General features: G+C 29.3%; 9 protein-coding genes and 1 long non-coding RNA gene across 21 annotated transcripts in view; 5 read left to right on the top strand and 5 right to left on the bottom strand.

Annotated features, from left to right (window-relative positions):
* Window positions 1–16,444: 16,444 nt before the first annotated feature.
* Window positions 16,445–25,355, top strand: LOC132920883 (hydroxymethylglutaryl-CoA lyase, mitochondrial). The gene is made up of 6 exons (XM_060983607.1): window positions 16,445–16,949; window positions 22,284–22,450; window positions 22,657–22,780; window positions 22,857–23,069; window positions 23,492–23,680; window positions 24,532–25,355. Exons 1-6 carry the CDS (start codon window positions 16,881–16,883, stop codon window positions 24,811–24,813), a joined length of 1,044 nt encoding a protein of 347 aa, XP_060839590.1. The 5' UTR covers window positions 16,445–16,880; the 3' UTR covers window positions 24,814–25,355.
* A 20,984-nt stretch (window positions 25,356–46,339) lies between these two features.
* Window positions 46,340–53,099, top strand: LOC132919814 (alpha-protein kinase 1-like). Its single transcript, XM_060981687.1, has 3 exons — window positions 46,340–46,636; window positions 48,068–51,228; window positions 52,198–53,099. The coding sequence occupies exons 1-3, from the start codon at window positions 46,610–46,612 to the stop codon at window positions 52,457–52,459; spliced, it is 3,450 nt and encodes a 1,149-aa protein (XP_060837670.1). The 5' UTR covers window positions 46,340–46,609; the 3' UTR covers window positions 52,460–53,099.
* Window positions 53,100–58,480: 5,381 nt separating this feature from the next.
* Window positions 58,481–66,898, top strand: LOC132923031 (myb-like protein I). The gene is made up of 10 exons (XM_060986825.1): window positions 58,481–58,902; window positions 60,431–61,655; window positions 61,717–61,851; window positions 61,916–62,116; window positions 62,182–62,302; window positions 63,458–63,679; window positions 63,761–63,914; window positions 64,047–64,162; window positions 65,507–65,875; window positions 65,955–66,898. Exons 2-10 carry the CDS (start codon window positions 60,434–60,436, stop codon window positions 66,088–66,090), a joined length of 2,676 nt encoding a protein of 891 aa, XP_060842808.1. The 5' UTR covers window positions 58,481–58,902; window positions 60,431–60,433; the 3' UTR covers window positions 66,091–66,898.
* A 935-nt stretch (window positions 66,899–67,833) lies between these two features.
* On the bottom strand, window positions 67,834–75,044 carry LOC132923033 (coronin-2B-like). 2 transcript variants are annotated; one of them, XM_060986827.1, is made up of 14 exons: window positions 74,789–74,928; window positions 73,871–73,968; window positions 73,580–73,777; window positions 73,392–73,508; window positions 73,173–73,322; window positions 72,691–72,855; window positions 72,387–72,608; window positions 72,201–72,287; window positions 71,992–72,114; window positions 71,490–71,607; window positions 71,288–71,415; window positions 71,107–71,217; window positions 70,866–70,940; window positions 67,834–70,403 (listed from the first exon to the last, which is right to left on the bottom strand). In XM_060986827.1, the coding sequence occupies exons 2-14, from the start codon at window positions 73,883–73,885 to the stop codon at window positions 70,263–70,265; spliced, it is 1,650 nt and encodes a 549-aa protein (XP_060842810.1). In that variant the 5' UTR covers window positions 73,886–73,968; window positions 74,789–74,928; the 3' UTR covers window positions 67,834–70,262. The 2 variants fall into 2 exon arrangements, with proteins under 2 accessions (XP_060842810.1, XP_060842809.1); XM_060986826.1 differs by lacking the exon at window positions 73,871–73,968 and having other exon boundaries at window positions 74,789–75,044.
* Window positions 75,045–87,215: 12,171 nt separating this feature from the next.
* Window positions 87,216–100,854, top strand: LOC132922633 (uncharacterized). Its single transcript, XM_060986250.1, has 4 exons — window positions 87,216–87,595; window positions 89,364–89,779; window positions 96,282–96,451; window positions 100,461–100,854. The coding sequence occupies exons 1-4, from the start codon at window positions 87,364–87,366 to the stop codon at window positions 100,606–100,608; spliced, it is 966 nt and encodes a 321-aa protein (XP_060842233.1). The 5' UTR covers window positions 87,216–87,363; the 3' UTR covers window positions 100,609–100,854.
* Window positions 100,855–101,156: 302 nt separating this feature from the next.
* LOC132918972 (zinc finger protein 358-like) lies at window positions 101,157–105,981 on the bottom strand. The gene is made up of 2 exons (XM_060980327.1): window positions 105,966–105,981; window positions 101,157–105,400 (listed from the first exon to the last, which is right to left on the bottom strand). Exons 1-2 carry the CDS (start codon window positions 105,979–105,981, stop codon window positions 104,922–104,924), a joined length of 495 nt encoding a protein of 164 aa, XP_060836310.1. The 3' UTR covers window positions 101,157–104,921.
* On the bottom strand, window positions 105,262–183,003 carry LOC132922631 (broad-complex core protein isoforms 1/2/3/4/5-like). 7 transcript variants are annotated; one of them, XM_060986248.1, is made up of 8 exons: window positions 144,168–144,780; window positions 129,237–129,454; window positions 128,703–128,894; window positions 128,107–128,265; window positions 122,359–122,986; window positions 120,095–120,154; window positions 108,588–108,863; window positions 105,262–105,400 (listed from the first exon to the last, which is right to left on the bottom strand). In XM_060986248.1, exons 1-7 carry the CDS (start codon window positions 144,211–144,213, stop codon window positions 108,604–108,606), a joined length of 1,563 nt encoding a protein of 520 aa, XP_060842231.1. In that variant the 5' UTR covers window positions 144,214–144,780; the 3' UTR covers window positions 105,262–105,400; window positions 108,588–108,603. The 7 variants fall into 7 exon arrangements, with proteins under 7 accessions (XP_060842231.1, XP_060842227.1, XP_060842226.1 ...); XM_060986244.1 differs by lacking the exons at window positions 105,262–105,400; window positions 108,588–108,863; window positions 144,168–144,780 and adding exons at window positions 114,687–116,053; window positions 140,165–140,289; window positions 182,828–183,003; XM_060986243.1 differs by lacking the exons at window positions 105,262–105,400; window positions 108,588–108,863 and adding exons at window positions 114,687–116,053; window positions 140,165–140,289 and having other exon boundaries at window positions 144,168–144,784.
* A 66,283-nt stretch (window positions 183,004–249,286) lies between these two features.
* Window positions 249,287–276,398, bottom strand: LOC132920364 (uncharacterized). Of its 2 annotated transcripts, XM_060982697.1 has the most exons (7): window positions 275,224–276,398; window positions 274,823–274,964; window positions 272,338–272,425; window positions 272,110–272,230; window positions 262,889–263,122; window positions 254,934–255,598; window positions 249,287–254,782 (listed from the first exon to the last, which is right to left on the bottom strand). In XM_060982697.1, exons 2-7 carry the CDS (start codon window positions 274,947–274,949, stop codon window positions 254,683–254,685), a joined length of 1,335 nt encoding a protein of 444 aa, XP_060838680.1. In that variant the 5' UTR covers window positions 274,950–274,964; window positions 275,224–276,398; the 3' UTR covers window positions 249,287–254,682. The 2 variants fall into 2 exon arrangements, with proteins under 2 accessions (XP_060838680.1, XP_060838682.1); XM_060982699.1 differs by having other exon boundaries at window positions 249,287–255,598; window positions 275,224–276,389.
* A 9,821-nt stretch (window positions 276,399–286,219) lies between these two features.
* LOC132920361 (uncharacterized) overlaps window positions 286,220–288,358 on the top strand; it is a 33,085-nt gene continuing 30,946 nt past the window's right edge. For all 4 annotated transcript variants that reach the window (XM_060982694.1, XM_060982693.1, XM_060982692.1 and 1 more), the window contains exon 1: window positions 286,220–286,367. In XM_060982694.1, coding sequence (XP_060838677.1) covers window positions 286,220–286,367 — 148 coding nt within the window. The remainder of the gene's footprint in view (window positions 286,368–288,358) is intronic.
* LOC132920366 (uncharacterized) overlaps window positions 286,361–288,358 on the bottom strand; it is a 12,573-nt gene continuing 10,575 nt past the window's right edge. Inside the window, exon 3 of the long non-coding RNA XR_009660723.1 lies at window positions 286,361–288,358. This exon is cut by the window's right edge and continues 298 nt beyond it. This is a non-coding gene — a long non-coding RNA (uncharacterized LOC132920366).

Here is a 288,358-nt window from a genome sequence, read left to right as displayed (position 1 = left end):
GTTTCTCAATTTCTCGTGTATGACCCAATAAGGTTTATATAGTCAGAGGGTCTATACAGATATGAGCATTTTAAATTAATATTTATAACCTGTAGTTCCTGAAATTGTACATATTAAAATATATTTTATTTGAAATTTACCTGTTCCATAGGTATTTTTTGTTAGTGTTTCATTTATAATAATTTAGTTATATAATTGTTAGTTCAATGACTTGACCTTGAACATATTATAGTGAATTTTTTAATCAAATTATCTTCACTGAATTATAGCTAAATACAAACAGGAATCTGATGTATAAAGATTTGATCAGTTTAGCTCCGATTGTTACAAGTCTGTGTTGTACCATATAATCTGAGGTTGTCCTATTAGTACAATAATACAGAGAATACATAACTTCACTCAAAAATCGATTCTGCAGAGTAGAGCTCTGTTCACATTTTAATAATTACTTATGTGGTTATTTTTTTTTTTTTTATTTTATTAATAAACGGGTAAGAACCCTTTAAAACATTTTGATAATAGTACAGCGTAAAAATAAATTACAATGTAAAACTTACAGTAGATAATAGAAGTAAACTTAATAAGCTATGTAACATTTTATAAAAAAATATAAACATGGAAAAAAAATCAGAAATATATAATACAGATATAATTAGATAATACAGCGAATACACTATATATTATATATATTATATATAGTACCGAAGTATCTACGTATGCATATGTGAAATAATGAATAAATATTTTCAAAAATAAGTTAATTGTTAATAAGTAATAATCTTTTAAATAATGGTTTATTGTTTACCATTTTTTTTTTAAATATCTGCAATTTTAGTTAATTGTAGCCATTGTTAATTGTTACTATCGTTTTGTATATAGTATATATTATTGTAATTTGTATTGAATAACTCTTTTAAGTATTTTATACTTATAGTTTATACATATTATAGGTGTGAAATTTTCAACGCGTCTTAATATATTTAACTTCCATCAAAGAGTACTAAAAAAGTAAAAATCAATCTATTCTAAGTTTTGTTTTTCGAATGTGATAATAATATTTATCAATGTTTTTCAATGGACACCTGTATCATATTCAAGCAGTCAAGCTCGTGATTTCCAAACCTCTCAGTCACATCCTTTTTATACATTTTTGCCAGCACATAATTAATTTAACACTCAAGTAAAATTTGCATTTTGCCGTATTAAACAAATGTAAGTTATGTAATCTCGATTAAAATAGATTTTTATAAGACATACCTAACAGGTTCTTCTTTTACATTAACTCAACTCTAATCTGCTGCAATTATATTAATATTGTATATTTGATAAACGATAAATTAAACACTTGTGTCAAATGTTTGTATAAGCTATTTATACATATTTACATAATAACTTATGCCTGTACATACCTGCTGCGGTAAACTTGTAAAAGCAGATATTTAGTCAGCGTTATAAATGTATAAACATGTATTAAGAGTAAATTCACGAATATCGATGCTTTAATGTATTTGTTAAAGATGTATGGTGAACATTTATTTGTACCCAATGAAACAAAATTGTAATCTCGTTGTACCTACTGTTTATATTGATTTATTAACTATATCATCATACCTTATATTATAGGTGATTCGATTCACTAGCTATATCCAGCATTGACTATACTTATTTATGTATATATAATAATTTATAGACATCAAACAAACTTGAACTATATTTTTTTTTTATATAGTCGTATCAGCTACTTCCTAGGATTCTTAATACGTCGTATTAGTATATCTGAGAATTTTAATTGCAGGATGAAAGCCTTGCCCACGTAATACTTATACAAATATTACTAGTGTAATTTTTGTAATAGGTATATCGCTGAATAATATTTTTTTTTTGTAAAATATGCTTTAACCAATTAACTGTTATCAACATCACATGACACATCACATGATTTAATATTGTTTATCAATTATCTATCTATATACAAATATATAAATTAAGTAATGTTTCTTTCTTTATGCTCTATAATAGTCTATAAACTCAACGACTTGACTATTTTCATTATTTTGTAGCTTATTTTTTCAGCCTATATAGATCGTTATGGGATGGTTCACACATACATTTTATTTCGGCTAATGAAAATCGAATAATTTTTTTATTTATACATAGTGTTGTTGTTATATTTTGTAATTTAGGCTAATAAAGTTATTATTCTATATAAATGTAAAATTGAGTAACATAAATATGACTTGTATTTTTGTTTAATATATTTAAAAAAAATATCGTAAAATCAAATACTTACAAACACCTAGAATAAATTACATAATTAATTGTATGATTTAAAATCACAATTTTTATTTATATTTTGCATATAAATTGTAAATACATAAAGACGAATATCAATCTTAGCGATATTAGATTTACGTCGGATTTTATCGAAGCATTCGTTTAATCTATGTCTCCAGTTTTTGTGATTACCTACATTAAAAATATGTTAAAAATTGAGGCGTAGAAAATCAAAAAAATGTATTATTTTAATGTTTTGTATGATTTATTTCAACTGAAGTAAAACAAGAAACAATAGAAAAATAGATTTGTTTTAGGCTGGGCAAAGTCAGTAGTTATTGTATTTATACATAGATAAATCGAAAATCTTAAATTTTGTGCATTATACGTGAAGCTTTCCGTCGTATTTGATATATTTTTTAAATTATTAAATGATATAATAATACAGTTAAATACATTATTTAAAACAGTGTCGTAATTAAGATTCTTAAGGCCTCGGACACAACAAATTTATGGGACCCTGGGTAGAAAGACCTAAAGATTATGTCCGTAACAATATTTTTTCATAGGTTCATAACTCACAAGTTTACAAAGATAATAATGGTGAAAATCTTAAGAAATTCTTACCTGCGTGAAGAAGGTGTAGTGACCATCTAGTAAGGTTATTAAAATATATAACTTTATTATTTTATTTTTTTATTACAGATAATAATTAAAGACTCGGTATACCTGTAAACAGTATGTTAAAATATGATTATAAATAAAATATTGCAAAATATATAATTATAAAAACATTATTTAAAATCATGAAAAAGTTATAAAAATAAAATTAAGATGTTGATAATATTATTAATAAAATATCTATTTATCAAATCTACTTTAATATCGACAATCAAAATAAAATGTAATATGTACTATATGCATATAATATAATATATAGTACACAAACACACACACACACACACATACGCACACGCACAAACATATATATATTATACATATATTTATGAATTTGTGTATAATATAATAATAATAGTTTCCTCCAAATCATTATTTAAGAATGGAAACACGTTTGTCTTGCTTTTAAATTAGCAAAGTCATTTATCGCCTTGTTCAAATTTATGTTTCAGATGTACGGCGTTTACGATTTTTTTTAAACTTTTGTAGTATATAAATTATGATTATAAAACTAAAATGAACTTACCTTTTTACGTAAAAAAGAAAATGTTTTCACCTGATGCTAAAGCTATTAGTCTGCACAATAAACACAAAAAATGTATAAATATTACATTATTTACCTAAAGTATTATGATAAAAATGAATTATGTTTGTCATATCCACTATCCAGTGTTCATTAGGAAGATGTATGCAATTTAAATTTGGGTAGGTAGATTGGTAGTTAAAGAGTAAAATTAAACTATTATTTTCGTATTATATTATTTATAATAATATACTGTTACATTAGTTACAATCTGCTAAAATAGAAGTACCTACACTTTTACTTTTTTTTTACGATTTAACCGAATAAAGTTTTAATCGCAATTTACTTAACTACCTATTAATGCGTTGTACTAAAACGCCATTTTTAGGCAATGCAGGTGGAATGAAAATAATATTTTCTTTTATGACGAAACAATGCGTAGGTAAGTATATTATACATTACATGATCTGTGATCAAATAATCTGGTTGACCCCAATACAAACGTACCTATTGGATTTCTTAGTTTCTTCATCCTTTTGGATTTGCCAACTTTAACTAACTTTGCCAGACCATATTAGGTGTACCTATAACTAGTGCTAGTCAATCGATAAATATAATCATCAAATTAACTTATGATAAACCTGAAAAAAACGACACAATAATGGTACGAGTATCTCTGAAGTAGGTTTAAAGTGATATTTTTATTTATAGTAAAAACTACCTATACAATAAGTATAATAATAATAACGAGATACCTATCTAAAGTAGTTTTCTATAATGGAGTTTCATCGGCCGTCTAAAATTTAAGCCTCTCCATATATATTTACATATTTCAATGCGTTAATTGCAATGGAATTATGAAACTTATCGCGATGAGTATTATGGAGTATCCATTTGCACGGTTTTTAATCTTCAGTTATTGTCCGCAAATTGTTATTTATCTGCCCGTCTGGTGTGTTAATAATTCTAAAAATATATCAAAGTCAACTAGTTTTGATTACAGTTTTTAGATTAAAGAATAGAGCTTGGCTGTCAACTGCAAAGTGCTTAGAATCAAATAGTAGAAAAAATCACCTATATAGGTATAGGTACTCCATGTAGAGGTTAAAAAACAAAACAATTGTACATGATTTGATAATTATTGGAAGTATAAACTGCAATACACCTCTTACATAGGTATAGGTACTATACTATTGTATATAACGCAATAAATTACTGTAAACATTTTCGTTTACTTTTACTTTTACATTTTGTAAATTACTATTTATAAATTTGCAATCAAAATAAATTATACATAGCTTTATAGTAGATATAGCAGGTAGCAGGTTAATATAGAATAGGTTAGTGCATAAGTGGTTACTATTAAACAGGGCCGTATTTAAGGGGTGGTTCGGAGGGGAAATAGCCCTCCCTGGAATATGTCAAGAGGCGCCAAAATTTTTACGGAGACTATAAAAAAGTAGTAATATCGTCAAAATTGTACTGTGTTGTGTTCTGTCTTCTGTAGTGCTGTTTTGTGAAGTCAACTGTAAAACTGATTTACTATGTTAAAATTTCATTTATAAGATTCATATTAAAATATATTATACCTACTTATATAGTTATACTTAATATATTTATAATTTATATATAATGAATCAAAAATAAAAACTTAGCGGAGTTGCAAACAAAAAAAGAAAATTGCAAATTGAAAATAATATTTCAAAACTACCAAAAATATTTGATTTTTTTTCAAAAAATGAAATATGAAAATGATTTGAAAAGTATTTTATGTTTATTTTATATTTTATTAGTGTAGTACCTATATTCTGTTATTTTTTACCTTTTTTTAATATATTAATAATATTTACCAGGCCACTGCATTTGCTTGTTTTTTTTTTTTAATTTTTTTTAATTTTATTTATCTAAATACTAAATCCAGATACCACAAATCCCTATAATTAGTATTAGTAGTATTAGTCACCAACTAGTTTTAAATTTAATTATAAGCAAAGTGGGGGGGACGCTAAAATTTTGTTGCCCACGGGCGCCAAAATCTTAAGTACGGCCCTGCTATTAAAGTAATTATTTTTCATTTGATAGAAGAAATGTATCAGACCTTATATTACAACCAGTCAGAAAAAAAAAAACAAATACCAAGCAAGATATTATTTTTAACCCGAATAAGAAAAAGGTACCTAGAAATTTACATATTTTTTTTTTCATTACTTAAATATTGTTTATTCGTGTCTGAAAAAAAGTAAATACATTAAATAATGATTTTAATCTTTATGTTTTTAATTTCTACATACCTAATTATATATTATGTATCAAATAAAATATAAATATACGACACGATTAGGACACGTGTGGAAATTAATATAATTTTCAAAACCACTGATGTTCTCGTATAGGAAAATATTAATATCTTACTCACTCTCAGCAAACATTTTTAAAATAAAATGCACCTACATGCACCAAAGTTATTAGTTTGTAATTTATTCATGAATTTTAGTTATTTATAGTAAAAGCTTTTTTAATACCATGTTATGTTTTTGATAATACCTTTTGCGTAATGCGTTGCAAGTAGGTGCGAAAAAGTTGATAATGCTGTCATCATACGAAAAAACACGATGTTTTATTCTCGGTCAAAAAAGTAAATACAATAAGTTCAACAGTGTGTAGTGTAAAATAAAATCGTTTTTTCAAAAATGTCGTTTTAAAACAGCAAAGTCATCTATTGCGCCAAAAGATATGTGTATAAAAACGTTATATGTTCTGCTTAATCATGCTTTACGGTATGCCAACGTTATATTGAAGACCGTATGGGATCGTGTAGGTATATAAAAATTAAATTCGCGAAATCGTGTATGTATAATACGTTACGAGCAGTGGAAGTTGGGTATTGTGCACAGTACCCGATTCTCGAGGGCAAAGTTGGAATAAGTTTACATTTTCCGGGCATTGTATACAGTTCCCAATTAGATTTAATAAACATAAAAAATACTCGAAATAGACGCCTCAAATATTAATTACCCATTAATAATTTTTAAATCTATTATCTATTGAATTATTTTTATATACCTATTACATATGAAGAATTATTCAGATCATTATCGAATGTTGGCTTGATATAAATAATGAAGTGAATATTAATATTTTAATTAATTATTAATAAAATGTAATGGAATAGGTATTATATTATAGTATTATATTTTTTTCATTTTATTTTTCATAAACATCACTATTATGGCATTTTGAGTTACAAAGTCGACTAGATTTTTTGCATTTATACCGGTTGGTCTTACATAATGTATTGCAAGTACAACTATCGTACATTTGGCCACCCAAATTAGAACATTTTTTTTGCCGTTTCTCTCAATGAAATTTGTTCTGATGGTACCTCATTAACCTAGATAAACATCTCTGCACATCGTGGATTGGTTTCCACTGTTCCATTGCACGTATGTATTCGTTCCAAAATTAGATAGGTATCTCGAAAGTTGTAGTGTCAAAAGAATGAAGTATGTAGGTATAGTATTAATTGTTACGTATGCATTCCATTCGATATAAATGTGCGCAGTTCGCCGTATTTAATTCATATGAACCATTTGAATTTGCAGGGCTGTGCATATTTTTCCCGGCCAATATAGCAAAAATTGGAATATTAAAAAAAATTATTCTTGCATTGGCCAAAATGTTTGAACATTGTGTACAGTGCCCTGGGGAATGCCCCACTCGTCAATTTCTGGTTGCGTCACTTATTGTCTTAATGGCGAAATAAATCATAAATACAATATTGCGCGCCCATATTATGAGTAAATACGTAGGTAATTGTAGAAAAATAAAAAATTATCTATGAAAAAAACATGGGATTTATATAAACAAATTAAAATTAGTAATTTTATTTTATACACTAATAACGTATAAGTATAATAATTATAGATATAAAAATGAATTTTTTTCTTTTATCCGTCACTCTTTTGGTCCTGTTTAAGACGATTAAGCAAGCTATGTAAATGGTTGTTAAAATCTGTAATTCTAAATAATCTTAACGTCAATTTCGGATATCCCGTAATGATGCTATTTAGGTAATGACTTGATAAAGTCAGTAATGCAGTGGTTACCAGAGATTAAGGGTAATCGATGCATACTTCCGAAATTAACTGCAGATAAGTTTAGTTAATGTCATTTATCGATATTTTCAAAGTGGTTCATGAAATATCTAATATTTTGGTTACCTATATTACAACTTTAGTAACTTTTGTATCTATTTGGTAGGGGAGCTAAAGACATCTGCGAATTAAAATTTGTTTTTGTGGATGGTATAATAAAACGCAAATTTCGGGAATATAATGTAAAATATTGCAAACGTGCAAAGTATTTATTATTTTCAAAAAAATATTTAAAAATGTGTTTATAAGGAGTCATGGACATGAACATGTATATATTCAAAGTGTCTTGCGGTTTACCTTGTAAAAATTAATATATTATTAAACTACCAATTATCTATAATAGTACTCAAGAAGTATAATACTCGTAGCTTTACGGTTTTGTCGACGTAAATAATAAACTAATAAATTATTAATTAATTAATATTGCCAACTTTGACTATCAATTTTAGACATGTTATGTATAGATAATATATAGGCAATTTCAAAATTAAATATTGTAAATGATGAGTTGCTCGATAGTGACGTACTGACGTGTTTAAGTTTACTAAAGCTTGTGATTTGTATAGGAATACAGAATACTATAGGTACTCGTAATATTTTAAGACTATTTGCGTGTTATGTTGTTTTGTAACTTTTATTAAAACATAATAAATATAATTTTAATTTTCAAACTTCAGTTATACAGTGTGACGTCAATAAGTTATAGACTTCATCATAAAACTATGGTATATCAGGGTTTTTAAACATAGTTTTATTTTAAATTTAAAAAAAAACCCGTTTTGAACACATCAGCCCTGACATATGTAGTTATAGAACGCTTTCCTGTTTACCATACACTGAAACACGGTGTAGTATTTATCATTGGCATTCTATAAATTCTCATACAAATATAGATTCGAGGATATCATTATTTATTAACGAATAGTTAAGTTCATAGTATTAACATTTATCGTAATCATTATACACAAACCTGACAAATTCTATTTAACATCCAATAAACAATTTATTTTATGTACTTACACGTAGTATAATAATGGACGATGTCCTAATAATCTTATAATAATATGATAAATAATTACTTGTATTTCATTTTACGTATTCTGTTATATCATTATATTCATCCGATATTAAATGCCCGTGAACTGATGCAGGCACTATAGTCTATAAGAGAGCTAATTATTATTCATAACGGCTATAATTGTGTATACTGTATAGTAATTTTGTATATTATAATCTCACGTCAATGTATATTTTGATTAGGTACATTAAATCGTCAATAAATATTGATGTTAATAAAATGTTTTTTTTTTTTTTTTTTTTAATATAAATATTTTTTAATTTTACTAATAAAAACAGTATAATAACATATTTTTGTAATACGAAAGCATTCGGAATGCGTATCTATACGGATCATCTATGAATTATTATGTTGTTGATTTGTACATACAATAATAATTATACTGTCAACAGAACGTTTTACTTAATAATTTTCATCGGTTCATTCTTAACAGCAGACGATCTTGTTGTTGACTTTTACGAAAATTCTGATCAACAATAACATATTGATTTTATGGTTTTAAAACTCGGTAAATACATATTTTAAAATAATGACGTACTTCTTAGGTGCCTATTATACATGTTTGGTAAGCATATTAAAATACTTGAGTTCGTATGTAGGTTACGCGCTAAATTTGTTGTCACAATTTATACGTACGTATAAGTGGGCAGTTAATAATATTATTTATGTAGAGATATCGCGTTAAAAACACAACGGACACATTTTGGAGTTATGGACTACGGTTCACTTAACTAAGTAGATATAATTTAAGTGCCATTAGATGAAAAATGAAAATCGCTAAATAAAAGTTATAAATGTATAATAATAATATATAAGCTATAGTGTCCACAAACCGTCAACATTGAATATTGTATAGGCGTACTATAATACAAGTGACCTTCGTGTTTATTCTTATTATCGTGTCACCGTTTGTAGGTGAAACTTAAGAATTATATTTATATAGTTAACATTTCAGCATAAATGCTAAATATGGTTCGATCGGAATTATACACTTTCCTTCAACAATTAAAACGTGCCGTACTATACTGTGTAGTTCGAAGTATGAATTATGTATCCCACATGACATAATAGTATAAAATCTGCATAGTGTATAATATGTATCAGTGAAATCATTCAATGAGCTATGAATTTTACTTAATTCTACGCATGCTTAATAAGTTTTTGAAAAAAAACCCATTAAGACATGGCATTATAATTTATTATAATAGTATAATCGTTATTCAGATATTAATTCGGTTATTTGAACAATATGTAATGCCAGTAATACATGCACATGTCATATAATTAGGCACCTATACGTAATCATTCTATATTTTAGTATGAATATTATTAACCTAATATTTACCTATTTAAATTAAGAGTTGAGTAATAGCTTTGGTTTCTATTTATAGGCACAACAAAAATTAATTTGATTTGTGTCCTACATATGTCATTTAGGTCATAACCATAAGTGAGCCGTACTATATTAATATTTAAATGTATTATGTATACATTTATATTTTGAGCGAAAATTCAGTATTATTGGTTTTTACAATAATTTGTTGGTAATTTTTTTTATTATTTTTTTTTGCAACATTTTGGATTAGAAAGTTTGATTAAATCTTTAATTTTGAATGTTTAGATGTTTTTTTTATAGTTTAGGAAAACTGACAAAAACGGGAATGTTTCGTATTTCATTGTAAAATTGTAATTTTGAAAGGAATAATAGAACAAATTTGAAAATTTCATAAAAATATTATAATAGAATTTTATAATTTATTAAGTTTTTTTTTTATGACTTTTCTATTCTTTTTTTAAGGTTAAAATATAATATACAATGTTTCTCATAAGAAGTATTGTTACATAAATTAAATTAAAATTATTTTATTAAATAAATATAGGTATTAGCATAGATTTTTTTAAAATTAAAAATTCATAAAATATTAATTGTTGATACTACGATACCTTTGGAAATGTGTATTACAAAATGTTTTACTGGTTAATATTACGCCACTTAAAATAACGATTTCAGACAGTCGTCTGTATTAACAGACAGTCTGACCGTTAAAATGTTTAAGATAATCTCATATTATTTATACATTATAAATAAGTATACTATATCATCATTTAAGTTTACTGTATATTTGTATACATTACTGCGAATGATCACAGTTGGTGAATGCAGAAAAGTGGCAGCCGCCGGTGAATGTTTACATACTTCAAAATTATTAACAAATGTTATCATATTATTTCAAATATTGCGCTGTAACTGTTTTATATCGTACTAATTGATAATTTTGACGAAATGCAGGTAAGAGTGGTAACTCTTAATTACGTATCTATGTTAACACCCAAAATTCGTTTTTAATGTGCAAAGAAAATGTATCGATAAGTTTTAGTCAACCAAAAAATGTCAATGCAATGACCTCGCATTTCTAATTAAAAGTATCTAAGGGATATACGCGTTGCAATTGAAAAACGAAGTGCACAGAAAAAAAAGCATATTATATAGATAGTAAAAATATTTACATTATTGCAATTAAATATTCATATAATAATCAAATATTGTTTTTTTGCAATAAATTAAATTACTATAACTAAAACTAACTTATAATATCAATTTCACTTTTTTTAAATAATAATTTGTACACAAATATATAATAGTAAATTTACTTATTAATAAAAGTTAAATGATTCAATAAAATTGAACATAATATTGTATTTTATGTAGTATTAACATTAACATATTTATACTTGATATATTGTTAAAAGTGTATGTATCTATGTCAACATTAACACAACCTGTATTCAGTAAGATATTTATAAACAAAAATAATCGTGTAAATGTTGACATAGTTATTATCCATGTTTTTCAATTCTGGTTGTGTTTTTTGACATTCACCGGTGACTGTCAGCATTTACCATATGTACATATAGGTACTGTGATACTACTTAAAATTAAACGAAAAATGAATTTCAGGAGGGAAGAGGGTTCATTTTTTTAAAAATTTAGTTACATAATGAAAACATTAAAAATATTAGCTAAAAGTTACTACTACTAAAAATTCTGAACCCCCCTCCTCAGTTAGGCCTTAATTATTATATATTTTAGATAACAGGTTAATGTAACACTTATAATCACATAACATTAACTATTCTTCGAAATTTATGCAGATCCTCCGTTCGTCTACTTTGGTCAGAATTATTTTTCGTAAAAAATGATTTACCATATTGAGTATTTGAATTCAAATTTAATATATCCATTATAGTGACACATTATTGATTTATTGTTAAATTTAATATTTTTTATGTATACCTATACTCTTACTTTTATATTATATTATAAAATAATAATATGTGCGATGTGTACTTGATATTACATAATAATATAATATATAGGTAACGGCTATACATAATATTAGGTGTTAATAAAATAATAACCAAAACATTCTATTCTAATGTTGGCAGTTTTAATAGTACTACGAAACAAGGTTATTGGTAAATATATAGGTACTGTATATTGTATATGGTGCTTTTTGCTAACGTGAAGGAAAAAATAATTGAAATGATTAAAAACATATAGAAATCGTGCTTACACGAAGAATTTCAATAACGCATATTATCTATACGTAGATATACGAATGAATTCCATCAATGGTTGAAATATTTGGAATTATGGGAACTATTCATTTTTGAAGCCGAGTTTAATATGTACAGTACGTACCTACTACCTATTTTATATATTTATATATACAATATACAAAGAGATATGGACTTGGCGGTTGGTTTTAAAAATATGTAGCCTATATATAGAAAAAAAAAACAATTTACTGACGAAACTCAATAGCGTGCTGTATGCTCACGATTAAAACGGCGTACCTATGTTCGAACGTTTTAAAAAGACACAATGCCGCGTAAATTTAGTTTCGGTCGACCGCCACTGTCGCAATGCCGGGAAACTGCGATATTTGGTCGACACGAACATTGCAGCCGTAGTCTGGACCGCGAAATATTATAATATAATGCACGTGCAGCCACAGAACCGAGACACGTCGATCGATCGTAGGGCCGTGTGGACTGTAATACAATTTTACATAGCTGCCGTCTTGTCACGTTTGTCCCCGTCGGACACTATATACACGGCGGCTCGTTATTCACAATTTTCTAACACAAATACACAATATTTTTTAAACACGGTTTTTGGAAAATTTTAACTTGCACAATTATTATTGTATATAGAGCTATAGATCTTTAGTTATAAAGTAGAGCTAGATATACAAGCCTGCTAATCTAAGGATGATTTTTTGTTAATACCGCCTTTGTAAAAACTATTCAAAAGAGAACTCTCAATTATTAAGAATCCTGATAATGTATCTAATTATTGTGAAGTATTACAATTTAGATATGAGATAGACTTGATAATATTAATATTATGTGCAGAGCACAAGTCGCTAGCGGTCGAATAAAAAGCATCAGACACACAGTTTTTTTTTTTTTTTTTGTAGAAATTGAGCAATAATATAATATAACATTGTATTATGTATAGATTATCGGTTACCGATTACTGTGATAACCTTACACTGATCGAATAAAATATAATGTAATGTACTAATAAGACAACAACTATGGTTGTCGTATAATGTATATAGGGTACTTACGATAAAAATTAATCTTATGATTTTCTTCTCTCTGATATATTATTATACCATCATATTATAATTATTATATACCTGATATTCTGATGGATTTTATAATAAGTTTTGCTAATTTACACTGTTATTGATCAAAAACAGAGTCTTAATATTTCATGAAATTGAACTTTTTGAACTATTTATGTAAAAATTAATAATAAACCTTAAATTAAAAAAAAAATCTTTAATGTCGAATTATAAATTATTAGAATTAGGTAAATAATATATAAAATATATTTATTGTATAAAACAAAAACTTAATTAAAATTAAAATTTACAAGTTAACATGCAACGAAGAAGTTCCTATTATACCTATCTGTTTAAAGATACTCCATAGATACTTGACATTTTTGCTAAATGTTTACACAATCATTTTCAATACATCATACAATTCTCAAAATATTTCGACTGATAGATATTTTGAGAATTGTATGATGTATTGAAAATTATTGTGTAAACATTTAGCAAAAATGTCAAGTATCTATGGAGTATCTTTAAACAGATAGGTATAATAGGAACTTCTTCGTTGCATGTTAACTTGTAAGTTTTAATTTTAATTAAGTTTTTGTTTTATACAATAAATATATTTTATTTTATTTTAAATATTTAAATTTTCAAGTTTAATTTCTATAAATATCGATAAAAATTTTTTTGTTCGTTCAAATTTTCAATTTAATACAAGATCCCACATAAGTAGTTCTTAAAGATATCTAAAAATATTTAAAACGCAAAGGTACAATTTAATTTTATTAATATTTTAAGTTGTTAAAAATTCGTCAATTGTTTGCAGTTGAAAATGTATAGAACATGCAATTTTTAAATCTTACGTTTGAAAAATTGATATAAAATTCTTTATAAATTGTATACACTGAAATCAAAAAATCAAAAAAAAAAATAATAATAATAAAGTATAATTTTGTTTATAGACATTTTAAGTTCAGATTTTGACGATTTAACATATTTAAACAATGAATAAACATATTTATTATTTAGTTATATAGTTAAAAATCATTATTTATAGGGACATAAAACTTTTACGTATATTGTTATATTCTATACACACACAATGTTTTCGGAAAAAATTAATTCAATTTGTATTATTAATGGTAAAATTAATTATACTTTGTTTATAATAGCAATATCAAAAAACATTATGTGAAAAAGTTAGGTTAAAAGGTTTCTGCTCAGAATCAATTTTCGAGTATAAACGTACAATGATATTTCATTGAATTCAAACATATCCATAACAGTCAACTGTTGACACCTACCATACAGCTGAGCGGTACTCACTATTCATTTGCTGACTTTTTTTAATTGCATAATATTTTTGACACATAAATATACATTCTGACCAAATAAAGTAACCTACAAATTAATTTTCCTGGTACAAAATAAATATTGTTTCAACTAAAATGACTGACGTAACCCTCATAAACAAAAATATCAAATTAACGTAAACCATAACATAATGCATCTGAATTGGAACAATTTATATTTTATTGCAGTAAAGTAATGTAAGTCTCAATTAATATATATTGAATATTATTTAGTATAATATAATAGGTATTTAAACCGAATACAAACATTTTACCTAACAAAGTAGTGTATCCCTCAGTCCATAGATATACTTAAATTCCATACGATTTAAATAATAATGTCTTTCGTGATAACCGGTCACTTATCGTAACCAACTAATACTTATTTTTGAAGTAATTAAATTATGAATAACATATAAACATTCTTTTAATTTAATTTATAGTATAACAAATTATAAAACAAAGAGTTTTTAATAAGTAAAAATAACATAAAAAGATTAATTTAGAAGAGAAGTATAACTATTTTAGTGTTCTACGTAAAATTTGGTTTTTGAGGGTTACACCAGTTGGGATTTCCACCAACGCTATATATTTAAATTTTACGATGAACTGTAATTTTCTGGCAGACCTAATAAAATAAAATTATAATAACTACTTATGAGGAACATATATTAAGTTTTCAAACATTTCATCCCTGCAGTAAAAAAATATTTTTATCGACATTTTAAAGAAAAAACAAAAATAAATTGACCATGTTCTAATGTCTATAAATATAGTCAAATAGTCAAATTGTATAAAGTGATATAGGTACTATGTTTAGGAAAATATAATATAAACATTTTATAAATTATTCGTTTTTAATTACATCAAAATAAAATAATTGGTTTTGTTTTAAAACTGGTTTTGAATAAAAAAAATTCTTTTTTCTTTAGCTACTTAGTTTTTACAGTTGTTTAAAAAAATATTAGGAATATTTTCTTTTAAACATTCAACTAGATCTAATTTTTTACGAGAAATACCTTCAAAGTTGAAATTCAAAGCATTTTTATGGGCCCGAAAGACGATAGCGCATAAAAATTAAAAATACACTATCATTGTAAAATCAATACGTTTATATCGCTTCGCACAGAATCTAAAACATAAAATATATCTTATTATGCGTAGACACGTAGACTGATTTCGTCTGGAAAGCATTTTTTTGTTTTGCTTCAGACGGCAATATAATATAATATTATGTCTTTGTACTTTATTATTATTATTGTTGTTGTTATTGTTTATAATATACATATTACGTTATCGATTTATCACTCTTGTCCGTTCATCGAGATCGGTCGACCTTGGACGGTGTCTGCAGCGATCTCTAACAGAATTGGCGTGTATGGTACAACACATCAAACGACATACACTAGTCAGATCGTAGCTAAAACACGAAATACGGATATACATTATACATAATATAATAATAAATCAAAATATTAAAAAAATATACATTATAATGTACCTGACGACTCTGCAGGTGAAAATGTGGAATACCTCAGCTGCGATACGTCCTATACTCGTCCCATATATTATTATTATTATTATTATTGTATACGTATTGTTGTTTACGTTTTTGCGGAACCTGATCGTCGTCGTCGGCGGCGGCGCCGAGATCCCCTTCTCCGCGATGACGTCGAATCCCCCTACCCGCCGCGCGCACCACCGACGCACCGGCGCTCGGCGTTATAGACCTAACGGCCGGTCGACCGGCTGTCAGTAACAGTATTCGCTTAGTTGTGGTTCGTAGGGCGCTGCTCGTGCATGGCCCCAATCCCGACTCGCCTATAGCTGTTATATTTTTTTATATTTTGCAACAGTTTATTATTGTTTTATTCCACCGGTGTGTGTGTGTGTTTATTAGTGTGTTAAAACGTGCGCGCGCGCGACAGTGTTATAAGTATTATATCATAAGACAGTATATCATATACATAATATTAGTATAAATAGTAAAGTATCGTATAATAAGACATTATTTTCGGTGTATAAGGTACACGCGTTTTATATCGTATAATAACAATAGCAACATAATAATATAATATACCTGCGTTTTAAGCGTATAACATATTATATTATTACCAAGTCCGTCGTCGAATCCGGCGCTCGATTTTTGCCCACCCGGTGCGAGAAAACGAACGGCGCTTCACCGCAATGCATTTCGTCAACGACGTGTCCAAGTTCATTTACAGCAGTCTCAGGAACGAATCGAGCAGGCTCAGGGTACGTATCTCGTCCCTTCCCGTCACCCCGTCCTACGCATTCCTACGGCGCGAGAGCAATATATTCGCATAGGATTTGATTTTTAGCGACGAACACTCTCGGGATTTATGAACTTTTGAATTGACCGATATCCTAAAAAAAATACACGAATACTTTATATTCGAAAGCCCGTCGGCGGGGTTAATGGCTGGTAGGTACGTAGAATGTAGAAAGGTAAAAGTGCGCGGGGTCATTGCAATACATATACGTATACGATGTTACTGTATACGCCACTTGTCTCCGCCGACGGCTGTGTCGCGGTTTGTTTACTGTTTTTCCGCGCTCCGCATTTCACCGCTCGTGAGCCAGCCACAAACCGTAGTTGAGACGATACAAATATCATCGTTATAGTTCATTATTCATTCCGTCCGTTTACGAACCGCCCACGCCATACACTGCGCGAAACGCGCGTTCGATACGAATTGTTTACGGCGTACCTACCGGCCGGTAAAATTTAACGATTATGTTATTATTATTGTTATTACCTGTCCATTTAGACATCATTACTCTTATTAGATAGTAGTCGTGTGTCACACGATATCGAACGAGGCGTATTCCATTAAATGGCCGTCAAGTCGTAACCGGCAGCCGGCAGGTTACAATATTATGTACGTCGCACTTCCATAATCCTTGGATTTGACCGACGCAGGTCGCCGTATTGTCCTCATCTTTAATGTCTCCTTCGCGTGAGTGCGTCTCATTGCCTCGAGATCACCGGACTCGTATAGTCGTATGCATTTGTTGTATTAATTACGGATTCGCCGTGTGTATTATGTGTGTGTGTTTTTAAATCCTTGGACAGAGTATAAGGCAATAATAAAGGAATAGTAGTTAGTTATTATCTATACAGGTGTCGTGGCCACCGGTGAATACGATTATTCAGAATTTATACGGACCTTGACTGATCGATATAAAATAGCATATTGTATTTGTGTGTGTGTGTGTCTGTGCAGTTACAGATGATCAGATAATTAAAAAAATAATAGCTCGTATTCATATTATATTGTTCTTTTTAAATTTATAGCCGCACAAAAGCATTATTATAGCTGATATAATCACGTAAATTTCAATTATACTATGTACACAATATTCGTCCTTCTTTACATATTTAGACAGTAGTTATGTTCACAAGTTTATGAACTACGACCTATTCACATCGATCTATCTATGTACCTATATTATATATACAAGTATAATAAATAATAATCATTTGTCGTTTTATACAATTTACCTATTGTTATGGGAATTGCCAATAAGATAACATGGTAACACCAGGTACTCTGTATATAAGACTATATTGACTGTTGACGTATCAAATAGCTTTAATCTTCATAGTTTATATCTAATTATTGCTTATTAAGTTATGTTTTGCGCTATTCACTAAGGTATACTTAAGTCGTTTGTACTTCCTGTCTAAAAGGAAATATATTGTGTTCATAAATTTGGAAATGTTTCAATTAGTTTGGCTCTCGTCAAGGTTAATCCATTAAGCAATCTTAACTGATGTAAAATAGTCATTAGGCAATTACTATTAACCGTATACGCCGTTTTCGTTTCTTCGTTTGATCTAACATTTCCTCTTCGATAATATTTATTATATTTTACTGAAATTAATTATTCTTATATGGTTTCGCCATTTATTAAATATTTGCAATAAGCTTAATAATATAATATATATTTTTATGACAATCAATATTTCAAGTAATTTGTGTTTGATACTAAAAAAATGGGGTTGACTGACGATGATCCAGACACCTGCCGTTTACCTGTACGGATAACATACACATGATTTTATTCTCTTGGTATTAGATATTATCTGAGCGTGGTAATAGAATGAAGTACCCGCTTGGTATTTACAATTTTTTGTCAAAAAAGTAGAAAGGTCAAGTTAAGTTTCAGAAACCATAAATATGTACAAATGCACTATGTATTCCAGTGTTTCCCAACCTTTTTTTCTTATGAAAACCCACGAATTTACCTTTTCGGGGTAGGCGACCCCCTGACAAAAATATATATAAATATTATCAAAATATTATAAATTATAATAATACAGTAATATTAATAATTATTTTTACTGTAAAAAATGTTATGATTTAATTTTAATAATATTTATAATAATTATAATAATATTATAGTATTATACTGAATAATGAATACTTCTGTTAAATATGAAGACTATTTTTAAATTTAAATTCATTTTTATTTTTCTTATTGTTATTAGTTGTTTAACCAACTAAAAAAAATTTGCGTTTCAATTTTGAGTCAAGACTCAAAGGTTGGGAAACATTTATGTAGTCTATAGACTATAGTAATAATAGTAGGGACTACTATAAGGACTATAAATTAAAATATAATATGAAAACATAAAATAATTGTATGAATATCAATACAATAATCGTCAACACGCAAATATTCAACAGTTGAACAGTGTGCATTAAGTTGATTAAGTCAATCCTTAAGCATCGAATATTTTTTTTGGTTCATAAGTTTTTTTTATTCAATCTGTTACAAAAAGAACAATAAGAACAATCGATGGTAAATAAGCTAAAATAAATAAAAATAAAAAGGCAGATTAGACAGACTGTAAAAGCCTCCCAGTGGAGGTACTACGAAAGCATGGAATATGATCGTATGTGATCCTTTTCGTTTTATACTTTCTTGATACAATGATTTACACATTTATAAAACATATTTTATCTAATATCGAATGTCAGTAGACAGTATCAATCCGGCTATTGTGCTAGCTGCTTTAGCTTACGAATTCGGAATTTGTAATTACTACGAATATTATGCATATCAATTTTACATAATATAACATAGAGACATAGTATAGCACTTGGTACTTAATAGTTACAGCTAGTAATAACTTACCTACTAAGAATAATAGTGACTGCAATAATTATTAACAACTCTATCAAGCGACTACTTCAGTATTAAAATTATCTCATTGTCATGTTCGTTGAATAGTTATAAACTCATAAATCCGATTTAGAATAAAACGTCATACGTTTTTCATATACAATTAATACTTACTAATATGCTTATAACGAGAACTCTTATGATCATAAAATATTCGACGCAATCATCATGTCATCGTGTGTCGATTGACACGTACCAATTTACCTTTGAGGATATAAGCAATAAAATTCTCATTAGTATTCTCGAAAACTATTTGTATTGCACCAAGGGTTTTTAATCTTTAATGCTATTAAAATAGTAGTTATTTTAGTTTTTGAAGTATCATCTTTGCACATGAGTAATACTAATAAGTTAAGTGGAAGTTTTTGCATCTAAACTGTTATAATATGCTTTTCAAGATAACCTTTTCACCTTTTTAACAACACTAAAAACAAAACGTTTATTACGAATTAAAATTCTTTGAACTTTGATATGATAAAAGTTTTAACCGTTAATCCTTTCGCTATCATTTTTTCAGAAGTTCTGCCTGATTGTGAACGGTTAAATAAACGTTTTTAAGAATGTATAAGTTTCGTGTAAATGAATGTTGAAAAAATCGAATCATCGTATATATACATAAAATATATGTATATTATTTTCGTATTTCTATTTTATACAAAGGATAAAATGACAATTACATTCTATAGTAAACGCATTATGATTTCAATCCGTACTAATAAAATGTTTTCAAAATAGGGTGTCGCTAATTTTTATAATTTTATATAGTCATGTATCAATCGAAAAATAGAATATTAGTTACGGCATTGTGCGTAAAACGTAATCATAATATTATATTCATACAGGCATACTGCCTATTAAATAGTGTATACAAAATCGATTTTCAGACACGCACGCACGTTTTTACTCAACTTCTTTCATCTAGTAATACTGACTTAAAAAAAAAAACATGTCCTATTGCGTCTAGTCGATTTGTGTCTTTTGATGTGTCTGATGATTACATTTGAAGTCTTAAAATCCGATTGTTACTAGGTACAACTATTTGCAGATGTCATTATGTAACCTAAACCTTGATATTATCTTCAAACGATTGGACTTAAATATACCACACAATGACGTTATACTCATATTATTAAATATCTTCCACGTGTAAGAGATTGAGTAGTGTTAGTGAGTACCTATAGGGTTATAAACTGATTTTTTACCTAAAATACCAAATATTTGTATAACTTTTATAGTGAATTATACAAGAAAATATGTATAATACATATATATTATATAATATCTCTATACCTATATTTTTTCATTAACAAACCTCGAAAGACTGTATCTCGTTTACCCTGAATAATACTATAGCTAGCTATGGGTATGCACATTATTTACCTCGTACCTTGAAGTTATAAAAAAAATAAAAATCAGAAAATCAGACTTTCTATCTTTTAATGCACGAAATTACAATAATTATAATAATTATTTTTTCTAATAAATATAATATACATTTTTTTAACGATCGACTTACTATAATCGTCTCGAACCAGTAAATCAAATTCGTTAGATTTTGTGTAAATCTACCAAAAAGTAATCAATCGAGTACCTCTATATTAAAATAAAAATAATAATGAATATTTGTATAGGCTGATATTACCTTACGGATATATTTTTATTTATATGCGACCATGGAAGCGACTGTACCTAGATATATAGCATAGTATATAGCTATATTTTTATTTCACTCAGAACTGCCAATGCCATTGTGCAACGTTCGTTGAACGGATACAAGCAGACGAGATATACATATAATACAGTAAACATATTATATAGGTATATTTAAATTCTTGCATTTAAAATAAATATTTTATACTGTTAATGTTATTACGCAGTATGGTTATAACAACAAACAAAACCAACACTTGACCTCTAAAAAATAACTTGGTGTGTTTTCAAGAAGTTCTGTTGACCCTGATCGGGTCCATGACTTTTTCATTTTAACAACACATACCTAACCGATCTGTACCTATACACTTAATACAATTTATGGAAATCGTCTGTTCCTCGTGTTTGGCAATTGTATAGGAATGCATAAGAACTGTTACTTTATTTGCGCGTCTTGTAATAAATTGTAAGTAATATCTTACTACAATTGATTTATATGTCAATGACTCTTAAATTATTCATTTTAATAATATGTTAACCAGCCGTTTATGTAGAAATAGTATTTAATATCAATTACGTGAAATTTATAGGTTTTATGAGATATTAAATTGACCTATGCGTCGCATAATAAAATTAAACGTTTATTGATGAAATTCCTTTTTTCTTTGCGCGCTACATACTAATATGCCTTAATTCAAAAAATATAATACGTTTTTCGTTTTATAGAGCTATGCGGTTAATTGCGCTAACAAGTATCCAACGAAAGTTCGAGTCGTCGAAGTAGGGCCGAGAGACGGTTTACAGAACGAATCTAAAAACATACCAACGGACGTTAAAGTAGAATTCATCAACAGACTGTCTGCGACGGGACTTCAAAACGTTGAAGCTACTAGGTGAGTAACGAGTGTTGAATAAAATATTATGGTCATGGTCATCGTGTAGACCACAACGTGAATTTTACGTGTAACCTGTGGTAACTACTAACGGCAATAACCATATTATTATAACCTATATACTATTTATAGGCAATTGCATTCTTTTTTTTATTATAAATATATTATAATACATACAATTTATCTGAGGTTCGTTTTGATTTTAGTTTCGTTTCCCCCAAATGGGTGCCACAAATGGCTGACCACTCGGACGTGTACAGCAAGATCGACAAAGTGGAGGGTGTGTCGTATCCGGTTTTGGTGCCGAATATGCGAGGTCTACTCACAGCCGTACGTATACTTACGAACTTATACGACGCGTGCATTTCGTATGTCATATGGTTTAGTGTTTCGATATCGTTTTCAGATGCAACATGACGTCAAAGAAATCGCCGTCTTCGGGTCCGCTTCTGAAGGGTTTAGTCGAAAGAACATTGGCTGTGGCATTGCCGAGAGCCTGGAAAGGTTCGAAGATGTAGTGTCCACTGCTCTGGATCACGGTATCAAAGTCCGCGGATATATTTCCTGCGTGTGCGGTTGTCCGTACGACGGCGCTGTATCGCCCCAGGACGTCGCTAAGGTAGTTGACATATATAATACATATTACACACGTGTATGAATTATTTTTTGGATAGAAAAACATTTTAACGAAATTGTTCTTTTTAATTGAACAGTTTATTAATTAAACTATATAACAAAAAAAGTTTTGCTTACAAGCGAATACTTTATTTTGTGTATAAAAGTATCGCTGATCATTGTTTAAACAATATTTTGTCGGTTTTCTAAGAATTTTCATACATTATCAAAATTTTGAAATTTATCTTGAATTATAATATAATAATATCTATTTGGTATTCAAACATGTAATAATGGATTGATAATTTTGAACGACAAATCTTATTCAATTTGTATTGTTATTATTTAATTGGATAATATGTGTAATTGTTATATTTATAAACTCGAGTATCTGACTAATAAAATTGTGTTTATGTAAATATTTAGATATCCGACGCGTTGTACAAAATGGGCTGTTATGAGATTTCTCTTGGAGATACGATTGGTATCGGCACACCGGGCACGATAAGGGCAATGTTACAAGAAGTAATGGAAATTGTGCCAGTCGAAAATTTGGCTCTCCATTGTCACGACACTTATGGACAGGCGTTGTCTAACATACTTACTGCCCTCGAGGTACGCACAATAAACGCTGTTATCTTGAGTCTGTGAATATAACCAAAATCTTGACTCCAATAGTCCAATGCCTTGATTAGACCTATTCTAATATTTTTAGTTTTTGGATACACTCTTGGACAGGAAAACTATATTTTTTATTGGCTTATTTCAAATCTTATATTCACCATACATCATAGTACTTTTTGAAGATAGTATAATGTGTTCAATAATTTAAATGATATTGAAATAACATGGTCAACGAATGAAGACATATTAAAATATTATCATATTAATTTTCATTAGGGCTATTAGTCTATGAATTTACATATCATTGAATGTAATTCTGAATTAAAAATAAATCATATACATATTTTAATTAATAACTACCATTCTAATAGAAGCAACTTTTATTTTGTACGATTTCGCAAATTTTGGATTTTTAGTACAAATATTAATGTTCCTTCTTACTTTCAATTCACAACCTTCGTTATTATATAAATACATTATTATATTACACCATTATATTCGTCTAGTGGTACAGAAGATCCCTGAGACATTAAGGCAATGAGTAGATAGACAAATCGGAAATACAGGTATAGACTAAAAACGAATAGCTGCAACACGAAAAGCATTTTCAAACATTTAAAGTTTCACACATAAGCCTCGGTGGATGTTATCTAAGACCTATGTAGGTGACCATATTGGTTGGATAGTTTAACAAAAAAAAAATTGATTAAATATTTAGCCACATTAATTAATAAATGAATGTAGTTAGCCACGTCACTAAATTTGAGTCAACGGCAATAGCGATATACTATATTTTTCATCGTATGATAATGATAAATACAACGTTATTTTTCTTGTTCTAGATGGGAATTTCAGTTTTCGACTCGTCGGTTGCCGGTCTTGGCGGCTGTCCTTACGCCAGAGGTGCTTCTGGTAACGTTGCCACCGAAGATCTGATTTACATGTTGGATGGAATGGGCATCGAAACTGGTGTGGACATGGACCTGTTATTGAGCGCTGGCAGATATATTTGCGAGGAACTGGGAAAAAGTACGGAATCTAAAGTGGCCAGAGCGCTGTCCGGAAAAGAAAAACCCATGAAATTCTTGCAATCCTACAAAACTCAAACATCGCTCAAGAACTAACAGTCTCCTCGACGCCGATAAATTATTCCATTTCACTCATTAGCACTCGAAATATCTCTATCGTTTTGATTAATTTAGTGATTATTTAATTATTTATATAAGACTGAATCTATTATGTTTGTTGTGAATGTGACTTTAACGTATTTTTTTTATATTTAACTATCGTATATTATGGAAAATTTATATAATATTTTATTTTATTACTATATTATTGTTTTCATTATCATACGCATTACACGTGGACAAGTACTCGATCATCTGACATAGGCGCAATTCATGAAAAAAAGATTGGTTTGTGGGTGGCTCAGCTCCTAAATACACTCCTCTACATTATTTCATTGAATTACGCCTGTTTGTATTCCCTAAGCTATAAGGTTTATAAGTATAAACTTATCTGTTAAAAGCGAATTGTGTTTTCCTTCCGTAAATGTATTTTTTTAGAATGATATTATTAAGTAGTACCTAATATTATATGATATATTTTTATAAACGATTATTTATAATATATTAAAAATTAAAGTCAATAAGTTTTACATATTTAATGGTTGTATTGTAATTGCTATGCACGATGAAATTATGTATTTTTATGTAAAAATATGTAAAAATAATCAATTTCAAATTCAAGCCAAAAAATTTAAGAATAAGACCAACTGACCAAGTGATAGCTTTGGATAATATAATATGATGTAGGAGGTCATAAAATATTTATTTAACTAAAAAAAAAGAAAAAGAAATCGTGTGTGTAAGTGTATTAATGATTTTCAAGTTTTGGAAACAAGCGTGATAATACACATTATAGATAGCTTTTTATCATCCAATTAACGGAGTCGTCAATTATTATGATATAGAAAAATAAAAACATAAACAAATATGTCCGAATAATCTATTCACATTTATTTTTGTTCTATTATTTTAATAGAGCTATTTATTTATATTTTGGTTATAGACATTTAATTAATAATGCTTTTAAATAAACAAAAAATGTTCAGTGGTAAAAAGATACGGAGAAAAGATTTTAAAAAGTGATAGAAACAAATAAACTTAAATAAATAAATTACATATTATGTATTATGTATATTGTATATATACGAATATTTTTTTCAGTCTTTCAATATAGCGTCTGAAAATATGGAAATCACAATTTTTTTTAAAATAATAAAATATTTCATGTATCTAATAATAGTAATGATAATCAACACATATTTTACACGTCTAATCTAAGAAATTTAAAAAGAAATATTTATTATGTTAATTTAATGCTGTGAAAGCGTTATTATTATTTATTTTAATAAACAACTTGGCCTCGACATAAACAAAAATAATGTTAATTCTAATAATAACTTGAAACCTTTAAAAGTGTTTACTACGCTAATTATACTTTTTAGCATTATATATTTATGTAACAAATTTGTTTCTTTGAGATTGGTTATAAACGTTATGAACTGAATGAATTAAAAAACTGTTAAATATACATGCAGTTTATTATACAGTAAAAATAAACAAAAAAGTCGATGAAAAAAATGAATTTTATTTAAAGAGTTACAGTACGAAAATATGAATAAATAATAATTTTAAGCAAATATTTTGTCAGAATAAAGTTTTTATAATTCATATTTTTTAGCATCATCGTTTAACCTTTAAGTAATATATATTATTATCTCATACTATTTTCTTTATCGATTTTTATATTCATTAATAATACTACAAAAACCAAAAACTTAACGGCACAGAAAACAAGTCAAATTTATGAGTATTAACTTTTACTTAAAAATAAAACTTTAATTTTAGTTATCAGACTGCCCATAATATTATAAATAATAATCATGCGTGTACCTAATGACCTAAAAACTTGTAAAACCAAAAGTATGTTAAATACATTTTTGTACACAGTATACACATTAAATACACAATACAATGCATTATGTAGTAACCACTAACTAGTAATGTAAAACATAATTTGTCCTAACTTAATTATTCTTTCTATCAAAGTAGGTAACAAAAAACCACGTGAATGCATTATAAATTCACAGCATTTGCTAAGAATATTATTGCCCAATACCTCAACGATATGAATTAAATTGTTACCTAAATCCAAGAGAAACTACTAATAATATTAAATTAAAATTTACAATTAATTTAACATCATATTATTATTTATTGGAAGTATTGTTGAAGTATAAATATATAATATACTACAAAAACATTATGTCATATAATATAATTATTATTCCTAATTAGTGGTGGGTAATTATACAAAAGTTCATGACATTAGCCACCGCCATCTGTTTCCGTTCCATCCCAAGGTAAATTTATAATGCTTGTTAGTGCTGAATTAAAAAATAATTATTCCTACTTCGTAACAACACATTTCATATATTTCTCGCAGAATCCATCTGTTATACCGTGAGGTAAGTCTACATGGAAAAAAGCATTGTCGAAAATATCATAATATTTGCCACCACCATTCGAGCAAAGTATATCATATACTATCTATTTAGTGAATAATATATAGCATTTAAAATTGCTGTTGGCCAATTGGTGAGCATAATATACCTAGTTTGCATTTCTTTGGAAATCATTTAATTATTTTTACTTCTTATCAGGCCAACATATTTTACTCAGGTACGACGAACTTATATTATGCGGAATGATTATAATTGTGTTCGTTTATCTCTAATTATTCTTAACGAATTTTAAATTACAACTATCAGTTAAACATACGCGATCAGAATATGCGCACAAGGTGAGATTAATAAACTCTCGAGTAAACTAATCTTTTGTTGGTTTTAATTATAATTATTATTAAATAATATGCAGTTTATCGCAAGGTCGAGTGTATAAATAAAACATTCCGGATTCACATTTAAAATTGTATTCTAGATTTTTGTAGTATACATACTTGTACAAATCCTAATCCATATCAAACTCATTGTGCATAAATTAATTAGTTTGAGACTTATTTGGGTGAATGCGGTCCAAATTTGGATGAAGCAATCCAAAGTTTGTATTACCTATACATGCTTTCCAATCGATCTCTATATACACGTGATGACTAATATTCACCTTGATTTGTCGGTATTCAAATCCACGCTGACTTTGAAATTGACTCGGTTTACCAATTAACCAATAATCAACAAACACTTTAAAACGATAAACTCATACGAACAATACAATCATTATACATAATAACCTATATACATCCTGCCTATAGACTAAAAATAAAAAAGGTACTGTAGAATTTCTACAGTGGAATGTAGAAACCTACTGAAATAAAACAATATAATATGTATAATATTATAATCAATAAACAAAAAACCTCGTTGGGTTTTATCGCTGTATGGTCTCCTCCTTTATAGTATGTTGTCGCTTATTTTTACTGTAAATGTAGGTATTACAAAACTCAAATATATATGTTAAACAATGATCTTATTTTCTTGTTGTGCTAAAACTTAGATAATAAAGATTATTTTATTAATTTATAAGAACAAAAATAAATTGGTTTGTTATGTAAAGTCAAACGACAATCGATTTCGTATGAAATAAACAATTTGAACATTTAATAAAAAATCGTAATTGAAAGGATGGCGGTACTATCAAGTATTACAGAACCACAGAGGTCTACACGGGTCAAAAAAAATGGATCCGGTCCGATCAGTCTTACCCGCCTACTCAAATATAAAAATTCGAAAACTAACTTGGCCCGCCTCGAAAAAATATTCAAGTTGTCTGAACCAATCCAATTCGATACGAAAATTATAAACGGTATATTAAATCAAACGTTTTGTGACGAACTGACAACGCAATTTCTGTTTTTCCGCTTAGTGTACTGGTGGTCGTAGTATAAATTATAAATTATATTTATTATTTGGGTTATCAACTTATCACTGTTGTAACTCATAAATGCTGCGATGGACTATGATGACTATATTATATACGTCATTATAATAGTTTCACGTATACATAACACAAGTACGTCGTCAGTGGCGGACTGGGACTTGGGAGGTTTACGAGTTCACAAATCACTCACTTAGTATTCAATATTATCCATTGATTTTTCTTACTTTTCTTGGTTTTTTATTAGTATATACAAAATATTATAATTCCTTTGTCATAAAGTCATACGTGATACGTCTTGTAGGTCCTTTGAAAATATACAAGTAGCTTATTATTGTGATTATAACTGTGACTAAATCGCAATATTTTATCTAAATTTTAGTTAAAATCGGTCAAAAATAAATTAATTGGTACTGATCTTATGAAAAAAAAAAAAAATTATAAAATTGTTTATACATATACTATAGTATATAATGTATTTAATATACAAATTGTAAAGTGGCTTCATAATAAGCATATTTTTATTAAATCTAAAGTCCGCACTAATTCATATTTTTATCACATTACTTTTATCATTCATCGTGGATTAATTAAAACATATGGTCATATGGATTATGGATGATCCTTGATTAATTTTACGTACCTATATCTACTGTAAATATTATCAATCGTTTGGTCCAATCATAAACTTATATCATATTAATATATTATTATACTTATTCATAATGGCTTAATATACGTGGTTTCAAACTGTTTGCTATTTAAAATTAATACATTAGTAATATCGTCAAATGTTCAGTTGTTCAGGGGCTTCATCTCACCTCTCACGTATGCTACATCTGCACACAAGCTCACATGGCCAGTAAACCGATCCTGTATGTCGTACATTTTAACTGCAAGGTTTTTTTTAACTTGTGTATGTGTTGCAGTTTAAAAGCAAAAGGGTTAATTTATCAGTAGCATTTGTTTTTTATAAACATTTTTTAGCCCAACAAAGACTAGAGTTATTTTACGAGTGGCCCGATTTTGATCCGACCCAATTACCAACATTCAAATAAACCCAACAACCCGAACAGTGGTTGGAATATCCGGTCCGAATCAACACAATCCAACTTTGAATCGGACATGTGCCCCATACTATAGAAATATTAATGCAAACTCGTCTTAGACGCCCACACATTAATATAAACAAATCGTCCAAATCGAGATAACATAATATTATGGTCAATAATTTGACTTTATTAAAATAATAGCTCGGCATGGATGGATGATACATTCATTCATATAATGAATTGTAGATACTTAATTAATTATAATAAATGTTTGTATCATGACATAGATTATAGTAATTAGTAACTATAGTTGTACCTATATTATGTGATGATCTATACTAATTTAATAAATTATAATATGGAACTGCAGTTGCATAATGTACAAAATCACCAACCATATTATTATTAAAGTTGGTATTCGGTATTATTTAAGTGCTGTTGACTCGAATTCGTTAAAATTGTCGAAACGCGTAGATCTACTTTTTTTATTACTTATTATTTAAGTGTGACCAGCGTAAATTACAGTTATTATTTGTTCTTCTAGTCTCGAGTTATAAATAGAAAAGGTACATCTTTTAAAATTAAAATCATATAACATGTAAATATATTATAATTTAATTTCTTTACTTAATCATATACATATTTATATATATATAAGATAATAGTTACGATAATACCTATATACTATAATAAATCACATAGTTAATTCTTAGATTTTATTTTCATACATTTTTAGAAAGTTTGTTATTCAGATTTTGATTGAACATATATTACTTGAATAAAACAGTATGTTTATGGAGTTTAAATTAGTTTTACTTTATCGTCTCAATATACTTCGCTGAATTTTTGTTTTAAAACTGTGAAAGTATTAGTATATAATAATCAACCAATCAATTTTTAAATTTATTAACAAATTCTCATAATATATAGAAACTATTCATCTCACTTTGTAATTTGCTAGTTTACAATCTAAAATCAAATTATTTGAATTCACATAGAGAACATTTTATATGAGACGGCTGTGGCTAGGCGAGGCATAGATTCAAAAATGTAATTATTGATATTGATGGGTGAGAGGGTGTCATGCACATTTATAATATTTTCTTGTACGATGTTGAAATTGTTGTTGTTTAGCTGTCCAACGTAATAAAGATTACACTGATTACAGCATATTGATATTGCACTTAAAGTCTTAAACTTCTACATCGTATTTGTTATCAAACGTTTTATAACATTTTTTACATTTTTATAATTACTTGAATACCCATTTAATATACAATTATGCAATTTTGCAATTATAAAAGTATTTTTATCTATAGTTGTATTTAGCACCTAAACAGCTATTATACTTAGAAAAATAAAATAAAAGGTTAGCAATAGAATATAAAATATTCTATTAAAATTTGACATTTGTGCACAAGTCGTACAAGGCCAAGGCTATATGAATATGTCAGAATGTTAATAATTTTAATAGGAAACACAATGAATGCGTTGTTTGGTATGTTTTGAACTTATAATATATATTTTCTATAGTTAAATTTTGATATTCATAAATCATAAATATTAAGTTTATTAATAATCAACTAAATGACAACGTAAATTATTTTCAAGAAGAAAGGCTGAAATAATATTTTTCAGATAAATTTAAAATTGTATCTGAATAATCTTTTTCTTTTTTCATTTTTAAGAAAAGTAGGTAATTTGTCTTATTGGAAATACAATAAAATACAGAAGACCATATCGTAAAACAATTTGATGACTATTTTATTAGGTACCCATCTAGAGTTATATACTTATTATGTAGTTATATTACATCTTTACCTATTATTATTATCGTATTTTTTTCTTTTTGTGCAAGGAGAAATTTACTTATCAAAGAAATAAGAAAAAATAAGAATATTAATTATAAATGTATAGCAATTTAATAATTACCTACAATAGCTTTACTAAACTAAATATAAAAATTATATTTAATTCAATTAGTGAAATTGTAAAATTATTAATTATACGTGATTACAAATTGTAAACGTATTTAATTATTAATTATAATAGTATTTGGACTGAAAATACTAAAAATTAATGAAAGAAGTTTTCGTTTAAAAAAAAGAAGATTCTTAAAACGACGTTGCAGTGTTGCTAACAGTATACAATTTAAAATAATAAAATTAATTCACCGAAGTATTGAAAAATGTATCAAAAACCCGTAATTTTGCAGGTAAAATAATGTTTTGTGAGCTGTATTATACATATATTATATCATATCCTTATTTTTTTTTTTTTTTTTTTTAATAAAAACTTAAGAAATCTCCAGAAATTATATAAATTATGTCCATGACAGTCATTAAAGTATTTATCAGAAATTATGTGCATATGATAATGTATATTGTGTATTTATATGTTTACTTATATCAATATATAAAATTGTCTATAAGAACGTCTTAAAAACCAATACCTATTCGCAATTTTCTCGTTGAATATGTTTTTCATGACGTGAACTTTACAAGTTCTTATATTGATCGTATACCTACTTGCCTCCGATATAGTACAAAATGGGTGAGTAACTTACGCACTGATGACTGCACGTGTGCGTGTGTAGTGTAGTGCACGGATAGCGGTTGAGTTGCAGTGAAATTTGCGTCGGACGGCCGCTTACGAAAATCGATTCTGCAGCGCCAAACTGAAAATAATAATAATAATAGCATTTATTATATTGTTATCTGTTTCATTACGTGTTGCTGGAGCAATTATTTTGGAGCACTCAGATAACAACCCGAATAACATATTCTGTGAGAATTCCATATTATATTATTCTATTATACAACTATTATATGCAAGTATATTATATACAGCACCTATGTGTACATTGTAACACACGGAGACCGAAATATTATTTATGCAGTATATGATACTTATGTCTGCGAAAAATATATTTTCTCACGGTTTTTAAGATTTGTTTTAAAACACCGTATCGCGGATGATCTCTCGTTCAAATGTCGAGATCCGAGATCCAAAAATGATCCACTAGATTTATCGTACACGGTGAAAAATTTAAAAACAATTAATCTTCGAGAATTCGCACTAACTATACGTTGTTATTTCGTAGACCGTGTACACGCGCACGTCGTTTATACCTCACCTCATTGTTAGAGTTAGGTGATTCGGCGCTGTCGTTATATTATATAGTCTTATAAACTACACTGGGAATAATTTTACAAGCGGAAATAATGAACATTCGGAACATTAGGTGGAAATGTTATCAAATAGAATATCTAACAACGGTAACAACATCATTTGCTGTATTTTTTTTTTATGAGTGATGCGAATGTTTTACAATAAATTTCGATAACTATCTCAGAGTACGACGCACCAAATATTTCGTTTTCATTTCGTTTTCAGTTCAACGAGTAATAAGGATCGAAGCACGTGTACACATAGGACGGGTACCTATAATGTTTAAAAATAAATGATAATAACAAAAAATGTCTTCACTCTTTAGAAATTAAATACACGTAATGTCCGTGTTTGTACAATCGCCAAAGCATTAGCTTTCTAGCTTATCATCCGTACGGAAAATTAATTATAATGCGCGTTGGAAAGAAACCAAATATGTATTATATAGGTATATGAAATCGTGTGTATAAATCCCATTAATAAAACAGAATAATAAAATTACTATCTATATTTGAATAACATTTGACATAGACCTCACATAATCGGTGTAAAATATTAAAATATTGTTTTTTTTTTGTATAATCAATTAGGTACTATTCAATATTAATATATTACGAGAATATTATACTATTATATAGGTATAAGATATCATTTCGATAAACAAAAAAATATTTTTTTAAATTAAAATGGACTAGGCAGAAAAAAGAATATTGAACAAAGAAAAAAAAATCATGATATAATAAATAATTGGATTAATGAAAATGGACAGTAATCATTTTAGAAAGTAATATAATTTATATTAAAGTAAAAGATTATTATTGGACATATCGCATTTTGTAAGTACGTGCGTACAACGACAAATATTTCCCAAATATTTGAAGGACAAAATACGTACCTACTTATAATGAATATATATAACACAAATGACATTTGCATAACATTAATAGGTAATAACAATAATAATAGGAAAAATTCGGTCAGAAAAATAACGCCAATAAAACTTATATGTTTTTGAGTTTAATAGAATTTAATATATTATGTTGAAAAGGTTTCTTCATTTCCATTTCGATTTTTTTTTTATCATTCTACATCCGGTTCTTTATAGACCTTAACGATTACAAATTATTATTTTGTATAATGTACAAGATGTTTTTTATACTCAAGTGCATAATATAATGTTGAAATAATAACATTAACTGTATACTATGCATCTTTGGTGTATAATAATAAAAGTCAATTCAAAGTCAACGAACGCTAATTGGTAATTAAATAATATTTTATTTGATTAAAAATAAAATCGGATACGTCATAATAAATACGTTATATATATATTATACTACATAGAAAAATACTAAAGTAAATCTTACGTTAAATTTTTTTCTATGATGCATTTCAATATAATTAATACCATTACTGCGCAATCGAGTGTGATGTTTATAGCTATAACTATAAAATAAAGCTACTTTAATATGATAACCTATTACGATCGAACAATTAGCAAACTCAACATTTCACGTTTAACCGAAATCTAACTATAAAATATTAAATATATATATATATATACACACATTATTATGTGTAAATGATTTCATCACCAGGAATGTATTTACGGAAATTAAAAACGATGAGAAGAGATAGTGATTTGAATTCTAAAACTTTCATTTACCTAGAAATTCAAATAACAATAATCAATAATATATTTAATAATATTGCCGAAAAAAAATAAAAACGTACTGAATATATGATTATCAATTTACAACCGATATATGTAATATTCTCCAATAATTTCTTAATAAACCGTTACTATATACCTACTCACGTTTTTATTCATGGATTGATGAGCGTATAGATCTGTATTGCACGTATATTCGTAAATAGTGGTCATTATATATGACTCAATATCGTAAAAGCAAACCGTTTTAATTGAAAAGCGTCCGTAATACTATTCGGTATAATAAACTACATAATAATTAATATAATATATTATGGCACGAAAACACCTGTTATAATAGAAATGTTCAGAAAAAATTAAATTACACATACTATTTAATGTACATAAATTGTTTCCATACAGTTATTATTTAAAAAGTTAGTTAAGGATAATGTTTTTTATATATGGTTTTTAATAAATTCCGTTTTCGTTTTTATTATAATGCAAAAGAAATTAAAGTCGTTTGCAGTGAAGCTCGTTATTCGATTAGCGCGGTTCCGGACTCTTCCATGCGTATAAACGAATAATTTTTTTTATCATTATTGCGTATAATATTATGTGTAAGTTGATGAGTATGATGGGTATACGAATACGATACGTCTGAACAATGACGTGTGATAGGAGACAAGAAAAAAAACTAAAAATAGGACGATCAATATAACACAATATAATAATAATACTATAATTGATCATCTCGACTTTCACTTTAATCAATTTGATTTCTGTTATTTTTGTTTCGTTACGATCGAAATAATAAATACTTAAAATTCATCAGGCGTAATGTAGTATTATAATTGTATTACTATTATGATCATTACAGATCGTATACTATAGTATGGTGAGTACTCGCGATGACCAGCAACAATTATTACGAAAATCGTTCTTCTTCATTTGCTCTATTACGGTACAAGTTGTAATATAATTACGATGCATCTGATGATGACCCGGGTCATAGCACTGTAAGTGTATAATAGGTATACACCAATTTCCTTCGTGGGTACCAATAATAATCGCTGCCCGTCATCAACATAATATAAGTTATTATAGGTACGCATGTGCTGCATTTTTAGCGGCTATTTATCCGAATTCCTTTCTCTTCTCGCCGAGTTTCCGATAATCACGTCGGTATGTGCGTGTAAGTCGTATCGAACTTTTCGCGTCTAATATAGTCTCCGTAAGCGCGCCATTTGGTTTTCACTTCCGTGCTTAACGCGGGCGTAGTAACCGTCGTTTTGAAAGTGAAAACGATTGTTTTGCAAGAAAGCAAAAATAAAATGTGTATATAAAAAAAAAAAAAATTATGAAAAAATAATAACGCATCATCGTAGTTATTCGTTTTCAGGCTCGCAGTTATTTCTCTCTTTTTCGTCGCGATGTGTGTGCGTGCTCACTGCAAAATATATATTATGTACACGTGAATGAATTATTAATTTTCAAACGCTGTTCAACAACACAGCACAACAATAGTTTCGTCCGATATGTCACACTTGTCACCATGAGCACACGCATGTGGCAACGACGGCGACGGCGGTCTGGTCGGTGGCCGTGTAAAAGTGAAAAAATAAAAATCGTATTTATATATTATACACATAATAATGACGCACACCTACGTAATTGTTTTCTAGATTGGCCACTACACAACAAACAGTGGCTGCAGATGCAGTCTGGCACTCCCTAACGCCCGGAATCGAGTATAACTATATGTCTATATACTCTATACCAATTTAAGTCGACCGCAACGAAATTTTCTCACCAAGATTTCACGTAAGTATAGTCAGTCTCTCCTGGTTCGGATAAAATTCGTACATATTATTTCGTCAACCGTCTCTGCAGCTGCAATCAGATGACCTATCCAAAGGATACATTGCAGTAATTGTGTTGTAATATCTGGTGTACGTTTTACAGGGTGATTCATCGAGCACAATAATATATATTATACTCATCTCCATTTTTCGTATAATATTATGAATGTAGGTATATATATAAATATTGTGAACTGTTATTTCTAGAATTTTTTTATTATGAATACTCACGAGTATTTAAGAACCATATTTTTCAATTATTAGATCATTTAAGGAGTGAGTGTCAAACAAAATGTGTTGATTCAACCCTTTTTACTGCAAATTATAAAGCAGATAATATTTTTAAAAATTATGATGTAATAAGTATCCAAATTAAAATTTAAACTAGTAATTTTTGAGTTATTATATAAAATGTATATGGTAATAGGATAATAGTCTTTAAAACTATTGTTTTACACAAATATACATTATTAGATTATTAGTTAATCATTATTTATTAATCTTCCATTGATTTTCATTTATATTAATGCAACAACCAACATTAAAGGCATTATGTATAATATTGTATATATTAAATATTAAAATAAATAAATATATTTCTTTACCTATGCATAAAATGTCGAGTGCGACAGGTATGTCCGCGGTGCACTCCGAAACTACTCAACCGATTTTGATGAAATTATGATCAATGTGTGTGATTACTGATTACTGATTTGGTCTCCATAGGTAAGATATAGATAGTTTTTATCGCAATTAATGACCTTAATATTACCTCTTCCTTATATTTAGGACTGTGTGATTATTTTTAATGAATGATAATAATATATAATCGGTTAATCGATTGAAAAAATGCAACGCTGGGCGAGACAATTATATTATAAGGTTGATATGTCGGAAATATCATTTATACACTAAATCAGAAAACCAAAAATATTATTTATCCTCGTGCTAAATGTTAGCATTAGGCAACCAAATTTTACACGGATACATTTTCTGAGCAACGAAGTGCACAGCGTTTAGCTAGTATATAAATATATATTATATATTAAACATAATTCAATCTTATTATGATAAGGGGGCGAAGGGGGCGTCGTGATATCATAAAATAGTATATGAAAGGGGGCATGTACTTCAAAAGTTGAGAACCCTTATTGTTATAGGTGATCAATATCCACAAATTATACAATTTTTACAAATATTTACATTTAGATTAATATTTTTCTTACATAGGTACTAGGTATATATAATTTTAAAATAATTTTAGACTTCGTATCTTTCAAACTCATTATCCTAAGTACATAAAGTTAAATAACTCAAAAATGAATTTCTTAAATTTCTATTTGGAAAAGTGCCTACAAATTATAAAAAAAAATCAGTTTTTTCAAATATAGTCTCAATATATATATTTACAACAAAAATCAGAATTTAAATAAATTGATTATTTAGATATAATGGGAGTGAGCATAGATTTTGAATCACTTTGTATATTATTATTAGCCACTGAATGGAAACTTCTTTTAAAAAAAGGTTGTAACTATGTTTTTTTTACTTCTCTGATATTTTTCTTCTGTTTTCCTAGAATACCCGCACTCTGCAGTGTTTAAGAGTGGACGTATTACCTCGTACTCGAACCGTAAAGTCGTGCAATATTCGAAATGCTAAATAACGTATAATATATTATACGGTTTACTCGTAGTTTTCATTCGATATAGTAATTATTATTACAACATCGCTGAGGGAGACGCGGTGACGATGATCTCTGCGTTGTCAACCTGTTGCCGGCTCGGCAACGACGCAACTCGCGTCTACACACACACACACACACACACACACACACACACACACACACACACACACACATACACACACGATACATAACACACATATATATAAATATACATAATATTATAATATATGGTATATTCGTGTAAACGCCATGTGGTAGCTATTACAACAATATTATGTGCATGAGTATTTATATATGTACGACGGTGCTGGACATCGGGACTAATCGATTCGTTTGTAATGCACATGTAATTTTACGAGTGAAAGTATACGTTTTTACATTTTAATATTTTATGTTTTTGCAGCTCGTCATCGCGACTTGCACACACATATCGTTAATATTATACATATATTATTATATCGGAAGCACCTGCGTGACCCGCAAAAGTCGGTATTTTTTTTTCTATTTCGTCGCGTTCACCGGTCAAAGTTCCACGGTAACCTCATCATTACGTATTATATACTCTTACGCGACTGTGTATAAAACTGTTCACAACAGCAGTTTAATACTATAATATTTAACCCGATTTCATTGACTACGCGTCTACGCGTGGGCCCACCCGCTTCAATTGTATATACATTATATTATCGGTATACAACTGTTACAACTCATATTAATATATTATACACGAAAAACTACAAGGCACACGATGTACAGCTGATACATAGGTATACATAATACATACATCATACACGAGGTGGTAAGCGTTATCGGATAACCAGATCGCGGACGTGACGTCGAGTAATGCGCCAATTTTGCGTAAAACAATATATATTATCATAATAACAGTAAAATATAACATTGTAACGCGGTCGGCCGAGTCGTTTTTTTGCCTTAACGCGTGCAGAATCTCTCGTTTTGCGTGTGTACACATAATAAAATTATTATCATTATTATATATATATATATATATAAATATATATTATATACGGAACCGTGCACACTTTTCTTCTCATATTCCAAGGTTTCTGTCGGCAGTAGCGGTGACTGTTTGTGTTTTCTTATATATCTACATACATATACCTATATTGTACCCACGCTGAACGACCGTACGAAATGTGCATATAATATATATATATATATACTGACGATTGACCCCGACGACCTTAATACTTTCATTTCTCTTCTCGTACATATTGTATATACACGACGACCATTTAATCGACTCGCGATGATATTATTAAAAGACACGTACACGCACCGCACGCTCACACACACACACACATACACTCGTACACCGTTTTTTGCCCAGAATCCTGGTGCTCTTCTTTACACTCGCGGCAGGCACGCATTGTGAGTTATGATGTTATTTCCCCTTTCACCACTGTTGGCTATAACATCGTATCGCATATTATAGCCATCCGCGACAGCGTTCCGCCGATCGTAAAACGCATTTATCGCCCATATTTACGTCACAGCATCCGCGATACGTGCACCTAAAAATGTCCGTCGTCTTCGCACACGTAATCGTCTGAACAGTGAGAATAGTCGTCATCGCTCCGTCGATCATTCTGATAATACCACGCGACGTTTACCTCGTAACAATATTTTATACATACATAGGTATAATATTGCACCTCAATTGCGCATGCATCACAAATATATATATTGTATAGTGACGAGTGAATGTAATAATAAAGTGCGCAAAGAATATGCGTGGGTTGAGAATGTTGAGATATATAGGTATATATGATGTAGGACCGGATAAGATACTTGGAAAAATCTATCTATAGATTCTAGATACAAGATATAATATATTAAATGATATTTTCTAAAAAATGCTGTAGATATAGGTACTATATAGTCACTAAATACTTCATATTTTTATTTTTATAGAAGCTAAATTCATTGTTTTTTAGACAATTATTTTACAAGATAAATCGACTAAGTGCAAAATACTCTAATATTATTTATTTAACTTAATAATACTTATATACAAAAACTTAGTTTTAATAATATAGGTAGCCAGGTAGGTACTCTTTAAGACGATTAACGATAAATCAGATCACCAATTTGTCAGAATTATAGATAAGTAATAAAAACAATTACAATGTAATTGTATATGTCATACAAGTAGGTACCATTTATTTTATTTTATTTTAATCACTAAATAGCAGTTGAACTGTTCACGTATAACATTCACTTAAACGGCCAACATATGCATAATTATTTGTGTTCAATAATAATTTAATGTTTTTTCGTATTCAAGTATATTTTTTACTAAATATAAAAATACAATACATTGTAAAGTTTTACAATTTATTTTGAGATTCCAAAAAAAAATAATATACTCTTACTTTGTCTAGTATTTTAGTGCATAAAAAATAAAACAGATACAAGGTAACCATAAAAAAATCAACCAGTATCTATTAATAAAAAAATATCAAAAATAAAAGATTGCAATGTATACAAATGTATAATGTATTTAAGATACTGCTCATTTCCGCGTATATAGGTATATATATTGGTGCAAAGAAAATATAAAAACGAATTCAGATTACTATAATATGTATCAACTCGCGTTATGCAGTACGAACGAATTCCTCACTGCGGTCACCATCGTAGTCGTGTCCTATTATTAGAAATTCTATCTTGTTTTAAAGAAACAAAAAAAAGATCAAGTGATGTTGGGAAACCGTGGCCCGCGGGCGGCTAATATACTATCCGTAAATGTATATCATATTATACACATAGGTACCACCTACAACACCATTATTAATATAATACTTGTGTAACAAGTGATTTACCTTAATTCCTTTAACTGCGTTTTTGTATACGATCTATGGTTAAGTGTCATCAACATATCATAAGTTGTATTTTTGATTGTTTATAAAATAATTATATGAATGTATTGTTATTATTTTTGTTTCTAAATGATCATTATAATATGTTCTGTGTATATATATTAATAGACTACACGGACATAATCTTGTATGAAATTTATTTCATACGAAAATCCTGTGAAACGGATAATGCTCGTCTTTTCAAGTGAAATAATGAAAATACGTAATGCGCGCGGTTTACGTAATAATATAATGTTCTATCATAGAACTTCAATGTTATAAATTATGATATATTGGAATACGGGCGGACAAAAAAATTAAATAATACTCAATAAGCTTGTCCGGGAAGAAAAAAGATTTTGAAACATCCTGGGTATTGCATTGATGATATAATAGCTCCTTAACCTGTAGGTATGGACTGCTACAGGAATATTATAGTGAGAAAACTAAATAATAATAATAGTTACGAAGTGTGCGCGGTGACCGGTGAATAATTATATACGTCTCGTGTGAATCGCAATTTATTTAGTACACATACTATTATAGACATCACAATAATGTACTTATTACCATATAATATATAAGACGCATAATATTATAGTATATAATATATAGAAATATCGGGCGTGGTTTATTTAATAAATAGCTGCACCGCCTTAGTAACTATAGTTATTAAGTTAATTTTTATCAAACTTTTTAACTTAACAATAATCTCATTCACAAAAATAAATTGCAATTACAATGAAATTGTTTAATAGTAAGCATGTGTATATAGTATACGTAACAGATAACATATAAATACTAAGTAGGTATCTATACAAATGTACAAGAATTATATTATATTATAAAATAGGTATATAAATTCAAAAAATAGAAAATAATACTCGTATTTAATACATATACGATATACCTACTATTTAAATTAGTTAAAATTTAGATGGTGTAAAACAATGAATTAATTTAAAACTAGAGAATATTTTATGACAAATCATTTAATGTCATGTTAAATAAGTTTATATTATTATTTATTATTTGAATTTCCAGTTAACTTAGGAACATTTATATGAATGTAGGTATATCATATATTTTGTTTGAATAAATGGGAGATAAAATGTTGATTTATTTCTATAGTTAGTTGATTTTATCATAAATTTAAGCGTTTAAGTAATTCGGAATAATCAATAATAGTAAGTATAGGTAATAATTTAAATAACAATATCACTATAGCTTAATAAATTGTCCATTGTAATAATTCATATTTTTCAATTTGTTTGGCAAATAATAGTCGAGTATGTCAAGCTAAAATCGTGTCGAAAGTTAAAATTTAAAAAAAAATCGTTTAGCCAAGATGTAGACAAAGATTTAAAATTAAATAAAAACAATTAATATTTTTTGATTTAATAATTTAATAGACAGAGACTCATAATTTTCTTAAGCCACTATAAAATGTGTAATAAGGAATAATAATATGCTGCATTTTCAACAAAATAGTTAGTTTTTTAAAAAAAAATTGAAAGTCTCACAATCATTACTGTGATAATAAAAAAATTATTATTCCATTATTTTGGTAACTTTTAACTTAAAACTAAACGTTCTAAACATTAACCTCATTTATTTCTATTTGTATTTTTCATATTATTATATACGTAATTTTGTACTGTACAACAACAGAGCATCATATATTATGTTGATTATATACAGGCATTAATTCATTTTATATTACGCTACTATGTACACTAAAATACTAAATAAAGTACCTATACTTATAAAGTTATAATATAATTAACTAACTTATAATAATATAATATATCATTACTTTGTATAGTATATTCTAGCCTGTTGCTGCAATGACAAAATGGAATTCGTTTTAATAAAAGGATGCAATGAATTTTAATTATATATTTTATCCGTGTAAAGTTAAACAATTATTATTATTATTTGTATATTACTAAAATATTTTGTTTTTAAAAGAAATAATGTATACCTAATTACAAACTAAAATCAAGTAAGTACGATGAAGAAATCTTAGCGCCCATGGCGTCAGGGAATCAGTGGATACTGGATAGAATCTGCAACTACAATAAGTGTATCGTCCCATTACTCAGTACTCGGCACAAAATGCGGCCACTGTATTGAATTATTAATTTAGAATTAAATCTTTAAAACATAAAATTGAAAACAGGATTTTTTTTTATTAGGTTTGATCAAAAAAATCGGTTTTTATATTTTTAAAAAGCGCCGGTTCCAGAACAGAATGATAAACAATCGTATACAAAATATCATAGAGATCGTTGTTCGTAATAAATTATCAAAATTTTGTTGAACGCGATAATATATTGAACATTTATGTGTTTTTTATGTTACTTTATTCATATGATTCATGTATGAATTTTAAACTATACCGGAAAAAATAAAAAAAAACTACATTCCTAAAATACAAATATAATTCAAAATTCTAAAATATGTTCGATTATCTTTCAATATCATTTTTATAAAATTGTATTTTAAAAAAATCCTAATATTTTATTACCAATAATACGTTATATAAAAAATAATGAGTCAAGGAACTGTGAAACCTTTCAAAATTGCTCCGTAAATTAGCATTAATTAAAATATAAAAAATACAATACACATATTTTAATTAATAATTATAAGTTCATTTAGGTGTGTCAGGTTGAATTATGGTAAAGAATAGTAACAATTAATGGTAATAATTAAGGCTCATGATGATTTTAGTGATGTACTGGTCATGAGTAAGTAGGAGGTAGGTACAGTTTCCGTTCCAGCTCAGTAAATTTATAAAAAATATGTATTCAATATACTTATTTCTTATACATTGTACCTACTACCTTATAAATACTTAATTTCAATAGAGACATGAATATCGACGGTAGTTATACCTAAATTTGTATTCTATAAAATGTTGACAAAAATGTATAATTTGCCACATTATAAAAGTAAGTACTACATTTTTAGTTTTATTTTCAGAAGAAGCAGATCATAATTGATAATAAAATCTAACAAATAGTTTATGGAATAAGGACAAAAATTCAACAATATAAATTTTAATCACATTAAAGGTATTTCCAACAGTATTATGCCATCTAAAAACTGTGAAAATACGCGAAAACAATGAAAAATAACCTACTCGAATTAATTGAATTGTCTATTTTTTTCTTACATAAAATATAGCTGAGTAGTGAGTAATTGGTATTTATATTTACATATATATTTGAATTTTGAATAATGTCTATAAATATTAATCTCAATTTAAACTATTTTGAGGTGGATAGTCATAATGGTATTTCGAGCAGCGCTCTTCCAACGCTACCTCGTAAGCCTCGTACCTATAATCTATAGAATTTAAAACCCGATACGATCGACAAAAGGGGTGTTTATATCTCCAAAATCTGACACCACCCCATGTGTTACACAACTGCATAACACGGATTGTTATACCAAGCGAAGTATACGTATGTCATACCAATATACCTATTATAATAATAATATAGTTACTAATAGACAAAATAATTGAATAGGCCATACGCAATAACTAGATAATAAAAGTCTGATGCCATAATAATAATATAAAAATTATTATAATATAATAATATAATGATGTAATTTGGGTGCTCGTTCGGCGATAATAATAATAATTTGACACTAATAGATTGTTTCATAATAACAACAATAATAATACATATAGGTACCCTATATAGGTATATTATCCTTCGATGTTCAATAAGTACGTTTTTGACATAGTATGTATGTGGCTGATCACTTTTATACTTTTCTGTCTGTGTCCCGTGTGTATAATACATTTGAAACGTATATGTATTATATAGGTGCCTACAAGACATTGCGTGTTTTAATGCAGACATACATTACATTAATATTATACACGGATTACAGAGTGTAATAGGTATACTAGCAGACGGACATTTTAACATTTACAATATTGCTTTATTATGTATTTGTGTTTACTCGCTTTCAACATTTTAGTATTCACCATCATCACTGTCGCGACATGTAAGTATCTATATATTTGTAAGCATACATTCTCGCGGTTTTCGTCAGAAAGATTGCGATATCAATTATAAATTTGGCTATAATATAATATGCTTTAGTCAGTACATTTATAATTAGTGGTTTTTTTTTTAATCATAAATTTTGAAAATATGACTAATAACGAATAATGATTAATGTTTAATATTCAAAATGTTTTGAAAATATAATATAATGTAATATGTTTACATCTGGGCGTGTATAGTATTAACTTTTACCATTAATGATTTAAACAAGCTTTTTTTCTGTTTATTCTTGTAATAAAACGTAATAATTGTTACGTAAAACTTCGTACATCAATATTATATAAATATTTTTTGTACGATTATGATTTGAAAGTTATTGTATTAAATTGGTATACATAGTATATATTGTATTAATTTATTATTATTTTCAACGCGGTTGTTCAATAACACGTTGCAATGACACAGAAATACATTCAATATTTCAATAGGCTTTATTTAATCAATCGTTTATTGCAGATATCTACCTATAATATAAAAGAATTCATTAAACGTATAGGACCATAGGTGCATATAACTATAATGAACATTAAACCAATTGGTTAGCACTTAATAATATCTATAACGACTATAACAAATAAAATACACATATTATATATTTGTTGTTCTGATGGTTATACTATGAAGAAAGTGTACCTTAATATTTTTTTGATCTATGTTCATAATTAACTCAAAGCCCATTTAACAGATACAACGATATGATCTTGAGTTTTAATAACTTTTTTTATAGTGTCTGAAAGCAGCTGCGCGCGGCTGACATCAGTGAATTCCTTAGACTTATTATTGTGTTCTCCCCGAACGATCGCCGGCCAAACAATTAATATAATAAATCAACTGAATACCAATCGTTAAGATTTCTTTTAGACAGAAGATAAATGATTGAAAGATTCGAATGGCATTGTCGTTCCAAACAAAAAGTGAAAGACCATTAATGCATCGTTTACAACGACGACGACGACATGATGATGTTCGTGAAACAAACAGGTGTAATAATAAGAGGTAATCGGACCCTTCGCCTTTCAAAAAAATAAAAAGATTCACATTCATGTGTGATTATCTGTCTGTATAGAGATCCTCCACCAAACATAACTACTACCACCGCCGCCACCGCCGCGACACGGATAATAGTTGTTGAAGGGGAAAAAGAAGAAGAAGGAAAACAATATCGAGGATTAGCCGCGAACATTCCGAACGAAAGTATCCAATACGTGTAAAAAATCAAAATAATGGTGTAGGTCGTTTAGGTAGGGGACCATGGACATCTCTCATGGTAGCGGGTGTGAACATCGCGCCCAAGAAGAAAGTGGCCAGTTTTCGACAGTCGGTTGCACAGGTCAAAACTCCTTCCGTGAACAAATTGTATTACCGGTATTATTAAATATACATACAACAGTGTTTTTGTTTTATGTATACACTTTCCAACAATTGCGACAAACGGTTGCGTTACGTGCGATGCTCTCTTTGCTTTAAACCTATTAATACATTTTTTTTTTAAATAATATTATGTTTTGAAAATTATGCAGTTAAGGAATATCTAAAATCAATTTGACAAATCATTGGATATATACAATGGCAGGGCCAAAACAACTCCTACAAGTAAGTACAACTATTAAATAACTTTAATAACCTGTTATGACAACACCTAATTTATTATAATAATATAGAGTTGCTTTTTTAATGATGTTTAATTTTTTTTTAAATTAAATAATATAATATAATATATTATAACTAATAAATTATGTAAATTAGCATAGTTAAAAAAATATACCTATTTAAAAATAAAATAAATAAACTATATAACAAAATTAATTATTTGTAAATAAGAATAATATGCACAATGTACAATGTACACAATCTATAGTCTAAAAATTCCTAAAAATATTATATTATATTTAATACATTATAGATTACTTTTGAAGTTGATGGTTTCATAAGATAACATTTTTTAATAAAAAGAAACTTCTTTCTAATTAGTAATATTATTATTATAAGTAATAAATACTGAATATTTAATTGTGTATTATAATAATTCTCATATAGAACTTAAGTACTAACTACAAATTGTATTGTGTATATTAAATAAGATCAATTAAAATAAGAGGAAGTAGGGATAGTTAGGTAGTAATTATAAATATTGCCTTATGTCACGGTAAATTTAATATACATTTAATTACTAAATCATAACTAATTTTAAACGTTAGAAACATGTGATTTTACTTATTTTTTCGTTTTGAATAATGTCATAACAGTTTTTTTACTCAAACAAAATATACACGTTGAAGAAATTTATGAAATTAATATTCAATTAAATTAAGTATTGTATTGTGTGGGTAACCAATAAAGTTTAATTTTTTTTTAATTTAGTTTATAAACTACATTCATTGCATAATAAAAGTATCGAAAACAATTTGTTTTTCGTAAGCTTACGGAATGTGACAAAATATTAATTTAAATAGAAGTGTGTACTTATAAATTTTCAATTGCAATTATTCGCTTGACCCATTATTGTTAAACATAAATTCATTCGCGGTTTAATACTTACAGTTAGATTTATTTAAATAATTTAACGTCTAAAAAAATAAATACTTTACTTATACTTTTACTCTATTGTTTATATTTGTATTTAATGCATTATGTCCAGTTTGGGTAAATGTAACATCATCAAAATTACACCATCATGACAATACGGGAAATACTATTCCAAGTGATGTCAGAGATATTTTCCAGGACTTCAACAATTTGACCATTGTTAATTTGAGTTGTAAAGAATTCGCACGGTTTTCTCTCATTGTCTTTTTGCTCACTTTTTTTTAAGGAATTTTTTTCATCATTCACACTATAGATCACCGGCATTGTTCGCTGTCTTCCCTTATTATTGTAGTTACTGCACCAGATAATCTTAATCGGTCGTTTAAACGATGGAACGACCGTTAAAATATCTGTTATATAATTATCGCGTCAATCTCAATCGTTTCTCTTGCTTATTGTTTTACCTAATAATAACGTAATTATATAATACATTTTTAGGTCTGCTTGCTGATCACGTTCACGGTCAGTGCGTTGTGTTTGAGAAATGTCGACCAAACAAGACTTATAGCAGATAGGCCTAAACACCAAAAGCCCACATCGTGGGATCAAAATTCCAACTTATGGAAAAACAAACAAGGTTCTGTTCCACCATATGCCGTTAAAATGGAACCCATGGTGCATTACTCACAACAAGATCCACTCTACTTAAATGCAAATCATTCGGCCACAGCAAAAATCGACTTCGATAGTCACGCAAGTGGTTCTGAATTTGGTATATCGTCAAATTACGGTCCACCTAACGCAGTGTATGGTGTACCATATCAACCAGATTATTACAAAGAACCGGAACCAATTATTGAAATTATTATAAAAGAATCTAACGAGTCACTTCCAGCGCCACCAACACTACCGCCCGTTCCTACAGCAAAACCACAGAAAGAACCAGTTCAAGTTTTTTATGTAAAATATAAAAAAAATCCGAATTCGTATGGTGATAAAGAAGATATTATATACGAAGCACCTGTGCCTGCCATAACGCCTAGTACCGAGGCCGTCAGTGAAAGTGAAACAGTAATCTCTACGGAATCGTCTCCTCTTTATAATTACGTTACGGGACCTCCGGCTCCCAGTACTACGTATAGAACAATTATAAAACCAGATTCTGAAATTTACCACGGAACGGGTCTTAAAGTAACGTTTGGAAAGACTGAATCAGACTGGAGCCCGTCAATAAATGAAGCACAAAAGAGAGACTCTATTAGTGAAGCAAGTGAAATTCAAAATAAGGTTAAAAAATCAACCGAACAAGAGTTTAAAAGAAGCTTTGTTCAGCCCACGCCAGACTATACACGAAGTAACAATAATTTTGAAACGCCACATATCACTAATCAACCTCAATTTAACGGATTTAATACTCCAAAGCCAAACATTGACCATACTCAACAACAATTGAGAAAACCTAGTCAATCGGTTCAAAACTACTTTCGCGAGGATAATCCTCGGCCAAACTTCCAAGCTCAAATACCAATCATAAATCAACAATTTAAACCTCAGCAAAATAATTTTGAAGGGATTGTTGAACAAAGACCAATAGAGTATAAAGATAATTTCCGAACTCAACAAAATTTCCAACAATCTAATAATCAGCCAAATTTTCAACAATTTACTAATCAACAAAATCATCAACAATTTATTAATCCGCCAAATCATCAACAACCAAATAACCTACAATATCATCAACAACCAAATAATCCACAACAACATCATCAACAGTTAAATAACCCACAAAACCAACCAAACCATCAACAATTTAATAATCCACAAAATCAACCAAACCATCAACAATTTAATAATCAACAAAATCGTTCACCATTAATTAATCAACAAAATCATCAACAATTCATTAATCAACCAAGACTACCAACAGATTTCCAATCGAATCCACCACTTAGAAATCCAGGAAATTTTCAAGAAAGACCTGTACAAATAAAAACAAATAATGAACGACCATTTATAAATAAACCTTTTGAAAGTCGTCCACCTCTGAGCAAACCGTTTGAAAGCCGACCTTTTGATAGCAAGCCATTTGAAAGTCGTCCTATCCAAGACAGTCATTTTGATAATCGGCCAATATTTGACAGACCTTTCGAAAATAATCGGCCAATTCAAAACAGACCATTTGAAAACAGACAAAATCAAGGTACAGTTAATTACAGACCAAACAAGCCCCCAACACCACATAATATACCCTTAAATCCTAATCCATCATTTATACCGGTCGATAAACGACCTACTAATCCATTACCGCCTCAACCATCCAATTTTAACACTCATCCAACTGGTACAAAACACTCAGTTGATTTAGCTTTTTCCCCGCAACTACAACAGCAGCAACACCAACAATTTCAACAACAGCAATTTCAACAACAACAGTTGCAACAGCAACAGTTTAGGCCCGCCGAGACGCGACCACTAGTCAACAATAATCCAACGTCGTTCCAACAACAGCCAATAATTAAGCAACAGCAATTTTCACAAGAAATTAAACCTTCTCAAATTTCACAATACCAAACAGCAAAACAACAGCAATTTATTCCTGAATTAAAACCGTCAGAAATTCCACTACTTCAAATCACTCCGTCACAAAGTTATGAACTCGAACCAAAACAACAACAACAGCCGGCACAATCTGGCCAATTTATCGAAACATATAATAGGTATCAACCATCAACACAAACAGAACAAAATTATTATCGACCGGATAATACCCCATGGCAAGTATCAAACCAACAACAAAGTTCGTTTAAAGTTCAACAGCAAGAGTACCAAGAACAGTTAAGTCCAAGTACGATCAAAAGTACCATAGACACGACAAGTAAATCAATTTTAAAAACAACTGAAAAACCAGCATCATTTGTAACAACGCAGTACAAAGAACGCAGTACACCAGTTGTTACAGTGGCGACTCCCAAATCAACTACTACCGAAGCAGCTAAAAATGAAACCAAAAAACAAGATTTAAAAAATATTGCATCGCTTCCCGACGAAGTTCCTGATGAATTGAGGGAACAACTCCTTTCTTCAGGAATCCTTGGTAACGCCGACATTCAAATATTAGACTACGATAAAGTGGGTGATATACCAATTGAAAACTTACCACCTGAAGCTTTAGAAAATTTATACGGCCAAGGTAGCGCTCCGGTACCGTCGGTAGTCTTACCTCCAAATAAATCCAATGTCCAAATGAAAGTCGTCAAGTATGACCCTTCGACTGAAGAAGGAAGGAAAATCGAAAATACATACATTGATAGACCCAAGTCTCAAACTCTTGACCCGGTCGTCTTAAACGACACCGGATATAATCGTTTTTTACCGTTGAACATTAACGGTACTCATTTTCCAATACCAGACTCGCCGTTGTTAAAAAACAAATCCATTGGAAGTGTAGTTATATTATCACCAGTGGGCTACGATTTGTCTGATGACCAGTCCCGATCATCTAGAAATACCGCGGTTAAAGTTAAAGGAGTTCATTTTGTTGTTGGTGATATTGTCAAAAATCTTGTTAAAGACCCAAGTAGAGAAAATTTCAAGACCTGGCTAGAGAAAGAAAAAAGTACACCTTCTGATGAACAGTCAGTTGTCCTTTTGGTCACTAAGTGAGTATATTATTAATGTTTAGCTAATCATTTTTTAAATATAACATGTTTTATTTAAAATTATAAAAACATTGAAATATTATCAATTAATTAAATAGATAAATACATTTTTATCATAACATTTAATTAGTCTTGTTAAGTATACGAATACTTGTATTTAAATACTTTTTTGTATTTTAAATACTTTACGACCAATGTATTTTTGAAATACTTAAAAATACTTTTTATTTGTTTTTTTATTCTAGAATACTAAATATTTTTTTTCATTCTAGTATTTTAGTTCAAATTCCAATTATCAATGTTTAACAAATATTGGACCCCCAAAATTTTTCAGACATACAGTATTTGTCATAAGGACGTAACTGAACAAAAATTTTGGGGTGGTCCCCAAAGATATTAGATAATTATAGTTTATACGTTAAGTAATTATCTAATATCTTGTACCTATGTATTTATTAACTCAAAGATTTATAAATAAGCTTAAATACACGTCTATTTGTAAATAATGTTAATAATATATAAATTATTAATAAAAATAAATATTTTTATATAAAATTTATTGAATTAAAAAAAAAGTATTTTTATTTATATTCAAATACATTTGAAAAGTATTCTTAAACAAGACTGCATTTAATATGGGTACTAAAATAATTGTTACTACTAATTATTATCTCATTATCTTTGTTGAAAAACACAGAATATGTTGTGTTTATTATCAAAAGATAAAGATGTATACAAATATATATATGTATGTATGTACTAAGCAAGATGTAGGTAAGACGTACATTGTACTCCGATAATAAAAATTATAGTCCGGGGGTGTACATAATATTTGTGTTTTTGTTTTACTCGTTTAGACATAGACGAATTAGATGGTAACATACAATGTATCTATTTTATTAAACATCCGACATTAACCGTTGTTCAACTATAATTTTTAATAATTAAATCAATCGTCACTTTTTTCAGGCCAAATGGTAAGGAAAACAGAAAGGAAATTTACATGTATGACGTGACACACAATCAGGTCAACAAATTGTCGGGCGAATTGAGTGCGACTTTCGTAGATGTGGCCGAGTCTAACGCACAGAGTCACGATTTGGACAACCTATCGACCGAAGAGGAGGTGGATGTATCCGGAAATAGCACTACCGATAATATTCCTGTCGTATCCGGTTACAGCAAGACGAACGACTTCTCGGGCTCAATTGTTGCCAATGCCAATAATTAGACTGATCTGTTAAACGTGTTATTCTTAAAGTTTAATTTAAACTTGCAATTTTTTTTAATCATTTCCTAAACCATACAAAAAAAACTACAAATAAATTCGTCTATTGTTTTTAAATAAATATTATTATTAATGAATTATACATTAGGTAATTATTATAGATTACATAATATATTATGAATTAAAATAGGCATTTTTTTACTACTTGTATATTTAATATTCAAAGTTAAAAATGTATTTAACATGCTTCGAATTCGAAATAAGTGTACATAAAATAGTATATAAAATAAAATTATATTGTATTCAAATATAATAAAAATACATTTTTTTTATACATATAAATTATTGGAATGTTTAGTATTAATTGTTAAATAATTGGTACAAATCAGAAAATTGTATACAGTACTGAGTACTCTATATGCGCTTTATAAATAATACATAATATATAAATTTGAAAAATCGAAAAATTGATCAAATACCTAGGTTATATAAACGTACGTTTTACTACGTATCGTGTAGTACATTATATAATGGTAAACTTGCACAGAATTTAGCTGTCAATAATTTAGTATTATAAATTATCATTTATAACATAATATAATATAATAAGACGTATAGTTAATACATATATTTTACCAATTTATTGTTTGTCTATTAAATTGAAAACTTTTATTCGATTATTCTTGTAAGAATATCTACTATCATAGATACAACTGTGATTTTAATATTTTAAATTGTATGCAATAAGTACAGGTATCGGGTATATTAATATATTTTATTAACCGATAGCTTATAATCACAATTGATCCAAAATACTTTAAAATAATATAATTTAAAATTGCAATATTCATTCTGATTCTATTATTATAATATCGATTAAGCAACATTTCACGTTGTCGAGTAATTTAATTCGTGTAAAGATATAGCTTACATTCCGTTTTATTACACCACAATATGTAAATGCGTGCAAATAAATTTAAAACTAATATACTATAAATTACCAATAATATAGCAACATTTTACATACGCAGTGGTAAATGTAAAACTTAATATTAGTATAATCACATGTGCGCATCATATAATATTAATTATTATGGTCCCTACGATGTACGTCCATCATATCTGTTATAGCCGTTATAGGCTATAAGTTATAGCCTATTATAACACAGATTAATTATAACAAGTACAAATGAAGTAAATACCATACAATACATTATTTATGTGTGGATAATTTCGTACTTAAACGTCAAACATTTTTATAGGCATGTAAAATATATCGTAAACATGTCACTATTTAAATAATTTTAAACGCACTTAAAAGCGAGCTTAAAAGGTTAAAGGTTCAAAAAGAAAGTCACGATATAAGTAAGTATCTAGATAGTAGATAGGTATATATTATAATATATTGTGTCTAATGTATACGGTCTGATTGACCTAGAAAAGTTCGAATTCTTATGCTACGTAAGAAAAAAACGTAGTCATATAACTCAAAAATAGCGAATGTTCTATTGAGTATTCCTTCGAATATGATGGTCTATGGAGGATTTCAGCCAAATATATGGTATTTGTATGATAATATTGATACAGATTAACGAAATCTCTCTTGAGTATAATAATACTTTTGTAATGTACTAATGTCATCTTTAAATTTATGATACGTAAATAAGAATAACATAAAGTTATAAAACTAACACCTGTTTTTATTATTGTAATATTATTCTGCAGCAGTACAGTTATTTGGTTTATTGGTTGTATAATATTATGCATACACTATACAGGAATTAGTTTCATTGAATAGTGGATCAATTATAAAATACATAGTCATGAAAAATTGCTTACATATACCTGCTAAACACATTGGAAGTGGAAATCACGAGCCATTGAAGAAGTGTTATTGATTAAATATGTACATTTTTATTCATATTTATAGTTTCACTTAGATAAAAACGATTTCACTAAATTTATTTACAAAACGATACTATTATTTATTGTTACCTTTTCATTTTGCATTAAAGAGAATCTAATTTTTTATTTCATAATTGTATAATATAATTTATTTTATACACAAATATATACCTGATCACATTTATGGTGTTTTAATCTAGCTGTAGGTTTTAAGTTTTAATAATAAAATTATCGTGACTTCCACTGCTGATTTCATTCATAATATATTCTCTGATTCTTATATTTTATATTTCAAAATTGTCAATATTATCAATATATCTACTATTAAAAATAGTAAAATGTATAAAAAAATAAAATATTTTATTTTCATTCATGTTATTTCACTAATAGTAAAATATTATTACGAGAATGAATCTTTTATATTTTAGGCACAGCAGTATAACAGTCCAATCATCATGAGTACACTTTATCATTTTCAATTATAAGCATTGACAATGCGTCATTAAATTAAAAATCACAGTAAATACTTAATTTATTATTTGTTATTATTTGATAAATAAATACGCATTGCAATAATAGACAATAGAGTATTAATAAAAATAAATAGTCATAGTAGCTATAGTGATAAAATGTAGATGTTGTCTCAAGCATAGAAAAATCCATCACACAATAGCATACACTTGCTAATATAATGTTTAACTGTTTAAGACTATCAACTTTTGAGTATATTACTCATACTCGTGTATTTCAATCGCTCCAAACTATATTCAACATTTTTAATATACTGATATCTGACAAATGGTTTATCAATTTAAAAAATTTTAAGTTCAGATTATAATTTCTTGATATTGAGTAAGTAATCAATATTAATAAATTAATCTTAAAATGGATACGAAATTAATCCCTTTCTCATATTGAGTCTTTAAATAAATAATGCCGCTTATTCGAATTTGAAATGATCACTGTACTTGTAGTACAACAATTCTCGTAGAATTACTTTTCATTTTTCAATGACCTATACTCTTAGTATAAACAAATATTATAATAATGTAATAATATGTAAATATAGTCATAGAATCCAAGTATCTATCCAACACTAAGTTAATTAGTATTAATTTAAAGTGGTTACTTTGTAAAACAAATAATTTCTTTGCTGTGTGGAGTGGGATTTTCTCAGCATAATTATAATTTTATATTCATTCTCATGTTTAGGTATTATCTCTACCGACTACGATACAAAATTAGAACTTTCTAATATAATTTCTTTTGATTGAAAACTTTTTACAGATTTGTCTTATTTACGTACTACGTCTAATACTCTAATATTCAAAAAACAAATATTGCAAACGGTTCGGTCAGAATCAATAATATAATTTGTACATCAATACACATATTTTATATTTACCATTGACAATAGCAATAATTGTCAAATATGAAATCCTATCGACAATTTGTTTGATAGTTATTTACTAAACACCAATAACGTTTGAATTGTATCGTCATCATTCTATTGCTATGTCTTTCTTACCATATTAACATAGTAAATAGTAATCACTACTTCACCATATAAATAAATAATATTTTATCATTTTTGATTTTATAAACAATTAGACATTTAAACTATTAATATACTTATTAAATTCTAAACACAAATCATTATAAATAACTTAATACCTTGTCTAATTGGCATAATGAAATGTGTGTTATTACAACATTTTGTGTTTTTACAAAACGTTATATGCTGTTATTTGACTTGTCCATAATTTTTAAACATAAATTAAATAATATTATATTATGTTTTAATAAATTATAAAATTTAATATTATATTTATGTAATTATGTATTTACTATTTTAAAATCACAGCTGGTACAGTAGTACCTCTACCTATATTTAATCATGTTTTTATTAGACGTGTTATCGTTTAAATAATATCAATTTTAACGTGTTTTTAATCTGATTAAGCAATATTAAAAACTAAAATATTATAATTATTATTGGTTATATTTATAATTTGATACCTATTCATAAATTACATTTATAAGAACCAGGAAGTTGGCATACTCATAGTGTTCCTTTCCTTATTATGTTTTTTATAATTTTGTATTCTCATAGATCACTTTACTAATGCAAATGTACATAATGTTATGGTTTGCAAGAATGACCGAAAGCGAAGTAAATGTGCGAACGAGTATAATAAGTATTATTACTTCACGTTGAAAATAAAATACTGTAGGTACTTATTGATTCAAAACTCCAAAGTATTAAGTAGTATAATTATATCAATTGTTAATATCATTTATTTATGTAAGTCACAACAATTCAGTTGACTGATCCGAATTATAAAAAAAAAAAAAATAGGAAACCCGTGGAAATCGAATCTCCGTTAACACTATTAACACCATACCCTGACGCATGTCATGTAATAAAATGGATATTAAATAAAATAAAATGTTTACTATGGTAGAAGAACAGCAATGACAAATACAATAACTATTGAATAATAACAGCAAAAAATAAATTGAACGAAATTATTAAAAATTATTGTACACCTACATAATATTATAATAGTATAAAGCGCAAACCTGCGTTAACTAAAAACAGGAAATTTCAAGTCTCGACTTACCTACTTGTAGACATAATACATAAATACATAATAGTGCTACCTATTATAATAAAATAATAATAATCCACTCGAACATGATCTTTCATCAACACAGTCTTAAACATAATATTATAATACCTTCAAGAAATTACACCGGTTTTAAACAACGCTTAAAATGGCTCAAATTTCGTATTGCCAACTGAGTGCTGCAGTAGGTATAAAATTTAATATAATAATATTAATATGACTAAATTATTTAGTAGGTATACTCAGCAAAAATTACTATGGAAACGTATTTACTATTTAGGTACGAATGGGGTAAAAAGAAAATTTACCAAATCGAAAGTACCAAAATATCAATTCAACCGAGTAAACACATTACACGTCATGATTTTTATTTTATTAGTCGTAACTCTCGTACACTATAAAGTTATTAATAACTCGTATTACAAGATTAGCTAGGTACTTACCGTAGGGGTCTACTAATATAGAGCGGTTTTCTAACCAATCATTTATAGCCGTTCGTACTGAAATGTTCACTTGTGCCCGGTCGTGGTAAATTCAGAGAATATTTACTAGCGCCTTATCCTGATATTGTTTTACGTAAGATCAAAAACTAATATTTCACGAATAAACAATAATCGACGGAAAGGGGCTTTAAAATACTGGTCGTATTTCTCCTTAGATCCACTAGATTAGGTGACAAAACATACGCGCTCGGCATGCAACACGTCTGCCGTACTGCATTTACACTCGTCTCGTCGTCGCGGTTCTTGCGCGCGCAAAACCATAACCTCTAAAACCGAAAGAACAGGTACCTACCCAACGGTAAGGACCGATGAACTATAATAAAAAATTAAAAAAGTCGACCGACCGGTAGCCAACGTTACGATTTCAACCTCAATATCGAATACAGGTAACACGTAACGACTAACAAGCACATCGGTGGACGTGGACCGTGGATGCGTGGACGTTAAAAGTTTTAAATATTATGCAGATAATCAGGTTTACGTTAAATATCTTAGATCGTATAGGTGTCGTTATGTAATATTATGTGATCTGAGTTTAAAAAAAAACACGAATAATATCGTTTATAAAACATTTCAGGTACCTACGATGACATTGCAACGGGCGTATTATATTCTGGTAAAAAACGATAATAATGTCGATATCGCGACTACGTGACGTTTAAAACCGATATTGTCGTTATTAGATATTAATAATAACATGTTATTATATTGTTGACGAGTTGTTGCCGAGCACCTCGACGAATCACGACCCGTCGACGTGCATTACATCGCTTCGTTTATTTATAATAAATATAATAAAATAATATTATTGACGTTATTATGAATATTGTGTTGTGTTGTGGTCGGACGAACGGACGACGAGGGAACATCGTAAAAAGACTGCGTACGATAATTATGGTACGCGCCGCCCCGCACGGTAATCGCGCTCCGATCGGCCGCCGTGCGCGCCGCAGCAGCAGCTGCTGGCTGCTCTCCGGTCGCGTTCTTCATTATCGCGTGACGGTGGTGGGGGGATCTCATCGATGACTCGCCGTGCACATGACCCGTGCGAAATCGCAAACATGGCCGACACCATTGTTTTGATTTTACCACACTAATTGAGTGTGTGTACGCGCGCGCTCGCGTCTGTGTGTGGGTCTGTAGTTTTTTAACTCGTTTTTTTTTTTATTATATACATTATACACACGAATTATTTTTTACCACCGATTTTCACTTGGCCCTGACGATGCGCCGGCTGGTCGATTCCCGCGTACCTTCCGTTTCCCGTCGATTTCTATAACGCCGACGCACAGTATACGCTTTCCCGTTCGTTCGCGTTTCGTATTCGCCAAAAATGTAAATACGCGACGGACGACACCACCGGCCAGCTGCAACGTGATACACACCGCCGTAGCCGAAAACAATCCTAGTGAGTAATACAGAATCTGTGCGATGACCGTCACGTCCGCTCTTTTTCTTATCAATAACGGAAGTGTAAAGGATTATATTATGAAAAGAATCGGCCTGTATGTAGATCGACGGTAGTCAATCCGACGCTCATTCGAGTTTCATTAGTCATCGTCAGTTAGATTGCTTTTGAATTCTCATTTACTTATCGACTTTTGCCCCTCGCCACTGAATTCGCTGTGAGAGGTCTACTTTTGGTTTTGGTGTCTGTTGTGTAATACCTGCCTGTATACCTACCCACAGCAATATCTAAATGCTCAGATAAACTGTATAATTTGAGTTCAACCAGAATTTTTGTAGATTTGATAGTATCGTATTTCTCTCGTGTGTTAGGTACATATCATTCTATACTTTTAACTATAGGTACACCAAGCTTACACTTTACTTGAGATTTGTTAGATTAAGTAAAGTTAGTGCTTATCATTGGAGTTTGATATAATTTTTCTCTAGACCTTAAGCAGACATTTACCTCTATATTTACCATAAGTATACGGTTTTTAACCAATTAGATCGGTCTAAATATCTTTTCTAAAGTTATATTCATCATTGTATTATAATGATTCTTCATAAAATGGATTTAGCTAAGCTAAATAAAGCTAAATTAGCTTTGGATACAAATAATTTCTATAGTATTTTTTTGTCATTTTAGTAAAGAAAATAATTTTAAAAAAATAACAAAAATTAATTGTTTGAAAAGTAGGTATATATTCAATTGTTGAAATATATTATTAGATATCTATCATATCATTTTTCTTATACCTACTTTAATTGTTTTCTAGTACACAAACATCCTTGAGTAGTATTGTGAAATAGATAGGAGTATAAGACATGATATCTATTAGTAACATAATTAAATTAAATGCAAACTTTGAACTATAAATTTTTTATTATTTGGTAGGTAATAATTATTTTTTTTTAACAAATAACCTAATAATTTATATACCTATAGATTTGTTTGAATTTTACTATTTTGTATATTTATTTCTTGTCAGATTTAATAAAAATAAAAATAATATTTTACATCTTCATGAGCATCTTCATTTTTATATCTGCAATGAAAAAGATGTTAACGATATTAATGCAATGACATCTGTACTATTTTTGACTTGGCTCAAACTCTTATACAAATTCTTTAAGCATAGTAATCTATTCATTTGTTGATTTTGAATTTTCCATCTTCAGTTATTATATTTTAACATAATTAACAAAGTAATAGGTATATTAATGTATAAAGCTTGACGTCAGTTACCTATATTTTTTTTAGATAGACCTGTCAATCATATTTCATGTTTACCCAATAGATATACATATTTTATTATCATTAAGTACCATAGGTACCGACTTTTATTGATTTGATTTTATTTAGCTATATAGGTATTAATCTACTTTTAATAATTATAGTTGCAATAACTAATTAGTATCTATGATATATTTATAATTTTATTATAAGTTATATCTATAATTAATATATTATTTTTTCATGAATGAAGAATATGGATAACCAGGGCCATCATCAATCTTCAGTGAAAAAACGTTCCATTGATGATATCATAAATAACATAACATCAGATCTTCAAAGTTATGAAGGTCGTTATATGGTGTTAGGTAATCCAAGACAATCGACTGATATGATGTGGCAGCAAGTGAATAACTATGCAAATCCTCCTCAGCCACAACATAATATTTATAATCAAGAACCGATGAATTTAACAAATAATAACCCATACATATTAAGTACTAATCAGTTTACTCCATATATGCAACCTCAGAATTCAATACCAGGATATGTTAACTATGATCATCCAGTATATCCACAGCAGCATCATCATCATCATCAGCATCATCAACAGCAGCAGCAGCAGCAGCAACAACATCAACAGCAACAACATCAACATCAACAGCAACAACATCAACAGCAGCAACAGCAACAGCAACAGCGACAACAACACCAACAAACTTCTCCACAGCAGCAACAAATGAACTATACATACTATCAACAGTCACAATATACTTCTCATCCTATGTCATACCAAGCCCCTACATATGGTCTTTTTGATGCACCATGTAATGATGCTCTCATTGAAAACCTCGTTCAAAGCTGGAGTCAAACTCAAAGCAATGGTGGGGTATTTAGCCCTTTTGGAGATCAAGCATTTCAAACATCAAGAGAGATGATTCCTGAACGAGATATTAATGTTATTAACCATAATACAATATCTAATCACAAAAATATTACCACGCCAGTTAGAAAAGTTAGAATGGTAGCAGAAGTGCGCCCAATGCGACCGAGCTATTCTGATGTTTTAGCTAAATCTCCTGCTGTAGGACCAGTAAAAAAAACTGCTGCTAGTACACAGGTAGAAACATCTTTAGATGTTAAAACTCCATCTAAAGTAAAAACAACTGTTAAGAAGAAAAAGAATTCTACTAAAGTGAGTCAAGGGGAATCTGGGTTAAGAAGACAAAATTCATCTGCGAGTAGTGAAGAGCGCAACACTCCTACAGTAGAATATAAAGAGGATAAAAAGTCTGAAATAACAATCAATGGCAATGAAAAGGTGTGGACATCATCAGAAGACTTGAACGGATCAGAATATTATGAAGCTGATGAGAACGCTTATAATAATATTTCGGTGCCAAAGTCTAAAGAAAGTAATAAAAAAGATAAAACAAAAGTTAAACCTAAGGCGACTGTTCCATCATCGAAAAACTTGGGTAAAATAAAAATATATGGTATTTCTCATATCACATCTTGTAAAATTGTTCTTTTTTACAGGTCATACTGTAAAGCCTCTGAAAGACGATGTTGAAAAACTCAAGTCCAAGAAAACTATTCAATCAAACTGTGCAATTGGTGTTACTAAAAAAGACAAGTTAAATAATGACTCAAAGAAGCACAATGAATCAAATAGTATGTTAATATTGTTTAAAATTGTTTTCAATTATAAAATTGTATTTAAAACATTTCCTTATAGATGTTAATACAACAAAATTTGATGAAATTGAAAAACCTTCAGCCAAAATATCTTCAAATTTATCCCAATTACAACAGACTGCAGCAACTAGTAAAAATCAGGGTTCTCGTAGTACTGCCACATTCACAGCACTACCATTCAAAGCAAGATATCAGCGTGTAACCAAGAAGAGACCACGGAGCTCTGCCATCAACACAATGAGTATGTTAAATTAGATATAATAATATTTAGCTATATTTTAAAATTAACCATGTTGATATTTTCAGTAACAAAACATTTAAACTTTTTAAAAGCTCAGTTTGTTCAATATGCTCCATTAATGGTCTTCTGGTTTGTTCATCTATTATGGGATGTTATCACTATGAGCTTACATTTACTTTTACATTTGTGAGTAACCATTATTGAATATTAAAATAAGGTTCTAAGTCACTTTGTACAGTCTTCTATGAAAGATACAGATCTCAAGTATTTTGTACAGTATGGTTATAAAAACAGACTACAAAATTATACCTGTTCTGAACAGTTTGTTGTATTAATTTTATATAATAAATAACACATTTGAATAAAATATTAAACCGAGTCATTAAATAAGATTAAAAACGGTATAAAAATAATGATTTCAAATAATTTGTTCATTCATAAATATTAAATAGTATTACTATGTTTTATTTTACTAAAATTGAGCCATCAATTTTGCATTATTTACATGGAAAATATATTACTATTCCACAATCAACTAACAGTCTTTCTATTTTTTCGTTACTGGAATTAGAATACCACATAATGGTCAACAATCAGCATTTTACAACATATGTTTATAAGGAAAAAACTTACTCAATGTTACAAATTGGAGTGAGCAAATGGAAAAATTAACATTTATGTCACCCAGGCAGGAAAATAATTTAATAAAGATTCTACCGGTCAATCAAGTAATGAACTTGAATATTTATCAAAACAATATTATTTTTCTATTTAAAATGATTAGTAAAAGACAATATGTACTACATCAATTATTAAAGTTTAATTCCGGGATAATTGGCCAACCCAAAATAATTTAATGGGGCACAGCGGTCTAATGAAAACCTGCACGATATATAGTATGTCGTATAGTCACCCTATTTCATAAATAAAATAAAAATGAAAATATGAAACAAAATAGTTTTTTTGTATTGATTGGTCATTCATTTTTTTAGACTAGCTTTTATTAGTATAAATATATATACATTATTTTTATAGACTTGTGTTTAAATATAATTATAAAGTATGACTAAATTTCTTGTAACTAAAATAAAAAATAAAAATAAAATAAAATGTACCATGCAAAATATCAAATAATTAATGATGAATTCTTAGATTTAATTTTATATGTATTTAGCAATCATGTTTTCTTTAAACCAATTGTTTTGGATTCTACATTTTTTACTTACTGAACAAACTAATTGTCTGCATTCTGAATTTAATAGACAGTTTATAAGTGACTTAACCGAAAAATATATTTATCTAATGTTTGATAAACATTATATATTTTCATTTATTATATAGGTCTGCATCAGGTATTACTCAATTGGCTGATTTTACTAAGAATTGTTGGAAGCATTTTTGGATTGGATTGAGTTCGCCGTTTACAGGTGCATCACACTGGGCTCGTGTCAAGTGGAAAGATCAGAATTCAGGTAATACTCTGCAATCAAATATTCCACTGCCTACTACTGGTGAAGAAGCACTAAAAAGGCTACTCGCTTGCAAAGGAAAAGATCCATACAGGTAATTTCAATGTTAAATATGCTATTTTAGTATTCAGTGGGTGATAACCCAACTTTTATATTAAAAAATATTTACTTTTAGTATTTTGGGCGTGACTGTTGATTCATCAGAAGATGATATTAAGAAGTATTACAAGAGACAAGCTGTTCTTGTTCATCCAGACAAAAATAATCAGTCGGGCGCTGAAGAAGCTTTTAAAATTTTAATTCATGCTTTCAACATGATAGGTGATCCAGTGAGTTTTTTTATTTAATAACTGCATAAAAACATTTTTATGCTCTTATTTAATCGTATTAATATTTAATTAAATATTGATTTAATATCATATTAATATTTATTATCATTTTTTTTTTTGTTATAATTATAGGAAAAACGTAAACTCTATGATAGTGGTATTGAGCACATTAAAGAAAACTACGATGAACTAAACAAATTGTTGAAAAATCTTCATGAAAAAATGGCACAAGTTGCAAATACAATTAGGTATTTACAATAATTACATTAATTAAAAACACATTCATTATGGTTCTAATAAAATGAGATTCATCAAACTTAAATTTTATCATAGAGCAAAAGCAAATTTTGCAAATTTTATTTATTACTAAATTTTTAACATTTTCATGTGTTTTTTGGTTATTTTTCTTTTAAATGATACAAATTATAAATTTAACAGTACTATTAGTATTCATTCATCTGAAAGAAAAGGTATATCAAGATGAGATTAGTGTTGATATATTTTGTTTTGTTTAAACGGGGACAAACATATTTGTATAATATCAATAAAAAAACCATCAATTCACTGTCAATCGCCAGTTTTAACTTTTGATTTTTTTCATTACTGGAATTGGAACACCACACGTCATAATAGTTGGCTTTACAAAATACGTTTAAAAGGAAAAAACTTGCTCAAGTTACAAATTGAAATGAGTAACTAACATAATATTCAAATAATGATTAATGATAATTAAGGTTAATAAAAAAATAAAATCAATATTGTCACAGTCAAAACTTATCTTAAAACTTCGAGCCATTACGATCTTATCGAATATTTTAACAGAACATTTAATAATTTGTAGTTAGTTGCTGTCTAGTCTACTACCTAATCTGTTAACTATTAATAGTTAATATAACAAGCACGACCCAATTCGTTTATATTCTATGAATAATTAAATTTGTCTATATTTATTGCATTTTTTTTTATTTTTTAAATTGTTCACGCATTTTTAACTGTTTTTTAGTGCATAAGTGCATACATATTCACACATCTTCTTGTGCATAAATATCCTAACCCTAGTGATGACAAGAGTATTGTGTGGAAATGAGGAAACATTGAGTATTGTTTCCCTATGATTCTCATCATTAATCTGGATTAATTATTAAATTATCATAATTATATATCATCAGTTATCAAAACTATATTGTTTTTCTTTTGAGCATTTTTAGTACAATACAAAATGTTTAAATAAACTGTTGAAGATTTATTTCTGGTCAACTGGCCTTTCCTATTAACACTATCGGGATAACAAAACATATTGCATCCCTAAATAAGATTCATAAAACTTTTAAACCAGGTTTCCATTGTACGGTGTTGTATCGTGTTTTAAATATATTTTAATATGTAGTTATAATATATTTGTCAGGCATAGTGGAAATTTGATTTTAAATACTGTCATAATGTGAAAGTAAATTTTATCTAATTTGTTACTAAATTATTAACATTTATCAGGTTATATTAGATCATATACTTTTTATGTAATATTCTTATTTTTTCAAAACTGTTGGTCGTTACAGTACGCTTATGTCAGTGGATTAATTTTGTTTTTTCAGGTGTACTAGCTGTGGTAAACGGCACAAAAGAAAGCTGGTGTTATGTCGGCCAATGTATGCTGCACGCTTCTGTGCATTGTGCAATGTGCATCATTCCGCTCGTGACGGTGACATTTGGTCAGAAAGCAGTATGTTTGGTTTGCGCTGGAAGTACTTTGGGTGTATGGATGGCGGAGTATATGATATTACCGAATGGGCTACTTGTCAGCACGGCAGTCTGAAGCACATGCGAGCAGATACTCATTCTGTGCAGTACAGAATAATATTTGGTGGCAAACAACAAACTCCTGAGCCGACGGTTTCCCCATCACCGCCCACACAACAACCCAGAACTCAAGCACCGCCACCACCTTCGACGCCCTTGTTTGAGTATGTATCATCATAGAATAATCCCACAGGCTGCAGTAGAATCGATGACTGATGTATAATTTTTTTTTTCTACTCGCAGTTTTCATCAACCACACCTAGATGAATTCTTGAGTTCGTTTTATCAACATCCAGTGCCGGGTTCTGCGACCAATGGTGAATTTGGAACCACCACAGACATTCCTCGGCAACGCACCAAAAACAAAAGAAAAAAATAGAAAATGATCTTCCTCGAATGTGCACTGTTAGATATATATATGTTTTTCATTTTCGAAAAAACCAATTTCAAAATAAGTATCTTATTTAGGCTAATAATTAATAACTCGTACAGATTGCAACATTTTGTTTTTAATTTGCGTTTTAAACAACTTATCACTTGTACTTATATCTATGAGTACATTGGCGATTTACACTGTTTTTCATTATCATTATCATTGTCATCACCATCATATTATTTGTGTATGAACAAATCAAATACGCCCCTCAAATCAAGTGATATATTTTTTTAATACTTATGATTAGTGTTTTATTAATTTACTACATAACATTAACATCTGTTTATCATACACTGTTACACAGCTTAATTTTAAAATTAACCTTAATATTTACACTCTGTGTTTTTATTTATTGTCTTTGTCCAAAACTTGTTTATCTGATTCAAACCCTAAGTTAAAATTAAATAGAAAATTAATTTGATTCAAAGAGAATTCCCCTTTTTACAATATTGTTTTTAAGTTTCAAACCTTTCCCACTTACAATAAATTATGTTTTAGATTTTTAGTGTTTAACCCGCTGAATTTTTTGTCAGTACATTATATAATATGTATACCTCAAACGCAGTAATGTCAATTTTGTGAACTAATTAACGTAATAACAATAAATACAATTTCTATCTAAAAAATAATTCAGTATTAAAACATTTGTTTTGTTTCAAATCCTCGTCATTGCCCAGTATTGTAAAGAATACTTTGAAAATGTATTTAAAATATTACTCAAATAAATTTTTCAAAAGTATTTAAAATATTATTTTGATGTTAATACTATGTATTTATTTTCATGCATTCCCATAACTGCAATCTGCAGTTGGTGTTACCACGGTAAAGATTCTCAACTGTTTGTTTTTCACGAAAATTTTCTTTTCTTTAGTGACAATACTAATGTATTCTCGAATTACAATTTTGTTTTATTTTAAAGAATATTTATCGCCTCAATCCCTTTGATTCTTGGATTTTAACAAATAAATATGTTGAAATAATTAGTGACCAGAATTATGTGCTCTAAAAAAGTACTAAAAATTGATGCGGACATACAGAATGAAGATGACAACACATATGCACTCTAAAATGTGTACCAAATAAAATAAATTAACAGTGATGTGCAACCACAGTATTTAATTCCAAGTAGGTTGTACTGTACGTATATCAGTAGTATTGCAATCATGGACCAGTGTAAAAATATATTTTTTCCAGTTGAGAAATTGATATTTTCACTCTTCAACAATTTTCCGTGATCATTTGTAATATTCATTCTCGTTTATGTTGTTAACTATCGTATTATTTAGATTTTGAAAGAGGAGCGCAGGTGGGCCTAATCATTGGTCGTGACTAGAGTTGAAATGGCAAATTAGTACATTCAAACATATTGTAATATGATGTTAATTTGAGAGTTTGTTTGAAGACGAAAACCTATAAAAATAATTAAATTAAAATTTAATGGTAAGTTCTCAACAATATAATCTTCATGAACTCCTCGTGTTCATATTGTAAAATAAGCTTATATTCAGCTTTGGAAAGGCAAAACAATTTGGTTGTTGGCTGAGAAAAGGATGGATTCTTGAATTATTCGTGACCTCTCCTTCGACCAAATAGTTTGCAACTAAAGGAATATAATTTGTACTGGTAAACAACAACAACAATATACATTCATACATTAGTGTTTTACACAAATACAAATATTTTAAATATAAGCAAAAATTTAAAATATATATTAATGTTTCATTTAATATTTTAATATAAATGTAAAAAAAAAAAAAACAAATATTGTAGCTTGTAGTAGCGAAACATCAAAAATAATTACAAACTATTTATTCATTTGTTCAAAGCGTATAATCTTACATTGATGGGAATGTGAGTACAATGTTGAAAATATGTTAACATAATAAAAAAACAAAAAACAAATAATAATGAATAACCTGTCAAAATAATGCATTATTGTACTTAGATAATAACTGTTTTGTCGAACGCATATAAAACGGATTGTCGATCAAATCAAATAATTATACAGAAAAACATTTATAAAATGTGTGAACACAATGTTTTATAAAAAAGTGAATGCTTTGTTCTATGAACGTAAATTAATAAAAAAAAAAAAACAATATTCGTCAAACAATAAAACTTAATAATTTAATCATAAAATAATATGCACATCCCATCTATTTTCCATGCAGTTTTAGAAGTACAGTAAAATTACATTAGAACTTTCATTGAAAGAACCTTAAGGAAAGGCCGATATTTAGAGGTAAGGTATTTAGAGCATATCGGACAATTTATGAAAAATTTAACTATTAGAATTTTAATAATTAACTTTTGTAAAAGTTGTATTGATAGATGATTTTTGAAATGTATTTATTTATAAACATCTAAAACCACATGAAAAAAAAAAACTTGAAATCAAAGCACACAATACAAATACTGTATTAAACTCTGATACATAATCAATCCACCATACTAAACTTGTGTAACAGTTACAATAAATTTGACAAAAATAGATGTAAATCAACATTTTAATAGCCCGTCAGACGAGACAAAATTTCTTATTTGTAAAGAATACACACAATTGTTATAATTTGTTAGTACTGTATAATATCAAGTATGATTTTACGTTATGGCAGAACAGGAGATAATTATTTTTTAATGAGACAATTAATTTGGTATAATGATATCATGTGAAACACATTGGCAGTGATTTTGTCTAACCTGACAGTGCATATTATAGTTTTATAGACTTGTTACAATTCAAACAATTTGATATAAAATGTATGTAATATATTTATATTATAAACAGTTGGCCAGAAACACGTGTCCTAAATTAATCTCTATATAATAAAAAATTTAAATGTCTTTCTAAAACACAAAACACAAGCAGTAGAATATCATTAAAGCATTTACAGAACAAGCCTTAAATATTTTGTATCATTTCGAGACAAACTTAAATAATATTATATTATAATATATCAGTTTATACTATATACTGAGATTTCTGTATAATAGTAATATTATTTGTAATTGGAGCATATGTTTTTATTTGTTCAGTCCGCATTAAATAATAAATTTTTTGGTAAATGTGATATAAAATAATTGTATTTGATATCAATCAAAATGATTAAGAAGGCGTAATACCCACATATGTTGTTTCCATCATACTTAAGCATGACTGCATGAGTGCATGACAGCAAATTGTATATTAATAATAAATAATTTTATAAGTAAAATATAATAAAGCCTTTTTTACTAGGGCTCTAGATAATATTCTAAACTCAATAGTTCTATGATAACTCAAGGCACTCAGTTCACTCTAATATTATAAACAGGAGTAAAATGGACTCTTCTGAATAAAATTTGCTGTTATGCATTAGTAAGATGGAACATAATATAGTAGTTAATGTTTAGTAAATTATAACTATTGATAATTCTTTACGCTACCTATAAAATAAAACAAAAAATATGTACGATATAAATGACATGATTTGATTATTACTAGCAGTCCTCAAAACACCAGGTCATATTTCGAAATGTTTGATACCTAGTAAAATAATAATTGTCTTTATAATTTATCCAAATTAACTATAAAGTCTTTTAAAATTGCTATATAATAAGACTAAATATATAGTATTGACTGAATTTTATAACTTCAAGCACAAAATCAATCTTGACTTTACTTTAACACTATCTTTTATACGCATTTTATTTTTAAGAAATGCATTATTTTCTTATTTGATATGACACCTCAATTTCTATTCATCATAACTTATAATTAAAAAATAACTACGTTTAATTACTGGTTAAAACATAAATTGCTTAACGTAAATATATAAATGATAACCTAATTAAAAATAAAATTATAGGTTATGCAAATATTATTGCAAATTTACAAAATTATTATTTGATCACAGAAGTACCAGGGTACAAAAAAGAATCTTTTTCTCCCAATATTTAGTCCCAACCCTGAATTTTGCTTTTAGTTAAAAAATAGTTGCAGCTTAAAGCTTCAAAGCTTATTTGATTAATCAAGTAGGTTTCATAATTATTGGGCCATAGTTTTAGCCAAAAGGCATAAGCTCAAAAGTATTAAAAATATATAGAGAGAATTACACCAGGTAATAATCTACTGATTACTGTAATCTTTGAACCTTAAGCTGCGATTGAAGTGTGGAAACAAGATCCTCGAGGTCTTGAATGCGCCGATCTCTGTGGGCCAATTGTTTTCTGAGCATGTTTAGTTCTTCACATTGACGAGTGAAAGCTTTTTTCATCTATAATCACCATGTCATAAAAAATATTAAATAATATTTTTATTTGTTTAAAAACAAAACAAAGTATAAATGCAAATAAACTCTCATAAATATTTATTATCTTAGTTATAATGCATAGGTGTTTATTACATAAAATATAATTTTTTGTTTAGGTAAAAACGTGAAAACTGAAATTGATTACTTCAAATTGTTTATATATTTGATGGTATTATGAAAAATATATAATATATTCATAAATAACATCTACTTCTATATCCTTAAGTAACTCAAAATATGATGAAATTATACACAAAACTATGATATTACATGCTTTTAAAACTCATTATAAAAAAAAATTAACAAGTAACTGAAAGTTAGTACTTGCAATCAATGGTATACAGCAAATATTTTTAATTTAAATGATTTAATAAAATACTTTTTTTTACAGAGGTACACATACAGATAGATTATATGAATACTAACCTGATATTCGTTTTTCATAATTTCGTTGGAATTTGAGTTTTCCTTCATATTATTGCATTCGTCATCTCCATCAGTCTAAAATTAATTATTGTCAAAATTAAACATTAACTATAGAATATAAATATGTCAATTGAAGTTAACATGGTTAAATACACTAGTTTTGTTTATAAAATATTCAATAATGCTTAATATTTTAAAACTTTTAAACTAACAAAATAAATGGTAATATTTTTAAGCTTACTGTATTACTGAATTTTCCAACTAATGAACTACTCAATTTCTGTTGTATTTGTTGAAATTTCATGTTTTGATTAACTTGAGTCTTTTGGTTTTTTTCAATTTCTGGCAACATCTTTATAAGAAAAATAAAGAATAATGATTAATCAATTGTTAACCAACAAAATTTAATTGATTAAATTTACATCTAGTGGTCGATAATCAGGTACTGTTTCCTTGGAGAGGAAGGCAAATTTCATACGATAATTGGTGTCATTACGAGTAGCCTCGTTGGAAACAAATGCTTGAGGTTTATGTGTTTTTACTGAAACCCCTATATATATATAAATAATCAATTAATAACAAAACAATTTTTAGTTTTACTACAGCAAAACAATTATTACATACCTGTTTTCATTGACATTAAAACTGGTGGTTTGCTAATTCCATTAAACCATTCTTGGGCACTCAATGCTGGTACTGGAGCAGCCGTGTCAGGATACAAGTCATGTTGATACTGGTCACTCTAAAATAAATCATTACAAAAAAGTAGTAAAATAATATTATGTTAATTTAAATTTTTATAATTTCATATAGTATTGACATTTTTATCTAAAAATTGCAGAAAAAAAATATATTGATAATATTGTTGAACTAGTAGTCATTAATTAATTTTAATATTTATATTGATTAACGTTATTGGATTATATTGATTATTTTCATAACTATTTTGCATTACAGTTGCAACTAAACATTAACAAATAAATAAATAATATTTTGAGTTATGGAAGTAAATATAAAGTATAAAACATTCACTATGTACATGAATATAAATACAATTATATTGGATATTTCTATGGATTTGGTCTTTTAAAAATCTATACTTAGTATATTTATATAATTATCTAACCTTTCTTGGAACAATCATTGAAATTGGTTCACAGACATTACGAGTAGTATGTAACTTATAAAATCGCATAATTTCACAACGACTCACATTACAGCCACGTTTAAGCATCATTCCAAATCCTTTCTAAAAATAAAATAATTATGTATATTTTAATTTTAAAATAAATATACTATGCTTTGATAAACATTGTTTCTTAACAAACAACTAACCTGTGGGCAACCAGATATAAATTGATTTAAAAAATGTATGTATGGTGATTCGTCAACTATTTCATAATATCTTATATTGCCATCACCCTAAAAATATCACATATTTTTATCAATAAATTAATATGTCGGTCTAACAAAATAAATAATTATTCTAAAATATAAGTATATAACTATATTCTAACTAACTTTTCCAGCTAAGTAAACCATTCTTGTGTCATAGTCATAGTATGGGAATAAGATTCCTGACGATGAATCAATGTTGACACGATGCAAAGGTTCAGATAAATCAGTATGATTCCAAATAGCTATCTGTCTATCTGAATATGTTGAAAAACCTGTGGTCAATAATCGCTCATTATCCAAATAAATAACTTTGCATGAACGTGATCCTTCATGACAAATTCCCTCCTAAATAATATGAAAGATATGATTAGAATAAATAGGTAAATATCTACATTATTGTAGGAATTAAAATAATATATTTACTTACTGAAACCACTAATCCAGATCTAGGATCAATTGATCTAATTTTTTTATCTTTGCAAGTTGTCGCTAATCTAGTACCATCCCTATTGAATGCTAATGAATGTACAATATCTGGATGACAATCAATTGAATTTAAAATTTGACCAGTTCCTGCATCCCATAACATAACCTGTTGTATAAATAGGAATAGTAAAGATAAAAATTACAAACATTTTTTTGTTCAATTTGTTTTAAGTACATAATAAAAAATTAATATAAATAAAATTAACACAAAACAAAATGAAAACTAACAAAATATTAAAATATAGCTGTAAACAATATTCAACTATATTTATTTAAGTTATAAAATATACTTGAGCATATAAACTGATATACAGTATATTCTGATATTCAACATAATACACTATTCTACTATAGTAGAACTGTATCTGTTATATTATAAATTATGGTATAAGTTAATTTTTTTAAATAAATATTCTTTCTTACCAAGTAATCAAAACCAGAGCTAGCTATGACATTTTCTGCAGTTGGGTGCCATTCAATATAACCTACTCTACGGCGATGTCCACGTAACTCTATTAACCATTCATTCAAATTGCAACTTAGACCACTGTCTGGGATATACCACAGTTTAATCTATAAAAAATTATTTAAAATTAAAGAATTGAATAGATAAAAATAAATTTTCTGACACAAACGACTTACAGTACAGTCATCAGAACAAGAAGCAATTATGTTATCATTGAATGGGTTCCATTTTACATCTAAAACTTGACCTCTATGGCCAGTAACTTTACTGGTATTTAAATCTAAACGACCAGTCTAAAACCAAACAAGGATTAGAAATTACTCATATAACATTATTCAAACTAATATTTTATATTAGTCAATACCTTATTGATTTGTAATACTACAAATGCTCCACCACCAGCTACTTCAGTCACAATGGCAACAAATTTTGGGTTGGCAGCACAAAAATTAGAGTCATGAGCATTACGAGTGATCGGTATATTGTCATACAATTCTTCTCGCCTGGACGGGGATCCATAGACATGACGAAACTTTGAACTACGTACTCCACGGAACAATGACTATTAAATATAATATAATAACAGTTTTAAACTTCATAAAATATTTGCAAAAAAAAATTAATAACATTATAAATTAGGTATATTAAATTGTACCGTATTATTTGTCATGTTGATAGTATGTTGTTAAAATAATATCTGGAATTCATGCATTTCAAAAACAAAACACTAGGAAAAATTTAAAGCACATAAAACTGAAAAAAAAACAAAACAAAATAATAACATTACTTCTATATTCTACGACAAAAGATTATCTACTGAATACATTCACACTATTCATATAGAACATAAAAATAATAAAAAATCTTTAAATCTACAGAGAAAAGCTTCTAATCTAATCCAACACTCTCTTCTGACTTCTTAAATAAATTATAATCATTATGACGATATTATGTTGTATGTAACGATATACGAACATTCGCTGTAAGATAAAATATGATGATAGGTAGGTACTCGACGCATGAAATAATATTCATGATTTCATGAATAATGCAAGAACATAATTGAACACATATCGCCGCTGCCCTTTCTCTCTCTCGATAAATTACACGCTACAAAATGCATTTTACAACCAACTAAGTATTATATACACCTAAATGATTTAACGTCCTACTACCTATTGTACAGTGTATTATGAACTTTGCCGAAATAATGTCAAGCAGCAGACTCTGAGAAACATTGATTTCGAGCCCGTGTAAGCAACTACGACAACAATAATATTGTTATTACCTATTGGTTCGATCGTGCAGAAACCTGTAACGAGTTGTGAGAAGCTAAGTGCACGTTACCGTAACAACTGGGTAGGTATACTAACAGTACTACCTTCTTATATGTACAACTATATGATGGATACCAAAGAGCTTGTCGATGTCGTCGTCTTCGTCGTGTATCGGTGAAAACGATAACTAATAATAACAATAGCAGACGTAATGCAGTTCAAATTCGGCCAGCAAAACGACAAATCGCGGACTAAACAAGTGTCTAATGCCAGTCAAGTCATTCGTGATTTATTACCTTGACCACGGGCTTGTTGCAAGCCCTGATGTCTACCAGGGCGTTAGACTTGAACACATCGTCGATTTTATAGCCAGTGCAGTGTTTGTCCAGAGTGCCCATACTGCAATTGATTTTATATCAGCTTCATAAATAAAGGAAAATATAGTTTGGGAGAAATGGCGCGCGAAATTACGTACGAAAAATGCGGAAACAGAGCACCGCGCAATAGACGTCTATCGACGACGCTGTGAACTGTGGGGCTCAAGTGACGGAATCGTCGGCGCCAGGTGGCGGCTTCGGCGGCGGAGAAGTGTTGTTGTACCCCCCGTCCCGCGTCCGTGTGGCCGTCACGAGTGCGTGCGTCCGGCGCATGCGTGGGCGACAGGGCGCGGGTGGTTGTCGCGCTCAACCGCGGTTACGGTACACAACGGGAAGGGGTCGACAACCTTGCGCCGGGCCCGCGTCGCGTGACCGCGGATAATAATAATAATATTATGTAAACGTAAACACAACGGCGCTACGACGCGATACCCGGTAACCGATAACGTATCATCATTATTACTCCATTATCGTGGCGCCGTCCGTTTCGGGTGAATATCAGGAGACTGTTGTCCGATTATCTTTTCAGTGGCGTCGGGTCGGGTGACGGGTATCGACCATTTTTCTCACTCGTCGCTTATCATTGGCGCCCAACGCAGATTGTTCCTCGTCAAATTCGGGAAATCGACATTTAATCACAAAGAAACTACCCCCTCCCATCATCCCCTATACGCACACACACTCGTTGCGGTTTTCCCTGACAATGGGGTGAGACCGTCGCGTGTCGAGCTTGACCCAAAATCGCCTCCTGTTGTCAATCGTCATTTCCATATTATATGGATATGGATTTCCTGATTCCTCCCTTCGAAAATATAGTATTTTTTAAATCCAAATCGTTCACTTTAGTGATAGGATTATCTACTAATATTTGAAGTTGAATTTCACGCCAAAAACATCTCCAACAGCGCGTGACATCGGACATTATTTGTGTCAACAAGTAGATACGTTACGTTCACATATTTTAGTTACATTGATTTTAACTTAATTTTGGAATGAATAATTATTAATTACACTATTGTCGAATTTAACGTTGACAACGTTCTGTTTAAAAAAAAAAAAAATTTTTTATATTTTGCCATTTTATTTGTGTTAACTATGATTTCAATCCTTAAAGATTAGTCATATTTTTATGTACACCACGCGGTTAGATATACTGATCATAATCTGCTATCTATTTACAACCGCTTATGCAAATCGGTACCTACTCCATAAAATAGTCCCTGCTCAACTGCGATTGTACTTCGTGTATCTATCATTTAATTAACTGTTATATTCTTTCCTCTATTAGACAAATTTTAAAGAACCCGTTTTCCTCTGTAATTTTTTTTCCCTTGGACAATAATTGATAATTGGTGGTGGTTTATATATTTTTGGTACTGTTTTAATGACATTATTATCAGTTTTTTTAGTGGGCTAGAACTAGCTTCTGAGCTATGACCCGTTTTTTTATGTGTATTTGTATTGTTTAAGCTTTCGTTTACAGTAGTATATATTTAGTATTATAGTATTATTCACTTGAATATCCAGTAGTTGACTCTGTAATTGTGCATTACTCGCTTTTTTTGTAATGATTAATAAAATTTTAATTTTAAATGTATAGAATTATTAATCGGCGTCAAAACGTCCTAGACCGAACTAAAATAATAACTTTTATATTTTAAATCACATAAAATAAATAATACATTATATAATACTAAATCAACAACTACAACCTATAGTATAAAAAAACATGATATTGAATAGAATAATGAATATAATAATGATACACATATTATGATTACTTATTTGAGTTATAAGCGACGGCATTGGAGAGCAAGTTCATGAGTTCATCAATAACCTCTGCTGTAGATATAGGTACATCTCTATGGATATTCATTAATTCTAAGCTATTCAGCCTGTTTTCTCCAGCAGTCTAACACCAGCGGTATTTCTTAAATAACTTTTAAGTTTACGGACAGTTGAAAAGGAGCGTTGACTCTTGACTTTTAGATGTAGTGACAAGGATCGTTGCCAATATATGACTAACAGCCTGTGAAGTGTGAATTGTAGGAAAAATAATAGAACTACAATTTTGAATGATTATTTCTTGCACTTCGTGAGCAAATTTTGGTGTTTTGTCAAATAAAACAAAATACAGCCGATTGGTGTTCCAACACCCATATAACCCCTCTAAATACGCCTTTGGTCGAAGTACGCTGTAGCGCACATACCTACCACTGGAGGTACGAGTGGCACGACGTACAACGAGTCCACTAAAAATCTGACAAATCTTAATAAGGTTAAGTCAACCAACAACTAAATATTAATATGCATACATATTTATTTTAATTGTATTAAGTCGGTCGTTGAAAAGTTTAAAAAACAAACAATTTCTTTGTTTGATAATTGTATGAACATATAATGCTCGGTAAAAGATTATTAATTTTAATTTTCTGTACATTAAATGTACAGCCATAGAGATAAATATTAAATTGTCTATAGTTAATCAAATAAAAATAGGATTACGACATGAGTATTTTTTTATCTATAGATGTAGATTTTGAATGAAATTCTTTAAGAATTATGTGTACCAACTTCCTATTGTAGATATTGCTTAGATATATTTTCCAGGATTTTAATTACACAAATTCGTTAGTGATATGATTTTTGCAAATTAAAAATTTAATTTTAAGATGGTAGTGATTAGTGACTATTTTTTTTTATCGTAACTCGTAAGTATTACGTAATAGCTTATAATTAATATGGGTTAACTGTGCCGTACTGGCCGTACTGCCGTTTGTATAGTGAATATTACGTAGTATAATTGTATATTAATATATTATAATGTATTATAAAAACGCGAATTCGTAAAATTAAACAAATTACGATTTGCGATTTGACATTAAAGTTAATTGTGAATTATTCAATTCACACGTAAACAATATTGTCATTAATGTACAATATATATACCATATTTTATAATATCTATGTATAATATTATTATATTAATAGTATTACAATTTATTAGATTGATAAATTATTATATTATTAGCGGTGGTGGTCATCAGTAGCAGGGCCGTAGGGGAATACAACTGCGGGGGACATGCTCCTTTAGACCGTATAGGAGTGTTCATATAATAATGAAATATTATAGTACCTATTGTAATGCTCAGGAAGTAGACAATATAATTTAATACTTGGCACTAGTTATAATGTTTATTTTATGTTTTTACACAGATCCTCCTAGTTGATAATTATTATTTTTTTTACAAACAATCATCTAAATTGACTATCAGGTTGTAACGCATATATAACGGCATACAAATTCATAGACCACGAAAAATAATATTAATTAATAGTATATAATAATTGACTATTAAAATAATTACATAAAAAAGAAAACATTTTATTACCTTTATGCTTTATATTATTTGATAGTATTAGATATTATGCGAAAATTAACAAAATAGTTATTCAGTTGATATTATAATAGGCTACTAAACTTATAAGCAATTATATTATTTTTATTCAGTACGACGTGACATGCCATGTATCGGATATATGACACAAATTATGTTTATAATTCATAGACAAAAAAATAAATAATTTAATTGGATTGTTAAATGGGCGTTGCACTTTCATCCTACTATTGGTTCCCAAATACTATTATAGTTAAAAATGATTTTGAGCTGCAGATATACAGTTGCATATTATATTCTGTTGTTAAATAAGAAGTTTTTCACAATACAAGTGTTTGTAAAAAATAAAGTTAACATAATATGCCATAATATATAGGATGATATTATATTATGTGGTATCGCCATCGTCAATCTACTATGATACGTAAAATTAACTATTAAGATTTGTAGATTAGGCATTGTATAACATAAAAATCATATCACTGGTATGATTTTTGATTTTTAGTCCAACAAGAGTCATAAACTCATAATTTTAACCATATATCATATATTTATCGTGTATAGTATAACTGTATAAATATAATATTAAATATTAATTATTATACCTACTTGTACGGTAGAAACAGTTTTTATAACAACTAGATGTAACTGATTGGTCTGATTGATACTTACACATAACACATTCTTATACTAAATAGTCAAAAATTCAACTCTTTAGGTAAAATATCTACTCTTAGTATTACCTAGTATCTATATTCTATAATATATCTATTTAATGCATTAGTAAATTTTAAGTTTCGGGATTTCTAGAGAATACTTTAACACACACGACTTTATTTCATCACATAGCTACGTCGTACATACATAGATTTAAATATTTTATGAAAAATACATAATATTATATGTTTATATACTTTGACACATTATTATTATTTATTAGTGGCATGGCAAGCATATTTCAAACACCAGGCATAAGGTATTTGAATAATGACCCACCCATTACCTCCTACAACATAACATATAATTGCTGAATGCTGAATACTTGAATGTTTATTTAGAATTTTTGTCATAGTATATAGGTCATCAACAGTTTAATATATACATATATATATATAAATACTATATAATTAATTATACATTCGTCCACACAAATTTTAATTTTTAAATTCAAGATAAATTTCTAGGGCTAATGTCGTTCACCACGCCACTGCATGTTGCCACATTGTACATACTACATACACGCCTATATTATTATTTTAAACAAATATAATTTTAAATGGTTCGTTCTCAACGTTTTAGATTGTTTCATGTACCTAAATTATTTAGATATATCATATAATAATATATTCAATATTTATATAATCTATATCTATATGTATAAAAGGAATAATCAAGCGACTATATGAGCAAAATAAATATTGACTAAACTGTAGTAAGTTATTGGATTTTTATTCGCTGTACCTATTGTATTTCACGTCCATGAAACATGAATTGCAAAATATATCAATAATTTATTACTATAACTGTTATATAAGCGATATCTATGTATACGTTGATAAATATTTGCTTAAAGTTAGTAAACTTACTAACCTATTTTTTGTTAACACTAGCAATATAGTAATAATACATTATTCAATAGACAATAATAATTTTTAATTTATTTTTAGAGTAGTTTATAATATTTGTATTTTATTTGTTTATTAATTTTAAAATTTTAATAATGCAAATACTGATGTGTGTAATGCTATATATGTGTGTAATAAATACAACCAGTGTATATCAAATATCAATGTAGCTATATCTGTTTTAATTATTAAAATTAAATCCATTCCTCGTTATAGTTATGATTATTAGATATCTAAAAATAGATTTAAATTAATATAATATTTTCCAGTAGCTTAGCTTATTTATTTTGGATTTTAAAAACACTATGTTTATTAAATATTATTTTGTACTAGCAGTTATTAATTAACATGTATTATTCACCAATATAAATAGGTAAGTAGGTATGAGTATTTTTTTTAATTGAAAATAAATATTTTTTAGTGGATAATATTAAAGTAATAAATTTGTGAAGTTCATTAATCCTATTATAAATAAATTAACAATACATAAATTATGGCATCATATACGTGTATATATACGTGTAGATATATGTATCTTCAAACACAAAAAAGTAATTACAAATATAAGCACAATAATAAAAGTGGTTATGTAAAATATATAAATCATTAAATATAACTAGGTATTATATGATTAATAATCATTATCATAATTCATTTTTTAGGACTTGCTGAGCTTGCAACCACTGTGTACAAGATAATACTAAAACGTCTAAAACAAACACTCAGTATGTTATTATATATTATATACGTTAATGCTTCAATTTTTTCAATAACATTTAAAGATTTGTATTAATAATAAGTATTTTAACACTGATAAGAAACGGACAAATCGGGTGGGGTCAAAATTTAGAAATAATTGTGTAGTAAAAGAACTACAAAATACTGTAATAAGGGTGTTTTATGAACAAATATAATATATAAATTATAATATAGTACGTAAATGTTTAACATGCCGACCCCTGATTATTATTAATAGGCAAATAAACTTGCACATAAGAAATCAACAAATTTCGAGTTTGGCCGGTTAAAGCTGTATAATAGAGGCTACAATGTTATATTATTAAACCTCCATTATGGGTTGATCCATTCCGATGAAAAATAAACATTATTTTATTGTTAAAGGCACTGGTTGTATTATTTAAAAGTTAGTACTCTGATTCAGTCTAGTATGTTTGATATTTACATCGTTTCATTAAACCGGGTTTCTCAAGATGACTCTTATTTACATTTTTTTTTACTTAGGTATGAAACTCAGTAATTAAGATTTAAAAGTTTCTGGTATTGATTAATTTGGATTTCTACATTGGTACATATGTTTTGTGTGTAATGAATTATAATATATATTGACACATTAGCTATAATTTTTTTTTTATAATTCGTCAATGGTCGTGTAAATATTTTTTTTCTTTCACCATCGTTCATCAGGCCTGTTTCTATTATCTTAGGAGTTAAGATTATTGAGCTTATAACTCTCTCTATCTTTCTCTCTTTTATACACATACATTTATGCCACATATAAACTCACTACATTACATTTGTAATACTGTATACTCATCATTACTTGATTGTCCGCATAAAAACTGAACTGGAGGATAGTTTATAGTAGGTTATGTATTTATGCCGTTGTGCGTCGCATAGTAATAACAGTACACTATAAAATAATGTAATATTATAAAATGTATACATATAATATATGTTTATGATAAAAATTAAAAAGGGATGCTATATTAAAAGCCTTGGTTATATATAGATAATAAATTAAGTATATTATTAAATGTGACCTTTTTCTTATATATAGGTCGTTAGGATCATTAAAAAGTCATGGTACAAACTAAAAGGGGCGTATTAAACTGTATTTTTTTTTTAAAATAATAATAATAGATTTTATAAAAACACAATATCATATATTGTATTATATAATAAAGTCAATTGTGTAAAAATGGAAAAACGATAATTCATAATTTTTACCTTTTTTCCATTGTTAAAAGTATGAAAATGGGTGAAAACACATATTATAATAAGGCGTTTCTATTATTTATTATTTCATTAAAAATACGAAATTAATACACAAAACGACCAAGACTGATCGTAAGAATTGTAGGTAGGTACAGTTACAAACTAGATTGAATCACGCAATTTTGATTTTCATACAATTTTGATTAGTATTAAATTAAAAATTAACGCATTTAAGTAGGTATAGTAGGTACAGTGTACACTGTACATGTTAGGTACCTATATATATATATATATATTAGAAATGTAATAGATTTTTAATTTGCAATAAATATGTTGTATGATTCTATACAAATATATAATTAATAATATTTGTTGTTATTTATTTTTTTGTTTGAAGTATGAGAATTTTATTTGTTAGTATCTATTGGAGTAAGTAAAAAATATCTTTTATACTTTTTCTTTTCTTTAAGTGGTTTACTGGTTTTTCTTTGTTTATTTACTTAAAGTATTTAAATGATAATAATTACTCAGACTAATTAACTAATAAATGCATTATTTTATATTTAAGCCTTAAGCACGGTGTCATTGAGTTACAACGAAAAATTGTAAAATATATTATTACATAATCATTTCGCTCGCTCATTCAAGTATTGAGCCTACAGCCGACGATATTATATATGCAAATACATGATATAAAAATTCCAACAACCCTGTCAGTTTCAGCGACATATTTATAATATAAATAATACGCGTTCCATGTATAGTGTGTCCTATAAATGTGTTGCTCTTTTTTATTGACATCATTCTTTATTTAGCAATTTGAGTAATAAGCGTAATTGATACAAAATATACAGCACAGGAATAATAGATTGAATAGACCTCCCAATAGAGATACTCCGTCAAGAGATGTCGAAAAAATGTTACCATCATAACGAGTATTAAAACAATTTATTAATGCGACAGGCCTGCAGCATACACCCAGTAAATATAACTTCTTAGGGATATTTTGTTGTTTCGATCAAGTTGTTTTCCGCCAAGATTATGAATTATTGAATTTTTAAATTTAATTTCATCATAAATCACAATATGAACTTGCACATTATTAATTTTTGGTTCAGCGTTTTCTGCAGAACCATCCTATACAGTCATTTACTATAAACGAATAGTATAACGTGCGTGCAAATACAACTGAAAAATTCAACAAATACTCAGAAAGCTTGTATGTAATTATTGTATCATATAGTTTATATTTTATATAGTGCTAGCTATACATTTTTAAGTAGCGTACTTCAGACTTCATGCATAATATAGTTGTAATCAGTTTTTAGTTTTTCTCGGTTAATTGACATCCAAGGACACTTTTACCTGATTTCAAAAAGAGTTATGATGTTTAAATATATATATATATATAGATAATATATAATAAGGAAAATTGAGTGAATTCGATCAAACCAATAATAATACCAACTATCGTATTTTAGTAAATATAATTAAATAAACGTACTTATATTATACCGGTCAGTGGCGTAGCTGGGGGGGGGCAGGGTGTATACCCCCCTCCCCCCTTGGAATTTTTTATGGCTATAACCTATACAGGTAATAAAATAATATTGAAGTGGACGTCCAAGAAATCTTAGATCGGTTTTCAAGAACAAAAAATCGATCAATATTACTATTATAAAATTGTTGTGAATTGTTTTTTTTTTCAGATTTTTTGTACAATTTGTATATTTATGTAGATTGTAAGTATATGTATTTTTTTAATTGTTTTTTATTATAAGTTATAACAAATCAAGGACTAATACATTAATAAACGGTTAAAAATAATAATTGGAAAAAGTTGAATTCCACATAATAATTTGTGGTGTATTAAAATGTTTAAATATGGTTTTAACAATTTTAATAATAAATATATATATCTATAATATTTGGCCTTTAAGCTATATCTAATTTCTACATTGTACGCATCGTAACGACATGAACACGTACACCGTCAAGGTATCTTATTATTATCATCATCATTATATTAGTAGTACGTTATGAAATGTTTTGTGCGATCGTCTATACATAACTTAAATACTTGATAATAACATAGATACGAACGTATTGATCGCCCCATTTTTCCAATAAAAACATAAATATGTAGTATAATATTAACGTTTTTTTTTTTTTAATTCGAAATATTTCATTATATAATTTATAGGTTAGGTATATTAAATGTAATATACACATAATGATTAATATTTGTATTTAATATGCATATTATTATGACGCTAATGGAGTATTGGTCCTCCAAATGTTGTACAGACACGACGCAACGTAATTAATTATGTAATTCATCTTTAATAATAAAAAATTGATGTTGTATTGTCCTGTTTTTGATAACCTTTTATATGTTATGACGGGTTTACACATTGTTTATTTGCGTAACGAAATAGTAGTCGTATGTAACTTTTTTTTGTCACCGATAGAAATACAGACATTTTTTTATTTATTGATTCGATTATTTTATCACCGTTTATATTAAAATATATTATTTATCTAAGTTTTGAACGACTAAGGCCCAATTACATACATAAAATAATAATAACAATCGTTCGTTAATAATAAATAATAATTAAAAGAAAAAACAATGAAATACAATATACCAGGTTCAATTAATAATATACTTATAGCTATTGATTATAACATGTGTGAAATTACAATACATTTTAAATGAGTTGAAGTCTGGTGATTATATAACATAAATTACAAAAGAGATTAGAATAATTTAAACAAGTGATATCTACACTAACTAAACTCATTTCAAAATGATCCCAAACTTTTATAGAGTAAAGCTCGGTATATTCCAGTAAAGGTATTGGTTCTAAATTTCTTTTAATAATAAAAACACTTTTGGAGCGATAAAAATTTTCAAAAGTGGTATTCTGTAGTTTTAGCAATTTTAATGATTGTGAAAAGTGAGAATACGTTTAGATAAAAATCATTACAACTCAAAGTTTTTTAAAATTTTGTTTATAACCACAAATATTTACGGTTAACAGTTATTTTCAGTTTGGTATATTTAAAGCATGACATTCAAAATTCGTTATACGTTATATAACAATAAACAAAATTCACATAAAACGTTATAAATTTAATAAATTCACTGAATCCCGAATTTAATGTTATAACCCGTCTAATTTATCTTAGCACTCGACAACCGTTATGATTAAAAAAAAAAATCCGAATAAATGTCTCCTATTAAAGATAATATTATAATAAAAAATTTATGGTTATGTGTTTAAAATACATAAAATACATCATTTATATCGGATACACGTCTCGATAAATATTATATTGTACAATACGAATTTCCTATATTTAAACGATCAGGAATAAGTAATAACCATAAACCTAGAAATAACAGAAGTTAATGTGAGGAGGACTTAAGGGACTTAGTTCCAATACTTCCGATTATACACTTAAAACACAACGAATCTCGCCTTGTATCGACTGTGATAATTGGACCACATTATAAAATTACAATTTCGTATTTATGTTTATGCGTTAGGATGTTAAAAATAGTATAGAGATCACAGTATCCTTTGCATTTTAACCCTTCTTTCCAAGGCCGTACCTAGAGGGGGTTGACACGAACATTTTTTATGGTACGGCCTTGTGGCTGTTTCCCTTCATGAGTACAAGGTCTATCTATGGAAATAACGTCCGTCACGAGGCTTATTAAGTTGCTATTGTATGTGAAATACGGCGTAATATTTTTGTATTTCAATATTGTTACTGATATATAGTTTAAAATGTAAAAATGTATAATATTGTTAACCGTGGTCCATTCATACCAATTGTGTTTGCTTAATTTTCCATGTTCAAAAACAATAACCGTGGTTGTTATTATATAAACATTAAACGTATGACTATTGTAAATGCGTATAAAGATTGAAAAATTTTTTTATTAAAACTGTAGATTTCGATGACGTTTAGAATACATATTGTATAACCTGTATAGGCACAGGTCGAGAGGTGATACAGAACCCAGACCTTTATATTTGAAAAAAAGAAATTGGAAAAATTGGATTTAAAAATTATATTTGCCTATTGCATTTAAAATTGTATGCTTTACAGAGAAATAACTATAAGGGATTTCTTAAAAATAAATTAGCTATACACTTTATATCATGACCTAATAAGTTACTAAATTTTACCACCAGAGATTTTATAATGGTGTTAGGGGTATTCAAGTAAAGTAGTAGACCGTCCGATACTGTAATAAGTACTATTAGAAAATCCTAAAGCTTTTTTTGTTTTATGCATTAATTTGCTTTTTGAAGATATGGTTTCGTAATACTTTCATCCATAATATCGACTGCTGTGAGTCTTTTGATGCAATTTTTCAAGGACTTCATAATCTTTTCTGCTTCATCGGTATCGATATGAATTGTTCTTTTGAAATTCGATAATATTTGAAATCAAAGAACAGTAAAAAATAATGATATTTTTAGGACACGTATAAATACACATATATGTTGAAAATTGGAATTTTTTCACACTTACGCTCCGCTATAATTTTTAATACAAACCCTGCAAATCCTAAAGACGGTCCTGTACATGTTGGCAAGTATTAATGTATTTATACAGTAATGATTTAACCGAATTAGCAGTCGCGATCAATATCCTTTACCTTATGCGCTTATAGTGATGTGTACATTGGTACATAATACACATAAACTATATAATATATCGATTGTGCACTTTTTTATCACTGTAATCGATTTTAAAAGACCGTAACGTACAGCTGAATATAGACTGTAGATATGTACAACACAAAGTTTAAGATCTGCGCCTCGTTCAAATATTGCACATTCCGTCGGTGCGGTATATGTTATGTATTTTGCGTGGCGTGTGCTGTGTAAAAAATGCCAAAAATATTTTTTTTTTCTTATTAAGAAGAAGAAGATGAATAACAATAACAGTTTCATCGCAATGTACTCGTATATCATTTATAATGGTAAATAATGATGCATATTGTTTTGAAATTATGAAGTAAACGCATAACGACGAGACCGTAACGACAATTTATTATTACTAGATAAATGCTCTGACGGTTGAGACAAAATCGCGAGAACATCTGCGTAATGGCATAATTAAATATCCGCATTAAGTTTACGTAATATCGTCAATTAAAAAAAAAAAAGTACAAAAAAACAGTGTAATTGGGGAAAGTGGACGCGATTTAAATACGACGATACGTTATAATTATTATTTTATTGTCATCATATACAATTGTACTGGAAACAATGAGATTTAATAACAATATTTCCGTCGGTCGACGTTGCGAAATTCGGCGACACTTCGAACAATATACTCGTAAGAAGAGTTACCGAGTTGAAACGATGAAGGAAGCATCGTGAAGACGCGATGTATCCTCTGTCGTCGTCTGCCACACTCTCGCGTCTACTATAGTCTTCGCCGCAGCATCCTCTCGTCGAGTCCTTTGGTTTGTACCCGCCTACGCAAAATGGTTCGACGGACCGCGTTGCCGTGTCTCTGGGCATTTGGACTTTGTGGACTTTACGGCACGTTCGCAGGCGCCGTCGTCGCCAAATCCACAAACGGTTCAGCAAATTCGCAGAACGGCATTGATAGCCTGGAAACCAGCCAGACCCGAGTCAACCAAGTGGACGGACCTCCGAGGTCGGAAGGTTACCGGGTTACGGGTTCGGCTTCAGACAACCGCGTATCGGGCAAAGGTAAGTGGTCGGGCGTAGTATTAATCGTCGACCGTATTAATTTATTTATGATTGTATAATTACCACTGCTACAACTGTTTATTATAATATTTGTATTAATTATTACATAATATTATGCGTGCACCCGATGTAGCGCACGGGTCTAGCAAAAAAAAAAAAAACCACGTCTTAAAACCAGTTTTACGTTTTTCGATCGGTTGATAGAAAGTGCCGACGATAACGTCAATTATTTTAATACCAATATATTATACTGTTATCGAACAATGATAAATGTTTTTATAATATACTTAGTAATATTGCTGTGCAATAGTAGAGGTTTTTGAAAAAATTATATTTTCATGAGTTTATTAATTTTAATCTAGTGTAGATACCTCCTAATTACTGTAATTTCGCAATGAACTGTGACAATAAGTGTAGTATGATGGTACACGTGTGTGCGAGTAAAATATTAGAAAACCGCAAAGCACGTTTAACCGGTTTAATCACCATAAATTCAGCAACTACTCGATTAAAATACCCCTTGTGTGTGCGTGTGTGTACCGAACATGTTAAACCGCTGCCTATACTCGTATTTATACATACCTATGTATAATAATATACATAAAATAGTAAACGACGACGGGTATATGTATAATTAATAACATCGGTATAAATAATCTAACCTATGGACTCGATTATACCATAATAATAATAATAATAATAATAAAAAACTAGCAGACACTCCCTCGGGGCGAGTGTGCTTGTTGTGGAGGTGCGGTCATATATTATTTACAAGCGACGAAATTTCCTAAAGAAAAAAAAAACTATTTCTTTTTAATTATCGCGAATGCAAAATCTTAACGTCTGCCGAGTCTGGTAATCTCGTTTTACCTGAGTACGATATAATATATAATATATTAAGGATGATTCACCAACTATGCTCATCCCCATTTTTCCTTTAATAATGCATTTAATCAAATTCTTATTTTTAGAACATCATTTTTTTAAATACTTAGATTGTTTTATGCCATTTAAGGATTGCTCTGCTGTGTCGATACATAATTCTTCTTCCGGCGTGCCGATTATCTTTTATAAAATGTACATGTAAATCAAAATTCAAAAAAGTAATTTTTAAATTATTCAATTTTATATTTATTTTCCTTAGTACCTAAGGAAAATAGTTCTTGATAATAGGTTTGACGATATATGAAGGCTATATAATAAGATGATTTTAAAATTATAGTAATTATTAGGTATTTATATATATTAGAATATTTTGTTTGAAAAAATTATCTCAGCATACAGTATATGTGCTAAATTGAATTTTACATATATACTATATTTTATGTGAAACCATTATTAAAAATAATTATGCTTTATGCTTAAAACATAAGTAGATACTAGTTCAGATTTTATATAATGTAAAAGCATAACAATATTTAAAAAAAATTATTATGTGGATTATAATTTAGTATTTACATTAAAAAGGATGATTATTTACGAACAAAATAAGTTTTGCATAAAACACCCTTTAAATAGTAAGGACAAATTTATACATAAAAGGAATAAGCTTGTTTTATACCAGTAACCACTCTGTATGTTTTAATTAATAAATTTACTTCGTTACAAATACGAGAAAGAAAGGGTTCTATATTATGAACTGTCGAAAACGTTTAAGCGCGATCGTACTTCGTATAAGGTGTAAAGTCATTTTTTAACAGTCTTGCTCAAAATTAATGCATAATATTAATACGCCTTGTACTGACGTTGAGGTGCTGTGTTTATACAGACTACGGCGGTGGTTCGGCGGGCGGTTACGGTTACCCGGCCGAAAATTCTTATGGCCCTCCCCGGGATTACTACTACGAAGAACGACCTGAGTACTACAGTCCTTACGATCAGGCCGGTCACCACCTGCAGAACATTGGACCGCCACCAGAGATGATTTATCATCAGCATCCCAACTCACATCTACAGCATCATCAGCACGGCGGCGGAGAGGCCCATAGCCCCGGAGAGTTGAACATACAGCCGGTGCTATGGCCTTTGGCCGGAATCGCACTACTCGGAGTGCTGTCAGCCCTCGTCAAAGCTCCTTTGCTGTTGAACTTGGGCCACATAGGTCACCGCCGCCGTCGCAGGAGAGACGCGAATGACGGAGACGAGGAAATTGTCGCAGAAACGATCAAATCGCTTTTGGAAAAGGTATACATATAACATAATATTACATATCATAAGGATGCACTCCAAGTCTCCAAACGCCATTGTTGTACTTACCTATTATTTACTCGCGTGTACTCATTCATTATTATGCAGCCGCGTACACAATATCGGTAGTGACATTTGAGGAACGCATACGAATTGTGTCCGCAACGGCGTGTAAATATTATCGAAATAAATCATGAATGCGTCTGCTATCAATAGATGTATAATAATATTGTTATCGATCATAGGGACTCATAGACTAAGCTGTAGGCTTATTTTATGTCAATCGGAATTCTTGAAATAACTCTCAGCTTCCTGCATAATATTATAATGTATACAGCTGTAGCGGCCGCGTCATCTGAATTAGGCTTAACAGAGCCATATCGTGTCAGACGATTCGTCTGTAAACATCCACACTATTCTAGAATCCTGAAATTCTTGTCGTATATGGAGGAGCAGTAGGTATAGGTACGCGTAGTTCCTTTACTACAATACGAGACTCCCTTATGATTCCATTTCCATTTTTCGAATAACAACAATACAATCACGAGCATTAATTTATAGGAACCTAAAAGGCTATTAAACAGCGGTTTCACAATAATCTTCTATAAATTAATAAAAAATAAATAAATCATAATCCAACCAAGTAAAACTGCAAATTATTCTAAATAATATGATCGATTTACTATTTATAACTATAATGGGACATTTGTTATTGATGGGTATAAAACGCGATTAATTTAATTTAATTATACGTGACCTATTCATATTTTCGCGTATACGTCTATAAACAATGATTATAATGAATAAATAGTTATAGTTATTCGTAAATAAAGGTTCCTAAATTTGATAAATAAAAACTGATTTTGATCTCGTTCGGTGAGACATGCAATAATATTAAAATGTACGTAGTAAGTATGTGAAACTTGTTTAATGCTTTTACTTAAATAAATAAATGATAAATCGCTATAAAATCAAGAACTATTAACTATGGGATAGAAATGAAAATAGTCGTCGGCGATTTTTAAATAATTTTATACTATACTGAGCAGGTTATCTATGTAGTACTACTATCGTGAATTCGTCGGTACGCAAAAATTCAACCGGCCACCGAACGAATTATGTTTTACATATTATATAATATATATATACATATAAGCATATAATTTTGTTTTATCGTCACCGGTCACGCACTCACGCGCTAGACGACAACTAATTTCAGTGGCGTCTATATTTATAATTTTTAATGTATTCGTCGGATTACGGCGTGTATATAAAAAATCATCAAAAATGATTTTTCTATTAAACGTCATTTTAAGCATTACCATATTATTATTATTATTATATATGCACGGTCGTCTAACTAGCAACGTCATGAATACTACAGCCAGACACATAAAATAGTATAATTGCTGACCTTTATACGAACAAATTCCATTTACCGGTCAAATATATAATATTACTATCTAGCCGCTATTGAAGTCCCGAAAATTTAGTTTTTGATGGTTGTATAATATTATGTTTGTGTGTGTGTGTGCGCGTGCGTGCGAATGTGTATATATTAACACAGTGTGCCTTAAATTTTTTAAAATCTAAACATAATATTATAATGGTAGTAACAATGGATATATATATAATATATGGTAACACTTGACTGTATGTCAGTATAATGTACAATGACTACAATATATATTGTTATAATCATATGCAACACTGTAATATTATATAATAATATTATAATATTATTGAACCATTGCATGTGACCAAGTACTATAAGTAGGTATATTGTTCGATTATCTTGAGACTTTTTAAGTATTTTTAGTGTTTCCAAACGTTCTGAGCACATTATAATTATATTGTGTATAATACAAAATATCCTATAAATATTGGAATATCTATGAACTGTCACAGTTCAACTGTGTCCATCGCCTATTGCATTTAATCATATATATTATAATGAGTCATGTATTTTTTATGCATCGTATTAATAGGTATTTGTACACGCGTGACCTGTAATATACAGCGTGATTATTATGAGAAAATCGTTATTATTTTAACGGTAAGTTTCTGTTTTTTTTTTAATTCCAAAAATGGAACGATTAATGTATTGATTTTATAATGTGAGTAGTTTTTATGTTTATAAACATAATTTATGATAGAAAAAATATTTCGATTTTCATCTCCGACATCCTATCCGGTAAGAAAGTTTAACTAGTTGTTAGGTATTTTTGGGAAGTAAACATTAACAATTTCGAGTACTTTTCTTAGTTATCAGGAAAAACAAAAAATCAAAAATGAATACTCGCAAATACTTGAAATTTTCACCAAATATTTATATTAATAAAATAAATGCAATGTTTTCAATAAAAATAAATTCAAACTACTATATTACTAATGGCAAAAAAAAATGATCATGATATCAGTAAAATAATAAAATATACATATATAATCTTCATTCAGAATCGTTTTTGTATTAAATGATTTATCATTGAATTTACATTTAACACATATATTATAGTTACAAACACGCGACGAAGTACACTCGAAATTTATTGTACAAATGAGTTGTTACATACTGGTTACTCCCCCTTTTTTTATACTTGATTTTAAGTATTTAAAAAAACTATTTTTTTGAAAAAAAAATATTTTATTTTTGAATCTTTGATAACATTTTTTCCCGTGGCAACCCCCATATTTTTAATATGTCATATATACGATACAATACTTTAACGATATTTTTCATATATAAAATATAATTATCGAACCCATAGTTTTTTATTTATAAATTTTATAAATTTATAAAAAAAGAATTTAAAAAAACTAAAAAATTATACTTTTTAGAATAGGATATGAATATTGAATGAATAATTCTTATGTATACATAATACATATATTTATTTTGTTCTCATCGAGATGTTAAATTTTTAAATATTATCTTATATAATATTATTTATAGCTATTTTATTAACTTAATATTCGTTATTTTTGTATAAAAAAAACCATAAATATAAATATAAATATTTGTCCTCTATAATGAGTTTATTATTTTATAATAAAAATTTTAAATAATTTATAAATAGACATTTATATAGTTTATATAATTAAGTCAAACTACAAATAGAAAAAAAATTGATTATACATACAAAGTATGTGTACTTTATAGTGCTTGAGTTCGAAAAAATTAAGATTTCAAAAAAATATAAAAAATTATCAGTTTTAAACGTATAATGTACAATTTTTTTTCGCTTGATAGGTTTTTAAATGATTTAAATTACAGAAATTATTATTCCATTGTATCAATTGTTATTTAACAATAATATTCTTGGTTAGAAAATCTTAATTTTTACATGAGTTAATATCGTTAAAGCTTCTGTTACCATTATTAGTATTAGGTATATTTAATATTTATAATTCGTATTTATTTTAAACTAAAAGGTAAAACATATAGTTAATTACAATTACGTATTAATGATCTTAAAATTTACAATGTACAATATTTATTCTATTGTGTTTATGCTAAGTTTTAAATTAGTAGAAGAAAATGCGATAAAATAAATGAAATTATAATTATTATTATATAATCTGCAGTCTAATAATAACTTATGTAAATCAATAAATTTATTATTGATTTGCCAAGTCGAAATATTCAAAGGTAAAAAAAAAATAATAATAACATTTGTATTCAACATTTAATTAAAAATAACTTGTAGGTCTTCACGAAAATTATCTTTTATGTACATAAGTTCAACTGGTTTTTACGTTATTTTATAACATTTAAAAAAAAATACCTACTGTTCGATAAATTTTTTTTTTAAACAAGATTAAAAAAAAAATAACGTATAAAACATGTCAACTTCAAACCTCATAAAATAATTATACTAATAAATAAACTGAAAAAATAGCATCGTGCGTAAAACAATATGATCACTCTGTATACACGAATAGACAACATACGAGATACGACAATGGGAATTCATGTATTAAAACGATTCCGTTACAAAAATTATTACTATTCCGCCTCGCGGGGCACATCGTATGAACAACTACAACATCTATTAGACCGGCGCGTAGACGACCTATTTTTTTTCTATTTGTAGTTTCTAAAAAATAAAAAAGAAGAAAAACGATTTATGGCGCTCCTATCCGGTAAATCTCGAAAGATCAGCACACGATCCGATGGTGTTGTCGGAGCCCGGAGGAGTGCCTTTGGATTTTATCTACCCGACCGATCGGTGCGCCGTATTTACGATTTAATTAACCATATATCTATGAATACAGGTAATAAGTTTCGTACATGATAAATTGCAGGCTCTAAAACCACTAGTATCTATTGTGCAAAACCTACATTCCGAGAGGTTTTTGAATAATTTTTTCCTCATCCGCAGTGGCCAACTGTATACAGTTACATGTGTATAATAATTACTATAATATATTAAAACAACATTGCAGTCCGATATAGAAACCAGTGAATTCTATTAGGCGGAATGATACGCTGAAATAATTTCCATACATAAAAACAACTATAACGACTTGATAATAATATATCGATACAAATTTGCACTTGCCGGCTAAAATTAAATACAAGACATATTATTGAATAGGTACAAAACCTTTTTCAAAGTCAATTTGTGTGGTTCTGCGACGACTTATAGCTGTCAGTCTGATACACTTCAGCTATACTTACATATTCCATCAGACCAATACGTTTCACCTTCGACGTTCGTCATCGCCCGTTTTCTCCTGGACCCGAGTGTTTACGAGTAGAGCCACGAATATTAATATGTAAATAATATGAATAAAAATCCGCATGTATATTATTTATTGTTGTAGTGTCGATCAAAAAAAAAAAAAAAAAAATAATAATATCTTCTACTTACATCTACGCGTTTTAAAAAAACAGAACCACACATTCGCATTCAGTCGTTTAACATGGACATATTATAACGTATTAAATATACATTAAGAAAGTTGTAGAATGCAGGCGTGACTTCTTTAAGGAATTCATAAATACTTTTGACATCTTCAATATAATAATTATTATGTTTTATCATTTTTCTATCAATTGTTTAGCGTTGGTTCAGTAAACGACTCCGTTGTATCATAGAATTTTTTATTTTTGTCATCACCCACGTTGATATAAGCAGGTTAGTGCCGATGTGGGAGAAGATCACTGACCACTGGCCAGTGATTCAAAGTGGAAAGTTGTTTTTTTTTACCATAAATGAGGTGATTGTACCAATATATTATGTACACTTCTATTTAAAAAATATAATTTCATATGCACAAGTGAATAATATATTATAATATTACTATAAAGTAATAGGAGTTCTTTGTGATTGAACTCGCGTTTATCTATTTCTTAATGTATATGTTATATATTTTTTACTGATCCCTTATCAGATGTCTGCGATGAATGGGATTTTTCTAACTTGTCGATATTTTTTTTTTTTTACTCCTCCTGCAAATGATATTCTCCACGCAGTACTTTAAAACTATAATAGTATAGTAAGTTGTGACTTCATGAAGTCCGCATGTATGCACTGTTCCGAGAAAAAATTGCGTGTAGGTGCAGGGTCGACCGATGTCCATGACACCAATGTGTACTCAAGCGCTTCGAGCTGTAGACTTACACTTTACCGACTTACGGTTCAACTGATTAGATAATCCCAACGATCAATAAACGTAGTCGGATAATCATATATTCGGAAGTGCGGGGACTGACATCTGTGTAAATACATTTTATTACGTTGGACAACAGAAGTATGATATTCCGAGTGGGCCATCTCTTCTAGAAGACATTACGCTTGAATTTTTTTCGGTTATAAATACATTTCATACGGTATGTGTACATAAATTACACATTATCCCTGAACCAACATTCAATGTTTATAAAACATTATTATTATTATTATTTAAATTTATTTTAAAACAAACAATCAGTTATCAGTAATTTTATTATTACAATAAGCATGTACGCAGATATAATATGTTTTTTTTTTTGATATGAAACATGCGAAAAAGTAACCACCCAGATCCAATGGTTCTTACTTTACACCGGAAAATTATAAAATATAAACATAAACTTATGTATACAAATAAATTGATAAAATCGGTATTTCTGTTCGGGGAGGTTTATTTCTCGAAATCTTAAACGTTTTAAGGTCAAAAGAAAATTTTCCACTCCCTCGTTCCAAAATGTTATAATTTAATTGTTAAAATTTAACATATCTGTTATAGTGGTCAGTATCAAGGCCGTAACTGAAAAAAATTTCGGGGAGTCCAACATTTTTTTAAAATATAAATGCTGAAAATTTATAGTCAATAAACTAAATTCATCACCGCTAAAATATTTCAACTTTTAAAAATTTCGGTGGGAAGGGGGGTCCGGACTCCTGAATTAGAATTCCAATGAACTTTTCGCAGGATACCTACATTATACATTATACCATACACGTTATCTATTATCAGTCGCGGCATTACATTTATATGTTTTTCAACGTAGTTCAGCGACAAGGAACGACTGAGAGAGGATCAGCAAGAAACGTGTCTGGTGTGCAATATGGTGGCGAACATTTATCATCAAAAGTCCACTTGCGTTGAGAGGTCTATCTGCGAAGTAATGTCACGGAATGGACCAGACGAGTCAGAAATGGACAAACGATTGCTAACCGCGTAAGTTTCCTAATGTTTATTTTATACCGTGGATTCCGGTGGTTTATTTTTATCATTACAATATTTATATTTTATACGTCTTTGGATTACGTGAAAATGTTTCTTTTTATTTAAATCGGGTAAGTAGCTCTGCTATACCTAAAGTGGGGTTGTGAGAATGTATAACTCATAATTTAGTAGGTCACTGTACACAGACCACTGCTGTAATGGGTGTCTTAAATTTAAATTCAATGGTAAATAATTGCATACGAAAAACGATTATGAGCAATGACGAGTGAAGTGGAAATTTTATAATTTATTTACATGATTATAATTAGCAACTTTTTTTTTTTGTAAAGAATACGTTTCCTACACTATTTTGACCTAATTATTCCATAAATACCGCATCATGAAAATTTTTTTATTATATAATAATTATTTTAATATTATATAATATATTATTATTTATTATTATTAACTTATATAAGTCAATACTTATGTACCTTAAAATGGTGTGAATTAGTATACATGGTATAAATAGCTCAAAATTAGTTTAAACTTTTAGAAAATTTCAGCATAATATGTATATAAATAATAATAATTAAAATAGAAGTGTAGTACTTAAAGTGTTTACGATTATTATTTTTGAATTACAACAAAACAAGAATAAATCGGTATTTTACTTTTGAAATTTTGAATGTGAGTACTATTTAAATGTTATCAAAATTTAAATTTAAAACAATTAAAAACAAAACTGTAAATATTTTAAAATGCCTATAATAACACTGAACTACTTTAAAAGAAACTTATAGTAATAACTTTAAGGTTTTTTTAATAACATAAATAAATGTATAATGTATAATGTGTAAAATCAATCGAAAAAGTCGTACATTTCAAATGTATATAAATAGCTCTAAGGCAGCGAAAATATTTTGAAAATTTTATGATGTCAATTTGTCAAGATTCAATTTAATCTAAATATTTATTGAAAATGTCAAGTATCTACAGTTATTTATTTTTGAATTATATAACATACAACAAACAACAAAACGGATTTTGTCGAAAACTTGTTATAGTATTATAATAGTAATGCGTTGGATAATCTCGTTTTGTTGTAAATTTTTTTATTTATTTTAATTTTTTATTTTTCTCGACTATTTTCAGAAGAACTTAAAATTGTTTACATCTTTTGTACTTATTAGATTCATTTGATGTTTCATGATAATTTATAGATACTTAATTGATTTTGTAACCTAACCGGAATAATCTGGATATTAAACACCAATAGTTTATTATATGACTACTTTTAGAAAATTGAAGTATTTTTACTGCTCCTAAAAAAAAGCGTGCCAGACACAAAACATAAAAACAAGGACACAGACACACAGGCCACATCATTAATATTATAATTATTTTGTTCGATACTACAATATTACATCTAACACGATGATTGTCTATCTCTATCTATTATATAACCAATAAATTCAGCATCGCTCCACATAGAATCTATAACAACTTATTAGAAAAAATTAGAAACATCAAATTTAACAGTAATAGAAAGTCTTGCGATACTGGAAAATGCAACAATAAAATTAAATGAAGTTCAAAGAGACTTTGATATAATAATAATAATGAATTAATTAAATTACGTACTCGGTAACAATGTTGGTTTACAAAACATCGAAACTATAGTTATACATATATTATATTAGAGATATTCTTATGGTTCTGAATTTAAAATTATAACACATCAATAACATAAATGGATATTTAATTAACACCAACTAATATATCGAGCATGAAGTATGCCCTATTAGACGTTAAATGCTTCTTTAGAAGCTATAAATAAATGTTAACACTCAACTGCCGTACATTTAAATTTGAAAATCTCCAAATGTACGTCGTATCCAATTGTTTTCGAGAAGACAACACTATACTACAGTGAGGATGAACGATGAATAAAATTTAAAAAATGTATGCAATAAACTTATTTACGGCTATATTTTGGTAATAATAAGAGCATAAATATTTACATATTTTGACTTTTTTATTAGGAACATAAAAATCTGCGCCTTACTAATAAGTAATAACTATAATAGCCCATGTCTTAATAAGTTATAAGGTAAACTGAGGCTTGGGGTAGTTGGGATTAAGGGTAGTAAGTTGGCTACTCTGTGAACATTTTTTTTTATTTCGTATAATATGTATTAACTATTAAGGTACGCGTGTTAGATATTAGGTGTTAAAATGTAAAACAAGTTGCGTAATAATGTAATGTGGAATACTAAATTAATATTTAATTTGGAGAAAAAATAAACCAGTTATAAATTATCATAATAAACTTACTATCTTATTATATCCTTGGCATCGACCATGGAGTTTGATTAAATTAGTGACTACTATTTTTACTCGTAGGGCACTGTCTGTCTAGACATTCTAGACACTTCTAAAACATTATGTAATATTATTATTTTTTTTTAATTTTATGTTGTATAACTGTAAATATTTTGTGTGGTCGGTTAATTAAGTGCGTTTGATGGTATCACTAATAGTGATGACTGACGAGTGGTTGAAAAAATATTGTGTATCACTCCCGAATATTTGTCGGAACGAAACTTAAGTGAAGATTTGAAAGCTCATTTATTATTAATGACTACCCTGCCGATAGTGTTTGAGCACGGTCACGGGTAGCGACTGTCCTAATTTTTCAAAAAACAGTTTTTATTTTCTTAAAATGAATTTTCGACATGCATCGGTGTAATCCGACAAAACATATTGTTCCGCACGATTCGAGTGTACAACCAGAGCGCGTTGATGTAATTAATTTACTTGTCCCATTATTTTTTTATACGACTAAAGAGGTTATGTTTTAGCCCGATCCTGTCAAAAAAAATGTATTTATCTTTTTACTCGTTTTAGTCCTTGTTGGTTTGTGTTATTAGAAAAATAAATAAATTTTTATATTTCAAAGAACCTACCATATTATTATATGTTAAATACTAAGCGGAGCGATGTCTTACGCTGTATAGTGTTTTAACTTTTACTTTTTAAAAATAACAAGATGTCGCACTTCTCGCAATCTATGTACAGACAATTAATTTCTGAATTTTCCAGCACCTTCAGAGAAAACAATACCATTACTGCAAATGTATTAAACTTACCTCAGTGGGTACCTGTAGTTTTACCAAACAAACTAGATCATAGTATCGTATCTACTCGTAAGCGCGATGCGCAAGCCATAGTCGGTGTAGTCATTAGTTGACTATACTGTGTGAAATGTTTTTCAAGAAAGTAATTTTTAGTAATTTTAAGGCGTACAAGATTATACGCACGATAGATATTATAGTGTTACAACTGTTAAAATACGAAAATAATAATTACGTAATTTGATTTGGACGAAAATATACCAGTTATAAACTATAATAATATACTTAACTTATTATATCCTTGGCATGGACCACGGGAATGGGAATATGATTAAACTAGTGACTAGTAAGTAGTAACTACTGTTTACTTTTAGACAGTTTGTACTATAGTGTTTCTACCCAATATATTGAACATATAATCTTATTAGTTATTTTATGTGATATTTTAGTGAATATCTTACGTGGTTATAATACGTGCGTTTGGCGGTCTAATAAATATTGGTTTAAGTAGTCGGAAAAATGTTCCACACTCCCAACCAGATGTTGGAACAGAACTCAAAGGCATTAATTTGTTTCAATGCTTAATTTATGATCACCTTGCCGATACAGTGTTTGCGCACGTTTTTGCACCTACTCGTCTTACTCGCACATATTTATAATTATATGAAAAACTATATTGTACGATTATACCGAAAAATGTGTCTGTAAGAAAATCGGTTTGGGCTCTTTGTGATTGTTACCATCTACAAAATATTTAAAATCACACCTATTTTATATAATTGGGTGAACACTATGCGTTTTCCGTATATTTCGGCCGTCAACGACTCGACATATATTATATTATCTGACGCATTTTTTGGTCATCGCCGGTTTTTTTTCAACAGAACCATCGCACAAGTCGTCGAAAACGATCAAATTCCTGAGGAATTCAAAAAACGTTTGGAGACGGCTGAGAGGATCGGTCGGAGCGGATCGAACTGCGGGCAGTTGTATCAGTGCGGGAACGGTGCACCGGAAACGGCACGCAAATAAATCAAAAACAACATTGTATACATATATGCTTACATATTATTAACACAGTATATTCATTTTCGAATTGTACATAATTTTTACGAAATACACATTGCACATTGAAAAATTCGTCAACACATCCAATAATTTTGACTAATAAAAACATAGTTATAATTATTTAAAAATATATATTATTTTTGTTGGTTTTGGTTTTCTTATTATTTTTTTTTATAATATATAATAATATATACGCCTAAAATAATTAAATAATAGCAATTAAATATTATTATATTTTGTCTTAATTAATTTTACAATTTTGTCATATATATAAATATAATATACATTATATTATATATGTAATAGCTACAATGTTTATGTATAATAATAACACAATATTATAATTTTTAAATTATTATTATTAATCATTTTTAATAAATAATTTGTAACTTAACGAAACCGTTAATTATTGCAGAATCAATTGCTATTGAGGTAGATGGATTAATATTTGTTGAAGAAAAAACAATGTTTTTAAAAAAAAAGGTACATGTTACAGATGATTCACATAAAAATTATGATTGTAATTATTTCTATTGTGTATAATATAAATACCCCAATTATGATATAATAACTATTCGGATTTTTTTTTTTATTGACAAATAAAAATAAAATGTTTATTTATGTTATATAAGGTACTATAAAAAGCTTCAATATATTCTTATTAAACGTTATTCGGTAAGTAAAATCTATGTTTTGCTTGTGTACGGACGTGTGTGTGTGTGTGTAAGAAATTAACATAACAGTGAATAATTATCTGATGATACACCAAAATAACTACTTAGGTAATATACAATTTAGCTATAGCAGGTAAACCATAACCAATCCGGTAAAAATATTTTTGTGGTCGAAAACCAGTAATTTTTTTTTAACAAGTTATAGAAAGGGGGGGAGGGAATGAAAACATTGACGAAAAGTGTTGCGCTTAAATATATTAATATATTTTTATGGTTTATGGTAATTTATAAAATCATATCGATACAATAATAATATTTAACACTTTGTCTGGCGTTGTGGTTTATATATATATATACTCGTATATTGCATAATAATAATAATAATAATAATGATTATTATTATTATTATATTATAATTATTAATATTGTTTAAAAATTAATAATTGGTACTGTGTAGCACAATAAAATAAAATCGTTGTTTTATACATAATATTATGTTCTATATTTTTCTTTTTAAGTATTCACCCTGATAAAAAATTGATACTAGGTAAAGAGGTTAAGATTGTTGTAATAATAATAATAATAATAATAATAATAATAATAATAATGGTAATCATGTAATATTATAATAATAATATTTGTGTCTGCCGTATAGATGATGAAAAACAGAACAGATATTAAATATTATACTGTCGATGAAAACGGATGTCAATTGTCTAATGCCCATTTACTCTGTAAATTAAAATCTATTGTAATAAATTGTTGTATATATATAATATGTAAAAAAATAAAGAAAACCAATAAGTGAAACAAAAATTAATCTGGAAAAAAAAACTATATAAGTTTTGTGAGACTACAGATTCGTTGAAAACTGCTGTTAAACACCGTCTCTAAACATTATTGAGCAACAAGTTCAACTATTTTTTGAAAATTTCTAGTTATTTTGTACTGAATTTCGATTCTTATTTACTATTTCACACGTAAATCTCGCGGGCTTTGTTCAGGCCAAACGAAAAAAATGCCACTAAAATTCAATATATAAATCGTGTGTGCGCTATGTCCTTATACATCATATACGAATACATACTTACATTATACACATATATAATATTTATGCATGTATATAATACTGTAATAATAAATCTTAACCATATCTACAAAACATAAGAATATTTGATCGCATTATAAAATGCTAATAATCATAATCATTATACAGACAAAAGTCAAAACTATATATTACATTATTCGAAAATCGTTTTATATACGCTTAACATTTAGAAAAAAAAATATCTTCGTAAATTGGCACAATATCTACCCTTTTACACTGAACTTGTACTAAGTTTATGTAATCATAAATTGTTATTAATAACTATATAATGACGGTAATACAAGGTTAAAAAAAATAATAATAATAAAATAAAACATAGATCAATAAAATAAACTTTAAATAATGAAAAAAAAAACTTTGTGCTTTAAAATGCCGTGAAAGTTACCATTGAACTAACAAGTGTCTCCGTAACAAATAGATAATGGACAAACACAGTATTTTCATTTTTTTCTTTTCTGTTTTCAATTTTCTTTCAAATAACTTAATAATATAATATATTTACAGGGGTATTTAATTGTACAAAATAAATAACATGTTAATGGTATCGGAATGTACATTGATAAAATAAAAATAATATTTGCATATCATATTATATAATATAATAATAATATATATAAAATAAAAAAAAAAATAATAAAAGAAAAACTGATCACATATGGCAGCGGTTATTGTGTGAAATGTACTATTATTTTGAGTTTGTATTTAATATAGTATAATAATAATAATAATAATAATTATTTCAACGGATTAACAATGCAAATATATAATTGATAATATAATATTTAAACAGAATGAGTGTTTTATTATTATTGTTTTTTTTTTTACAACTAAATAATGAAATATAATACCCAATGTTTCTGCAGTCAGTCTGTATATATTATATATTATTTGTTAGAGCCTATTATATATATATTATATGTAGTGTGTAACAACGAATATCATCAACTGTAAAAAAAAAGGAAAAACGAACGAAAACTATTACGTAGTAATAACAGTAGAAAATGTGTGTGTAAATATATAGAGTAATAATAATGCGAATTAAATAATACATATATATATATATATACGTATATGTCAGGTTCCTAAATAGTAAGTTAAGGCCCTTCGTTATTATAATATATAATATATAATATATATATCGTTTATGTTAATAATATATAACCGATCACATGTATAATGATAATATAATAATAAAATATTTCAAAAGAGACACCTATACGGTTTTTTGTGTACATCGAATAATAAAATGATAGTCAGTTGTTGTTGGTTGTTCAAGTATATTTATTTTTGTTATTATTATTATTTTTTTGTTGATAGTTTTGCCTCAAAGAAGTATTTTATACCCACCCAACACTAATAATAAAAAAAAAAAAAAACATATCCAAAAAAACGAAGACTAGTATACCATCGATATTTGTATAAATAATAATAAACAAACATTCATCAAACTATGTGTGTCGTTGGTGTTTGTATACACAGTGAGGGAAATCGTTTATGTATTATTTTTTGTTTTACTGTCGGACTATGCGCATGTTTCTCCTTCTTCCTCGTACACGAGAAAGAAATAACTCATTACGAGAGCACATGAAAATAATGATAATAATAATAATAATAATATTTGTTGATTTTATAATGATATGTCCTTATAAGTATAATTATATAGATTCATTAAATTTAAAATAATAATAATAAAAAAAAAATTATGTAGATCAATCATGTCAGTCAAATTGCAAGTACGCAAAAAGTAAATATATAAGATAACGTTTTTTTGTTTTTTTTTTTTCGTTTTACCAAGAATTATTATACCAATACAATTAATTTATATATTAAATATGCCATAATTTGGCGGGAAAATAGTTGTGGGAAAAAACCATGTTTTCCTCCACGGGTCAGAAAAATTATATACTTACATAAAAAAAAAAATAGTTTTTAAATAAAACCGAAAAGTTCAAACCACCCACACGCTCAACGCGGCTACTGCAGTTATTATAAATAACACAAATAACTATACCACTAATTTATTCTACTACTGCTCCTAGTGCTACCTACTATGACGATGACACTACTACTCAGATGACACACAAGACCCTGGTGCACCGGAACCGAGCGGTGGACGAACGCCACGTGTTTTCGTCGTGTGCGCTTCCGGTCGTTTCCGGTGCGACGGCGGCAGCACCGACACAACAAAAACAGCAACAACAACAACAACAACAACAACAAAGGTGTTTTGATTATAATGATAATGATATAGTTTTATATAATATGTATGTATGTATATATATAATATATACGCTAGGCTATTGTAATATTATATATATACTTAATAATATTATATAAAATATTGTATACTGTACGCCCGTCACGTAACATACGCATATTATTATAGTACTGCACCGGCTGCATAACACTACGACGACGACGGCGGCCACCACCACCACTACAACGTAATATAAACGGTTGACCGGCTTAAATAATATTAATATCATGTTATTAGCCTATACCGTGTTTGCGGTAGGCGGCGGCGGTGTTGGTGTTGCAGGTGATGGTGGTGGTGACGGAGACGGAGCAGATGATGACGACGGCGATGACGACCGGTAACCGTTGCAGACGACCAGCGGTGGTGACCGTGACCGTAGTTTCGGGAGTGGAGACTCGGACGACGAAGACGATGACGGCGGCGGCGGCGGCGTTGCGATAGCGGCGGCGGACGAGGTTGCCGCGGCGAAGGTTTTCATCAGACGTTTTAGCGCCACCGCCGAACCCCTGTGTTGTAGGCTCTTGTGCGTGGTCAAGCTGTTTTTGGTCCGGTACCGCCGCCGGCAGAACTCGCACACGTACAGCGTGTCGGACCGCTCGTGCTTGTCCTGGAAGTGTCTCTTCAGCGAGTAGTAGCAGCTGAACGTCCGTCGGCAGTGCGGACAGTCTTGTGGCTCGTTGATGCCGCCGTTGGCTGGCGGTGGTAGTATCTGATACCCTGTCAGAGGAGAACAAAAAAAAAAAAAAAATTCCTAAAATATTATCCCATATAATATAATGACATTATTTTATAATAATATATTAAAGTATATAATGTGTACACCGACATCATCATTGGTCGGGGGTGATCTATTTATTATTATTATTATTATTATTATATCGTCCTCGGCGTGTAGTCGAAGGAGACGCGCGCAATTTATTGTTTTCATTATTTTTATTTTTTTGTTTTTGATTAATATCTAAAATGGAAATTAAAAATTAAAATTTTTGTTTTCGCGTTAATTAAAAAAAAATAAAAACCTCGAAACGGAGATACCCTATTTATAGAACTAATTTATGTAAATATTTTTAAAGTTGAATTATTAAATTCCATCATTGAGTATTCAAATAGTTATGCAAGTCTTAAAGTTTAGGCGGGAGGCGGCAGCGAGGAGTATTATTATAGTATTATAAAATTATATAAATATACTCGTAATTAGTGAGCGGGCGGTGTGAGAGGACATACGCGGTGTGTCATCCTGTATATCAATGACGGTTTTGAGGGAGGACGATGGGGGACAAACGCAATCCGTGACCCATCTCCACCACCCCTTCGGGACTTGATTAATTCCTTTTGATATGTAAATTGTATATATTAAAAATAATAATTTATGGCGATTATTTTATATACAGTAAATATTATAAAAGTTTTAGAATAAAACGTACGCATGGACAGTCTTCGGTAAGAGGATAAAAACTATTTTTTACATATTTTATTGTATCCTTTAATTCATCCACTATAATTTATGGTCTAAACTGCTATTATACGCTGTAAATTATCTATGCATGCAAATCATTTATGCCGAGTTGAAAGTATTTTAAAGGTCCTAATTGTTTAGGAATTTCGAGTAGATTGCTGATCGATTATTGTGTGGGTTTATTGTTGACTAATAGATTACAAATTACAATGTTTCACAATTTATTACACGCAACGCCTAGATCACGAACCAAACTAAAATAACGTGCATTAAGTATACATTGTGCGTACAAATTTGTTGAAAAAGTTTTTAAGAAATTTTGAGAATTTATATCATTATAATAAGCATACACACAACTTGACAACTGTTCATTTTTTTTGAAATGTAATGGACAAAAAAACCATTGAGTGGTTCATCTTTAATTCATTAAATGTCGTTAGGTGTACTCGTATCCGGCTGTAACGCTGGACTCGCCATAATATAGTGCATATACTATACTGATTAGAAATTATAAAACTATAAAGGTACAAATGGTTGAATTAATTTAATTTCTTTGAAATGCAACTATTATTACAATTTCAGCGCTTAATGAAACGTTTTCAGATCGACATTTAATCGTCGCATTTAACCGTTTATTGTTCAGTTAATTTAATTAGTATAATTTTTTTAACGCATTCGAATTTAACGGATGTATTAAATTAATAATATTTTTTTCTATAGATCGAGAACTGTTAAATGCGTGACTCCTGAATGAATACATTGTCGATCGAACAATTATTCTTACACAATAAAGTTAACAATTAGTTGTCTACTGCACATTTTTTAGTAGTGAAGGCTGATGTACAATATCACATAATTATGGCGTTGTTTGTTCTAGGGATAAGTATAAGCTGTACATATTTTGTTGTCATAATAATATCATTATTATTAATTAAAAATTATAATTTATGAGCCACAATTAAATATTAAACTATATAGTGTTAGTGGATTAAAAATAAAATAAATTCTAAGTGTTGTCAAAACGCAAAAAATATATTAAATAGTTTTTATGAAATATTGGGTGTAGGTAAAATTACGTACTTATTCCCGAAAAACTGTGTCTGAAATTATCGGAATCGTGATTATATTTATTATTCTCTCCGAAATTGGGTATAAATTTAACGTTTGACCGGTCTTATTGGGATTTGTGGGGGGGACATACGATGGAAAAAATGCAAACCATTAAAAATCAACCACCACGTATTGTGGATGGATTATAATATATTCTATCCCGGTTCTGGCCGAATGACCGTTATAAAAAGTCAATATATTATATTATATATACCTACCAAGGTGCCGACAAGGATAATGGTAAGCAAAGATATTAAGTTAAAGTTTTGTATCTATACAATTTGACAATTTAACATCTATACACGTTACACGTTTATATTATGTATTCCGTGCATTATACTCTCGGAAATTGGTTCTGTCGATTTGTGTTAAAACGCGAAACTTTACGGCATAACGAAAACAAATAAACATTTTACTATAGGTATTAATATATACTTTATTGGCAGTCGACAGAACAGAATTTGGTCTTTTTACCGGCTGTGTCAATCGTATGTAACGCAGACGAAACGATTTATTTATTGCCCACGACATGCATGCGATCGTATATTATGTTTGTACTCGCGATAAAAAAAACTAAACGGCCGATCTTAATCGCGCGTTTCGCTCGGAATTGACCGTTGTCACACGCACCATTCAGCTCTATACATGTATACACATGTATTATATCGGAAGTGAGTACTCGAAATTGTGAACGTTTGTATGGAATAATACCATAAAGGATAATATGATGTATCTATAACTTTTACATGTATGTTTTTCTTTTATAGTTGTGCACATTGTAGGCAACATTTTAAATCTGTTTTGTATGATATTACAATTATATTACATTGGATTTTTGGGCATTTCAGTTATACGAGTACCTGCTATATAAGTGCGTTTGTTTTTTATATTTCTTTATAATTTTTTATGTAGGACCCATGTAGGACGATTTTCTTAAAATTAAGATTTTAAAGGACATTTTTAAAAATATATTTTTATTATTATTAAATTTATTGGTTTATTTTTTAGGCTCATTCGCGTTTGAAAACGGTCAGGAAGTTTTAGAAAAAAATTGAGTGATGATGGTGGTTGTATTTGGTAAGGTTTCCATGCGTTATATTTTTTATGTGTCATATAATTAATATAGTATATAATATAGAGTATAGACTTATTTATAAAAATAGTAAACCTATAACTCTGTATTTATATAGTGTCAATTTTTTGGCAATCTTGAATACGCCTAATCTCGGATCAATCCATACCCACCACTACCCCCCGTAGAGGAATTGACGTTTGTGATGTCGATTTCAGGTGGCGGCACACTATGCACCGGACACTCAACGTGGATTATTTACTTACCTTTGAATATCGAATACTAGAACTTGACGTCGGAGTGGGTGGAGGGTGGCGGAGGCGCATGATGCGGTGGTGGCGGCAACAGCATCGTGGGCCGCGTCTTGTGGTATGTGTAGATATGCGTCATCAGTGAGTTGCGCGAACAGTACACCCGTTCGCATATGGCGCACCGGTACTCCTCCTGTCTGGACGCGTGCTTGTCGGCCACGTGCCTCTTCAGACTCGCTTTCGAGCACAACACTTTGCCGCAGGCAAGACATGGGAACACTTTTTTCAGTCCTGCGCACACAAGAAAAAATATATTAATAAAAAAAATGAAAATCCACGTTCCTGCGTATCGTACCATAAAAATAATTATCATAAGTAAACGGAAATCTATCTATCAAACAATTTCATTTTTGCTATAAAATATAATAAAATAGCCGTATCACTGTCACTGGCCTATCACTACGTCACATCTACATTACCTATACCTAAACCGTACATCGACTGTGCGTCTGTGTGTAGTTTTGATTTTTTTTTTGTCAATATAAATGGAACCGATGATTATACGTCGAGTTTATCATCAATTACTATATAATAGTACACATCAGTGGCGTACTTAGAGGGGGGCTAGGCTTGAGTCCATAGTGAAATTTAAGATTCAATCAAAACATTGTATTATGCATTTTGCTTAATTTACTATATGTATAACGTAATAATAAATATGTATTTATAAATTAAAATCCCTCTATTTGTATTATTCATATCATAATTAAAACCACCAGGCCACCTAAAAAATGTTCCAGTTGTAGATGCTGCAGCCATTCTGGTGGTAAATTGGGCCGTAGTGAAAATAATTGCTATATACGACACTGGTACACATATTTTCAAAAACATGTCTCAGCAACAGTGACACAATTTTATATAGGAAGGTGTTTGAACTGTTTGGAGGTGTTATAAAAAGCAAATTCTCACGAGCTCGAATAGTTTTTAATTTTGAAATTTAGGGGTAGCACGAAAATGATTAAACGTAGATTGTTCGATAAATTTACAATATCCAACATTTTATCTCTAATTGACACTTACAGATTCGATCTTAATTAATAGTATATATCTAGATTCAAAATGTTAGCTTAAAAATGTTCATTTAATGAAAAGGTAAGAAATACGCGTATTTATATTATTATTTACGAATATATGTTTTGTTAATATATTATATAATTGGCAATTGCTGTAATATGGTCAAACTGTACTGTTTATTATGTTGACTATTATATACCCACATTAATATAACTATTTTATGAATTAAAACTTGGAAACTATTTAATTTTCAGTATAGACTTTTATACGGCTATACACTAAGATAAGTAACAGAGTATCAAATAAATCTTGTTTTATCATCTTGGATACATAAATAATATGTAGGTATATTCTATATATGAACTAAATAGTTTGACATTTATAATTTCATGGACATTTTCCAACCCAAAGTATGTGAGACGAGCTTCAATTATTTGGTATTAATTTTATTTAGAGTTCTTAATACTATATGTTTTATTTTTTCTTAATATTTCTTAGTATAGAAATCTGTTATTTTTCACAAACGTTTTTTCTTCATTACAAGTAACAAAAAAATGTGTTACAACTGGCGCTCGTTTAGTTAGGTTATACCATACAAATATAAACACGTTTACGCATAGATCGTCATATATATATATATATATATATGGTACGTGAACACAATGCTGCATATTTAAAAAATTTCAACAAAAAGACGAAAACTTTACAGTTTTTGAGTGAACCACTGTGCACGGCTGTACTTGTTTTTCTGTTTTTTAATTTCGGTAAGGCGTCGCACAAAAAATCGTCTAATTTGTTAATAGCAGTGCATATTTGTGGTTCAACGATTTGATGTTTTTTTTTATTTTTTTTTATTCTGTAGTTGTTGTTTACTCGAAGTTAGCATCACAACGAATTATAGCTTTTTTAATTTCGCTAAACGTTTCGGTGAAACGGACGGAATACAGGGAATACAGTGCGAAGACTACTATTTATTTAGTCAACAAACCGACTTCGTCGATTCGATTTTTACAACAGTTATTTCTACGTCAAATGCCGTTGGCGTCGTTGTGTAAGTGTACGTTAAAAACTGAGCGAAAATATGCGATTAAAAAGTATGATTAGCCATTAGAAGGTTATAGGTGCACACACTAATTATAAAAAAAAACATACAGGTATAATACCTATCCATACAATTTTCTAGTTTAACAATTACTGGTAGTCGAAACGATAGTTTAGCAATCCGACGACCTAACTCGAAACCGGTTAAAACTCGTATTTGAAAAAAAAAATTTAAACCCAAAAATAATAATTGCTTACTATTTTTTTTTTTTTTACATACAGAAACGTATTGGTAAATACTGCGTTTTCCGACACACAAGTACGCATTATTATAACATCATACGGTTTATTTACGTGTACAGTACGTGTACAAATGGTATTGCATGTCTTATCGTTATGCATAACGGTGGCTACTACAGGGAGAAGGAGTAAAAAAAGTACATTAATACAATACAATTTAACTTAAAGCGACGTATGAACTGGTTGAAGTAAAAATAAGACGATATAGGTATGCATAAATTTGGAAAGTGGATTTTTAAGTTCCAAGTTTTCATATAATATATTTATTGGATTTCTGCAACTCAGCGGGAGTTAATAGCAAAGCTTTAGAAAAAAAAATTATTTTGCATATTTTGTGGCTTAAAGAATATTTATTGCTTTTTTTCATGTCTTAGTATAAATTATTGTATAAAAAATTCATAATTGTTCATTTTTCGAGTGGAGATTTATTTTATAATAATATAATATAAAATATATTATAAAAATTATTGAAATCATTAATTATAATAACTTGTTTAGATGATTTTAAATTAGTCCCTAATATTGGTCAGTGGTCACTCTGGTCCTCTAGGACTAATATACTATACTGTCTAAACTTATTGACTAAATAGATTATTTGTTTTACAACAATAACATTTACCTATACGATTGAATCATTATTTTGAAAATAACGTTATTTACCAATTTTCTTTATCCACCGTAACATATAAACATACGCAATGTGTTGTGTGGTAAAATGTAAATTCTTCAATTTTGGCGATGCATACACCGCGACAGGTAGCAATCGACGATCGCGAAACCTTTAACTACGTCATAAATTTACCTAGTGGGCATGGTGTGGCGTGATATTTAGACACAGTCACTGAACGATGATGCTGTGGTCAAGCACCGCCCATCGTTACTATTTCTCGGACGAGTGACCATTCGGGTTTTTTTAGCGACGAAACCATGTCCCACATATAGGTGTTCCAAAAACCTACTGCTCCATACCCCCAACTATTGTAACAAAGATCCCACAGCCAATGGCCATAGTTTCTGAGACTTAATTAAACAAAATATATAGCCGAAACCAAAATCGGCGTACGTATACGTAGGTATTATGGCAATTTAGTGATATAGTAATTGTACGCATCGGTGATTGGTGCCACGTTATAATTCCTTATTAATAATTCAAAACGTTTTCGTGCGCCAAATATATTTAATATGCATTCGTTTTGGAGCAGGTGGGGGATGAGGAAGACACCAATTACAATATTATTATCGTCATCATTACAGTAATGATGTTCAAACAGTATAATATATATACTTATATAAAATATTGTGTATATAAAAATCTAGTATTTTTTCTTTCTAGTTATTCGATTTGGATAAATCAAATGTGTTGAATATATAATATCGTCCACAGTATGGGATTTCGAAAATCGGTCAGGGTTTTCACATCATTACATACAGAATTAGGTCTAGGATGAGATAAGTCGATAATCACCCCGGAAATAATAGCAAATATAATGTGATACGCGATAAATACAACTTCATCAGCGCGTAAAGATTAAGAATAATATGATATCATTGTATCGTCGTTGTAGAAAAAATTATATCAGTATTATAGATGAGCTGCTATGATGAAAGACCTCACAACGCTTACATAAATCATTACGAAAGACGCAAAACCGAGTGATAATTCCGACAGGGATATTATTCGTCGTAATCGCATATTTATTTGTAGTGTGTTAATAATTGTAAAGTCGGTAATCCTAGCTAACGACGAAGAGCAAATATATATTATTTAAGTACAGCTTTTTTTTTTTTAAATTTAATATAAAAGGACAATATTATGTAATAAATATCGTGTTAAAAAGGACGCTACTATTCATAATATAATAGTGTACGCTATAAAAAAAAAATGCACCAAAATATTCGCATTACATCCCGAACAAGAGAGTGATTATACGCGACGTTCCAATTAATTAGCTCAATGTTCACGAGTGCAGAACAAGCCGACTTCAGACGTGTGCAGTTTTCTGCAGAATATAATGTATAGCTTATGTATCCGCCCGCGTACTCTGCAGTATATTATACGTACCTACATAAATATAGTTTTACATTTTTACCCGCCCGGAGACGGAGAAATTCAATCGAAACAGATATCAAACGCGGATGACGCGGTTTTTTTTTTTTTATTCATTATACACTCGAGAATCGACTTTCGACGGCAGAGTCACCCCTTCCCCCCCTCCGGGGAAAATTAAATTATATTATAACAATATACATGCATCTTTCGTATACGTACGATATGTTTACGTTTGCGTTATAGGTACCTATATAATATATATGTGTGTGTGTGTGTGTATACCGCGCGTTTGCCGATATAATAATATAGTCGACGCGCTTATTATATATATATATATATATAACGTTAAAAAGAAAACAGCGAACGGCTTTGTTTACCCTCGTTGGGCGATGTTGCGGGGGTGATGGGCGGCGGTCGCGCGAGAGTGGCGGGGGTAGCGTTGGCGGCTGACAACAAAGCCATCGCCAACTCTACTTCCCGTAATGTACGTTAGATACCTGTGTTTATTTTTAGTTAGGCACCCCATCGCACAAACCATATATAAACAAACATCGCATAGCAGTGTAATCCAAATTTAATAGGGTATTTTTTTTTCTTTTACCAAACCTATAAGATAAACACAATATTAAATTATTAAATATATATATATAAAAGTATTAGATATATGTCATAGAAACTCGCCAGCTTTTAATAATGTCCAAACGGACATAAAAACAACCGCGGACGAAAAGAAAAAAAAAGAAAAATAATAATAACAACAACATCGGACTTTTGGTGAGTTTTTATATTTTTCATTACTTCGGTGTACGTCCACCACATCATTACTAGGATATAATAATAATATATCATCGTGTCACAGTCTCGAGTCGACAGAAAATAAATCTATAGGTTTAGGTACAGTCGATATTTAGTTCATTCTTTTTTTTTCGTCAATATCCGTCTCTCACTCGTGTCGCAGTGCCTAGAGATACCTAATAATATACCAAATCCGCAATAACTCATCCGATCGACTCAACTCGTCCAAATCGTCCGATACAATAATAATATATCGTTTACATATTCGACGGAACGGAAAATCAATATAGATCGTCGTCGTCCACGGCCGGTATGTTAACACATGACAAATTCGTAGCGCGAAAAGTATATTAGAGCTTTACACTAGGTGTTCGATAACTTTGGAAACTCTTAATTACTGTATATGCATATTTGAATACACACATGAAACAATAACGGATCACATTACTGTGCACATTTATAATGTAAAATATTTAATAACCTCATTAATCACATAATATTATATTATCATTTATCAGTCCCAATTAGTCTAACGACCGTTTCTAAACTTATTGAACATTCCGTTTATTACGGTGTAAGGCGATCGGGAGGTGCCGGCCTACCTATAAACACTATAAACGCGTTGTGTAACCTATACAAATCGCAAGTAACCGTCCAGTCTGGCCGTTACAAACTGTCAAAGGCCTACTTCAAGGCTACAATATTACGTGAATATTGAATAAATAATAGGCACCTATATAAACCGAAAAGATATAACGACCAATTTACCGCCACCGGGAAAGCTAAGTAGGTGGGTAACAACATTGTTACCTATAGGTATATGTTAATTATTTAATGTCATTGAAATGCCGGTATTATAACTTAGATTTTTTTCTTTTAATTGTTATCATTGTTTAATTTACAGCAAATGATACACATTCGTATTTATATCGTATTATATTATACATTCTAAAATAAACGATAATATAATATAATAATGCGTGCGCGTATAATACTATATTATATATATATATATATAAATTTATATATTAAAATACGATCGTATTATTTTTATTTTTCATTCGTTTCACTAAACCTTGTACGAACACAGTCTAACGTCGTAAAGAAAAAATATATACTCAATGTATCTACACAATATTATATAATATTATACACCTATATGCATACAACACTAATCCTATATGGCGAACCACCGTTCGTTTAATAAAATAATAATAATATTAATATAATAATAATAATAATAATAATAATACCTAAACAAACACGAGAAAAAAAAACAGACAAATAATGTTTCCGATATAATTCGTCGATGGGTATCTTTTTATGATAAAATTTTTTCACAGTCACGTCGGAAAACGAAAAAAAAAATTGAATACAAAACACGAAACCTACAAAACTTACAATATTAAAATCGAAACGATTTCTACTTGTTAATATATAAACGTTATATTATAATAATAACACATAAAATATTCTTATTGCACTTTACAGTCGTCGGCTACACGGGGCGTCATAAATCGTGATATATCGTTATAATTATCGTTCATTCTCGTTCACGTCGTTTGTAAATACTGTCGTCGTCACTATATCCGACCGTCATCCCTCTGTCCGGCCGTCGTCGGCGTCGTTCTCTTCTTCTTCCGCCGTCTCGTCGTTCGGACGACGTAAACGACGTCGGAGCCCATTCAGGCGCTCCGCTGCAACTTGTGTCAGTTGTTGTTGTTGTTGTTGTTGTTGTTGTTTATGTTATTGTTGTACCACATGGTCAGCGGCGGTAAGTTTTTCACGGACGAAGCGGCGGCATCGGCGGAGGCGGCGGCGGCATTAGTGCATCCGGACGCGCCACCGTTACCATCGGGCGACGCGGACGACGACGTGACCGCCGCCGCGGAAGTAGTCGTCGTCGTCGTCGGGGCGGTCGTGGCCACCGTCGAAGCCGCTACCGCCGCCGCCGCCGCCGCCCCCGCATTACCGCCCCCGCCCGCCGATTTGTACGCTTTTGGCTTCCGGTGATAAATGCTCTTGTGGTTGTTGAGACTGTTGAGCGTGCGGAACACTTTGTTGCACACGTTGCAGACGGCCGAGTGCAGAGGCTGGTTGTGCTGCTGTTCGATGTGCCGCTTCAACGTCAACCTGGTGCTCAGGCGCTTGCCGCATACGAAACAGGACAGCGTCTCCGCGCCCCCGCCGCTGACTCCTCCGCCACCAGCCTCTGACCAGTCTGCAGCACAATAATAACAGCCGGTCACTCCTTTTGTATTTTTTTTCTCCATTTATATATTATATTATATTATGTATTTACTATATACCTATGCCATATAGGTAGCTGGGTAAGTACTGTATATATATATATTATATATATATATATATATATATGTATACCGGGTGTGATTCTTTTACCGGAGGAACACTCATTATTTCAAAAACGTTAATAGTTTTGTTTACATGATTTCAGGTCGTTTAGGAGGTACATGACAACACAACAATATTTTTTTTAAAAAATTATAATTTTTATCGGTAACATTTTTTTTAAAGTTTATACTTTTTCAAACGACAACGCGTATACGTTTTTTATTTCGTAATTCGAAGCAAAACATCATTTGGAGCGTTTCAATACATATTTATGCAAGCAAATTTCGAACGAATAGTTAATTAGCTATAAGAATTTAAAAATTAGATGAGCGAAACGGTGTACAACATTTTGCAGAGCACTCTTGTACTACTCGTCTCCGCTCATCTAAACTTTAAATAATACTCATCATAAAATTATAAAATACTCGTATAAAATTCAATTTTTATACTTCTACTCCAAAATGCTTTCGGAATACGAAAAAAAAAATGTATGTCATCATATTGAAAAAATGAATAAACTTAAAAAAAAACATTAAAATATATAATTTTTTTCTCCAAAAATCTTATTTTGTATAACTACCAAAAATTGAGTAAATGAATAGATTCAAAAATGTTAATAGTTTTTAAAACAATGAGTGTTCTTCGCTAAAGAACCCATATATATTTATTTATTATATATCGCGTCTATTTTTAAGGTATGTATATTATATTTATATATATATATATAATATATGTGAGTGTATATACGTGTTACATAAATACATGCATTTATGTATTATAAATATTATATAAGAGATAAATATTGATAATTATAAAATGATTTGTAATAGTATTATAATATCATAGATTATATTATTATATGTTATTTAGTATTTAGGTATATAGATAAAAAAAAACGTTAAAAAAATTTATTTTGTAAAAAACCAAGTATTTCGCCATTGTCGTATGAAGTGTACATATAATTTTCTTTCGTTATTCGCTTCGTTTTATTGTTCCGAAAAAGAGAGATAAACAGTTTGATAGAGTGGTAAAGATGGAGAGAGAAAATAAAGGAAGAGTGAGAAATAGAAAGGGGAGATAGTGAGCGTGAGTAAGGGATAAAGATAGGGTTGTTTTCTCTTTAACGTAGGTAGGTATACATTAATATACTTTGAATAAAAAAAAACAACAACAAATATAAGTTTAAGTTTTTAACAGATCACAGTAGTAAATATAGTATTATAATTATTATTACATCAGCTGCTGGTATAAAAAATATATATATAAATATATGACGACGGATCAGAGGCTAATCTATATATCTGACACACTAAAAAAATTAAATTAAGACACTTAACCGATTATTATTGCTGTTTTCTATATGTATCGATCTAAAACAGTATATATAGCCATATATAGGTAACAATATCATTATATATATATATATATATATCGCGCACGCACGTCTTTTTCTTAAATAAAACAATTAAAATGTAAATAACAAATCTCGTTTAAAGACATAAGAGAATCAAGTGAATACGCATAGTGTACATAATATTATTAAACAGATGTCCTCGTTGTCAACATTTTATCTGAAATATCATCGCAGCAGTACATAAGTACGAGAAATTAACTGAACGCACTAAAAGTGAATAATTTATTGTACGCGAGAAGATTCGCCGAACGTTAATCACACAACGGTAAGTTATGTAGACGTGTGGCGGGATTAAGGAAATTTTTATTTTTTTGTAAATTTCCGTTGATATTTCAAGAGTCGTTAGGTCAACGATCTTTTTTTTAATATGCGCGTGTGCCCCGCCAACAACAGTTGTTAGGAAGTGTGTGTAGTTGGCCAGCAACATATGAGTTCGAAATAGACAAAAATAAATACCGGAATTGCCACTATATAGTTTGGCTAACAAGTCTACCATGTATAGTACATAATATATATATATATAAATATACTTGTACATTAAGCCGAGCTCACCTTTCCACTTTTTTTTTTAATTTCGATCAAAGTGTAAAAATGAATATTATACTTAGACTCGCAAACAGGTTTCCAATTTTCACATGGCACAACACACGATGACGTTTTAAAAATTAAACTTAACTTCACGGCACGAGCATTATTTTGAATGTAACTATATACTTGAATAATGTCGCCGCCATCGTCGTCGATCATTATGTATAAAAAGAAATTTTAGAAACTATAATTAAAACATTTTAACGAGCAAAGCGCACCCATAGGTAAACCCGTACGTGTGTTTGTTGCAAATTTCAAAAGAAAAACAACTGTTCACTTAATAAAAACGAATTAATTTTGCCATTTTAAAATTAAAAAATGATGTATAAAATGATCGATGATTATATTTGTAAGAAACTATGTACACGTATTGAAATATGATTGTCAAACTTATGCGATGTAGTAATTATTATTGTCACAACGATATTCGCATGCGGGGCACAGGAAAATTACGCTCAAAGTTAAAAGTTTTTCTCGAGTTGACATTATATAAAATAGGTACATCGATTCGTCATAAAACTACTATAGAAGTGGATTTGAGAAACATTTTCGTGGTGAATGAATTCGTGTATTAAGTAGAAATAATGCTGATTTATATTAAAACATCCGTCAACAATCTTTTTTACGTCCGTTCGCTTAAGCCCGTCATGTTTCGACGAATAATTGTGTCTGGCAGTACCATATACCTATATAGGTATACAGTGCAGTAGCCGTACACTACTTTAAAGTTGATAAATGTTCTGGCATTTAGTATCCAAAGTATTATGTAAATATTATAAATTTAATAGATATTTATTGGACGATTAGTTTTAATGAGATGTCAGTAAAAAACGATATCTCGTTAACCCACGATAAATATTTTTATCAATTCCTCCCAAATTATATTACAGGTAAACAAACGTGTATTACGTGTATATTATAGTACATTATATAATATTATTATACAAACGATTGGGATACGACTAGGATGAATACGGTGAGTTTAATGAAGAGGGTCGTATAATATACTATATAAAATCCGGTGATAATAAAGGAATAAGTACTATCCGTTCAGTTTGTCTAGAAAAGTTACAAAAGCCGATGGGATCGAACTTATATAATTTGTATACATATATATATATATAAGCGAGTATATATGTACGACAATATAGAGTATGTAATATGTACAATATGTCACGTTTTAAAACATCTTCGCCGTTTCTTATTCTGATGTGTGCGCTTATAGCATGATTAAAGATAGAATCTATCTTTAATCATGGCTTATAGTAATAATAATAAAAATAAAAGTAATAATTGAAGTGCCTTAAAATCGATGCATCGTTCTAATACTCAGTTCGAACAACAATTTGACAATACGTTACAGCCGTTTCGCCCAAAAATACACCGTAGTATTTTTCAATAGTATTTATATTATATCATTATTAGTGTCACACATAATATACCTAAATTTTTTCTGTATCACACACTTGAAGTAATTAGCGAGAATCAGAGGAAACGGAGTATTTTAAAATAAGATAAATTATATGTTATAGCGGAGTAGTGTGCCTTTTTTCGTTACGTATAATTGAACGCATATAATTTCACGGGGGGTGAGAGAGTGATGATGAGAAGCAGACAAGCGTTATACTGAAAATAAAAATATGCACTCAACATAAACTTATCATAACTCGATAATCGTAGCCTACCTAAAATACGCGTATACATGCGTAAATTATATTCGTAGAATAAAATATAATCGACCGTGAAACTTCGTATTAAGAATTTTTAAAAGGCCATTTATAAGTCGACGGATGTAGTGCATAAAATTATTAATAAAACGAGCCAATACAGTAAGTACAATAGAGCGAATCTATAGTAAATGTATATTGTACATACATTATACATAAATATATATATTATTATTCTTACCTTGAGAACTGGAGCCTCCTAGAGCCTCCATCACGTTGGTATGGTTGTGATTGTTGAGACCTGTGATAAACAGAAACGAAACAGGTACGTTAGTATCACGTTAAACAAATTTAAAACAAAAATAATCGCGCAATAATTAAGGACATCGGCAATTAATGTAAATATGATGCATTTTTATTTTGAATTTAGCTGCCTACCTAGCTATTAATTATACAACATGATATCACCGCCTTTTTAAACGATCGTTTCGGGTCCGAAGAGAAGGAACTTTGATTTTGCGTGGGGGAATAGGTATATTATGTATTTTTTCATAGTAGTGCAAGTCATCCGTATCAGTTTAACAAGGAGATAGAATTCCCTCAATAAACCGGTGAGTGGGGCGGGCGTCATCGATGTTTATAACAATATAATATAATATTATAGGTAGGTATACGTAGTCTGACGTCTGGGACTACTAATTGTTACTCAATCATGGTCGCCGACTGATCAAATGTACCGTAGTTTAGTGAAATATTAAAGATTTTCAAAAAAATGAATTCGATACGTTTCGCTAGTATATCGCACATATTATGTGACTACTTGAACGATCGACATTGAACCGATACGTAGAAACACACTTCAATTTCTTCCTTGAATCTTGAATATATGTAGTACACCAGGATATCGTTAAAACGACGATGGTTATACAATGATACATTTCGGTGTGCAGTGCATGATTTTTGGGGCGAAAGGAGCTGATGACGTACGATAATAATTTTATAATATTATGCATGCATATACAGTGTAAGAAGACACGCCATCGATCGATTGTGTGAAATATCAAATGACTGCGTAGTAACGATTGTCGACCATACTGCGTGATGTACGAATAATAATTATTATTTTACTGTATCGATGTTCGCTATACCTACTTCCTCTCACAGTATTGTGTATCTATATATGATTATAACGACTTTTAGGTGACTTATCTGGCTGCGTCTTATACTCGATACGATAGAAGGTACATTTAGCATAATACATGAGAGTTGGTCACAGCCACGACATATTATATTGTTATAATAGTATGATATTATTCGCAAATGTTATGTATATACATTATACATAATAAATATAGGTGCGCTCGCGGGTATAGACATATAGTATAGGTATAGTGTATAACCATACCCATACCCACAATCCGTATACGCGTAATCCGACTAAGTATTATACGAATCCGGTTCTTAAAAATAAAAATAAAATAAAAACGTATTTATGGCCCAATCGTAGGTTATAGACACTTAACCTACCTATACAATATTTTATAAACATTATACACACATACATATATATTACTGACTTCAGCCGTCCGCACTACATAAGATTGACCACGCCGTGGCCCACACGAATGTATGAAAATATAGGTGTAACTCGTCTAATACGCACACGCGCGTCACTAGAAAAGTTAAATAGGATAAATTTTGTATTCGGTGGCGGCGAATACCACCTCCTACTAATGCACCTATATTAATATATTATATTATTATGTACTACACTGCTGTAAGTACACGTCATCTCATTGTAGACGGGGAAATTTTCACCTACGGAATTTCAGGAAACCGGTCTCGGCGGCAGCTCGTGTGTTCAGTGAGGTATAAAAATAGCATACGGACGTCTGGCGTCACGACATTTTGCACAGAAATTAACAGCGGTCTAATAATAGAGAGATAGAGGGAGATAGAAATGTCTGGCAGGCCAATAATGATAAAAACAAACGGTATTAATAAGGATCGTTATTTATGAAGGGGGGGGGGGCATTTCTCAACTGTGTTTTTTTATAGAACGCTTTCATAGGCCCGCAAAATTATCTCAAAAGAGCGATATGTTTTTTATCGAGTATATTGAGTCACAATATATTACTTTTCTAATATATTTTAGCTGATGACCAATTACCGTTGATATTAAACAATGACCGGCTACCAAGAGAAAATTAAAAACTGTAATATACCTATTCGATATTATGTAAAGAAAAAATGATCAGAATAAGATTATTTCTATATGACAAATTCCTGACAAATTCCCGCCGTGGAAAAGTCGATAAAAAAACATAAAGTCTATAAATCGTGTTCCTGCAGGTCGTTTAAATGTATATGGTCACCCGATAATTATTTAAAAACGGTTAACAAACATATATGTTTTGAGCACCGGCGATGACTAAAAAACCGAAATGGCGCGCCCGAGTCACGATGTACAGCGTATTAACAATCGTATACATAAGTCGTACTTACCAGCTAATGAGTCGGCGGCCATGGCGGCGGCCATGCTGAAGTTGAACGAGGCACCAGCGGCCGCGAAAAACTTGCTGTCCAGGTACGAGTGGTGGCTCTGGTATGACGTGTCGTCTGGTTCGGACATGCCGATGGCCGGGTTGACGCCCGTGAAGTCGGGCGCCGAGTCGTTGCTGTCGTCCGCGTACGCGCTGTTACTGTTGACGGCGGTCGCGGTCGCGGTGTCCATCGGCTCGGTTTTGACTTCGGCGGGCGACCGACGGGATATCATCAGGTTCTGTGCCGTGTCCTGCAGGTGTTGCAGGGCGTTAGCCGCCGGCTGTTGCTGCTGGTGTTGTTGGTGCGTCCGCGAATAGTCCATCGGAGGTTCGTCGTGGTGCTGGTTGTGTTGGTGCAGATGGTGGTTGTGCGATTGGTGTCCGTTGCTGTGGCCGTTGCTCCCGACGACGGGTCCACCGCCGCCGTCCGAACGTTCGCCCGCGTCGTCGTCGTCGTTGCAGTTGGGCCGACTTCCTGCCGAGCTGGGACTGTGTTGAGATGTCCTCTCGGACAGGTCCATGCCTCCACCGCCACCTGAAGACGGGTTTGACGAAGTCTTGTTGCGTTTCAACGGTATCGGAGAGTTTTCCTGCGATAAAATTAATACAAAATGATTTATTACCTATTTATATATTATATCATTATTATTTATTATTATATTGTCTATTACAACAAAATAGGCTGAGTCTGAAGAATTAAAAGAATTATATGTATATTTAATAAACAAAACAATAAAAAAGTAGAGCTTAACTTAGGTAAATATGAAAAACAAAAATATTTCCATTAAGGTATAAAGGGATGTAATTGTTATCAAGAAGCATTATACGGAGGATAGGATTGTTACAGGTGTAATTGGTGGTATATGGAGTGAAACTGCTGCAAAGGGGGGAACGTAGTATCGTAAAAAGCGTGAGGGTGGACCTCGAAATTCGCTTGAAAAAGTAAGAATGGTATACATAAAAACAACTATGGACCGGGTAATTTCAAGTTTGTGGACGCTAATTCTATCTTTTAGCGTACTCTTAACGTTAGGTAACATTGAATATTAGAATAGTCGTATTGAGGGTTCTATATCTAACTCTGCATGAATCAATAAATGTTGTATTGAACGCGTTTAAAAATAGGTATAATATTATATCTACTATATTATTGCTACCACTCATTCCTTGTTGATACGTGCGTGCGGTCGACGGTAATTTTCTCCATAGGTACCACATTATTATCCACGCAACGTATTAATATTATAAATATTAAGTCAACCGCACTGCAGTTTTATTAGTAGACTATATACTTAACGCCTAACGCGCGTTTAAAATGAATATAAAAATACTATATTATAATAAACGCGTTATACCGCAGAGAAGGCTTCACAATTTGTATTTTTAATACTTTTTTTTCGAGAATAAATAACGGGTATTTAAAATTTCACATAACATTATTACTTACTACTTTTTTAATGTATACGGTATACTTATATACTATATAGTGACTGTTTATGGGGGATTCAGTCCCCTCTGATGTCTATGTCTCTATTGTAAGATATGTAATATGTTTTGACTTTCGCCAATATTTTAAAGCGTGCGCCCATGATTCACACTGCCACGCTGTTACTATTTTAATGTAATTCGCGACTGTTTTGATCAGTAAATAATACTATATTTAAAAAGTACACCTAATATTAAAATAATTGTCGCAAATAGGTTTTTGTCGGAAGTGCGATTTACGGACGTACGTGGGTCAGTAGCAAAACTACTCGTCTTGTTTAAGAGGAGGGGGAGGTGGATTTAAAAAATATTTATATTATATAACCATCAGTAGTATACGTATTTATGAGGGATTTGTATTATGTGACATTCTATTGACGGGAAACATATAGTATAGTTTATCAGTAATTTTAATATTATAACCATTTTATTGTACCTATCATATAGAATAAACAATTATAGAATTATATTATCTAATCATAAATTAGGACTACGTAAAAAAGAAACACGGTATTATTTTTTCACACAATTGTGTACGAATAATAATATAAGCTCTATTTTGTGTTTGGCTCTTGCGCCCGGCTTATGCGCAATAAAGTTAAAAAAGATATTTAGATATAATACGCGTTTGTTTTTATTTACTCTGGCGCCATTTCCGCGTCCGGAAAACTCCGGTAATTTACTTAACCTGCAATGCTGAAACAACACCTCGCGCGCAATGTTCGTAACAAATTTGTACAGTTCGTCAATATTGAAATACGAAATGAAATAGGCCACCTATATACGTATATTTATATAGTAAATGGTATTAATATATATTAAAATGACGAATTAAAAGTCGTTCATAAACGAAAGTCGAAAGCCGGCCAGTCTTGCGTCTTAAACGGCACAATAGAAATAATGTTTGTATGTATAACAAACTTTGGGACATTGTCTAACAAATATTTTATTACCGTCTACCGAATCGATCATTCACGGTTTAGGGGGCGTAAAATAAATTAAATAAATAGACACGACAACTACGACGTAATAAACGAGAAATACTGTTAACAGCGTATGTCTTGTTTTTCGTTTTATCCGGTTATTGGTAGGTACCACCTAAACAACGGAAAACGATGAAAGAAAATAATAATTATGAGAAGTTTGTTTTTGTTTACTAAGATTTCTCTAAAGAGTCGCAATATAACAAAAGAAAACGGCGGGTACTATAAACTGTTTACACGAACGCTACAGACTTTTGAACGTTTCGCTGGCCGGAAAATATTCTCTCTCGATATTTTTTTTTCCCTTTTACACGTTTATTTTTTACCATATTCTCCTCCGGCGCGCACCACCGCTTTTGTTAACCGTTTCGTTCGGTTTACGCGAAGATAGTCTCTTTTCATACATCAACACGTGTGCATTTATGATTTTTTTTTTTTTTGCGGAACGCAGTCACGACCGCCACAACGACCCGTAACGTGTTTTATTCACGATGTTTATTTTTATTGCTCGATTTTTTTTTCGCGATTTAATATTTGTCTTTTAATGGTTGTACCGTTGTTGTCGTACGCAAACGGGCAAACGATTACAAATACAATCACGTCGCGGCACTTTTCGCTTATGCTGGTCGAAAGTCATTTAAAAACATTATAAAGATCGTATAACACGAATATTTATTATGATAATATTCCGCCCTCGCGTATTATTTATGCGTATTCAGGAAGCCCAGCCACTCCAGCAGATCGCGCGGGGTTGATTTTAACGCATCGTACGCGGTATTGAAGCAATGTTTAAATTCGAATACAAATATCACTGGGTGGTCGATAATACGCTATTTAATGACTTCTCATACTCTTTCCGCATCACAGTTCTTTTTTCACTATGGCCCTGGTCGTAATATATTAATACATAGTCGTGTTCCAACGACGACCCTTTGAAACCGTTAACCGACTGCAACGAAATAACTTTCTTAAATGCGTTAATATAACTGCATATATATAATTTAAACACGTAAATAATAAAAAGATAGCCCTTTATTCACCACCGGACACGAACGCCGCATTTTATTATGTTAAACCATTTATACCCTAATTGTATAGAAAAAAACAATAAACATAGTGACACTTCTGTGCAACGAACTTCCATTTGACAAAATATTTTTTATAATCATAAACACATTTGTGTAATTCTACTAATTCTATAATTTTTTTTATTTAGTTACCCATTTTATCTTCGGCTTCGTAATATGAACGTTTCACTTAAATTACAACGAGCTATGGCGCCAATATTAACACTGTTGCTAAAGTGTTTGCGATAGTCAATTTAAGATAAATAACTATATAAAGAAACGGACTAATAGCAGAGAAAGAGATAGAGTGAGAAGAGAATGAGAGATCCGGGGAGAGGGAAGATAAAGATAGAATATAAATCATTCCATATAGGTATGCATATTTAATTAGAGAGAAAGAGAAAAGTTTAACAACAAATATAACACAATTTTTTAAAAAAAAAAACAGCATAATATACGCTTTATGCCTAATGTCCTATCATGTACAGAGGTATTGGACATTTATTTCTTTGAAATTGGGCACTTTTATAGGCAAGGTGGAGGGAGACTCGCAGTCTCGTATGCATATTAAATATTAATATGGGCTAAAAAAATTTTGATAAGTTTTACCAATGTAATCATACAGTGTATTATTATTAATAAAACTATTATATGTAAGTAGTAAGTACCTACCGTATATATATTATCCTCTATAGATCGTAATTTATAATATGTCGTATTACGTCGGGAATTCATTTATGTACGAATTCACAATCATGTACCGTAAAATTTCCTATAGATAATATGATTTATATCGTGATTATAATTTATAATCACAGTAAAGAAAAATATTACTGGATTACTGGGACAAGTAAATAAAGTGTGTGTCGAATCGCATTTAAACAAAAAACGCGTGTTGGTATATTTTCGTATACTCATATTATAGCTATAGGTTTATCAGAAAAAATGTCATCATCAAAGGAATATAATTTTAGAACCTGAGAATATTTTTTAATAAATAAAAACTGTTGACTTTAGCCTCTGCAGTGTGTAGAAGTTTCTGTTATAAGTCGTATATGCTATATATACATTTATGTGTATGCGTGCTTTATGTATATATTATTAAGTTTAAGTTATATTGTAGATCCTAACACCTATTTATACTGCAGGGTCATGGCCGATGCATTATTTATTCATAACAAACCTACGAGTAAGAAAAAACCCCGAGCGAAAAGATATACACGTTTCATTGTTTGTTTTTTAATATACTATACCTATACGAACATATACACCTGTTAGCTACGCGGAAAATGCATTTCGTCAATGACAATATAATATATATCGTATTCTAGAAATTTAGCAAAATATGCAATACTCGCAATGCGGCGTATTACGATGATGATGTTAGTTTTCTGCACGTCTTATTATAATTGTCTTGGCAGTACCGACAAGAACAATAACAATATATAACGCCAACACATCCACAACAATTATTATTATGAATGAAAAAACAAGTTGCACCTATCAGGAGACCATATAATGAGTCATTATTGATTTTATTATATTATAGTGACATATAAGAATAATGAAATATTCGTCAAAACGCACTTATTGTACGCACCTATACGTATGTTATATATATATATATCACTGCGCGATACCATATTACATAAAACATGCATATATGCGCATGTTTGTTGCTAAGTTTCATTTGGAAGTCAGACGTCACCAATAATGTTAAAGTATGTGGCGTTTAATGTAAATTTAATTATCATAATTTGATACCAGAAAATCTTAGCTGATCTGGAGTTCTCAAAATATTATAAACGGGGATTTGTACGAATTATTGGTCCTTGGCATAAAAAAGATTTAACCTGTGGTTTTCGTATTTCATAAAAAAACCCGATAAGATAAGTCAATAAATATTATGTAAATATTTTACGGTAATCGCAAAGTATTGATTCTTATACACGATGGAAAGTATTGTAAAATGTAATTGGATAAATTCAAGAAAGAGGCTGGTAAGGCGTATACAAAGAGAGAAAGGACAACAAAACCATGTGATAGACACCCCCTTTGTTGTAATAATATAGTGTTAATGTGTTATGGTATAAGAAAATAATAAACCTAATAGGAAAAACCACTTTAACCTTCTATAAAATCATGTTAAAAATGTGAATATGGAATTGGACTTACCTTTGACGGTGGCGAAGGTATAGACGATGGCGATTGTTGCGGAATACCTTTCCTCTGTCTGACATGTGGCGACACTCTGCCTTCGGACGCTTGTGCAGCGAACGACTGCAGGAACGAATTTTCCGCGGGCGGTGTCTCGGAAGACTGCCTCGCAGAATGCTGAAAACAAACGGACACATGGATATATATTAATATTATAATATAATACTATCAAATATTACAAACGACGTTTATTATTAAAAATGAATATTTAGTATTGTGTTAAATTGTATTAATAATCGATATAAACATAGAGGCGAGCTACGATCCAAATGCCGGAAAAATCAGTATTTAAAAACGTCGAGAAATTTTTTTTTATGCTCGGAAAACACAACCCTGTAAATACAATTGTTGTGACATCTTACGACGTACGTACATCATAGTCGTGTCACAAGTAAACAATAAATTGGCTCAGGAATGCAATAATTATAAAATACGTCCCAGAAAATATGAATATAAAAATTATAATTTGTATACATGGGTAATATTGCTAATACTCGATCGTAATTTATAATATCATGATATAATACACGTAATATATAGTTATATATACTCACGTCATTGGCGGTAGTGGAATCGGACGGTTGTGTGAGTCCGCTTACCCTCAGTACTTCAGCGGTCTTTAGGAACGAGCTTAGGTTCCTCTGGTGAACGTTTACCTCCCCATGGTAGATGAACTCAACCAGTGCTTGCAAGTCGTCGAACACGACATCTTGCAACACGATCACGGGGTGTTTGCACGGCGTACTCTGCGCAAAAAAAAAAGAACAAACGAAAATCATCGACTGCAGCCGTACCCCATGGTCGCATTATATTAGCGTTGGTGGTATAATATTTATATTATAGTTAAAAGTCAAAAAACTACGGCACGCAAACAAATTTTATCTAATCCGTAAACAAGAAATTAACTTTTATTTTTTTTTTTTATGTCAAAATAAATGAAAATTGTTTTAATTTTATTTTTTTTAAATAAATATGTTGATACAGACATTAAATTTTTACGGCCCACAAAAGCTTCCTAATATTCTAAAAAGGCCCTCCAAAAATAATAATCGGTAAACCCTGGTGTGGATATTATAAAATAGACTCACTTTCAACAGTTCCCGGAAATATGGGCTGCACGCAGACAGCACTACCCGGTGAGCCTTTAGGCTCTTACCGTCACATGCCAGCGTCACGTCGATGAAGTCCTCGTCGTCCCTCAGATTTTCGAACGCTGTGGTGATGCTGTTCTGGTAGTTGTTCCAGCGCAGACAGAAATGCTGCAAGTCGCCCATCACGCGGTGGGCTTCGGTCGACACTGTCCCGCCTATTTTCATGTTCAAAACAAACGTAAAAATCGTGACGGCGTTAGATAGTTATATTGAGAATAAACACATTATCATGTTATATTAAACACGACATTTTTTCACCGTAAGTGTGTATGCAAAAACTCATTAACAAAATATAAATCTAGTAGGGATTATATTATATGCATATAATATAAAATAAATATAAATATTATACGTGTTCCTCAAATAATATATAACTATATGGCATATCCACCGTGTATTATTATGTGTATAATCGTAGCGATTAATAGACGTAGACGGCGGGCAAAAAGGAAAACTAAAAAAAAAACCCTAGCCAACGTATAATAATTGGTTTTTAATAAAATAATCGCTGCCAAAAATAATAGAAATTCATAATATCATTTGTAAATAGGTAGGTAGGTATAAACTACTATTATTATAATAGTGGTGACGACGATTTAAAAATCGACATGTCCGTCGAAATTTGGGCTTCGGTTGCAGTTATACGCAAGCTAATAAGAATTAAAACATAATTTAGTATTATTATTATTCTTTCGGTAATATTTTTCGGTGGGCGCCAAAAGACGAAAGACAACTACAACGCAGGACGGCGGAGGGAAATATTTTCCCGCGTATTTTCCTACTCGTCGGTTTGGAGCGAAATGCGGTGATAACAATAATAACAAAAACAACAACAATAATAATAAGCCCGTCGACGGCGACGTCAGGTAAACAACACGCGCGCGTTTCCAAAAGAAATACGCGAAACACGCATGCCAGCAGAGTGGCGCGTCGGCGTGCGGCCGAGGGGAAGGGGGTGGGTCATCTCCGAGACGGCCGTCACCGTCTCGCGCGCGTGGAGGAGCGTTGGCGGTCACGAGGCCGTTCGTTGGGGGGGAGGGGGTTCACCCTCTTTTCGCGCGCGTTTCGTCCGTCTCCGACCGTAATACGCACGCCGCACCGCGAACAGGTGGGCAGGCGGCGATACCGTGTGGTCCGCGAGAGTGGACGAGCGGGCGGGTGCGCGAGCGAACGCGTGTGAGTGTATACACGTTGCACGCACGGGTGGGGAGGCGGTGGCGGCGGCACAGGACAGGGGCGCCCATTCATACAACCGGCGGCCGGTGTTCGGCCACACACACGCGGCGTGTACACGCGTGCCACCGCTGACGCCGCACGCCGCGCTCTCGCCCGACGACCACTACACGACCGCGACGGCTACGACTCCGAAGACGGCGACGAAATTCACGTCGGTAAGCGATAAGTGCGCTGATAAACACGCGACTTTTGCCGCCAATCGTCGTATACAATATAACATTAGGTACGTCTTCGTAACAACATTATAATATATAGCGCACACGCGTGTACTATACTACGCTACTATTACGACGTCGGCGATGACGACTACGACTATGATTGTTTATGTTATAATATTACTTCGATCATCGTAATATAATAATATTATAATTATTATGATTAATTAAATATTTCATTATCCGTTAAATTTCTAATTTTTTACTATAGATAAACGATATTTTTAACATCGTATAATATAAAAAGAAAAAAAATATTATATAATACTCAATGTATATCACTGCAGCATACGTATTGTGTGTTTTCGTGCTACCGAGATGACTTACCTATATTATTGTCCGGTAGTCGAATGAGATCTCGTCATCGGTGACCGGTACACGGCCGCCGCAGGCATGCGGAGAATATACGACATGTATGCGATTATGTGTGGATATCGTAATTATTAGGTATACTATATAGTATTTTAATGGTGCACTGTGAATTTACGGGGAGGGTAAAAATAATCACGTACGATAATTTAGTTAATTAATTTTTTTCCATCAACAGTAATTAGTTAATTAATTAATTAATTTACAAAATTAGTATGTATGTATTAATTACGCGTGCGTGTAACTTCGTGATTGTCGCGTGTAATTTTTTTATTTTTTTCGTGTAAAATAATAATAATAATAATAATAATAATATAACAATAATAATAATTGTTGTTGGTGATAATTATGATGGTGATCGTCGATGTCGCGAGTAGTGTGTAATATATGGTAGTGCGTGCGAATCGCGTGCGTGCCCGCGGCGGTTGCGACGGAGATGATGCGGTTGACGAGAGCCCGCGCGGCGGAACTATAGACAACTCAAAAACATGACTAGCAATAAACTACTAGGGGGTAAAAACCGAGAAAGTAAAATTGCATATTCGTACAGTTTAATGAGAGAGAGTGGGTCCCCCACCCACCCGGCCTACCCGGCCTGGTCCGCCCACCCGCCCCGCCGCCACGGCCCGGCACTCCGCGCGCCGCGGCGGGCGTTTGTAACCGGAATTCGCACCGCGCCCGCACTCCGCATCACCCACCCCGAGGCTCGGACGCGGGGGAGTAGGCGGCAACCCCTTGATAAGGGAGCAGAGCGCGCCGGCGACGGAGCGACAATGGAGTGGGAGCGCGGCGCGCGCTCGAGTGAGAGAGTGTACAGCGGCGGGCGTGGGGGGATAAAAGCAAAAGAGAAAAAAATCATTAAATTCGTCCGCGCGCCCTATACGCGAAAGCGGCCGCCCCCCGTGCCGCCGCCGCCCCTGCTACCACCCCGCTTAGGCCGCCGCGCATGTGCCGCCGCTAAAAAATTTAATTCGTTTTAACACACTACTATAAATAGTGAACATTGTTATTCAACTTTCATTCCGTTTTGGTCCCCACTCGCACAGGATCCCCGGGAATCCCTCCGACCTCCCCGCACCCACACCCCCTCATCACACCCCGCTCACGCCACCCACCTAACCGCCGCTCACTCGTTCATCCGCGCACCTTACTACCCCCGGGGTATCGAGCACTTCGGCGTTTTTCGTCCCCTTCGCACACGCACCGCGCGCGTATATATACGCCACCGCTCGTTTTCGCCCGCTCGCGTATATAATTTATATGTTTGTGTGTGTGTGTGTGTGTTTGTACTGTGTACAGGCGGCGGCGGAGGAATACGGTTCGTTCCCGTCCGCCGGGCCTACATATATACGCCACTGCCACCGCTTCCTTCTTCGTCGTCGTCGCCACCGCGCTCACACCACCGTCTCACCCCGCTTCCTACACACGACCAATGACAGAGCGGTGGCGGCGGCGGTGTCGTTCTCTCATTTTACTAGGCAAATGTAATTTATGAGCGCCGAATCAATACCGAACGCGGGTCGGAAGCTGAGGGCCCACGCGCGCCGTGATCAGAGCGAGTGGTATATAACGGTGGCGGATGAGAAAAGAGTCGGCGGTGGCGGTGGCGGTGGTGGCGGACCGGAGAGGGAGGCTGTAAAAAAATGTAAACCTACCCAGATTTTCTCTAGAAAAACCGCCACCACCGACGCCGAATCGGCAGCGCTCCGGCCTATATATGCAGCGCGAGCGGCCCAGGCCTCATCGTCGTCGTCGTCGTCGTCGTCGTCGTCGTAGTAGTCGACGGCGTGGCAGGTATATATATATATATATAAATACGGAGGCGGTGGTGTGGCGGCGAGTAGAAAGCCTTTTATGTTGCCGTTTTTCTCTCTTCTCCCGCGACGCGGCGGACGCTTAAAATATTATTCCGTAAATCCTTGATCGGTAACCGCCGCCCGTACGATGATTTATCGCCACGTCTCGTATTGTTATAAAACACATATATTTACGCGTATATATTATAAAGGTCTCAGCAGGTAGGCGTGCGCATGTACACTGGCGTTACGCCACAGCATTGCTGCGGCGACTATTCGTTTGTGTGCATATATAATATATAAACAATAAACACATAAAATTTGTATCGTATCGTGTATTCCACATTTACCAGCTATTACTCTCGGCGAGTCCATCGCCGAAGATCTCGAAATGTAAACAATGTCTAATAATATATAGTAAGTAATATGAACGCGGAAACGACTAAAATTAAAACGTGCAACAATACGGTGGGATGTCTTTTTAAGCGGTCAAATGTTTTATAATATTAAATAAATTGTAATTGGCGCAGACTTGGTGCGATAAAATTGTGCATAATGTTGTATCGTCACGGCCACTTCTGCACGTGGCATGCACGGCTGCACAAAACTCACCAGCGTTTCGTCGCCTGATTAAAGAGCGATTTAAAAACGTCGCATGAATCATTAGGCGTTTAAATTTTGCAAATTTTAATGACCCGTTAAAAGCGGTCAACATAAAACGGCAACTGACGTAGGTTTAGGCGGCGACGGCAATGGCAAAGAATATCCTCGCGGCGCAGCACCGCTCCAACACCTGACCCTCTCAGCGAAAATGAAAGTAAAAACTTACCGCAAGCGTTGCACTTGGTTTGTATACATAAATATACGTTGGTATATGTACACAAAAAGTGCATATGACTTAAACGCTTTATTATGAATAAAAGTACACGATGTTCTATAGAAGACGATTACTAGTAATTACTAGTAAACTAGCTAGTTTACAGTGTCACCTATACTAAAATATTGGATACTGATATTGTGATATAGTTATTACAACTGTTGGACGATAAATTCACGTACAATGTACATAGAAAGACTGTGACTAATAATGGTATTATGATATAATACTAAACAGACAAAATCGTGATCTGACATTTTGATCTAAAATGTGTGTCACGCGCGTTAATACTATATAGGTAACCTATTGAAAGACGATTAGTGTGCGCGGCGCCGGAACCTCGTTGTTGTTGTAGTATTATTATTAATTTTTCTTTTTAAACTACATAAATCGAAACAGGAAGAATTAATATTTGTTCAAAATAATTCGGTACCCATCCTCTTAGTATCCCGTAGTCGGTATTTATTTAATTACGAACAAACTTTATAACTTTATGCATATATATAAATATATATATATGTATAGGTACCTACGTTTAAATTTGTTTCCGCATTTTAAATTAAAATTCTTACTTTTGATTAAAAAACAAAACTCCAATTGAGTGAATCCGTCAAAAAGAATACAGCGACGTAATAAATATTCAAAATCAGTTCTTCCGGTTTTTACGTTACAAAATTGTATAGGAGGGTGTGGAAAAATCAATAATTAAAGAAAAACGTTCGGCGTTGTGTGACTCGTTGTAAAACGCAGATAAATAAATTTTCATTTTTGTTCTTTATTGTATCAAAACTTATTATTACGCAGTAACACATTTTTGATTATTTTTTGTTACATTGTGTTATTAATAACCTATTAAATTAAAATATGTAAGTAAATATTTATAATCAACAGATCACTAAAAAATGTTTAAATAGTATATTTTATCTATTTAACAATTATTATTTAAGTTTTTCTACAAAACTGACATTTTTAATTTACGTAAATAAAAATCAATTTAATATTTTATAAAACTATGATATCTTAAAATGACTACAGTACCTACTACCTAAAATTACAATGCCTAGGCAAAGTCAATGATAATTTTAAATTAAAAATATTTCTTAGTATACAAAAAAACAATGATAATGTAGAGAATTTATCAAGATATTATTTTTTATTTATGTATTCAACACGAAAACAAATTTTGAGAAACATGGATTTTAAAAAGTGTTTAAAAAATGTTTAAAAAAACTATTAAAAGAATACTATTAAATATAGAATTTTTACATTGTGATACATTAAAATTAATACATAACTATATACTATACATATAGGTCCTTATACTACGAGATTGAGAAGTATATAATATACCATTAGCGTTTATATTACACGCGGACAAGGCTAACGAATAGGTATGTATATCGTATCATTTATAACGTTTTTACGCAGTAATTCAGGTTTTCAAAATTATTAATAAAAACTAACGGAATCTGATCCCAAAACACGAAAGTATAAAAGGAGCGAGCACGACTGGCCTCCGTGAAAATTTCGACGCGACTTTTGACCTGTCCGAAATGATTACGTGTGAGCGGGTAACGCTCGAGGTGGCTTGTTTATCCGAGCAAAAACAAAATAATATAATGCCATAAACGTAAGCGATCAACACTCAAAAATGATGGGAGGGTATTTTTTTTTTAATTAACGGAAGACGGATATTATATCACGTCATTTTATTCTTTGCGTATTTTTGTTGTTTTTGTTTACGTCCATCGTTTCGACTTGATTACGTGCAATACGATTGGTTCTCTACAATGGCACAATACATAATACAATATTACAATGTATATTAACTCCATTTCACACACACATACACGCCCGCGTGTATGTTTAACGGCTAACCCAAAATGCACAGTGTAACAACATTATAATATAACAGTAATATAATATACCACAGCATCATCACTTGTTCGAATAACAACGCGTAGTGGCGGTTAGTCTTAAACGTTTGTTATGTTAAAAGTTATACACCACCGATTGTGCACATTATAATAATATACGTAAACACACATACAAATTAGATTGTCCATATGACGTAGAGTTAAAACTAGAAATTCACAAGTTTAGAGAGTTGCAGAAAAAATAATGTAAAAATAAATAAATAAAAAAACAGGTCAGCGCTGATTTTTATTAGCAGCACCTCTATGTACGTATATACGATCTATTCGCGTTTAAATAGCATTCACTATGAATAATGGCGAACAACACGACTATAATATAATATTATATATATATATATATATATATATATATATTATATATAGGTAGTATTCGTACACGCTCTACGCAAATATAGACGAACATAAAATATTATTATAATAATATTCTCGGTGCGACATGTGCCGCCCGATTGGCGTTACAATTTCCATACTAGTCTCGCGCGAGTTTGTAGTTTGTACGGATCCATTATTATTATTATTATTATGATTTTTTTTTCTATGCGGATGTGAATCGTAGAACCTCGAACATAATTCGAAAAACGCATAAAATATTTGACGACGGCTATGGCAAAAATCATGTATCGGAACGTTTTCGTTGTTCGGGCGTACGTACAAAGTATATTAAATATTTTAATTTATCTACACTATTCATATAGTACTATAATAGACATAGTTATTTTCATCGTTATTGTCGTCTACCAATTTAATATTTTCAACATCACCGTACACGTAACCAGAGAAGATGTTTAGTTGTTAAACGTTTTTGCGCGCAACGTCGCATACGACACGCGCAAAAACAAAGACAACACATAACCATAACAATTAATAACATGATATATATGTAATAATAATTAGGTACTTGAATTATTTTCGTTGGCATCACTCATCAATTATTCATTATCTGTTTATTGTAGTGAAATTAGGATCGTAAGAGATTAGAACTTTTGAGAGAAATATGAAAAAAGTAAAATGTAAAGAATAATAATAAAAATAAGTATTGACGAAGAAATAATAACACTGGGGATGCATTCGGGAAATTGAGAAGCGTCTGCAGTCGACAGATATTGGTACAACAGGTCAAGATTTGTTTGCGTTAACCAGGGAAACACCCCCGCGGGCATCTTTAAGGTGTCCGGTAAAAAAAAAAGCGAAAAGGGTGAAATTCCCCGGGGAAAATCTCTATCCCATTTACACCAGCTATCGTGTCGCTTAAATACGCATATAACACATCACTCAGCAATCATCGCTGTTTTACGACACACATTATGATACCGCAGACACCGTAAATACCTACTTGCCACGTCATTTACATTTATAAATGTTTCTCAATCAAATCAGTTGGTTCTATTTAATTATACATTAATATATAAACAGACGTACCACGACTAAAAATCAAAAATTATAAAATAATATAATTATTAAAATTGTTTTTTTGTTTTTTTTTACTCAATTTTTTATTTTTTGGTTTTGCGCTTAAGAATTGGAAAATTTCTTCCATGGTATTTGTTATAGTTATATTTTGTTTTAGTACATATATGCTTTTAACATTCCTTAAAAATAAAATATTAAATACATAATTCGGTGTTATATTAAGTAATAAGTTTTATGAAAATCTAGTTAATTACTTTTTTTTATAATTGTATATTTACACAATTTCTATGTTAATGAATAAAAACTTAATTTGTGTAGATTAATAACGTTTATAATAATTTTATAATTTCCATAGGTATACCTACAATAATAATATTAAGTAAGAAAACATTTTTAAACTAACGTACCCGTGTGTCGACATACTCAGGAAATATTATCTAGAATGTGGATGCGTATGTATTTTAATATTAGACTGCATTTAAGAATATAATATAAAATAAATAAAATGTTTTATGTCTAGGATTGGAAAATTATTATTAAAAATAGGGATTATCTAAAATCACAATGCTGCAATATTAAAATAATAATTTCAAAAAATTAATATAAATGTAGAATGAATATTAAAATCTTCATTTTAGGTAAATGGAAAAATTATAAAGTGAAATGAATATTTAACAAATGATTATTATAAAATTATAATATTAATTCATATATGAATAAATAACAGTCTGAACTGTAACAAAATGTCTAGAAATGTAAAAAACAACAATAAATCATAAAATCATAACATTTTTAAAACTAATAACTATGTAATAATTGTACATAGGTACGAATTATTTCTCGTCTGATTGTAAATTTAAACTATTATAATTAATTTTACTATTCACCGTGAAATATTATTAACGTTAAAATAATATATAAATTCACGTCAAAAAACAAACGACAATAGATTCCCACGACTTCGGTATTATGTCTTAAATAATAATATATTTTATTAATTAAAATCGACTACCTGTACACTTAGGTACAGGTTATTATAGCCTTGTATAAACATAACGTTGTGTAAAATGGATCATCAACTGACAATGTGTATATATAGGTATAATGACTGTTATTATATGAAAAGATTAAGATAACACGCAGATATTTTTAGCTCATAAAATAAAGAAATTTATAAAAGAAATTTAAAAAAGGTAAAAAAAATGTAATTTCATTAAAGAGATTTACTATCTTTGACCCACGCGCAACAAATACAATTTTGGTACAGCAAAACTTATCTTGTGTTGTTTAAATAAGTTTTAATGTAAGTGTGAATTGATTTATTAAATCAAACTTGAAAGTAATAATATTATCTATTTGCTACAGATATTAAACATCGATTGAATATAGTTAATTAAGCATGTCTTTTTTTTAGTAAGAAAAATCATTGGAAAAGGGTGTTCAATCATTCAACTTTCAATAAAGTTTGGTAGGTTATTTTTAGTGGTTGGAAAAACTAAAATATATATGTGATCATAACAGCATTTAAATAATGTTGTTATAACTTATAACATTATACAACTATTCATAAAAGGAACAACTAAAATAATATTGATTTAAACTAAATTTTTTATTGTATTAACCCCAAAAATTTAATTTAAATTTAGATTTTAGTGTGAATAATATGATAATGTTAAAATACTGTTTTGAGAGTTCTGAGTGAAAATTAATGTTCATAAATTTATCTAGTTGATATGTCCTGGATCATTTAAATACATTTTTACCTTTAACTTGGGAAAGTTTAGTTGATTCACTTTAATATTAAAATTAAAAGCTATCAATAAAAGATCGGTTCTCCTGAACACAAGTTGTCTGTATTGTGCACTTGCGCGTGAGTCTGTAGAAAGAAAATAATCAGTGTGCTGATATCCTCTTAAATAAAATTATTTTTATCTTCTTATTTCGATAGCCAAAAATTATATGCTGTTATTTATTTGAAGTCAGTCAAGAAGTTAAACAAGGACAAATGATTTAAATATTTATTAACAAAACATTATAAAATGAGTTATGAAAAAATTAAGTTAGTGCATCTAACTGAAATAATTTGTAGTAGGCATGTTTACAGATTAGGATGAGACTGTATTTTGTACACAACACAAAAAAGGGATTATATGTATTTATGTTTATTTTTATTATTTTTATAAGTTGAACATTTTTTGTGTAATTATATTATATAGTATATACGAACCGTGCAGTTGACATTGCATAAGATATTTTCTAAATATGTTATTAACTTAATCGGACAAATCAGGCTGTACTAAATGCATACGTAAGGTAAATCCACAAGCGTATTAATTTATAAAAAAATATCCCTATATACGATTTTGTAGAGGTTGTGCAGGTGATACAATTTATTTACCTGTATCTACTTTGTTTTAATAACACGTGTCACTCGGAAAAACATAATAATAGTTCATTTTTTTAACTTACAGATATTTTATATTATTATAATTAATATTAAAAAAAAATCTTCAAACCTATAAACTCTTCTATTGCGTTTATAAAATCGAAAATCACAATATATTGTACGTAGGCAACTGTCTATAATATACATCACTATATCATATCTTATAAAGTTATAAATTATTTACGGTCCAGTCCAGTTCGATGTATACGAGTATAATATAATTACACTCTTTATCTGTACCTGGTATAGTATACATCATACGCTCGCGTGCCCACGTCTAATCGACTTAGGCGTCATCAAGATTCGCGGTCTGCTAATTATTATTATAAACACCAACACCACACAGCAACAAGTGCTGTATATATATACATATACACTGCAATCGACGACGACGGTGACAAACCGCCCACAATCTACCACTCGTGACCGACCCGCGTCTATAGAATAATAATCAATATACCTTATTACAAAGATCCTCAGTGGCCCAAACGATGTCTGGTAATATACGATTTATTGAAACTATATTACTGCCCATACGACCTTTGCACAGGTTAGACTTGATATAAAAAATATATTCACCAGTGCGGAAATTTGGCGACATTGAATTTAGAACATCACAGAACTTCGTGGGTTGATTTGATATGAATGATAATATATTGAGACGTCGGCGCTTTAAATTTGATTATTCTTCTATAGTTCTATACCTGAATCAGGACAAGTTTATTAAACCCCTGTCTCTAATGGGTAAATAAATTATACTATGAATTAATGTGTGCGTGTGTGTGAGGAGGAGGTGTTAGAAAATTCACAGAGAATCAAATGATAAGAATACGCTGTACAATGTGGTATTCGAACCTACACTCGCTGAAATAAACAAAACTATCAAGGTCTTATCAATTTAACTTCGATGCACTCTAATGTGGATCAACATGCACACGCTGTGTACAGTTGAGATGTAATGTGACCGTATCAAAGCTTCAGATTTCATACACAACTCTTGCAGGTATGCATAACTTGCTTGATATCTACCATCGGGATATGTGTAGTTATGGTGGTGACGGAATGTACTTATTGTTTGTTTACGAATGTTTTTTATTTTTTTCTGAGCGAATCAAAAATCTCAGACATTTTTATACAGTATGATATATATCATAAACATTGAAAATAATATTAAATTGATTATAAAGTAAAAAATTCAAATTGGTATTTTGATGAAGCAATTTCAGAATTTTCCTGTATAGTTGACAGTCGTATAAAATTCTAAAAAAAAACCGAAGATACATATAGATTTACGTACCTTGAGTTAAAAAGTCATATAATAATCACACTTAAATCACTCTGGTTTTCTAAAAAAAAAAAAAACTGTTACCTCCTGTACGGCCGTTGTAATGAATCCACCATACTACAAAGTGCGAAAATGTATATATAATAATATACATCATACATACATAACTGAATTTCACTTATGCGAGTAATATAATAATAATATAATATGATAATATCGATGAGATACATAATAATCCATTATAAATAAGTACGTAGAATAGAATAAATTATATAATTTTTGACTATATTATTCTATATATAAAACAATATAATGTAGTCAGCTGGCCATTGAAAAAATGCTACTAATACGATGCGAAAATGCTGATGTCGAAAAACTGAAGAGTCGTCGACACTTATATTATATGCATTACATAATATACACGTGTCTACAATAATTATTATCAGAAAATTGAATTTTCAACGAGCCCTTGTAGCTTGAAGTATACGTATATGGAAGCCTATGTTGTAAGGCGTTAAATTCGGTGTTTTAATAATTTTAAAATATTAGGCCGAGTCCGGTCTCCGAACATAGGATCTCGACGCAATTTATCTATTGTATACCTGGTAATTGGTATATCATAATAATTTGTAATATTACTACTGTTGTTAAGATTTGTTGAGATCGTTCAGTCGATAATTGACAATAAAAAAATAACGATCTCCAAAAAATATGAATCATTTTTAGAAGATTTGAGATCTAAACGAATAAAATGGTTAAAGGTGTACATTTAATTGAAAAATAATATTAGGTATATTATAAGGTATATTGAAAATTCTTGGTTGAATAAGTCGTGAACCAAATAAAAAGCCATAACAGACTTCACACTGATAGTAATATATAAGTATACAGCACATCACATATTCACATATATATATATATATATATATATCACGGAAGGTTTGACGTTGATGTTTTTTGCATACACAATACTCTTGAAGTCTTGCGGAAATTATATATATAATATACTGCTGGTATAGATGGAACAATATTATCACGAAGTACATATATCTATACCAAGACCGATGATGATTTAAAATTCCTACCGAGAGACGTTCACACCGCCTTTTACGGTGGCGGGGTAGTTTAATTTCGTCGGTTGTTTTTAAGGAACTCCCCCGGGAAAAGGCTGTTACTATGTACAAATATATATATACATTACTATACATACGCATAAGTATGAGTATCGCCATTTTCCGGATGAACCCAAGTCCCTGCTGGACTGACAAAATCGTTAAGGACATATTATATGCAAACGATGCGTAACTCGATACGAGATATAAATCCTCTCATACCTATATATTATTATTAGTGGTAGTGTAGGAAGACGAGGACGAGGAGCGGGTGGAGTAAAGCGTGTATGGTGTATATCTATATAAAACATGTGATTTTAAGGGTAATACGTTTTAGTTTTACGCTCTGGGATGACTGTTTTACAGAACGAAAGCAAACAACACGCTTTATGGTTGTGGCAAAAATCGACGAGAACAAATAATATTCATTTTGAGTCAAAATTATATTTTTGTAATTTATACTTAGACGTTATACATATATATCATTATAAATGTATTTAGAGGTATTTTAAAATTTAAAGCTAACAAAAGACATTTTGTACAAAAGCACGACTTTGTTTTTTTTTTAATCTTTATTTTAAACATTATTGTGTGCAATGTATTTATTTTTTTATAGAACTTTCATTGCTCTATATTACTCAACCCTCGATTTCAGTGACCCGTATGATTTATACGGGGTTATAGTTGGTATAGTATAAACCTTTATATGGAAAATCGGTTTACAGGTATCACAATGCGCGGGTTTACAACAGAAATAAAAATACGACATTGTAATATTATTCGTGTATTTTAAGGTATCACTAATTTATTTAAATTCCAAATTATTACAAGTGATAAATAATTAATGATTATCATTTATTAAATGGTGAAAACATTTTTTCGAGAATGAAATTATCAACATTTTCAATATTATGTCAAATCAGTTACACAAAAATAAATCTATTAAAAATACAAAAATACTATAAAAAAAAACATGTAACTCAATGCCAAAGATTATCTATTTTTGAATAAAAAAAATAAATAAATCTACAAAATTATTTATAACAGCGATCCGAAGATTGAATTTACTTCTTAGCTCACGAGCTACTTAGAGTACCGTTCTTTCGACTAGTCTAACTTGTTTTACTACTATTTTCGATGTAAATCAATAGCAACAAAAATTTCAAAAATAAAATAAAATTGTATAGATACAAAATAAAAAAAATACGTCACAAAAACTACTGCATACAAATATGACGTAGGTAGGATTTGTATGTTGCTTATGTTATCGTATATTTGCAATCGATATGACAATAAGAGCATACAATCATTTCAAATCTCGATAAAAATATGCATTTAAGTAAGTATGTATTCACTAACAATTGTTTGATTGTATATTGAATGGCATAATGGTGTATTTTATTTTAATGTATTAGAAAATTTTTTTTATAAGGTTCACTATTATAGTCAAAACAATATTATTAGGTTTACAATATTTTTTTAGAAATGCAGAGGTTTTAATTATTTTTTTTTATCGATTGTACACAGGTTTAGCTTACATATTACCGACTGTGAGAATATATTTTGTAAATAACGCGCTAAGAAATCCTTATCGACATAATATAATGATTGTAATGCACATAATAGCGATGGCGATGTCGTTTATACGGTATTCACAGAGATGTACACTAAAATTTCACGAGAAAAAAAATATAATAAATGCACGTCATACAAAAAATAAAACTAGTACGTAATAATAATATTGTATAGTTTAAGAATTTGTATAACTCGTGTTTAATTTATATTTTAATTTTTTATCATAGAGAGGATCACGTTTATAAAATGTATATATATAATAATATAATAATAATATGGCCTACCTATATACGGTGACAAATAAATAGCGTCGACGTCCTACTCCTACAGTACGTTGTCGGTGTGGGGTATTTAGTCACAATAATTGTTGTTAATTCGTTCGTTTTAAAATATCGCAACACACAAGTCATCAAGTTTAAAAAAGGGATTTCGCATAATAATAGAATAGTGGATTAGTCACACGCGTCGCATTAGATATTTATAAGCATATAAAAGATCGCTATTTAGAGCCAATCTACCTATACGAGGAATTATGATACGATAAAGCTAAATAAAAATCGATCTAAATCCCGTATAAAAAATATTAACATGAAATCATGGTTTAGCTTACCCTGCAACGGTAGTAGTTGAGGCCGGACCGGAAACTGGCAGGTCATGGCACGGGGACACGCGACTGCCGCCGCCGTGGTGGTGGTCGGTCGGTCTGTCTGTCTGTCGGTCGAAGGTACGCTTTACGACACGCGTCGGTTGGTCGTACGACTAAGGTTGTCACCGAAAATCGTGGGCCACCGCAACCACCGCCGCGGTTTTCGATAATTGGCCAGCGGTTAAAAAATGAAATAAAAAATAAAATAAAAAAAGAAATACGAAAATCGCTGGGCGGACGGAACGCACACGGTGTGAGTATACCGAAAACAGAAATCCTTACCAGGAGACGCACTGTGGGCACTTGTAAAAACGACAACTAATAATAAAATAAAGCATTTAATAATATCGCTTATTAAAATTTGAGATAGGTAATATTATCGACCACGACGTACCTATTACTATCTACGACTATTAATGGGTACACACAATATATAGACACATACGCGATCGAGCGCGCACTGCACACAAACAACATGCACACACTCGCGCGCGCGTGCGAAGAGCTGACCGAAAAGAATAATAATAATAATAGTAATAGTAATAGTAATATTTGCGAACTGGTTGTACTTGCGTTGCATCGAAACGCAAACTGTCATGTAGACGGTGTTTATTTTTTTTTCGTCGGTGCAACGAATCTTGAACCAGTTCCTCTCGCAGATCGCGCGCGCGCCACTCCTCCCCGGGCGGCCAGCCGGTCGGTCGGTCTCACTCCCAATAATAATATAATATAACCGAAGCGCGCACACATGTACACGAATACGCACACATAAGACTATACTTATATTTATTTATATATACATTCACGGACGCAGACTCCCGAGCGCGAGAGGACCCGACTTAACCACGGTCGGGAGATTATATTTTTCTTCTCTCTCCGACTCTCTTACTATAATATAATATATACTATTGTTCCGTGCATTTGGTTTTTTCGCAAATTTCTCGTCGTTGCACCCCGCTGCCCGACATATTTCGATGCGTGTATTATACGTCCGCCGTACGTATCTCACCCTCCCCTCCATTGATATTTCCTTTTTTTTTTTAAATCTTATAAATTCCTTTTGTATACATACGCGCATCCAGTTACGGCAGTTCTTGTAGATATATTTAAAATAACAACATATCATCGTTATTATATACGTAAAATGGCTTTCAAACTAAATTTATCAGATCTACTAATATTATTACATCTGTTATTGAAAAGAGATGTACCTACTATAACACCTTTCACCTTGGTCATTTCGGAGGGACTGCTTATTATAGATGTTTTATTTATACATAAATTACTAAACGAAGAAACAGTGTGTCTTGGATTATTGAGTAAAATTAAATTTTGAGTTTCACAAATTAATATATAGAACTACTAATAATACTTTTTTATGTAAACAGTTGTAAAAAAAAATATCCAAAACCACTATAACCAGTGTTTCCCAACCTTTTTTATCACTACGAACAACACGGACCATAATGTATACATCATATTAAACTTTAACTGTAGTCTCTGCCTCCTAAGTTTTAAACTTTAATTAATAAAATAAATAATTATAATATATTAAATTTATTATTATTATTAACCTTTTTTACATGACGTGCGCTATAGTCGTGAGGTCCACGATAATAATAATAATAATAATAATAATAATAATAATATAGAAAAATATTTATAATATGTATATATTAAATATTTTAAGCGACTACTGACTAGTGAACAAATTTAGGCTTGACAAATTTCGAGACGGTATTATTATATATGTTGAAAAACACAATGCCAAAAAAAATAAAACTGAGAAATCTTGGTAAATTTAAATTATTCATAATAATGTAGATTCTACATTGTAGAATAAACCGTATTAGATAAGAAACTGTACTGCTCGAGGCTGTTATTATGAAAATGTCGTGGCACAGAACACGACTGTTGACGTGTAAATAAAATACTATATATAATAGTGTATACAATTATTTAGTTTCGTATCCAAACAAGTAGCCCCCAGTTTATAGCCCGTATACCTAACCTTTGATTATAATTTAAATAAATTAATATTTTTATAAAAAGTAAGAAAGTTTTTGTGATTAAAATCAATAAGACTTGGGCATAATTTTAGTATATTTTAATGGTAAATGATATTAGTGTTATATTGTTTACGTTTAACAATTTATTAAAAAAATTATTGTTTTCAAGTATTTTCCTATGATTTTTTTTTTTTTGTCATTGCCAATATTAGACCCACTAAAATTATATGAATAAAAGTTAATTAATATAATTGAGCGATACTTTTCTGTGAACTTACCTAGCACTCCAGCGTATTATAAATACATCGTATACATATAGGGTGTGACCCGTCTTATATGTTATGTACCATTATATATATATATCTTAGCCATTCAACCATAGATTGAAATGTGGTTTTCTATGATAATTAGAAGTTTCTGAATAATCTGAATCACATATTTTTGTGGAAATTTGTCATTTTTAAGTTTTAACTCTTTCACTCTTTTAGTTAGCAATACCATTTTATTTTTTCTAAATAACTATTTTTCATCGTGTATGGTTAAGGTTTTCTATGCCTTTAGTAATTTTGATCCATCGATCACAATCCTAAACCTAAGATTGATGAGGAACAACTATTTTAAATTTGAAAATAATTCGATATTTTCAAGTTTAACACCCATATTCAGTGATATTTTATGATTTCGGGATAAGTGTGAAATTTGCTGGAAATGTGTATTTGGGTATACTCTAAGGCCATCCCTCTGTTATCATAACAACCCGTATTTTAAGATCCCTGAGCTAAAGAATATTTAGAAATAGATACTGATATAAGGCGCCTGAACACATTGTATACTATAATAAATTATTATATAATATGTATTATTGTATAATATATTGTTTACCGTTCTTCAGAGAAAATCGTGTAACTTAAATGCTGTGGTTAACAACAACTTGCTTTTATAACGTTCACAAATGTTTGCTTTGTGGTGAAACAGCAACCCAGGTGACAAAAAAGACTCCTGTTCGACACAGACCATTCCTAACGTAGAGACGACCCTTTTACAAAAGGTATATCCGAACCCTTTTATTACCCATTTGCGCCAAACGAATATTAAAATTATGATGTACATTAGTATACTACTACACGTATTTTAATAATAATAATATTATGTGACAATTTTTAAAAACCGCTCAAAAACGCATAAAGCTCTTCGGGAATTTTACTTTTTAATTTCCGACTAATTTTCAATCCTAGGTTACCAAATAAAAGTGAGTAAACGTGTCCGTAATATGATTGCCATTATATTATAATTATTAATCGTATAAATTATGATAATCTCACACTATTTTATTAATCGTTTAATTTGTGTGGTTTCTATTGTAATTTCTGAAAAATAATTCTATTATTTCTACACAATAAAATGTTATTTTTCATTTTTCACTGTCGTCCAATATCTATTATATTGACCGTTAGTGTAATATTATGAATATTATGATTAATATGTTTAAATTTTAATCTATATTGATTAATTATTAGTTTTACGAATTAATGGTAAAGTCGAACACAATTTATTATTAACCAGAAAATAAACCATTAATACTATGTTATTATGTGTATTATTGTACTGAATGTAACATAATATCACAAATTATAGATTATATAACATTATAACAATAAAATTGTTGAATTTGGTATTGAAATTTTATGAAATTTAATAAGATAAAACGTGTTTGTTAATTCAAAAAAACCACAAACCCAATAACGCAAAAACACACTGCTTATACTGCTTATAGTGATTTTACAAGCGTTACGTGTATAATCTTAAACGTGGTTCATAAGTCTGTCTGATATATTAATAAATAGCGCATCGTCGACGGTTTAAAAATATGGCAAAACGCTCTTAAGAATAAATTAAGTAAAATTCCGCAAAATCTCTATTACGTTCGGTATGTATAAACTACTCGCACGGGAAATCGTCTCACGATTTATAGTTTTCTCGAAAAAACATAACTTTAGGCGAGCTTAACAGTCTTCTCTTTATAATTGTTTTCGTAGAACAAATTGCCACCATATCATCTACATAAAATTATGCATATGAATATAATATAATAATACACATATATAACACAAATTAATTGTTCAAATTATTTGTAGCATTAACTTGTGGTTATGCATGCAGTTAAAGCCCGGGAGTGTTGATGAAATGATGGTAAATACAACGCGGAACATTGTAACGTCGTATTACGATAACTGTATAAAATTCTGTTGTAATAACTTCCAATACAATATTTGATGTAATAGTGTAAATTATTAAAAACTGAAATTTTCCAATATGACAGCATATTATATTTTATTATATTCTTAATTTTCAATACACGATATTCTCGACTTTTTTTTCTATTAGAAACCGTAAAAATAAAATGTATTGTTTTTAAGAAAATTTAAACATTTTAACAGGAAATTAATGCAAAAAAATCAACAAACAATAATTGTTGGAAATTAAATTTTATCGAAATAACTTTTTCTATAAAAGTACAACACAATACATTAAAATTTTAAACATAGGTACCTAAATATTTTATTATTTGTTTTATTCTGTATGGCGGAACTTGATATTAAATTACTCTATAACATCTATGTTACCTATGTATTACAATTATTACATAGTCTGTACGAAGTTGTAACAATTTATAAATAATAAGTGCCATTTATTTCACGGTGAAATCGAATTTTATGAAAATGAATTAGTTTAAAAGACAATACACTATTAGTGTAAAAAAAAATTGTACATGAAAACTTGTTTGTCTTTGAATAAATGAGAAAATAGAATGCAATGTACTTAATAAAAACTCGTTAATCTGTAAATAGAAATTGAATAATTTTAAATAGGTCTTACCGATATTTCATTTGTCAAACATAATTTGAACAAATGCCAAACAGAACTACTATTATCCATCCGTAAAATTGAATTACACTCACAAATGTTGTAAATATTTATTTTTTTTAAAATTGATATACATGGACTAGTCATTTTATAAACAAGTTTAAATTTATTTTCGAATTTTTTAAGAGATTTCGTTTTTGAATATTATTTTTAAACATCATCTACAAATCTCTTCACGCAATCCACACGTTATAGAACTTGTTTGTGAGAGAGAAAAAAGTAAAAACGTTGATCATGGAATCGATCGAATATTTAGTTAAAACGATTGTAACATTGTAGGTATAAGTATAACTATAATCAATCATCATCACATTTACTTATTGTATAACTTGTAAATACAGATTGTAAATATTATGTTTTGTTCAATAAAAAAAAAGTATAACTAATAGTGATTATACAATACACTAATTTAACAACAAAAATAAAAGTAATAAGTATCGAAGAGAGAACACCAAGACCAAGGTAAATCCAAAATATGTTTTACTGGTCTCGTTTAACAAGTAGCGAGCGGCAAATAATTAGAAGAAAATAATCCATATCAATAAATAATAATCAACGGAATGTGTGCATGATCGTGAAATATTACTACTGGTATTCGTTAAAACGCGGGTATGTAAATAATTTAATTTTTCATCGAGTAAGAATAGGTACGTTGTTATATTTTTAGAATACGTGTACATTGGACAGAATACATTCCACGAATAGCGGCGCATATTATTTAAAATGAAAACGTATCAAATATATTATGCAACGGTCAACGGCAGAGAAGTGAAACAATTTTTATAACCATACAGTATACGTACACAAATACTATTCAATGTCCAACGACTCACAGGTATGCTCTTTTACTACCGTGTATATTTAAATCTTACTAAAACTATATTCGCTGTGGTGTTGGTTCAGATAAAGTTTTTCAGGGCAAAACGACGGCGAAACTTATCGGAAACGGTCGCTGTGTGAATGTGTCACGATTGTATATAAATATAGTATTTTTCAAGTCATATGATTTATTTGGGGAGCAAAGGGCGAACGGGCTTATAATACAGATGGAATCCCTGCGATTCGCATTGATACCGACTGAATCACAAAGCATGCTTTATCCAAGGTCAGATAATCATCGTAAAATATAAAAAATGTAATAATATAAGATACAAATTAACAACTATTTAGGAATTGCTCGTATATGCAACTATATATGCACAGTGGTATATTTTTGTACGGAAATCGATAAAATAATAATAGATATAATACCTATTAGAACGCGAAGTTGTTTAAACAATTTTCTGAATCAAAAACAGTGTTCATGGTTCAACCAAATAAATTAACTATTGAATATATGAATGTATGTAGTATAAAAATGGTCGAAAATATAGTATTTATATTCACAGTTATAATACGAAAAAAATCTTAACCGCGGTACGAGGGCCAAATTATATAAAAATAATAATAGTACAAAGTCACAAATACGTAACATAATTTTTGGGAATTATACTTAGTTTCTCAGTTAGATCGTAATTAAATGCATACATTTTCATAAAGTTTGATATATGAACTTACTAAAGGTTTAAAGTATTGTAAAAGTTAAAAAGTATCACTCACTCCACAGCATATACCTATAATACAGTTAAAACTACATAGCCAAAGTCTTCGCGTTTAAAGTTAACAAAATATAAATAAAACAAATCAACAAACTCGTTTTCAACTATATGTAAGTACATGATTATGGCTAGAAGTGAAATCGAAATTTTTTATTTTCTATAAGCGTTTGCAGAATGATTTATCGATCAATATGTGTATACATGTATAATATAGTGATTTATAACGGTGGTGGTCGCTTATTATTTTCGATGGGTTTGAAACCGTAAGTATTGGAAGTTGCTAAGTATTTATTTTAGGTTTTCGTCGTCGAAATCCGGGATTAAAAACTGAGGGCATCCTAGCTCTTCAACCCCTCTTCGCATTGCCGACGTAGGTATGCACAGCCCGTCCGATCTGTGCAACTAAACAATTACCATATACACACTTGAACGAGCGGACCCGAGTACACGCTGGTTACTTACTTAGATATAACAATATATGGTACAAGCGCTGCGCGTTGTTCGTGAATTATATACATATTTACGTATTTTCGGCGCGGCGTGAGATGAAAAGTCGGTGACGGCTGTGGCGGGCACGGCCACTCCTTCTTCCGATACACTACGGGAATTATTATAGGTATATTTTTGAGAGAATTGCCGAAAGCGCGCGCAGGGATGGAAATCAAACCGGAGGAGCCTATGTATATTGTATATATTATACTCACCGCCACCGCGCCACTGTGCTATATATATTATTACACAGTATACCGTCGTTCATCCACCTCCACCGCGGTGCCACCACCGCCGCCTCCCCCGCCTAGGCCACCACCCTTTTACGCAGCATTAAAAGTTTCATGCAGAGCGAATATCGTCGGCTGTGTTGCCATAGGGATAATCGCATTAAAATCTAAAATGGTCTCCCGTTACACCTTGTTCGTTATTAAAATCCTCCGTATACATTCAAAAATTATTTCGCGGTTTATACAAACGGCAGCGGCGGCCCGCGCGCACTTGCAGCACTAGCTGTTACACACCGAAGTAATGTGCGGCCATTTTTGTTTGGTTTTGTATATTATTATGTTGTGTGCGCGAATGTGGAGTGTGCATGCGTTTTTGAAAGGCTTTGCGGCAGGTTTTCTGAAAGGTTGCCAATAACGATTAGTCCTTTACAATTGTGAACGTGTGCGTGAGAAAGCGAATTCGATAATTAAAAACTAGTGCTTGAAAATCACCGGCCATGTTTTTTCCATCGCGATTCAAATATAATAATAACACACAACTTTTAATCATCGATTTTTATTCAATAATATACATGATATTTTAATGCATTCGATCTGGATTAACCATCATATAATTATAATGTATTATTTTAAGTAAACGAGGGTTATGATGATAATAATAATATCAATAATTAAACCCACAATTTAACTTAAAACATTTGGTCTGCTATATAGCCAAATATCGGGGTTTTCGTCATAGATTATGGTAATATATATATAACGTTTTTACTGGATACACACATACTATCTCACATATTACTCACATCTATACAATATCAAATATAAACTCCTGTCAACGCGTTCTGTATGTCGGTGAGATATTAAAAACAAAATAATTTTTTTTAAAGCAATGTGAAAATATATTTATAATAATATACCTAATTAGATGCATTTTAAAATATATCATATTGTAATAATATATCTAATTAGTAATTTTGTGTAATTAAACGTTTTGGCACAGTTGGAATTATTTATATGGGTTTTGTACACGACCGCGCGGAATCGAAACGACATCTTTCTCTTTTCCAAATGTATAACGACGATCAATATTATTACCATACCAATCCTTCACTTTTATAATAGGTCATATATACATATTACACACGCATTTATATTCGATGACTCGGGATTTTCGTATATATATGTATAAATAAGCGAGAGACCAACAGACGACCCTCCTCTTGTTATAATGTCACCGACATATTGTGTGACTATATATAGTATATATACGAGCCCGGGGGGATATAAGGGTTAAAGCCCCCTCCGCACACGTTGTCTCGAGCAGTATTAAATTATGACTAATATAATATATATACATATAATATACAAATCTGCTTACGAGGAACGACACGTGAAAACTGTAATCAACCTTCTTGAAAAATGAGACCCAAAGTGTAAAATATAATATCAGTAAAGGTTATTATAATAATATTATGCACACGCAGATCGTATTCACATCATATTTTATTGGGATTTGTGTACTATTCGATAAGATCGTATTATTATTTTCATCCGTTTTACGATAAAGTGTATATCGTGATATACATATATTATATTGTACACAGTGTCATACGTACGAATGTATACAAATTTAAATAAAATAATTGGTGTATAAAACACAACCTGGATTTGATTGGCATATATTTTCATGTCTTCTGAATGACTTCCACAACTATATACAAATAGGAAGAAGAAAAAAAAGGTTAAAAGCGAATTATTCATCGCTTTGGCTTTGGCATTTCGCGAAAGGTCAAAACACCCGGAAATCGGGATTCCGACGACAATGTCCCCAAATACTACTGCGTACCTACCGTCTTTTAGTAAAAAAAAAATAAATAATACTGTAAACGTTCAAGAAAGAAAAATACATTTTTTAGTTCGGTTCGTACATAAAAATAATATTACAACGCAATAATCGAGGCAATAATATACGCAACGGCTCGGCGGCCGCGGTGGTCGTATTATGAATATTTTTTAAAACTAAATCGGTTGGTACGAGTGGCTGGCAGAACGAAGGGATGTGTGCCGGATCGAAACTTTAAATTCGCAGTTTAACTCAAGGGATTTGTAACATTGCATTGAGGGAGGAGTTCAATTTATCCTTCTAATTCTGATTAGTCATGCGGGAAATAAAATCAATACTGGCAATAAAAAACCGCCGGAGAGGATGTAAATGAATGCCGCATGCCCGCGATGTTTGCCCAAATATTACCGACATCCTTTCCCCGGCATATATTTTATATAATATACATTGGCTGTCCCTCTGTGCGTACGCGCATTTCAAACAGGGAAAAAAATATTTACGATTAAAAAGCACAGGTCCGTGTGTAAACAGCGACGCAAACTGTTAAGGGAAAAATACACATACACCGAGTATATACTATGTATATACACTATACACAACAAAATAAAATAATAATAATAAACATAAAACCTTTCTTTGGAACTGACAAAAAATGATGTTATTTTCGGGCCGATTTTTTGTTTAAAACGATTTGCTTTCCTATCAACAATTATGTTCAAAATTTTATCTTAAAAAGTAACTGTCTATCGTATTGAAAAACATCACATTTGATTATAACGTATATTTAACAATAATTAAAATAATAATAATAGAGACCATACAAGTCAATACCTTTTATTTGCTTCATCTTTTTCTTTCAAATTTATTTGCATGTGATATAATTATATAATTAGCAGAGTTGAATCCGATTATTATAATACGATAAAACGACTTAAATGTGTTACATTTATTAAGTTAAAATTTTCAATTTTATTAAGTCCTGCTACTTACTTATACTTATACATGTAAAATTTGTATTATATTCATTATAAACTCATAACTATAGAAATCATTTAATTTTTTTTTAATCCATTAATTATTACAGCCGAGACTTAATTAAAAAAAGTGTGAACTGTAATAAATAAATGTAATAATTAAAAAGAGAATTTTTATAAGATTAAATTATTTATCTAAAAGTAGATAAGTAAATATAACGCGTAAACAAAATTTTAAATTTAATAGTAGTTGAGTCGCCACGGTAGAGTGGACGAGAAAACGTTTGTATTTACAGATAGTTTTTATAGACCAATTTACCATGGGTATTTAATTTAGATATTTATTTTGTCCTTTAACTATAGTAGATTGAAGAAAATGGCTCCAAAAACCATTACAAATAATGTTATGTCTAAAACAAAAATGAACAGATTTTCAGATGTTATAAATATTCAAAATATATACTACAAAATTATGTTTATAATGTATATTATTATAGATATTCGTAATATTCCATGCCAAAATTGCCAACCATGCCGTTATCAATGAACACCCGAGGCATCAACAAAAAATTGGCTGGTGTTTTCAAACTTTACATTTTAATAAAATATCTAGCAATTTTTTTTTATACACCGAAAGTGTCGACATTTCAAAGTAAATTAATTTCTTTGAACAAACTCCCTGACCCGGGTGTAATGTAAATGTACACCGGCGGGTTACTTAAATAAAAATATAAATAGCGAAAAAGGTGACATTTTTTATTGTCCGGCATGTTACAATATAATATCTCCGACACCACCATTAATCGGTTAATATCGTTGAATATTGTAATTGACACAATATACAGTTTAAAATGTACAAAGAAAAATCAGAAAATCGGTTTTGAGTGAATCTTTTGATATTATTAGAGCTCACTAATATAATAATATTGTTTTCAAAATAACAGTTGTACACGGCAGTGGAACGTGACGAAATGAAGAAAAAAAATATTTATAATAATAATTAAAATGATAAATGCTGTAGCACTCGGCTGATAATAAGGGAGAAGTTTTTCGAAACGTTTTGCCTCAAATGTAATGACGACTGTAATGCTGTGGTGCACTGTAAAAGTGCAACATTCAGTAGTATAAAATATATCTTGACCCAACTTACCTAACCCAACTGGTGGCCAGCCGATCAGGTCAAAGGTCAGTTAAACACTAAACTACTAAACCCCTTTTACGACTTTAGACTGTTGAAATTTCACTGTAATTGTGGAGTACCGCGTATGTCCAAGACTCGTACGATCGCACCTGCTACCGGTTTTACCCGACCCAAGTTCCTAATACGCATCTAATTTAATAATAACACTAATATTAACCACATTGGTATACATTACAGTAAGTATATTACATTTATTCTATAGCCGCAACCTGTCGGGGTTTTTTTTATCATTTATTTTGACAGGCGTCCATAAACTCTTGTTTAAGGCAAATAGTATACCTATTATAGGTGCAGTCAGTCTCCCACATTCCTGGACAAAACACCGCACGCCACTGCCTACCGATCGTCCGCTCGCCAGCACAGCACTTGTCGCACAACAAATTGCACGCAAAAAATCGTGTGTATGGACTTGATATCTAAATTTCTAATAATATACAACTTACAATATTATTATGATTTTAATATTGTACAATTTGGTAGGTGTCTAACTGCCTAAGACCTAATTATCCTAATTTTTGTAACTAGTCACCTATGCGCCCAATACGTTTATTTTTCAAGACACCTCACCGAATTAATTACAATTTATAAGAAATATAGGGGAAAATAATAACGGCGATCTTTGTAACTATTTAACCGTATGACCTTCACACATCTGATCTTATCAAAAAATGTATATTTTTAAAACGCGATTGCCAACATCGTGTATATTACATTACATTATTAAACGATACGATACTATACCGCGTTGTTTTGCTAACAATTATTATTTATTTTAGAAGCATTCGGACGACAGTGCAGGTTATTAAAAATAATCAAAATATTATAATAATTATTAATAGACGTTCGCCTAGGGAAGTTTCTAGACACGGTTATAATAGTAATTGTCGGGTTTATCAAACGTTTAGATAGCAACGTTGCCGGAAATATCTGATATTTCGGTCATTTCGGAATTGATTCGATTTGTTAATGCGTCTACTAACTTACACTTATTATGATTTATGATTTATGAATTATGATACAAGAATAATTATTTATAATTATTATTCTTATTTACAAGAATTAAAAACTGTTTAAGCATAAAATAATCATTATTAAACTTTCTAAATGTATTTTTAATATTATTATTAATCATTATTACTAAGGATAATTAACGAAATTATAATTAATAATATTTTAACATAATGATAGATCAATAATTCTTGAAAATATTTTTATACTTGTAACAGTTTTTTTAATAATAGGCTTACAAAAAATAATTTCCAATACAAACACGACAAACAGAATACGTCACGCTTGCCCCTCCAACACTTCCACCACCACACAAACCGATAATACTATACTTCATATCACGTGCACTTACCCAATACGTTAAGACCATTTGCGTCTGTCGAAAATCCAATGCATCTGATGTGTACCGTGGGGCCGACGGGGTAAAAATGAAATAACGATTATCAAGAAAAACCGAAAACCGAACTTTCGTAACTATAATAAATAGTAATCAAAAAATAAATTTAACACTATTATACGAAAAAACACGATTTGCATACTCGACGACATCATCATATTTTATTATTTCCATTGCTTTCGTTAAAAATCGTCGAATTCTAGCGGGGATACCGGACCAACACGTTTACGTGCGACTTTTTTTTCTTTTCCGTAAACGCATGCACGCGTCGCGAGTATTTAAGTGTACGTACCTGGATGGTAGTGTGAGTGCTGTTTGGGTGTATGCGCGCTTGTATGAGTGTGTGTTTGTGTATGAGTGTGTGTTTGCGCTGAGCTGCAGGAGACGACCGCTGCACAGACGTCTAGCCGGCATAGACGCGGGCCGAGAAACTAGTTCTGGTTTTTTTTTATTATTATTATTATTATTATTTGTTATTACGCTATTCATTCTCCTCCGTCTGAGTACACACATACACTGTACACACTGCACACACTCACATCTTCACACACACATATAAGACCTAGACGTCTGGCGTTCTAGTAAAAAAAAAATAATATAATGGTGTGGGTTCCGGCTCTCGAAAGTGAATGCGGCACAGTTGCATCGCCGCCGTCGCCGACATTAAGCAGTTCTCAAAATATGCATATACACACGAGCACGCACACTAATAAAATGGCAAATTTTTTCCTCGCCCACGATGGAGAAAAAATTTTATTTTTAATTTTGTTTGGGAGTTATATTCTCTTCCCAAGCATGAAACGGCGTTGTCATTTCGATTTTGAATTTCGAGGTCATTATTTTTGTTTGACAATATTAATAGATTCGACATTTCTACGTCTACCGTATAACGACTAGAATTTTAATTACCAGCCATCATATACCTATTATTACACTGGAAATCGAAAAATTGGCCATATTGGCGTTTTCCATTATTGTACTTTACACACTTTATAAAGTTTTTTAAAAATTATATATGTTCTTAAGTCTACTTATATCAAGTGAGTACCTAAATCAAATGCAAATGACTTTTTTACAATAATAAATAATAGTTTTATTGTATTTACATTGATTAATTTTATTCATTAATTAGTTTAAATAATGATTTACAAATTAAGAAAATTGATATTAAATAACAGTTAAATATTCTAAATCTTTCGTTTGTCATACAAGATATTAAAATTTAAAACATTGAAAGTATATTTTTACATATTTTGAAGGATGTTTCTTAAGGTTATTGTGTTATTATAGTTTTTATTATAATAGATTTGAGTACGTTAATTTAATTTGTAAATTAATTATTCTACTATAAGAAATAATAATTTTTCAAGAAGATTTGAGTACTAGTTTAACGCTTAACTTAAAATTTTTATATATTATTATGTTACTTAAATTAAAATACTAAAAATCTTAAATTATTCATTATTAAATTTTGTAATTAGCACACATTGAACAAATATGGAAATATTTTATCCATACTATATGATAGTCATGTTAAAATAATAGATAGGTATGTTTAACCAATTATACACAAATTAATATCGTTCATGTCTAACTTTATAGGCACTATTTTTTATTATATCAAAATCGAAACTATTGTTATTGCTGTTATTGGAAAACGCGCCGTGGTTCAAGATTGAACGCTATGTGAGCATTTTTTGTATACAACAATATTTTTGATGAAATTAAAGGGTAAATAACTTTGGAATCGAGGAGCCCAGCTGGCTGCTGTAGTAAACAAATAACGGCACAAAACTACGCCGTTGTGTATATGTAGCGCGTAGTAAAAAGATTCGGCGGAATGGTGGTAAGCCTAAAAAGGAAAATCAATATATTCCATGAAGTACTTCGCGAAACCGCTAATTCCAAATTACGTTTTTCGTGTTTCCTATCGTTTTACATCGCTTGAACAAAATGAAGATAAAAAAAAAATGGGAAAAAACGAAAGGAAAAGAACTTTCGAGTGGCCTCGCGTATATATTATATATATATGAGTATAAAGTATTTCGCGTATGGTTGTTTTTTTTTACGAGGGTTGAAATACACGCCACCGCCTTCCGGTTTGACAAATTCGGCTCGTACATCAAAATGCTCAAAAGGTCCTCGAGATCCGTCCGGCGGCAGCGGTATAGGGCGGAGGAAATGAAAAACCCCTGTAATTTATATCCATTTTGGAATGCGTTTTACTATCATTATAATAATATATTATATTGTGTTCACCGTCGTCGTCGTCGTCGGCGGCGGCGGCGCGGTCCAACAGCATCGAGAAATGCGTATTCTCTTTCTATATATAATATATCCGCGTATACCTCCGCAGCTCCTATCATAAAAACAACGACGGTTCCTATTTCATTTGTTTATTTTCACAAATTGATCACGTTGTTTGGGAAATGATAAAGTTTTTTACGTGTTTCCACTTTCCACCCATCATCCGAGGGTAAAAAACAAAATAATATATTTTATACGTGGCCGTAAAATGGATTAAATAATATTGTAAAGCACAATCGTCGATATAAAGTTATTCTTTATGTTTTACATTACTACAGTGCGAAAAAATATAATTCCGAACGTTTTGGGTATTACTCATATTATAGTAGGTGCGCTGTACGTACCTAAGTACATAATATAGTTTACACATGGGAAAGGGTAAAGGCAACACATAATATTCGGACGATGATAAAAAGCTAGCATTGACCTTTCAATGTCTAGACACTTATTATCTAAAATCTCAATACGTCTATGTTTATTTTAATTTATAGTAGGTAAAAAAATTTTTTTTTTAAGCGATGACTATCAGAGTGGCATATATAACAGTTGTTCAATTTACTATATATTGCTATACTATTATAATATGTAGTATATTTAGTATATTAATTATTAAAGGTACTAATATTATATTTTTACATTGATAAATATGATAATAAAATAATAGCATATAATGCATTTGTATTACTATAATAGTTTTTAAACGAACAACGATTTGTAATGTGCTGAAATATCCGATTGAAAGAGACTGAATGTTTCTATATGAAATATAAATGAGCATGATTGAACAACAATAATGCGCGCACGGATATGTGATACAGAATATTATACAACAAACTGTCCAACGACAATAACCATAATATTATTATTATGTAATTGTGTTTGCATTCGTAAATTCGCTAATTTATTGTTTTGATTTAGGGGAATTTTTAACTCCTCATTATTAAATATATATAAATTTATATAACAAACATATTAAGTATATAGTTAGGTAATAACTAGTCTGTATAGGCAAATACGTGTCAATCACGTGAAGGTCATCATCACTCATCACTCATCAGTTACGATTAACTATGCATACAGTTAACTATTGATTACCGATTGATAATTTTTCTATAGGTAAGTAAATTATTTTCAATATCGACATTCGACATAATATGTAAATCTAATATTATATACCTTTACAACATACTGCACCCAGTGTATACAATATTATTATATTGTTTCAGTATACCTTTATATACATACCTATTATACATTGAAAACATTGAATTTTCATAGTTTTTAGTATCTTATTTTGAAGCGTTTATACGAGATTTTACTGAATTAGGTAACAATTTTTTTTTGTTAAGCCATTTATTCGAAATCTATTATTGAACATATTATATATTTACGGTAGTCTTTCCAACCATACTACCTATATTATCATACTGATATAAGTATATAATTATGCATCATTATTATATAATACGTATATGCAGTCATCATGCAGACGTCCATTTCATAAGGTAATAAGTTAAGAATAAATAATAATGATTTTCATTATACCTATTATAATATAATAATTTATAAATTATAACATACTAACATAGTTTTAACATTTATGCTGTATATAAAATATAAATATACAAATACTTAACACTACTTTATATTTTCATTGTTTCTATATTAAGTATTAATTCATTCAACTGCATAAAAAATAGAATCTTATGCAATAAGTCCATATCATACACAAAAGAAGCGTTGTCGTGTCTATTAAAAATAATCAAATCACATGTAAATATACGAGCTTTAGACTTAATACATCTTAGAACCTCAGTATTTCATAATTAAGTCATATATATATTATATTTGTTCTAGTCCTAAATATATATAGACATAAAAAACTCTTAAATAGTACTTTAATAAGGTTAGAATTGAATTTGTATGTACGAATATATCCGTGTATCATCTAAGTTATTATTATTATTTATTAAATGTTAGTTATTATCGTTCAAGTATATTCGTATATTCAGTCACTGTATACAGAGAATGGCATCTCTGCACACGTATGACGCATGTACATTGTACATGGTATATATAATATACAATAAATGGCCAAAGTTAACAAATTGTATGTGTATGTGTGTAAAATTTTGTTTTGTAAAATGGAAGAAAAGTACGATCAAAACCTCTATCGGTAATGTATTTTGGTAGAATATACTCGTATTAATTTTTATTCACCATTAAAACACCTTAACGCATTGTAACAGCTATAATAATTGATAACTATTGAATTGCACTTAATTACTACTTTATTATAATACGATCAAATATATTATATTAATACAGATTTGAATTTACACATCATGTGTCAATATATTATTATGCGTGCACAATGACCAACTATATCTATGTGCGTCTTAAAAACCATATTTTTTTTTATATAATACTTGTAGTTCATATAGACAAGGTGTAGACAATAAATAATTATAATAAATAGCTTTGTTGTGCACAATATAATAATATTACATATTTTACAAACATTGAAATATTTATATATTTTAATATATTTTATTTTATAATTATTCAAATTAACAACTTAATAATAACGAAAAATTATGTTTAAATTGAATAATAGTCGTATGTAAATATTGTGCGTCGATTATATCTAAAGGTATTCCGCCCACCTTATTTTATAAAATATAGTATATAGTTGCCACGAAACAGTAACATATTATCATAGGTCGGCGGTATGTAATTTTTGAATTTCTGATGGCTGGTCCGAATCATGACTTCAACGCCAAGTTACCACGCGCTTATTATATACAACACTTGGACCTACCAGAGATTTGCGATAATTTTCGAGTACATAAATTGCGATAAAATTTCTTTATACTGCAGATCACAATCATTAAGAATGCAACATCAATTGTACATCATACATAATACGCAAATACCTATATACTGCGAGCAGCAACGGGCATTTGATATAGGTATATATTATAACCTACAGGCGTTTGGTCTGCACTAGAGGTCATTTATTCGTTTTATGCAAACGTATTATATTTATATATATATATATATTGTATTGACGTGCATAATATAATGCGGCCGGTGCAAAAATATTTCCCAAACCGGTTATACATTTTCGGGAGAACAACGAATCGGTGGCAAATGCACTGCTCCCCGTGAGTGTGTATATAATGTATATAGGTATACGATATATCTATATACCACTATGATAAATTGCATTATATATATATATATATATATATATATACATAATATAATATATGTATAGGTACATGCAGTTTGTCGTTTGCTGCATAATGCGTGCATTTTAAATGATTATAACCAGATATAAATGTATAATTGTATAAACGTATCATATACATTATTATTTATTATGCTCCTAGCGAGAAAAACGTATAGATTTTCCAAAGAGAGCGAGAGAGAGAGAAACAGAGTGAAAGAAGGAGAGACAGAGACAAATCACAATCTGAGAGAGGGAAAAATTGTATAAGTCAAAATTATACGTCATTAATAAACATTATCCAATTACTAACTGAGAAGTGTTTTCATACCTATATAGAGTCCCTGCGGCGGCTAACACAGTGTTCCCATATAATTACCTAGCCCTAAGACTTACGCGCAATGCAGGTTCACGTAATTCATGTTGCAAGTCTGATAATATTCTACTGCACTTTTATGCATATTATATTATAATTTTATTCGTGCATAAAAACTGCATCCAAACATATTTTTTTCCTTTTCCATAATTTCTACGCCACCGTCTATGTTTTCTACAACTAACTCACATACCATGTGTTTACATACACAGCTATATTTATACGTTTTATTTGTATGTAAAACATTAGTTAAATTGAATATTTGGTAACGGAAGATGATTTTTTTCAGAGTTTAGGGAAATATTTGAGAGTATAGGCACATATGAATGATATACGAATAAAAATAGAAGAAAGCGTATAGAACTGAAAGGTGGAAAAAACCGTTGCCGCTTAACAGCGTTATATACATGTACTATAGAACTTATATGGGGGTGCAAAACCGTTTTATTTTACACCAACCCTTTTCAGTAAACAGGTCGTTTTCTTTTTTTTCCCTAAACGCTTAAATTTACGAGCTGTTTCCTCATTTTTTTTCACAGAGTATTGCCTGCAACACTACGGTGGCGACAGCGGCAACGGCATGGTGCAGTATAAGGGTGGCGTTATAATATTACATACAATTTGAACGATCAACAGGCTAATTCACATACACTCGTGCACAAATATACGAAAAGATATTTGAATGCTACTACCACTATCGCTATTTCCGTGAACCATAATAATATATAATATATATAAATCGGACTGTTGTAAATACAGTATAATATATATTATACATATAAGTATATATTATAATATATATACGTATTTATATAGTATGACCATGGGAGTTGCATTTTGTAAATTATGTAAGCTAGACAGTAGACAGACACTATACGGGCTGTTGACCTTGGGATACTTTACTAGTCTGCCGGGCAAAATTAATATGTGCATGATAAATTCTAAAAACGTGGACAGGTGAGGCACCGCTAACGGGTGGCGCGAACTGCGTCTGGCGACGATGGTTATTTTATTATTATTGTTATTATTTTTTTTTTGCATACAGTAATTTATATCTACAAAACATTTGTAGTATACGTACAGGTAGTTGTCATTGCGTCTTATGGAGCACCGACAATTTATGAATATAAATTTAATATATATATGGTAGGTATTAAGTGTTTTTAATGCACTCAATATAAAATATGATTGAATGGTTCATTAATGTTCGTAATATACATGTTTTATATGACTAAATTACTTTTTATATAATCTACGATGGTACCTGTAATCATTCGTATTAAAATACAGCAATATTAAAAATAAATAAGTAAATAAAATGTCTAAACTTTTTATTTTAATGTAGAAAATTAATATGACTTTATTTTATACTTCAATTTATGCAGAAAGAATTGGTAATTAATTAAATAAATAGTTTAAATGTCAAAAATAAACATATTTTCAGGTACAACATTATATAGTTCGTTCATATTTATATTATAATAGCAGCTAGACAAAAAACTCACAAATGGCTTGACCCTATATAGGAGCATGTAATCCACGAGATCAAAATATAATGATAGTAAAATAAATGTTCCATTATACATTAATATTATGTTTCAATAAATTCCCAAAATAATTGAGATAGTAAGATATATTCTAAGTCCTGATAAAGGTAATGTACTAACTAATATGATGGATAACGCACTAAAATGAAAAAAATACATATCGTTGAAAAACCACGGTATATATTGTACATATAAAAATTATATATCTTTTAAATCTCTCAATTGTATTCGTATATTTGATTAAATATTTATCTATCTATTCTTATTTACATCCTTGTTTTATGAGTAAATACTTCATACACATACTTCGCGTATGTCTATATAAAAACATTAGATATAATATAGGTAATAATTTTTATAAAAAATATTATAAAGGTACATTAAGGCATTCCGCGTAAAAGTGGATTACTTTCAAAATTATTATTTTTGACCAATACCTATTATATAGGTGTTATAGAGAATATTCAGCACTTAATGCGTATTCTACTATGTATCATGTACTATATATTATCATAATATTATTATCATTATCACATATATAATTTATATAATATAAATATTATAAATCCATATAGGTACACGTACATCGTACACTAAATTAGTCCATACATCATTATACGAGTACACTTTTATGCTAGCGTGTTATACATTTTAATTAATTGACTAATCATAGATTAATATTCCATTTTGAATCATAATAATTTTAATTTAGTTACTTCATAAAATTTCATTTGGATACTAATTACTAACATACTATTATACCTATTACACTAAGACGCGGTCACTGGGTGTGTCGATTGTATGAGTAATCTCATAGACTACTTGATATTTTGAACTAGCACATACCTATTGGGTATTGGATAAATTTTGTTTTGACCAATCATTTCAAATAAGTGCAATATGTATGTATAAAAAACAGGAATTGTACACAATACAGTTTATTATTTTATTATATAATATGCCGACATACCTGTTAACTTAACAGTATTTTTTGGTGTAATAGACAATAGTATACCAACCTATTTCATTTATTTAAGTTATATTAATTCATAATTATTTATGTCACAAAGTAAAGCGTATGAAAGGAAGAATAATTCCAACAAATATGCCGCGTTACTTTAGGAATAATGGAATAATACTGGTGTTTTATTTTATTTATCAGATGCAAAAATCATTATTCTTAAGTAAACACATTTTTTTGTATTGTTATTATTATTATTATTTCTATTTACTAGTTATTATTTTTATCATTGTCAAACAGATAGTTATTGGAAAAAAGGAAAAAAAGGAGTGGCTAACCTATCTTAATTAGTTAAACTATTATTAGATACACATTTTAGAAGAGAATAATGGCTATATAATAAACACAATCTGAAAATCTGGATGATTTACATACAATAATTTATTACTGTTGTTCGCCGCTATAAGAAAATGGAAACTTTTCATTTTGCATTAAAAACAGAAGGGAGGGTAAGTATAATTCCATATTCAAAAATATGTACCGTAAAAATATTTGTTTTTAATAGTATATAATATGTATAATGTTATATTGTTATTCTTTTTTAAAAATAAATAACATCCCGAAACATTCTTCATTGTACAGAACATTATACTATATCTATATATTAATGTTATTATTCTAATGATGTTGTTCGTCTGTTAAAATATATTATAACTGTGGTAACCATTTGTTTATAACTCACACAAGGCGTCTAATCTATACCTATATAGATAATACGGGAACTTTCGTCTGTAGCCTACACATTCGTGCCTAGTATTAAACATTATATTGTATATTCCTATCGTACCTTGATTATAGAATAGAGTCAATTCTATAATCAATTATTATACAATATACATTACTATAGTTAATAATAATTGTGAATAGTACATTATTATTTTATTCTCGTTGGATTAAATGTAATAATATCTACAAATTACAATAAGACTACAAAACGTGTATGACTTTTATACGCCTACCGTATAAGTAAACTGAAATAAGTGAAACAAACAGGGATGTGACGATTCCATAATACGATTCAATTAGGTATTGGGTTGTGACTTCTGTTTTAATATGAATTTAAAACATTGAGTCAAATTATGTTTATTTAACGTGGTACTTGGAAAACGGTTAATATAATAAGTATTTTAATAATTTTTATAATGACGATACAGCGTGTGGGTATTTATTATAAATTATAATAGTATGTATTAATACGTGAATAAAGCGTGATTTTTTCTCCCGACCTGCATCACCAATGTGTATTACGGTACCTAGTATGTACCTACGAAACGTAAAACCTCATCGTCAGTTTTTCCTCGCGCCGCACGTGAGATTAAGACGATCCCGCGAGAGTGATAAAACCGGTTCCGTTTGATAATTTGATAATTTGATAATAAGTATATATGTGTATAATAACAATAATGATATAAGTAATTTAGTGATAATTGCGTAATAAAATCGCAGGCATAAAACCAAGTACTCAGCCACACACATACTCTATCGCTCGCACAAGTCGCACACATATTGACATATAGATACACTATGCACACGAGCATCGGGATGAGGAACCATCTGCACAGTTTATTTTCGACTAGCATCGCGATGATTTTATTCGGGTCCATATTATATAAGTATACGCATCTAGATCTCTGCAAGTCGTAAGCGTAAACATCGTCTGACCGTTATTTGAGAACCACTATTTCCTAGTGTCGCGTCTGTAGACGTGCATCACGTAATAATAATAATAATAATAATAATAATAATGATAATAAATATATAAATTGCACGTGTATTGTGTGTGTGCGTACGCGCGCGAGTGTGTATAGGTTTGGCAATATAATATAATACACGCCGTGACCGGACTTAACCTCCCGGAGTCGGGCCGAAAATGATTGGGAGGAGGAGAAGGAGGAGCAGCAGCAGCAGCCAGAGGCGGTGGAGAGAACTGCATATTTCGGCGGTCCAGACGAACGCCCGCGCGCGTTTGTGCACTCTGAAGCAGACGCTGTTACAAGGTTACGACACACACACACACGAGTAAGTTTGGATGCGCACAATTTCGTCTGTATGACGCGAGTGGTGGTGGCGGCGGCCGTCGCCTCGGCGGTTACGACCAAGACGGCGACCAAATGCGTGCGTGCGGCCGTATAATAAATAAACCATAGTACAAGTCAAGGGGCTATAATATAAAATAATAAACGCACGCGTTCATCCGCCCTGTCCCGCCGAATTATAATAATAATATCCTTGGCCCAGGTCGAATGCGCCGCCCGCATATATATTTTCGCGTGTCCATTGTATTCGACTCGTCGTCCAGCACATGGGTTTTTATAGGTATATATTATATATTAACGAGAAATGCACGAGATGACCTGCTCGCTTGCACACACGCAAACAACATATACAAGTTGACCGTCGTGGTTTGGTAACAATAATATAAATGTTGGATAGGCGAAATACTAGACGGGTTTTCGGGTTTTATTTTTTTACTTCGTGTGTAGACAGGTACAGACATTTTTTTTTGTTCATTTATATTGCACTGGGTCAGTCTCATCGTCGGCTGGTATAGCCGCCATTTGAAAAAAATATATACAAATAAAAAAAACACACAAATGCATGGTAGAACCACTAGAACCCATTGTTGAGAGATTAGAAACGGTGATTATACGAAAAAAAACAAAGAGTATTATTATTATTATTACTATCAAACAAAAAACCTAAATGGTTGCACTATTGTTCAAAACGAAACTAGAGAATTCGGACGGTTGCTGCATTTCAAACGAAACGGGACTTGTGCATAGACAACAAGGTCAACGGGATTCAATCGTCTAAATGTAGGTACTAATACGCGTTTTTAGGTCGTCAGCCGAGACTCTCGAACGGTTTCTAAGTAGTGAAACTATGTATTAGGAATATATATGTATTACTATATACTTCATCGGTTCACGAATTATGTATTATGTACTCACTTTAAGTTACTAACATCAAGTATTTAATTAAAATTTACAATTATTATCGTAGTTCATGCCAATTTCTTTTGAAATTTATAGACCACGCGTATATATTACTATAAAATAGGCAGTGGTAGATAATCTCATGTGTATTGTTAAATTATAATAATATTGATTGAAATAAAATCAACATTAGTTCGTAATAAAATGATCAACTATGTTGATAACACATTTTTCTCTAGCATATACGGTATTAATAATCAATTAAATACCTATATAGTATACTTAGTACATAAACAATTAATGTATGTTGTTATAACAGACATTGAGACATATAATTTATACATTGTATACAAGGTAGGCACGTAATATTGCCGAGCATTATTTTAATTTAGGTCATGATTTTAATAATTTTTAAAACGAATTAAACGATAAAATATACAGGTAATTCACCAATATGATCACTTCATTTCACTCATTGATTTAAAATTATAAGTGTACATAACCGGATTACACTCGCCACTGCATGGGTGACTTCCCTACTCATAAATCTTGATTCAGTGATTCCTTACCTCTGTAAAAAAAAGGACTGTTATCTTATATACCTAAAAAAAGAATTAGAAAGAAAACAGAATACTCTTTGTATGCTATATACAGAATCTAAGTACTTAAAAATACAATTCTTAAGTATCTTGAAAAATGTAAAAAAAATCAAAACTTGAATTTGGGTAAATAAAGGGTTTGAGAAGGATGAATACTTGGTCGAACACCTTTTAAAATATACAATGCGCAGTTGCACTTTATAATCATTTATTATTGATTTATATTTAGAGACATGCGTTAGTTAATTTGTATACTGTATTATAGTCTATGATAAATAATGTTAACTTCACATTTACGAGATATGCAGTATACTCAATTTATTTATTGATCAGTGGCAATTAGAGGCCGCTTTAAAATGATTACAAATTGCTGAAATAAAAACCTTCGAATCATACTTAAAGTATTAGCAATATCATTTTTGTTAAGAAAAATATAACCAAACAAAAATAGAATGTATAATTCTAAGAAGACAAATGTTGTATGTTTTAAAAATAATAATATAATTTGCAGAAGTGCGAATAATATTGTTGAAGTATAACATTTATAAATCATGCGTCGGAGACTCCGAAGGTGTGGGAAAAAGATTTAGAAATAAATACTGGAATAGAATAGAATTATTGAAGAAGTGGTTTGGAATTGAGCCAGAATTTGAATTTATAGTTTATAATGTAAAAATGTTTAGCTATAGTATAATATGTGGAAATATGTGTTTAAAATTAAGATAATATGGTTGTTTGTTAAAAGTGTTGGTAGCATTTATTTTTGTGGGAAATTAAAAATTATTCAGCCATGAATAATTAGTTAAAAAAAAAACAAATATTAATGGTAGACCAAATACTAAGATTGGGAAATATACTGACTTGAAGATAATTTTATATTAATGTCAGATAAATAAATTATAAGCAGGACTAAAGACCACAAGTTATATTAAAAATACAAGTATAGGTACTTAGGTAAGTATAAGTGGTGTTTAAATATTTTTGTATCAAGTAATTTTATAGATTTATATTTATTTACAATAAGTATTTATTATTATATTAATATATAATACAAGATGATTTTTTAACTGAACAATAGTCATTATTTCAAAATGTACCAATGTTTTTTGAAAATATTGTTCCTACATAATTTACAGTCAAAAAAAAAAAATTATTTCTGATTATTTTTACTGTTATAATTTTTATGTTTCTTATTTATTCAGAAGTAGAATATGAAATTAAAAATGTATGTTGTCATTCAAAAAAGTAAAAATTTAAAAAATGTTTAAATGTGTAACAATAAGAATAGGTATTTGTATATCATATATTAAATAGGTTATTTAATTTTGAATGTTAATTATGAAAGAAAAATATTTTCAAAAATATTAATAGATTTTGAAATAATGTGCGTTGTTTGATTAAAGAATCACTCTGTATATAAGTATATTTTGAATATTTTAAATAGTTCTTATCTAAAAGATGCCATAAAATGAACAAGTATTAAATATGTTTATTTAAACCTATACTGGCTTACTAGCAATACTATTGGTTGATAATAAAAACAATTTCATGAATACTTAGCATTCTAGCAGTATTTAGTGAATGAATAAAATGTAAATTTATAAATATTATAGTATCTATTTATTTGTATTAATATTAAGTAGGTATGTTATTTTATAGAAAAACATTTTCTTGTTCTGTTTTCAGAACAAGTAGTCGTAAGAACCACACTTGGTGTGTAATATTTAACACGATAATGTCGACGACTGCTATTAGATCTATTCACGGTCTGGTTCGATTTGGATTGAATTTGAGTAGGCGGGACGAGTTGTATACTTGTAATACCGCCGCGCCGATTCGGACGGTGTAGGACAAGGGATTATCCATTCGTTGTATTATTATTATTATTATTATATTTTATCTTCTGCACGACATTATGTGTACGTCAGTCAAATATAAAATCATTAAAATCTTTTTTCGACATTCCTTCGACATTCCGGAAGACATTTTAAAACTAATTATTATTTTATTATGTATTTACGATAATAGTTTTTAGTATATTGAGAAAATATTAATTTAAAAAATCCCCTCAATTCGTTGAAAAAAATTATACTAAATATATAAATATTATTATTATATGGCGTTGAACAATAATATTTTACATTTTCGTAAAAAATTACGTTTAAAAACAGAAACCGTATTTTATTATTAATAATTATATAATATTTGTATTATTAAAAACTATTATCAACCTTTGCCCTAAGAAATGTAATTGCTTTGAGTTAAACAATATTGTAAATTGATGATAGTTTTGTTTTACCGAAAAGGAAAAAAATATAAATCATACATAATTATTATTCGTTGACCGATCGAAAAAAAATTTCAATTTATTCAGTTTATATAGGTGCTTACATTATTGTGACATAATGCTGAATCATATGTAATAATGCATTTTTATTGTTATCGTATAATATTACACTCTTGTATGTACAAATACAATAAACATGCAATGAGTGTATTGCCAGCAACTATATATACCGAGAATTATTTTTAAAAAAAAAGTGAAACGGCAGAGAAAAGGGGTGGTTTAGCGGTTTTCCTTTTGATATAGTATTCAAAAATTCTCAGTGTTATAGAAACAATTTTATAAATCCGTATTTTTTTAGTGGTTCAAAAATCTATACCTCCATAAACTGTAATATTATATATTATGTGGGAATGCTTATATATAATATTATACATACGATAAAGAACCTAGTGAACCAACATACAAATAATTTAAAGTAAAATTACTAACAAATTAAAAACCTCTAAACTGTTTTACCTATATATTAATAATACACTACACATGTATATATTATAAGAATTATACAGGTCCATATTTAGGATCTGGCTGAATCAATAAAAAATAAATACATAATTTAAATCGTGTTAATCTGAATTGAAATTATTATAGTCATAACTGCAGTAGGTATTTTTATAAAAAATATTATATAGTATACGGTTTCGATTTCTTATTTTAAGCGTATTTATCGGCGGTGCAAAGAGTAGCAAACGTAATGTATTATATTTTATATATGAACGAATTTTCGTCTCAGCATGAAGGCTTACAGTGCTATAATATAATAATAATAATAATAATAATAATAATAATAATAATAATAATAATATTATATTATTTACACTCTATCGAGTTGCCACGCCATGGAATGCCGTGAACCCTAATAGTGTTATACCTACTGCAGAGTACCTATATGTAAAGGATCGACTCGGAATCGGTAAATAGAAGATAAACGAGATTGAAACCCCGAGAGACGGAATGCCGGTCATAATGCACATGTTCGTGGAGTGTAAACCACCTACGACGGTACAGGTGTTTGTAGGATTTTCAGGTAAAATTCAGGCATTATATTCTATTATGCGCATTAATATATATTTATGTATATATACACATAATGCACTGCAGTATCTGCAGGAGACGGGTTGTTGCTCAGGAATTACAACAACGGTCTAAATGTTGTAAAATGTTCTCTTTTACTTTCGTGTATGATGTATATAAATGTATATAATATAATATATATATAGGAGTGTGTATGAGCCCCGTCGTGTCGCGTATTGAATAGACGGAAAACCAATGAGCGGCATGTGCAAAATATAATAATAATAATAAGAATAGTAATAGTAATAATAATAAAGAGGAAAAAAAATGTCGTTCGGGAGTCGTGCGCATATTTCTACAGCAACAGTGCTCGGATAGTGTATGGTGGTAATACGGTTGGCCCGATCATCAGACGTGTAGGCGCGATATATATACATAATGTATGAACGAACAGTCTTTTGGCGATTATATTGCGACCTCAAAAACGACAAATAGTAATAAAATAAAACAACGATTTATTCAAAGCTATACTGAAATAACATCCTGTGTCTCGAATATGTGTCGTAAATCATTTCCATACATAAATACAATATACATGCATGCAATGCTAGATGGAATAATTTTTTTTAAATGTAACCGAAATTTGTAATGGGTTTTATGCGGCGTGTGGAAGAGTAAATTATTAATATACATTGATATATTTTGATAGTTTTATAAAATATATTATTGTTACAAATGTTAATTTTTGTTCTCATATAAAAATGTACTCATAAATCATAATTTACTTGCACATCAGTTAATCTTATCAAAAAATAAAGTGGTCTTCATTTTCCATTATAATATATTATTATAACTCTTAAGATTAAAAGAAAAAACAATACAATTTTACATTCCTGTTTGTGTTTATATACGTCATATTATTTGGTATTAAGATTTACAAAATTATAATGATCTTTAATTACGAGTTTCATTTTTTTTTTTTAATAATACATATTAATCTTAGTATTATTAATGTCATCGTAGTTTGTATTATAAATCTGAGTGATTTCGGGAGCTCCGTATAATACCCAAAAGCATTCCTGCATCAAATAAATACAATATTTTTAAAGCGGATTTTCAAAATCGTAAAAGATAATTTTAAAATAATACCCCTGAGAATATACTGGACTTGCGAAATTATATAAAAAAAGAAATATATTTTATTCTTTGATGCAATAATATATTTTTTTTTTGGGGGGGGAGAGGAGAAGACTTCAAACTCATAGATGTATATGTATATAGTTATATAAAATATATATATTAACTATAACACTTTTGAATTATATGTTTTATCTAAATAAAATATTGTCTTTTGTTAAGTGAATTATATTTTATATTTTATCTTAATGTTTGTAGTATGCAAAAGTTATATTAATATTTTTGATTATATAAATATATATTTCTTCTTTGACGTAATATTTTCTTTGTTAGATAATTTTCAACAAAGGAAATATACTGTAATAATAACAGGGGAAATTATTATTTATTGCTAATTTATGCTTATGTTTTGAAAGATATTTTCTTAGTTTACAAAACAGGTTAAAGCGTAATTGTAAAAACGTATACTGTGTTACACTCTTAATAAATTGTGTTTCGCGATCTTATTATTATTTTATGTGTCAATATTGTTAATATACCTACATGTATTTTTTTTTTATTTTAATTTGTGTGAACGAAAGATAAATTTGAATATACTTGTACCTTTTATACTTAATATATAAATATGTATCCGGTTTAAGTCACTGAATTAGTAAATAAATATTTTTACATAGATGTTTTGTGAAGTTTTTTATTTTTTTTATTAATATTGTTATTATAAGGTAATTAATGTTATTTAAATTCATCAGTTTTGAAAATACAAATTTTAATCTTAATGCCCAATACAAAAAAGTGTTGTGATAAAAGTTAAACGTTCTAAATAGAAAACAAGGACATGGAGAGAAATAAATTAATTGATCTAAATTTTAATGTTCATACGAGAATAACGCTTTTGCGTCATTAAAAACAAGTTATTTTTACTTATTGTTGAATCATACAGTTTTTTTTCTCATATAAGTAGTATTTAATACTTCTTGGACTTTATCTATTTTATAATTTCATGTATGTATAAAACATTTCCCAATTTAATATTGAATTTACTTAATATAATTAAGACTATACCTCGTAAGATATAAATAATATTAAAATATATAGTTATACTAGATTGAATTATTATTTTTTAGTTAAAAAAAAATCAAATAAAAAGGTTGGGTTAAAAATATTTAAATTAAAGGTTAAACTGAAATATTACTCAGTTAATGGAAATTCTGAACAAAATATATCTATACAAAAAACACTACACCGTTCACCTATTTAAAAATCGATTCCTGAAGACTTTTTGACCTTTTTCAATGGGCAATTTTTGTCTAACGCAGTGCAGTTGGATTTAACTTTATTATTCACAGAAATGTTGCATTAAAGTGCATTCAACCAAGGTATAATTATAAGGGAGCGTATGCACTTACAACCTTTAGGACTCGCATTGAGTGTTCTATAAAGTATAAAAAGGGATATTTTCAAGTTGGGGTTGCAAACGAAAAAGAATATTATATGTTTGACGGTATATTGGCAATCAACTATTTATTAAATTTTTACCAGAAGACTTACACCTTCATGTGTGTATTAACTACAATTAATTACAATTACAGATAATTGGATATTCTATGTAACAATTTAAAAACGTAATGCCGTTGGAAACAAATAACAATTTTATGTAGATAGCTATAGTAATTATTTTTAGTTGAATTTTAAAAATTGATATTATTATATTAAAATTTGCATTGTGAACTCGATAAATCGTATCAATGCATCATAGTAAATTGTGGATAATGACATTGCAGGCATCGGAAGTTCGTGTATTAGCAATTTTTTTCATTGAATGGTCTAAAATATAGCTAGATTAGCCATTAGGTAAAAAAAATTTAATCTCATTATAACGAACTGAAATAATTATTTATATTTTACATATTTTTTACATAATTTCCCTTTTTTAGATACATTTATACATTTTACATTAATTATTATTTATTTATCTATACAGCTAGGTGTTAAATGCATATGTCTTCATATTTTTGTTATAATTTTATTTCTTATACCATTATATACAGAGTATATAAAGGTTATATTTGTTTTAAATTTGTTTTATATGAATATATATAATATTGGTGTTATATAATTTAAAAATAGATTGCATATTTATTTTGAAAAAAAAAACGCTGGTAAATTGGTAAAATGAATATAGTAAATAATATTATAATTAGTTATATTTCCAAAAATTGTATAAATTCTAACTTATATTTAATTATATTTAGTTCTCATTTATAATTTTCGAATAAACGAGTTTAAAATATGAAGAAAGCATTTATATAAATGTTTTGAGTTGTATTATACACTTCGAAAAATTTGTATTCAGTTAAAAATTTTTTATGGATAATTGATTGATTTATATATAGGTACCTATAATACTAATAGATTCATCCAAACAAAATAATCGTCGATATGAAAATAATTTAAAATAAGTACAATTATTATACTTTTATGACACATTTAAAAATAGTTAGAATAAAGAGATTTTATTATTCATATTTTATCATATACTTAAATTAAGAGAAAATAATGTAAAAAATAAAAATACCCTAAGTTATAAATATTTTTTTTTTAAACAAGGAGTCTATAAAAAACTCAATTCAATTATATATTTTCAATATTTAACTAAATTAAAGGTACCTACACTATTACTTATACATTATAGATACATCAACATTCTCTGAAGAGAAAAAAAAATATTTTGGTTTTCGAATTATTTTAATAAGATAAATATACTAAACAATTATGACTAAATGATTCGACGTAGTATAATAGAGATAGAAATTATAATATATTTTTATAAATCATATTATATTAAACTATATACTCGTACTATTATGTAGTTTTTTTTTAAAAGACTAGTATGGGTGTCATCCGAAATTTAATTCTTCTTATTAAAGGTTACATAGAGTTAGGCGAAAAATTTGATTTTTAACATGTATATCAAACATCATCACTAGGCACATATTATCGTAACACTATGCAGACCCCGTAGTGTTATATTTTAATTTGTAAAAAGTCATCAGATTATTTAATAATAATAAAAAAAAATAAACGTATTGTATTGCACATTTAATCAGTTTGCAATTTTTCTACGTATGACTTGCGATAATAATTATTGAAAAAAAAAATGAGAAAATCATGTATGCTTGTATTTAGTGTATAATATAATAATATTGTCGTATTTATCGAACATGTTATACGTATTGATAAGCATCCGTGTGAACAGTTTTGGTTACAGTTGGAATATAAATATATTGTGATCGAGAGCATAATATTATTATAGTTACATTACACTTATGATGTATCTTTATGGACAAAAAAAAAAACAAAATCTCAATCCAGTCGGAGACATTTAAAGAATAAAACATTTCGTTTCGTTGAATAATACAAAACGCACCGTGCGTATATATGCAGACTAAAAATGCCGAAAAACATTTGGTTGAATATTTCATTGTATGCATAAATACAAAGTTGGCCAATTTTTTAATATATGCATTTATAATTCGACTACAGTCATTGCACCCTCTTTTCGCTCGACAGGACATGCACCCTTGCATCACGTGATATACATATTATGCAGGGGGAGACGACTACGATTCCACTGGGTATGTATTCTACGGTGAACAAATATATATTAGATAAAAGCCACGTTCATTTAAAGAACTCGCGAGTTTATGTTTTCAATGTTCCTACCCTTTTATGCGGGTTTGTACGAATAACAAAATCTCCAATCGTAAAGCATCTTGAGCCAAAACGCGTGGTTACCGATTCAAATAAACCTTTAAACCGTGAGTGCCCCGGGGACATTTTATCGAATTAAACGTGAAAATTATTTACAAGGTATATCAAGATGGCAAGATCGAATGTTCAATACGTTGTATACAATAAACAAACATAATATACGTATACGATATTATATTATATTATATCATATATATTATTACCTATGTATATATTATGTGTAAATATAGTCTTTACTCAAAAGAAAAGTGTACTTTCACAAATTGTTTTCGTTATTAACTTTGATTTGTTTAAAGATATTAAAAACATTGCTTTTGAGAAAATAAAGTGTACTTTTAGTATTTAAAATGCTCGAATTAATTTTGAAGTATTTAGTCATACGCGAATTTTGTTGTCTTTGGGCATTAAAACTGTAGTAAAACTACGCAGACACATTTTATACGCACACATGCAGTAAAATATAATATGTGTGGCTGACTTAAATTATATTTATCAAGAGGGTTGTCTTCAGACAGACAACCCTTTAACACATAGTGGTACGTTTTATAACTTGTGGTACAATCGTCAATCTGTGATGCAATAAAGATTAAACGAATTTATACAAGTATATTTTTTAAAATTATTATTCGAAATACATTTACTGGAACGGATATATTTAAGTATCATATCCGAGCATCGACCGCGGGCTGCATGACGATACTGTCATTGACATTTTTTTTACAAATTTACTCCGTTACTTTTATTTTAAGAATTTTCGGAGGTCGAGTTCATCAATGATTTTCGGATTATTCGATACAACATTATATTGTACAATTGCAGTGTACGGATATTTCTAGATATAATTCAGCGCAGTCGAGTTGAACATTTCCGACGCATGTCACCGAGAAAGTCGTTGTGCAGCATTGACGTATTATTGCGTACGTAAGTCATTATAATAAGTACATAATAATACCTATGTATATTTATATAATGTACTGCGTTTTGTGATTGGCGCGAGCGATTTGAACCGCCGCCGTCGAATTTCGGCGAATATCTTATCAGATGCTGCACAACGACGGCGGCGACCTAGGGTAAACCGCGTATATTATTATAATTTTTTCCCTCCTCCGTTCCTATGCAGTCTCGTTCATTTCCATATGGCTATTTACGTACATTTCGTGAACGATCGCGTGGGACTAATACTTTGACTGTTGTTATTATTATTATTATGCACAAACGGCGGCGGTGGCCTTAGAAAACGAGCTATTATACAGTCTCTGTCGTAGATCGCTCGTCTCTCGGTACGCACACAGACAAGCGGTGCAGCGTATGCATGAGTGTCTGTGTGAGGCGGTCGGTCACAGACTTGACCCGGTGTGATGGGAGGAAAAGGGTTGAGTGAGAACGATAGACCGGGAGTTAGAGGGGGCCAGACATCGAAAATTGGTCGACGGCCAAATATATAACACACACACACACACACACACACACACACATATATTCATATATATTATATGCATATATAGGGAACGCGCGGCATTAGGAACTATGACTTATCGGGACTGGTTTCCCCCACACCGAAACCATCATAGCCGTAGCGCAGTTGTCTCGGTCGTCGCCAGACGTACAACTATAATAATATGTGCATACGCACAAGCCAAGTTAGTGGTACCTAAAACGCGACTACTACATACAGTTCAATATTTACGATTTAACGTGTATTGTACACAGTTTTTTTTTCACTAAAACCCATTATAATTAGTTACTACTATTCGGAACGGACAGAAATAAGTAAAACCGATTAGAGGTATAAGTATACAATTATCAAAAGAACGGAGACTCTTTAGACGGACGCAGTACAGTCTTTTTACAATCGATTGTAATATTATTATTATTACTACGGATAGAAAAGGCGGTGTCGGCATATACACACACGCGCTTGCGAGCATTCATTGTTTTTAATACGTGTGTCGTTCACGCGCCTCTCAATCCCGGCAAGCGCTCGCGCCCCGTTTTAGCGGTAATTTATACGACTGCCGCCGCTGACGTAGACGCCGCCGGACCTGACATTGATGGAGGCGGTGGTGGGGAAAGATCGTGCCCGACATCGACGTGTGCGTAAATATTACACTAAGTCTAGGGATCTGAAAACGGCCGGCGGCTGTGTCTGGTTACGATATACCAAAATCATAATATACTATCGTAGTATATTTATATAAATACATATTATACACTTGTATACCATTTATACATGTAAACAACGAGATCGGTTCGTTCGCCTTCGAGTACACTATACGCCAGACAGACTGCATAGTCGAGTGATTTCGTTATACTTAATAATAATTTTGTTTCTATACATAAAAAACACGTTTTAATATAATTTATAATATGGTAATGATGGTCGCGACGCAGTTTTTTCAATCGCAATGTGTGTGTATATATGCGCGCGCGCGTGCGCACGCACGCCGTGCCGACGGTCACCCATCCGAAACGGCTGTGATGACTACTCGCTATAACTCAATTAACCCGAGACTAAAAATCGAGCGTTACTATACGTTTTTCCGGTAAACATTTTGTCCGCGCACAGGAATTCGTCCCACCCACCATATCCAACCTATCCTCACGATGTAATCTCTCGCTATAATCCCGAGACGTCCGATAATAATTACATTACATTACATCGCATCACTCTCATACACACGCGTGCATATATACACGCACAACTCGCGAAAAATTTACACGATGCAATAATCCGTGTTGCACTAATTATGTATAGGTACATAGTGTATACCCACCCTCCCCAGTGCAGTTTGGTCACAATTATCCGACTTCGTGCACCTGTTGGTGCGCTCGCATAGAATCCCAAGGTCGCCCGAAGGCGTTAATTCGCCGTTTCAGCATGCAACAGAGTGTATTATAATTAATTTTGTTCATTACGCAGACACCCCGCAGACGTGTATGTATAAGTGTATTTAAAATGCGCATTAGAGTTCTGTTTTTAAAAATACGATGCATACTAATTGTGATATAAGATAGTACGATATAATTTGATTTGGAATTTCTTTTAGCATTTCAAGATACAAATAACATTATTAACTATAAACTTTTTATTAGTTTACAATATTATTATATCTATTTTTTCATTGCTATATTACGCTGCAATCGAGTAGATTGAAAATTATTATAATTTTCTTAAATAATAGTTGTAATCAGCGTCGACTATAGCCAAGGTATCGGACTACCGAGTCTTAGGATTGCTAACGTTTGTATATAGCTATAACTACTGTATGGTTTAATAATTTGATTTAATTATATTTTAAAATAATGTTTGTACTAACTTATCATTTTTATAAAAAAAATAAAATTACGACCAAACACTAATAACCGGCCCATATTTTGAGCAGCTCACAGAGATTTTCTCGGTATAGCTCGCCTGCCCAATCCAGACCTGGTAGTAATATTATTAAAAGAGTGTATAATATAATTATCCTATACCATTTACATATAATAATGAGATTTTCTTTTTTTATTTAGTTATATATAGGGTTGAATAAATAAATCGTCAATAAATGCGTTTGGTACTTTGTAGCGTATACGATTCGATTATTTTAAAATGCAGAGAATATTTATTTATACACCATAGATATATGTTTTTAAATAATCAATGTTTGAATTTAATTTGCACAGTGTGCTATTATTTACAAATTTTAATTTGAATAAAAATAATGATAAATTAAAACGAAATGAATGTTGTTTACTAATTATTCATTCTGCATAACTAAATTTGTACATGCGTAAATTTTAATTAATATATAATAGATTCATCCAAGCAACAAAAATATACTTAATGATACCTATAATATGTACCTATATTTATAACGAAAACTGTTAAATCACGGACTTGATGTAGATGACTGCTTGGTATAAGTCACAGACTACATTATATAGTCAATAGGTTTTACGACACATTCTTGTCTGCATTACCAAACAAGTTGTAACGTAAAAAAACGGGTTATAGTCCCTAATAACATACGATAGTACACACAATTATTATATTATAAACCAACACTTATAATCTTCATCATAATAAAATACCTATTCCAAATTATTTTAACAATTATCGAAATCATATATTAGACATTTATTAACCAATGTGATGGATTACAATATTACATTTTTTTATTTTTCATTTTTCTATTATATATTTTATAATACTCGAATTAACAAACAAATTTAAATTTTCCATTAAAATTATAAATTGAAAATGCCTAAAAATTTAGTTGTATATTTCTTGGTTTTACGAGAAATGTGCTGTTAAACGACTCATGAAACAATAAACAAAAACTAACACGATAACAATTTAAATCTTAAAATCTTGGTTAGCAAATCTAATTATGGGTTTAAATCGAAACTATTATCGAGTAAAATATAAATTCTTAGTTCATGTTTAAACCAAGTTTAATTTACGTTTATTTGATTAATAAGTTTAACCGAAAAATGATAAGATAACATATTATAGTCTATAATTAATATTTGTTTTGAATAAATATTTTTTAATCAAAAAGTCTTGACTAATATTAAGTTTAGTATTAATCTAAAGACAAAATAATTGTATTATTGCGAATAGTTTATAGAGTTTAGAGTTAGAACCGAGGAGACAGACAGGTGTCATTAAAAACATATCTGATTGCTTATATCAATATAATTATTGTATTTAAAATAATATTATATTTAAAGTATTTCAAATAAAAATATAAATCAATAATACACTAATATATTTATGGTTGAAAAATTAAAATTAAATATTCACGAGAAAATGGTTTTCTTCTGCAAACCACTTCTATTTTATTGCAAAAAATTGGCACGGGATATTTAATGTTTATGATGTATTAATGACGAAAAGTAATTTATATTCGATTCAATTACGTGTATTTTGCAAATACTGATTTCATATGGTTTTTATTGCCACATGTAGAAATTTAAATTTAAAATAAAAGTGAAAAAATTAAAATATTATTAAATCAAAGTTATAATAAAAAAAAAAAGCTGACCGATTATTTTTAAAATACAGGTATAATCTTTATCAAAGTCACGCGTTTTGTAAAAGACTTCGATAGTCGACCATGGCACTAACTAGTAACTACCTATACAGTGTAGTACCTACCTTTATACGACTGTATTAGTCTATATCAATAATGTAGACTACTCGTATACCTACTTAATACGTAAAGATATTGAATAAGTAAACATTTAATAACTACATTTATTCGAAACATTATTATACAGCCTTATATGTAGTTTTGGTTACTGGCTATAGAAGCAAGGTTGAATCGAGCGCTGCAGGAGTATTTGGGGACTTGGGGACTTGGGGTTGTTTACATGACGATAACAAGTTAACTTTAGAGTATAGGTACTGCACCATATAGTATATATTATTATTAATAACCAGAGTATGATAAACGAGTATTATAATATTATCACCGGTATTCGGTCTGAAATTCTATCATTCTACCGCGATACAATTAAAAAACAATTTATAATAGTAATAAAGTATACTCGTCACAAAAGTAATTAAAATGCAAAAATTGGTATGATATCTGCAGATAACGACTGATATCCGTATCGAAAAATCGACATACTATACGTGAATAATATTAAAGCATAGCCGTAACTTGTAAGTTTATTACCTGTTATATATATAGAATATCTGAATGTAACCGATGAAATATCCGTGTTGTGAGGGTGGTTTCGGCAGGAGAACGGCGATCGCGACTATTACACCACAATTAAAACGATCACTTACTACCACTATATCACAACTACGACCACTTACTACCACGCTGTTCTTGTAAGTGTCGGGATGAGATCGTTCAAGACGACTACGGTGGTAGTAGCATACCTATAGTGGTGGTGGTAGAAATCGAGGTGGTAGTATATAGCGATGTTGGTGGTGGTGGTGGTGGTGTTGGTGGTAGTGGTGGATATAGTGCAACAATAGGACGAAAAATAAAAATCTCTTGTTGTGGTGCGCCGCGGCGAAGGGGCAGCTGCAAATCGGTCGATGGAATTCCGGGTGAGGTCGGTCGCGGCGGGCTAGACGTAAAATAGTTGACGGCTACGATAAACGTGTGCGCGCGCTTACTCCTCACGGGGTGCAAACGAATAACTAGTTTTTGTAAAAGGGAAATAATAATAATAATAATAATATATAACATTCGGGTAGTCGTCGTACAATACACGACAGACTCGCCATCTTTATACATATATATATATATTATGTATGTATATTATATACATTAATATATATATAACACACACATACAAACGTACTATTATAAGGGACCGGACAGTATTATCATTTGTGTTGCTGCCGTTGTGTTGCACTATACGGCTACTATGTAAAATATAATATGACGCCGCCGGTTATTGTTGGGAAACGACCAGAGACGCCGTCGTAGGTCGTACTGGTGTAGCCAGTGCCACAGAGTTCGGCAGCATTATAGGTAGATACACCTATATATATGATGCGTGTTTCAGGTATGTTCCATCTCCATGGGGTTGATTTCGTGCACAATGCATATACACATACATATATTACACTCGCATAGGTAGGTATGTCTACAATATTATATTATACCACCAATATATCCAGTAAACATTTATACATATATACAGGTATAGAGCACGTATATAATGCGAGAGTGTGTATGTGTGCGAGCGTATTCTAAATATATGCCGCGGCGCTCCATTACTATTTCTCTAGTCGCCCTTGAGATTTTAACCAGGGGGTAGAAATCTTTTATACGCATTTCATTTAATATATTATTATACGGGTGTACTCGTATGTGTGTAATGGCGGCGCCGATTCGACCGCGTTTCGTTTCCACGAACTAAAAATGACAATAAAATGTGTTTAGCTATGTACGATTATATTATATTTTTTTTTTCCGTTCACTGCTCCGGGGCACCGTGTACGAAATATTATATTTATTTCATTACAGGTGGACCGATATATACAATATAATTCGCACATCAAATATATATCAGACTTACGACGGCTACAAAAATATGATATTATGATCGTTATATATTCGTTATTCGCGACTATAATAATATTATACCTACACAATAAAATATCACTTAAAAATCGTACCTCCATGATATTATCATATTATTAATCAACACAAATCAAATGTTCGAAAAATTATTGCATGTATATTGTATTATACGATTTGGATGAAATAGGAACAGTCGAAACAAACGCGGCAACATGACATTTAAATAATAATATTACTCGTTTATATTCCTATAATATAGTTTTAATTTTTTACTCCGGTAGTCCGGTGTGTAGAAAAAAATGCGATATAAATAAACTTGTTTCTGATTTGCGCCTTTCAATAAAATTTATATACCTACTAAAATATAGGGTGTCTCATGAAGATTTAACAATTTAAAATGGCAGGATAAAGGAATTTACATAATCCTACCACTTTAAATTAGTAAATTTCCTTATGAATATACTTACATAACTTTACAGTTTACACCTATGTTATTATGTTAATATTATTTATAAGGATTACAAAAACCATAAACTATAACCATAAGCACACATTTATTATTTACGTTATAAAAATAAATGTATGCAAAAAATAAACTTAATTATTATTATCTCATGATAACTTTACACAACGTAGTAAATAAAAACAAATTTTTCTAAAAACATCAAAAACTATTCAAAATTGTTCATTACGGTTTGTTTGACATTTTTGGTAAGATTCCATCATTTGTTAAGTTTTAGTATGTTTTTTTTTACACTTTTACAAACCTATATATTTTATATTAATTTTAGCTATATTTTGGATTTATTGTTGTACTTTTAATCTTATTTATCAAGTTAAAAATGTATTATAATTTGCATTTATATGTCTATATGCTAATTAAAAAATATTACTATAGAAAAAAATTCTGAAATTTACAATACATAAACTACCCAATACCGCAATACTCATACCCGTAGACCATATAGGTCATACATAACATACAGAATTCTACATAAAATCATTTATAAAATGATGATAAATCGCTTTCAGATTTAATAAGAAAGCATGCCCCATTGCCATTGCCCCTATTTATCAACCCGTCGAAATGTCCAAGTGAACTATTCGTACATTATATAATTCTCACGAGGCTAATTCAGACCACAGAACTAATTTAGACCACGAGGCTAGGGAGGCATGTCCAGTGGTGACTATTGCTCAAACGGGTAAACTATATACTGTTCAGAATTTTATTAATTACATCTCCCTTTCATTAGATTTTACGTATAATTATGAAATATTAAATATTTATTAGATGTAAAAATACCCACATTTTAAATCAGCGAAAAAATATTGCAGAAATCCAACAACTATATAGATACATAAATCACAATGTAGTATATAAATTTATTTTATGTAGGTACTTTAAGCGTTTAAAACATTTTAAGAAGAAATACTTCAAGAATTGATCTTTAAAAAATAAAAGGGAATTATCTACAGCTTATAGGTATATTGGTACATAATATAGTTTTCTTCGATATTACTATTATGTATAATGTATATTATGCAATATGTATATACATAATTAATTTCGAAATATGAAAAAAAAATTACCTTAATCAAACCAGAAATTAAATTAAAATTGTTTTTTTTTTATTATACTTCTAATAATATGATTATTATTTGTGGAATATAATATCATATTTAAATAAATCAAAATGCATTAAATGTAATTTATTGCGTGTATAATAAAGTTATAGTTATTAATATAAACTATTTATTTATTTATATACGTCATTTAAAAAAACGTTATTTTACTATACTTGTCTACTTTTAATTAACTAACATCTTCAAAGTTATTATATTTTTAGATGTAAACCGATACTTGAAATAGTATTAATATCTTGAAGTAGTAAGTATAAATACTGTAAATCTATAGTGTATTGGAAAAACACAATTATATAATATACAGGTATAGTTACAAATGTGTGACAGTTTTGTGTTTAAATATACTAACCGTATGAAGACGAATATTACATTTATATATAAAAAAAAAAATTAAAAATATTAAAACGTCGAGGACAGTCTACGGATTGTAATAAATTTTAATACGCAATGAAAATGAATAATTATACAATACTAGTGGTTCCAAAAGTTGTTTTTGGTATATTTCGAAATGTAACTATATTTTTTAAGCTAGTTATCAAGACTAAATAGTAATTGATTGAAATTAATTCTCATGTATTATTATTTTTGTCTTTTATTGAGAAGTACAATTTATGGTCGTTCAAACGTGCTTTATCCTTCACACACGATACAAACCTAATATTTAGGATTACAATTCAAATATACAATAGGCTATAGTCTCTTTTTATTCTGCACTAAGTGCACTTAACAATACTCAAAAAAGAATAACATACAGAAATTAAAGGTACGAATATAAACAATTTTTCTTATTTATCATTGAATCTTATAAATTAAGGTATAGGTATAGTTCACAAAACTTTATTAATTGTTGAAATAAAATAATTTTATAGATTTTATTTGTTGTCTATTTGTACCTAAGTGTAGTGAGCAATACATAGATATAAATTAATTTATTTTAAACTGATATAATATAAATAGAAAGACCGTCACCGTATAGAGAGGAAAATATAATTTTTATTGAGGTAAATCATTGCTAAAATATAATAATACAATATTCAGACGCGAAAATGTATATATTTTATGCCGAACAGAAATCTTAAACTTAAAATTGTTTAACTTATTGCTTATGCGTATATCATTATCAGTTACGTGAAAGGTAAATTTTGTTTTAGTAATTTAGTATCGTGTTGAACATGTTGTAAAAATTGTAAAATATATAATTAACAGATTGTAAATTGATCGATGAACTAGGTATTTTATATTGCTATTGTTAATGATATAGTTTATACGAAAAATAAATTCCGTATTTCGTGGGAATCGATGAAAAGTTGCAAATAAAAATGCATATGTATTATTGAAATGATACGCCCGTGTTATCTGACTCCGGCCGAAATAAAATTGTAAAATGCATTGATGAATGAATTCAAGCTTTAACGGACACAGCTCCGATTACCGATTGGTTTGCCAGGCGGAGATATCAATGTCATATAATATGTACAACGAACTTAATTAATTATAATTATGTAGAGTGTGATATTAACGAGTGTATCAAGTGTATTTTGAATTCAAAAATTCCAAATTATAATAACTTATTGTCAAATATTAATTAAATGAATAATTTTTAATCTAAAAATTAATTAATTAATTATATACATAATACATATCGACGAATTTTATCAATTTTATTTTGTTAAATTGCTCATAGGTATTATATAATATACGAGAAACAAAAACAAAAACAAATATCTAACTTACTTATACAATAACACTGATATATTTTTAATATTGTGAATTTATCAAATATATTGATATAAAGAATTAAATCGATTGTATAATTAATTGTAAATTGAATAGATTTAATTTAACAAAAAATATGGTTTAATCTTAAGGGGGTCCATCATGAAAAAATAGTTATATCAAATATTTCTTTAACAAGTAATAATAATTGAGAAATTACGAAGTTACTTAATTTATAAATAATTTTTAGCACCAATTGTACACACGCGACACGCGTAATAAAACTTAATCGAATTTCAAAAAAATGGCATAGTGTAGTTTGTGATATGTTTAATAAAGGATAAGGTCAGGTGGTTGTTATTTTTAAAACCTTAATATAGTTTTCCTGAGCATTTTATATGGTGGTAGTTTGAGACTTTTGGTAGGCACAAAAATGTTGCCAAAAGGTTATATAAACAATAGGTACCATAAATAGATTCATTTGTCAAATTCTGACTATTCAATCACACAAGTTCTGTATCGGTGTTGTACGATTGAGAACGTTTTACCTTTTTAGCAACACGATTGAGAACGATGTTGGCAGATCAAAGAAACAATATTTTGTACCTTAAAATCAAACGATTGAGAACGATTTTTCTAGCGACGTTGCCATTTATCTTAACTTTTAGTTATCTAAACTTTTAGGCAATAATCAACTCCGTTGAAAATAATATTTCAAAAACCATGGCCAGTAAAGATTATAATCGTATTGTTTCAACAATTAATTTATATAAAGAGTTTGAACCAAATAAGGAAATAATAAGGTATTTAAAATTAACCGGAAATAAGAACTTGGGAAAAAAAATTTAAATTGTGTATATACTGGCAAATAAATATTGATTTTTTAAATTTTTAATCTTAAGCTGACAAATATGTTGTATATAAATATAGATTCCAGGTAAGTTTATTTTGTAACCAAAATATAGTGATTGATATCTTATATTTATTGTATATTGTATTTTTATTATTTTTATTTTTAATTAATGTGGCAACGTTGCATAAAAGTTAGCAGGTAAGAACGTTCTCAATCGTGCTATTAAAAAAGGTACGGCCGATAAGGACCGTTCTCAATCGTGTTCTATCCTTCTGTATGTAGTACGAAATAGTATTTCTTTATTCTTTTACTTAGAAGAGGTATTATTTAATTACATTTTAGAGTCTTAGTAAAGTTGTAAAATACATAAAATAAGCTATAAAATATAACCGTGGGTTCACTTATAATGTTATTAGTTATTACTATTATTATACAACCACTATAACAAAAATTGAAAATTGTTTATCTAATTGATTCTCAATTATTTCTTTTTTTTAAAAGATAACAATATAATATTATATAATTAAAAAAAAAAGTTTACTAAAAATGTACTTACTTCTCAGTTCTCATCTAGTATATAGTATATTGTGTTATAAATATGTATATTGTTGATAATTTAATTTAATAATGTATACTATTAGATATTATTTAAAAAAATAATATGTATTATTGACAATTATTGAGTCATTTGAAAAAAGTGTGTTTAACAAATTTATTAACAGCTATTTGAAAATAATTTGTATTATAACTATTATAATGTTAAAAAAAATATAAATATTTAATTGATTATTATTATCGTGTAAAATCACTGTACAATTTGGGTAAATTTGGCGCAAATAAGAGGTACTGAAAAACGTATTTTTTATTTAAACCTAACGCAGATGGGCTGTACCCAAAATGAATGAATTTTTTTTATCGCAAATGGTAATTCTCTTTCGACCAAAGTGTAAAAGCCTTGATAAGGTGGACGTGGGAAACTGCTACCATGTTATTATATTATGATCAAAAACTGAACACTATATAACAAGACTATATAATAATATATATTGTATAGGCGTATAGCTATATAAATATTTAAGACAATAATGAGTGTAAGACACACCACTATGGCACTATAAACGTATGCATATAATATGAAACCAGCTAATACATTATGCTTGTAAACCTAACAGTTACATATTACGCCTATTACGGATTACGATATATAAATATAATTCGTTTAGAAACATAATAATAATAAACAAGATTTTACCTTTTTATTGAATTTTGCCGCTTCGTAGATTGAGAATCGGAAACGTTGTATATTTACGACTGCACATGTTCTGTGCAAACAGTAGGCGTACGATAGTTGAGAAAACCGTTCGCTGAATTACTACCACAGAATTCGGGTACGCCATCGGTCGTATTATTATACAGTTCCGCGTAATTCTGTATTACTCTACTCCTATGGTATACGCGCAAATCATAGCTCTTGTGCCGTAGTCGCCAAAGAGAATAATATAACTTATACCTAGGTACGCTATTCGTTTGCACGTTTGTTACCGTATACCGCGTATACGGCATAATACGCTAGAATAATGGAATAGATAGAGGCTTTGTTTTTTTTATTCACCACCGCCGAATCTACTGCAAAATGTCTGTACTTCTGTAGGTTTAGCAGTTGTGAACTAAAATTAAATGTACCTAGTACCTACCGATAAACGTATGGTTTTTTTTTTATTTATAATACAGAAAACCGACTGGTACATATTTTAATAGAAACTGAATGAAATACGGTTGATTAATTAGTAATTTCACTAGTAGAAGTAAAAACTATTATTATTGACTAACATTTATCAAAATAAATTTAACGTCTATTTTATGTTTCTTGGTACTCTGTGTACAACAGGTAAATTTGATTTAATGTTAATACTAAAATTTGACGTAAAAGTCGTGAAATAGGGGACCTACAGCATGGGCCACCTAAATATACATAATTATCAAGTTGTAATTACACGTTTTTTTATGTTTGTTTTATGCTAAGTAAGTTAATTTAGTATCTTGACCATGTACGGTTTAGGCGCCGTCTCGCATTACAACATTGTTTTATTTTAGCAATATTTGGAGTATATTTAACATTATTGGTGATTCTGTTAGCGTTCTATAGGTACTTGTATATGGTTATAGAATATAGATATTAATTTTTTAGCGAACATATTTTAGAGTTAGCTTTTTGTGAAGCCACGGTGAGCAGTGAAATCAAAAAATTCATTAATGATTTAAAATCATAAATGAATGAAGCTAGTTGGTTTGTTAAGCTGACTTTGATATAGTTTTAAGGACTATCCTTCTGAAGAATTGGTTGTTTCGTTAGAAGTTTTTTGAAAGAGCGGAGACTTTCAGTTGATTTTTGGTTTCTCGTCAGTGTTAAACATTTTTGGCTAAGGTAATTTATTTTTAAACCAATGATTAGCTGATTGAGATTTCCGGAATATGTTTAGGAATTTAATTTATAGTTAGCTAGAAGAGGATAGCTGCATAAGACTTTTGCTGGTTCATTTCTATCTTTGGTACACTGAGTTAAGTCGTGGTTTTCACCATAACGGACACATTATTAAATGGTGGTTACAAACTTATAAACTTATAATAAGCACGCGTGTGACCGTGTGATTGACATTTGTAGATGTTGAGCGGTATCTTTCCTGACAAAATAATCATTGTAAATTGTAATTGACAAGTATTTTAGGTCTATAGGTCTAATAAGTAATAATGTTTTTTTTTCATATTCTTTATATATTAAATATATTTTAGATTCTTTAAATTGTTACTTAAACATACTTATTTACTTATGGTTAGTTCGTAGCCATTATTACCTTATACTATACTGAGTATACGATTTATGGTTCTTAATTACATATTTAATAATAATAATTAAAAGATACAAAAATATCGAGATAAGATAAATAAAAGATATTGTAGATATTTTAGTATACAAATTTCAGTTTTAATGTGGATCTCACAAAATTTGTTAAAGAGGTACCAGGGTACACCACGTTGTGGCGATCTAGATAGAATGAGTAGTTTGTAAAATACTATACTTCTTTTGGAGTAATAATTTGGATTTTAATAGGGAATTCAATCGATAAAGTTAATGATTTAGAGAATTAATTTGAGTTGTCCACGTGAGTTGAGTTGTCTAACTAGATGCAATCCGAGATATTTTACGGGCTGTTCGGTTGGTATTTATTTTGTTTGTTGTGGATAAACTGAACAGTAGTCACAAGGGTGCTGCAATGTAAATAGGTTTTATGTGTTTAAAAATTAAATTCGTTAATTTTTATTTTGCATTTAAGAACCTATTTTGTAATCGTAATCGGTTAAAATGACTTTGGTAAGCTGCAGTTTAAACTTTAAATTATTATTACTAGCAGTTAACTGTTATTGGTTTGAATGGGTGATCTGTGATTTGTTTATTGGTTTATACAACAATTTTTAGAAAAATATTTATTTAAATTAAATCCTAAATTTCAAATTAAAAAATAATAGGTATTACTTTGATTTCCTTAGTAAACGTATGCATTTTTTTTTTTTATTGAAATTTGATCTTATATGTTACATAGACAGATAGTATGAAAAACATAAATTATTTTATAATTTAGATACTTAATAGTTTATAGTAATTTTTAATCTTATATTATAAATATGAACTGTAGTATTAAAAATCACCTTATTTTATTCTATTATTGAAATTTCTAGTTGTAATACCAGTATGTTCATAATAGTAGGATTTTGTATATTATGTAATTAATAAATAATAACTATGGATTTTAACTTAAAAATAACAATTAAAAGCTAATGAATTGATATTTACTATTCTATATTAAACATGACTTAGGTAGCTAGGTAAATAGTTATATATTATTATTTATACATTATCAATATGTTATTTATCTATATTGTCGCATTGTTCGTTTTAATATGTAAATTAATATATACAAGTAATTGTATATTAAATAAAAGTAGGTCCTAGGTGATAAGAAAAAAAAGTACTTTTCTTGTTTTAAAGCTCGACGTTATTTTGACCTTTTATTAATGTATGATTTAGAACATTACACTATGATGATCATGACTTTCATAGAATAAATGTGTGGAAAACTAAACATGATGATATGGAAAATTTTCAATAATTTTCTGTTTGTTTAAAAATTAGATCATAGTCCACATCGAATCTTTAAACTTTTTGTAGCGATTGAACAAAGCTGTGAATAATTATAAAAATAATATCACAATGTTTATGATGTGAGAACAACGCATTTCGTTTCAGTTAACTTGGAATAGTTTGTAAGTAGGATTAATAAATAATATGCATTATTGACTATTGTATAATTATTAGTTATTATATACTTATATGCATCCGTAAGCAGGTTAAACAATATCCAAGACTAGATAGACGTATAATACAATATACGCGCATATTTCACGAATTTCGACGAGTAATGAAAAACATCGCTTATTTATTTGTTGCATTGTAAGAGACATATAAACGTGAAAACCTTTAAACGATCTTATTTTATTAAACCAACAAAAGAGTTAATTCGTTGGAAAATTTTTCTCGGATCCGAACTTAAAGTTGCCTACAACCACACAGTGATATTTTTTTTGTTATTATATGTGTTTTTTTTTGTCAGTGAGAAGCTTATGATGTGTATTGTGTATTTGTTAACATAAAACAACACGTCTAACATATGCAAATGAGTGTTTATTTTTAAAACGATTTATTGAATAATCAAACGATGTATTTTAATTAGTATGTGAAAATATGGAAACCATCAACAAGTCAGTGACACGAAAAAAGAAAAGAACAAATTATAAAATGAAAATGTGAATATCACATAGGTAAGTAAGCGTTTGTGTACTATATAGATTTAGTTTATTTGGTGATATAACAATTTTACGTTATTTTATTAAATTAAAACATTAGTTTTACCTAAATGGTTTCTAAATACATAAGTAGAATACTAAAATAAAATTGTTTTTCAGGATTATTTTTATAGTGACTCGTCATTTGAATGATAGCAATGAGTAATGCAATTATAATATATATTATTTTTTATTATAGATAAAATCAAATCAGTTTATTATTTAATATATTAGACTATAAACTTTACTATATTGTACAATTATTATTTGTTGAGTAGGTAGATACCTAACTGCATTTACAGTTCCTTACAAAACAGTAAAAATTTCGATAATTTTCTGTTGGTAAATTTAATATTTTCTGTAATTTTTCTTATTAATTAATATTAAATATAATATTATATATATAAATTCACGAACTTATTTTATCAAATAAGTATAGGTATTTTTTCTATAGTTTCAATTATTAATTTAATACATTTAATAAACCTATCAGTATCAGTGCATACATATAGTATAATATGTAATGCATTTTATATGATTTTTTTACAGAAATAACTTTGTTTAATAAAATGTTTCGTTCAACTTCGCAAAAAAAACTTTAAGGTTAATTTTTTATTTATTATTACTATTCGTAGTAGGTAATAGATTTTTTTAAGTTGATGTACATATTTATTTAGAAAAAAGTAAAATCGATTTGTAGGTTTGTTTAATAAGGAAGTGTATCATAATTTAATTAGGAATTTTATAAAATTATTTTGCAACAATAAATTTTAAAAGTATATTATCATTGATAATTATATATTATAATATATTTTATCAAATTGATCCAATTTTCTATTTGATCCACTAAATATTTCTTTAATGATATTAGGTATATACAATTATCATTGTATTATTATACTTGTAATTGAATTTGGGGTGCTACATTTATTAACTCGAAAATTAATCAATCTAATATACATACATTTATATTTTATTCAACAATTTAAGTTTTATAGATTTGCATTTTCTGTTGTAGATTCAACAATGAAATGTAGATAAATTTAAAATTGATATAATTATGCCACTGTATATGTATCTATTCGGATTTGGTGAATCAAAATAATATTTAAGTCATATATTCATATTTGATCTGGTAGAGCATAATATAATATGTAGTTTACAAATAGTCGGCAGTATTATACCAAGTTAGATTTTTGCGGCACACGTGTTGTACTAAGTTTTATGCGCTTAGCGCTTGCATAGTAAAATTTACATATTGTTTGTCAATAAATTTATACCACGTGATTTCGGTACGTCCGCATTACGATGATTTTTTGGAAAAAGATTCTTTTGTCGTATAAAACTCACAAATCTCGAGGGATGGAAAAATCTCCAAAAAAGGTTAAGTTGGAAATGTGATTAAAGCGTAATAAACATGTTGTGTATTATTAAGGCTTGTAATAAATATAATATAATATTTAATTGTGTAATGTATTTACAATATAATATTTATCTGTTGTATATTGTATAAAATAAAATATAGGTTTAATTTTTATTTGCATATAATAAAAGTGTTAACAGCTAGCAGTTAATGCTTTCATATTTTATTAATTATTTTTAAAATTCCATAATTTGTTATGGTGGATTTTCAAATAATTATGATTTTAAGATTACAGAGAATCAACTACGATACTACACAATATAAAAATTGAAAGTAATTTGATCTATTATTTGTCTTGTTAAATATATTTTTCATAACGAATATTTTTTTAAATTAAGTGTAAAAGAATTTAGAAATTATAAAAATAGTTTGCAATATATTGCTGAAGGTTTTATGGACATCGTACCATAGGGGGGGGGGATTTAGTGAAATTGTCCCCCTTTCTTAAAAATGTTAAAAGATTATTACGAAGAAAATAAAAGTTTGCAAATTCTAAAAACTGGTTTACAAAATATCAGTGAATGTTTAGAGAGAATTACATGTGCCAGCGTCACATATATACGAATCCTCCATATTGTTTTATATTCAATAAGACTTAGCTCATTGATAGCGCGAATATTCTGTTTATTTGAAAATGTCATGACTTACTATCATCTAAAAGTTTGGAATTATAATATATGGTATACCTGTGTGAAATATATTTTTAAAGAGGCCGGCACGTTTATTATTTTATACGTATATTAACTTGATAATATGGTATTTTTGAAAATTCTGAATATTTGCATACAGTAGTGTGTAGGCTTTCGCTTTGCATTGTATGAAGTGGTGCTTTTTATTACGTATATCTTCGCGAGATTTTTATAATTTATAATATACTGCCGCTATATATTAAATATTGAAAACGGCTTAGACACAAAACTCACCAACATCAAATATTCAAATTATAAATAATAAATATATATTACACGTTATATTATATTTTACAAGTAAATATCACATACGTAATATTGTCAGGTACTATGAGTTGTACGTGTGTTACAGCAATCAACACTATAGATGTCAAATTTCAATATTATCCATCGCCATTATATTATTATAAGGTACATTTTAATTTAACTATTTTTAGTGCTTTTTAAGTTGTTGGTGTTTGCTTCATTCTACCAATTATATTTTTATTATTCTTAATTTTTTTATTTTTTTTGTAAATGTTATGTTTAAAGATTATAGTAGCTACATCGTACGTTACTATATACTAACTAACAGACTATCATAGATTCGTAGTTATTCGTTAAATATGCATAATATATACACACAGAACTATTTACCCAGCATCTCTACGATTCAAATAATTATTATTTTGAAATATGAACTTTAAGTAAATTTTCATTTTATTTTTTATAAAATTAATTATCTTCTTCTTGTCTTAACAATTCTAATATTACAAATATGTTGTACATATTATAATACACTTCAGTAATTGTAATTACAAATTAGTAATAATACTCTTAGAAAACTCATTAATAACTAATGAGGAAATAAAAATCTGGTATTAAACTCATTTTATAATAGTATAATTAATATTAAAATAATATATTTTAATTCATCTCTTATTTATTTAAAGTGAATGAACAACAAATATAGTTGATTTCACAAAGCGTTTTGTCATTATATATTTATTTCTTTGATCATAATATACTTATGCTTTTTGGATTAAATATAAAATTTAAAGCTAAATTAACTTTCAAAATAAAATTATAAAAAAAAAAAAACAAAATATAAGTTGATTCAAACGAAATTTAAAGTTAAATAATATTTGTTTATAGATTTATAATAAACGAACGAATTTATAAATAATTTGATCAAACATTGATATTGATTTTTACTGTTTTACTGCAGAAGATCTTATAATAACATGACACGTGATACAGTAGTATAGTGAGGATTATATTTTAACAAAGTAAGATATTGATATAAGTCAGGCTAATGAAGTGAATGTGCTGGGACCACATAATTACAATTTACCACTGTAATACAATTTCAACTTCATCACAATGAATGCATAGTCCGGCTGCTGTCGTAAAGTACGACTGCAGAACTGTGTGTGACGGTTGTATAATATGGATTAATAGCGATTATAACACGTACAATTGAATTATTTTATGTTTGTTTCAAATCTATAAAGTATTTCTGATCAAAAACTGTGTTAAATCGAATTGCTATTTTATTGTTGAACGCTTTTACGCATTGAATTAAACACCGCTGGGATATATGTACTTTGAGACTATGAAGTTTTTCTTAGCATTGCGGTATACGAAATCTATTTTAGAAGAAACAAATGGAAAATAGATAAATGTATGCTAACGTACTTCACTTAACCTAAAAACGTTGACACCCTGACACAGTTGATTTTGATAGTGTAAGATGACCCTATTTAATTTATTTATATAATTAAGTTTAAAAAATGCAATATGAAAGGCTTAAAGGTTATAGGTGCACGAAAAATAATGGTAAGTCCTTGTACTTATATGAAACAATATATATTTTTATTTCGCAACTTGTAACTGTTGTTATACGTCTGTTGTACCATCACTTTATAGAAAACATGCCAATTAAGGTAAAATTTCATCTTCAAAAATGTTACCGTTTCCGGCATTTTCAGTGCAAAGCCTCTTTTACATATATTTTAATCCGGTTTTATATGTAAGCATTAAACAGGTATCGTTTTTATGTATTCTGAAAATGATTATTATTCATTTTTTTTTTATTCAAAAACCTGATTAATTTTATAATTTAAATAATATTATTTTGATGTTTGTATGTAAGTAGACAAAGTTGGTTATAGTGAAAATGTTGAAAAAAAAATATTTTATATTTCATGGTTTTAAAAATGATTATTAGAATAATGTATAAAATAATAATATACGTCAAAATAATTGTTAGCTTATTTATTATTTGTCCATTGTACTTATTATATTATAAGATCGAACATTAAAATATAAATAATACAGTTTCGCATTTGCTTTCGATAGTTAAATAAAGTATAATTTAATTTGTTGCAAATGTATATGGAAATTATACATTATAAACACTGTTTTTAAAACTATTACGATGTTTATATAAATATAATAATATTATATACCTTTACAGGAGATACTGCTGACCCTAAACCGACCCCAAAAGTCCAATAATATGCGAAACGTTTTTATTTTTTCACTTTTTTTTTTTATTACGATCGCATTGTGCACAACTGTGTTCTATTAAAACACCGTAAACGGGATAATTAAAATATATATATATATATTATAAACCAGAAGTATTTAATGATTTTTACAGCGTAAATTTAATTGTAACTATACAGAGTGATTATTTCAACAGTTAAAATTGTCTTTAAAAGCATTAAAGTTTTAAAAAATATTTTTACATAATTTAAAGACATAGGTAAACCTATGTGTAGTTGGCATCTTAACTTAATCTGATCGGTTCTATTTTGCTAATAATTTACAACGTTTCAGATAAAAAACGCTTGCCAAGTCAGAGATCGGCATGTAAACTTTCTTGATTTTCAATTTTTAGAATTGTAATTGTATGCAATATATATGCACATTTAATTTTATTTTCATTTTCATTTAGTGAGATAGATCTCCAAAACCGGAGAGCGGATTTTGTTGTTCTGTGTCTTGTTAGATTCACATTGGCTAGGAGAAGTGCATTGAAGATTTTAGAACTTTATCTTTTATAGTTAATTCATTACAGAGCTTCAAAAAAAATTAAAACACATTTTATTGGGCGTTTCTTTTATGTTTTTTAGCTTTATAGATTTGTAGTGAGTTAACGATTGAAGACAAAGTTCTGAAAATGTTCACACCACTTCTCCTAACCAATGTGAATTTAACAAGATCCCAAATAACAACATTCGTTATCCAGTTTCGGTAATCTATCACGCTAAATGAAAATCTAGCAAAAAAACTATTTTTTAACTGTGAAAAATTAAATATTTTTTTTTTGAAAATTTTCAAATTCTCACATTTTGTATTTACTTGATAATCCCTTTTTTAATGAGCTATCAACCAACTTTTTAGCTATAATAGTTTTGGAGAAAAGTTAAAAAATAGAAATTTTGTATTTTTGTGACTGTTCACGCCGACGTTTTTGTAGATTAAAATCGTTATACCGCTTGGGTGTAATATTTTTAATTAATATTTTATGTTAAAGCTAGCTTAATTATCCATAGGTGCACCTACTCATTACAACTGAGTTACATTTTTATAATTTTCCTATTTAACAAAAATTCTTGAAGTTTTAAAAATTCAGACTTTTTTCATTTCAATTACCATACTTACTGGATTAAAAATCAAGAAAGTAAAATTGTACTAATTTTTTATGGTGTCACGAAAAAATATACCATCGAGATATCATTTTAAAATGCATAATTTTAAGTTATTACAAAACAAAATTCATGAATAAAATCTCATTTTTACAATTTTTTAAGTTTTTACTTTTTTCGAAGGACAACATATATTTTTAATTTCATATCCCAAGCAAAATATTTTTCAAGAATTTCAATATATTATAAAAAAGAATTGAAGTTTGAAGTTTTAGTTATTATTATATATTAGTATTTTAAGTTTAAATTATTGGAGAAGTGGATCAACATTTTGAAGAGTAGATCCTTTTAGACATTTCACTCCACTCTTCCAAACTTTAAAATTGAAATTCTTATTAAAAATTAGCTATTCATTCAACATTTTATTTTTATTTGTATTAATTTTATTAATTATAAAATAAATATTTTGATTTTGAATATGACATAAAAATGTACTCTGTCATTAAAAAAAAGTAGAAAACTCGTGAAATATGATATTTAAAAAAAAAATTGTTTGCAATGATTTCAAATTATGTAAAAAAAAAAATTCTTTCAATTACTTTAATACTTTTCAAGGTACACAATAAGAATGTTTATTGTCAAAATAACCATAAAATTTTATATAATATATTATTATGAACATGAAAATCGACTTGCACCACGAGTCCCATACTGCATTGCCCACCCTTTGATGCACATTATTATATACTTACTATATTATAGTGTATTTTAATACTTGCATGGAGTGTGATGGTAACGGCGCTGCGGTGGCGTCCAATCTTGATGGTGCACACCACTTTGGCACTATATATCATAAAATTATATACGTAAATAGGTACATCCAAAGGACAATAAAATAATAATACAGTATCTATATAGCGTGCGCACGTACATGTATAATGTATGTATTATATCATATCGTATATTTTATTATGTACATGTGCACATAATATAATAGCGTATCGAACGATTGAACGATTATAATTACTTTATAGACAAACGATTAATAACTGTAACCGTATATATATTATACAATATACTTATATATATATGTCTATATTTTTAATATTGTATACAGTTTATAAGTATAATCGTCGTGTAAATATAATATAAATATACATAATATATATATATATATATATATACCACAAATGCACGCGATTAATGTACACACGTTTTAGATAACTATACGCGTGTGTATATACACTATAATATAAATATATGCAAATAATAAATTATTAATCTCTAATGTGCTAGACGCAGTATGTACGACGACGACGGCCGTGGCTTAAGTACTTCGTCGTGTTCCAGACACTAGTCCAACGCGTGTGTCTGTGTTTATGCCATCAATAACAACATGGCTCAAGGACGGAGAATATTATTATTATGATTCGATGACGCGGCGGTCATCTCGCCCCAATCGGAATACGTGGCTATTATCACTTTTACCATTATCTACATATTATATTATGTCGTTATGAGATTTTAAATAATATTTTTTGTTTTGTTTTTTTTTTGTACGATTTTCGTTTTGTATGGTATTGTATTCTCCCACCGACCGCCATCGCCTCACCGTTTCAACTGGTGAAATTTTAATTAAAACTAAAATACTCAAGAATTTCCTGGACCGTTGTTTGTTTTCATATCGCACTTTTATTATTCGGTTCGAAAAATTGTTAATTTTTTTCCACAGTGATACGTGGCTGCAGCCGTGTAAGTGTGCGTGTATTGTAGTGGTCTGTACGTGTATATATACCTAAAAGTAAAATTAATTTTGATATGACAGACGCCACTACTATATACGACCCCTCGTCAATAATATGAGATATTATATTGACGTGAAATGGATTATAATATCATAACGTTTTAGAATCATCCGTAAAACATTGAAAATAAAAATATATATGCACCCGAGTATAAAAATCCCGTATAACGTAGATAATACATTTACGTTTCGCACACTGTCGTGTGATAGACGCAGATATTATATTATTTTGAATTAATGGAAACCCGAACGGGCGTTTTATTAATCGCAACAACCGCAGCACGCTGCAATAATAACGATATGATAATATGTTATGTCTAGGGAAGAGGATATTAAATAGCGGCCCTAAAAAAGCACAAAATATGCAAGCACTATATAGGTACATTTTAAAACCCTAAAATGTACGATAAATTTTTTTTCATAGTAGCTTATTTTATACATGAAAAATAAATAACATTTAATTAAGAATAGATAAGACACAGACAATATCATATACGTGCACCGTATATGTGATCAAATACTCAATCAGTTCACAAAGTTGCTGCGGCAGTTTTTGGAGCCCAAAAATTACAAAATTATGCCTGAAAAAGCATTAATAAAGCTAAATAGTTAATATGTCTTAAAAAATGAAAACATTTATAAATTTGCAAAACTACAGTTTTAGCTTTGGCTTAATAAGAAATAATTTAATATCTAACTGACTTTTATTACAATTGTGCAAAATAATAAATATTAGAAATGCTGAAAGTCCTCTGCCTTAGTTATGGCAGCATTCATATATGTATTATAATGTGTATAATTACAATATTGCACTGGTAGTCATAATATTATATTAATATGTTATTAGAAAGTGCCAAATTGACTGATGTTGTGATATGATTACTCACGATTTTAGTGAATGCATATTAATTTCGAATAAGTGCAGTACATTATACAACTCGATATGTTAAAAGGACGGATCCGCTCCACACAGCAGCGTCGTGACATGTACATATATATTGTAAATAGACGCACGTAAATGTAAATATAAAATATATTATACGCGTGAATTAGAAAACTAATAACTATATTACACACTACTCCATCATTTAACATTGGGTAAGTACCTACATATATGTTCAATAAACCACTATGCACATAAAGCCTACATACTGTTATAGTGTTATTATTACTATTATTATAATTATACATTTTTTTATCACTAGTTTTTAATATTCTGACCGTCGTTATTATACCGTCGTTTTTCTACGTGTTATTATACAATATGCCGCGGGTTTTTAAAAAAATATATTGATCATCACAATGGTTATTTTTCTTTTAAATATAAATAAATATTTTTCATATATAATAATATATTTCCAATATTATTATTGACTGCATTCGGCAACGAATCACTCCAAACTTGGCATTGTTTACGTAGATACACTATAAGTAATAAGTATAGAATACGAGTTAGTTTCAAGTTATTATAACCGTCACAAGTAATATAGGTACAAGTAAAAGTATGGATGACCACTATCTACCATATATATAATATATTATAATATAGTGATTATACAAACAAATACGATATAATTATTGTTCCTAAATTAAATGTTATATAATTATTTTTTTTTTTTTGGTACGAATGGTTAAAATTGTTACGGCCTTCAACATGTTTGAAGTGTTTGAATTTTCTAAAAAATAGTTTCACACTCCAATAATGCGTAACTCGATTATATCATGGACAGCATTTTTTCTTATATAATTACATGAAAAAAAAATGTGTAAGTACCCACGTGTTTACTCTTCGAAGCATGTTATACATAACTATAATACCACTGACTCTCATAAGAATTTTTAAAAAAAATGATGGTAATAGTAAATATTATATTTACGTTATACCGTATTATTATCCATTTTAAATATTCGTATTTAATATTTTAGTATAATAAACCTTTATAATTTCAAAATTTATAAAGGTTTTTAGAAATATTTTCGTTTATTTATCGTAGTCATTATTATTTTTTTAAATGATAGAATTCATTTTTAATCTTATATTTTATAGTTATAATTTTTTTCAAAAACAATGTTTAGTAATAAATTAAAATATTGTGTTCATATTATATATATAAACAATTTATATTCTAAAACTTTAATATTTACTCTTTGACATAATAAGTGTTTACTGTTAAATGAAACACCTTGTGTATTATATACTATATAAATATAAGACGCAACTACCAAGAAAGCGAATTAGACGGTCACTGAACGGAAAGTAAAGTGAAAAACTCAGAAAATAATTATGAACAGCTTTTGAGTCTTATTATACCTAAGCATTGTTTAGATTAGTAAAGTTTAAATTGCACAATGAAAATAATACTCTACTTTTTACAACTTACTTTATTTAAAGTTATTTGTAATGTAATTTTCACATTATACATAAATACATTATATAAGTATTAAATTACCGATTTTGTTTATTTTTGTTTGCGTATGCTTATGTGGAGATTTTTCGAGGAACGAAATGCAATTTCACTAAAAAATCGCATTAATATAATATTATACTTGAATAAATACAATGTGCGGCGAATGTTAACATGGCCGGATGTATGAAAAGAAGCATACTGTTGTCAAGAGTAAGGCGCTATCTTGTTTTAAAAATTATTTTAGTTAGGTGCATTCAAAGTATTTGTAAAGCGTTTTAGTTCGTTGCTTTAAAATAAGATATTATTATACAGCTAATAAAACACGTATCGAGTGACTCAAGTATATTATTCAAGATTTAGTAATAAAATATTATTTTTAAGTTCTTATAATATAAATCTTAAGCTCGATGACACACTGCGATAGATACCGTATACTTTTTGTGTATAACGTTAATCTAAATTTTTATATTATAAAAATTACTACCTACGGTATAAGTAACTTTTATTATCATGTTCTCATCAACTTTTATTTTTATGTATAAATACTTTTAAAAACTGCCATGTTGACATATCTAAAGTATGAGCTGAAGAAAATTCTGTGTTTTAGGTAGCTTGATAGGCACTACTTCAAATGATCGCTATAATAGAACGCAAAAAATAGTTTACAGAGTACAAAAAATAAACAGATTTTCTCTGCTTTGCAAAAAACTTTCAAGATTATTATACATGAACCATTAATTGCTCTATCATTGAAATTCCGTCTTCGTCGTGTTTATTATGTTGCATACCGTAGTATGGTAATACCGTAATATATAAACGCATATTATTAATATTAATCGAATATTTAAATAATATTTGTTTTGATAGATAACAATATTTGTAATATTAATATGAAGTATATATTAATATTATTGTTTTTATTCAAACGAAAAAATATTTCAAAAACATATTCACCATGTAAAAATTAAAAACATTAAATAATCATTTTTCTTTGATTCCGAAATATTAATTTTGTAAAATAATAAGTAGCAAATCATCAAAATGTATTAACGTTTACCAAATTAAAGTTAAATTGCAATTGAAATTTGATTAAAAATAATAAAAATTTTTTTATTTTATAGCAAAATAGGATTATAGATAGTCATAGCCTATGACTCATAGGGGATCTATAATATTCAACGATATAGTATTATATTCATCAAAAATGTGTTTTATGCAATGCTGAAGTCCAGATGATGTACAATAGTTTATTTTCAAATATTTGGTATACAATAATATTGTGAGGTTAACTTTTGGCATTGTTTTATTGTTAAGGAAAAAAAACATTTTATGGTCTTTATCGATTAATGACGATTAAATACGAATATTGAAATAATTGCATAATAAAGCTTACATAAAAAATTGTATATTTTTGCATCGAATAAATATAATATTTTAAACATAAAATTATCTTATGAATATGTATTACAGGTTCATTAAAAATTTAATTATATCAAAACGCGATAAACATAATGGGAATAAGTTACGCTGTCCTTGTTTAAAAATGTAAGTGAAGTTACACGATTTGTTTGTTTGTAAATATAACCAACACTTACACTTCTTAGTAGAAATATATATAAATATATTATTAAAATTAATTTTTAACCATTTTTTAAAATAGCAAAGAATATATTTTGTGAAATAGGTATGCACATAAATTATCGAAAAATCGAGAATATAGTACTAATAAGTGGTTATAATTTAATAAAATATATTTTAAAATTATATAAGAAGTATTTAACCTTTTTGTGTGTATAGATCACATACTATACTAACTTATAGTTTTTAATTATGATATCATAGACATATAGAGAAACATCAAACATACATTTTGAAATTTTAGATTTTAGATTAAAGATTGCTGACATAACCTAACTTAGAGATTTGATGATACATTTTAAAAGGCTCAGTGGCGGGGTTATAACAAACAAGTACTTACTTAAAATATCATTATTAAATATTGTAGTTAATAATTTAATAAACAGAAATAATATTGAAACATTTTTTTAAGGATTTATAGTATTAATATTACAATATTAATTATTATATTAGGTCATTCAAATTTAACTAAACTTGGAGAATTTTCAATTAAAGTAATATGCATATAATTTTTTCTCTTTTTTAACTATTTTATTTTAAGGTGCTATTATTATTATATTTGATATTATTTTATTTTTTTATCAATCAAAAATATCGTAGACGAAAGTTAAATTTAAATAAGTATAGACAATATATAATAATTAGAACTAAGAAAACTTATATGCAATTATTTTTGTTAATTTAAATCTAATAAATAAAATTCTATTTAAGCTCTAAATAGTATAATTATTATTAGTTCTACAATTATACAAATATTACAAGAGCATGTAAAAGTGTATAATAAATGCACGTAACTGAGGAATTAAATGTCTTATAGTTTAAGATAAATATGTAATTAGAAAAGATATGCTGAAATGTTTTTAAGAAAGACTCTGTCCCCCATCTTTATTTCAAGCATTTATTATTAATTATTTCATTTGAATATCATAATTGTATGGTTACCGCTGGCTTTATGGCATAGATTAAAACATTAAAATTTATAAGCACTAATCTACCGCTATCTAGTGACTTAGAGCTTGATTACTTTACTTCAAAAATTCATCAACAAAAAATATTATACAATGCGTGAAAATGTGGTTGGATTAATATTGCAAAGTATATTCTTTTCAATGTATACAGTCATGAGAGTAAAATGTTCTGTTATAGCGTCTAATTAATAATAATTAGCATGCAAGTACCGTACTTATAAATAATACAATTAGGTAAAATTTTAGTTAACTATACATAGTTATAAGTTATAATATAATATAATACTATTATAAATGATGTTTTGAACATAATATAGAATTGAAATTAGTGTTTTAAAAAACAGGTTAATATTAATGTCCAATTTTAATTTATTATGAACTTGTTATAATATATTTTGCTTTTTTTATACACCTTTTTGTATGCATAATTACGATACGAATATAGGATAGAATAAGGTAATTAATTTGAAAAAAACCAGAAAAATAATCTCTAATCATTCATTTAAAATATAAATTACTTAAATATTATTGTTATTAAAAATGTTTAAATAAGAATATTTAATGTAAATTAGTGGTTGTTAAGATTTTGTAAGTTGTCCCAAACTATAATGTTATTTTATGCGTATACGAATTATTTTACCTCCATAAAAAGAGTCTTTGTATATTTAATTCAATTACAAAATTTAAAAAGTATATAATATTCGCATTTCCCATATAAACTATTTTATATAATTTACTCTATATTACATTATTATTCATTATAACGATTCTTCATATCCGTTTGTAAGGTTGCTGTTACAAACGAATGCAATTTAAAAAGCTCCTACATAAAACCATTTCATTTTTTTTTCTGTAAGCAGTTTTAGTAATACTATATAAATGCAACTTCATAATTTAGAGATTTAAATTTAAAAAAAAAACTATTTCCTCACTACTTAAACATATTATATAGTATAATTTATTTATTTATCTTTATATTAAAAATATTTTATATAAATAGGTACTTGTTGAATACAGCCTAACATTTTTAAAATCAAATTATTTTTTCAATATTAAGGAATAGTAGTATACAGAATAAAATATGGATAGATACGTTTGAAATTTTTAGGTTGGTTAGGTTTCAACGCGAATTAGCAAATAATAATTAGATTATTTAACTCAAATAACTTTAAACATAAAACAAATATTTATGTATACGTTGTATAACAAATAAATTGTAAACGTACCTGGAAAAACAACAAATTTGAAATAAAAATAATTGTTTAAGCTCAGGATATACTGTTTTAAAATATTCTCAGAATTTTAACACAGAATGTTAATTACCTATACAAAATTATTTTAATTAATTTAATTGTAAATATTATTTAAATATTCGATAAATTCATTTACCTTAGCAATAAAAGGGCTTAAATATTACTTTACATAAATTCAATTAATTTAATATATTATTGAATTATTCAACTATAGGTACTTTTTATAAATACAGCACGAAATGTTTTAAATATAATTTATAAATGCCAAAACTCCGTTCGTTATTTCGATTTTATAATAATATATGTGATGTGATATTTAAAAATATAAGAAGTTAATTTAATTATTATTATTTACGAATAATATTTTACTAAATTATTTGGTGCTTACATAATATAATATATTAAACATTTTTTAATGTTTGAAATTTTAAATCTTTATTAAAATATTACAAGTTCAGAAATAAATAAATAATCAGTTAATTTAAAAATACATAGTCAATGTTGACATTCAGTAATTAATATGTAGAACAATAAATATATCATTATGTATGAATGTTACTAAATACAATTTTAATACATATGATTCAACACGTACATTTTTCATGTATACCTAATATTAAAAAAAAAACACAATTTATTAGCTCAAATAATAAAACACTTGATAACAAGTTAAAAACTGGTTATTTACTATTTATTAAATCTGTAACGTTATTATGGAGACGACAGTAAACATAGTAATTTATTTTGTTTATTTATAACTTATAAGTAATGTACTGATAGAATAATAAATTAATAACTAATAAAATATATTTATACGTGATTGATGTTCAGTGGATTCTGTTTGTTTTTTTTAAAGTAAAACAGCTTGAAAAGTTTCGTATAGTATTATTTCATCTCTTTAGATTACAAATAAACACAGATTCTACCTAAAAGATGTCAGTGTTTAAATTTCTTACTAGCTAGTTCTCGAAAAAAATAAGAATGTCAATAAGTAAAAGTTACAAAATATTTAAAAATATCTCTGTTAGATTAAAATGAATTTTAATATATGATAGCAACTGATCATTTATCATTTTGCTTTCGTCCCAGTACCCTGGCGTACAACTTCATATAATAAACATTTTTATCCATTATTAAAATAACATACAATTTCATGATAAATAGTTGATAGATTGCTAGTCTTATATTTATTTGATGTTGTATAAAACAAACTTTTAATATTCAATACATATATGTATATTATCGATTTTTTAAACATTTTTAAATAATTAATTATTATATATTGTATACTTGTTTAGGAAATATTAATAACATATAGTTGTAGTATAAGTATACACTGGGAGGAGTATAAATTATAGGTTCACGAAATAATAGATACGGATAAGATAATTATTTTGTTGGGCACAATCTTATAGTTAAATTAATTTTTTTTTAAGCTAGGGTAGTTGCTCTGCTTTACAGTAGGTTGTGAGTGCATTGTATCATGAGTCACTGTGATGAACGCGTTACATTTGAAATCAATGATAAATTATTGTAGGTACATGAAAAATGATTCAGTGCAGATAGACAGTCTGTCAACCCATATTTCTAAGGATATTTTACTGTATGTATAAATATTTCTATTAGTAATTTGCTTTTCTATTTGTACCCAATACGGTACGTTTAAATAATTGCTGTATAAAACAAATTGCACATTCGCATATATTAAATAATAATTATTGTAGTATTATTTAGTATAATATAGTAAGTATTGTTACTGACATATTACAATAAATTACAAGTCAAAATTAACTATCGTAGAACGGTGTAAATAAATCCACGGTATTATTACCAAATTATTTTGAGCGTTATATCACAGAATAGAATAATATCTGGTTATATCTTAAAATTAATCTAAATATTTTGAAAATTGCATTATATAGAGTGAATAATAATTTACTTTTATCTACAGTGATGGAAAGTTCTGTGTGAATAGAATTTTTTGAATTCCAACAAAATAAGTAAAATCTTTATTTTTGACAAAATTTGAACTTGAAATTATTTGTTATTTTTTAGTTTTTATCCAATATTAAGAAAAAAAATGGAGAATTTTTTCCTTTTGATCAATCAAAGTATCAACTAAATAAAATGTTCAACCACTTTTAAAGTTGAAGTATGTTTTGCTACTAATGGTGACGTCGAACAAAAAAAAAAAAAAAAAAATAACACATTGTAAAACCAATAGATATACATAACCAATACAGAACTATCACTTCACTCAAAATCTAAAATGACATGTCTAGTGTTGTGTCATGTGCGTATATTTATTTTATTCATTTGAAGTGTTCAAATCTATATAAGGTATTGATGAGTACATTATTGTTACTAAATTTTTTAAAGATTATATCATTTGCACTGTACAGATATTATTCATTTCTATAAAAAAATGAATATTAAGTCAGTCGTATTAATTCGTATAATATATTATGTATAATTTATATTTATTATTTTTTGATGTTAAAAAAGTTCGGTAACTAAAAACTTCTCCGTGAACAATTTTATACAAAGGAAAATACAAAGTTTTGTCGTTGACCCCTAACATGAAGTTTGCTATGTTTTCGCTGTCGCAACAAACAATTGATAGTTTGGCCTTCATAGTGCAAGTCCTTTTAAAATAATTTATTATATTCTCATTAAACAATAATGTTTTATTTAAATGTAATTTGCACTATTTATGACGTGTGCGAATGGTGAAACGTTCAGTCCTATGACACCATGTAATCGGAAATGGTTGGGCAATATGTGTACTATCTACTCGATAATATTTTTGTATCCAAACCGTCGATTCGGTTATTTTTCATGCATGGGAATTTTTTTGAAACAGAAGCAAAAAAAAATTAGTCTTCAGATAATATTGTGTATTATGTTTTATAATCGATGTGACACTACTGTTCGTATAGTGATAAAAAAATTTGCTATCTAGATATTGCTGCGACGATGTCTTTGAATATAATAATTTAATATTAAACATTATCGTGTACAATGAATCGATCGTGATAAATAATAATAAAAAAAAAAAACAAGTCTCCCGTGTACTACGTGTATAAAAAGTAAACGAAACGGTCGCCAGAAGATAAAAAAATATTATCCACCCGACCGTATATATTATTGTGTTTAATTTGTTCGATTTAAGCGTTTTTTTTTTGTTTTAATTTTTTTACAAACACTCCTAAATACATAGAAATAACATATTATTTAGGTATACGCGATGTTATTACGTTATGAAATACGCACACTGGGGAAAATTTCGCGGCAAACATCTCTCCGCTGCAATGTCGGGACTTTATACGCGCGGGCGGCGCTGTTTCATCGGTTTTTCTACACGCGGAAATCCCACCATCACCACCACAACCACCGCCACCGCCACCACCTTGTTTTAATTCGAATCCGACTTTTTCGCATTATTGACGAGTACATTAATGAGAATCTACATAGGAAGATTTATGCGCACAGTCATACGCGCACCCGCATCGTAATATATATATATGATATACCTATATATATATATAATATTATATTAGCGCGTTTTGCCACGGTGCATGTACATATACAAATATTATATATATATATATATACACACATTATACTTTCGAAATAGAGGTGTGGGGGGCAGTGAAGTCGTCGTCGAGGGGGTGTCGTTGATGGTCGGTGGCGGGCGACAGTGGCGCGTGTGTTTTAGAACAAAAAGTGCCCCCTACGCGGTATATCTATACATAAATATATACTATATATAGGTGTATATACATATATATGCATTATATAGGACTGGCGCTCGCGGAAGGGATGTGTAATACTTGTGTTGTAAACACACAGGCGCGCACGTACAAAAGAACTCGGAGAAAGTGGAGTAGAAAGGCTCGAACTCGTTCGTATATATGCATATTGTGTGTATGTATTTATATATATATATATAAATATAAATTGTATATGCGCGTATAGATATACGTAGTGATTATGACGACGACGAGGGGAAGGCGTGATGCCAAGGAGGGTGCGCTTATGCAAAGGGGTGGGCGACGTTTGTGCCGCCGGGAGAGGGAACAAATACCTAGTCGCGGGTGCGAGTGTGAGTGTGTGTGATGTACTCGCGTGTACAAGCGAGTCTCGTCGTGCTCTTAAAATTTACCATCCCTCCCACACACACCCTGTCGGCTATAGTGCGCACACACACGCGGAAGTGCTGTACGCGCGCGCCAAACGAATGCGAGATGATCGCGGGTCGCGGCTTGGACGGGGAAGGGGGTAGCAAATCATTAAAAATATGCGTATAAAGTATGAAAAAAAAAATATATAAATATAAAAGTAAAAACCGTAGGCGTAGTAGAGGAATAATGTATCGATCGGGTTTGTTTTTTTTTAAATATGCATATATATATATATAATTTTTTTTTCACAGAGGCGACCAATGGGGTGATGCCGAAAGAGGCTGCTGAACTATGAGCGCCCTCTCTGCCCACCCTAAAAAACACTGCAACCTACACCCTCCACCCTTACACCAACAACACCACTACTACTACTACGATAATTTCACTACTACTACGATAATTCCACCACTACTTCTACTATATTTTACTACTACTACTGCTACTACTACTACTACTAATACTACTACTACTACTACTACTACTACTACTACTACTACGACTACTACACCTGACTGTACACACTCCACCGTCATCGTTGCCGTCGTCGTCATCGTCGTCGCCACCGCCAAGGTTTTAATTGCGAACGGTACTGTTGCGGGGGTGAACGGGGGTTGGTAGGGTAGAAGGGTAAAAATACGCGCAGCTTCGCGTAATGCGAGAGGGTGATTTCATCTCTCTCTTTTTCCACCGCCACCCACAACCCATCCATCGTCTCTATGCATAATGTGCGCGTGTGCTACCACCCCTTTTTTACATGACATGACGACTGCTGACGCTTTTTGACACGGCGGCATCGTTGTCCCACCATCATCTCCTCTACCTAATTCTCCCTCACAAAATCTCTCTCCCCGACCACTTTCTCATTTTCTCTCTCTCTCTCTTATTCACTGCAACCGTCTCTCTTTGTCACCACCACCACCGCCACCACCATCATCAACACCACGCACACCATACGCTTCCACTACAAACCATAGGCGCGCGGCGCGTATAGTTTCTCCGATTATCGCTTTGCCTGTACGGCGCTACAGTGCCCCTACCCACCAAAGTCATCCCCTACTGATGTCGCCGTTGCCGAGAAAACAATATGCGAAAATATTCCAGGCGCGGTAGGTGAGAGTCCGAATCAAAAGGATATTATACGGTTTCGTATTTCACTCGCCATACCCTTCCCTTTTACGCGTGTATAGTTCTAAAAGCTCGCGTGTATAGTTCTAAAAGCTCAGTGGTGTATATCATAAGTCTTTGGTGGTTTATTATTTTTCTTTTAGCGAAATTGACTCCACTGCGCGCGTTTTGCATCATTTGGGACAGACTTGAAATTAATTTTCTGTGTTTACGAATTTCAGGAAGCCAATTTCAAAAAATAAAATGTCAAAAATGTCCAATGAAATATTTAGCAATATCGAAATTGTTCTCTTTTTTTTTATTTTGTTTAATATAGCTATTATTAGTAACTGGTGATATTTTAAAATCTTTATAGAATATTATAGTATTTAATCTGAAACTCGCTTGATATGGTCTTTTTGTATAAAGTATTATTTTTTACAAGAATAAAAAATAAAACCACCTTTACTCAAATATGTATATTATGATACAAGTTGTATCAATTTTCTAATGATACGTGAAATTAGTAAAATTAAATTTTATGGTAGAAGGTACTACTCTAAAAAAAAACTTATACAGGTAGTGAAACATTTTTTTACCATTAGATATCAGCAGTTGAAATATGATTAGATTATATGTATTGGGTGATTAAGTGGTTAATTGATAAAGAATCAAATTGTCTGTTGGATTGTATAATGTGTAACGCCATTATAAAGTATCGTATATTTTTATGTATAAAAATATTGAGTAAAATGTTGGCGGACATCATATTTTGGACACCGTATTAAAAAAAAAAAAAATTGCGTCTGAGTTATCATATCTAATGAATTACGATGAAATATCAGTAGATAAAGAGTTAAAAAATAATATTTAAGTACGAATATGGATAAGAAGGGCGAAGATTTAACTTAATTTAAATATAACAGAGTGCGGATCTCAATGTGTTTGATATTTTAATACGGCATTTAAAGATTGAATAAACTCTTTAAAATTTAAACCTAAAATTGACCATTACGTAAAAAAGTGTGATTTATAAACCTAAAAGTCGAGTACGATAAGAAAAAAAAATTATTACTATCAGGAACATAATATATAGTAATAATTATAATCACATCATTAGATGCATGTATACGTCATGTCGATATTACACCAAAAAGATAATATTATGCATATCAAAAACATTTTCTCTTTTTGATATTGAATTGGTAAACAATCAGAGCAAGCTTTTTCATTGGTATTCAAGCAATGCGTTAAAAATAAAACAGGGAAGTCGCTTTGCTGTTTAGTATTTTCGCATATCCATGCTCTCATTATTTACTATTTTACTAAGTCACTTTAATAGATGTGTTTAATTTTATTTGTGATAATTAATATGTTTTTTTAATTAAAACATACCTAATAACTTTAATAGCTTTTAAAGTTTTAAATAAAAATTGTTCGAATATATATTTAAAATATTTTTAAATTGTTTTAAGAGCAACATACAAGGGACATAGTATTAGAAATTATTGAAAAAAATATTGCTTGTTTTAATCATATACATCTTAATAGACAATATAACAATGTAACCCAATTTTGTTTTGAAAAAAAAAAATATTTAATGTAATATATGAAGTAATTTATTTTGCATATCTTAAGACATTTTTTTTATCGATTTTTATTTGTTATAATTTATGTTTCTGCATTTCGTATGATTTGTTATGTTATTGTATACAAATAATTATAAATTAGTATGATATTTTTAAATAAAAAGAATATTTTCAAGATATTATTAAAAAAACAAAAATGGTACAGGAAATGTTTTTTTAACTCAGCTTTTAAGGCGATCAATAATTAATTATTATACTCATGCAGCCATGCATGATTTAGTTTTCTAAATTACAAATAAACGTTTTTAATATAAAAACAAAAACATTATAGTATACATATTACATATATAATAGTTATTATTTTTACTCAACCATTCAAGGTATATACGGTATAGTTTGTATTTTATGTTAAAAGTGTCTTGCGTAATATATTTTCTTTGTACCAAAAGGCGGAACATTAGGACAAATGTTGCTATAAATACAAAATAATAACATATAGTATAGAATGTAATTGTTTAAGTATTAGTTCCGTGCCCAAAAACGTTCAACAACATTTTTCCGACGTATTGTACAAAGAAAATACAGTAAGCCTTCAGAAATATTTGAATGTGGAGTATTAAAATATGTATTTTAAGCAAGGCTATTTTGAATGCACAGTGAAATTAATTATGGTAAACAGCCGACTAAAAATTAAAAACGCAGAGTTCGCTGTTGAATAATATGAATATGACTATTTCTGGGGGGAGAGAACAGATAACGGTACAGCGGAACGAAGCACTTTCACAAAACTGTAACGATCAATAATTAAAGGTCTAAAACATTTACGAACGGTTACATAAAACTTCGGAGTTTTATCGCTTTACATAATATAACTAAAACGGAGAAACGGAACTTCCTGAAATTCAACTCTTACCAAATATTATAATGTACAACAATCCGAATTGGTGAATCAAATATTATTGTTTTTTTTTTTTGTACGTTTATCAATAACAATAACACAGTTAAATTTTGTATTATACATCATGCGATTGCCTATTTTTTTTAATGTATAATAACCGAACTTCTGAGATTTTAAAATCATAACAAATAATCATGAATCGCTGAAATAATATTGGGAATTAAAAACAAAAATACTGCCATGGAGTGGTGTTTTACTATAGTATAATATATATTGTTTTATTTATGTTTAACAGGGTTGTCAATTTTACATTAAAAACTAAAATTAAAGAATGCAAATAATTTAAAAATACCTTAGCAATTCCCAAATGTAAATTATTTTACATATTATTGTTAAGTATTTAATAACGAGTGTTTTTCCAAAATCGGATGGTATAAATTGTTATTATTATTATTTATTTTATAATACCTAAAAAAATTATTTAATTTACTGCAGTCATAATATTATCTGATAAAAGTGAAATAATCCATTAATGTAAGATTACCTCTTTTAAGTATAATAAATTTTCAATGAATAAGACTTTTTCATTTTTATATATTATTATCATTTATAATTTATACACTTTTATATTGGTTACTACACGAAATTATTCACTAAAAATCAATAAAAGATTTCATCATGTCATCATATCTGTCATATTTTAATGGAAAAAATATACGAAATAATAAATATGTGCAGTGGCTGTATAATTTTATGTTTTATTTCTTCTACACACTTTGTCATTAACTATAACTAATAACTATGTGTATACGCGAGTTGCAACAAAATATTAAAACAATAATGTTTAATGAAATACTTATAAAAACATGTTTTATATTTTTAAATTTATTTCTGTCATTATTGATACTTAATTTTTTTTTAATTTAATAATTTTTTTGTTTCAAAAAATGTTTTGTTTTTACAAGGTTTTTAACAAATAAAGTTAAAGTTTAAAGTTGTGGTTTACATTAAATGTTATTTTTGAGTATAGAGATAGTAAAAGATAGTAGGTATATAATTGAAAATTCCTTATGTATCATATTCTATGTATATGTTATGAAAATATACAGGATATAAAATAAATATAAATATAAGATAAATATAAAATAATTATAAGTATAAGTTATAATTTGATAATTAATAAAAAAATAATACGTATTATAAGACGCTGTTTTTCAAATGCTCGAAATAAATTATATTCATCAAGAGATTCATCGACGTTCGTGTATTTAACAGCTTCGTGATTTCCATTTTTTTGGCGTAATGTTGGTCTAATGATACCAAAATAAGAGAGTAATTCGATATTTTACCAATCCTAAGACTTTAGTAAAGTTTCGGCGTAATCTCAAGTTTAATAGTACGCCGTGTACAGCACTGTGTAGTACATTATTATTTTGTTTAATATATTACACTGGTCTACAAATGGTTGAATATTTTATCACACGAATTTCAACGATAAAAATTATTATTATAATAATAACGACAGTGGTTAACCGTCGCTTGGTAGTTTTCACATTTTTTTTTCTTGCCCTTAAACACACAACAGGGTATATACTGGCAGTGGTTGTTGAAATAGCAGCCCGCGCACGCGACGACGATCAAATTAGCGCAGTAAAAACGATCTTTTTATTTTATTTTTTCTTGTAAATGCAATAATAGCCCAAAAGGTACCTACAGTTTATTATTATTATATCGTGCATAAAATGTATATTTTAAAGAGATCAGAATACGTCGACTTGTTATAGTTGTGATGGCGAGGCTTTCGTGGAGATTAGCTCTTTACTTAAAATTCGAAAACGGAATACATTTTTAATCTTCAGTTTGAAGGCTATTCGACTTATTCGAATCAACATATTTTACTTTCTGAATTCAAGATTATAACAAATAAGTACGAGAATTGAAACGAGAAAGAACAAAACAAAAAAAAAATGAGTAAACTTTTAAAGACGTTATGATGAGTATACCCACAACCAAAAATTTAATTTAAAGTTCTATACAAACTAATTTATTTGACTTAATCATTCGAGATTTTTAAATAGAACCATTATTATTTAAGGTTTAAAAAAACTAGTCTAAGCTATAGGTGCGAATTTTATTTATTTTCATTAGAACATTTTACCTCGTCTTATAGTATATCAAACACATAACAAATTGTATGCAATTTACTTTTTTAAGAATAAATCCATTTTACATATACATGTATTTAATGTAAAATTTTACCTATAGGTATAAAAATCGTACGTAGGGTGATTATTTGTTGTTGAACGCTCGTTAATTCAAAAATAATCGAATTTTTTCTAAACATTAGATTTGTGTTTTGTTACAATTGTATAAATCTTTTATTTATTGGGTAAGCTATTATCAACTTTTGATTTTAAAATGATATCTTACACTTTGAATTTGATAAAATAATGCAATGATTATATTTGTCTTTTTATAAATATTCACATTAAAATTTTAATTTTTTTATTAATTCGGTAGTGAAATCACTTCAAAGTAAAAACGTACTAAACACCATATCCTTCAGGTATTATGTTGAATCGTAACATTTTCTGACGAATTACAATATTACATCATCTTTCTGTTCCGAAGCCACATAATTCAAAGTCCAATCTGTTGAATAATATAATAGGTACATGTAGATACTTTCGTCTAATACTACGCGATTTCATTATCGACGAAACGATATTTTACCACATTATAAAACGCATTAATACGAGTATAATACTACTCGCATTATTATTACAAACGGTAATATGTATTATTTACGTATAGTATGCGTATGCGTATTACACGTGTACAATAATATTATATTTTGTAGCACATACACCTCTCGAGTATGGGTTACACGCCTAACCACCTAACCTACCTTCACGTTTAGGCACTTGTAAACCGACGTTCGATTATGACGACCTGGTAAATATGCAGCGCACTATTACGCGGAACTATAAGAATATTTAATAAATAATATGATTTTAAAACGCAAAAACATAGGCGGACATATTATATGTTCTCATATTATTTATAGTTTGGTATACCTATTATAGACAGGTATTTTTTGTTTTGTTTTGTAGTAACACACGAAATGGCGGTAGACCGCGTATCGTGAAATAACCGTGTAACCGTGCAATAATAATAATATTTACTCCGTTTAATAATATGTATAATGTTTGTACTGTGGGATTGATGGTTAAAAGTTGTCTTGCACCGTGTTGGCGAAAAACGCACACGCTCACGCCTATCATAGGCGTAACGATGCGCATCACTTCTACCAGTTGTACACGGATACACCGTGTGCCGTGTACAACCCATTAATAACTGAACAGACGGTGTTGTAATAAATATTAGCGCCGTAACCGCTCAACTCCACGACGATTGGAGGCGCTTTGTGACGGCATAAAATGTCTCTTCTAGATAATAATTGATCCGTAATATACCTATTATGTTCGTATTCACACTGAGTTTATATAAGTATATAGGTACATAATGTGGTGTAAAACGCATACGTTCGTCCAGCAGCATCTCTCTCCCACAATGTGAATTTATGCCATTAATTGGCGAGAAATTCGGCTGAATTTGCGCGACCCACACCAAAATTTAAATGGCGATCCTTACACTGCAAAATCAAAAATTCGCGGGGCATCCCTCCGACCCTAACAGCTAATATTAAAATCTGTGTATAAAATATTCAACACGTAATTTGCAACTCGGGAAAGAGAAGCGTACGAATTCAAAAACAGTGTTGCGTATTCGTGTGATTTTCGTGTTAAATATTCGCGACAAAATAGAGGAGGGCTAGTGTGGCGTGTTGCTTAGACTTACGTTTTTGATTTTGCAATGAAAGAGTGCAAAAGTTTTGGATAATTCATGCAAATTCATACAGATTTTTAACTAATTAGTGACATAATTGATTATATATTTTGTAATAAGAGGAAAGGGCTGGTCAGATATACATACTATTTATGATTAAACAAATTAAACAAACAGATATTTGGTTTCAATAATTTATTGTTGTTGTTTCAATTGCAGCAATAAGCCGTACCGTAGCTAGATATTTGTGTTACTCAGCGCTAATTGGTCTAGGTGCCCCATAAATTTAAACGTTATTAGTGACTAATGAGGTTCTTTAGTCACTACAAAGTCCGCTACAACATTTTAGTTTTGGCTTTTAAAATTGCGCTTTTGCCCATAAAATATGTTTATTCCAAAATAAAATTAATTAAAATAAGTAATTTTGGTATTTGGTATGAACCTTATTAGATCGTCATTCTGTTAAACTTAAAAATAGATATCAAACGGTTAAAATTTACTTGTAAATTGTAATTACTTAATTAAATAATCATTTATAGTGTATCATTTATAAATACATGTATTAGAATAAATATATGGAGACAAACAAATTTACACAATTTTCATATAATTTAATGTAATATCAAAGAATTTTATTAAGTTAACATCTAAAACGTTATGAAGTACCTACATTATAATAATAACTGGATTATAATATAATCTAATATTATTAGGTATTCACTATTTAAAATAAATAGATCACTCTTGTTAATGATTGTATTATTATTATATTCATATACCTACTATACACACATAACAAATTAAAACAAAATACATGCTATTATTTTATAAAAACTACTAATACGCATAATTAATAATTTCAGGTATGATGGCTACAACATAATTTTTTTTTATATATTATTTGGTATAAAAACATCAATCTATATCAATCTTTATAAAAAAAAAGTCAAACCCAAATTTTTCTTTGTAAAAATAATAATAATAATAGTATCAAATGATTATCGAAATTATATTTGTCATAAGTCAGATATTATCTAGTATTATTAATACTAATTATTGTACTAGGTTAGGTCGAAATCGCGTCTCGTGCAAACGACACTATATATGTAACTATTACCGTCTACACGTCTACCTACATAATAACTAAAACGATCATTCTACTATTCATCATCTCACATTATTTTCTTTTTTTCTTTGTTATATTAAATATTTTTGGTGTCACATTATCAGGAAACCTGCAGGGCCCTTTCAAGATCAAGTGCCCCGGTTCAATGCATCGGTGGTTTCTACGGCACTGGGCCAATAAGAAAGTGCAGTTTTTACATTTGTATGCATTTGGCGTACGCAATGTGTCAGGTATGTTGTAGAAAAAAAGTTATGCTATAGCTTTATATAGAGCGAATAAAATAAAAAAGACATTGTACTCGAGTACGTTTATTTCTGATGGCAAAACAATTGTCTGTGTTTCATAAATGTATATATATATATTATGATATATACATTATACGACGTCATATAAATACAACTGTAGTGACCAATAATAATTGAACCGATTACAGAAAATACTCATTTCGTAAGTGGTTTTCTCGACTAAAGAGAAATACATATAAATATTATAAGTATCGAAAATAGATAAATATGAAATATCCTATTACAACATATCCGTAGGTAGGTTATTACGCGTATAATGATGTGAAAATATTTACTTAATGACGGCGGATCGAGGCTATAATAATGAAATGTTTTTTTTTTCTTATCGTTTTATATCTGTCAGTTATTTTCTATGTAATTTGTATATTATTCTACTTGTAGAAACTTCAAAAAATACCAAAAAAACATTATAAAACAAAACTTTTAGAATATCAAATATATAACTCTTGTAATCCCAACCGTGACATAAATTACCTATCAGCTATCAAAGTAAATTACAAGTACACTGAAAATCGTTTACAGCAATGACTACAACGCACATGCATGTGATATAGTCGTTAACTCGTAAAATCCATCACAAAATTAGTTCTAAAACTAGATGCACACTAAAGTCTACTACATAAGAGCACTTCATTTCCAGACTTCAAAAAAAGCGTACGATACCTGTAATATATATTAGTATTTAACTGTGATACGGTATCCGATGTTATAATATATTCACCAAGTATAATCATCACATTTATTATTTAATAAATAAAAAAATCTAAGTTTTTAAAATTTAAAATTTACTTTAAGTCAATATATTTGGACATCTAGATTTTATTATACTTTTTAAGTAAAATCACGACCGGTGACAATAATATTGTATAATTCTTTTTTTTCAAATGAGTACTACCTTTTTGTAATGTAAATTGTTAAGTAGATAGTACTTATGAGCAATTGTACGTAATTAATTTGAAACTTGAACGAATTGTTTCTGAGCTATTAAGTTTTATAAAATAGATGTTAAACGTTGTCTATTACTTTCTATACTTGCTCAGATTTAAAAAATTATAAAATGCAAACATTGATATATTAATTGTATAATAATTTTAAAATTATCATAGCCTCCTTAAATTGAATCCGATTATCATGTATAATGTCATTCTTATAATACATAAAGTTTAATGATTTAGAAATAATTCGATCGAATTTCATAATCTTTTTTATAAACATCAACATTTTTTAAAAACAAAATTATCTTCTCAACAATTTACAGTAAAAAAGGATTATTTTTTGAACAAAAGAAGTTTGTTGGTATTGTCACCGACACTCTTTAAAATACATAAAAAATCCAATCCAAGTATTTTAAATTATAGTCTTTAAGTATACTTAAACATTCCAAAAATCAGAATTTGAATTAATTCATTATTTTTGGTAAAACGGTTAACGGAGGGAAAGTAAGCATGCTAAGAGAATCTTTTTGTACAAGATTTTTGCATTTTAATCGTTCATCGATTGAATGGTCATGGTCAATGAATGTTTAAACTCTCAAAATATATATCTTAAACTTATTTATTACTTGTATTATTTTTATTATAATATTCTTTAGTCCGAGCGAAATTAGAATACAATTATATAGTTAGATCCCCTTGTATAAAGTATTAAATTTAATACTTAGATAATAATCAAAATCGTTTCCTACATTTTAAGGCATTCAAATGTAAGATTACTCGTGAGTCGATTTCTCCTAATTAGCTATTATTAAATTTGTATAACATTGTTAGTTTATAAGAAAGAAGAAAAATAAATAACTCGGCATCTTTATTTAAACTTTTAAATGGCAATATTGGCTGTCGAGAACTATTAAGTTTTCTTAATTTTAATGTCCCTCAGTGTAGAAAATCTGGCACACTAAAATTTATTAAAGAACAAACTATGCTTTAGCTTTACCTATCAATAGAACGATGTCATTAGCGAACGAAACAAAAATTGAATTATTCAACTTGACTTTGAGACTTTTAGTAATTATGCGAATAGAATTGTTTGCATTTAATGAGTTTATACTATTGTATTATTTTTATTAATATGATGATTTATATTACTGTAAATATTTGTCTTATTATTATACCAATATATTATATATAATATATTGTGTTTGGATCTTACGATTTGTCGAAATTTAAAATAAATAAGGTCCGGAAGAATCCATTTAATTTATTAACTCTAAAATCCGTCAGTCAGGTCTATCTATTATTATGAAATTTGTATAACCTACTGCCCAATTACGAGATGGGGATAACCTATTGTGGATATTTCGAAAATCCTACTATGTGATAGTGAAATATTTGTTATTCGGATTTATTTCTAGGACTAAATGTTAGAGTGTTTTGGGTATTTTTTCTAGTTAACAACTTACTAGTTAACTACTATATATACTAAAATATAAATAAATATATTATATATATGTCTTATATTTGGATCATCTTCAGTCTCTGTTTTTATATATAAATAGTGATAGTCTATAGAGTGTGTGGAATATTTATTATTTATTTAAATACTAAATAACACATTGTTGATCCAGTTAGGTAGGTACATTTAATTGTATTAGATCTATAAAATGTAATTATGTAAATATATAAAATATTATATTAAGTAATCCATTCATTAAATGAATCAAATTTTGATTTATATATATGTAAAAAAAAAAAATTAAAAAATCGACTTGTTAAACAAAACATTTATTACTTTAGAATATCTTAATTAATTAATTAAGAAAGAAAGCTTAAGATGTATATTTTCGAATAAAAAGAAATTTCACTGCGCTTCGTATAGAATATGAATTGACGTGTTCATAAAGAAACTTATGTTTTGTTACCTGATTAATAATATTGTAAATTAAATTCACTATTCCGAGAAATTAAAAAACATTGTTTTCAATACTTACGTTTCTATATATATATACCTTATATACATAACATATTATGCAATAATTATACTTGTAAAACAACAATTGATACGTTTTGAATAATTTATTTTCTTAGAATTAACTTTGTTACATAATAAATCGATAAGTTTTATAGTTTTATAATATTTTTTTTTAATAACGCATGTAGTATAAATAGATAAACATAAAAATGTGTTATTGTCGGGATTAAAAAATAAAAACAGTTACCTACTATATAAATCTACCGTTATTTGTTTAAATTTTTTTTTTTTTTTGCAGATAGGTACTCTGGACTTTATGATATATTAGTCACGCACTCCAGAATATGTATTTGTGTCAGATTAAAAAAATATATAATACTATAATAATATACTGAATATGAAGATTGACGATATTGTTTTGGGAGATGTAATAATAATAAGTTCTATACAAAAATACGTTTTATTGTAAACACTTTAAGCTGTCTCATTTTCATTGACTGATGAATATACTCGTATACTTAGATGATTTTCTCAGTGTTTTGGCAAGAGTGTTCAAGCTTCAAGCAATGAATGCTAAACGAATAACAGCGTTATTGTTTCGTCTTTGGATTATGATATTTTCCAATAGTTTGTGCGATTTTAATATCCAAATTATTTGCTATTGAGACTATAACTCAATCACAGAATATTTGAGATGATTATATATATATATGTATATATATATATAAACATATCGTGCTAATGTCCAAAATATCATGCTCTTTGGAGAAAAATATTGATATTATATAGAATGGAACACTTATTATGTGTAATTGTTTTAATATTATACCATGAAATGAAATTAGATTTATTTTAGAGTTCAAAAATTATGAAAATTACTTTAATATTGTCCTTATTTAGTATTTTCTAATATTGTATTTATAATTTTGGAACGTTTCAACACAAAATTTCCGATTTTTGGTAAAATTTTAAGTTTAAAAGAGAACAATAGAGAGACAGAGAAAAATAAATAATATTTAATTAATTCAATGTATTGAATGTCATTGTAATATTTATTATTTACAAACTTTTAACTGAAGGTAGAAAATTTAATATTAAAAATATTAAAATAAATATAAAGTATATCCAATGCAATATAATACGAGATTAAAGATACATTTTTAAATAGAAATTGTTTATTATTTCATTGCAACGAATTATCATTAGGTACTCATTAGCATTATTACTGAAATTTGTATTTTATTCTCATTCAACTAACTGTCGAGAAAGCTTGAGTAGATTTAATGATAGCAGAATTTCGTAACTTAAGTCTTATAAGAATATAATATATATAATATATAAAACTGTTTTCATTAATCATAAAAGTATCTAAAATGACGTAAAATGTATAATAAAATAATCTAGATAGTTATTATTCTTTTTGTCGAGTTCTTTTCGTTGTTAATATGCTATAATACTATACGCGATACGCCATGTTTGTATATTCTGTAACATAAGTACCTCACAAACTAAAACTCTTCACGAGCTTACTTTAAGATTAATTTCATCTCTTTTTTTCAATATTTTATTTAAATATTTATCAACGATGACGTTATTATTATCATTATTTCCACGATCATCATCGATTGCGAATTAATATGCGCGCGTATTAATGATGTTAATGTAAAGTAAGTATTTATTATTTTTCTTGTGTAACCTATCATTTTATGTATATCTTTTTATTACACTAGTAAATACTACATATTAAACTCGAGATTTTTTTTGTATTTTTATCATTAATACCAAATAATACTCAAAACTCAAAAGGTCTTTATTATAAAAAGGACCTTCAGATTTTATTTTATTATTATAACAAAGCTTAATACGTTAAAATACCATAGATAATAAAATCATTTTTACAATTTATTTAAAATGTTAATAATAAAAAAAAAACCGAACAAAATGATAAGAATTGTCACATGTTACAGATCTTTATCCCCACACTTTAAAAAAGGGATAAGGACGAATTGCACTCGTTTTAGTTCAATTGCACTTGGGTTAAAAAAAGGTAATGGTCGAACTTCACTTGGGTAAAAAATAGGTAAAGATCGAGCTGCACTCGGGATGAAAGTAGGTAACGTTTGAAATGCACTCGAGTTCAAAAAGCAGTGCAGTTCTATATAATACACGTAATAACACGCATTCATATAATTTCTACAAAAAATAATTTCATTAAATAATTATATACTTATAATACGCATTATATTATATAATAATAATAATTAGTATGCCAATGATTGTATTTTAAGCGGTAAGGAAAATAAGTGTTTTACAAAGTTTAAATTTACATTATTTTTAGAACATCTGCTTTCAACCCGATTGCAGTTTGATTATTATGGCAACTTTTTAGCAGTGTAAATCGGCCATTATCTTTTTTTTTAAACTTAATTACAATTTGACTATCCTGAAAAAAAGCTCACATTATAGTCTCAGCGTACGTATATTTAGTAACAAAAGACTTTTTTTGGAATTGTTCTAAAAACTAAGAATATTAGTTGTTTTGATTTTATTATTATCCAAAATATTATACTATTAAACTTTAGATTATGTAACTATATATTTAAAAATATGCTTAAAATATACTTGTATGCTATAACCTATAGGCTATGTATATTACATCTGCAAAAATATAATTCAGTAAGTATCTGCATGCCAGTCAACTTATTATTTCAGCTGCATCAGTATAATAAATGTTTTTTAACAAACCCATCCTAAACTACACATATGTAGACGCTTGACAAATTTCGGGTGACTGAAATTGAAAGAAAAGTGAATAAATTGTTGGCCGACAAACAGTTGTTTGTAAACATGAATGGTAGCGTACTTAGGAGCGTTGTATCAAACGTAGGAATAATAATTAAAGTCTCTTATAACATTTTAAGCCCTTCAAACATGCATAACCTTGGAAACCAATTGATTTCCATATGAAGTAATATAATATACGCCATGTTATACAACTAATATTATTATATATTATATTTCATCAAAAACACGTATGTATGAAATATAAATGTTACATTATTTATAATTCGATATTTGTATTCATTCATGACCAATACACTTTAAATATGAAACTGCCAATGTTTCAAATTTTAATAAAAGCCATTTTATTTATACGTATATTAGTATAATTATCGATTATTACTACAAGGTTCGTGAATTTTGAATTGACGACATAACTAATTTAATAAATAATTAATAGGTTTCTGGAAAAACTTGAACCACCACTGGTCTTGGGCTTGTTATCCTGAGCCATCTCTTCATGTACTCTAAAGCTTGAAGATCCTGGATAAAGTAAAAGAAAATTGTACAATTTTAACGGTCCAAAGCTCAATAAATCTTTTGAATTCAATTAATTAAAATTATTTTAGATGTATGCATAGTCAATCGAGTGAGTGACAAAGATGATGATGATTTTTATTTCAATTATTTAGTTGAGAAGGACTTAATTTGATAACTATGTAGATACTTATTTTTAAAAATTAAGAAATTACTTAAATTACTTAGAATAAGAAAATAAATTTCATATAATATTACTGAATGAATAAACGAACAAAGAATAATACATGGATGTTAATCTGTATTTACCATGAGAAATTAATATTAATTAATACTAATTGATATTGTAATATTAATCCTGTAAATATAATAAATATTATTAGTCGCAACAATTCAAATATTATTATCACTTGAAATTTGTAAAATAAAAAATTACTTAGGTTTTGGTTAATTCAATTACTTTAAAAATAAATCATTCGAGTTTACGGGTTTCGTGTGTAGGATTTTTAAGGGTTATTCGGAGTATTTTGTGTAATTTGGGTGTAAGGTCTTGTTATATTTATATATATTGTACAATGTGTACATACGTTTACCTAATTCGTTTAGCACGATTAGTTAAACTTTTAACATTTCAACTGTACCGTTACTTTTTTTTTCTTCATAATCACTTATTAAGTCCATGACGGAACTGATAGAAGTTCAAAAAGTAAAATTAGTAATAACGGGAAAAAGTATTTATTTGACGATGGATACAAATTTGGATTAATTAGAATTCTTAAACAATAGTCATTAACAATAATTTTATTGAATAATTAAAAAAATTTATTTAATTTGTAATATATACGTCATATAAAATAGAAATGATTGAATTATTATATTTTCCTTTAAAAAATAATCCTCGTCTTACACGAATTAGTATACAAATAAAAAATAATAATAAATAAACCTGCCGTAATAGATACTAGCAATAATAAAATGAATAAATAATATTGCTATATCAAAAAAACATATCATAAATTTACTTATATATTATTGGCTAATAGACCATTTACCCTCAGAATCTTTTTCGTGTATAATAGTATATCGTTGAATTTTGAATAATTTAAATTTAACACATCCATTACAGCTAGTGACCTACTCGACACCTACTATACAGTAGAGGGGTACCCACTGGAAATGTGTTTGTTTTAGACACATAAAACGTGAATAAATAACATGGACTATTATAACCCATCTAGTTCATCTTGATACTCGGCAAACGTTAAAATAAAAAAACAATGGTCCGAAAAACTATACTGTACAGGAAAAAATATCGTAATCCTACAAATTAAGAAAGAGACTAGAAAATGGGATTAAGATATTTGTTTCCACAGAAAATAGTTTTCTGATCACTGTTGTTTTTTTTTTTTTTCAAAATCGTGACGTCTGCCTAGACAGTGTTAAGATAAACTGGGTGGATTATAATAACATGAATAATTGTACAGAGAATTAAAATATTCTCGAGTTTCCCATGTTTTATTATTGATTGAAATATTACTCATTTATACACATATTACGTATACGTCATATAATTACACGATTAAAATATATTATTGGCCTACATTTTTTTATTTTACTTTATGCACTTTGGCACTTTGCACTCGTATTAATAAGTTTAAAAAAATATGTATATTATATAAATTATTTTAGTGGCGCAAGTCAAAGTTTTTCATAAACAAGATCACGAAAATGTACACAATGTTTTTTTACCTAGTTTTATGAAGTGCAAATTACAAATTTATAAATTCTATTTTTAGATGTGTTGCAAATTGTTATGATTATCATTATTAATTTTTTTTTTGTTTGTTTGATTTTTAGCTCAAATATATACGCCCCCACAACGCGTTATGGTTAGCGCTGTTGATTACTACGATGATACGTATCCCATTTCCGTCCTATCAAACACAGTCTTTTGATTTCGCCGAATTCAAACCCCACCTACCAACTCATTTCTAGTAAATTTCTTGATATTTCTACTGTAAACTTGATATATTTTAACGCTCCGAATCGTATATCATTCCAGTCCATTGATCGGGGGGAAAGGTTTCATTTCATTTTTATATCATTTGTCTGAACTCGGTGTCACTTTTTAATAGTTCCGCCGCCTTTACAAAGTTACTTCCACGAACTCGCTATATGTGTTATAATATCTAAGAATTTAATATATTATATTTCTGCAATGAGTTCTCACCGAAAGCAATAATGTATTCCGACGCCTGCTATAATTAAAACGAGCGTAACTCGGTGGTGCAATGATAAGTTTCATGCATAATTCCTTATGATATTTACAAGGCATTTTCAGTTTTCCGTTATTATTGTACGTGCGTGGGTGGGTGCGCGATGTATATATTTATACATCTGTTTATATACATTGTATACAATATAAATTCAAATATTTTTATCGTCGTCACATTCCGCTGAGTTCATCTCCTCGCGGCGTGTACACACGTTGTTCTCAAAATCGATTGGGTGTATGTCGTCGGCATAACAATAATTTATGCGAAATTTAATTTCGTCGATTGTATGTCTTGGCTTTGTCTTAAATGTCTGTATTTAATTGTTATTATATTCATACACACTTGTATATTATATTGTGTCCGATGTGCGGTTTTTTCGCTGAGCAATATCGCATTAAACAGTTCATATTGTCTTGAAGTAAAGGTACCCACGGATTAGTCATATATGAAGTAATGATAGGAAATAGTTGAGTTATTCCGTTTACTATAAAAGTAAAGTTATAAATGAATATTGTTTTTTAACCGAGTCTCGTTAAATTTGATTCCGAAATTGTATTAAAATCGTAATAATATTTTAATAAAATTGTTTAGATTCTGTAAATTGCGATAATTTTTTTCAACCGTTCGTATTTTGTTTTATTAAATTTTTAATTTTTGTTAAATGATGACATGAACAGAATTCACACTATATAAAACGCATTTATCATTGTTATTGTTGTCATTATTTTCTTCGTCTACATAATCGTCACCTTTTATAACACTCAACTAGATATGTCTATTGTTTCTCGACTTGTTGGTGAAGTACGTGTGTCTAGGAATAGTTTTGTGTTATTCACTTGTACATAAAAGTAGTTAGTCGTATGTATTATAAACTCGGCGCACTATATGTTTACCATATATTTAGACAATGCAAATGTGTGAATATGTGAAGTACGGTAGAAAGATTCTCTAGAAGGTTTGCTCATTATTTTTCCCTTAGTGTTATAATGTTCGACACAAAGCTTAATGTATTTGAACTGTGAACTATTTGTTCGTTGTATAGAATACACAATTTATTATAGCATAGTATAGAATTTTTAATAAAATACCATAAAACATAACGTTTACAAACATAGTTTGTGTTTTTTTTTTATAGTTTTCAAACTTATATTAAAAAAAAAAAATCCAATTGCTTACTAGACTTACTATTTTTATTATTATTATTATTACTTTCAGCAAGACTTAGGATCCAGGGAGTGCCAATAGTACCATGCAGAATCGTGATTATAACTATTACTCTTATTCAAAAATTAGTAATCTTTATTAATGAGGAAATTATTTTGAAAATATTCGACATTAATACATATAAATCATACATTTTTAAATTGTTTTGGGTTTTCGCGTTAGATTTTACAAGTACGTTAAAAACAATAAACATGAAGTAGTGTCTCGAAAAAAAATGGTTTTTATCAAAATTACTTTACCAGTAAATATTTTCGCCTGTAACATAATACGTTTATAAACTTAAGTCTTAAGCTACAACAGTATACGAGTAAAGAATAGTAAATTATTATGAAATAAATATTGATAAAAATAAAATATCAGTTCTTGATTGACAGTCTTGTTTGGAGTATAGGTATGTACTGACTGTACTAATAAGGAAACGTACAGTAAAAATATTCGATTGCATTTTAATTCCCCGAAAAAACGTTAAAAATGGTTTATAGCTTCTTTGTCTAATATACGGCCTCAGGTTTATTTTGTTTAAACTATCATAAAAGCACTTTCTACGGTCAACTTGGGATTTGAGGTTACAATGCCGTTGTTATCTATAGTAGGTACAAGGTTATATTATATTTATTTTTTACAATATATTTTAATTTCGTTTATATTAAAAAGTGAAGTACCTAATTCCGTTTTAATTTTATCTGATTAATGAAAAAAGAAAAACCATTAAATTTTATCCGTATACGTAAATAGTATTGCAGTGAAGTAAATAGTTAATGTAATTGTATTACCTACTTTTAAAAAGTAATTTATCTGCGAGATCGATTTTATTTCACGTAAAAATATGGATCAAGTATAATATAATTTTTGCACATGCAATACGCGTTATATACATGCGTAATGCGTTGTACACAAGTAAAACCGTATGAACGAGACGCAAAAAGGTATTGCGATTGTAGCATGTTCTCACGTGAACCGAAAAATATTTTCACAAACTTATTGTCACAACTTACGTGCAATAGTTCGCGACCACTTCCGCGGCGAGGGAGAAAAATAATAGTTGACGCGTAGACTATAGAATTAAGCGTGACCATTCGATTATTTACCAAAAAGGTTTCCGGTCACTTTTGCAAGGTCGTCAGCCGCGAGTTGAGACCCACGTAAAACGGCAATAACAATATAGTAGGCAACAATAACAATAATAAAATAAAACCCCTTACACGCGTTGTATGTGACAAACATGAACGATAGAAAAACAAAAAAGTAAGGAGTGGAGTAGACGGGCTGGCGTTAGCTGAAATCACAGAGCAAAATCATAGACGAAACACTTATATTATAATATGTGTAACCACAATTATTATTATAAATAGACAATAATGGACATTTATAAGTGTAGCAAGACGTGTTCACCCGCGTGTTTCTATATCGTATTAAGATGTATATTTTGTATAATATATATTTGTACAAACAAACCATTAACACAGTAAATGTATAATATATATACTTCAAAAATATGTTAGTGCAATTAAAACTTAAACTTTATTTTTATGTAGAAGTATAAAGTATACGTATGAACTTTGGAGACGAATATTTTATACTTGCCCGCGGCAAGTATACACGGCACTACACGGCTCTGAAGCTTTATAATATATTATCATCAAGCTCTCTGGAGATCTCGATTAACATTAATCGACTAAACTCCCTCGAAGATGAAATAAATTACGAAACTAACTCAAATAAACATAATATTGTACATATTATATTCTTTATAGTAGAATGATTATATATTATATATAATGTTCATTTTATGTGTAAAAATACTGAATATTTTCTATTAAAAAGTGCAAACGTTTTATTTATTTAGGGCATAATGTATCCGCGTTATACTCTAAAGCAATAATATATATGAAAATATAGAAATATGCAAAATATGAAAACAAAAATGTTTGTATTTATATCGAATTAAACACGGTTTAATTAATGCATAAAACGTAGGTACTAAATAATTGAAATAATTGGACTGTACATACAACTTTTAAAAATTCACAAGACTCATGTGCTTATATTGCTTTGCTCGACGTATTTCGAGTAATCACAGGTCCACATAAAAATTCACGAAGGAAAAAAATATGTATATTTTTATAATATTTGGTATGTATTACCTGGAGATCTAGTACCGGTTAAAGATCGTCAAACACATCAAAGTATACTTTAATACTAAGTCATCTCATTGGTTTTTACACTAATTGTTCGTTATAGTTTTGGTACATAGAGCAATTGTTATTTTATTATAAGCGTATAGCGAGCTCTGCCTATAAACATATTGTATCAATTGCGTACGTATTGATAATTATTTATCAGCTGACAGGTTAACGACTAACGAGGCGATATATGAGATAAGTTAAATTTAAAAATATTCGAAATTTGAGTATATTTTATATTATGTAATAGCGTTAACTTAATACCATTTTTTTTTTATAATGTTATTTTTGAAAATGCTAAATTTTATATCATATAGGTTGTATTTAAAAATGTTACAAGTATATGGAAAAATATTCAAAATCAAATTTTACACGTATCGACTCGTGATATTACTCTCAACTACTTTTTATACCAATAAAGAAAAAATATGCAAATGCATATAATTCCACAATTCCGGGCCGCTTCTTATTATTAACTGCATGTACGTTTTTCAATTAAAATTGTACGTACACCCGCGCACACTCTATTCGCTATATACAGTATCTGCACCATAAAGTATACATTTAAACTTTTATACACTTATTGTTGTTCATCAGTATGAAACCGTTTAACATAGTTCCGTTGTACCGCTGCATGGGAATCGAACGATTTGAATATCACGAAATCGACGCACAAGCACCGCCGATGAACTTTTATTTTTTGAACTAATGAACTTCGCGCACCGGGGTCCGGGACACGATCCAAACTGATTTGTATTCGCAATGGACAGTCTGTTGATTTTTCGGGGGCGCGTCGAGTGTCAAAAGTTTTCGGCTAAAACCATCATTGGAATTGGACCAAGTCGAATCGAAATTCTACCGGTGAATCGAGGGGATCTATGTCTGCATCTATATACATACTATATATATATATATTTATAAATTTATATTTATATATACATAAAATACAAAAAATATATAATGTTTACGCAATATATGTATATTAGCATATTGTGTAAAAAAAAATCGAGTTTCATCCCACGCTGAATTAAAATGATGTCACTTTGTGTATAATATTGTAGCACGATTAGGCACCAATACAGACTGCGGCGTATAATTCACCTACGCGCGGAATAATAAAAGTTTATTGAAATAAAACCGCCTTGCATTGTTACTGCCGTTAATATAATATAATTTATAAATGATAAACGCACTTGATTTATTCTTCAACTATATATATATATATTCCGTGTCTAATATTTTAGAACGTTTGACCAGCGTGAATGCGAGGAAAAAAGGTATATTTATTATACTCCGAAATCTGGACGAACGAAATTATACTTGAATATATTTTCATAGCGTCGCTGTAAAAAATTACGAATTTGCAGTGATTACGATTTAGTATTTACGTAGGTTGCACGTTTGACTATCGAAAACTCAACAAGACTATAAAATATTAAAATTATATACATATTTATATTTAAATACTCGCCCGTTTTCGATTGGAACTTAGTGCTGTAAAGAAGATCGGATTGTCCACGCACGCAACATTAACTGTTTTAATTTTTAGTACATTGTAATTCCTTTTATGGGAAAATTTGTAAATAGAATCAATTCAGATGAAAAATGTTCAAACTGTATTTTGGTTTTAAATTGTTTGAACTTTAATAGTTGTATGTACGTTTTTAAATTAACAAAAATCCAAGCTAAATAGTATAAATAGTTAAGTTAACTATTAACTAGTTTCTTAATTAGAACAAAAATAGTAATAATCTTTATTTTTTCCATGGCTTCTTTTAATTTAAGTAAAAGTGAAAAATTTCTTTGAATATTAATTTTTAGCTTATATGAATGTTTATATTTTTGTACTTCATTTCATTTTCTCAAACGCCTAGTATTTTAATTTAAAAAAAATATTTGTTTTCACTAATTTACCATATTTGTTATTTTGTATATCATAGTATTATTACGATAAGTAAATTTTTTTACAACTATTGTTATTTTATGTATAAAAAATATTTAATTAAATTTTATTTTTGTATTTAAAAAAAAAATGCAGTCTTGTATAGCCCCTCTATTAAGATTATATAGATTAGAAATTTAATAAATAATTTTACTTAGCAAATGCTAAAATTACATTGAAGTTTTCAAATGGTAACACATGTTTTTAACAAACCTTTTTTATGAAAACAGAGCACAAAATGAGTTCGTCAATGATTTCAAATTAAAAAAAATACGTTTGTAATCCATTGAAATATTGAACTATTCAAATCGTTTTTATTGTAACGAAATAGTTTAAAAATATTTACTTTTTAAGTACTAATAATCTTTTGTATAAAGCGATTAGGTAGGTACAATATTGAAATAATCAATGAGGGTAAATTTATTTTATTTAAAAACATTAAGTGTTAAAATTTAGATTTCACATCCAATATTTCCTGTATTTCATAGATTCATAGCACTATGTTATATTATAATTTATAATGTATGTGTTACAATTTTACAAGGAAGTTAAAAATGAATATTATTTTATTTTACAATTTTATTTTTTTATGGTAAGGTGTGTTAATTTAGCGAGGTTCAAAAAACGTGTATATTCATTATACGTACCTAAGGAAAGTACAAACATTCTACGAGTTTTGTACTTTTTAAATCGACAGTTATTGTTGGTTCAAGTGGTTCGTAATGCTTTTGTACGGATTTTCAGTTTCTTTTTTTTTTTTAAACAGAGACAACGTCTGTAATACAATATAACATAATATGGCACATTACGGGATACCTTTAGAGGTATAAATAGAGTGATTTCCCAAACATATGCTTATCCTCATTTTTTTTTTTTATAATGAATTTATTCAAATTTTGATTTTTATTGTTTTTAAATATACTTAAAGATCATATTTCAAGATTCTTAAGATTTTTCGTGCATACTTATAAGGAGCGTTTCTGCGAAAATATAAATTTCTGTTTTTTTTTTAAAGTGAACTCTTTTATTATTGAAGAAAAAAGGGGTGGTCATGCTTGACGAATCACTCTGTATATGAGATACGGCATTGAATAAACACGCCAGACATCGTGTGTATTATATTATGTGTTAAAATAATCATTATACGTTCGAGTATACATATATCTATTTAATTTTTAACCGTTTGCATAAAAGCAGAACAAACCGAATAACGAAACTCACGGTAGGTATAACGAATCGGCGGAGAAGACGCGCGTGGTGCATTTATTAGGTATTTATATACGTTATGTTATATGTACATAATATGTTATATACTATTCGACTAGACAAATACGACGCACTCAACTTACATATATTATTATAGATTCCGTCTCTTCGAAATACTTAAGTTGCGGGAAATCGTTAAAAGACGGATTTGCGGTAAATGTTTCACGGTATATAATATACATAACATATTATCATTATATACATGTACGCGAATATCCCCCGGAGAGCTTAGAATCTCTATATAACGGCTGTGAGAACAAATACGACGAGCACCGAATAATTGGAACAATATAATATACGAATAACTCACGTTTACTCCATAATATATACCTTGTAAACGAGTATATGTGATGTATAAATATAAAGTAAATTAACTTGGATAATATTTCGAGGAGCAATATAATATATTATTTGAGGGCGCACGATGAAGATGGTATATACCGTCGTATATAATATTATTATACTTGTACGGCGGCACGATCCAGAGGGCTTTCTGAGTTTTTTTCAAAAAAAAAGAGAACGTTGGTTATAATAATACTATTCGTGATGCAATATTATATAATAATGACATTTTATATTTTGTCATAGGGAATACATTAATTTGCGCATGTGAGAACGTTGGCGACTGGCGATAGTTTGCGGAACATATAATTAGTATAGAAGATACTAATATCGCGCAGCTATTGGTTAGATGGCAATCAAATTCGATAAGTGAACTGTTTTTTTTTATTTTTTAAAAAGAATTAAAGTCTATAGGCATATATTATAATGTTTGCCATCTATTATACTCGGTACTAGCGAGTTTAGGTGTTAAAATTATACGAGGTGTTGTTTCGCGACCACGAGCATCTATTTAGTTGTGATCTAACGCACTATATGCGCGCGCATAATATGTCGTCGCTGCTGCAGTTTGCAGATGATACTGCGATTATCGTTTGTGCCCACACATCGATTACGTCTATAGTATAAACGCTATATTTCTTGACACAAAAAATTGTATACGTATTATATAAGACGATATGATTTCTATGGAATAAAATGCACACGACTTATAACTAGCGGGACGGCACGTGTAAGAACGCGGCGCTATAGTATTTAATATTATGACGTGCGTAAACGGTAAGACGTAAATCGAAAAGGGAGCGAAAAAAAAATGAAAAGAAACAAACACAAACGAAGGCCTAATACTCCGGCGTGCCTCGTGAAAGAGAAAACTGTGTAATTGCCGTCTTGTGCGCGTGTATATTCATAACAATACAATAATAGTAATAACAATGTACAGTCAGGTACTTATATAACGCACGGACTACGGCGCGAGCAATATGCTGTAGTCGTCGTTCCCGTTCGGAAAACGGAGGTAACAAAAAAAATAAAAAAATAAAAAAAAATTGAAATAAATGGAATTAAAATAAAAACCATATACCTGCCTACCTCCTATTTATATAAACTGAAAATGTATATATATAGAAAATATTGTGTGTATAATTTATTTTTGTTTATGTTCCCCTTTTTTTTTTTTTTTTTTTTTTTACCCCGTTGTTAAGACTATTGATTGGACGACGTTAATGCGCTCTCCGCTCACCGTGTTCAAATATTGATGTTCGCCCCGGCGAAATATTCTGCAAATAAATAATAAACATTATTACGACTGAATTAAAAATTATATACACGGCGGCCTATAATGTTATGTATATACATATATAGAGAAGTGTATACGCACTTTGTTATGTTAATGCGGGCTCGGTATTTACATATTTGACACCACCAAGGAACACCGATACACACACACACACACACACACACACACACACACACACACACACACACACACACACACACACACCCGCACATCGACACGCGTAAAAAACCGGTAGGTATACGCACAACTGATCTGTATATTATTATTATATATCTACCGGCGCACAGCCTCTCTTCCGATCCGTTTCCGTCGCGACGACGACAATATTATATATATAATATAATTAAAAATCGTATACAAATTATGTCGTCGTATATAAATGCGCGTAGGTATCTCTGCCGTATAATAATAATTATTAACGTTATGCGCGCGTTGAGGGTTTGCGGTTGAAAAAAAAAAAAAACCGCCGACAAAAGAGACGGGACGTTTTTATGTTATATTTATCGTCGTTCTGCACAGCACTATACGTCATGTTATTATTGCTACTGTGTAGTATAGGGGCTGCGGCGGAAGATCGACTTCGCCGTTAAAATTATACAACAATATTTTAATCGGGTAAAGGTTACACACAAAATAATTATACGCACACTATATTATTATGATTATGTTGTATATAATATTATGGCCGTGCGGTGGGTGGCGTATAACGGAACCATCAGACGGTCCTCTCTTTGGTATATAATATCGTACGCTTTGCTCGTAATGGTTAGGCATTACATAATATATATATATTATTTGGCGTATACCTATGGTTTTTTCCTCCCCCGCGCGTGTATTATATATTATTATTTCGTTCGGCGTTGTCTATATCGAGTGCGCGGGGTGGCGGAGGCTTTTACTCTTATTATTATCGTTTCCCCTCCGTCGGTGCAATTTATAATGATACAGGTAGCCGCGAGGCCGTACTCGGAAAAAAAAATTTTCAGGAGGGTTGGGAAGAGTTATACAAATCTTAGCGAGCGGTGTATAAAATAATTATTAAATAATTTCTAAGTTTACGTGCGAGAAAATTTCGGTGGAGGGGAGGGTTTTTTTTGTATTTTAATATAAATAATTATTGTACTAGCGATTCCGTAATGACGTTCTGTGATGCTGAAATAATATTATTTATTGACGGATACAGCTGTCAATATGCTTAATGAAAATATCGTGTTTGACCGTCGTGGTAACACATTTTTTTTTTCAATTAATATTTTTTTAAATACGATTTTGACAACTGTTATGCAATAATATATTATATAGAACGCCGTGATCGATATAATTTTCTCTCAGTATTTGTCGGTTTACTTGTTTATGTTCAAAACTAAAAAGAAAATAATTAGATTCGACCTTTTTCCGTTTCTTAACAAAAAAAAAAAAAAAAAAACAAGTCGGCAAATTTACTACACAGTTAATTTATATTAATATTTAAAAATAATTAAATCGTTAATAATTCCCATAGTAATTATTCAACTTTCAAACATAAACGCGGGTGTTTAAGACTTTAGGTCCAAGGTAGGAGGTGGATAAAGTAGTATTATATTATTATAATAGTATATTGCTGCAGTTGGCGTGCGAGGTAAAACCCCGCGTGACACATAATACACGGTCTACGTATGTATCATCATATATCCATAATATAATATTATTATTACGATGCATGTATACACCGGTATATTGTCCATAAATCAAAAACGGCGATGATTAAAAATTAAAATTAAAAAATAATTGAGTGGCAGTACTGCAGTTACTGAAAATTTAACGGAGCCCGGAAAGTTTATAATTTGTTAATATTTATTAAATATATAACGTGATACAATTTATTGTGCTATCCGACACTGTGCCGATGAATTCGAAAATCTATGAATAACAATTAAAAACGAATCAAAACATAATCAGTTTTTAGGTCAGATATTTTTTTTTTTTTAGTGAAATGGATATCGCTGATATCACAATATATATCATACTCTGTTATGTAGGTACATATACCATAATATATCATACTATTTAATTGGAAACACTGAGTTATGATCATACAGTACCTACTTATTCTATAATAATTCCTACTGATTATCTGTTAAAATATGTCAACTTGTCTGTATGATTCTGTCGGTTTCTTACGAGTATGATTGTATTGTTGTACAAATACTTCCGTGGTAATTTCTAGGACAAACGTCTCCAAATTTGGCAGTCAATTATTAAGGATGGATTGTTTGCTGTACGTTCAAATGTTAAAGGAAACCAGGCTAAATAAACCGACATAATAATTAAATGCATCAACCACCTGAGTGAGAGTAGGACACACGTGTTTAACTCACTACTATTTCACTGTCAAAGAACCGGCTCCGTTATGCGATTATACGTCCAATGATCATTAGCACTGTGATAAAATCATCGAAATACACACGAGCACGGTAAATATCCGCAATAACCCGATTTTATTGCAACATGCCTTCAACGAAAAAACACAGAAGCGATTTAAAGAACTATAATTAGATTTAATTTGTTGTCATTACTTGTATTTAATTTTTAAGAAGGCTTATATAATTACAGTTATTGAAACTTAAACAAATGATAATAAATAATTATAATAAGAAAAAAATTCATACATATTTATGATATTATTATACGCAGTAGTCAGTAGTATAACATTCATTGAGTTATTACTGCACGTCACCATTTTTTTTTATGCAATATTTTACTAACGAAAAATACTATACCTGTTATTTACCACTTTGACCAAAACAAAGATTGATAATAGCGTAGAAACGCCACAACCATATGGTTCGAATACACGACAAATGTAATATATTACGAGCATTTCGATATGTCAACTACAAGTCTACAAATATACCGCACAACAGTCTATGATAAATATACATTTAGTATTGTCCGATGTGAATGTCATATTTGTATTAAAGTTAGGTGCACTTATATAGTTATATAGTTATGTCTTCTATCAATAGATATTATATTCAGAGCTTGGTTGAATATTTTCGTTGAAGGTCCTAAAATATGATGCCAATTAGACTCAATATAAACAGTCATTATAGAGCGAGCTGGGTTATCGGCTTCGTGTATCAACATTAATTTTCTACTATAGTAGGTAAAAACCACATTTTAAAACCAAAGTGGATCTGCAAATCCAAAAATATGAAGAAAAAAATTAAACCCTCTTCATGAAATATTTTCAAAATTAACCAACATGTAGGGAATCTAACTGATCCAACGGGCTTGTTCGAAGTCTTAACGACGCCATATTATACACGAGTTTCAACAGATAACGAATTTAAACATTTATAAATTTATATTAATATACATCGTGTATGCATATAGATTGTAGGTATAAGGATAACTACTTTGGCTGTTATACCTATAGAGATTATAGTGCTCCATTGTTTTAATTAAAAGTCACCAATAATTTTTAATTTAATAACTGTTTGGAAACAAGTGAAAGTACATAATAATTTTTTTTCTTCGATGTTTATCACGGTGTCTATAGGTAGTACCATTGGTTCAAATAATTATCTCAATATAATGCTGAAAGGGTTTCAGTCATCTCATCTCTGGTGTAACTATCGGAGGGGGCATGGCGGCCAAGACCGAAAAATATTATATAATTTAAAAAATAAAACAAATGAATTAAAACTTTATATACATATGTATATTTAAATAAAATATATAAATAAAAATTAATTAAAATTAAAATTTAATGTAAGCTACTTATAAGTTGCAAATATATCAACTTAGAAGAGATGTGCGAAGGAAATGTTTACATTAAGAAGTAATCACGTATCATGTAAATAAAACTGAAAATGGTTGTATTAGATATCAATGATCTACATATAGATCTTGTGGAATACATTCCCCCGTAAATACACAACTGGACCAAGTATATTTTGCATTTCCGGGTATAATATAATTTATTATAATATAGCCACTTTCATCAACTAAACATTCGGAGTTGTATTCAATGATAACGTGATCGCATTATTATTTTTAGTAACTATGGTAACAGAAACCATGTTTGTCCGGAACTGTTTTTAATGATGTAAAATTTAAATAAAAACTTATTTTGCCTTATGAATTATTTTGGGAATCATTAGTTTTAAAACTATGCATTGATTTCATTTAACTTTATTCTTGTATAAAATTAAAAAGCATAGTTTGAGTTTTTTTTCTTCATATTTTGTTGTTGTAAATATAATATAATATTAATGTACATAAGGTTTTTAAAATTTAAACTAGATATTCCTCGGATTTATTTTTGTTATTTCTTCCTAAACAAAATTCTTACATTAATTATTTTATAGCTTAACTTTTCCCCTTTTTTTAATGTTTTAAGTTCAAAGAATTCAAGAATATGTATAGATATATCCAACTGGTATAAAATATAAATTTTACGTTAAAACTACTGTTAGTTACAGTGGATTGGCTGCTTAAATTACTAAATAAACCAAAATAATATATTTTTATTATCGTCTTAAAATAATTCTTAAAATTAATTGTTAGTACCTTCTAAAAATATCGTTGTCTTAAAGTTAATAATAATATATCTTAAAATAATCTAATTTTTCAAAAATGGTTTTTATTATTTTATTTAGATGAAACACAACCTTGTGGAATATTATCTCTAATCAATTAGCTCAAACAATATTTTTACAGTGTTTATAGTTAATTACTGGATGTGCATAATGCAAATTGACCGTATTGTTCTTGGGTACTGTACATTTTTAATATTTCTAATAGATTACAAGTATTATTAAGAGTAATGCAGTCTTTAAGAAAAATTAATATTTATAACCAAAGCACTGACAACATTGTACAATTTTGGTCAATTAAATAATAATTTTCCAGTAAAAGTCAATAATAATAATTATGAAATTGTTATCACTAAAAGTGACATCAATAGATTATATATATAAAAAAAAAAAAATGAGCAGTGAGCAATGAGACGTGAATTAAAATTGAAATGCTACTATTTTTAGTATAATTTCAATTTGGATAAATCTTTCCGATATCATTAAATGATATGGTGACCCGAAGATTTTTTTATCTTTGTGGACAAGGTTATAATGTTAGATGTGACTGTAAGATTTAATGATTTGTTTAAAAATCCCGTATAGTAGTCAGTAGATGACGAATTTGAACACGCACAGAAACATGATTTATTTTTGCAGTCTAATATAATACGTTGCGAGATTGTGACTGGCGATTGGTCTCTTCATCTCTTTCTCGAACGAACAAGGGATCCAAATTGGAAATAAAACATTACGATAAGTCGATAACTATAACTGATTATGTTTTGTATTTGCACTTCACCTATATTATTGTGTAGGTTGTCTTCTAGCCACATTATAGGTAGTAAATACCTATTCTGAGTAAAAATTCAATTTTGAAAATACGTCACTTTTAATTGAACGCATATATTATGCGTATTGTACACGTATATATACGCGCTGGAAAAAAAAATCAAAGTTCCTAGATATATTAACGAACAGTTAGTCAACAATATTATACTTCTATCAAAAGCTACAATTAATATTATACAGACTCATTATGAATAATACTATAATATCATCTGCTGCTAATAGGTAGGCATGCAAAATAAATCTTATAATGTAATTGCTTAGCGGATCGGTAAACCTGCAAATAGAATAACAGACAAACAATTGCATTATTAGTTTATCATAATATTATAAGGTACAAACGATAGGAGAGCAAGTGCGTATCATTATATACGAGTGTTTATATAGATTTTTCATATCCAGAGAAAAAAATAAATTTAAAAAAGTAAAAGATAAAAAAAAATCGGAAGTGTACATTGAGCATTGCAAGAGAAACGGTTTAATTAAAAAAATAATAATTTAAGTTTAATACTCTAAACTGGAATATTTTTATTTAAATATTAAATATTTATATATTATGAGAAGCACTTGAAGTTTTGATGAGAAAGGTAAATACTATTGTAACGGTGAATAGTGCACATTTTTGGTGCATTTTTCAATTCATCTAAATTTGAGATTTATATAATTAAAATAATGCATTCAATATGTACATTGTCATTTTGACGGCAATTGGCGAAAGTCATGTAAACATAACATTATTAGCATGTATACTACAACACTAGCATGTATTATTATATGGGTTGAAGGGAATAAATATTAATTATATTATATTATGATGCACAAGACTTCGTTTGAAACTGTATTCGTAACAAAAAATAATTATATATTATAAATTATTCGAAATAATAAGAATGTTGAAAACGTGTATAGTGTCTTGGTTGTTAAAAGAGTGGTTTTAAAGTCGTCACTGAAACGGTGTCGCTGTCTAGTGAACAAATACTGCGGCACAGGTTTCACGTTTCACACGTAACGTTATATAGCTATTTCCACAGTCGGACCGGAAATACACGGAATAACCACAAAACATCGACAAAGGTCGTCGTGGGGTATTCTCGTTTTCCCTTCAAACCCTCGGGGAGTTCAAGACCCTGACGAAGCAATCCATCCTTTGTGTATTTGCGTTATTAAAAAAAATATGTATCCACGCAGTATATACGGTATATATATATATAGACAACCGATATAACCGGTCGAGAAATAATAATTTAATTTTCGATTTCATACTCAGTGGCGTAAACGATTCGATTATGCTAAATTATTAATACATTTCCGACAAGTGCTTTAGTAACGTTCACTATAATTTTCATTATTTTCTTTTACTTAGTTAAAATTTTGTGAAAAAAAAAGAAATAAAGTTGTTGAAGGGAATTTTTTTTATAGTCTCAGTTAGATTTATTAGACCATTTAAAAAGTGTTAGGCTTTAAGAATGTACACACATATTATATCCAAAATAATCGCCACGTTCTAAACGTTGCAACTTTCAACACTGGCTTTGCTTTTTATTAGACAGCTTTAAATACGATGTGGTCATGCACTTGGTACCAACGATGTCAGGCTGTTATAGCATTTTTAAACTTTTAAAAATTTCAAGAAATTTCCAATATGTAGATGTTTTTTGAAAGTTTCAAACGCAACAAAATATAAAACATTTTTGAAAATTATCCAAAATGTTTTTATTTATATTTTTTTAAATTATGACAAAAATTTAAAAGCTATGGCACTCAAATTGTACTAAATCACATTATAAACAATATTATAATTTAATACAAAATTAAAAAACTATTAAAAATATATTTTATAAAATTTAGTGGAAAAATGTTGGAACTTAAATTTCTTGGTGCTTTTTTATTAATTTAGGCCTTCTAGCTGATATTACACAATTTTAAAATAATATAAATAGATTTATTAAAGAGAAGTAAGTGAATTGTCTCTTGTTAATTAACAGAGTACACCGGAGGCAAGCATGAAATTTATTTAAATTTGTGACGTGGTACATTTTTGTAATGTACTAAATAAAAGTCCATCCTAATTTTATATTTTAAGTGAAGTTCGTAAAAAAAATGAAAATGATTCAATCTTCACTTACACAGCAATATGCTGTAAACAAATAACCGTATAAATACTTGTGTTTTTCATCAAATACTAACATCAGCATTCTCTATCGATTTAGATATAGGTACCTTTAAATTACGTTAGTAGGTGTTAATATTCTATCCATCGTTGAAAATTAGTTTAAATGCTTTGATAATTTCATCGTGTAAAGGTATTACTAATAAACGTAAATATGAAGTTTCAAGTCCCACGAATAATATTTTTAAAAATAAAAGAAAACTAATAAAATCATTAACAATTTAAATTTAAACCTGAAATGTCTATATATTTTTTTTTAAATATTATAATGTTTATGAGATTTAAAATTGTTTGTTTCTTTTACTTAAACTGTATATTAAATTGTAAAACCTAAGTTATTAAAACTGAAAAGATTATACATTCTCATTGCTACACAAAAATGTTGATAATATTTGAAATTAGAACGCTTTTAAAAAAACGTGTTTAAATACGTGTTAAATTTTAAATTTTGCTGTAAGAACCACTTTCGGATAACCCTGTATTTAATTAATTAGCTTTTTACTCTCAAACAAAAATGTTGTCTCAGAAGTAATGAAATATAAAAAATTCAAATATCTATAAATGTTATGAATTATTTTGAAATTTATAAAATGTCTACAAAGTGCTAACATAAATATTTGATGAAAAATTCAACCCTTTGCAACTGTTCATTTTTAATTACAATAAAAAAGTGTTCGATGCATTGATACAATTTAAATTCTGACTGACTAATTAAATTTATTTTCTCTTAGTATACAGTGATAATTCTAATGTTAAGTTTCTGTTTAAATGTCTGTTCTCGTTGAAATATTAGAATTTAATTTTACTGGAAACGTGTGGGTGTATAATAAATGGTAATTTAAAAAAAAAAAAGGTTGGAAGTTATAAATACAAAATTACACCGTTATAATCTGATTAATATCATTAGTGCTTAAATATTTATTGTGTGATAAATAATAATGTAAATGCTACAAGGAATTTAGCTTTAAAACACTATTCCATTACCGTCTTATCGCGTGGGACATGTTCGCACACTGCGGATTTTGTGGTTCTAGTAATCTGGATTTAGTGTATTTTGTTACCTACACATTTTGGCCACGGGTTATAGACGAACGTTATAAACACCACAAATCAGTTGAGTCGGTATAGTAGAACTAATCGGTAGCCAGTGCTATCTATTGGTCGATAACAGTTGAAATATGAATTAACAATCAGAGAGTATCGTTTCACATGTTTATGCAAGCACCGGATAAATAAAATAGTACCTACCTTTATCCTCAGAGTTAAAAGATCAGTTTTACAGAGTCATAGTCATATTATACGAGTTCAGCTTTAAATATATTATAAATACTTATAATTGTTTATATATATATATTTTTTTTTTTTTTGGATAAAAACAATCACAATTTATTTTATTACAGAGTTTGTACAAAAATAGCATTCTTCAGGTTTACGACGAAGTTAAAGGCTTTAGTAATTTAATTCGACTTTGATCACAATTTGTTTATTTTATTATTTTCAAAACAATAACTTTGGGGGAAAAAAATGGTAATAGATCCAATTGTTTACTTTCTTTATTCATAATATATAAATATTAAAGACATATATTATTATAACATAAACGACATATAAATAATAAATATATTTACGCCAATAATTTCAATATATTTCGACAAATATGAAATCTTTTTAATTTTAATTGTATAAAACAATCTTAAAAATACACCATATGTCTGTGTCGTTATTGTTAAATGTGTTTTTCTATTTTACATTTTAATTTTTAGATGATAATACAATTATTAGCTTTGCAATGAAAGTTCTTTAAATTTTGTATTTGGATACCCATAACGAAATTAAGATAGTGATTTACTGGTTTAATTTTGTTCAATGTCAAATTAAACGTATTAAATACAAAAATATAATATACATGATATGTCCAATCTTGAGATGAACCTGAAGATAGAGTAAAACTTAATGATAAAATTATATTTTTAATCATAACTGTAATAAGTATTTAAATCGTTACTGCTTTATAATATGCAATTAAAATGAAATTGAATGCACTATCTACATAAAATAATATAATAAAATCAATAAAACAAAAATAACGTTTTCTTTGACGTGTCAAGCACAGAAATATCAAATTATTGAAAAATAAATTAATATATACAGAATAAATTGTTATAAAATGTTATTAAAACCTAAATATATTCAGGTAATTTAAAAATATGTTAAAAAGACGGTTTTGAATAAAAAGTTCAAACTAAAAACAATAAAATATGATAATGGAAACGTTTCGTCTGACGTTTAAAGTGTACTGCCTAAGTATAATGGGAATTTTTACCTTTTTAAATATATTATTAAAATATCTAATTATTAGATTGAAATAAAACTTTGAATATTGTCAAAAAACAAAATAATTAATTATTAATAACATTCAAATTTATTAGTTACCTATGCTTTATTTTGAAAATAAAAATAAAAAGTTTAAATAACGTTTTTTGTACAAAGTGCACTTTGGGGCGGAGGTAAGGCCTATTAAAATATGATCGTAAGGCAAATCTATGTATAATAAATAATTAAGAAACACGATTTGTAGGTATACCATTAGAAAATAAATTTAAGAATGTTTCACAAAATCTAAGTAATATTTAAATAAAATATAATTACTTACTCATTTGCTACCAGCAGTTGAAAAATAATTATTTCAATGAAAAAATATTTAAAAACCAGAATATTTCATGTAATTTTAGAAGTATTTAAATCATAATATTTTGTTACGCAGTACATTAGAATAAATCAAGAAATTTATTTATTTTTTTTGGTATAAAACGCGCTTTTCGAGTATGTTAATTTATCATAAATATCAATATTCAATAGTAAATACAGTTATAAAATGGGTAGAAAAATAAATGGAAAAATCAATCTCAATAATATTTTATTGCCATACTCTTTGGTAGTCTGATAATGTTATGATTTTTTTTTTTTATAGAAGTAGGTGACAATCATAAGTTCATTAAAAATGTTTTTTCATCTTGCTGAAAATAAATATTTTATCTGATATATCCGCATCTTACAAATTATTAGACAACAGTAATTATACCTATAGCCCTTCTCGAAGGAGTCCTACAACCAACCCTAAAACGGCTAAGACCAATATCTGTATTGGCTCACTCAGTGCACTTAACAATCTAAATTATAATTTTAATTTAAATAATATAGTAATAAAAATAGGCAACATTAACTCAAAAACAAATAAGAAGGTACGTTTTTTTACAGGTTACATTCGCTTGTATCAATAAATTTAAACACTATATTGTATTTGCACCTCTGTAACAAATAATATTATTTTGTGAGCTAATAATCTCCGTAGTTGAAGCTGTACCTACTACGAATAAAAAAACATAAATTTTATCTAAACTCATGTTATACGTATTACGGAATTATAAGTACAAATATAATTCATATCTTGAAAAGTTTATTGATATTTCACGAAGAAATTTTCTTAAAAAAAAAAAAAGTTCTACGTCGTTAAAAAGGTAAAGAATTTTTGTGCTTAATTATGGGTATTTTTTTCGTTTGTTTCACAGTTAGTGCTTATGGTCGAAGGAAAAGTCTATAGTTATGTTTTGTCGAAATGATAAACAATTTGAATATGACATTAACCATCGCATATCTTACGATGTATATAAACTTGTAATCATTGAAATTTTAATGTTAAAATTTAGAAGACAAAGCAATTATAGTGTTTGTAATAAAGTTTCTAACTGATGAAATAATTATATAATATCATGGTGGAGAAATTATGGACAAATTATTTGGCACGAAACAAACATTGAACATTGAACTAAAAATAAATATCCCCCTTTAAGACATTGAGTACTTTCTTTCAAACAATTTTTAAAAATAATATTTACTGCTCTAAAATAATTAAAAAATAATAACGGAGACATCAATTTTATCGAAGTGTATTTGAAAATGTAATCAAAATATTAATTATTTTCTATCTCATTTTTTTTCGCTCCGACCTTCGAGCATCTAAAAATTACAGTTTGCACTCATACTTTGTATTTCATAGGTTAAAAGAGATTACAGTTAAAATTGTAGTTAAAATTTGCGTCTCACTATTTACAAAACTTATATAATTATTATTATAAATATGCAATAAGAGTTTTAAGTTATAAGTAGATTTTGTAATTATGTAAATACAGATATTCGAAATAGTATCTAAAAATATAAATAAATATTAAAATATAACTTAGTCATTAAAAAAATGCAATTCCATAATTTATAATTATGTTTATAGTTCAATAAACACAATTAAGTATGTAGTTTGAATTTTATAGTTAGGTTCATAATAACTATTTTTATGGTTTGTACCTATATATACATAAAAAGTATCGTTAAAAAATCTTACGATGAAAATAATAATTGGAAAACATAGACATAATGATTTAACACAACCATGTAGGTAGTAATTAAACAATTATTGAAAAATAATTTTATTTACTATGATTTATCGACATTTATAACTATATACTTTTGTACTTTTGTGGAAATTGTTTTTTTTTTTGTTATAAATAATCAATAATAATTAAAATATTGGAAAAAAAACAATAATATTTATAACTTTAGATATTTTAAACGACTGCCTCAATACAATCAATATACAGTACACGACTTACTGTGTAAAATAATTAATCATCGATTTCATTCGTTAATCTTATATGCGTATGTGAATACTACACGTATACTATAGTATAATTCATTAACTCATAATAAGACAAATTATATTATATAATAAATATTTAATGTACACAGTTTTAATTTTTCTGTTTATTGAAATACACAGATCTAAAGAAAATAAATCAAAAATCTATGTATAATTATTATGATACAAAGCAAGGACCACGCGAATGCCAAAGAGTATTCTGTTTATTTTCAGCGATACTTAAGTAATATCGGACGAAAATATGTCATGAAACAGCTATGCTGCAATAACATAAACAACTGGACGGATACACTTAGACGGACGAAAACAACGCGACTGAGATAAAATTTAATATAATTTTGAGTACAGCTCAGAAAATAAGTAAAAATAATAATAACAACAATAATACATCGAAATTTAATTGCGACTTTAGGAGTTCGCACAATTTCAAGGAGGGATTTGAACAGTTCACAACGATAAATTTCACTGACACGAGTAATTTGGTATATAACAAACTTAACTAATATATTGGACGGTAAAAATATATTAACTCAAAATCGGGACGTCATACGAACGGTTATTAATTATAAAATTAATTTCAGTAACGAAAATTATACAAAAAAACATCTGTAGAAATAATTAATTAAAGTGTTATAACATTATCCTCGACCAGCGTATAACATAAATCTAGAAAAATCCATATTTACATTTTTGGAAGAATAAAAAGTATAAAAAAAAAAATGTACAAAAAAACCATACAAATTGTATGTATTGTAAATCACATATTTACGCAAGACCTAGTAGGTTTTTCGGAATACAGATTTCTATACACGCTTTTTTTGTGTTAGATATTCACAAAACCTGTTATGATATAGTAAAAACGTATTACATTGATATAAGTAAAATTCTAAAGACAATGTACATAAAAAATATCATGAAAAAATTCACAAACCGTAAGAACATAATTAAATTTGGTTACACGACGAGTTACGTCTTACGTACTATAATTGTATTCACATTGCAATATTGCATTATAATAATATTATGAATAATTATAATATAATATACGACTTATAAATATACAATACTAATTTACGCTACACAATATATAAAAGTATTAATAATTTATTCATAAAAATGCCATGTAGGTACTCTATAGTTTCAAATAGTAAATCGAGTCGATGTGGCCAATATAGTATTATTAAAAATTCTATCAAACGGCGATAGAATTTATAATAATAATCGTTCATTATCAGGCGAGTGGGCGGATAGGTCTCAAAAACGATAATTTGTGATATGCCTGTGTATTTTGTATAATAATGTTTTTTTTTTTTTTTAACAAAATTAATATAATAATATATAATATATTATAAATGTATTTACGTCTTATCGATACGATCGGGCACACCCACAATATACACACATACGCGCTGTCACTATTTTTTTTTGAAACTCGATCGTTACGTCTTGTTGTATTGTGAAAAATGGAAGAAATTCGTATTAATGATAATATGATTTTGCGAGAAACCCGATCGCGATCGCGTGGCTACTCCGGCCGACAGAGTCGCGCGTTTTGTCAGGATCTGTACACGTTGTAATAATATTCACACACACACACACCTTTGAGAAAAATCCACGAAACGACTATTTCACTGGGTTTTCGTTTGGCTGTACAGACTCGTCGACTAGTTGCCCCGAAAAGCGTATATAAAAAACAGTCGAGGAAAAAAATATTGTGTTTCGTAGTATAATGCGAATATGTGTTCCTACATATTTTTTATATGAGCATTATCGATCCGCAGTATCGCGAGTACCGTATAGTGTAGACGACGGTAATATACGCGAATTACGTTGACGTATTGTATCCTAAAAAGCGCAGTGCCGTGTCATGCGTGTGTGCGGACAGGACACGTCGGGTCATGCGTTGTTACGCGCTCCTCGTCTGGCGAGCGGAGTTGTTGGCGGTGGATTGATGTGAGTGTAAAAAATAAGGGACACATAATATACACCGATCTAGATAATATTATACGATACATCGATTTATATTAAAGTAGCTCGCGCGGAGTGTGCGCACCCTATGTGCAAGACGTATACGTATATTATAATACAGCGATACCTATAAAAAATGGAGCGCGTCACGGACAAACTATGAAACAGAAGAATAATAAACGACGTCCGAAAGTTTTTGGCAACGTGAATTTCAGCTGAGATATTTCCATTGTCCGGGCATGAATTATGGGGTGGATAAGCCAACATATTATAGTGATACGATGGTTTACCTGTAAACCCGGTGGACGATGATGTGCATTATGCCGGATATATGATAATACGCATACCACTATATTATATTAGTTTATACATGAACGAGTCTTTCATATTAAACAGCATTGAGAATAGATTACAAAAATGCCGTTTGGATAGGATACAGATAATATTATTGTACGTCATATATTTATCGATATGCCGATAATATAATCTCACTTTCATCTAGGCGATTTGGTAGGTAAATTCAATTTTTTTTATTATTTGATTTAAAAATTATTGAGATTATTTCAATATAGTTGAAATGACGTACTTGAAATTACATGAAATGTTCAGGGCTTAATCCAAAAATCGACTATTTTAGAATTTAAAAAGTTCTAATTCTAAATTCATTTTAATCGCTTAAAATTGTAGAAAAAAAAATTGAAAAATCTATCATCATTATTACTATAATAAATCACGAATTCGGTGTAGTTTTCTAGGTATTTAAAAACCGAAAATTATTGTAAAATTACGAAGAAATAAAAAACTGAAATTAGACGAAATCATACTTTTATTGTTTTAGTACGTATTTTGGTTCAAAATTCGTAAAACAAATATCTCAAAAGGATCTATGTACCATTTGACATTAAAAAATAGGTATGCAAAATACTCCACGCACTTACCATTTAAATAGTACTCTAATAGATCAATTTTAATAATAAAAACAAATATATATACATATATTACTGTGAGTTATTTAAATTAGATTTATCTAGATGTGGAAATTTGTAATTTAATATAATATCCTGCTCAACATCCCGACAAGGTTATAGCGTATACATTTTCTACTTTTACAATAATGGGGCCCAATCTCAACCTATTCACTGTGCGTACAACGTTCGATTTCATACTTTGCCTGTAACTTATTTTAGTGTTGTTCAAACTATTTATTGTGATGTCGTATTATTTTAATTTATAATATATCGGTATATCATATATACCTCGAACGATTTGAACTAGCAATCACCGGGTCACTGTTGCATAAATGCAGTTTAATAACAGTTTTTCGATAGAAACTAGTCCTTATCACAGTAATCACAAGACCGATACGCGTATTTCTGGCCGAGTACTAATATACTATACACATACATAGATACAATCAATATAATATTATTAATAAATAAATGACCATCAGATTAATCTATCAACGTAGGTATATACTATATATGTATAATAACGAGTCTCTTAAATTGTCATATTATTAGTTAAATTACGTTATATAGGAACTAGAACACTTGACATAGACATTTATATATTTATTATATTATTATATCATTACGTATATTATAATACAACTGACTAAATTAAGTTTTGAGATAAACAGTACATATTATAGTACACGATGGCGTATTTGGACGTGTTTAGATTTATTTACACAAGTTATATACACGTCGAACTCGAGGGTATTTGTATTCCGCCAAGAACAACTCTTGATGAATTTCGCGATCAACATATTATGTATTTATGTACTTCTGACTTAAATTGCTTTTACGGATCGCAGGCACGTCACAAAAGTAAAACAACGAAAACTATAAAATAATAATAATAGACACGATGAAAAAGGCGTCGGAAATAAATAATCAAAAGGAAGTAAGTGTACACTTTTCGTTGATACGTTGTACTTCTAGAATAAACACGACAAATTTATGACGTTTGTCTTTCAGAAACAAACTTTTGATTTTGTTAAAATACTTTCTAGTTAATATTTTTCCCAGTACAGTCTGTAACGATTTTCACAAACGCTTTTTACAATTGTAATATTAAACAATCAGTAAATATTATATGCCGACGTCGCAGCAATATCATAATACTTAATTACTATCGTAACTTGCGTAACTCTCGATTTTGGATATCGAATTATGCCGCGTATCATGTGTTATGAATTGAAAATATTAAATCGTAAAATCAGTTATGCGACGCAGAATGTTGTAAATAATTCGTATTGATTTTAGTGTACTTTCCGCCATTAAACTAACCGACTGAATGACTGATAAACACCAGATACTGGTAAATATTAATATTATGATTTTTACGAAAATAACTAACCCCCGGTGGCGGAAAATCGCGGTAATAATAATTGGTCGTTTTTTACCAATCGTGAAATGTTTATTTTGAACGCCGTAGGGTCGTTTGCGTAACATAATATGATTATATACGATTTACATAGGTGCCTATGCTTTGGTGAAATATATTGACATAATAATATACATTTGCATATTATTTGGCTCAATCGGTTAACGATTAAATATTACAATATGTTCATTATCGTCGTATATAAATAGCGCTTACTTAACATCATTATTCATCTGCCGATTATTATAATTATTGTAAAACGTAAACAACTTTTTTCGCGGATCGTCCGGCACACGCGTATTATAGGTTTTATATAATATTATTATCGTGTACGATGCGAATAATGTTATGTTGATTCTTATACTAATATCGAGTGTTTCGGAGCACATGTGATAGACTATTACTACACTGGTACGTTGTTTTAACGGTGCAGACCCGCCGTAACGCGGTAAAGCAATTTTCGGTTTAATTATTATTCTACCGCGTCAGTTTTGTTTTCACAACAAATCAGTTAACGTTTTATTATGTTATTGAATCGAGAAATAATAATAACCACAATATCCGTAATGATATTACACTCTCTGGTTTTACACGTTGTTGCGATCGAAATGACAGCAACCAGGATAACGGTTAATGCGTATCGTTCCAGAATGTTTTTGGTTCCCGTTGTCGACGTGAACATCCGAACTGTTCGTCATAATAAATCACAATATTATGTCTCGCCGTCAGACCGCTAACATATTATTAACCGAGTCGACGCAAAACATCAAAAAAATCGATATTAGTCACGTCCGTTACGGGTAAAAAGTCTGACCTGCGGACTGCAGTGTCGAGATCGATCAGTGCAGGTTTTGGCTAATGTTTATGCGGTCGTAACGTCAGAATTCCTAATCGTCTCCTCGAGTCGACGGTTTAAAAAAAGGCCAGTCGTACGATTTATTATAATCTTAAAATAACGTTACCAGAATTTTTTCGTTCGATATTATAGACAGACGTCGATCGGTTTGGACGGGGAAAACATTAAATACACAATCCGTTTAACTCTGCGACGTGAAGCATAAGACACGCAATAATACATAATTTCGTTCGTTCGCGTTTAATTAGAAACTGCAACCGATTTCAGATGATTTGTTTTCCGTTTGGTTTCGCTCGCGCAGTCTACTCGTCGCCCGTCGTCTCGTGCCACTTTTATCGTTCTGAAATAAGATCGTAAGAAACTATATATTCGATCGAAAGTGGCGTTGTTAGAAAAAAAAAAAATATTAAAAATATGCTCAAACGTAAACCTAAAGTCACACACACACACACACATACACACGTATAATAATAAGTGGAGATGTTTATTACTGGGAGACGGTGGCAGTGGCGGCGGCGGTCGTCGCCACTCCGCGGTCTCCCGGTGAGCAATTATCGGCGGCGTTCGGCGGTGTCGATTCGGACGAGTCGCCGTTACCGGCGCCACCGCCGCCGCCGTCCACGCCGTTTCCTAACAACCGCTGTTCGACCAGATACTCGTCGTCGTTGTTGTTGTTGACGGCGGCCGCGGTCGCCGAAGTCGCGACCGACTTGACGGCGGCGATCGTCTTGCCGCCGTGTTTGCTGGCCACGTCTTCGACGGTGTACTCGGACTGGTTGCCGTAAGCGTACGCCATTTCGGCCACGCGCGAGTCCACCGACGACGAACCGCCGCTCGAGTGGTCGGCGGCCGCGAGTTGCAGCTGGTGCGGCGGCGGCGGCGGTTGCGCGGCCGCGGACGCGGTCGGCCGGCGGTCCGCGGTCAGGTCCACCTGGGTCTGGCTGCTGGGTTCGAGCACGGCCGGGTTGACGACGGGTGCGGCCAGCCCGCCGCCGTTGGCCAACAGCGACGCTTCCCGGAACTCACGGCGCAACATCTCTGCCTCCATGTCGAACTCGTCGTCGTCGTACTCGTAGTCTATCGATTTGGCGGCCGCTTCGGCGGCAGCGGCAGCAGCCGCCGCCGCCACCTCGCCAGCCGACGCCATGCAAACGCCCTGCAGCACACACGTATACACATTAATAAATAATAACGCATTCATATTATTTATTATTATACTACACTGTTGTTATTTTATCGTCGATAAGTCATTATTTTTCATTTCATTTAATTTTTTTTTAAATTTCGTTTACGTATTGTTATTATAGTATATCGTCGTACGAGCCCATCATCGCCACCACTCAGTAGTGGCGGATCTATAGGTGTTTCGTGTGGGGGAGAGGAGGAGTGGGTCGATTTTCAGAAATATATTTTTACGTTACGTCAGAAACACATCGGTCTTAGAATTATGTAAAAAACACGCCCCGAGACTGTAGTGCGATGGTGCGAATGTGCCATATCCCTCTATCACCCACTCGTCATGATTTCCGCTACCGAGTCTTATGCGATATACCCACGTATAATATGTGAACCACTCCCCCTTATAATAGTAATCGGTAGACCGGAAAATATCTCGTAGGAAGGAAATATATAGTAGTATATACGCACTCTTTGATGTATATTCTATATATTTATTAACAATGCTTTAGTCTTGTGCGATCGTCTAATTTAATATATATATATGTGTGTGTGTATGTTTTTATATACGCGACAGAACGGATATTTGGTCTCGTCGACGTTTTAGTTGTGTAAAATATAAAAAGTATAAAACCACACAAACGATGGTGCTCATAACAGTATAATATATACATTTTATGTTCATTAAACTGATTAGTGATTGGCGAAATTATGATAGTTGGGGGGGAGGACATAGTGTCAAATATCTGATCTTATTGGAATGACAAAGTCGAAATTATTTGTGCGTATTATGCTTATTGGTATTATACACGGCACTTTATTCATCTCAAAAAATGTAGACTATAAACGCATCATTTTCAACGTTTTGTGTATGCAGTGTGCCCGTGGGAAAGAGGTATAACTACTAAAAAGTTTACCATGTTATACAGATTTTTTGAATTTTGTGATCTCTGATGAAAACATAATATTTGACTTGAAACCGTCTACGAAGTTAAATATAATGTTATGAGCACCTACGACTTACCTAATATTAAACGATAAACATATTATACGATAGAGATCGTATAGGGAATGTAGATTAATGCACTATATGTTTGCAGGAAGTTATTTCTTTTAACAGTAAAAGTCAATGTGTATTATTATCATAACTACAAAGATAAAATATATGATAAAAACGACGTCCAATAGTAATAACCAAATATTGAGCCTCTGGCGAAGCGTTAAAATGCACTTCCAGCTTATGTTATGTTTAGACACGTACAAAAGAGTGATCGCATCCTCCCTCCAAAATGCTTTTTTTAATTTCAGATTTACGTCTGAGGCGTAGGCACTTACGGCATTGACCGTACACCAACGTCTATCATAGACATACCGTATAACTAAATAACCTTACTGTATGCTAGTCTCGAAAAAATGTTTCAACGTCGAATGTGTGTACACGTTTCATGTATTTTATCTTACGTCTTTTTCAATACGAAATAGCGGTGTTAGTGATAAATATAAAAAAAATCCGATACCGCAACAGCTGTTAGCTGCCTCAACCTATACAATTATAATATTATACAAGAAAATCGATTAGAATTTAATTTGTAAACGCTTTGTTTCTGATCGTTAACACGCTGTATTTACAGCTTTAAGTGCTTCTATTGTATATATAATATATATCGGTGGTTATGCACCGATGCCATTATAAACTTTCGTATAGGTACAAGTATAATTATTTGCACGAATATTTGATATTATATGTGAAACATTTCGTACTCGAGTATTGAATAAAATATTAGACGGGCGCGCCTCTTAGTTAATGTTTGACAAACGTGCGTTTTAATACTAATATATTACCTACTTGTTCCCATGCGTATTATACGCCTAATCATTTCTCAACAGTTCAGTACGTCATGTTTTATGCAATTAATAGTTTATTATTCAAACGACTCAAAACAGCGCGATTTAAAATAACTGGCCTAGGAATATTAATGCGTATGATACATTTATTTTTTCATTTAAAAGTATTTAAATTATTCTGTAATAATATTCCATTCAATATAAAAATAAACACATTGATTCTTTTCATTATGACGAAACTGTTGTATTATATTTGACCGAAAAAGTTGAAAAATATTATAGCATGTATTATGTAAATAACCGAACTAAAAAAGAAGTAGTAATGGTATGTAGATTTTATATTCTTTATTTCTGTGCTAACTGAAAAGCCAGAGTTCTATAGATTTTACAATAGTATTTCTTTTTTTGAACGTCCATTAACATTTTTTTGAATAAAAGGATTGTTGCAAGAGTTTCACAAGCTTCTCTATAAAGTGGAAATTCGACACATCGAAACAGTGAAACATTACTGAAAAAACAGTGAAAAGTATAGAAGAATAATGAATAAGAGATCAATATTATACGAACTAGTGTTAGATTTTTTGGCAAATCTATTGACTGACTAATGGTTGTTGGTGGTTGCGTTTACTGCCAAATTGTAAAACACCCACTTTATTGGCTCACTCAAATCCCGTGTATCAAACTTTCTTAACTAAACGTGATACTTCATAAAACGTATAATATGTGTATCTTACTCGTACACCTACATGTTTTATGATTGTATATAATATGAAACCTACGTAATGCAACGTACAATATACATACATTAACTAAATATATTACGAGAATAATTAATAATACTAGTAATAAATCAAACATTTTAATCATTTATTTACTAGAAGAACATTTGCATAAAGTAGTTATAAATAAATTAAGCTAACGAGGATATAATGTGTATGTTAAAATGTATTTTTAGGTTGTAATTTGATTAACTATATTATAATGTAATAAGAATGAGAAATATTTTTTAGCAAATTTTGTTGTAAATGTGAATGAAATTATATTCAACTTTTAACATATTTTTTTCCTTTGTGTATACCAATGCAAGTATATAAAATATGCATTATGTACCTATACAGTGATTGATTTTTTTCTTCTGTACAGATTCTTCTTATTATTTTTAAAAGTTACCATAGTCATTAATCATAATAATAATATTACACAAAAAGAGTTGTTATTTATGTTCGAAACGCCATTCTGTAGTATTTCGGTGGAATTAGAAGTGTAAAATATGAATCTCATACTTATAGAAAAAAACGAAATAAATTGTTAAGCAGTAAGCACGTTGATGTAATTGATTTTTACTTTCATAAGGAGCTCACTCTGTGTATACAAATTAAATTTGTATAATAAAAACAAAAAATGAACGGCAATTAGAGACATCTAATGTTTCATTTTTAAACGCTTCTAAACGTGACTCGAATGAGGATAAAATAGCTAAATGAACACTCGCAAAATGTATAAAAGTCCAAAAAAATACTTTATGGTATAATATGTTGTATTGTTAACAACGTTATAATGGATAAATAATATTAATGAACGTTTGTTCTACATTCTACTTTTTCTCGCAAATGATCGCAAAAACTAAATAAACGTCTGAATTTTGATTGAGCGGCCTGAAACTAATTTCCTAGCGCAAAAACAATAGTTGCACCTACTTGATGGTTTCTTATTAATTTACCATTAAACGTTGGTAGTCAAATAACCGTGTGCAGGCAGATTAGTGCCAAAATAGTTTGCACACGAGGATTCGATTCTTGGTGTACGGCCAAGTATTTCAGCCATTATTATTATTATTCGAATTGAAACATTTTATCGTTTAAAAATAAAACAACGAGAAAATTCAATTTTATTATGAATTCAAACGAGTGGAGATTTTTATCTAGTTAAATGTATAATAATTTAAATTAAGTGAATTTTATAAGTACAACATTTCACCGATATGTGGAGGAATGAGGTTTTTATTGATTGTTATGTAATGTACGATGAGACGGCTAACGTTAAGGTATAACTGGAAAACGTATCATCGTGATCGGATTAACATGTGACGGGTTTAAATAATTGAGTTAATGGGTGTGAGAGATTAAAAAGAAGTTAATGATCGTTGTTTCGTGTTTAATTTAATTATATCAACACGTATTTATACTTCATGTTTTCAAAGAAACAATGATATATTTTAAAAACTAATATATACATATTATATAACATTATTTTAATATTAGGGTTTGTATTTCAATTAATTTGTATTTTTTTTTTTTTTTGGACACGAAAACACGATGTTTTTTGAGCTACAAATGAGTTTAAAGTACAAACTTATTCTAGAAACTATTTTTTTTATTTACTGTTGATGGCGCATAGTGAAATATTTTCTTACATTGGTAGTTTTTAGTTACTTATAACTGCATATCGTTAAGTACTTAACTAACGTGATTGGCATTTATCTAGAGAAAAGTTTTCTCTAAATGCAACATTAATAAAAATAATATAGTAATGAGTAATTAAATATTTAATGTGTTATGTCAATATGATAAATATTCAAATACATTTGGTTTAAAAATGATCAACACAAGTTACATAAAAAAATATATTTTTGGTAATTTAAAACATATTGTAACGAAAGAGACAATTTCTCACTACACGTGACATATGAAGTATGCATATAAAAAAAATTAGTGGCTTTTAATACATAAGTTTTTGGAGAATATTTGTTTATATAAGAAACATGAAAAAAAAATCACCTTATTAATGACGTTTAAAAAAATGTATTTTTTGTTTTTGTCTACAAGTAGAGACCGTTAGTGGTTACCGGTCAATCATAATATACATAATACTCGTAATATGCCAATTGTATTAATTAAACACAAGTCAACTCAATATTTTTGTATAAAAGAAATGCTTGTATATATATATATATCAAGAATTAAAATATTTAATTATTTAAGTGAAATTTTATATTATTTTACGACATTAAAATTCTAATCACAATTATTATAATGTGTCTACGCGCAATGAACTTACGCAATATAATCTCTTCTTGGCTTAAATCAAAATCAAAATAAATGTATAAAATGAGTGGGATTAAAAATGATATAAGGATTTTGCACATAATATATTATTAAAATGGGCAACGAAGGAGACAGCTATAGGCACTATCAGACATTTTAATCGAGTGAATAATGTCTCGGAGAAGTTAAGCAAAATTAAGACGCACGGGTTTCTTCCTCTATAAGGCGGCCACGTGAAAAAATTCGAGATATTATTATTTAACAGTGCATGTAGACGTATACGTATATACTGCACACGATAGATAGAGAGCCCTGACAACAAAAGGCTAATCTTTTCGAGCTTTACTGTTAAAGTTGGAAGTACAGTCATTCTTCGCTGGAAAAAAGTCGTATCGGATAGATAACGAAAAAAAAATGTACACGCCTAAAGCACAATATAACTTTCGTCGTGTTCACGACTGAAGTCGAAAATTGGCAAGTTTTAACTGATTTACTTTCGCCGTGTATACATAATAAATTATACTAGAGCGTGCAGATTGCGTTTTTTCATCCTCGTTGACCTTTAGAGCACGGTCTGTTTCAAAAACATAGACCGATCCGTATACACCTGTACTAACTGACCTAACAGACCTAATATATATAATATATATATATACAGTTACCTAAACATTTTAGGAAAAAGCAGATGTATGTATATAGAAAAAAAACTTAAAAAAACCATTGATACTACGCGTGATTGGGACATCAAAAACCCTTATTAGCATTGTCGGTCGTTGTTTATTCGCTATTACGTGTAATTTATCTCGACGACGTGGACCGAAGTTCGTATAATAATATGTGCAACGTGAATATAATTATAACTGCCGGCAAAAAGGTTGATCGTGAATACCACATAATATTATGCATTACAACTATTAATAACTCCTCGAAAACAACTCATATCTTGTATACTGTATCAGCTCCTAAGTACAAGAACAAACTTTGAATACACTGCACAATATTATACTAAAACAATATGGTAGTCAGAATACCTACCGGCGCTTCACGATCTAGTCCCACAGAAAGCATTCTCAAAGTATTAAGTGAAATAATGCCACTCAGCATAGAACGCTATAAATTAGCCAAACATCTAGAAACGAAATTCGCTATAGAAATAATATATATATCACGTCGTATAGTTCTTTCGCGTAAGATTATTGAACTAATATTTTTAGCGTAAAAAAATTGTCTAGAACGTTATTATCTCTTAACAGAGGATGTCAATTTTATTATACTCGGATATAGCACCTCAACATAAAATATATATCGGCCTCGGTCTCGTGAATCTCTCTAAAAGCTCTATTTAAATTCTTTCTAACATTTTTTTAGAAATATTATCTTTTTACGCATACAGCATCAAAATAAACACAAATCACGATACTTTCATAGTCGTTAAACTATTTATAATTCGCGATGAAGTATCATTTCACAATATTCCATATTTTCAGCCGACGCATTTGCGAATTAACAAAGCACTAGAAATTGTTCGTGATAAAGTATCCGTGGACTTCACTATATTTTAAATGACTTTTTAAGCGTGTTAGTTAGCTTAAAGTATACGTATAACCTTTTAGATTTAGCTTAACTCAACTCAAAACATATTGCTCCACATTAAAATCGGAGTAACTTGGTTAAGTTTATATGAATTTCTGTACGTTCTTTCGTAGATTTCAACGAAAAAGCTGACTATCACGCCAATCAAGCTTTCTCATCTCCTTCCTTGAAACTCAATCCACATGAAATTTCATAAGATAAAATACCCAATCTTTGTTTGGCGTCTCCCTTAAAATAAAAACACTCGGATAATCGATAGATATCTGATGACAAGAGTGGAGAAACCACTCTATACATATTTTATATATTGCCGAAGTCCTCACTTTTTAGCATGACTGGCAGCTGACTGCACCTAGAAGCTATAAATTAAACATTGCTCCAATTCACACACAATCGCGAATTCAATTTTACAGGTCTAAAAAGATAATATAATATTTTGTATTTTTCAGCACACGTCGTAGTGGGTTATGCAAAATAAATGTAAATCGGTTAGAAAATATCTGCTGCGGACAAAGTGCGATATAAAATTCGTTCGTAAATGTTTGTATCGCGGACGGTTTTCATTTATTTTTGTCGGTCTGTTAATATAGTACACGAGTCGGCCGCGTAGCTATTATAATATGACGTCGTCGGTCACCACGCACAACGACACGATATAATAATAATACACCCGTATGATACGGATTATGACGAGACGACACGCAGTAATGTACCTATTAATTATACAGTTTACTCGCTATTATTATAACAATAAAACTATAATATTATTGTACGGCATAATTAATTACCGGCACTCTTTCCTCGGTTTCCACAATCAGATGGTTGTTTTTCATCGTCAACGTGATAATGCTCCCGTTCAGGTTCGTTTTGTTCGTGTCTCCAAAACGGTTGTTGGGCGGACTATTGTACAACAGCGGTGGCAGCGGCGCGGAAGCACCATTCGCCGCGGCGTAGCAACACACCGCCGCCGACGCCGCATCATCTGGCATCAGAACGGAATACTGCGATTCGCTGGTCTTCAACTGTGTGCAAAACACAAAAGCATAATGATATAACATCCGCGAATTATTATTACCTATTATTATCATCATAATCATCATCATCATCATCATTATCATCATTATCATATCGTTATTTCCGATGTGCGGCGGCACACGGCGACCCCGACGACGCGCGCACAGGGTATTGTCATCTCGAGTATTCGTTTGATCTTTACTCACTCGTGTACATGACGTGTATTATATTATAATAATTAATTAATAATACGATAATAATATTATAATATATTATATTCGACGAAAATCATACGGTATGTTATATTATTGTATTATTATTCCCGCGCAGACACATGAATGTATGATAATTTATGATAATTTATAATATTATTTAAGTGCGTTTCTGTGTACTATAATAATTATTATGTATTAATTATTCATTTAGCACTTTTGCCGTATGTGCTCCTGAGTGACGGAAAAAATAAATAATTATGTTGACCTAATAATGGGATTTTTTAATTTAGGTATACTCCTCGTTGACTCCTTATTGTATTTGTTTTATATAGTTTCGATATTATACTAGGTATACTTAGATAGTTAGATGTCGATAAGACTCAGCTTTGTGTTGGAAAACAATCTTAATTCAATATAATTAATTTCTCTTCTATACAAGAGTTAAGATTTAATTTTATATAGGCATTATTTACAATTGCTTTAGTTCCGAGCGAAAACAAATAATATGTTTAGCGACAATGCATTTATATTGAAACACAACTATAAAGACGGGGAATTCCAATTGAATATTAAAATAAAAATAACGAATGTATATTCAATGTATTTTTTTTTTTAAATTGTGAAAAAATAACGATTGAAGTCTTAAACAGTTTTGCTACTTATATATTATGAAATACGATGAAAATGGTTTTTTAAATTAATTATGTGATAATATTGCCTACTTACGTGTTATTATATATACACATCACATCTTGTCAGTAAATACATAACGTCTTTAGATTGAACAGTTTTTAATTTATAAATTAAATTATTATATAGTTTGATAATAAAGTCATTATATTTTGCTATTATGATAGAGTATTAAGAATTTCTATCAGTGTAATAAATTTCATATTTAATAAAGTTTTAGTTGCTGTCATTATAAATATTAGGGACATGAGATGTAAATAATTTAAATAATTGTTGTGAGAGTAAATTAAATGTTTGACTTTTATAATATTATGTACATAATCTTATAAGTTATAACGAATTTGTGCACTTTTTTTTATTAATAAGCGCGGTTTCTAGTGAAATAGTTTTACTAAGTTAATAAAGGTCTTCAAGATAATAATACAAATCATTTTTCGTATTAAATAGTTTTTTAAAGTTATTTTAGAGTATTTGTGTAGTTAGTTAAATGTGCTGAGCAGAGTAATAATAATAATACAAAATATGATCTAGACTGTGATCAATATTATTATATTACATATTTTTATTTTGCGGAAAATTCTCTGATAACCTATGTTTTATATGACGCTTAAAGACGATTAATTTACCATGTGCTTGTCAACCCCTATGATCGTAAGAAAATAGGCGAGATCACTGTGAGATATTGGTGTGTGCTCCCGCCTGCAGTTCAAAGTTTCCAGAACAATAAATTGTCTAACCACAAGCTGCTTACATTTTATCTCTCAGTCCTCCAAAAAACTTTGTACACATCGTCCTTTCCTGACAGCATCTTAGTCGACCTTTGCTAGTACATTAAATTAGGTTTTGATAATTTGAACTGCTATATTATGTTTAATATCTGCTTCGTGTATAACTTTGATTATTGATAATTTACACTTTTACAAATTCATTTAATAAAACTACCTAGGTTAGTTTCTTTTTCATCGTTTGTTTCTTCAAACTAGAAAAAAACTTAAATATTTTTAATCAAAACTGTGTGGTCCGAGAACCAAGCTAAACAATCTGAAGTGTTATTTTCATATTTTTCTACCCATATTTTATTATGTTAATCAAGACATGGAGCATTATTAGCTATATTTAATTAGTATATACATTTGCGAATTCATGACATCTTTCGTGTATTACGCTATTTTATGAAATTTTACGGAAAATAATTATTTTTTTCGCAAACTGATTGCAAAATGACTTACATGCTGGATAAATATGTAGAAAAAGTTAACAAATAACTTTATTGATTTTTAGTATCTTTTATTTTGTGGATAAAATTAACCTGTTCTTCGAGACAGTTTTTTGGAAAGATTAGTTTTAGATTTTTATAATTTTCTTGCTATATTTTATTTTAAGCTTGTTCATACATATTCAAACGAATATCAAATTTATCAAACCATAAATTATCCATTAATTTATTATATTTAATGAGTCTGTTAGTCGGAATCATATTATTTTGTACGTCCCTCAAATAATATAAATCACATCTCACTTTTGTCGTAAATAGTGATTTCGGTATACTCATCTGCAGATAATGTAGTATCATGTGGTTATTATAACATATTCTTGTTGAAATATACAATTAATACCAGTAGTTTAACATTGTAAGCACGTATACGTTTTGTATTTCACTATTAACCTTTTACTGGACATAACTTTGGATTGTTATACGAATGTAGGTATAAATATATGACGTTTATGGTAGTACATAAATTGGGATTCCGACGAACGTGAAACATTAACTCACAAAACGTCACACCGAGTAAACAGTCTTTGTCGCAGTTCAGTTATGTATATTACATTGTAGTTAAATTACAGTATTAACATGATCATTAAGTCGTGATATTTATCGACATCAAATACCTAAACCCACTAAAGTTTCGATTTCAACAATTATTACGGTTAACAATTGGTCGTAGGTATAGCTTACAATTTAGTGATCGATTATTTCCGTTATCAAAGACTTATGCTCGTATCTGATATATTTTATCCAATGTCTTTCCTTTTGTAGCTTAGTAAAATCTGATCACTACCATCCGCTGTTAACGATAATTCTCTTCATTCTAACTGATAGGTAACATGTGTCATTAGCATACAGTAGAAACTGTTAATAATGACATTCAAGAGACTAGTCAAAAGTAATCGTAATAACCGATTGTCGTTATAAATAAAATTCGAAAAATCGATTAAATATTTATATAAAAACAATATTGTATTACAATATTAATGTGTTATATTTTTATCGCTAAAACGTGATTTCAGTATATATAGAAATTTTTTTTTTTTAAAGTTGTATTATTATTTTAAAATTAAAAATTACTTAGTACTTATTAAAAAAAATGTATTATCTTAGTTCATACTTTGTATGTATATTTGTATAAATATCATACTTATTCTACACAGTTTTCAATTATAACTAAAAATAATCTTCATGACATTCGTATAGTCGGTATACAGACGTCATAATAATCGATACAAATTAGTACATACAATATAAGAGAGTCTTGCCGAGACCATCAATCTCAGGTCGTTACACCCGGTTTGTCATTATAACCGGTGTCATCACAAACGGTACCCACTGTACATTCATACATAAATATACAGTACACAACGAGCAAGGAAAAAAAACACTAACAAAAATAATATATAGCTGCAATAATAATATGACGAAAGAAAACGTAAAAGAAATATTTTTATTGACCTATAGTGTTACTTAAAAAAAAAAAAAAAAATTACGTTTAAAACTGGAAAAAGGAAAAAAAAGGTATAACGATAAAGTAAACACGTTTGGAAAAACAGACGGCAACGGAGACAGGTGGTAGATATTATATATAGTGCCTGATGGCTGTGCGTAATGTTCTAGTGTTTTGGCCGAGATAAAAAAAAAAATTACGGACGATATCGTTGTCCGTTCGCCATTTTTTTCCTTTACTTATTAACGTTTTATCTTATAAACGATTAGAAGATCTTTCGATCATATACTAAGTATTCGTCGACGAGTAACAGATATATTTCGTGGTGTTAAATCGAGTATCACTTGTATCGTCGCTTTTTCAAAATAATTAGCTACCGTCCATCGAAGTTTAAATCAAGCCATCGAGTTTATTGATTGTTGTTGGAATTAAAAACGAATATCGTGTGTGGTATATAATATAAGTAAACTATTAACGCTGTAGTACAGCAGACGCTGAAAGACGTTTGTATAATACACTGTACGATGTTGTACGATATTTTTTCCGTGTAAAACTTAGTAGGAGTAGTCGTTGGTTTTCATTACGCCTCGTAACGCGCTATTATATTAATTAGGTATCCCATTTTATTATTATTTACCTTAAGCTTCTGTATTTGTGAGTACTCCGACAATCATCACTATTGATTTAAGAAAAAAAACTTTTGGCACAGCTAGCAAAATACGATTAATTAATTAAAGTTTTAACTGCTGAGGTTCCTTCCTGGATTTTTTAAAGTTTTTTAGAAGTGAGCTCAGGTGTTCATTTAGATAGTCAAGGTAGTCATCATCTTAATTATTTATAATTTTTCTCGTTTCATAAACTTGATTTTTAACTGACTCACGAGAGTATATTTTTTTTATTGACCGATAATACAAACATCCTCCTCAAATTTAATATATTACTCTACTATACTCCAGAAAAAGTAAATTGAAGGGTTAGATTAAGTTTGAACTTTTATTATCCTTAAATTAAATACAAGTTTTCTACAGGTCATGCACCCTTATCCTACATTTCTACTTTCTTAAAGGATCTTAACTCATACGTATTATTAGTATATTAAACGTATTTTTAAGACTCAAAAAATTTGAGTTTATTTATCCTTTATCGATCGCTGGTTAAAATATGATACAGTACTATGGCTAACATTTACAATTTAAGATAGTTTACGCCTTGAAAAAGTCAAAGAAAATTTTTGAGTTATTTTTCTTTTACCCTAAAACACTTCAATACACCCCCACGAGTACACTCATCATTTTCACATTATCTGTTCATCTAAAAGAAGTAGATGTTGATTTTATTTCCTCATTATTAAATGGGTCACTTAATTTTCTCGAGTTTCGACTTCCTTGCAGCTATTCTCTATAATACAATTTAGTATCACTCCTCCTCTTAGATTCAATCTTGGTTGTACATATAACGCACACGTATAAAAAGGTATAGGCACGTCCATATATTGCATATATTTTTGATCGGCCACTTGTAAAAACCTTGGACGATTTTGATTTCATAAAATGTATCACTTTTGTAGCTGTACCTTATAGTTAGTTATTATTACTGTTTACATACATCTAGCCATTGTAAATATTATTTTTTCTACATACTCGTGTTTAATTACCTATACGGTGTAAATATAACAAGTAAATAAATAGTGGAATATAGCGAATAAGTACGTGATTACTGCTGGTTAGTAGGACGAGTGATGTTTATTGGAATATTTATTGTATAATTATAGATAATTGCAGTCTTACAAATTTAACCACAGCTAATCGAAATACAAATAGCCTTATTGCTGTCAATTTATTTTCGCGGTATTCGTTACTCCCAGAATTAGTTTGTCACAAGCATTATTTTTCAGATTTCATATTGTACCATAGCGTTTAACTGTTTATTCAAGAATGTTTACGCTGTAGAGTGTAGATCTATAATCATTAATCATTCATAAAATAGTAGTCTTATGAACATTATTTTCATTAATTTTATTATATATTTTATTTTAATAGTACCCAATTATGTTTTAAATTTTACATGATGGTCTTAAATATAAAATTGGGTGGTTATATATTTGAATAAATTCTAAAAAAATATGAATTTAAAAAAATAAAACAATCTGATGGTAAAATATAGAAATACTATAAGTTATAACGTTTTTAATGAATTCACATCACTCCTATATTATTGCAACTAAATAAAATTGTTGTAGTGTGAAACGCGCAATTCGTATAATACAGTTATAATTCTTACTCAAAGTCAGTATATGAATACAAATTTACAATACACGATTTATCTTTCACAGGTACTCGTCGTATTACTAAATTATAAAAATTTATATTCAATTTTTACGAACGAATATTATACAACACTTTACACGTTTATATTAAAATATGTATTAAATAAATGGTTTGAATAATTGTTTTTATTTTTATTTTTTTACGTACTTTAAAATCGTATTTAAAATTATGTATTCAATACATGAATTATATATATATTTATATTATCATTTTCGATTTTAAGCTGTCATTAATTATATTCCTGCAAACTATAATAAAAATTTTAAAAAATGCTGATTTTAATAATAATACATTTTACCTACATAAAAGTTTTATTAGGTATTTTATTGAAAAATGTCATTGCATATCACATGAAATTTAAAAGGTGTGCGGTTAGACTTTTACTTATTTACATAAGCATGGCTTGGATCGTGAGAAGAGAGTATTCAACGAATTGTTGCAATACATAGGTAGTTACACATCTGAATGTACTATAAATAATTAGTGTTGCACAACAATAATGTTGGTAAAATTGTATAAAATCATGCGTAAGTACATATATATTTTAATATAAATGGAATACAATTTTTTTTTATAAATAGTTAATTATATGTTTAAAATATTTTATTGTTTTTAATAAAATATAAAAACGTCTGTATTAAAAAAAAAAATATATTTTAATTTATTCAAGAATATACTTAATATTGTACTCTACAGAATATACAGTATTATTTACTATATTATATACTTTGTATCTATGTATATATATCGTATATGCTACGGGAAAAGTAGAAAATTAGGAATTGCTTAAAACGTCCAATTTCAGTGATTGAGGTAAGAAAAAGTATACATTTTACGGATATTGTGCATGATGACCAAATCATATTAATCAAATAGATTTATCAATAAAACTTTGAAAACTAAACAGACTTGTTTAATTGAAAATAATCAGTATAATCTATTATTTTTCTGATCACCTACTAGTGTAAACCTTTTTCTGCTAATGATAAATTAGGTTGTTTTATTGTTATACATCGACGTCTATCGTTAATGGAGTCAACGAGTTGCAAGCGCCGACAAAGGTGTTGAAACGTTAATACGATTTTATGAGTAAAATGAATTGTTCGTACAACTATTTATTAAATTTTATCATATGAGTGTAGTGTGTAATAAATGTATATAATAAAAGTAATATTTAAACTGTAAAAACGATTTTTCAACCATTATCATTTTTAAATGCTGAATAAACTAAATTTTTTTTGCAGTGATATTAGTTTGATATAAGTTCACTTATTCCGATTTTTTGCAATCTGTAGACTTATTAAAATATAATTATACTGCTAAACTGTTTTATTCATAATAAAAAAAAATTATAATTATTCACATTATCTATATTATTCTGAGCATAGTATGTATATTTTAATTGTAGGAAATATTTAACTGTATTATAATATTATCCTGACCTTAAACTGATGTATATCAATAATTGAATTTATATAATTATATATATAATAAAAAATTAAAATTAAACAAAAAGTATAATAAAGACATATTGAAAATAGAAACATTTTTTTTTTGAAACTGAATCTACGATATCTAAAACACACTATTATATCAATATTTATAATTGCATTTTTCCTATGAGAATTGGTTTAAATAATTTTAAAGTAAAAAAGTTTTAAACCGTCAAAAGAAAACTATAATTTTTATGTCTTGATAAATAATTATGTAATTATTGAGAACCGAAACTAATATGCAATTATATATTGTAATACGAAATTTGTATACATCTTTGAAAATGTATACATGTTGACTTTTATGCCTGTAAGATGAATAATTGCTGAAATTAAATACTGTAGTACCTACGTTAAATCAACACAGTTTAAAATAACAATTAAAAATACACAAGTAAAACATACATTGTCACATATTGACATATTATAACGACGAAGTCACTAGTTAAGGTTTATTTTAATTGTTAAGTTAGCACTTTAATGTAAATATAAATGCACATGCTTGTTCAAAAATAATTTTGTTTAGTAAATGTCGAGAACACGGTAATAATGACTATTGTTGTTATACAATTAATGTTGTAAGTCAGTAAATAAGGTAACGTTGTGTCTTACAAAAAGTTAAAATGAAAAACGCTGTTCTAATTTTATATTTTTAAAGTTGTGTACATTATTATTTCATGATGTAATTAAATTTAAAATATTGTACAACTTTGTTTTTTTCGTTTATTGACAGGCACGTCTTAAATTTACTAGGTCTAAAGTTATAACATAATAAAAATGTAATGTGTTATATATAATCCCGTTTAAAGATATTAACTGCTGTGATGGCGTACTTTACCAAAGGTTAACAGATAAGCTTAGTACCTGCAAAATTTGTTTTTAAAAATTGTTAACGACCTAAAACTTTTTTTATGCTCTTACTTTAATACTTTTTCTAAACAAAAAACACTATAATTATGGTGCATTTTGTTTTTAAGTATGAAAATTCAAACACTCGAATGCTATACATTTTACAAGTTTAACACCAAAATACTACGAACAATATTTAATCAATAGGTAGTAGTAGTAATAATAATATTATGTTTTCAAAAATCTCAGCCATTTCCAACGTGTTAATTAATTATTATCTTTCGTTTGAACATGTAACACAATAGTAATTAGCCTGAGAGCACTTTAACGGAAAACTCCAAATAATTGTTATGCAAACTCCGTTGAACATTGACTATTCGAATTTCGAGTTACTAATTAGAGTTAATGTGTTTTTTTGACGTCAGTGCGTTTTTCATCGAATGCACGAGAACACCTAATTTGCCTATACATGACGCCGTGTTTCGTTTTTAGAACTTTTACGTTCAATACTACGTAGAATATTCTAATTATATTATCGTTGTGTTGTATACTCGCTGCTATTTCTCGCTAGGGACTTTGCCGAGCACAGTTAGATCAGTGGGTAGTGTACTGGACGTTTGATAATGGCGCGTGCTCGAATGATGTATTTTTTTTCGTCTTTTACATACAGAAAGAAAATAATTGACAAATAATGTCCATACCTCTTCGGCGCTCTGCATGAAGCTCGAACTCTTGACGGCATCGCAACTGTCTTCGCGGCGCAGTCCGTCGTTGTCATAGCCGCTGTTGGTGTTGTGATTTTTGTATTTTTTCCACACCATTCTAGAAATGCAGTCATAACAAGAATAAATCAATTAATTGATCGCCAATTGGTCCAATACGTCATGCACACACACACACAAACACACACAAAGTGCCGATGAACTTACCTCACGCCGAGAACGAGCAGTAGCCCTAAGAACAGAGGTATGACTGTGGCTACGCATGCTAAAATCAATGTTTGTACTTCTGTCAAACCTGAAAATACGAAAAGTACGTAAACGAGATATTTATGATGAATTTATTACAAAATATAATTGGGGTATCTTTTATTCTACGAATTATATAATAATTGTGGTATATTATAATACTACAATGCCAGAATTTTCAACGCGAAATCACACAAACACACACATGCGCGCGCATGTATACGGAGTATTTATACTCGTACATGCAATTAATATCATTTGTATGGAATGACCATGGAACGAATCGATAGAAACAGGAGTGTGCTTTTAGTGTAAATTAGTTTTTTTAAATGCGGACTTTTTAAATTTGCTAAAATCAACCAGTCTATTTGTTTCAAATTACCATGTGAACGTTTTACGTCAAAAATAATACAATTTGAACATTCAGTACATATGGAATTTCCTTTTGATGTATTTATCAAAGCGTTGATATACTATAGTTCAATGTTTTTCTAGCAATTTTCAACAATAACAAAAACTTTTCTAGTTTCCAACGACCCATGATGTTTTACAAGTATACAATTATGGGATAATGGCATTTCCGATATACTTCGTTAGTGAGAAACTAATAAATAGTCGTTAGGCACTTCAATATTTCATCTAATGGTTAAATTATATTCAAAAACTGTATCTATATCTGAAAAGTTAGGAATTATTATAAAATTATACCTTAACATACATAATACTTATAGCGTTCAACAAATGAATAAAATATGGTTTTAACGGAAAAAATACCAACTAAAAAAAGTTATTTAATATAATTATGTTTTTAAAACGTCTTAAATTGTATATTTCTATAATCTTATAATTAATTAATAAGGAATTTTCATTTCAAATTAACGACATCAATTATTATTTTTTTTATTTAGACTTCTCGTACACTTACAAACAATGTAATATTAAACAATTATAATTGTATCATTGAATTACTCGTATAATATTAAATTTAGTATTGTGCAACATTGAATGGGCCACTGTATTATTGTGATGGCTTTAGAGAAAAACAGAATAACACTGCAGCGGATCACACTGTATATAATAATAATCAAAACTTAAGGAGATTATTTTATCCATGATTTATGATGAAAGGTTTATGTAATAAAAGAAATAATGACATGCAAAAATAGGAATAAAATCGAAATATATTCTAAACTGTAATGTACATTATTCAAGGTTACCTAAATTCTCATGAGAATATCGAGAGAATTTCTGTTTTTATGTACTATCGCTTAGGAATCGTCCATAATATTAGATATACAAATACGTATATTATAACGAATAATTTTCGATGGAAAAGGAAGTGGTATGAATATAATATGTTATGAGTGTATGATAAAAACGATAAAAACCAATCCGTTAAGAAATTATGTCACAATACGACGGTTTGTATTCGGTAATTAGTTTCAATTAAACGCGTAAGAACAGTGATAAAAATTATGACAGTAAATCAATAACAATAATAATTGTCCACTAAATACTATTAGATATTATAATTTTCTACACATTTAGAAATTGTTACAATCACCAGTGCGTTGCATAGTTCTGTGCTACAAATAAAAATAATAGTCTTATCACAGAATTTTGTAATATTTGTTTATTTATTTGTAAGCTATATTATGTACCTAATTATAACGAAAAAAAAAATATATATATATATACTTATATATGTGTGTGTTATTATTTTTTGTATCTTAATCGGAGTAACCAGAACAATGAATCGTAGTTATAATAGGTATCTATATATTGCTATATTGAAACTTAAACCAACGACGGTGATCGATATTTACAATGGTCAATGCTCGTAATATCCCACAGCGAAGTGAAATAAAATACACGTCATACAAACGGCGTCGTTATTTTTTATTGCGCTCTTCTCTAAAAGGCCTAAGAGCTAGTTAGGTATATTATGTTTTTTATTTCAATGGGATAACGATCGTTTTAATTTTTACTGTTAAGCTCTATATTTTAGACATCGCTGTGAATGAGAGCACTACGGCGTCGTATAACCACATATTACACGACGGAGGACAATGGATAAATGCGATAAAATTTTATGTAGAGAAACATGATAGCAGTGCTTGCATTACCTAACTTTGATAAAACGACTACAGCTTTTATATGCGACCGACTGTATATAGTTGAATATACACATTATTATATTGATGGTTAATGAGCGGAACTCGGTTAGCACTTGTGTACTCTTGAGGTCGACGAGTAAATCGATATCGCATATTGATTTCAAATCAAATTTCTAGAGTGCCACTCTATAGATGATAATAATAATAAAGGTATATGTAGTGGTTGCAGCGATAGTGGTCAGTCTGGTCGCGTACATCGATCACTCGTTTGTCGTGAAAACGACGACAATTGCAGCTATCGATATTATTAATACGATCAAAGCGCTCACCTCCATATTCCTCTAAGTCTTCGGCCAGGAGTCCAGTGGCGTTGATGCTGTTCGGAATGTCCGCCAGAGCCCAGTCCGCCTCTACGGGTACATCGGTGTGTTCAAGCGCCGTTTCCGTGGTGTTCATTTTTGTCGTCGACTTCTGCGAACCGCCGCCGCGACCGGAAACAAAACGCAATCGCTATTATTATTACAGTATGTTGTGCCGTTTATTATAATTATAATATGTGCTAAATCGTACGCGCGTCGATGACACCTATTGCACGCGCGTTCCTGCGTGTTCTACGCACGAAACGAGTGGGCACGATTATTATTATATTGCCGATGACGAGCGATGACATTTTATTTCTTATCAACAATAATAATAATAATTCTAACGTGACGTAAACAGTGTACCGTACCTGTAATGTTTGGTCCTCTGGAACGTGGCCCGTGTCGCGTAAACACCATAACAGTGATGCGGATCACACAACGCACGCGTACAATACAGTATATAACGACGTTATACTGGTGATGGTGGTGATAATACGAACTCCGAGAGACGGGGCGAAAAAAAATCGAGATTTTATAATATCACGATGATATAATAATAATATGATGCGACCGAATCAGTACGCGCGCACACGTTATCGTGCACCAAAACGCCGGGCGCGTAGTATTTCGAGGGACGGTTACTGGTCGTGTGCTATTCGGACGTATCTGGCGGAGGTGAAAAGTTCCGGGTATACCGCGAGAGATCGGTACAAAGTCTGTTTCATTGATTATGCCCCTCCGTCGGCGCCCTGGGTCGCTGATCGGGCGACTTCGGCTCCGGACGGAATCTCGTCAAAACCGTACATATATACGCACACGCAACCACGCACCCCCTCGAGCCGCCGCCGCCGCCGTCGCCCACACACACACACCCTGCACACGCATCCTTGTGACGCCGTTTTCGCGACCGTCCGTTCGGTACATAACGTTTTGGACACCGAACAAAAATGCCTATAAAAAAAAAAAAAGAAAACACACAAAAACAATATGATATATAGATAAACAAACAAAAAAAATAAAAAATGTGTACGTTTACGACACGCCTATACACACACATATATATAATAATATATTAAACGGACATGGATATATTGTGTGTATCGCGTTGTTTTTTCAAAGTACATTCGATGGGAATACATTGGGAATACATCGAGACCATGTGCACGATGTACATTATAGTATATTACGTAAAAAAAATGACAAAACAAAAATTTTGGGTTTATACGTATTTTTTGCGTAAAAATAGGTTTTTTTTTTTAATTCAACCCACAATCAGATCGCCCAAGTAATAATAAAAATAAAATTGTTTTGGTAAATGATCTTATATGCATTTTTTTTTTGTCTGTAATGTCACAGAAATAGATTAAAAACGAGATAAATGATTTTCTTCTAGTTTCTAGTCGTGTGATGTGTAATACACTCATTGAGCTAATCGTAATAAATTTAATTTTCACTTCTATTACGGAGATCATATTATTATATTATGTGAATATAAGACGTAATAATACAACATTATATTATTATATTCCTAGTTCTTTCTTATCGTAATATAATATGATGCATGCACATTTCTGAAAAAAAAAATAATCACATTTGAGTAAATCTCAAATATTTGAATTCTATAATGATGTATGTATAGGTAAAAAATATTATTTGGGAACTTTGAAGAGTTTTTCTGTATAATGTTATTTTGTTCCACGAGAAATTTTTTATTTATTAAAAAAAAGTATAATACTTATGGAAAACTTTATAAACGAAGAATTGTTAAGCCACTTTTTATTTTCAAGGAACATCAATAATATAAAAAAGGTACTCGACAGAATACTTCTTTTTTTTTTATTAATATTATGCATTTGCTCTACATTTTATAATAACATTAAATATATATTTGATTATAATTTAACGCATTCATAGAAAACACAATATCTGAAAGAAATATCATCGAAATTGTGTATAGTTTTAAATTTTAAGAAATATTGTCGATAATATACGTTTTAATAGATATTCTAGTCATCCAAATATATTAAGGAATGTGATCGGTACAAGCTTACAGCTGTATGCATATTATGACTTATGAGCGTCTAGTATATTAAGTAATTCTTATGTACTATACTCATATATGATATTAATATGTATATTCACATACTTGGCGTATATACACGATATGTACAAATAAATGTTTAGGTCAATATTTATCGAGGAACAATATATTTTAATTGAATATTATCACTATATAACTGTTCCTGGTATAAATTAAAATCAAATACGCCCGTTAACTGTTTGTTAGGTACCGACGATTTGGAAAATCGCCAAATTAAATACTCCTCGTTACTTAAGAACCCTCGCGCAGGCTATAGGTAATACTGCTTGGGACTCAAAAATATTTCGATTGACGGTCGAATGTTGTTCAGATTTTGAACAAATACTTTCGTGTACAATAATTTTGGAAATACCATGTGCGTGAATACGTCCAAACTTCAGACACTGAAAACATAATATAATATAAAAAATATACGGAGTATAATACAATATTTGTTATATTAAAAAAAAATCATTGGGTATTGAGCATTCCTTTAACTATAGTAGATTGAAATAAAAAAAGTTTTGCGGTTTTATTCGAAAAGTTAACAAAAAATTTAAACTAGTTTTATATATAATTATATATATTTATAGCATTATTAAACCGATTGGCTTAGGTACACCATGGGTCATGTGATTTATTTATTTATTTATTATTATTATTATCATTTGGTATATATATATATATATATATACCATATGTACATTAATCTTAAAAATGTCAAAATAGTAAAGTTTGAAATCGTAAAACATATATTCGGTATTCGATTTTTCAACGACATAATAATGTGAACATCGTAATACTTATCATTTTCGTGCTATATAAAACGACGTTGTATTAGACATCAAATTATATCCAAACGTCAGTAAAAATATGTGTTTTTTTATATACTTTTTTCAACTAGTAATAATATGCTGAACTCGATTTTTTTTGGGGTAGTTAACGCAGGTTACACACGTCAGTTTAATGAGTTTTAACTTTTGTTGAACACTCTGTATGATTGATTTATCAAGTATATAAACTATTTACACATACTCGTGTACTCTTATAAACTATCGCAGACAAGGAAAAATTGTGAAATCGATGGAAAAAACCTATAGCCAAAAAATAACATTTCTTTCGCCCGATGAAATAGCTACCACGGATAATGAATTTATTTTATATTTTAATTGGGAAAATAATTGTAGTTTGGCTATCTTACATAGTGGCAAGTAGTTCATGGTTGTACAATTTTAAAACTCGTTTTAACCGTATAATGGTTATTATTTATTATATTATATTCGTGACGTATCTTATCTGTTTTTTTTAGATTTTTCTATACGAGTTATTCGAGTAAGCTCCTCATATTATAAAATATTGATTCGTTTTAATAGGTACCACATATACGCAAATAACAAAGTGTAAGCTTAAGCACACGTTCAATTTAAAATTGTTATTTTTGAGCACTCCACCCATTTTCAGCATTTACTTTAGAAATCAAAATGGTATTATATATCTAACAGGTTTAATGTGACAATAATAGACATAAACATTTACCATAAATATCAAGAAAACCCCTAATAATTCAAAAAATAAAATATAGGCAATTTATTTTCATTAAATTACTGGATGCTGTAAAGTATGTCAAAGGAAATTATTGATACATAAAATAGATAGTCCCAAATTACCGCGCTCGACCCTACTAATCTGCAACGAATAAGTTTTAAATGAAAACAAATCGCTGAAAAAATAAATCAAATTAATTTTCTCTAATACCTTATTGCAATGGCATACATGACATACTTGCAAACTAAGGTAGTTAAGCAAAGGCTATAGGGTATTGCCTCATCTAAATAAAAGACCAGTCTAACGTAAAATAAAATAATGGAAAAAAATAACATAACAGCATGCTGAAGCGCATAAATTATTTTAAAACGCATAAATTTACTAGGTAATAACAAATATAATTATATGTAATAACTTACATTGTACCATTGAAAAGGTGCTTTCAGCTCAGATATGTTAAAGGAATAGCCAAAATAATTTCATATAAACTGTACCTTAATGAAAATGTATTAAATATAAAATATAAAATCGTTATAATTTTAACATAATATACAAAAGACATTCAATTTTTTATATAATATAATAATTTTATTATATTTATTTGGAGCTCCTAGAATATCAATTTTTTGTTTTCGTAACCCATGAATAATCACTTATTTATTTAGCAAATATCTACTAATAAAGGTAGAATAATAATAGTTCAATTGTACAAATAAAACACAATTTGTGTCTAAAATGTTTGAGTCGACATAAAATTCGTACTGTAGACAGTAAATCGACTAGTATTAAAATTAGTATTTATAGAAAAAAGTTTAGGGTTTGCAGTATAATTCATTGAAATATATATTATTATGTTTAAAAGTGTAAATATATAATATTACATTTATATATTTAATATAATATAGTCTATATTTATTAAACTTTTAAAAACTGAAACATTTACCTAATATCATGTACATTGTACTGTACGATAGTAGATGTAGTTAGTTTTAAAACAATAATGAGCTATTATATAGTAATAATAGTGATGCGAGCAATAATAATTAACTATAATTCAAATACGAGTGTTTTAATAGTTGTATGTTTGTATGTGTATTTTAAGAAAATTCAATAGTGTGTTGTAATAAACTAATAACAGTATTTTTTTTATAAATATTTATTAAATTTCTTGCTAAATCGATAAAAAAAAAATGTATATTAGCTATTACAAGAATTTCAGAGTTTTCATCGTAAAAATATTTAGTTACGTACTTACTCGTAAAACCTAAGCAGGTGTTTCTTTTGGCATTTTTTTTATTTTGTTACAATTTCGAAATTCGAATTATTTTGTATGATTTTATGGTTTTTATTTTACTCTTCACTTTTTAGATTCTAACATAATTTACTATTTCTTTTTAGTGTTTAAAATATATCGAATATTTAAATGAGTTCTCGTTAAATATTCCATAAATATTAAAAAAATATATACATAACTTTTTTAGATTTATTAAAACTGCGTATTTATTTTAGATTCTTTAAGTTTTTTTTTTTTGGCGTGATCACTGCAAATGCTAACTTAAAAGTTTTGTTAAAATACTGGCATAATGCTTATTTTATATTACAAATACATAAACGACAAGTTAAAATACCTGTTTTTATATTTATATAATTATATGTTTTTAGAAAAAATATTATTAAAGAATAGTGTGGTATAATAATGATTCGTGAGAAAAAATTAACACAATAACATAATATTTTTAATAAAATATATTTTAAAAAGTGTGAATTATTGTTTAGCCGGACGAAAAAAATATATTTAATATTGATATTAATGATTAAGAAAATAATATGTTGGTCGCAGTAACCTAAGTGTATACAATATTCCTAAAGTCGTGGAATAGAAAAAGTATGTTTAAGAAATATGAATTGTTCCATGAATAATAATTAAACGAGTTAAAAACATACACCAACGTATTATTGAAAATCGTATGAAAATAGTGTATATCATTACATTATTCCAAAAGCACGTACCTAGATAATTATTGAAAGATTTTGGAATTAATTAACGAACTATGTACCTAACATAAGTCTGCGTAACTGTGCCGGTGTACGGTAAGTATTACATGCCACTATATAACTATACAAAATTGGGTTCTTGGTAAATTATTTGGAGCTATGCGCTGATTGGTCGATATTTAAGTGGCATTCAAAACTTACGCAAAGTTTGAAGGTTAATGGATTACTGTAAGTGCGGCGTGCATTCTAACGTTAAACATCTCCGATGTTTAGGTACACACCGTCGTCGTGATAAATTGTATTATTTATTACTTGATAACATTATAATATTATAATCATGTTCATGTTCAGTACAATAAAAGTATATGATAGTGATATCGTTTCACGATAAATTCCATTCGACAAAAATCAAATATACGCAGACATTGGTGTTGTTTTTTCTATGTTATTATTTTGAATATTACAAGTTAAACTCTCGTACTAGCATTTATATGTGTATATAAATGTAATATTGAAAAATCAAAAGAGTACTTCTATTTCGGAGACGCTACACGAAAAAAGTTTATGATGTTATTGTATATCATTGTGATAGTTGCATGTCGTGCCAACGGTGATATCTCTAACAGTCATCGTGAATTGATAAATCTATAACCTATATTTTATTCTTCTAGCACAACAAATTTACACTTGACCTATCATGTTGTTTGTTTTTTTATGTCGTGTTTTCCGTGTTTTTGGGATATAAAATAAATAAATGCTACATATTGCAGGAACAGTATTGCGACGGTATACATTAGATTTCCTGCATTTTGTTATGTTGTTTGGTATACTCAACTCTACAATACGACTATTGTTTGCGACAAAAATCGATTAACTCTAAAGTTAATTATAGTATGGTTTTCTCAATATAGAATCAATTTTGTGATCAAAATGTTTATTGTATAAGTAATAACAATTATTACATTTTCGACGGTTTTTTTTTTTGGGTGTATAATGATTGCATTTTGTAATTTTAAAACACCTATAAGTAACCGTAGTACATACAATTCTGAATTTTAATAATATTATAAAATATTATTACATAATATGTGTTAATAAATGTATTTAAATGTTATTAAACAATTAAAGTTCGGTTGCATTCAATTTAAATTTATAGTAAATTACACGCTACGAGAAACGAGACGTTACGATCACATTCAGAGTGAAACGAAGCTAAAAAAAAAGATAAAGTTATTTCTGGTCTAAATCTGTTTAACACGTTTCTTAATCATAACACAATAATTATTTAACATGATTTGTCGTGAGTCTATTTACACTATGTCTTTCTACACTGTTGGTTAATATATATATATTCAAATAATATGACTACGATACATTATAATAATATCCAACTTATACAGTTTATTAAATTAACAACGATAATATTCGAGTACTTTAACTGAAATTACTTATATAATTGTAAAATAGTTAAAAATATAAACAATGTTAAATATTATAAAAATTATTATCAGTCATGTATGGTTGTTAGACGATGGAATAAAATACATATTAATATGCCAAACGTTCTGAGAACGGAAATTTAATTCAAAATAATATATAAATAATACGTTGATATAGGAATTTTTTTAAATTCGTTTGTATGTTTGGTATGTATATTTCAAATACATTGCACAATGCACATTCTATGAATATTAATAAAATTAATTGATTGAGTTTGCAATAATAGTTAATAGTATAACTATTAAAGTTATTGATTTTTTATGGTTAAAAAAGTTATGGTACTACAAAAAATGTATTAGTCTTGTTAAAATACAATTTTGCATATTATTCTGTCAAGCCCGCGTGTGTTTTAAGATAAAATAACTTTAGTCAATGTACAACTATAATAATATATATGTCATGTATATTATATATAATTGTTACTTCTACACGTGAAGTATGCAATGTAATGATAATTTCGTATTTGAACACATGCCAAAAAAAAAAAAAAATTTAAATTTATAAACACATTAGTTGTTTGGTTTTAAGCATGACGTAAAACATGAGGCCGTTGAAGGTGGTTGTTAAAATAATTCAATAAAATTGAATGGGTTTTACGCTTTACAAATAAGTTGTTTTCAATAATTTATTTAATTGGTTAAAGTTAACATGCACAGCGAGTGTTACAAAAACAGTTGTACAGGCCTGTAGGTATAATATTATAATAGTGCACTGGGTTCACTAGCGCAATCACAATGTTTATTCCGACCCACCCTTTCCCTTAGCACCATCCGCTGCTAAACCACAATTTATGTTTATACATATATTTTGCGATTTTAAAACGAACGAAACAATAATAATATAATATTAATTTTATATACCTATTCTCGAACATAATATCGCATGACGTTAAATTACGCATTTGAACGAATGTAAACTATAAAGTACCTACGTTTAATTAATTTTAAATTTCCATTATAATAATATATTTGGTATTATATCAACTATCTACTTATACATATACTTTACCTATTCATTATATACAGCTGTATTGCATAAATTTAAATCATAATACTACTACACAGATATAATATTAATGTTGCGCATAACAATAGCATATTGTTGTTAATTTGTATTTTCGAATAGCAAATGGTACCTGTGCATATTTTTTAATTTTAATACTACCATTGTGTATGTATCTAAGCTTCTATATTAAAATATGAAGTAACTGTAATAACTTCGTATATTTTTTAATATATTGTTTATGGTTTATTATTATCTTAAATTGTATACCATTCTGCGTGCCTATAGTAGTCTGCGTGCTTATTATCAATCGTCTGATTTTGATTAATATTTTCTACCAGAGTTAGTTTGTGTATACATAGAATATAATTCATAATGTATTCAATGCGAATGCGAACGGTTCCAAAATCATAGCCGTCAAAATTTACACTCGGGTGGAATTTAGACGTTTTAGAAATCTTAAAATTGATAGGTACTCATTTTAAAAGTAATTCGTTGTGTATAGGGTACCTATCTGAGCTTATGTTTTAAACTAAGGTTACGTTTTTATAACCGACAACTAACAAAGTGTTAGTTCTTTCTATTCTATAATTTAATTTTTCTACTTAAAACACTTATAAATTAATTAGCTTACACTATGACCATTTTGTCTATGGCTTTATATTTTATGAAGTGTTCATAATAGTATGTTCGTTTTGTAAAGGTTAAGTACTTAGAAAAACTAAAAAAAAATATATATATATAATGCCATACTATAATATAATACGTGTGAAAATAGTGAGTACCAGTACCAAAGCTATCATCATTGTATGTTTTTATAATATATGCATATATACCTACTATTTTTAACCTGGAAGACAACGAGTGTAGACAATGATCACAAAAAAAAAAATTTTTTTGTTGTTATTGTATATAGTAAATGTTTTATCATTGAGAAAACATGATCGACATTAATTTAAACATATAATCATTAAAGATACTTTTACGATTAATTTAAATTTATTGAAAAATGATAATTAGATATAATATATTTCCAATGATGGTATAATAACGTCGGAAACAAAGAAGACAGCTATAAATGATGTAGATAAAAGATACAAAAAAAAACAATTTATATAAATTATATTATTTAATAAAAGGCAACATTTTATTTAAAATTTAGATAATGAGGTAAATATATAATCAATAAATTCATTGTACGTACTGTGCGCGCCAATATTATATTGTTCAAACAGGGACGATAATAGGATTGTATTCCCTTTTTTCAATTTATGGGGGCTCATAACCACGTATCTGCTGCTAGAGGTTTTAATCTGGACTTATCCTAGGATACACACCAGCGTAATTAATAATGAACAAATTATTTCGATTTAATCTAAAAATATAGTTGCAGTGCTTACTTAAAACAAAATAAAATTCCATGTATGTGGAATTTAAATGGTTTCTTTATACGTTCACAGAGTTCATTCATTTTTTTATCGGCTTATTTAATGACGTCCATTCAATGATCGGTTAATCATTTTTAATATGTTCGCAATGTAAAATATAACATAAATAAAAAAATAGTGTTCTTTTAAACTTTTATTACGCATATTATAATCAAATATGAAATATTCCTATAGTACGCACGTGCCGTTTTATTTTAAATATTTATTTCTATTTTTAAGCAGAATAATGATTTTTCAGTTATAATTTATTTATTATACGAACGGGATCAACCATAAAGTTGTACGTGAAGACCCACACGCCACACGTTATCTCGTTTTGATTTTCTCTCTATAGATTTCCCTCATGGAAACCGTAACGAGTCGTAATTGTTATCGGGTTTGACGTATCGAACGTACGGCTATAATATATACACGTAGTACAAGAATATGTCAGAGTGCAATGCAATCCGTACGTTTTGCAGTCGTGTAGCTGTGGGTCGAGTCGATTTCCAAGGAAACATATTTTCATTTTATTTGACCGGTTTACGAACGGATGTACAACACGCGGTTAATCGACTAACGCACACGAATGTAAGGCGTAAATCGTTCGAAAATAGTATAGGTAATAGAAAATTATACGCGTATGCGGAATATTTTTTTTTAATCGGTTTTCAAACGGCGGAAATAAGCCACGCGAAGTCCTCACGACGTACATATTGTACGGATAATGGCGACACGTATAATATTATAAAATACCGAGAATATACGCGAAAAAAATGAATCGACGAGCAATAGATGACCCCGCGGGTGTTAAGCTGTCACGTCAGTTGGCGGTGTACCGGAAACGGGTCGTCCGTCGTTATGTGAAAACGAGTAACGACAATGATGGTCTCGTCGTCGTCGTCTTATAAATTTATATTGTCAATATCGTTAACAATAACACGTCATCACACCTCAAATAATAAAAATAGTAATATAGTACATAACTCGTAATATTGTAATTCGAAAAAAAAAAATAAGAGACAAACACATATTATTATTTCACGCTGTAATAAATTGCGCTGTATAATAATAATATAGTGTACAGACTATGTAGTATATTTCGAAGTACGGTTTCAGGTGCATCGGCGTCGTAGGGCTCCAGAGGGATTTGATTTTTTTAAATCACCTCACCGGATGAATAAAAAGAGGAAGAAAACGGCAACCGACATTATTTCTAGACCCGTTACGTTACATTATTATATATACACGCGTCGTCCGTGTACGAAAATCAATTTCGACTCGATGACGGACGTCTGTTATGTGGTATATATACACTGTAGTGATGGCTATACAACGCGTAAAACAGCGTAATACGTACACGCCGTACACGTATTGCCGTCACGGTGTTTGGATTCCAACGGCGTGGCACGTACGCGTATACATTAATACGATATTATATATAGGTAAAGGCAATACCCGAAATATATACATAATAATATACGTGCGTGGGCGGTACTGGTACTATATACGATGATATAATAAAATATATCATTATAATATTGCTCTATATATACGGCGCGGGCCGGACGCGGAAAACGGGAACTCCGCGGACCGGAACTCCTGTGACACCGTATATACACGGGAGATCGGTGACTGTCGGTGAGGTTGGCGGGGAGACGGTATCACGCGGGATCGGCGGCGACCGGAAGTGTTCTTCCGCAATCGGTTGCCGGGCGGATAGAACCACCGCTGCAGCCGCCGCCGCCGCCGTCACGTCAGTAGTCCGTTTTCGGTCACCACGTGTGTAAAGAGTTGCACACGATCGTCGCCATCATGGGCTGCGGGACAAGCAGTACGGCGACCGGCAGCGGCCGTCTCCGCGCCGACAAGGAGCTGCACTTGCCGTCGACGGAACTACATTTCAACGCCGGTCAGATGCAACGGCTCAACGACAACTTCCTGCGCGGTTATGAGAACTCGGGTACGTGCGTGCGGTAAATCCTGCGCTGCGGCAAACGCGCCTGCGCATCGGACGACTGAATTTAACGAATGATGAGCGTAGTTATATCACCTCACGATATAATATTATAAATGCGATCTTTCTGAAAGGGATGAGTATGCACCGCGCGACCGATATGACCGGACACACGAGATTGTCGATTTCGTTTATCGCATGCAGCGCCTCTGCAGTTCAAAACTACGAAAACTCGAAAATCTATTAAATATTTAGGAATTAGGTTTTATCATTATTAAAAATAAAACTAACTTTTTTATAACTATTGTAAATAACATTTTTTTCTCGTAGAAAACCTAAATTCTTATTGCACTTGTAACTACATAATCAAAATCGAATAATATTAATATATTATTCATTTTTAAGAAAATTCATAGCGTAAATGATAATTTTTCCAATTTATTTGAGTTGTTGTAGTTTTAAACCGAAGCGTCGCGATTTATGCATAGCGTTTTATCACGTTAGAGAATAGGTATATCAGCTCAGTATAATATCAAAAGCATATTTTTGTATGGTACTTGTTTGTTATCGCTCCATAGTATAATCGTGTAGGTATAATTTTATCACCTCGCCATCAGGTGCGGCAGGAACCGTCCGTCGTACTCGGACATTATTTTTATGCGTGGACCGTCACAAAACTTTCAAATAATAATATGATGTTAAAAAGTGTAAAAAATTAATTATGAAAACACGGTTGAAAATTAGTGTTTCATAATTACACGTAAATAAATATGAAAAAAAAACCTAACAATATATTATTGACAGCAATTAATATTGCTTACAAAAGGTGAACGTATAATTTATTGTGACACGTTTATGGGAAATGTAAATTCATACATGATTATTAATAGGTAGGTGTATTTTTTGATTATCACTGACCACATATTGATCGTCGCTTTAAATTACTTGAATTTCTAATGGGTGTTCTATTTGTATAAAATAAGTAGTCTCGTACAATCGGTTGTTACTACTTTTTTTTTTCAATTTTAAGATTATATTTAGTAGATCACGTCTGTGCCGAACAGTTATGCCTCATGGGTATCTAAAATTATGAAATACGTTTCAATTTCAAACGATATGCTGAAATCGAAATAAGTACATACATGCTTACTGTGAAAACCCGAAACCAGTTAGGCGCCAAATGTTAGAGTTAAGTACAACGAAACAACATTCTTATGCAGTAAGCGATGAGTAGGTTATTATCGTACATTCAGACGGTGTTGCAGGCGATGACGCTGCTTAGTTTGAAATCGACATAGAGTATCGAATAGCACAGGAACTATTAAAGACCGCTAAAAATAATAAGATTCAGTTGTGATTTATCTACCGTCATATTTTTGGTTTAGTATGTCATCTACCGTGTCGTTAATATTTGCCATTCACCGAATTTTTTTAAAATTAAATTAAATTTAATACAATATAGAATTAAAAAATAAGTTATTACATGTTTATTTAAATATACAATAGATTGTTGTATAATTAATTATAAAAAATTATGTTATAAATCATCCCTTAAAATATTACGTTTTATATATTTAAAAAAAAGTTAGGTTTTTAGCTATTTTTAATAGACATTCTAAAATACGACCTTTTATTTTGCAGCCAAACATACAAGGCCCTGTACACGCTATTCATAATAATATTGTGTGTCATTTTCTATCCTCAGAACTATCGGTGGAATTATTTGAATCTGATCGGGACAACTCCACAAACTCTTGTTATCTTTTATCTCTTTCATTTAACGCAAATCACTTATTTTCAATTGTACGAGCATTATTAAACTGTACTAAAAATACAAATTGATGATATAAATATTATGTTATATATGAATAGGTAAGCTAAACTGGTAACTTCATTAGTCGTTAGGTATAGGTACATAACTACTATTTATTAACAACGTCACGGAATAAGGAAAAAATAGTATGATAAATAATAAATTAGAATACAAACACTATACA

Source organism: Rhopalosiphum padi, chromosome 2 (assembly GCF_020882245.1).
Source record: "Rhopalosiphum padi isolate XX-2018 chromosome 2, ASM2088224v1, whole genome shotgun sequence".
NCBI lineage: Eukaryota > Metazoa > Arthropoda > Insecta > Hemiptera > Aphididae > Rhopalosiphum > Rhopalosiphum padi.
This window is presented reverse-complemented; position numbering and strand designations above follow the sequence as displayed.

Bases quoted from the DNA above. Each gene is read 5' to 3' on its own strand.
- LOC132920883 (XM_060983607.1), top strand. From the start codon at position 16,881: ATGCATTTCGTCAACGACGTGTCCAAGTTCATTTACAGCAGTCTCAGG. The intron at 23,070-23,491 runs GTAGTTGACATA...GTAAATATTTAG, and splicing joins CGCCCCAGGACGTCGCTAAG to ATATCCGACGCGTTGTACAA. The intron at 23,681-24,531 runs GTACGCACAATA...TTCTTGTTCTAG, and splicing joins ACATACTTACTGCCCTCGAG to ATGGGAATTTCAGTTTTCGA.
- LOC132919814 (XM_060981687.1), top strand. From the start codon at position 46,610: ATGGCAGGGCCAAAACAACTCCTACAA. The intron at 46,637-48,067 runs GTAAGTACAACT...ATACATTTTTAG, and splicing joins GGCCAAAACAACTCCTACAA to GTCTGCTTGCTGATCACGTT. The intron at 51,229-52,197 runs GTGAGTATATTA...CACTTTTTTCAG, and splicing joins GTTGTCCTTTTGGTCACTAA to GCCAAATGGTAAGGAAAACA.
- LOC132923031 (XM_060986825.1), top strand. From the start codon at position 60,434: ATGGATAACCAGGGCCATCATCAATCTTCAGTGAAAAAACGTTCCATT. The intron at 62,303-63,457 runs GTGAGTAACCAT...TTTATTATATAG, and splicing joins TTACATTTACTTTTACATTT to GTCTGCATCAGGTATTACTC. The intron at 63,915-64,046 runs GTGAGTTTTTTT...TTATAATTATAG, and splicing joins TCAACATGATAGGTGATCCA to GAAAAACGTAAACTCTATGA.
- LOC132923033 (XM_060986826.1), bottom strand. From the start codon at position 74,890: ATGGGCACTCTGGACAAACACTGCACTGGCTATAAAATCGACGATGTG. The intron at 73,509-73,579 runs GTATTGACTAAT...GTTTGGTTTTAG, and splicing joins TAGTATTACAAATCAATAAG to ACTGGTCGTTTAGATTTAAA. The intron at 71,416-71,489 runs GTATGTAATAAT...ATATATATATAG, and splicing joins TTTAATGTCAATGAAAACAG to GGGTTTCAGTAAAAACACAT.
- LOC132922633 (XM_060986250.1), top strand. From the start codon at position 87,364: ATGGTTCGACGGACCGCGTTGCCGTGTCTCTGGGCATTTGGACTTTGT. The intron at 87,596-89,363 runs GTAAGTGGTCGG...GTGTTTATACAG, and splicing joins CAACCGCGTATCGGGCAAAG to ACTACGGCGGTGGTTCGGCG. The intron at 96,452-100,460 runs GTAAGTTTCCTA...TTTTTTCAACAG, and splicing joins GACAAACGATTGCTAACCGC to AACCATCGCACAAGTCGTCG.
- LOC132922631 (XM_060986242.1), bottom strand. From the start codon at position 144,213: ATGACCTGCCAGTTTCCGGTCCGGCCTCAACTACTACCGTTGCAGG. The intron at 128,266-128,702 runs GTGAGTATATAT...GTTTGTTTTCAG, and splicing joins ATTCCACTACCGCCAATGAC to CATTCTGCGAGGCAGTCTTC. The intron at 116,054-120,094 runs GTAAGAATAATA...ATTGTGCTGCAG, and splicing joins AGGAGGCTCCAGTTCTCAAG to ACTGGTCAGAGGCTGGTGGC.
- LOC132920364 (XM_060982697.1), bottom strand. From the start codon at position 274,949: ATGAACACCACGGAAACGGCGCTTGAACACACCGATGTACCCGTAGAG. The intron at 272,231-272,337 runs GTAAGTTCATCG...CTGCATTTCTAG, and splicing joins CTGCTCGTTCTCGGCGTGAG to AATGGTGTGGAAAAAATACA. The intron at 263,123-272,109 runs GTATGGACATTA...TTTTGCACACAG, and splicing joins TCATGCAGAGCGCCGAAGAG to TTGAAGACCAGCGAATCGCA.